General features: G+C 40.6%; 1 protein-coding gene and 1 pseudogene across 9 annotated transcripts; one reads left to right on the forward strand and one right to left on the reverse strand.

Moving 5' to 3' along the window:
* Positions 1-22783: 22783 nt before the first annotated feature.
* On the reverse strand, positions 22784-26880 carry LOC116155813 (ADP-ribose pyrophosphatase, mitochondrial-like; annotated as a pseudogene).
* A 6968-nt stretch (positions 26881-33848) lies between these two features.
* PCGF5 (polycomb group ring finger 5) lies at positions 33849-150774 on the forward strand. 9 transcript variants are annotated; one of them, XM_031461376.2, is made up of 10 exons: positions 33849-33934; positions 82413-82703; positions 99427-99523; positions 108455-108510; positions 108622-108681; positions 111153-111301; positions 126308-126406; positions 129054-129143; positions 135874-135933; positions 142820-148506. In XM_031461376.2, the coding sequence occupies exons 2-10, from the start codon at positions 82592-82594 to the stop codon at positions 142865-142867; spliced, it is 771 nt and encodes a 256-aa protein (XP_031317236.1). In that variant the 5' UTR covers positions 33849-33934; positions 82413-82591; the 3' UTR covers positions 142868-148506. The 9 variants fall into 9 exon arrangements, with proteins under 9 accessions (XP_031317236.1, XP_064344280.1, XP_031317237.1 ...); XM_064488210.1 differs by lacking the exon at positions 33849-33934 and adding an exon at positions 35030-35050; XM_031461377.2 differs by lacking the exon at positions 33849-33934 and adding an exon at positions 50358-50950.
* The last annotated feature ends 86033 nt before the right edge of the window (positions 150775-236807 follow it).

Raw genomic sequence — 236807 nt, forward strand, 5'->3', positions numbered from 1 at the left:
AGCCTGTTGAACATCTTTCTTTAAGATCTCTATTCCACCCAGTTCTCCTGCTAAAACATTTGGGACTCTTCTGTTTAGGAACTTACTGCAGCTTTATGTCTCTTCCTGTCCTTGAAGAGGTTCCAGATCCTTTCTCAAGCATCCCATATTCTCATTTTCTTTTTGGGGAGTAGGGAGTAAGGAGGTAATTAGGTTTATTTACTTATTTTTAGAGGAGGTACTGGGGATTGAACCCAAGACCTCATGCATGCTAAGCATGTGCTCTGCCACTGAGCTATACCCTCTACCTCATTCTTCTTAAGATCAGACCTAGACTAGCAAAGCTATAGGTATCTAACATAGGGCTTGCTCATTTCAGCCTCTAAACTCCAACTCTTTCGACTGAAATTTCCTCTCCACTCCTTTCCGTCAAAACTTATCCTTTCCTTGTAAATGCCTAGTTTGAAGTTGACTTCAGTGAATAGAGACGTAGCTTCTCTTTCAGCTCTATCATTAACTTGTTTGGGATCTTGAATAAGCCTCTTAAATTTTTATCTTTTTAGGTAATTAACCAGAAATACTTACACAGAAATAATCCCCCAAAGATTGGCTATCTTGGGCTTCATGGAGCCCGTGTTGATGAAGGCTTCCCATTGGCTTGGTGCCCAGGAGGCCTTACACCTTGGAGCAAGACACCAAAGGAAGACTTTAAGTGGACAAGGACCATGCCATTTGTAAAGTAGGAAAATGAGCCACTTCTCAGGGAGAGCAAATTTAATAAAAAGATCAAGTTTAATAATAATAATAATAATAATATAGAAGTTAGGGATCTGAAAATATCCCCCCTTCAAATATTCATACTTAAGTACCCCTTGAAAAATCTTCCCATTGCCCTAGAAACACAAATGCTCCAGATTAAAGATCACTGGGACTAGAGGACACTTGAAGTCTTTTCTGGTGGTAAGGTTCCATTTGCATAATCTGCATTTAAGCATCTCTCTGGGCATCCTATAAGGTGCAGATCCTGGAGCCAGTTGACTGACATTCAGATCTCAGTGTATTTTACCACTAACCACCTATGTGATCTTGGCCATGTTACTCATCCATAGCTTGACTAGATGAAAATAATAACAGTACCTCTCATAGAGATGTTGTCAAGAATAACTGAATTAGTGCAAGTAAAGCACTTATAACAGTGTCTGGCACATACATCAAGTGTTTAACAAATATTAAGTTCTCTTACTACTATAATGAGGGAGATGGCCTAGCAAGAATTTGAGAAGTCAGTCATATCTGTTGGGTGGAGGAAGTTTCTGCACACAGGTGATAATGAAAACTGTGTGCAATGATGCTTCTAAGAAAAATATTCCATTCAACAAATGCCCATTGATCGCCCTCTAGTTCTGAGCTAGCTGTTGAAGAACAGAGCAGTCAAAGCCCTTGCCCTTCAGGAGCTAAAAGCTTCGAAGGGAGAGTTAAGGCAATGCATGTATCATGCAATTAAGGGGCAAATGTAGGTAGACCTACAGGAAATAAGAAGAGGGGAGAACACTAAGAGCTGATGTTAAGGAAGTGACTAGGACCTCAAGGAGGATTCGATTTGGATAAATATGGAGAGGGCTGAGCATCTTACCCACAGTCAGAACGTCAAGGAAAGAAGAAGAGATAATACAGAAGACAAGGTTGGTGAAAGAGATGAAAGGAGCTCACCAACCAACACTGAATCTTCATGAGAAAGGGGGAAGGGTCCCAAGCCAGCAAGACGACAGTTAACAGCGATAAAGGTGAAGTCCTGTGTGCATGCTCTGCGTGTCAGTCACACAGATTCAGGAGCAGATGACACTAAACTGGCAATCATTCTTGTGAAAAGTCCAGGATGAGGGTAATTAGGGACCAACTGATTGATTGTAAGTTCAATATGAGTAAGAACTTTTCAGCCTGGGCTGAAATTCCTAACCCAGCCTAGTAGACAGTCACAACGTCAGGGAGATCATCGTTCAATGTGAGGTATTTTGTTGTCCTTGAAGTGGCTTTTGAAAAGACTATTATTGGTTTTAAATTTGGATATCCGATGCTTTAAGATAACTATTTTAAAAATCTGATTCTTAAGCTTTTAAGTTAAACTTACAAAATCTATCATTCAATTCTAGTAAATTTAACCATCATTTTAAAAGGAGCTTTGAATAATTCTTGACCCTAACTAGAAACTTTAAGACTTTAAATATTTAAACTATGTTTATAAATGTAAGGTAGTCTATTATATTTTAAAATACATATATTTAAAAAACAATAAATTGTATTTGTAAATATGATGACCCAAATTCTCTTAAATGTTCTAATACTGTATATACAATCAGTAAGATTTTCACTTAAAATCGTCAAGTAAAATTACACATTTTAAGTTGGAGTAATAAGGTTGCCCCTCAAAAACTTTTTCTAATTACTTCAGGTATACAAAATACTAAAATATGTGTGAATTCCTTGATATAAAAATCTTAATATCCTTGGTTTGATTTTCTTAAATCATGTTACACAATTCTAAATCTTTCCAATTTTGGAATGAGTTTAACCCTTAAGTTGACTATTTTATTATACAGTTTTGGGGATTACCTTCTCATATACTGGGGGGGTGGCCTTCTCTGCATGGAATTACAAAATGATCAGAGATTTCAGATGAGGGGCTGTCTATATTTTCTTCTTTGGAAAGCTTGATGGAGTGCTTAGAACTCAATTCGTTTTTATGGAAATGACTCCATAACTTCAAAGTGTTTATGAGATAGAAAAAGGGGGAGAAGAGAGGAATAGTAACCCATTTCCCCAGACCCAATTGTTACATATTACCTCATTTTCTTTCTTCTCATAGATGTCTGCTGTTCCTACCCAAATTGACCATTTGGCTCAATTTTGCTTTTTTGGATTCTTAAGAGAAGTGTGTTTTCTTGTAACTCTAAAAGCCCTTGTTCTTAATGGTATATTCCTTTTTTTTTTTTTCATGTATTTGTGCTTTCCCTTGGATCACGCACCCTTGCAATTAATTAATAGTAATATATACAGGTAGATTCTGGATATCCCTCTAAATTTTGCCTCACTTTTCATCCAGCCTGTAAGGCCACACTGATAGCCCAAGTCCACTATATTTGGTGCTGGGCAGACCATGTCAGATGTCTTCTGTCCAGTGCTGCTCCAGGTGATTTAAAAGATCATGACGCAGTGCACGCCTTCCAAGGACAGCCATCTGGACTGCAGTGGGGACTAGAACCAACATTCATGCTGAAGGGTGACACAGAGGGTTTAGGAAGACATAATGACTCTCTGCCAAGGTGTGACTGACCACCTCGTGGAATAAGGAACAGACTTCTGACACCACTGGGTAGATGTAACAGGGTAGCAGACTCAGTTCAGCATCAGGAAGAACTTCCTAACAATCTAGTTTCTCACAGGTGAAGAGATTACCTTGGAAGTCACTGAAAGTATCCAAGAGAGCCTGGGTACCCGTCTGTCAAGGATGTACTATAAGCGATGCTAACAATGGTCATGTGGTTGACTTAAATGATTTATAAGCTCTCTTCCACCTTTAAGAATCTTTGATTATAGAAAACAGAGTTCACAAAGCGAGATGGCTCATAAGAGGCATCTAAATGTCAAAAATGTAATGGTGTCATTATATTGCCCCACTCTCTGCAGCATGAGCATGTCAAGCCTCCTGATGCCGAAAGCTGGCCTTTTTCCTGAGACAGAAAGCCTTCTGAGTTTCAAAGAGCGATTAGAAATGAGATGGATCAGGGAAGCGGTGGAGGGAGGAGGGCGGAGAGGGGTTGCAGCAACAGCCGGAAGAAATTAGAGCCACAATAGAAATCAAAAGGAATAGATACCCTGAAAGGAGACGGAAAAACAGTACCACTGTGCAGTTTGGGAGGGGAAAATGGTGGGAAAAGCTTTATCACAAAACCCTTGAAGACATAGGTATATATATATATATATATGTTTGTGTGTTTGAGTGTGTACGTGTGTGTGTGTGAGAAGTAGGCAATGAGCTTGGACCTAAGGATAAGTTAACTAAGCACAGTTTATCAGGTATGGGACAGAATTAGTCATTTGGACACACTATTCTTAGTCATTACATTATATTTTCATAATAATGTGAGCTAAGATTTATTGAGTGCCTGCTTCAGGACAGGGATTATACCAGGCATTTTCCGTGTTCTTTCCTGTTCACACGAGCAGCAGATACAGTGGCAGAGAAGACAGGAGGGCCTAAAGAACATTGTAGAGAGAGGTCCTTTGACCACTCTTCAGAGCCACAGTCAAACTTCCAGGTTCTCTGGACAGACACCTGGCTTTGAAAGCCCGCTCCACCGTTTTACCAGGTATGGAAAATTTAACTTCTTAAAACCTCAGTTTTCCTGGATGTAAAATATGGAAATATGCTATATCTACTATTTCATAGTGTTAAAAACAGGACAAGCGTTAAAAACAGGACAAGCTCAAAATGGAGTCACTTATGCTAAGATTTAACTTAATTACAATTTTGGCTCTTTCAAAAATGGAATCTTAAACCAGTCTTCATCAGGAATTGCCTGATCAGGTAGTTGATCTTTCTGATACACCCCTGCCAGCGCCTAAAGAGAGTAACCTTGCAATAACCAACCCACTTTTTTGCCTCGGAGAACTTCCTCATTCCCTCTCCCTTCTGCCTATAGAAGTTTTTCACTTTGCACAGCTCCTCAGAGCTCCTTTCTAGCTGCTGGAGGGGATGCTGCATGATTTGAATCCATTTTTGCTCAAATCAACTGAAACATTTTAAATACGCCTATTTGTCTTTAACAATAGGAAGTGGTTTGAAACTTAAATGAGGAAATGCATGTGAAATTATTTTGATAGCACTTGTACACAGTAAGTGCTCACGAAATGGAAATGATTCTCCTTTCACAGGAATGGGCAAACTTTCTCTGTAAAGGGCAGAGAGCAAATGTTTTAGGCTTTGTGGGCCATCCGGTCTCTGTCACAGCCACGCCACTGCCCGATTACTTTATTTTTGGATGCTGAAATGTGACTGTCAAAAAACTTTCACATATCATATAAATTCTTCTTTTGTTACATTTTCAACTTTTTAAAAATACAAAAGCCATTCTAGGCTCACAGTCCGTGGGCCACTGTGGGCAGACCCCCTTCCAGCATTTGGAACACCTTTGTCTCTGTTCCATGGTGGTCATGAGTGAGGGTGCTCCAGCCTCAGACCATACTCTTCCCCCTTGAATATCTCATTATTTCTTATCCTCAGTGGCAAAATGAAAAAAAAAAAAAACTTTTCTATGTGTCCCCACTGTGCTAAATGTTGCAAGAGAAACAGACTGCCCCTGAGGGCTTCCAACTCTGATAGAGAGACAGAGTCACCTCCTGGAAAGCCGATGGTTGCTCCCTACTATCCCAACATATCCATCAAAACCCCTCTGCCTCTTCCTCACTGGGGCATCTTCACACTCCATTTCTTTCTTTCTAGTGCCACAGACTCATTCCCCAGCCTAGATCCCAAAGCAACTAACCTGACCTTTCAAGCAACTTGGGCTCCATTAAAGTTTTTTAAAAATATACACAGATCAATGTAGGGAAACACACAGCCTAACAAAGTCCCTTTTATGGGCTTTCACTGCCACCTTTTTATTGGAACCCTGTTAATGGAAGACCCCTGAAATTAATGATCATTTATATCCTAATGCAAATTGAAAGGGGTTGGCAGCAGACATGATACAATGCATGGGGGTGTGCACACAACTTCCCTGGAGAGTGACTTAGCAATATCTACCAAGATGGTTGATGTTGCTAATCCTTTTGACTAGGTAACTGACCTTCTAGGAAGGTACCCTAAGGAAGTAATCTTACACACAGATTTATGAACAAGACATTCATCACAGCCTGTGTTCCTCAGACTAAATTCTTGAGAGACGTTAATTAATTGCTACAGTTGGATGTATGGTTTTATCCCCCATGTGTCAGATGCCTGCCTCTGGTCCAGTCAGCTACAACTAAAAGGGTTGAGAGGTGAGCAGGGTCATGTGGTAATCAGGGCTGTCCCTTCCAGGGACTGTGGATAGGGAAACAGTATATTTCATACACTCAAGACACAGGAGACCCATCATGATATAATGGCAAGAGGGAAGAGCAGGATATAAACTGTATAGGTCTTAATTTTTTCAATAAAAATTATTTGAAAAGAAATGGATACTTACAAAAATGAATTATGCAGTAACTAAGATATAAGTGAACATGTAATCAAAACCTATTTGTGAGGAAACTCAGTTATTTCTCTACTCTTACAAATGTTCACTATGTGCCCCTCGTGCCATGCTGCCCCCATCAGCTCTACAGTCAATTCATCTGAGCAGATCACCGTCCACAGGTAAAGTGACAGTTGAGACTTGGTACTTGATTTACTTAAGGCTACAAATTAAAGTAGTACCAACATAAACTTTTTGACGTGTGCCTACAAGTAGAAGTCGCACGGTATAATGAATGTGGTAATTCGTTCAGTTCTTTTTTAATCAACCTGCAGATATATAGCACACAGATGTATATGCTTTGCACATGTAGGAAAAAAAACCACTAGAAGGATGTACACCAAAATGCAAACAGTTATTTTATAGATTTCCTGCAATAAACTTTTTTTGTGTGTGTGGAGGTACTGGGGATTGAACCTAGGACCTGGTGTATGCTAAGCATGCCCTCTACCACTGAGCTATTACCCTCCCCCGGTATGTATTTTTTAAAAATAATAAACAGTAAACATTTTTTCTGAGATTAAAAAAAAAAGCTGTTGAAGGCGATGAGAATCTGCAACCCCAAAATATGACTGTAGGAGTTCAGGACACACCACTCCGAAATAGGCTTTTTTGGTATATTGATTAATTTTGAGTTGTAGGCACTTGAAAAACAGCAAATGCAGGGAGACGCTTTCTCTGAACTTCTCTTATGAACAGATCCTCCAAAAAGAACTCAATTGTCCTAAATCCTCTCCCCAGGAGTTTCATCAACCAGGGAAAATGGACTCTTATCACAAGAGAGGAGTCTAGAAGTTGCCATCACACCCAAAGTTTGTCGCAGACTGTCACACCCACTGCCCATCTATTCCTCTAAGGACCCAGTCATCTTTCCCAAAACTCATTTACTCCCCTCTAAGAGGCTTACACTCCTCTCCCATTTCCTTATTAAGATGATATTTAAGCCTGAATTCTAAGCCACCTCAGGGAGTTACTCAATTTTCTTTGAGTACCTCCCGTGTATAAACGAGGTATGCATGTTAATACACTTCTGTTTGTCTTTCTCTTGTTAATCTGTCTTATATGGCAGAGGTCTCAGCTAAGAACCTAGAAGAGTAGAAGGAAAATTATTTTTCCTCCCTTAACAGTATTTTTTTGCAAAAAAATAAATAAAGACCACACCAGGCACCATGCCTGAAGCACACCCTCCGCCCTGTCTTTTCTCTGCTCTTGTATGTGGGAGGTGGAGTCTCGCTGTTGGAGGAAGATGTAAGGTCATATTGATCAGCCTAGAAATGTGCTCTATGCCACTGTCTTCCATTCATTTCTCCAGATCTGCTCTCTTTTCTGTGCTGCTCTGTGTCCCTGTGAACTAATCCTTACAGATCCGCGTTCCTCAGGCTCATTTGCCCTCTGGCATCAGTTGGACCTGACCAATCCCCAAGGCAGGTGTATACCAGCAGGGAAATTGAGGACAGTGGGATCTGCCAAAAGACATAGCTCCCCAGCTCCTGTCAGGCAGCCCTGTCTGTTAACATCTCTCCTTTTGTCCTGGAAATAGGTGTCCTCCTTGTCCCTTTAGGCCCAGAAGTGGTGAAGGCTCCCCACGATTACTGCTCCAGAGTCCCGCCCCATTCCTTGTCACATTCGCTAAGAAGTTGACATCAACCTTTTATTAAACTAGTCTTCATGACCCCACGTAAGTTTCCCTAAAATCACCCTGGCATACCTCTAATTATACTCAAAATGAATATAAATTTTACCTCAGTCCCTTTCCTTGAATCAAGTTTGTACACCTCAACTCTCTTGGGAAAAAGCCCTTTCCGTCATAAAAGAGACATTCATGTAGACTCCCAGGAGGGTCAGCCATTCCCAAACATGCCCAGAAATGTAAAGATCCTACTTTCTTGGACAAGGTTCTTAGTTCTCCAAGTTGTGTCACCACAAATGGGCCAAGCATGCCACCAATAGAGTTAGTGAAGCAAGTCTGCTTCCAGAGGGAGAAGCTACCAGCTCCACAGGTGGGGTGATGCGCTTACACAGGCACTGCACAGAGGTGGAGGGATGGAGCGAAAGACTGGATTCAGCTTTATCTCTACACACACTCTGGAAACCACTCTTCAGTGTTTCTCCTCCTCCCCACCACCCCACTTCTGTCCTCATGCCCTTTCTTCTCTTCGTGTTAGGACGATGCTGTTTACAGTCCACAGCAAACCCAGGGCAGCCTGGCCTAAGACATGTGACCACACTGACAAATAAACCAAGTGTTCAACTAAAACTTTGCTGGGAACTTTCGATCAGGTTTTGACATGCTTTCTGTTCCACAGCCTAAAGATCTGCCATGACTTGGACCTTTGCAAAGCATTCCTTTTGGGAAAGTACCTGTGTGCAAACACGTTTTGTTTATTTTCTCCTTCGTGTTCAACACTAGGACCATTAGTCTCCATCTCCTCTGAACCGTCCTGGCTGAACTTCAGGGTCACCTTGGAGACATCTTAGATTCTTTTCCTCTAACGCTAAATGTTCATCAACTCTACGAACCTAAGATACTTTAGAACATAATGTGGTGATTGCCGTCTTGGTGGAGAACATGGTATAAGCACTGTGGAGTATGTTGAGTACTAACATGGAGCTTTCTAGCTTGTCATAATTTTTTAAAAAGAAAGAAATGTGTAGTGAGAAAGTTAAATGACAAAATTTAGAAACAGTTTGAGAAGGTCCTTGGGGCAGGAGCAATGCCTTTGTTCTTAGGGTTCTCGCTACACGATATCTGGCATGCAGTGGTAGTCAGGTAAATTTTAGTCAATTAAAAGCCCAAGGAAACATCCTAAGGTGCCCCACAACCAGCCCCCTGGGTCCTGCCATCTCCCTGGCTCTTTCTCACCAACTTCAGCCCCATCCCCATCTTCAGGAATCACTGCCTCTCACCCGCTTTGGCTTCTCCCTTCCCACCTGTCTAGTCCATCTGTGATGCTGTAACAGATACTTTAGGCTGGGAGGCTTAAAGAAACATTTATTTCTGGTGGTTCTGGAGGCTAAGTCTAAGATCAAGGCACCAGCAGATTTCAGTGTCTGGTGAGAGACTGCCTTCTAGTTCATAGATGACCATCTTTTCTCTGTGTCAAGTGTTTGACTGGAGCTCTGCCATGGGAGCTCTCTGGGGATCTCTTTTCTAAGGGCACTAACCCCATTCACGAAGACTCCACCCTCATGACCTAATCATCTCCCGAAAGCCCCACCTCCAAGTACGAGAGCACTAGGGATTAGGTTTTCACTTGTGGATTTCAGGGAGATACAACAGTCAACTGTAGCACCACCCGCACCGCTTGGCATAATCCTCCCAATTTAAATGTTCAGGCTTTCACAAAAGCAAAGGAAAAGAGTATCATTTCAAGCAGCTGCTGAAGTACACTCCTGCAAACACCCTAGGGGCCAGGAACACCAAGGAAAACGGCAGGAACAGACACTAGTTAAGAGCTCCTTGACTCACCCTGCCACACCAGTCAGGAGAAAGCTCCCTCTACCCTGCTGGACTGAGATCTCACTGGTGGCAGGACTGGGGAGCAGGGCTGGGCATAGGCTTTCAACGCTCTCAACAGTAGGGCAGTGAGATACAGTTCTTGGGTAGGACAGGTGAGACACACCCAAGATGGCAGAGCCTTGACCATTTGAACTGTTCATTTAGCTTTGAATCACACATTGCCTCGTGGGGATTCTGTTATTATTGTCTTGTATCTCTGCTTAGTTCTTGAATTCTCAGTTCCCTTATTACAGTTATATATCTTGCCTTGCCAACTGCATACTAGTTCTTATAAGAGCAGGAACCTAGATTATACCTCTTTACAAGACACATAAAACTCTACAGGTGCTTGATAAATACCAATCAAATTAAATCGTGACTTTTTAAACTTTAGACAAACTGTCTCTCTTTCCAAAGTAAGATCCTAATTATCTTGGTCTTCTCTTATATGTGGTTCCTCCAACCTTGAATAATGATAATAATAGTCACTAATCTCCAAATGATCTTCCGTATATGCAAAGAAAGGTGCTTCAGCTACAGAGTATCGTTTTTAGAGAAACATATTTAATTTTTTCAATGAAATACTTTGTATTTAATTTCCAATATTAGGCTGATGAGAGAGAACACTTTCTTGGTCATCAAAGGTGAGACAATGTATTCAGGGATCGGCCTAAGAATGTGGCTCTCAAAGTGGGGTGCCCAAGTCCTGGTGTCTCTGAGACCCTCTCAGAGGGTCAGCAACACAAAATACTTGCATAATAATACTGAGAAATTACTTGCATTTGTTACTGTGCTGGGTTAGCAGTGATGGTACAAAAGCAATGGCAGGTAAAACTGCTGTCACCTTAGCTCTGGTGGTCGTTCTCATCACCGTGCACACACAGTTAAAAACAAGAAGCCAATTTCACTGAAGAATGTTCTTGATAATGCAGTAAAAATTATTAATTTTATTAAGTGTTAACCCTCGAGAATACGTCTTTTTACTAACTTGGGGACAAAATGAGAACCACGTAAATAACTTCTGCTGCATTGTAAATATGAACGTTGTCTTAAGGAAAAGCACTCATGCGATCAAACTGTGAGCTACACGTGTTGCTTTTTTCTTGGAACACCAGTTTCCCTGGAAGGATGCCTGGCAGATATGGCTATAGTATTTGGCAGATATTTTCTCCAAAATGAGTGAAGTGAACCTGTCACTTCAAAGAAATAAAACTGACAGTATGTGTTGCCAATGATAAAATTTGCATTTTCTTGCCAAAATTAGCATTTTGGAAAACTTGTATCCCTCACTGAGAACTGGACAGCTTCTTGATGCCTAAAGACTTTTCTGCTGAGAGCTGTGGTGATATTAACAAATGTGGTTTCTTTATATTGTAGAGTGAAAAATCAACATTTGGGAGATCTACAGAACTCAGTCAATTAATAATTTCCAAACAAATAATTCACTATGTTACACAAGTTATGCATGGGTTTAAATGAAAAAAAAGTACAAGGTAAACTACTGGATTTTTAATATAACAGAACATGAAAAGATAATATGGTTTCAGATTCCACAATGCAACTAACCTCTAACAAACTACCATTTGGCGAGTTTTAGTGTAATATCAAAAAATATCCAGTTACCTAAAAAAGGCTATGAAAATATACTCCAATTCTAAATATATATCTGTCAGAGACCAGATTCTCTTCACCTACTTCAATCAAAACAGCATCACAACAGCTTGAATACAGAAGCAAATATAATCACCTACTCTTTTCTCCTAAATCATTCATTAAAGAGATTTCCAAAAATATAAAAGCAATTCCATTCTTCTCAGCAATTTTTAATTTTGGGAAATACAGCTAATTTTTTAATTTATATTAACATGTAATGAGTTTATTGTAATTTTAAAATAAACTAATAAGTAGCTCACTGGAGTCCTCAATAAATTTTAATTTTTTGGTCCTGGGACCGAAAGGTTTGAGAACCACTGGTCTAGGATAACTCAATTTGTAGGTCTTCTTTGATCATAGTTTACTAGCAGGGCATAACATCTTTAAGGTAGAGACCCAACATCTTTAAAGTATGAACCAGATTTTTTTTATCCACATGTCTGGTCTGACTGTTGCCCACACACTGAAGTTCCTGGGTGGTGTTCATGGTGGCATTTCTGGTGCCAGTCACAATGGCATGACTGAAGAATATCTTCAGTCCACTTCTCAAGAGGAGCTTAGTGTTATTTGAAAATTTGTAGGTTTTGCCTTTCCAGGTCATTCATAAAGATGTTGAGTAGAATTTCCTTCCATACTTATTAACCTTTATATGTTTTCTGCCTCAAAGACATCTGCCTGTGACTAAATGTTGCCTCAGTTTCATGAAATCTTAACATCAGGGTAGCCTGTGGTGTGGAATTGACTGAAAGGCTGATAACTGTCAATATCACCCACTTCCATAGAGACACCATTCTCTATAGACATACGGGACCCCTTGAGGATTCATTTTTCAGGCATGATCTCTCCTTCCAGAATCATTTCCCCAAATAGTTTATGCTTGATTCAGTACTCCTTGATCTTGCAGCTGGAGTGACTTATTTCCTAGAGTCCTAGTCGCTCAGAGATGGCTCATACTAAAACGGCACTCCCTGTTCTGTGTGCTCCTCAAATTTCTGACTAATTTTTGATATGAATTTGATCTGACAGAAGTTATACGCTTTCCTGTTTCTGTCATTTGTGGAATGTTTCCCTTCTCCCATGAAACCCTTTACCTCTAGTGATTTCGCTTGCTGCTCTAGTGAACAACATAGGATTTTTCCTCCAACATCTAATTTGTAAAATTGGTGACATTCATTTCTTAAGAAGGTACTTTAGAATTCTTTGTATTATTTTTAAAATGAACTACAGGTATTTATTTCCATCTAGCAATTTAGTCTTATTTTCTTTTTAAAAATAAGTATCTTGATGGATTTTTTTCCTTCCTTTTCCTCTCTAGAGTCTGAGCTCAATCATGCTGTCACTGTTATGTAACAGCTCACCCCCAGCTACTCGCTGGAGCTATTCCTGATCACCACTCAGGACAAAAGCCAATATATTTCTTTCCTGTGGACTTAAAGACTAACTTTTCACGGAAATAATTTGTATTCTCCCAACCTCTTTATTTCTAGATCTGATCCAGATTCAAGAAGAATTGTGACAATTTGTATAGATCCTTCTAATGATGGTAAGTCCTTGGCTATTATCATTTGATCTACTTTTGTTAGCTTCCCTTCTTATTATGAAATGTCAGCTCACGTCCATCATTCAGTTCAGTAAATGGGTGTTGAACACACACTGGAATAAGTGCTATGGGGATACAAATATGAAGGGTGATGTAAAAGGCGCACAGTGGTCTCTGACCTTCCAAGAGTCCATTCCAGTGGAGGAGACAAAGGCTGACGTGAGCAGCTCTGACTGGCACTAACGAAGCGCTTTGGGAGCGCAGAGCAGGGAGGCAGGAACTCCTGTTGCTATTGCTGTGTTACTGAAGGTGACTGTGCCTTCAGGGTCTCTGTCAGCTCTCCGCGTAGACCTTGTTTCCCTGAACTACACCAGGCTCGGCATCTGAGAGGCTCGGGGGATAAGTGCAAGGACATTTGTGTCCATCCACCTCAAGAGGTCGTGTCTGACACCCTGCACTTCCCAGCGGACACCCTCCTTGTGGGCTCTCCGGCTGCTGTCGAGCTGCACTGCCTCGAATAACGCATGCCCAGACCCCACTGCACTCCAACACTGTGGCTGCGCCTGACAGCGCCTTGGGTGCTGGGCTCTACTGCCATTACTGGCAGCACTGGAAAAGCTCTAGAGGCTGCGACAATATTTTTATCCAGTCTCTGAGGTCTGAGAAAGTGGTCAGTTCCAGTTAGCTTTCAGCACTTATGATGACCTGTCTCTTTTGCTTAGCCCTCAGGAGCAGGACTTGGTAAAAGCTCTGCGGAGTGGGGATGGAGGTGGGAGAGACGTCTTAAGAGTCATCACCACGTGTATTGAGTGCTCATAAATACATTTTTCCTCCTCACAGTAAATGCTCTGCCTTCCTGGAGGCATGCTGATCCCAGAAACTCTCCCTCTCTCTATTGAGCTCTATGACCCAGGGACCCGAGAATCTATCAGCTTCAAAGTGCCTTCCCCATTTATGCCAGGAATAGAGACCCTCATGCAAATAGAGTCATGATGGACACGGCCTGACTGTTTCCATGTGATGTGAGTGGATTAGTTGTCTGTTTCTAAGCTCCATGAGGGCAGGGGCAGTGTGTGTATTGCTCATTACTGGAACTCTAATGCCTGGGAAGAAACATTTTTGCCTAGCAAACCTGACTGAGTGACAACCATCCTGGTTTGCCTGGGGCTCGGAGGGTTCTGAGGACATGGCACTTTCAGGGCTAAAACCAGGACAGTCCTGAGCAAACTGGGACAATTGGTCACCCTACTCCTTAGGAAACCCAAATGGAAGAGAGAATCTGAGCGTCCACATGTACACAGTTTAGTCTACTTCCTTTGAAGGGGAAAACCCAGTTCTTCCCTACTGTGTGTTTCTTCCCTGTGATTCTCCTTGACTGTTGGCACAAAACACTGCACTTGTGGTCACTAAATATGTGGAGGTTTTTCCCCCACACTAGGCAATTCTCTCCAACACCAGCTGGGTGTCCTACAGTTGAACTCAGTTCTGACACCGTCTATTGGCAGGTAGCTCGGATCCCGCAGGTGTAGGGCTCAGTCCCACAAGACTGTTCCCTATCCTACCCCGTCCTCACATACACACTTCAGAGGCCAATTAAAAGCCCTGACTATCACCTGTGCCTCTGACCACCTGGCTATACATAGGATGTTGCAATGACTCTCTCTTTGGGTGTGATTAATTTGCTAGAGTGGCTCACAGAACTTGGGAAACACTTTCTTATGTATATTAAAGGACATGATGAAGGCTGCAGATGAACAGCCAGATGAAGAGATATATAGGGAGGTCTGGGAGGGTCCTGAGCACAGGAGATTTTATCCTCACAGAGGCTGGGGGCATCATGCTCCCAATGTGGATGTGTTTACCCACCTGGAAGCTTCCCAAACCCCATACTGTCAGGATTTTATGGAGGCTTCCTCACATACACGTAATCCATTATGAATTCTACTTCCAGCCCCTCTCTCCTCTCTGGGGGATGAGGGGTGGAGCTGAACATTCCAATCTTCTAATCATAGCTTAGTCTTTCTGGTGACCAGTCCCCAGCCAGGAGCTCACCCAGGGTCACCTCATTAGAACAAAAGATGCCCCTCGTGCTCTAATCACTAAGGAAATTACAAGGGTTTTAGGAACTCTGTGCCAGGAACTGGGGGGCAGAAACCAATACATGTTTTCTATGATCTCACACCATGGTTAACCAAGAAGTAAGCTGCTGCTTTCAGGATTAAAAAAGAAAGTGAAAGAATTTTCATTGAGTTTGTTTTGATAGATTATTAACCAAGTCAAGCTAACTTAATGAAACGGCACCTTTCCATATTAAAAATTACACAGTGATATTTTAGAACCTATGACAACATTAAAACCACCAAGAGTTTGCAGAACTTATAAATATAAGATTCTCCCTGCACCATGCCAACGCAATCTAACAGCATCCCAAAGTGAGAAGCCATAAAAGAATTTTCTTCATTAGATTGCAAGTAACTGCAATGTCATTTCTCCCAAAACTAATCTGAGAAAAGCCAAAGCCCTGTTGCTCTGGAAATGAAATAATAGTGAAAGAATACTCATCTCATAAAACAACTACTTCTGGTGAGAAATATAAGTAATGAATTTGCATTACGTTCAATACTTGACAGTGAATTTTTCTAAAATACCCTGAACAACCACACAGATTTTTCTGTTTCAAATGAATATTCATTATATTCAAAATGCAGGGAGTGAGGGGAACAGCAGCATAGCTTACTCAATGAGTAAATAATATCACTTAACAAAAAGTGTCCTATCATTTCCCATGATTTACTTATGTACCTGATCACAAACAAACACTAATTCCTTGTAACCCATGTAAATGACCCCTTCCAACTGAAATCTACGTCACAGGTGTGGCTTCTGCCTCATTCTTCCTCTGTCAGACAAGTCTTGATGATTCTGCCTTTATGATACTTTTTCTGATTCTTTTCTTCTGCCCAAGTTGATCCTAGGTCTAACATAATGGGAATAGAAATAGAATGTGGATCATTTTACAGTACTTTTGTGTTGGTTAGCCAAGCAGTGGTGGGGGAAAAAGAAAAGAACACGTACTGAGTACCTACAGTGTGCCAATAAATACGTTTATTATTTACTCCTTGAAATTACCCTGAGAGGTAGGTACTGTTATCCCTGTTTGCTTATGAGGAAACTGAGGTTCAGAACGTTTGAATATACTGAATGTGTCACTCAGCTACCGAGCTGTAAAATTCAGATTCAGTTCCAGGCAGTCTCTCTCTTGGGGCTGTGTTCTTCCACTGTATCTTACCTGGATAAACACACCCAGGTGCTTGACTAGCCTATGATAAGTGAATAATTTGGACACAGTTAATCAGAATGTGAATATTCCTGGTTTTAACTACTAAAAAAAGTAAGAATATTAACTTTTACTTTTAGATTTTATTATGGACATGATTTTATAACTTTAAATTTTGATTAAGCTCAGTTAATAAGCTGCCTACATAATAAATTTTGCTTGCCTCCTCCCAAAATATTAAAACTCACCACTTTATAGATAAACCTGCTTCAGTATATATTAGTAGTATAAACTGGGATTTTATATTATCTTAGAAGTTAATCCAGTTTAGGATATCTCATTTTATTTTTGGTGTTTTTTTGTTTCTTTGTTTTAATTTTTCTCTTTAATTTGCTCTGTAATACCGAATTTTCATTTTGGTTTCAAATTATCATGTTTCAGGATATCTCATTTTGGATCAAATTATCTTATACATGATGCAGTGGATCACCCATAAAGCCATAACTGCTAACTAATCTTTTATTCATTCAAAAAAAAATTTAGCCTCAAATGCTTAGCTTTATTAAAACTTACTTTACCCTGGTCAAGTGATATTATATTCTTTGTTAGCTTATTTACTAATACTAATTTTATTTACCTTAAAGTATTTTTGGATTATGAAATAAAAAATAGATGTCATTATTACAAATTAAACAATGCAGATGTGTATAAAGAGAAATGTAATAGGACAGATGAGGTTAGAAAGACAGGCAGAGATCAGTTTATGTGGATCCTATGGGCCAGATAAAGGAGTTTGGACTTTACTTCCATTCAGTAGAAAGCTAATGGAAGACTTTAAGCAGGAGAAAATGCTGATTTATGCTTTAAGAAAAGCACCCGGCTGCCGTATGAGGAGTGGACCATAAAGGAGGGCAAAAGTGGGCCCCAGAAGGCCATTTGAGAGATGTGGTTGATGTCTGGGAAAAGACAGTGGTAAGTGGGAATGGCAGGAAAACAGTGGAAATGGAGAGCAGGTCGTGTTTGGTATCTTATTGGTGGATTGGACTGTGGGTTGGGCTGGCGAGAGAAAGCAGAGACAAAGGTCTGCTAGGTGGAGAACAACAGAGCAGCAGGATGCTTCCCTGGTTGCAAGATTTATATGTGTGCATGTCTCGGGGATAGAGTGGCTCCTGGAATTTAATCCTGCTCTATTGCTCACATACGTTTTGGGCTTTTCCAACTGTGGCCAGTACACTCTAGGGTGGTCCCCATGATCCCAGCTGCTGGGTGTGCATGCCTTGTGTGCTCCTCTCCCCTTGAGCAGTGAGACCCGTGGTTTGCTTCTAACCAATGGAATATAGCAAATGTGACAGGATGTACATGGATACATGGACTTGACTCCGTTACCTAATACTGAAACCCATTTTTGCAAGGAAACTCTCTCTTGTTGACTTTGGAGAAGCAAGTTGTTTATTGTGAGCTGACCTGTGAAGACGGCCGGGCGTCAGCAACTGAGGGCAGCCTCCAATTAAGAGCCAGCAAGAGACTGAGGCCTTCAGTGCAAAACTGGAAGCAAATTAAATGCCAACAACTACATGGGTTTGGAAGCGACTCCTTCCTCAGTCAAGCCTCAGATAAGACAGGAGCCCCAGTCAGTCCCTTTTGATACCCTAAGGCAGCTACGTTGTGCTCAGATTCCTAATCCACAGAAACTGTGACATAATATATGTGTGTCATTTTAAGCTGTATAGTTGAGGTAACATTGCTAATTAGAAACAGATAGCTAACATACCAATTTTCTTAAACTATTTTCTTAAAAAAGAAATTTTAGTCAACAGGATTCAGATTTCTTCCATATATAAATCCCCATCCCTGTTTTGGAAAGTTTGCTTTTTGTAAATATATAGTAATTATAAATGGGTAAGTCTGTGTACCCTTTCCAGTAGCATAAATATAGAAGTATTGCAAACATCTGTCAATTGAACGCTTATAGAATTATAAGCCACAAGAAAATCTGGATAGGTGAAGCCACTTGCCCAAGTTCCTACAGCTAGTTAGTGACAAGTCCAAGAACAAAACATACCATACTGAAATGTGATTTTAGCATTCCCATAATGCATAACCATGAGGAAAGTCTTGACAAGCTTCCATTTTTAAAGTATATACCATCAAAACCTTTCAAGAACTCCCAAAAGGCGGAATTTTTCTCACCTAGAAAGTATACTGCCATATGTAAACTTCAGCATTAGGAAACTCATCAGAGCTGAAGAAAATGGCTTTTCTTTTTATTTGGCTCCTTGCTTCACTCTACATTTTTTAATAATAAAGGAGAAAATGTTTTTTAGCTTTTATATTTCACTTGGGATTTTATGAAATACGTATGTGGCCATAGTGGTTGCTGAAAAAGGAGAGAAAAGCCTGTGCTCTCGAAAAGCTGCTAGTTTGAAGTGGCACAGATAGATCTGTCTTGGCTTCATGGCCTTGGTAAGAAGCATGGGCAATACTGCATGCACAATGCCTGGCACAGAGTAAATGTACCTGTTACTGCTGTCACCAGACAGAAAGGACAAGGGACGTGCCCAGGGACCATGTGGACCAAACTTAAAGCAAATGATGAAGCAAACCTCACTACCCTATTATTTTGTAATTACCCATAGTTTTCTTTCAACAGTTTGTCATCCCATTCAATAAAGACCTCGATAACAAGAAAAGAGAAAGTTCAGCAGCATGCTGAGAGTACCTGGAAATGATTCATCAAAGGGAACAATTGCTCAGCCATTGCCAGGTATAGAGAGTGGCAGAAACTTGCACCAAAACAAAATACTTTTGGACTTAATCTAGAAGCCTGCGATGTGTTAATAGGTAAACTGCAGTGCTGAGCAGGCAAAACCTGTTATCTCTTCAGTTCTTTCGGGCAGACATTTACTGAGCACCTACTGCGGATCAAAAACACTGTACTAGACACTGGGGATGTGAATATGATTAAGATACATTCTTTGGCTCCAATAAAAAGAAATCGTAATAGAGTTCTGCTACCCCACGGCTTCCGAATGGAGTGATAAAGATGTTCTAAAAGTGATTGCAGTGATGGTTGCACAACCTTGTGAATATAGTTAAAAAAAAAACCATTGAATTGTACATTTTAAATGGGTGAGCTGGATGGTATGCAAATTCCATCACAATAAAACAGTTTGGAAAACAAAGGCACAATAGATGTTGGATCATTGAGTGCTCAAATGGCCTCAGTTCTTCCCACCTCCCTGTATCCAAGCCCTTTGCAAGTGACTTTCTACTTTCCTCCTCTGAAGAGGTAGAGTTATTTCCCCACCCATCAATTCTGGGTTGACCTTATTACTTGCTGTTTCTAATAGAATGCAGGGAAGTGACGTGGTGCCAGTGCTGAGCCTGGGACTCAAGAACCCTTGCATGTTTCCGTTTGACCTTTGCTCCGCTGTCATTGCCATGAGAACACGCTTAGATTAGCTTGATAGATCAGAGACATGGTGCAGGGTAGATTCTCTTGAATCATCCCGAGGCTGTCCTAGATTAGCCAAAAGCCAGCCAGTTCCCAGATATGAGCCCTGTCGTGACCAGAAAAACCACCCAGTCAAACCCAGCCTGAGTTGTTACCCTTCAGAGTTACAAGCTAGATATTTCTGTTTTCAGCCACTATGTTTTGGAATTGTTTGCAGAATTTTTTTTTTCTGGTGGAAATAGTTAACTGATACAGTGGGATAATGTAGCATTCAAGTGTCATCTCATGAACTTGAAGAAAAATGATAGAGAGGATAGTGAATGAAATTCAGAACTTCCTGGTCAGCATCTCTTACAGAGAAGGGGTGGGAGGGTTAGAATACATATAGTCAGTGGGGGTGTGTGTGTGTGTGTGTGTGTGTACACACAAAAAAATACATAAAGATATAAAAATACTGGTCACAAGTAGTACAAGGTGGTTGGAATTCCACAGTCACATTTTAAAACATAGCGTATACTGTTTACTATCTAGTCATGATTACATTGAAAATTTTACCTTAACTTTTTCAATATAAAAGCTTACCCAAACAATATCACATCTATAATAATCATACCAAAAATGTACAACGTCAATCTACTCATGAGAAAATGTCAGAGTAATCCAAATTGTGGAACATTCTGGTGAAAAATACTGGCCAGCACCTAGAAAATTATCAAGTCATAAAAGACAAAAAAAAAAAAATTGAGGAACTTTCCAAGATTGGAGGAAATAAAGGAGACATGGCAATTAAATAAAATGTGGAATCCTTGGATTCTAGTACAGAAAAAGGATATTAGTGGAATAATTCGCAAATTTTGAATAAGCTCTGTAGATCAGCTAATAGTAAAAAGTATCAAATCAATGTTAATTTTTAGGTTTCAATAACTGTACCATGTAAATAAATTTCAACATTTGTAGAAGCTGGGGGAAGGATTATGCAGGAACTCTGTGTACTATTTTTGCAACTTTTTTCTAGGTCTAAAATTATTTCAAGATAAAAATCTTTTTAAATAAGAAAGTTAGGCCAAGGGTACTGTGATCACATTTATAATTTTTTAAGAGAGGGGGCATAGTATATAAAAAACTATTAACAGAGCAAATAATTCATTGACATACCAGACACTATTCTAGACATTAGGGTTATAGCAGTCAGCAAGACAGAAAAATCACTGGACGCTCTTGTAAGTAGACAGAAATATACAGGATAATTTCAGCTGGTGCTCAATACTATGTGGCAAATAAAACAGTGTGAATGAGTAAAAACAGATTGGGTGAGCTACTTTAGATGATGTGGCCAGGAAAACTCTCTTTTTGGAACTGTCATGTGAATGAGATCTGCCTGACCCAGGAGCTGACTTTGTGACAATATGGAAGGGCCATTCTAGGCAAGGAAAAGCAAAGCAAAGGCCCTGGGGCAGAAGCAAATATGAAGAATGCCAGGAAGAGAAAAGCTAGACTAGCCAGTGTGGGATATGGCCAGGTCAGACTAGAGCATAGTCCATAAAGCAGGGCTGGGACAAGACTGACGTTCTTAAAAACATCGTTTCATTTTTAGGGGAAAATCTCCTGAACAAGAATGGAAGGAGGGAGGCCTGCTAGGAGGCAACTGCCATAGTCCAGAGAAGGAGGGTGGTGGCTTAATTAGGGCAGCTACTGAAGATAGAAAACAGTGAATGATTCCAGATGCATTGTGTTGGAGGTCAAGCTAAGTTCTGCTGATGAACTGAACGTGGGAGGAGAGGCAAAGCAAGGAATCTAGGATAATTCCTTGTTCTCTTGTGCAACTTGGATAGATCTGGGTGCCAGTTACCTTGGAAGAGTGATGGAAACAGTTTTCTTGGGGGAAAAAAATCAAGAATTCTGTTCTGCATACATTGAATTTGAGACATTAGAGCTTCATTAGTTCAGGTTTTTGCATTATTTCAGGTTTTTCAGGTTTCAGGATTATGGGGCAGTATGTGTAAATGTATTTATTTCCAGGAGCTTAACATTTTGAAGAAAGAAATAATGAAGCAGGTTTAGGAACACTCAAAATATGTTAGACCAACCAGGTGCCTCAATTATTAAATAAAGACAGAGACATCTCACCTGGAAAACTTACTGAGCTGAGAAGAATATATAGAGCACGTGGCTCCATCCTTAAAACAAGTGGTTATAGAATTAACAAAAAAAAGCAATGAATTAAATTTTTTCATGAGCATGAACAATGGTGGGCATCCATGGATGAGCCTTTTTACAATTGTCATCACCTGTGTAAATACAACAGCTTTCACAAGAAAAACAAATGAAATCCTGCTCGTGTCCTTCAGGTTTAAGAAAGGGAACTCTGACCAAAGGTGCCTGTGGGAAGAGATATAATGGTGACTTCCTTTCTCTTCCTTTTAAAGGAACAGGGCACAGGGAACCTGGAGACGAGAGGCAGTAACTACTGGAGGGACTATGGTGTTGTGGTCAAGGGGCTGGACTGTTGAGCCCAAGAACCTGTGCTCTAATCCCGCCTCCACCACTCTGGTTGTAGAACTTGGTTTAGGTCCCATAACTTCCCTGTGCCTCGGTTATATCATATGTAAAACAAGGAATCATGTGGGGTAGACCCTGTGATGCTTGCCCCTTTCCTTCCCCAGATTCCCCTCCTTAGCTGCTGGGAGTGTTAGCAGAAGATGGCATTCACCTGTTAGCCCTCCTTGGGCATCACCTTGGCTAATGACCTCTCTCCCAAGGTCACACCTCCTTCCGGGGCAGCCCACCTGCAATGACTAATTCACAAGGAAGATAAAGGCCTGAATCCTCCCCCGAATCAGAAGAGCTAGAAGAGCCTTCTGAGCCCCAGAGCCCCAAATGGGGCTGACTGCAGACTTCATCGGGCTTCCACCTCAGTGCCTCACCCTACCCGATCCTGTTTCCTTCTCCTCACTTCCCCAGAGCCGATCTCAAGACCACTCTGGGAGAAACATCTTGCAGTGTTCATCACCAGCTCAGAGCTTGCTCCCTGGGGAACCAACCTGTAAGGTAAGAGTACCCTCCATATAGGGTGATCCTTAGGAATAAATAAGTCACTATACATAAGGCACTTAAAAGAGTGAGTGGGATATAAGTGTTAGCTATTATTATTAAATGTTTTCTTATGAGATTATCAGTGCCTATCTCTGTTTGCAAACTGATTATAAACACTTTATATGTTTGGGTTTTTTAAATGGAGAAAAAATTAGCTGTGAATTATATTTTTATTAGGCTGTGATTACCTACATCGCCTGATAGAGACTTCTTCATGATAGAAACTGGCATTTTTCGGGTCTTCTGAGATGAGGCTCTCATCTTCTGATTTGAGAGGAAACTGGTGTCCTGAGTTTAGTCCATTCTGTTCAGATGGAATAGTTCTGACAACCAGAGGGAGGGCTGGCTATTAAGCTCATTTTGTCACTGCATTTTTTTTTCTGGTTCATAAGTACTTGATCCTTATGGACTAAAATAGAGATGGAACTTTTCCCTTAAAACTGAAGGTTCTAAAAACAAGAATAATCAGAGAGCTTCTGTACTTGAAAGCAGCAAACACAAGATGCCATAAAGCTAAATTTGAAAAACAAATGTTATCCAAAAAATCAGATTATACATTAGATGAAGCCACAGTCAAATACATCAGGAGAAAGAAAGAATTGACAAATGCAAGCTGGATGGAAAGTAGAGGCCATGGTTGGTAAGAAGTTATCTTTGTTTTACCTATAATTCTTCAAAGAGCATTTGTTGTATAATTGGGTTAAAGCTATAGTTACAGCATATACAATGGGTGACTATATTCCTCTTCTTCCAGTTGGAAAGCCAAGAAATCTGTTTCCATTCCCCCAAATTAGTCCAATATTATTCCTAATACAAAGCCTCCATCCTGTGAACAGTTTTGGAAATAATCACCAAAAGAAGTAACCCTCCCTGTCCTGTTCATTGGGAGTTCTGGGCTGTTTGCTTCTTATCTACTTGTATTCATTTGAAGGCCTTTGGCTTACGTGAGACTCCACACCTCTATCCATGGCAGTCAGGAGACACGTCTTCCCTCCAGTGGGCACCTCGTTTCTCAGCCACAAGCTGAATAAATTGGGAGTGGCTGGCATAAAGTTTGATTTTATCATTAATGTCCACCCATCTCACTTTCTTGGCATCATCGCCAGCTTCCAAAGGAAGATGAGCCATTACCTCCCCTGTCTCCTCATGGTAATTCACAACCTCTGTCTCCATCCATGCATCATCCGTGTTTCGGGGGTCATCCACGTAGCCTTTATAGACCACAAAGTGTTCCTGGCTGAATAGTTTGTGCAGCTGTTTCTCCAATTCCTGTTCTGTTCTGGATTTCTGTAGGGAGTTCATGGCTTCCTCACCAAATTCCCTCTTCAGTGTGCTACTAATCTTCTCTCCGGGATCCACCATCCCCCCAGGGATGGCCCATTCTCCACAGTCTTTCCTTTTGATGGCCACAAATTGCAGGATGTTTCTCCCAGAAACCGGGTGGATAACTTTATTTCCCTTGCCATCGTTTTTCCACCTGGTTAAGATGGGATCTGCAGCCTGATTGGGACCCCAACGCCCCAGGAGCCCTCTGCCAACCAGCCCTGTCTGACCTGCAGGATTTCTGGGTCTACCGTTTTCAACCTCATACAAACCGGTCCGGCTCCTTCTTTCAACATGCCCATCCTTTTCGTTAAATTTAAGAGAGAAGTTCCTTTCCCCGGCAGGGGGATCTGCCCACCAGGGTGTTGCCAAGACAGAGCCAGAAGTGTACTCGACAGCTTGTGCTCTGGCCGCTCAACCAGCCAGCTCACTTTCTCGTCGGGGACTGCAGTTCTTTCTACTGTAGAGCCAGGGTACGGAGATGTCCTGGCCTTCTTGTGGGGGGTGTCGGCAGGGCCATCTGAAACTGACATGGTGAAGTCTGGAGGAAACCCACGTGATGAAAATGGGCTCCAGCCCACAGAGATGTCTGGGCAGCTGCTAGGCTTGACTGCCACGGAGGCCAAGGCCACAGAGAGAGAGACACGGTCTTCAAAGCCTTTGCCAGGCAGTGTCCAGCCATCCATCGCCCAGCGGCCAGCGGGGATTTCCGCGGGCGCTTCAGGAGTGGCGCTTCCAACCGCGCTTGCAGGGCGCCTTGCTTTGAATGTGTGGCCAACGGTGCAGCTGGGCCGCGTGGGGTGGGGAGACGCACCACGACTCCAGCGAAGCGCCCCCTTGGGGCCATCGTCGCGTCAGTATTTTACAGTAAAAGATTTCAACGTCTGGTAAGGGATTCCAAAGGTGAAGTGCTGGGGTTGAGAACATCCTCCAAATACCACCAACAAAATGAGCACATGACAACAACAAAAGTGCTTTCTTGCTTAGCAGGGTATTCAGCCTTACGGGTAGATTTAGTTCACCGGGACTAGGACCACTGTCTGTTTGGGAGAAGGCAGAATGAATGTGTTGGAGGCTGTGGGGAACAAAACTGTTTGGGAGGCTCAAAAGCCTGGTGAGGGTGACCTCAAAGGAGAGAGCTCACTTGGGGCACCCAGCATGGTCTTGGTGAGAAATCCATGAGCAGTGATGTGCGCGGTGTGGGAGACGGGTCCAAATCTCAGGCCCATCATTTACTAGCTGAATGGCTTAGATGAGCTGCACAAGCTTTATATTCAATGGAGTAACGGTTACAGCATGCCAGGAGCTGTCAAGCACAGAAGATTGTACTGAAGTCTGGACCTCATGGCCTCTGCTCTTAAAGGATTCTGACTGAGGAGGCAACACATACATTAAAAAACAGAACTGACATGGGAAGGGCAGTGTGCAGTAATCCTTAAGAGTTGAACACAATCAGGTTCAGATCCCAGCTTTCCCTCCTCCTCAGCTTTTGGTTTTTTTAGGAGGTACTGGGGTTTGAACCCAGGACCTCGTGCATGCTAAGCATACACTCTAAGCATATACTCTGCCACTGAGCTATACTCTACCAGCCCCAGCTTGCCTTTCTTAACTGAGATCTTCTCCAGCAAAGTTACTTAAATTGCTTAAGCTCACTTCAGTTCCCTTAGGTGTAAAATGGAAATAGAAATTCCATAGAATTGTGGCGACAATTAAGTATATAAAGCCGTTAGCATAATAACTGGCCCATCATACATATTCAGAAATGCTAGTTGTCATTAACTTTTTGACGGTGCGCCTTGAAAACTGTCGATTAGAACAGGACAGTTGAAATGATCATAGGAATTGAGTGGCTCACATAGGAGGTCAGAGTTAAATAACCTATGATTTCTCTGTCTGGAGAAATTCAGGCTGAGAAATAACAGCATCTAAGTCCTGAAATGATATGAGAAGAAGAGGCACAGGCTAAGTCATTATATCTAAGGACCTACGGAAAGGTATCTGAACATTTGAAACAGATAGTTTTAGAACAAATGCCGTACTGTCCACTCTAATTGAAACCCAAAGGGTATTTAACATTTCCCAAAGTTGGTTCTGTGTTATACCGCTCCCATGAGAAAGATGTTCAAGGAATAAGTGATTTGATTAATCAAATATATTTGGGAAATTCCACCTATTTTACCACCCTCCTTTAGGAATTTAAGATTTACATAGTGTTTTGGGGGAAGGGTATAGCTCAAGTGGTAGAGTGCATGTTCAGCACCCAAGAGGTCCTGAGTTCAATCCCCAGTACCTCCTCCAAGTGGAAATCAATGAAGAAACCTAATTACCTCCCCCTCAAAAAGCAAACAATAACAAGACTTACATAGCGTTTTAAAGACCCTGTGAATTCCAGTAAAAACAAAACAAATCGACCCTAAACAGTTTAATTCTGTTTCATCTAGTATTTTCCAAACTACTGGACCAGAGAATGCTTCTATTATGCAATAGCTGGCATTATTTTAAGAACACACTTCCTCAAGTTTAGAAAAGTTTCAAAATATGTGTATATGCTTGGGGGTAGATCTCTAACCACTTGAAGTCGTCATCAGCAGCAGCAGCAGCATCTCTGTGGAAGGCAACTACTGAATACCTACTCATCACCCTCATAAAGAACTCTAAACTAAAGGAGCTAGGCTTCCTGAAAGCTTGAAACCCAGAAATAGTTGGGACTATAGAGAACAAAATGGTAGAGAAGGACTGAAAGCAGAGAAATATGAGACCTGGTCATCATGAACCACCACCACCACCACCACCACCACCATCATCATCATTGTTGAGAATTTGTGTGTGCACTGTACAAAGTGCCACTAGAAAAGAAAGATGATCATTAAAGGACATGGTCTGAGCTCTGTAAATAGTGTCTTCTTATGGCCGCATTTTTTTTCAATCATGGAATTCCTATTCCCCTGAGTCTCTCGGAAATATATTAGGAAGACCACTGATACGAAAACTTAAACATTTTGGAAGAAGACATTTGTAAATTCCTCATATTATTATTACCAGGTATCATAATCTAACTCACAAGAAATAAATGAAGCAGAAGGCTTGGGTCTGATTCTACCTTCTCCCCATCCTAGGCTGTGTAGCTTTGCATCTGACACTTGGCTTCCCTGAGTCTTGATTCTTCATTCTAAAAGGAATCAGATGGCCTCTGTTATCTACAAAAGTCCTTCTGGCTTTAACATTGTCTTATTCTAGGATCTATGAAAATCTCATTATTGGAAGGCCAAGGTCAAATGCTATGAATCAAAAAGACCAGATGTTCAAATATAAACAACCAGATGCTTGAAGGCAAGAGACACTTGAGGAAGGCAAGGGAGCAGGGGAGGCATGGTGTGTCAAGTAAGTGCAGAAAGAGAGTGGGCCAAAGGAGAATTCTTGGAGCACCTGGAAAGGAACATCGAAACCAGTAATGAGGGGTTTTGTTTTGTTTTTAGCATCATCAAAGGGAAGCAGACTTAAATCAGACCATTTGATGATCATGGTGCAAAAGGTGCCCTAAGGGAAGGGAATGAAATACCATAATAGAGACCAAAAGAATTATTTGCTGGGAAGCCACTGGGGAGATTCTCTTTCCTAAATTGTCTTCTGAGGCAGCAATGTCTGAGGCAGAAAAACAAACAGAGCTCAACACAGAGAAAATTCTGCTCCCAACCATGAGAAAGCCCTAAAGGAACTTTGACCTGTCACTATGAACTATTTTTGGGTCAGAGCTTGTCTGTGTGATTCCCATTTTATCAAGAATATTATGGAGGCCAGAGTGGGGACAGGGAGGATCAGGGTGAGTACAGGGCTCTAGCAGTGCAAGAATCCCGAATCACCCCTCCAGCCTCTGTTGGGAAGCGGAAACAAGTGGCACCCAGCAAACTGGATTATCATAAATTATCCATCTCTTCCTAAAGTGATGCTAAGGCTCAACTTTTGAAAGAAATCTGGAAGGAGAGCAGAGAAAAGGGTTCCTCCTCTCTTTAAAGTGATAATACTGATAATAAATAACAGCAATAAAACAAGTCCCATTTACTAAGTGCCTTCCATGTTCCAGTCTGTGGCATACAGGTTTGCCCAGGTTTGCCTGCCTGGTTTTGAATCCTTGTTCAGCCACTTCTTGGCTTGTTGATCTTTGGAACTCCTTTGGGCTTTAGTTTTCTCAACTAGAAATAATAATGGAATCTATATTAAAGGGTCAATATGATATAATTCATTTAAAGAGCTTAGAATAATGCCTGGTCCATAGTAACCTCAACAAATATTAGCTATTATAGGTACTGTTATTAATAAATAAACCTTACATTTTTATTTTATCTAATTTTCAAATTACCCTATGCATTAGGCACATATACTAATAACATCACCAATTAACAGACTGTGGACATGGCAGTTCATGGAAGTTAAATAACTTGCCCAAGGTCGCACAGCTAGTTTACTGGGCTATGTCTCAGAACTGGAAAGGCTTGGCAATAATAAACTTGTATTTTATTGATAGTCTAAATGCACACTGAATTTTATTTTATATGGCAAAATGTCACCATTTTATTGTAACTAAAAAAAATTAAGTTATATTAAGACAGTTCTGCTAGGTTCACTCTGTATAAGAGGAAGAGGTTGGAGAGAGACAATGAAACCTTTAGCAACCTATTGTAGTAACACAGTTGTAAAGAGAAAATGCCCTGAACCATGTGCCAGTTCAGACTAGAAAGACGGGTCAGAGAGACATCCTGATGTGAAAGAGGAGGCACGAAGGGAAGGAAGAGTCAAAGACCATTCATTTTAATCCTAAAGGGCCCAAAGGATGGTGGTGACAGGTAGAAATAGGGAAGTCAGGAGGGCAGCTGGCAATGGACCCTTTCAGATGGACAAGGCATGGCAGATGATGGCTTTGGGAATTCGAGATTCTGCCACTGACATTTGTGCCTCAGTAGCCTCTCCTATAAAATGAGGAGTTGATCTAGAATTAATCCTTCAATTCCTTCCAGCTTCCTAGAGAAAACCTGTAAATGAAATAGAGGAAGTAGAAGAAAGATATTGGGGATTAAAGAGTCAGTGAGTGCTCAAGGTATTGGGTCATTAGTCTGGCTTTGAAGTAAAAGAGAAAAGCGGGACAATGATTGACTTTTTTTTTTTTTTTTAATGGAGGTACTGGGTATTGAACCCAGGAGCTCGTGCATGCTAAGCATGTGCTCTGCCACTGAGCTACACACCCCCACCAACATTTTTAAGATTAAAGAAAACTATGCCTTGTAAGAAATGACTTCAGCAGGATAATTAATACAGCCATATGAAGAACAGAGGCTGTCTATAAATTAACCTAAGAAATCTAAACTAAAATGTGAAACAATCAAAGTCAAGTAGTCTCTATTTATAGGAAAGATAAGCTTCAGTTTGTGTGGTGTGATGTGAGGGGGTTAGGAAAGTCCAGCTGCCCCCAAAATACCTTCCTGACCCTTAAAATACTGCCTGGATTTCCACCATTAAAAAAAACCCTGTGGGTGTGGTTTGTATTGGGAAATCCACATGTATTTCACATTCAGCTGTTGTCGTGCTTTCTGGTGAATTAGTGTAGCAAGCTGACAACTAGCTAAGGACAATCAACTGAGGAGGCAAAGCTTTGGAAGAGGAGGCAGAAGGGATCTTTTGGTATGTGTGGCATTTATTGCAACAGTCGGTTCAACAACACGTGGGCACCTGTTGTGCCCAGATCCTGAGCTATGTTCTAGAGATGAGAAGGTGAGGAGATTGTGGTTCATTTCCTCAAGGTGCTTAGAGTCCAGAGAGCAGGCTGCATGAAGATCCTGGAGCTGGGGGAGTTTTGAAAAGCAGGACCAGGGACCCGGAAAGGAAAAGTAGGGGGGTCAAAGAAGATTCTTACCATCACATTTTTGTTGAAGGACTGGACACTCAATTCAAGGAAGGCTTTTTCTTGATGCCAGTGAGTTCCCCTAAGGAACTACCAAAATTTAAACTGGTAGGTTTGACACTTTGTAGGCTGCAGAATGACAGGTCATCCATATCCCTTTAATTCAATGATTTTTTTTTGTTGGTCCTTTAAAATTTAAATCAGTAAAATTTGACTGTATCGGAACTTGTAAACTATATTGTTGACTATGAAATACAGGTCCACTGCTAATTTTGATGTCCCTCTTCGCTCGGGGAACCTCACACATGCAGCACTGATTGCACAGTGGGAGTGCTGAGGTTGATACAGAACAGGCAGCAGGAAGTGTGGAGGAACGGGAGCTAGAAAGATAACTGAGAACTTCTTTAAACGGCAGACAAGAGGAGCACCATATTCCCATAGATGGCATTCAACAAGCACCCTGAGATATAACTTCTAGTAATGGAGAGGACACTCAACTATGGCTTAAGAGATTTGGGGGGGCCACTTCTGGCTCTGGTGTCTGCCAGCAGAATGGCTTTGGGAAAACATAACACTACTTACCTATATTTATTGAAGACAGACTATCTTACAGGCAGTGTGCTATGTGTTTTACCTGTAAAAACATTTAATTCTTAACAACAACCCACCAAGATAGGTTCTACTTCCTATTTTATAGATGAGGAAACTTAAACACAGATAAGCTCAAGCTCATATAACCTAACATTTGTCAAAGCAGGGATTTGAATACAGGTAGCCAAACTCTAATGCCCATGTTTAACTACCATGATACTCCAGGTAGAGAAGTCTTTTGGGCCTCAGCGCCCTTAAAAGTGGACATGTAAGGCCAGACAATGTCCAGATTTCTTTCTAGTTTTAAAATGTTATGATTCTAATTACATGAATTATACCTATTCTAAATATGCTTAGAATTAATCTGTGTTTCTGAGTGCCCTGTCTTAGAGAACTGAGATTTAAAGACAAATTTCTGAAATCTGGTCTTTCCTAGTCATCTCTTATGTTTCAGTCAAGTTGGATTTTTCACTCTACTAAGACTGTCCTTCCTCAATCTCCATCTACTGAAATTCTACCCAGCCTTCAAAGCCAACTGAAACGCTACCTCGTTCAAAGAGCCATTCTCAATCTTTGGAGATTTAGAGTGGAGATGTATTAGACTGTTGGGGTTTGGGATCTAGGAAAAATATCTGTGCTAATGAAAGGAAAAGATGTAGGATACGGAGAAGAAAGGGTGGAGAGGGACACTTAAGAGATGAGGAAGGTTAAGAGGACTAGCAGCAGTGTCGCTGGTGACCTGCACCAGCAAAGCCTTCCCTGAAACCAGCAATCATGAAGACACCAGTTATATTCAATAGTGCCCAGCTAGTATATGTGAGGTGAGATAACAAATGTAAAATATTTCGCATAGTGTCTAGAGAGGCAACAATATGATAGTTCCAAATTCCATCACCTCTGTAAGAAACTGCTCATCTCCTTCATGCTGAAGAAGGCTTCCATCCTACCCAGGAAGGAGTAGGATAAGCAGAGGTCAAGGGTAGGAGGAGGTATGTGGGAACACAAAGAGAAAAGTGAGCCAGAGATAGAGTAGTAAGAGAAAAAAGGGAACATAAGGGAGTCATGGTAAAGAAGTGGACAGAGGAGAAATGGAAGCAAAAGAGCAAAGAGAGAGGAGAGAGAGTTCTGGGACTCAGAAAGAAAGAGAAAGTTTGTGCTGCCCACAGAGAAGCCAAGCCCCAGAGGGAGAGTCCCAGAGGTAATCAAGTCCTGGAGGTAATCAAGCATCCAAGTCCAGTGCAACCTCAGATTCCTTCCTCTTTCCTTGTCCTGTACTGGAGGGGTTCTGAACTCTGCCTCCTGTATCTTGTCCACTGGTCTCTCTTGTGTCCTACTACTGGGTGGTCCTAGAGGGTGAGGAAGGAAAAGGCCAGGGGATTCCTTCCCCTCTTTCTGCTTTGGGAGGCATCTCCAGCAGTAGCTGAACATCCCTCATGGCTCCAGCGCCCACTGGATAAGCCCTTCCTGGTCCTGGAAGCCTCTTCCCTTTATCCCTCCAGACCTAGGAGATGCACCCAGCAGTTGCTAATCTCAGGGTTGCCTCACCTTTCCCTGGTTGTAATTATAGTTCTTTCAACAGCTTTGTAACTAATACACTGCATTAAATGATCACTATCGAGGAACCTAGAAAAGAAAACTTTTGTTCTTGGATTCACCCTCAGAGTTCAAACACAGCTTTCGCAGGGGGACTGAAAGCAGTGCATCTAGTGAGTAAGAAACCCAGCCATTCCAAGAGTCAGGGAGGGTCCGGGTCCACTTCTCCATTGCTTGATTGGAGAGCGATGGATCCACAGTGGCTGTCAGAGTGGAGGGGCTCTTAGCCAGGGAATTATCTGTAAAATGACTGGGTTTGTGGCCATTCATGTCTATTTCTTCATGATTTACTATACTCATTTTAATAATCTTGAGCCTCAGCATAAGGAACATCTCAGTTTTTGTTCCTCCAAGAATCATTAAGTGCCCATAATGAGTACAGACGGCACACAGCTAGGTGTGGTGAGGTGGAAACACAGAGACACACTGGGAGGGCAATCTCGGGTTTTCAAAGTGTTTGATTTTTGCAAGATAAGGTTTGTGGATGGTCTGTCAGGAGACCCTCTTGATAGAGATGCTCTTGAAGTTTTGCAGTCCCAGCAGAGCTGCAGACACTCAGTTTTATTCTTCAAGCGTTCATCTCTCCCATCCCCAGAACCGTGTTAAAACTAGGTTCCTGTTCCACAGTCTAGTGGGGGCACAGAGTAGGCATATGACTGACCCTCAAGCCACAGGGGGAGGATTCTGCACAGGGGTCGAGGAGGCTGCACCGAGATAGTAGGAGATGGTGTACAAGCTGAGTCTACGCTGGAGGGATCGATGGGGTTTCTGGCAGAGAACAAAGCAGGATCAGAATCAATTATGAAAGGACAGGGGCATCTGAGGTGTTGTCTGTAGACAAGGGTTTGGGGGGTGAGGCGGCAGTGGAGAAGAGACTGAAAGGTGGAGGCCCAGCTGCAGAGGACTCAGACTAAGGAACTGGGGCTTGAGGCTACAGGAGTCATCAGAGGATCTTGAGCGTCCTGTGGCAAGGTCACTTCTGGGATGGCAACTTTGAATGCTGCGCGGAGGACGGATTTACAAGCAGAGAAGCTGGAAACAGGAGAAGGAACTGCGAGCTCCCAGGGGTAGCTCACATAGGAAGCCTCAGCTTGACCATCGCCGAAGGGGCATATTGACATTTGAGCTGCTTTTCTCTCCATCAAGGGCAAACATCCTCCGTCTGTTGGGGTGGGGTGGGATCGGGTGGTGGGTTAGGGGCAGAAAAAATGTCCCTTCTACGCCCGGATGGTACGATGACTCCAGCCTCTGAAGTTTCGAATTTCTCCTTGCCAAGGTCGGGCCCCTACAGGTGGGCGCTGGCGAGCCCGGGCCCAACGAGTGGCTCGGCGCCCGCCCCCGGCAGCCGCCGCGGCTCGTCCCCTCCAGGCCCGGACGCCACCGCGGGCCATGCCGGGCAGGGCGCTCCGGGAGCTGCGCGGCGGCGGCTCGAGGAGGCCTGGCGGGCGGCGGCGAGAGGCTGTGCCCCAGTTTGTGTCCAATCAGGGAGTGCGGGCTGTGCCCCGAGCCGGGCAGCAATGCGTAAACAAACCCACGGCAACTCCTCCGCCCCCTCGGCGCGCTCGCCCCGCGCCCGCCGCCGCCGCCGCCGGCTCCGCTCGCCTCGAGCCGCCTGCCCGCCCGCCCGCCGGGGCGGCCCCCCCGCCCCGCGCCGCCCGCACCCCCGCCCCGCCCCCGCCGGCGCGGGCGCCCTCACCTACCGCCCCACGCGCGCGCGCTCGCGCACCACGCGCCCCGCCCGGCTCGTGGCCTCCCGAGAGCAAGGTAAGGGCGATGCGCGGGGACCCGGGCGGCTCCCCCGCCCCGCGCGGCCCGGGGAAGTTTCTGGCGTGGCCGTATTCCGCCGGGCCGGGGAGGGGGGCGGGGAGGCCCCCGGCGCCGGGCGTACCGGCGGGCAGGAGGGGGCCGCCTGGCGCTCGGGGGTCACAAGTTGCTCAACCTGCCATCCTGGCGGGCGTCGCGCGGAGAAGGGCTGGAGGCGCGGCGGGGCCGGGCGCGGCGCGGACGCGGGGAGGGCCCGGAGGAACTTTCTCCTCCCTGGAGGGGCTCCCGCCAGCCCGGGCCGCGGCCCCGCCGCGGGAGCAGCCGGCCCCCTGGCTGGAGGGAGCCCAGGAAACGTGTTCGAAGAAGCTGACGCAGTTTGTGACGCTCGCGGCTTCCTGACGGGGACCGGCGGCGGCGGCAGCGCCTTCGCCGAGGAGGGACGAGCCGAGGCGGCGCTCGGGCCCTTCCCCCGCCCGAAGCCGCGCGTCCTGGCGCCTAGTTGGGGGGCCGGGGGCTTGGGGCGCGAGCATCCAGTGGCGGCCGGGAGCCGGGCCCCGGCAGCGCGCGTCGCTTCCGTTTTGATTCGCTCGGGTTATTATATAAGATGTCACGGAGAGGAAAGGGGCGAGCGGGCGGCGCGTCGGCCTTCCGCGAGGGGCGGGGAGGGGCGGGAGGCCGGGCCGGGCGGGGACCCACCTGTGCACCCTCCGCGCCCCCTGCGGGTGCCGCCCGCGCGCCGGCCGTGGCCAGGAGGTGGGGGGTGGCGGCAGCAGGATGGACGGACGTGCTCGCAGCTCCCGTCCTGGCCCTGGGGACTCTCGGGCAGCGGCCGAAACGTGCTGTTTCCTCTCGGCCGCCTCGCCTGGGTCGACACATTTCTGGCTCCGGGCATTTGTACTTTGAAACATTTGTTTAATATTAAGGAAGCTGCGTGTGCGGCCGTCCCAGTCCGCCCGGAACGTGTAGCCGTGGGCTCCGGGGCAGAGAATGAATCATCGCCCCGCGGACCGGGCGCGGATGATTCATGCGGGGTACACCCCGCGCGTACTCACCGGGTGCCTCTGACCCAGGGACGGCGGCCCTTGCGGCGATGACGCCTGGAGGGCTCGGGGAGAGGTAATGCAAAAGGGTGGCAGCTTATTTTCCCTCCTCCTTCTGCAATTTTGGGGAACTCTGAGGGGTCGGGTTTCCAGATTTTCCGAGGCTTGTTGAGGTTCTTGGAAGGGTTACAAAATTCCACCTGGCTGCGTTAATGAGTCGGTGGAGGAGCGCTGATTCGCTGCAGGGTTGGGTCCTCTCTCATTCAGAATCTGGATGGCGTCGAGTGAGGTATTGGGCTCTGAAGGAATCCTTCTAGTAATTGCCTCTACTTAAGTACCGCTAAAGTAATTAGCAAAAACTTTGAAAGTTAGTGGATCTTAAAAGAAAAATAAGTGGCTCCTAAGTAGAGGAGTCCAACTTAAAGGTTTAGGTTTTGGGGTTTGTTGTTTTATGGTTTTTTTTTTTTTTTTCTTGAGCCGAATCCTAAAAGAAATCTAACTTGACATTAATTCAGAACTTTTGACCACTGCGACCACCCTCAAAGACCAACTTGGCTCATTCCCACCACACCCCACGCTTGTAGGATTAAGAGTAAAGTTTTCTCATCGTTTAGGACCCATCTCAGATGGCATCTCCTCAGCAAGGCCTTTCATCCCTCACCCCAGGGACCACCACCCGCAATCCTATTTTATTTTCTTCATAGCTCTAAATTGTCATCTGGAGTGATTTTTGGGGGGGGGGTGTCCTTTAAATCCTGTCTCTCTGCACTAGAAGGTAAGCTCCATTGTGGCAGGAATCTTTGCCTGATTTGTTCCATTGCCATAACTCTAGCACCTAGATCAGTGCCTGGCCTATTAGGCACTCAGGATTTGTTGACTAGTGAATGAATGCATTCCTTTTCCCTGATTTCTTCATGAAACTTTGTCAGTTGAAATTCATTGCCAGGTGTGGACAAAGCACTAAGACGTTACAGTTCTATTTTTTTTCTTCCAGTTTTCTTTTGATTGATTTACTTCCTCCTCTGTGCTGTTAACTTATAGCGCAACATGGGTTTGAGCATCATATCCTAAGATGCTGAGCAGAAAGAAAGATAAGGCAAGTGGAGCCTTGTCAACGGAAGGTGTGTTACTGTATAAGTTAATGGGTGATAAAAATATTATCTGTGCTAATTGAAAAAATGTAGGATATTGAAAGGGAATCGGCAAAATCAGATTCCCGTGGTATTGTTTCCACTCATATTTGAAATACTGATATTTCTATATTCCTCTGTCCCCACTTCCTGCACACCAACCTCAAATTTAGCTGCAGTTTTAGAAGGTCCATAGTAGGTAGCACGTAATATGAAGTGTTCATTTAGCTAAATGAATACAAGATTTACATCTCTGCTTTGTTGTTGTTAATGTTGATAACTCCGCAGAAGAATAGATGGAAGGAGTAGATAGAATCATTAAGTTCAATGTAAAAATTAAGTTAAAACTGTAATATATCAGTGGTATAATGGAAGAAGGATTTGAATGTAGTGCTTCATACTGCCTCCTTCGAGGACAAACTTTAATGAACTTTTTTATTATATATAAATAACAAACTTCAGAGGCATATTAGTCGGCTGTAAACCTGTAGGAATATTTTCAGAACTCAGTACTTCTCAACTCTCTGTTAAAGAAGAGTGAGTTTTCAACAGTTCCCTTTCCATAATAGTAGCCGTGATCACTTTCAGAAGCATGATCTCAAGAGTAAGCTCAGATATAATACAGTTTTAAAGCTAAAAGCGATCTTCAAATTGCTTGGCATAGTTTATTCCTTCTTATCCCTCCCTTTATTGAGGAAACTTAAGGCACAGTGAAATGACTTGCCCAGTATGCAGGGCTGGGATTAGAACCAAGCGTCCCGACTTCTTGTTGGAAATCCTCAAATTAGCCAGAGCTCCCATAGCTGGGGGACGAGTGGTTCCTGTCTTGAGTAATCCGTGGTCTGCCTCTTGCCGGTGAGCTCTCAGACAGTAAAATTATGTTTTATTCAGCTTTGTGCCCTTCCATGTGCCTTGGGCATCTTGGGGTTTGACAAATACATGTTGGGTGTTGTTGGACAAATTTATTTTAAGTTGAAAATATATCTGAGAATTGAAAAAGCAGGAAAACATATCTTTTCCAGGCTGAAGAAGTCTTTTGAGAAGAAAGAATGTTGGCAGTAATTAGCCTTAGAACTTTTATAGTAATGAAGCTGTTGTTTAATTTTCATGCTTCAAAAACTTCAGCTACAATGGCTTACACCTTATAGGTATGCATGCTTGCTTAGTTGGCACAACTATTGCCTGAAGAAACAGTTGCAGGCTGTTGCAGGACGTCTGGTAGGTCTTGCCTTTGGCACAGTATCCAGTTAGACAAGCCTAGATATTACAGCTAGACAGAATTGGGGCTGAAGCTCAGGTCTGCCCCTAACAAACAGGGCTCCCTGTAGCAAGGTACTTTAATTTTTTTGAGCATCCTCTTGTCTCTGAGTGGGGGTGATACCACCTACCTTGAAGGACTGCTGTGAGACTGGGATAATGTATACGCAGTGCCGCATGTACACAAGGCCCTTCATAAATGGCAACTTTTATGTTATGACTTCTGATTTATGTGACCAGGGGAGCAGCTTAATTTCTCAAAGCTTCTTTTTTTCCCAACTGGAGAATTCATGATTACCATGGGAGGAGGGGAATTGAATGATCCCTAAGATCTTGTCTAACTGTGTAGTTTAAGGAACTGATAAAGAATACACAGTTCTACAGTTTTAGTTTAAGTGAAAAGATACATGTGTACATTCTTGATCTACCAAGAGCAACTGCAGAAATCGTTAATTTCTGGGCCTTCCTAAGCATTTGGCATGATTAGCTTTGATGATATTAAGTACATTTTCATTATTTTATATGCTTTGAATGATGGATACAAAGTTAACCTGACTGTTTCAACCTCTCATTCAGCTTCCTGTACATAAGGCAGTAGGAGGAGGGTATGGGTTACTCAGACATACCCAGCCTTTCTTTAAGAGGCTTAGGGGGCATGTAGGGAGCGTAAGACAGATAACCAAAGGCCTTAGCACATGGAGGGACTGTTACAGAGGCAGAAAGTAAGTGCTTTGTGATTACAGAAGAGGAAAACACTATCAGCTGCCAGATATGAGGGGGTCAGCCTGCACTCAGACTTGAAGGAAGGAATATCTGAGCATATCCAGGGATGCAGAGGAATATGGTTAAGCTGGGGGGTGAGGAGTCTTGAGGCAGGAAAGTGGGATGGCAGACTGCATGGCAGAGTTAGGACCATATTGTGAGCATCTTGAACACTGGGCTAAGGAGTCCGGTTAGTAGGCAGTAGATAACTATCAAAGGTAGTTTGAGTCGGGGAATGATGTGATTAAAGCTGTGCTTTACAAGGATTAATCTGTACTGTGGAAGCCATGGATAATCCCAGTTAGAAAGCTATTAAAATGGTTTCCAGACAAGAGGCAGTGAGAACCTAAATTATGACTGGGGGCAGTGGGGTTCGGTGAGACACTATAGAAACAGTAAATGCAACAGGACTTGTTGGCTAATTGGATGAGAGAATTGAGGGGGAAGTCCAAGACTGGAGCTGAGTGATGTTGGATGGTGATAGCAGAAATTGAAATAGTTAGGAAGGGCCACTGGTAAAGCACCATAAGTAGTATGCAGTCAGTAAATATTTGTCTAATTAATCGGCGTGATTATAAGTTTGATTTGGATATAATAATTTCTTTGTGCCTGTGGACCATCCAAATGGATGGGAGCCATTAAAAACAGAGATGCATTTGCAAGCATTCTTAGGGAAGGTGGGTAGTGAAGCACCGAGAAGGGTTCGGAGTGTGAGTGAGGAGAAGAAAAGGCCAGGGAGGAGCATGGAAAAACCATATTCATGGGCTTGGAGGGAGACAGACTGGGGCTGACAGGATGCAAAGAAGAAAGAAGCAGAAAGAGAACAAGGAAAAGATAGGGAGAGAGGGGAGGAAGGAGAATTTGGAGAGGACAAGTAGGGTAGAGGGGCTGAGATTGAACACTGGGAAAAGGTCATGAGATTTGTTCATGAGACCATTGCTAATAGCCTTTGAGGATCAGGGTCACTGGGCAGTGGAGACAGAAGTCAGCCAGGTACCCGTGAGGCACCTGAGTGGGAAGAAAGTGCAGAGAGTGAGTGCAGACTAGGGCTGGACCGTGAAAATCGGAGAGGACAATAACTTGAGGTGATGAGAGTGCAGTGAAACACTCTTTAAACGAAGCCATGAGAAAAGCCCAAGAGTATTGTGGGTAGAGTGGTGGTCATTGGAGCAGGAGAGACTGATGATCAGGAGAGGGAGTGGGGGGCGGTGGATGCACCAGGCCCTCATCAGGAAGAAGGGATAGGAGCTCGATAGGGTGACCATACATCCGATTGCCCAGGATGGTCTCTGGTCACACGTGTTACCCCAATAAGTGGGACAATGTTTGGACAAATATTACAGATATTTGGACAAGTAATGACTGTTTTGATTCTAAAACAAAGTCCTGTTTTGAGTAATAAATCATTTGATCATGACAAAGGTCGTTAGTTATTCATGGAAAAACAAGTGTGACATGGAGGGGAAAAGATTAAATGAACCAAAAAGAAACTGAGATTTAGAGAGTAAAGTTGGAAGCTGGGAGGGAGTGTGACTGCATTTGAAATAGGTTAGTTCCCCCTTTTTAAGAAAGAAAGAAGAACAGAGGAGGCCAGTTTATTTGCTGAGTATGTTGAGAGTGAGAGGTAAAGTTGGGAGATGGAGGAGGGGGAAAGGTTTGGAGTAGCTGTGGGAGCCAAAGGTGATGAGGGCCTGACAGATTGCTCAGGGGCCATAGCCTGGTGAGAGGGCGAACCTTCCCTGTATTTATGACTTTCTCCAGCAATCCTCAGAAAATTGGAAGTGGAGATGGTGTGAGTATCATTGAAACTGCCAGCTCCATATGGGTCCTGGGTTGAGTAGGAAGGCAAGTGAAACTAGAGTGTTGATGGGCCGGGAGGATAAGTGAGAATGAGATTAGAATGTGTGGTGGCTGGTTCAGCTGAACGAAGGAAAGGGAGAAATGCAGATGTGGAGGGGGAGTCCTGGGGCCAGTGCTTAAGGGCTTTGGGGACTTTTAGAGTATCTGTCTTACCATGATGGAGGGATCAGAAATGAGCAACAATGTAAATTCAGAGTGTGGCTGAACTAGAGGAGGGTGAAGTGACTCAAGCATGAGGTGGAAGCTCACTGACCTTCAGGAATTATGGGGACAGGATGTCAGATGATTATAGACCAATGTCAGGATCTGTTTAAAAAATTCTGGAAAACATTTATTAAAGCCTTTCTGAGCCTTTAGTCTGTAGAGTTGGAGAGGACCTTAAAGAGAGGGAAGATGGAGAAGCTAAAGTCTTTTAAAGGCTTTCGAAGAAGATTTGAGACCTGCCCCAGATCACAGACATATGTGGCAGAGCTGGCTCTGGAAAGAAGCAGAATCCCTCAATCTCAGTTCAATATTGCCCCCTAAGGCAGAAGAACCAATTAAAGGATCCAGTGAACAAAGTCTTGGAATGCTTCCTCGCTGTTCAGCTTGCCCTCTGCTCTTAGAGCACCAGTGTTGGCAGGCACGGAACCCCACTGAGGAGAGCTATGGGGTCGGGTCCACGTGCTCTGACTTCTACCTGAAGGGCAGGTGATGGTGTCTTTGAGGAGGACCCATGGAAAGCACCAGTTCTTCCACAATAATGAAAAAAATAAATAAGAATCAGCAGATGGACAAAATATTAACTTTGTTATTGAAGACCAGACTGGGAGACACAGCGTGCTGTGAAGCCCAGAATGGTCTTGTGCACCCTCCACACATGAGGCTAGACTTCGAAACAGCCTACTGGATGGAAAGTTTGAGGCTGCAGAGCAGAAATACCCAGGTTTCTGCCTTTCACTGTTCAGGCAAAGAGAAAGAGTCCAAACCTTTCATGCCTACTACCTTTCATAGAAAAACTCCATCCATTTGTGAACTGAGAAACAGAGCCATGGCTGTCACGCACCAACCACATAACTTGCTCCACCTCTATGGGGAGATAATGGTGTAGGGCAAGAAGACAGCAGTGGGTCGGGAATAGCCCTCCCTTGGAAACCCTGGGCATGGGAGAGAGGCGTTTGGTCCTCTGGCATGTAAGGTTATAGACCACTCATAACTTTCCTGTTTGCACTGGAGTTTAACTTCTGAGGCAGCAGGTGCATTATTATGTTGACTAGAAGTGAGTGAAATGACTCAGAATGGTTTACACATAGGTCCATAGTTAATCTATTTCATAGCCATGCCTCGTGGCTCTCCTTCCTCGCTGGGGATCTCGGGAAACTCACAGATGTCGCAGCAGAGACCACCAGCTTTGATATCCTATTTTTCAATTCAGAACTTTGGAAAAGTAGAAAGTTCTTTCTCCTCCTAAAATACTTCAGGAACCCTTCATTGGCCATACAACACTTGGAATTTGTCCTGATTCTGTCACTACCAGTGACCTTACTAATTCATTGTTACATGCCTCAGTTTCCTCATCTGCAGCATGGGAGAAAATAACGCCTGTTCTGTTCCCAGGTATTTGATGTGAAAGCTCTTTGCAAATAAATAGTGTCATGCGAATGTAAGGTATCAGTATTACCATATGGGATACAAGGTACGTTTTGAGGTTTAAGAACTTTTTTAAATTAAAGTGTTTCAAATAAAATAACTAAGATGACTACTGAAATTTGGTGGGACTCACTCTGGTAGGCACTTCAGGTAAATCGTGATGAGTTTCTCCCTTTCTCCGTCTCCGTGTCTGGCCAAGTGAGATTAAAGCACAGTGTTTCATGACAAATGAAAATTTTGCCTTTTTATCTATTTCTCTTTTAACTGTTAAAAGGTCTTTTTTTAACTATAAAATATAACACGTATATAACTTTTGAAATGTAAATGTATAGTCCAATGAATTATTTAGAAAGTGAACATCCATGTAGCTACCTTCCAGCTCAAGAAATAGGACAGTTTCATTCCTCCCCACCCCCATAGGAATCCTTTTTCTTTGTTAGATGCTTGGTTTTCTTTTCAGGGAAGTTACGAGTAGTAGTAGGAGGCAATTATGAATATTGACAGATCCAAAATATGTGCTCCTTTGAGTGGAATTAGAGCAAAGGAGTAATATTAGTGTTTTACTCTGTAGTTATTTCTTATTTCTATAACTATGAATATAGTGTTTTGGACAAGTCCTGGGTTTTCAGCCTTAAAGATCAAAATCTTCTGGCTGAGTTTCCAGATTTGTGTCCTTTGAATAGGACTGAAAGAGTTGTGATCCTTTGGATGTTAGAAAACTTCTCATGCCTAATTTTTTTTTTTAATGTTCTGATCATCCCTCTTTTGCCTGTTTTTAGAAATGAAACAGCTAAGATTCTAGTATTGATGATGACTTTGCACAGTAATCAAAGGTCGTCTTGGAAATACTTAACCATTATCGAGGCAAATACCTTTCAGCTCAGGCTACCATAGGCTAAATTTGAAGTGGTAAGAAAGAGTCAGTGAAAACAGCTTTATTGCATGAAAGAAAAAAAAAATTGTGTTTTCCTTAATTATGATCTTCTAGTGTTCTAAATTCTACCATCTTTTAAGAATTAATGAGTCAATAAATCAGAAGTCTTTTGTGGTATCCAGAAAAGGAGTCTCTTAAATAATAATAATAAATTTATGATTAAAACAGACAATGATGATAAATACTAAAATAATCAGGAAAGTATCTTAGCTAGTCAAGTGTGTCTATAAAAACAGAAAAACTGTGAGTATTTCAAAAATTGATAAAGGCTCATCTTTAGGGGGCAGTTTCTATGGTTGTAAGATTGAGTAATTGGAACCTCATTTGAGAATTTGGTGGACTGAACGTGTGTTTCCTGTCAGTCCCTCCTGAAGTACCACTGTAGTGATGGTAAACATAAGGTAGGAGACACCCACAAATTTTTGGAGGGTGAAAAGCAGACAGACCTGTGGCGACTGATTTGGGATAGTAGAGAACATTGATCCCTCAGTGCCCTTCAGGGAGGTTGGGAATAGATACTGGGAAGAAGCAGCCAGTTCATCCCCCAGAACCCGAGAAAGGCTCTGGAATTGGAGGCTTTGGAGTGGGGCATGGGACTGAAAATAAGGGACTGAACGTCTGTAAAAGGATCTAGACCCTCAGTTCACTTCCCTCATCCCTTAGAGCAAGATGAAGTCCTTATCAGAGACTGGATATTTTTTCTCTGGAGAAATTGAAGTAAACTAACAGTTAGGGGTACTAGGCAAAAAAGAGGGTAAAAGTGAAATGTTCGACTGAAAACAGAGGAATTTAATGAAATTATGCGTAACCAAACAGAGAGACCTGATGCTTTTTTTAAGCCACCCTCAATCCTAGGATAGCTGGGTAATTACTAACCCAGGCAGGATATTGAAGGACTCTTCTCTGGACAAAATGAACAGCCCTAAAGAAAAGACCTGCAGATACTGATATTTGCAGTCCCACAATGAGAAAACTTACCACCCATTCTTCCTACAGTGAAGCCACTAGTCAGTAACCCCACTCCTTCTCTTTTATGAACAGGGAACTTGCATCCAGCTTTTTAGTGCCTTACTCTTAAATATAAACAGATAGCCAGTGAATATAAGACATTTGAAGAAAGCATTCAAAAATAAGAGGGCAGGAACCAGAACAAATGAGAACAAAAATCATGGGGGAAACAGAAATGCAAAGAGAAGAAGAAAAATGAGAGTAATCAAAACCAATCCAGCTATAATTAATGAAATAAGAACAAGGCTGTAAAAAAGTAATAATCAGAGAATAAGAAATGGGTGTTAGAAATTAAAAGAAAGATGATAAAAAAAAATCATTGGAAGGATCAGAACATAAAGTAGAAATAAAAGCAAAAAAGTAGAAAAAGGAGGGGAAAAATAGAGTTGGAGCATCAGCTGAACAAACATCATGTCACACTGATAAGAGTTCCAGAAAGAGACTGCAGGGGAAAGGAAAGGAAATTAGTAACGACATAATGCAAGCTATTTCCCCAGAACTGGAAGACGTATGTTTGTAGATTAAAAGAGTTCGCAAACTAGCCAGGCAAATGCATGAGAAAAAAAAAAAAAAAGCCACACAATCAATGTGTAAGACATATCACTATAAAATTTCAAAATATTAAGGAAATGGGAATAAGCTAAATCTTGGCAGGGTTAAAAACAGATCACATACAAAAAGATTGGAAATTGGAATGTCATCTAAAGAACAATGGATGAATTCTTCCAGAATTCTGAAGACAATCTAGAATTTCAGATACAAACTATCAACTGGGAGATACAATAAAAAGACATTTTGTGGGTGTGAAAGTTCTCAAAAATTTATTCTCTATGCATGTTTTTACAGGAAGCTACTGGATGGTGTATTTTAGCAAAATGTGGGCATAAACCAAGAAAGAATAATATATGGGATTCTAGAAACAGTCTAACAAAGGAGAAAAGCAAAAGAAAATTATAGGATGACAGTAGTGCCACAGACCTAGAGAGAAGCCAGTCCAGATCAGAAGAGGAGGAGGGTCTGCTCCAGGAGGGAATTCCCAAATGAAAGCAAAACTGATAGATGATCTGATACATCTGACAAGATTAGAATATTCCTCAGCAGGCTTTCCAGTTCCTGTGGAGCATTTTGGATGAATTATTGACTCAAAAAACCTAGTCAGTGGGGAAAAAAGGGCCAATTATAAACTCCAGAAAAATTAAATAGCTGTACAAGAAGAGAGACACAGTGCAGTTCACTCAGCAGATAACAGTATTTACATAGGTCATAATAATATAAATCACTGATACGCTGAGTGTAAGATTAAGCTGCTATAACAGTGACTCCACAGGACTGTGACTTAACAAAGAAATGTGTTTTTACTATGTGTGACAGTTGAAGGATGAGCATTTCAAGTGGGTTGATGTTGCTGCCCCATGCAGCTATTCAGGAACCCAGGCTCCTTCCATCTTGTTGCTCTCCCATCCTCCAAGGCATTTTTCTGATCAGCGTGTGTGGTTGAAACTGGTGGCAGCATGTCTGCATTCCAGCTCATGATAAAGGGAGAGAGCAATGAGGGGCAGAGGTTTAAGGTTCAAGCTTGCAAGTGGCACACGTCACCTTCACCCATATTCCAGTGGCAAAATTTAATCACATGGCCACACCTCAGAACAGTTATTCAACATATTTAACAACTGGTAGCCCTGACACTGACCCATCAGAACATAGGTCTGCTGTTGCGTCGGAGCTGCTATGGAAGCTCCCTCCTGTATCAAACCCTAGCCCTTTGTTTGGGTTATGGGGGATGGAGACAGGAGAGGGTCCCTAGAAGGAGTTTAGAGAAGCTCAGGTAGCAGCGATTTACTAGCCAATGTGGAAGTATTTTAATAGCGATGGGTGCAATGCACTAAAACACACAGACTATTAACCCTGACCACACATGACTGAAAAAGAGGCTGGGAAAAATTGTTGACATAACTATATCTTAGAAGACTGGAAGAGTGGTAAGCTAGTGCATAAGAGGACATCAGTAATTATATTAATTACTGAATTAAAGTCAAAAATGAATCAAGAAATATCAGTATATGCATACTGTTTAGGAATATAAAACTAAATATCTAAAGAGATAGTTAAGTATTTTTAAAGCAGTTTACCTTTGGGAAGTGGGTTTAGAGGTGAGTGGAGATGTGAAACAGATTACTGCTGTGTTTTCATTTTAAGCCTGGTACTGTTTGAGTTTTTAAGTAATTGCATAGGTTATATCGATAAAAATAAAATTAGCAGGAAAAAAAAGTAATGCAGTGCTAATAAGTAGATTAGAGAATGATTTACATAGATCCAGAACTGTAAAAATATACATTATAAGTTAAATGTTTCGGAGTTAGAATCCTCCCTCACAACTGGGATTTATCACTGTCTCAGAATCATTTGTGCACACTTAAAAAACAAATTCAAATGGCTCCATCTCAAGATTCTAACTTACTTGGCTTTGGGTTGGGCCCCAGGGAGTCAGTAATTTGTAAAAGAACCCAGCTGCTTCTGATGTATGGCTAGGACTGTAAGAGGGACCCTCTCCTGTCCCCATTCCCTATAATTTGGCAAACAAGGGGCTAACAGCTGATGAGGGGTGCAGGGGGCTTCCAGAGCAGCTCCCGCTCTGCAGCTGACCTGCGTTCCCATGTGGTTTAAATGCCTTTGCTTCTGCTGCTCGTGTTTCTTGTCTTCTTCCTGTCCTCTCTCACTGCTTCTGCTTCAAGTCCAATCTTCTCTGTCTCTCGGTTCTGAACTAATGTGATCTATCTGGGGTCAGAAGAGTAGGAGGAGAGAAAGGAGAGACATGGGAGAGGTCATTTGGATGGCCATTCATAGTGCGAATGGCTGTACAGAGAGCCAATATTTGTTTCCTTTTGTTTTGTAGAAACTTCTTAAATACATGGCCTTGTCTTGAATTTCCAGTGAAGTAATTTTAGAGCTCAAGTGCAAGTAAATTTGAACTTAATGACATTTTGTTATTTCTTTACCTTCAGTGTTGCCTCCTGAGGCTGAATCAGCTGCACCCTCAGGTTGCCCCCAAGGTTCTTTTATCTCCCCCGGGTTTTGCGCCCGACACGCCCAGCTGTGGTCTACCAGGCATTCACCAACAGCAGCATTTCCATTCCGCACCTAGAATCACCAGCAGTGTTCACTGCTGCCTAGTTTTCTGTGAGGGGATTCTTAGAAAGAAGATTAACAAGCAAGAGATTTAGGAATATGAGAATTGTATAATTTCCCAAGGTTAGAGGTGTTGTTGAATTAGACTTTGACTATGGAGATTTTGTGTACCTTAAAGGAGAAATGTTTGTTGTGTGGATAAGAGAAACATTTTAGACCTCAGGGAAAAACTTCTCTTAAAGAAAAACAAAACTAGCTTTAAATTTTCTTAAATATCAACAATTACAGATACAGTTAGTTTCCTTGGCACTTTTCCCCAGTCCCATTCCCTGCCTCCCTGGATTCAGCAGCTCTGGTGAATCCGGCGCCAGTGATCTGCTTGTAACTGTTTAACGTCAAGCCAGTGCCCTGCGCCACACAGTGCGAGGGCTGGCCTCTAGCACTGTGCTCAGTGTAGGAGGAGCTGTCCTGGCTGGTTTCTGAGGGATTACTTTACAGTTAATACGTTTATATAGCAGGGCCAAATTGTGATCTCTAAGGTGAGGGATTGATCCGTCCATCAGTAAGTCTGATTCAGAGCTTGCCCCCCTTGTGCAAGTCTCTTCTAGGTCAGTGCTTCTCAGACCTCAGTGTACACGCAAATCACTCGGGATGGCATTACACTGCAGATTCTAATTCAGCTGATCTCAGATGGAGCCTGAGGTTCTGCATTTCTAATAAGCTCCCAGGGGCTGCTGCTGGTCCTCAGACCACGCTTAGAGAAGCAGGGTTCTGGCTCCTGGTTCTCAACTGTGGTTGCTCTGTAGAGTCACCTGGGGGCTTCTAGGACCTGTCGTTGGGATTCTGATATAGTTGGTCTAGGGAGGGGCCCAAACATTCTATGTGTGTGTGTGTGTGTGTGTGTGTGTGTGTGTGTGTATTTTTTTTTAACTTCCCAAGTAATAATACTGTGCAGATAGGATTTAGAACCACTGTTATAAGCTCTGCACGCTTTTGCTGTGACTCATAGGTAAAGATCTTCATGTGTGGATTTTGTAGCAATCTGGGAAGCACCTTAAATAACCTTTATGATACAGATATACCTTATTTATGGATACGTTCCATGGAGAAGGGGTTCCTCTTGGACTGCTTGTGTCCTGGAGGTGAGGTGCAGGTGGCTATCAGAGAGGCATACCTAAGAAGAAAAAACAGTGTTTTCTTTGAAACTCAGATGTCACCTAATATAGGAAGGATATTTAAAGTGATGAACAAATACAAAGTTGGTATGTCCTTTTTCAGGGGAACGTTCTGTTTTCTACATCCTTTCAGTAAGAGAGCATGGGGAAACTATGTTATGAACTTCGATGCTTTATGTTTTCTCCAGAGAAGGCTATAAATTTACTTTCTATGTATATGTTTACCTATAAATATATGTGCTTGCAAAGTTTCAGCATAGCCAGAATTCTAGTACTTTTCCTTTGCCAAGTATTTAGAAAAATTTACAGTATCTCCTGTGCATTTACTTTTAGGTTTTAACTTGTCTTAAAAAATTGAGGACTTACCATCCTGGTAAAATGACAGTTATTCTCAGGCTCTCGCAATGCTAGTGGCAACTGATGGTTTGATTTGCTCAAAAATCATAGGCCTTAGCTCAGTTCAAATGTTAATTGCTTTGTTATTATTGTAAGGATGGTCCTAGAAGCAGATGATACAATTATATATATATTAAAATTATGTTAATTACAATTTCTTGGAAACAATAAGCATTAAAACCAGTGGATTAAAATTAATTATAATTGTGCTGCTAAGAAATTAGAATCCTCTGTTCCACCTCCCTACCATTCAATCATAAAAAAGGGCTTTGATTTTATTTCCTTAACATTAGTTTGTCTATTTCATGGCCACTGACTTCAGCCAGATTCTCATTATTTCTCATTCATGTTAATTTCCTTACTGGACCTCGCTCCCTCCAGTCTCCCTTCCAGCCCTTCTGCCAGAGTCCAGAGTCCTCTATGGTGGAGGAAAATCTAGGACTCTCCCCTGTCTCAGGATAAAGGCCAAATCTCCAGAGTGTCATGTAGAGCCTTCTGACCTGGCCTTACGTTTTCTCCACCCTCATCACCTGTCACTTCCTTAGACAACCTTTATTCATTCCTTAGGTGAGACTGAGGATTGAGGAGGAAATATTGGAGACTTAAAAGAAGGTAATGATGTGGAAGAGCAGTTTAGGAGAGAGGGAGAGTAGGTGGCACCTAGGGACACGAACTGTGACTGCTGGGCAGCAGTGACGGTCTCTGGAGGTAGGTGAGGATGGACGTAGGGTGAAACCAGCCCTGGCTGCAGGGGTACAGGTGTGGAGAAGGTGGGCCTTGCATCCTGCCTGTTGCCTGGCTAGGCCAGTCCACTTCTTGTCTCTACTTTCGCACATGCTGGGTCCTCCATCTAAAACACTTACCTTGTCTCTGCCTGGGAAAAACATCTCTTCTCTTAAGAAACCCCATTGGTCGTTTCCTCCTCTTTCCAGACATTCTCCTTTAGCCCCACATTTGGTCATCTCCCTCCATTCTGTCCCTGCTGTTCCATTGGCCAATGGTTGTTACTGCACTCACCACGCCATGGCAAGGATCTGTCAGACTTGTCTCTACGAGACCAGGCACAAGGGCAGGGAGGCGATCTTTTGATGTCCAGCTCATATCACAGTGCCTGGCACGTGTATTAAGTGCTGGCTGAATCAACACAAGATTTCTCTGTAAAGTGATGTACTTGCTGGATTGGAGGTCATTTAAAAAGTGAGTTCCACTTGGTAGTACATGACATGAAAAATTGTATTGCTTTAATTTTTAGTCTGATCTCCCCAGCCAAATATCCAAGTTAACAAAATCTTTCCAAATATACGCGTATATGTACATGTGTATATACATACATACATACTTGTCTACAGGAAAATGGAGGAAAGTTAAAGAGATCAAAGAGCATGAATAAATACTGAATATCTGGGGCGACAGACGTCACTGAGGCCTGCACAGTGCACATGGTTTCTCTGTTCTCTTCCAGATGGGCCTCCTGGACTAGTAGGAAACAGGTTAAAACCTTAAGGAACATGTGAGCCAGTATTGAACACATCTGTATTTTCAAATCGTGTTGAAGTTATGAAGATAAAAACACAGTTTTGAAAAAGTTTTTCCCAATCACGTAGAAATATATGGAGATTTTAACTGCCGAAACAATCTCATAGTGTTTACAAATGAATAAAGCCCAGAGAGAAATTAAGGGATACATTTTTTTCAGAGATGACTATTTCACATTTTTTCTCAGGAGTGAAGGGACTTCAGTTCTGTCATGATGTGTCATTAAAGGGCTGTGGTGTCAGACAGTCTTCCTCACCTCTCTAAGCTTTAGTTTCCCCATGTATAAAATAGGAGGTTTGGTCTGAATTATTACCAAGGTCATTTTGAATCATCTGTGATTCTGGAAAGTTATGAAACAGCCTGTAACCATGGTGAGGAAAGTTGATTGGTGACTCCAAAAATAGACTTATTTTCTCCTTCTGCATAACACTGATGCTGTCCCATTGAGTAAGTCACTCTGTGTATATTGCCTTAATAAACCAATTTCTTGATTTTTTTCTTATTGCTAAGTGCTCAAAAGTGAATGAAAGATTGCCTTAAGAAGTACCAAACAAATAGCTCTTGTCTCTTGTTTCAAATATAGAACTGAATTGTTGTGCTCTTTTGCATTACTGTTGTAGGTATTCAGAAAGCAGAAGGTGGTGATTTGGTAAATATAGAAACTATTTCGCATCAGTTCCTGCTGTCTTTTGTGTTTGTGTGAGACCCCATTCAAAATGTGTCTTGTTCTTCCCTTAAAATATGCTTTCCTTCATTTTTGCCTTTCTGCTGGTGAAAAGTCTATATCTATAAATACTTAGGTTTTGTCAAGATCCTTAGGTATCAGTTATTTTTCTCTATTAACGTACGAGTAATCTAGTCAGAAATCATTATGTTTTATCCCTAAGCCCTTTGATGTGTGCCACCATCAGCCTGTCCTCAATGCAGTGATGTCCTAAGGGTCATCCTTGAATCACTCTGAGGTTACAAGGTCCACGGCCACACGATGCCCCTACGGGACTAGCCATGTCTGGAGCACTGCACCTGAAATGAGACGTCTGGACCTCATTGAGCCAAGCACAGTGCTGAGAGGCAGTCTCCCTGTCTGTGAGCATCCCTGCTGGATCCCACTCTTTGAAGCAGAGAATGAGCTCATTGAATGAACATCTTAAATGCCTAGAGAGGTAACGGAAATTTAATTTTCATTTTCTTTATTCTGTAAGAATATATATTCAAAGTATCACATCCTTAACTAACTGAGATTACACAAGTCACTTACCCTCTCGGAGCCTTAGTTTCCTCCTCTATGAGGTTTGGATTTGATTTCTACAATGACTTTGGCCTCAATTTTTTTTTTTTCTTTATACCTTTGTCATACTCTCTCCAGCCCTGAACTGACTGATGGCAGTCAGTAGTCTTAAACTTCAGCAAGTCTCAGTTCCTTCTCATGCTTCTTCCTCAGACCAGCGTGGTTCATTTTTCCACCCCACAGGCATTTGTAGAGATTGTTTAAAAGCACTTATGACAATTTTAGTAATTTATTTTGCTGTTCATTTTGAGACCAGATGAACTCAACAACTCAAGTTTGTTTTGTTTGTGTGCCTGGATAATAGCATAAAAATAAAGCATTCTTATTTCTGCAGAAATAGCAAGTGCTTTTTTTTTTCCAGCAAGCATAACTGTCTTTATTGATAAGAATTAAGCTAGTTAGCTACTATTGACTTCAGCTATGGGGTAATAGTAAGAGAGCAGTCCTTTGGTATTTACCCATATTCTTCATCACCAATCAAGATCTTTGTTCTATTAAGTGTTTTCAAACTGCTGAAACTAAAAAGTCTGTGGAAATGGGGTTAGAGAATGTTTTAGGACAGGATAAGTTTGTTTATTCATTCAAGAAATACTCGCTGAGTACCTTCCAGCTAGTCTTTGGATTATCAGTGAAGAGAACAAAGATCCTTGACCCAGGGGAGTTTTTTCCTGGCAGGGGAAGACAGACAGTAATCAATAAGCATAATAAATATTTGTCATATGGTTTGTTATAAGGTGGTCGGATCTGTGGAAAAATGAAAAGTTGAGCAAGAAAAGGAGATGAAAGGTGACGGGGAGTGGAGAGCTGGACTGCTGTGTGAATGCCGTGGTCAGGAGAGGAGGTGTGGTGTGCAGACACTCTCCCAGAATGTACACCTCTAATCCCTAGAACCTGTAAATAGGTTAAGGTCTGTGGCAAAGGGTCTTTCCAGCTTTAATTAAAATATAGAGATCATCCTGGATTATCCAGGTGGCCCCATCAGATCAGTAGGACCTTAAAAGCAGAGTAAGTGGTTTGAGTCAGAGAGATGTGACTGAATTTGGAGCAATTCAAATGTAGGAGAGACTTAACCTGCCGTTGCTGGAGAGGGGCCATGTGGAAAGTATGAGAAGGAAGGAGATCAGCCTTGAGGAGCAAAGACCAGCAAGGAAACGCGACCTCAGTCCTACAGCCGCAAGAACTTGAATCTGGCCAAAAATCTGAATGAGCCTGGAAGCAGACTTATCCCCAGAGCCCCCCAAGACAAATGCAGCCCAGCTGACACCTTGGTCTTGGCCTTGTGAGACTGAGCAGTGGACCAGCAGAACCATGCTGTACTCAGACTTCTGACCTACAGAACTAGGAGGTTATAAATAGGTGTTGTCTTCTCATGGCAGTAGTAGAAAACTAGCACAGGGGATGAAGACGATAGCCAGGACTATCAGGGCAAGAGCATTTCAGCGAAGAGGACAAGGAGAGCCAGGTACTAGAGTGAGGTCCGCCTGGGGCATCAGAGGGACAGCAAGTGGCCGGCGTGGCTGGAGTGGAGACAGGCAAGGGATGAGTAGGAGGAGGTCAGAAAGGCAACTGGGGTGGAGGATGGAGACCATAGGGGGCCTTGGCTCTTATTCCCGGTGGCCTAGGGAGTTCTTGCAGCATTTTGATGAGAAAAGCAATATGATTTGACTTAATTTTTAAAGGATCATGCTGGCTGCTCTGAGAATAGACTGTAGGGGAGAAGCTGGAGATGAGTTAGGAAGCGACAGCAGAAATCCCAGTATGAGAGGGTGGTGGCTTCTACCAGTGGTAGTGAGATGATAAGTGGTCAGATTCTGGATATGTTCTGATTATAACGTCTACTTCTTTGTGATTTAGATATGAGATATGTGAGAGAGGAGAGTCAACGGCGATTCTGTAGTTTGGTGCCTGAACAACTGGAAAGATGCTGTTGCCATCAACTGAGACGTAGAAAGCGGTGGGTGGCGATCTGTGGTGGGGGCAGAACTGGAATTTAGTTTGACATAGCGAGTATGACAACTGCTAGATTTTCCCTTTGCAGATGGAAAGTGTGGTAGGCAGAATAATGATCCCCAAAGATGTCCATGTCCTAATCTCCAGATCTTGTGACTATGTCCCCTTAGGTAGCAAGAGGGACTTTGCAAATATGATTAAGTTAAGGACCTTGAGGTGGAGAGATTATCCTGGATTATCTGGGTGAGCCATTAAAGTGGAGAACCATTCAGAGGGAGATGTGACTTGGGAAGAATGGTCAGAGAGATGTGGTATTGTTGGCTTTGAAGACAGAGGAAGGGGGCAACAGGCCGAGGGAAGTAGGTGGCCTCCAGAAGCTGGAAGTGGCAGAGAAACCCATCTTCCTCAAGAGTCTTGAGAAAGGAACACAGCCCTGCCAATATCTAATTTTACTCCAGTGAAATCCATGCCTGAGCTGCAGAATTATGAGATAATAAATTAGAGCTGTCTTAAGTCACTAGATTTGTGGTAACTTGTTACAACAACTGTAGAAAACTAATACACAGAGTAAGCAGCTGGACATGAGTCTGGAGGTGAGGAAAGAGAGGTCTGAAAGCATTGGGATGGAATCTAAAGCTGTGGGGCTGAACGAGACCACTGACAGGACCAGCAGAGACAGAGAAGAGGACGGACATGGGCCCACCGTTGGCACTCAGCGACGGAAGGTCAGGGAGAAGGAGGGACTAGCAAAGCACACCGAGAGTGATGCCCCAGGGAGATGAGGGCAAACAAAGAGAGGGTGGTGGCCTGGAGTGGGCAGGTGAAGCAAGCACGTCAAGGAAGAGGGAGTGATTGCTTGTGAAACCTGCTGCTGACGGGTTAAGTACGATTAAGAAGATTCGCTGTGAAGGGAAAGGGAGCAAAGAAAAGGAGCAGCCACTTTCAGGAAAAGTGGGGTCAAGAGAACTTTGTTTTCATTTTTTTAAAGTGCCATTAAGTACGTGTTCGTATGCTGACAGGCGCCCTTCCCTGAGAGCAAGAGTTGACGGCAACAGATGAGAGAGGAGCTGGGTGTGTCCTCGGGCAGGCAGGAAGGATGGTGTGTGGGGGGGCATGAGTTGGCGCCTCCTTTGGGAGGAGAGTGGTGAGTTCACTGTGGTGCCTATAGGAAAGGCGGAGTGGAGAGTGGGTGAATGTGGGGGGAGTGTGTGGGCAGCCCATTCTGATGCCTCCATTCTCTCAGTGGAATAGGAAGCAGATGAGAACGAGGATGGGGAAGGTGGTTTGAGGGATTTAACAAACAAGGGCCATGTAGTAAGATCGCCTGACAGCATGAAAGCCCATTAGAAATTTGTGATCATGATTTGGAAGGAGTAAAGGCCACCACGCACTTTTGAGAAAAGTGCTTCCTAATACTAAATACCTCCTCCCTCAAAAAAAAAAAAAAAGCGCCAAATATTAAAGGAATATGTGAAGTGAAATTATGCAAGGAAGCCCAGTATTTCCTTATTTTCTTATCATTTCTATTACTGCCTACATTACTAGAAGATAACTTGCCTTATAGGGTTATTAATACTCCTAAATTGTTGACTATAAATCATATTTTGCCAAATCAAATTTAAATGTTGTCTGGATTGATCAGAAAACATAAGTATTGTGAAAAGACACCTAAACTAATTTTTAAAAAAAGACTTTCTTGATCATAAACTATTGGTATGTTGGAAACTTTTACATATGGAAAGGTTGCATTTCCTTGTACTAGTGAATTTCAAAGTTTTTTTGCACTCAAAAGGCACCCCTGAGAATCACCCAGGTCAGTGATTTTAAAGGGGATTCTCCATCCTGACGGAGAGGGAACTGGTATAGTTTGTAAATGCTCCTCCTTTCCACTTCTTCCCTCTGGCCCTGAGAATGGCCAGCCTGTTGCACCCAGGAAGACAGTAGTTCTGAATCCTACTCATTTAAACCTCATTATTGAGCATCTCATAGACCCTGCCATTCAGTGTGTTTAGTGAGTGAATTCCATGCACGTAAAACCTCCCAAGCTGCCGATGCTTCTGTGTGTTTCCCTGCAGTGAAGCATCCAGTTTTTAGAAATTAGAAACAGATTTCTAATCTTAGGTATCTAGGTGCCTAAAAGAGTGAACAAATAATGATTTGTTGTTTTGGCCTCACAGCACTGATTTAAACAGCTTCAGAGGAGGAAGAAACATTATTCACTTTGTCTGGACTCATATTGCCATTTAGCAAAGAGTTCTTCAAATTCTTCTCAAGATGATCCATTCATTCAATAAATGCTGATCCTCTACAAAGGGCCAGACTCTGGGGGAATCTACAGCAGTGAACAGAACAGACAAAAGTTATCCCCCCTTATTGGGGCTTATGTTCTAATAGGTTGAGACAGTCAATAAATATGTAACATGTATAATTTGTGAGATGGTGAGAAATGCTGTGGAGGGAAATCAATCCAGAGAAGGGAAATGAAAGAGCCGGGTTATGTTAACCTGCCCCGTGATGTTCCTGGGGCTTTTTCCATCTTCCCCAGGTAGAAGCCAGAGCCCTTCAGTGGCCCAGAAGGCCCTCGGTGACCCAGCGCCTCCTCTCCCTGACCTCAGCCCCTCCCAGTTCTCAGCCACGCTGGCCTCCTCGCTGTTCTTTGGGTATCTGCATCATTCCGCTCATGACATGTTGATCTCTCTCCATGTAGCCACCTTCCTTCAGATAACCATAAGACCCGGTCCTCATCTCTTTTTGGTCTTTGCCCAGACTTTGCCTTCTCAGTGGTACCTTTCCTGACCACCTTAATTTAAATCACTCTCCTAACCCATCCCTGGCACTCTTTCCTCTCCAGGAGGTCACCTCCCAGCATAGGAGGTGACCAGATGCCACTGGTTGGGCATAGCCACAAATGGAGCAGTATCACTGGCTTCCTCTCCAGGCGGCAGCTCTGCCTGCAGGTTGGAGAGCCATCTCTGTCCTTCAGTGTTGTTGGAAGAGTTTCAGGAAAGGCCCTGCCGAGTGGCAGCACCGTGGGGCTCTCCCCAGCCTCGGGAGCCAGATTGACCCTGAGCTTAGTCAGTGAGAGTCCCCAGGATGGTGTTTGCCTTGCTCACGCCGTGGGGGAGCACCTCTCATAGGCTGGATGGGTCTGAAGTGGAGGGCCCCCTTTCAGATGGTCATTTCTGCCCCAGGGGTTTTGACTGAGTGTGTTTGGCGTGTCGAAGCTGCTACTTCTCCATGGTGGGGCCATTCTCGTTTTCCTTCTCTGGGAGAGACTCTTTTTGCTTGCCCTCTGTGACCGCCTCATCTGAGTTCTCAGCTTTCAGTTTCAGCGACTGTGCTGACCTTTTCTGTATTTCTTGTTTTTGTTCAGAAACCGAAACTGCATCTCATACATAACTGGTCTGTATCTGCCTCATTCTTGTCTTATTAAAAACTCACTTTTTCCCCTTCTGTCTCTACCACTTCCTGGTCTTACGGCGTTCAAAGGAACATCCCTGCTTTCACAGGCCAAGTTCCAGAGTCTGTGACTTTCATGACATCATAAATAAAATTTAAAATGCAACCGTCACAGGGTAGGTCCCCTGGGAAGCAGGCTGTGAGGTGGAGTTGAGTGTTCAGGGTGTTTACCTGCCCTTCAGAGGGTGAGAAGGGAGGAAGGGCAGAAGAAGAACTTGAGCTGTGGTGCAGGCCCAGCGGCCACCTTGGTGGCCCCACAGGAGCTCTGGGGCTGGAGTGGCTCTTGGGCTGAGATGACCTGGCCCTTCCACCCCAGCATCCCTCCATCAGTGCGTGTGGGCGACCCTGGGAAAGTGCGTGACCTTGGGCAAGAGGATCTCTGCAGCAGAGGCCACCCCCACAGCGGCCAGCAGCACCTCCACAAGTACAGCCAGAGAGATCCCACTGACAAGCGTCTGGTCTGTGCTGCCTGGCTGCCTCCACATCCCCAAGCTTTGACCCCAAGATATGATACGGTGTTCCAGCTAAGAAGAAGCCTTCATCATCAGTTTTAATTTGATGTTGAAATGTGCTTTCCTTCATAGAAAGCAAAGGATACTAAAGGCAATAGAGATCCTCCGTCCAGCCCTCTTGTTTAACAGATGGAGAAACAGGGTCAGAAAGAGAGGAAATCTCTGGTTTCTTCAGAAACAGATCCCAAGACTAGGATGTGAGAGTAAGTGGTTTGTCTGAGAGGTTCTCCCTGACATGTCAGCAGTGAAGTGGACCAGTGGGACAGGGCAGAGAAAGAAGCCTTAAATAAAGGTGCATTTTCAAGAGAATTACTACTCTGGGTACTTGGAGCTCAGTCCCTTGAGGGAACTGGGAGAAACAGTCCACACAGTGGAGAGTCATCCTCCCCAAAGGGCAAGGAAGCCGTGATGTTTGCCCAGCAGCTTACCCCCTCCATCCTTGACTGAGGACTGTATTCTGGGGCCACTGGCCGCCCTGCACTGCCAGCTCCCTCTCTGAGTGGCCCAGCCTGCTCCCAGAGCCTCAGTGGCAGCAGACGGTTCACAGAAGGCTGCCTGCAGCATGTGGAGCTGAGGCTTGAGGACGAGGAGGAGGGCTGGGGGACAATGACAGCGTCTTCTACAGGGCATTGCCCCAAATGGGACGAGAACTCAGGTGTCCTGACTGCCAGCCAGGACTCCACACTGACTGTTGATCATCTTCCTCTACTGTGTCCAAACCAAATCTAGGGAATCTGGTGAGGGGAGTGAGGCTGTAGAAAGCACAGGGGATGCAGTCCCTCTTTTTGAAAAACAGTCTAATGGGAGGGCCAAACCCACATACATGTACAAAAAGGACACAAGAGAAGATTTCATGAGTGTTCCCATCAGTGCATGTGGATGCTGTGGTACTGAAAGCTTGCGATGCATGTGTCAGTGCTGAGGTGCTGTCATAAAGGGCTCCTCCAGAAGGAAAGGGGCTTTGTGTTTTGTCTCTGAGAGACTGAGTCTGGAACAGTATCTCAGTGGAGATTTTGAACATGAATTAATGTGGCCTGAGAGGCAGGATGGCGTGCTGGTTAAGAGCCAGATGCCTTTCGAGAGGACCATCCAATCTTCCATCCTGCTTCCATCACTCCGTGGCCATTGGTCAGTGGGCTCCTCTGTGAAATAGAACCATAGTAGACTCTAATTCACAGGGGTACGGAGTGCAGTCAGTGAAGGAGTTGATGTAAAAACATTTAACGAGAGCCTGCCATGTAGAAGGAGTTGGGTCAACATCAGCAGCAGTCATGATGATTGTCGACGGAGGAGAATGGGAAGGTAAGGTCATGTGGGAGAAGGATTAGGGCATGAGATTGGAGAAGCAGGAGAAATGCTATGAAGTACGCCTTCTGGGATGCCGGGGAAGTGATGGGGGAAGCTTTCTGAAGTTGAGAAGGGCTGCCCACTCTGCCCAAGTTCTCATGGGAGCTTAGGTCCCATCAAAGTGAAAGTTTATGGGGAAACCCAATATGTAAAAAATATAAACAAAGTTACTCGTTTGAAGGTAGAGTGGGGAACCAGGGTCCCATCTCCTCCCCTCTCACAGCCCCAAGGGAATTCTGAGAAACCCCAAAGCTGCAAGAACAAAAACAATTTCTACAGAAAGATGTTTGAAAAGCTACTGTAACACCTCATTTGTTCTGTATTGAGTTTGTTTTCCAGAAAAACGTGTTTTTAGAAACTCATCTTGAATGAAATTTTGCTTTAGTGTGTTACTTTTTTGCCTTCTTAACAAGGCTGAATGAAAACCTTTTAATCTGTTCTTGATGATTTTTGATTATAGTAATGAACATTTAGCTATGGGTCTGTGCTTTAATGTGGTGATTTCCAACTTCAGAGGTTCTGAAGAGTTAGGACTGTTTACTTGCACTGTGCTTTTCAAATTGTTACAAGAAGCCTCGTGGCATCAAGGGAAGTTCTGGACTTGGGAGCCAGGCTGTCTGGGTTTGCGTCCCAGCCTTGAACCTTATTAGCACTGTGACCTTGGGCAAGTCCTTAACCTCTCTTTGCCTCAATTTCTTCTTCTGTAAATTGGGAATAATAATCATACTTACCTGATAGGGTTATTGTGAGAGATAAATAGGTGTTTATATGTTCGTTGTTTAGACTAATGCCTGCATATAAAAAGTATCATAGAAGTGTTGTTATTGTTGTTGCTATTAATGCATCTGTTTTTACAATTCTTCTGTCTTCTCCTTTGATGTAACATAGTGATTTAAGCTATGGGCTTTGAAGTTAAATAACCTAGATTTGAGTCCTACCCCCATTGTGATCTTGAGGAAGTTAATTTAATTCTCTGTGATTTGGTTTATTCATCTGAAAAGTGGGGCTAACAATACAAACTATTCGCAGGATTGCCATGAGGATTAAATAGGATAAAATGTGGGAAGCTCTTAGCACAGTGTCTGGCGCACTGCAGCCGTCATTATTATAAATTATTAAGGCTCTAAATGGGGGCACTGTGACTGTAATGTAATTTAGAGCCAGAGGGTTTTGTTTCGTTTTGTTTTGTTGTTTTGTGTTTTCACTATATTGACCCCTTAGAAAGAAGCCTTTTAGAAAGTTCCTTCTTGTTACTTAACTGGTTTTTGTTTAGAAGAGTTGTTAACTTATTGATCTTAAATAATAAACATTTTCAGTGTGCTTCTTAACATTTGGAACGAGGGGTGGATAGGTGGAGGGATTAACCATTTATGCTCCGTAATATGATGCTTATAGTCAAATTCTGACTCAGAACTTTTAGATGTATTTGTGTTGAAAGAGTTTTGTTTTATGTTTTTGTTGTTGTTGTTGTTGTTAAAAGGTTGACATGATTAGTATTCATACAAGGGGATATTTTTAAAGTGAGATAAACAGTAAAGAAATGTGTTGGTGGAAATGACTAGAAGCAACTCAAGGTAGGCAGTAAATATTCTCGTATAGAGGAAGAGAGGCTAAACTTGATAAAAAAAAAGCAGACAAGCAAATAAATGGTGATTTTGCAGCCTTGGTGGAGGGTGGGGTGGGGGAGGATGTTCGTCTACCAGCCACCAGTTCACTTTTACTCCATTACAAAACAAGGACTTTCTTAGACCTTGATAATAGACAGATGATTTCAAACGCTGCAGAATGCTGGCTGTGCTTCATCCAGGGCCTTACCAAGTTACAAGAACAGTTCTCATAAAGACACAGCATAATCCTTTATATTCTCTTATTAGTCCTCTGTATCAAACCGTTTTATTCTCTGCAGCATTTTTGTTTTGTTTTGTTTTTAAATCTCTGTTTGAAAATTACCAAAACGGAGAATAAATTGATATGAAGTGGTAGAGCCATGTCTGTCCAGGCAAACCTTTCATTCTCGGAAGACTTAAATGACAAACATGAGAACCCAGAAAATGCCAAGAGTGGTGGCCCAGAGAATAAAACCAGTTGGCTGTACATAGCAGAAGCTCCCCAACTCCCAATTCATTATTAGTCTGTTCTTTTTCTCTCGCTTCCTCAAACGCCTTCTCCCTTAAACTTTCTCAGTTTCTTTTTCTGAAAATGACTACTTCCCTGTTGATTTGATGCTGTGTAGGTCATCAAGTTCAAGAAATGTAATAAATTGCCTTTGGGCACAATGTTGAGGGTTTCCTCAGTATTCAAGTTTTAGCTCCTTTCTCACAAAATGCCAGAAATGAAGATTTTTCTTAAAATTCAAACTGTGTGGCTATATTTAAGTTGAACATATCTATCTGTCTAAAATATCTAGTAAATTTGTAATTTTATCTACATAAACAAGTCTTAAAATCTTTTCTGGGTGAGTCAAATTTTATGTAACATGTGATACAGGTTTAGGACCCTAGTCCTTCTAGTCCAGTGAGATCACATCTGTAAATATAATTGTGTTTAAACCATTGAATGTATTTCTGTCTCTCATTAGAGTCACTAAGTTGGGGGAAAATCTTCATTTCTTTGATTCTCCACATCATCCTTCCTTGAGCACAGTTGCTCCCAAATATCTTGAAAGGATACTATTGAATTAATTTCCTTTTTTCTGAGTTTCCGAATTATGAGAAATGTTTAATCTCTATGCACTTGGCTCAGCTCAGCTAACAGGGAGCAGATACCCGCCACTCCTCCCCAAATCAGTCTTGGCAGCCTGAAATCCCTCGTAAACTGTCTGTGAGTGACAACAGACCTGCAGTCCCAGATATCAATTTTACAGGTGACATGGTTGTACTCTGAAGTTCATTTATAAACTAATTGTTTTGAACCAAACTCAAGGTATATTTTTGCCTCTAGAAACAGTGTTATTAATATTATAAATGATGGCTTTCCCAGGCCAGCCCACACCGCTCCTATCTGGTATGTGGTCTGTCATCAGTCTAACCATCCCTCCATCCATCAGCTACCTAATAAGTTCCTACTACGTGCCAAGCACCATGCCCTGCATCAAACTGCATCTGAACCAGTTTTGATATATTTACAGTTAATAGAGATGAAAGGCACAGTATGTTAACATTTTGACAACCCCCATCAGCTTAATGAGATATTGGCTTTTTAATTTGTTTCCTGTAAAATACTCCCACAAATATTTGTGGGTGAGCTGCTGGCTCTTCACTAGGAATAATGGAGTGAGCATGATGCCCCCTGCCTCTAAGTTGCTTAACAGCAGAACCTGAAGAAAAGCAGGTTTGATTAAAGAATGGAGAGGTAGGTACCAGTGTTTTCTGAAGCACTTTCTGAGCCTTTTCAAAGACTTTTTTATGCTAATGAAACTAATGCTTTATTGTGCCCCAGTCCCCTTCAAAACTGAACATCCGGAAAGGGATGATGACTTCTGTGAGAGGTGGCGCTGGATGTCGTAAATATGACTCTTAAGCTTATCAGCTGTGATGGGGCTTTTTTCTTTCTTTCTTTCTTTTTTTAATGAGAGAGAACCTTTCTGAGACCTTTGAATGAGAGTAAATGAGAGTGGAAGGAGAAAGGAGTTAGGCAGAGTGTGTTTCCTGGTATGAGATGCAACTAGCAAAAAAGGGGAAGCCTGCTCAGAGCCTCGGACTGAGCTAGCACACTTGGCTGCTTCCTCGCGGCAGTCCCTTCGTCACGGGACTGTGCAGTTGGCTACGAGAAAGTCTTGATAACAGCCTGTGAGGGGCTGCATGACCTCACCTCCTGCCTGCCCCCTCTTCCTCTCTCTGTGCCAACTTGAGCACCGTCCTGCCTCTGTGCCTTTGCATGTGCCATGCGCTCTGCCTGGTCTACTGTTCCCCGTTACCTGCACTGTTTAACCCCTCACCTTGTTCATGTCTCTGCTCTGTGTCATCTGATTAGAGTCCTCCGGCCTCCTGTTTTAAATAGCACTCCCTCACTGTCCCTCTCAGCTTTATTTTTCTTTATAGCATTTGACTACCACCTGGCATTGTTTATTTGTTTATCATCTGTTTCCTTCTAGGAGAATATAAGCACCATGAGGTCTGCTTCACTGCTCTATTTCCTGTGCCAAGAACGCCTCTTGCACATTGTACAAGGAATTAGGAGGCGCACTTTCACAGAAGAGGCTTTTCACCTAGAAAATTCTTTTTCCTAAAGCTCTTTTAAAAAGGAGGGGTTTTTTTTTTTTCTTTTTTTTTTTCTTTTTCAGCCTGTAACTTACTTGCACTCAATTTCAAGACCACTCTAGGTAGGGGAGGGCGCAGTAGGTAGTGGTATTCTAATTATCCTACTAGAAGGTTGTGGGATGGGGACTGTTTAATTGCATTACTTTTTGATTTTTCACTCTTTTTTTTTTTCTATTTCCAACTTTTTATTTTGCGAGTTCAAAGTCTAGAGAAGAGTTGCCAGAATAGTTCAATGAACACCCATATATACCTTTCACTTAGGTGTGCCACTTATTAACATTTTGCCACATTTGCTTTATCTCTCTGTATATACATATTATTACAGTTCTCACTGAACTGTTGAAGAATACGTTGCAGATATGACCCTTTACCTCTCAATACTTTAGTTTGTATCACCTAAGAAGGAGATATAGTTACCATATTCAGGAAGTGTAACATTGATACAATAGCATTAGCTAATGTGCAGATTTCTCTCAATGATGTCCTTTATAACAATAATATCCATGTAACAACAGGAAGGAAGTTTCAATCCAGGAAACAGTCCAGGATCACACATTCCATTTAGTTATCATGTCTCTTTAATCTGTCTGTTTTTCTTTGTCTTTCATTAACATTTTAATGTCTAACATTAACATTTTTGAAAAGTACAGGCCATTTGTTTTGTAAAATGTCCCTCAATGTGGGCTTATTTGTGTTTCTTTATGATTAGGGTCAGGTTATGCATTTGGGGGCAGATGTATTGCATGAGTACTGTTGTAGCCTGCTAAGTGCATCACCTCAGCAGGTGCATGATGTCAGGTGGCCCTCTTCCTAGGGATGTTAAATTTGATCACTTAGTTTAGGTAGTGTCCAGTAGATTTCTCCACTGTAAAGGTATCTTTTTCTTTCTGTAATTCATAAATTATATATGGAGAGATCTGAAAAACTATGTGAATATCCTAGTCCCCCAACAGACTTTAACCTAATGGTTTTAGGATGCCTGGAAACTCTTGCCTGAATCCTTTATAATGACGGTGGTTGCAAAAATGATGATTTTCTAACTCTTTCATTCCTTGTATAGTTATAAATTTGCCTTCTGTTGTAAAGAAGAGCTTCCACTTACCCCGTTCATTTGTTTGTTTATTAAAAACATGGACTCATGGCTTCTTTTCTTTAAATTCAGTGTGTTATTCCTTACTGTCATTCGTTTTCATGCTTATATTGTCCTAGACTTGGCCTAACTGCACTGATCCCTAGCATGTGGGGAGAAATGCCTAGTCCCAGGAGTAAGAAAAGGATTTAGTACACTCAACAGTGCTTTTGAAATTTTAGTTGTGTATGAATTACCTGGTATCCCAGATTCTGCATTCCTAGCAAGCTCCCTGGTGATGTTGATGCTGACGATCTGTGGATGGCAGGTGAAGGCGCAGAGGTGTAGGAGTCTGTAGGCTGACCTGGAAGACGTAAAACTGTCTTGCTCTCCCTGTATGACCATGAAAAATTCACTTTATTAATGTGGAAGGGACTGATCTTTTGAAGAGTGTATGAGTGTATGGTAGGCATGGAGGAGAGAAGAGCCATGCCCCTGCTGCTTGATTCCCAGAAATTGTGGTCATGAGGAACCTTGTATTCCTCTCACTCTTCTTACTTTTGCATTTCCCTAGAAATTCTGACCTACCCAGGAGCTGGCTTCAGCTCCTGATTCCTGGGATCAGGGGAGATAGGGACAGCCTCAGTGGAGGATATCTCTACTGGTGTTCTCCACTAGTTGGATGGAACTTTATTGATACAAAGGGGACATTGGTAGTTTGACCTCTCCTTATAAAAAAATAGATGTTCAATTTTTTTTTCTTTTTCTGCTCTGTGGAACTGGTAGATTTCAGTGGCTTTTAATCAAATAATTTCCTTTTTGCCATTAAAAGCTGTTTCTAGATAGATTATTGTTGGCACTCTGGCCATCCGTGGTTTGAGAGCATTACATGCAGAAAAGTTCCAAATGTATGCAGTATTTTGTATTGCTTAGTAATCTTGTTTAATCTATTTACATTTTTCTCAGTAATCTTTTTTTTTCCTGACGTCATTTCATTAACTCACCTGTCATCTGACTTTTATATTTCCCCTTACGTCATTCTGCTAAGAATTGATGGCATCTTCCTTATAGAGGAAGAGAACTTTACAAGTGTGGGAATCTCCCTATGGCAGTCATAGAGGATGTGTCACAATCCAGAGGATATGCCTCATGTTATAGACTGAATGTTTGTGTCCACATTCACCTGTTGAAATCCTATCCCCCAATATGAGGGTATTAAAAGCAGGCCTCTGGTGGGAATTAAGATCAGATGAACATGGATCCCTGATGAGTGGATTTGTGCCTTTATAAGAAGCACAAGAGAGCTTGCTTTCTCTTGTGAGGATAGAACAGTAAACCATCTGCAAACGAGAAGAGGACTCTCACCAGAACCCAGCCATGGTGCCACCCTAATCTCAGACTTCCAGCCTCAAGAACACTGAGAAATAAGTTTCTGTTGTTTATAAGCCACCCAGTTAATGGTATTTTGTTATAGCAGCCTGAAATAAGATACCTGCTGATAGCAAATTATAGACCTCCTCATTTAGCAGTTACTGATCAGCCTTGGGAAGTGAATGAATGTGGAGCCAGTGTGCACACACCAACTCATTTAACAGAATCTGGAAGATTTTGAAAATGAGTGTGTGTGTGTGTCTGTTTCAATTTCTACCATTTGTACCTTTTGCTGTTTCTCACATTTAAGGAGATAAGTGATGATAGCATTAGATTTCAGTAAAGCCTGGGCTCTTTCTGACTTATGAATGATTTACAACTTTGTACATCCCAGGGCTCTCCCTTAGCTCCCCCTTCTTTCTGGGAGGCTGGACCCCACTTCCCTGCTGAGGTTGCTTCGCCCTCTTCCCTTCATTGCAAGGAATCTGCCTGCTGCTAGAGCCCCTTTCTCTGCGAGAGAGGGCTCTCGCTCGTGTGATCCCCTCCTGGCCATGGCGCATACTTACGTGCTCATGGACTGTGTGGAGTTAGCAGGGGTTTTATTCTGAGTGACGCGTGTATTACAGAAGGGTGTTTAATATAGCCACACTCTGAAAACATTACATCTAAGAGCTAACCTGGCAGTCTCCCAGTGAGATGCATCAACAAGTGGGTACCTTTTAAGTTGTCTTTGTTAGAAGATGCCACCTGAGGATTTCTAATATCAAACTGTGTAATTGGCTTAGCCTGGTAAGACATGATTGTCCCACGGAGGGTCCATGGTTGCCATAGAAGCACGGGGCCAGCAGAACCTGCGGTCTGTGCGGCCACCACTAGGGTATTCAGGGGCTTGGCCATGGCTGGGTGCCCAGGCCCTGTGGAAAGCAGAAGGGCTGTTTCAGTGCCTAGTGCTAGACACCTGCTACCAATTAGACCACACCTGCTTTCTGCTGTTTCGTCCCTCCCCTTCTCTCTCTGTGAGCTTTTCTTAAAAACAAAAACAACCAAAAACCAAAAAACTGAAAATCAGGATTGTTTCAGATTCTGACCCAGATCTTTCTGTATCTTTGTAACCTCTCAAAACTGTGTTTGAATTCTGGTGATGGTCAGAGAGCAAGTTCCACCTCATTCAAATGTAAAAGAATAAACAGCACAGTCTGACATGGAAAAACTCTCAGACAGGAGAGCTGCTTCCCCAAAACCTCTGTAGGGCAATGGCAGCATCCCTCACAGTGCCCCAAACAGTGTTTAATGCGTCTGTACTAGAAGTGTTTGTTAAATAAATGATCCGAGCAAATAAAAAAAAAAAAGGCAACTGTGTGCATTTTAGTTTCATTTCCCATCTTATCAGCCTTTGCAAAACATCATTTTGATTCCAACAAACCAGGATGCCTCATTCTGTTTCCAAGGCTGTGGTTGCACACTGCTCGAATGTCAGCCCCTGGCTGTTTACATACACACATATGCATAGACTGGCAATATCCAGACACAGAATCATGCCTGCTTAGTTGGCATAATTAGCTGGGGAAATTGGTTGTGAGGTTGAGAAATACTCTTGAAGTTATGTGCGCCACTACTTTTACCCGGAAAGTCTTGAGATAATTTCTCAGGTGTCCCTTCATGACAGCGTGCTGCATTCATTCTACTTTATGTATTGCTGTGAGATTGTTGTAAGTTCAGCCAGCATGTATTGAGCATCTGCTAGGTTCACAGACCTGCACTGGTTCCTGCCTGTCCCTGCCTTCAGGGTGTTTGCCAGCTGCCCTGCATAAACACGGAACATCAGTATTCATGCTACATTAGTTAAGTATCAGGTGCGTGGGTCTCCAGCAGTTCTCAGGAAAGAGAGACTCAGATGAGGTGGAAAGGCTGAAAGAAGGAGCAGTTTGAGAAGAGGGAGAACTGCAGTTGGCCTTCCTGGATGGTGAGGAGGAGGAGGAAAGAGGGCATTCCATTTGGTGGGGAGCAGTATAAATAAGCAAAAGTTTTCACTTTGTGTTTGCTGGACGACGAGTAGCCTGCCCAAGCTGCAGAGCAGAGGTGCTGTGTGGGAGAGAGTGGAGAAAGGGTGAGGGAGCTTGTCTGGTGCCAGGCCCCCGAGGCGCTACGCTGGTTGCCACAGAGGAAAGTCATCTGGAAGGTGGCGGGGCAGCACCGGTGGTCCTGGAGCCACCCTGCTGGGTTCCATGCCTGCCTCCATCCATCATGAGCTGTGTGATCCTGGTTGTCATGCAAACTCTCTGTGCCGTGGTTTCACTTGGTGAACAAGGACAGTGATTTTTTTTCATCTCACGGGTTTGCTGTAAGGAATGAGAAATCATAATCACATAAAGTACTTAGCACCGTGCTGGGTACTTGGTAGAGCTCATCACATGATCCATGGTTGGCCACGGGAGAGAAGCAGTGGCTTCAGAAGGCTGACTCTGACCTGATGGGCAGGTTTAATGAAGCTTGAGGAGGACTGGTAGAGCTGCGTTTTGCCTGGATGGCATCTGAGATAGGATTTAAAGGTGTCCCCTGAATTCCAGCCTCTCTGCGTGAGAAGGCACGTGCAGAGGATGACGTGTTGACTGAGGCCACTCTGTTTCCGTCACATCTCCAGTTCACACATTTTTTAGGAATGATCATGCTTGACCGTCACTCAGAAATGATTTCGTCAGAGTAATTGGCAGTGTCCCCTAATAGCCACAGAGAACTCTTAATGCTGGTCAGTTACAGGAGGTGAGTTATTGGGCCAGGAGTAACTAGAAGTTTGTTTGTTTGGTGTTTGTTTTGTTTCATGGCTAGTATTTTATATTGTGCTGACAGGGATGAGATGGAGAATTGAATCTAAATAAATTGAAGTGGAAAATAACTATGAATATCCCTACAAGAGTTGCAGTGTCTGACTTGAGTAACTCACGTGTGCTAATTCTGTTTGTTGTATTTACACTCTGAGTGGATAAGAAAGTGGAAGGCAGCTCTCCAGAGGAAAGTAGGAATTCGGTCTCATACTTTTCTTTGAAGCTCTTCTTTCTTTTAACTCTAAGCTTTTTAGCTGAAAGTAAGTTAAATTCATCTGTGTAGCAGGAGGTTTGAATTTTTACTGAACCTGATGTCTCCTGTCTTTGAAAAGATAGGAATAACCTGCACTTCAGTTCTCTCTTCATGGTAGAAACTGTATGAAACATTTAAGGGCATGAGTGTAACACTCCTTGAAGAAACAGTGTCCTCAAGGGATAACACTACAAAACGCTCACACTTCTGTTTATCACAGTCAGTTTTACTTCCTAAGTGCTACTTGGTCTATATTTTGATTCTATATATTATAGATGTCACCATATGTGATATAGAGTGTTCTTATATACAATTTAAGTGGTTTCAAGGGTCAGGGTTTACAGAGGCTAGCAGTTCTGGCATAGCAGCCCAAATGTAATGCCGTGCACTGGCTGACACCATCAGCTGTTAATTAGGCTTGATGGTATTTGTGTCCTATAAAACATATAAGAGATAATCAGTTAAAACTTAGCGTGACTCTAATGTTTGAAGAAAAACGTCTCTCTAGTTCTTAGTCTGTGCAGCCTTTAAAATATACCATGCATATATGTGAGTACATGTAAGTATATATGTATGTTTATGTGTACATGTATCAAGTAATTTCTGTAACTATTTGGATATATGTAGCACAGATTAGTTCTATGCCAGATATGGTAAGTATCAGTCTATATCAGATTCTTTTGAACTGAATGACAAGAATATCTAGAATTGAGTGCAGTATAAATTGATTTTAAAATAACCATATTCTAGGGGGTGGGTATACCTCAGTGGTAGAGTGCATGCTTAGCAAACATGAAGTCCTGAGTTCAATCCTCAATACCTCCATTAAAAGTAAATAAAATAACCATATTCTGGCTTGTACACTTAGGAAAATTACATTGATATAAATAGGGATTCACTACTCTGCCCTTTCTATTCGGTTCAGTCAACTCCATTCCTTTCTCATCTTCCTCAGGCCCCAGTATAATCACCCTTAACCTCCTCTCAGCTCCATTCCTGCACCACACAGTGTCTGCAGTCCTTTTGCCTTTTGATCAGACCATTCATCATTTGTCCTGCTCCTTCCCCAGCGTGGCTGTGCAAATCAGTATGACTAGAAATGTGGTATCCAGTTCAGCTGGGATCTCAGTGCTAGGTTTTTATTCATTTGTTTGTTTTTAAGTCCTTCTGTATTCTCTGGGCAAATTCTCTCTCATGATCCCAAATTTGACCAGCCTCTTAACTTCCTTAACCCAGTGGTAGTTGAGTGGTGGTGCCTTCTGGTGGAAACATCCCTGGAGAGAATTTCCCCTCCCCTACAATGGGCAGTTCTGCAGCTCCCATCACCACCCCTGTCGGCAGGTGGCCGTCTTCTCTCTGAGCCTCTGCGTCTTCACATAGCGTTCTCCCTATTTATCTGTCCCCTGTTCTTATACCCTAGTCCTATTAAATTAAGGGCCCAGCTAGCTAGTATGACCTTCTTGTAACTTGATTATACCATCAAAGACTTTGTAGCCAAATAAGGTCACATTCACAGATTCCAGGCTTGAGATATATATATCTCAAATACATATATATATATGTATTATCTTTTGGGGGACACAATTCAGCCTACAACAGGCATTTGGAATAAATCTCTATGATATTTAACACTTAATGTGGCATATTAAAATAATGAAGTTAATGAATAAAGTACAAAAGTGGGAAATGTGCACATTGTTGCTGAATATGGGTATAATAAATGTCAACTCTTACAAGCTAAATTCTATTTATTCAGTTTTATCAGTGACTAGTTTATCATTGGATACTTCTGAAGTGAATTACCTTAACTTGTATGATGTAGAGACTTTATACAAGCACTCATGCCTATGCTAATAAGTTCACTTTCTAATTACAGAAATTCTTTCCTTTTCTAGTAGAAATAAGTACTCCACTTAAAACTTCAGACTTCATTGGTAAAGAGGCTTAAGGAACAAATTATTCAGGAAATACTGTAAAGGAGATGGAAATCTACTGATTTATAATCATCAAGTTCCAATTAACTTCCTTGTCAGTATTTGTGATAAGTATCATCCTTTTAAAATTTAGGAAGTGAAACACCATTGTAAGTTGTTCAAGTCAAGAACAATTCTTTTTTAAAAAAAAAATTTTATTGAAGTGTAGTTGATTTACAATGTTAGTTTCAGGTGTACAGCAAAGTGATTCAATTATACGTATATATACATATATATATTTTTTCAGATTCTTTCCCATTACAGCTCATTATAAGAAACTGAATATAATCCCTGTGCTATATATATGGTAGGTCCTTGTTGTTCATCTGTTTTATATGTAGTAATGTGTCTGTTAATCTCCAACCCCTAATTTATCCCTTCCCGCCCTTTCCTTTTTGGTAACCACAGTTTAAAGAACAGTTTTTGACAAAATTTGCCTTTTAAAAGCAAAAGTGGATGTATGTAATTACTGCTTTTCCTTGGACTTTTCTGCTTTTTTTTTTAATTTAGTACATTAAAATGCCAATATTCACATGATCTAATATCAAAGCCTCCTCTTTTATATTTCAACAATATAGGTAGTGAATGGTTCTCAGTCTTGCTGACTTGTGTGGAAAGCACTTGGAAACTCTTTTCCCCTGTTCACAGATTCTTCTTGATTTACAGGTAACAGTCATCCAGAAAGCTCAGAGGAAGGGTATGTCACCAGTACTTGGGCTGTGTAAATTCCTTCGTTTAGCGTCATGGAAATAGAAGCATCCCACCTTCTCCTTACTCTGTGGGGCCAGATCTAGTTCCATAGCCACAGTATCCTTATTTCAAATGTGCCCTGTCTTGTTGCAGCTGTTGTCCTTCAAAGGAGGAAGGAGATGGGATGGTGAACTCTCACCACCCTGTCATTTAGGGCTTCCTCTCAGACCAGGATCCAGGCTGCCAAAGCTGGCCTCAGTGAGGCTGGAGTGGATAGGTACACGCACCCCAGCGTGGTGTCCCAGGGCTGGGCCAGCTTGCAGCACTGTCTGTAAGTATGTAAGCAGGTAGCCTTCCCCTTGAAGACCTGTGTTTTCTCTTAGATCAGGACTCTAGAATTCCAGGTAGAAAGGAGAAATGCTTTAAATGCCACTGGGATGATTTGGTGTTTTGACATCAAAGGTCAGAGACTAAGCCTGCTCTTTGACAAACAGGAGAGAATGTTTTTATTTGATATTCCTTTTCTCTTTGTTGGTAAAATTTCTCCATCGTGACTTGGGAGAAACATCAGATTATTCAAACACTTACAAAGAAGAATAAAAGATATCTTCTAACTCACCTAGCTGTTTGATTATGATGATGACAGTACCACCACCTCTGTATTCTACTCATTGCCTGGAAAATGGAAATATTAGATTAAGACATTGCACTAAAAGTGTTCAGGTTTGAGACTGTCATCAAAAGCTTATTGCAGTTATAGAGATTCTCAACTCTGGGATACAGGGAAGTTAAAATTGTTATCATTTACGCATGTTTACAGAGAGATTCTCTAGGTCAGGAGCCAGCAGACTACCACCCAATGGCCAAATCTGGCTCGCTGCCTCCTTCTTAAATAAAGTTTTATTGGAACACAACAACATCCATTTGTTTACATATTATTCTTGGCAGCTTTTGCCATATATGGGCATAGTCGAATGGTTGCAACAGAAATCCTATGGACCACAAAACCTCAAATGTTGCCACCTAACTCATTACAGATACAATTTGCTCTGGGTAATGCTTCCAAATTGTACAACCATATAATTGAAGATCTTCAAGGCCCATTGGAGATGATGTATCAAGGGTCTTGCTGTTTCCTCGTGATTTCCTTTTCCTTTTTTTTTTTTTAAAGGAAGATTTTCCCCCCAAACTTTACTTATTGTGATAAAATAAATGTAATGCAAATTTTACCATTTAACCATTTTTAAGTGTTCAGCGGTTCACAGTTCAGTGGCATTAAGTACATTCATATTGTAAGATCGTCACCATCCATCTCCAGAAATTCTTCATCTTCCCAAACTGAAACTCTATACTCATTAAACAATAATCCGCTGCTCCCACTGCCCTCTCTTCCCCAGCCCCAGTCCCCGTCAACCACCATTCTACTTTCTGTCTCCATGAATTTGACTACTCTAGGTACCTTATGTAAGTGGAATAATACAATATTTGTCCTTTGTGACTAGCTTATCCATATCTTTTTTAAAATCGAAGTATAGTCAGTTTACAATGTTGTGTTAGTTTCTGGTGTACAATGTAGTAATTAAGTTGTGTGTGTATATATATATATATATATATATATATATATATATATATATATATATATATATATATATTCCTTTTCATGTTCTTTCTCATCGTAGGCTGTTACAAGGTATTAACGATAGTTCCCTGTGCTATACAATAGGACCTTGTTGCTTATCTGTTTTATATATAGTAGTTACCATCTGCAAATCCCAAACTCCCAATCTATCCCTCCACCACCCCTTCTTTCCCCCTAGTAACTGTAAGTTTTTATCCTAACTTTTTTATTGAAGGAAATATGCTTTACAGAAACAGGAAAACCCTAGCCTTGTCCCTGACTGATTCACCACTTGTCTTGGCCCAGGGTAAGCTGATCACCTTTCCTTAATGTCCTCAGCTCTATGACGGTACCTTTTAGTATTTTCCTTTGAAGAATATAATACAGTGTCATGATATTAGTCAATTAAAATTTAAAAAGAGACGATCTTAAAAATATTAATTTTGTGAATCAGGTATTTGGTTCCAGTATTTTGGTACAAGGGAACACAAATTAATACTCAGGAAGTAAGTTTGTGGGCCTTGGAATCAGAGCCAGAGATGAAGGTTGTTAATTCAGGGCCTGTGGACCACTCCTGGGTAGGATCACATGGATTTCATAGTTTGCTGGACTCAGTGTCTCCCTGGCCTGTGTTGCCTCCCCACTGCCCACCTCTTGGCCTTTGCACCTCCCTTTTTGTGCTCCTTGCTAATCATTATTTTTCTCTCTACACAAAGTTATTCCAGATGTGGTTGTTTGATAATTGATTGTTTTAATTTACTAAATATGTCACATTTCAGTCCTACCTCCCTAGACTGTATATACATAGGTCACTCAATTGGAGTTTTAAAGGTTCATAAAACTCCTTACACTGCTGTGTACATCCTATTTCTTGATTTCATCTTGATGAGTAATTTAAGCTATGATTTTCATATTTTGCACATTTACCATCTAGAGAGTAATCTTTTTTTAAAAAATTCTTGTAGGAGGAGGAAGGGTACCTGGCAGGAAAGTTAGGTAACTAACTGTTACTTCCTAAAAGCAAATAAATTGTATGTAGGCATTTGTTCCAAGTACTTGTCACCAGGCCTTAAATTAGGTCCTATGTTTCATTGTTGTTTTGTCCAACAACAGAACTTAAGAAGTTCTTAAAATTAATTCAGCAAGCATTTGTTTGCTTACTATGTACTAAGTGCATTACTTGTATTATCTCATATAATCCTCATAAAAACACCTTTCAGATAGGTACTTTTATTATATCCATTTAGGCAGTGAGAAAACTGAGACAGAAAACAGTTCTTTGCCCTAGAACACAGAGCCAGTAAGAGATTATGCCCACATGTGAACATGGGCAGTCAGCTGCAAAGTCAGAATTCGTTTATTAGTTAGTACATTCCTTCCTTCCTTCCACAAATGTTTAATGAGAGCCTATTATGTTTTAGACTTGATTCAAGGGGTACAGCTCTAATGATAAAATCCTTGCCCTCGTGGGATTTATGCTGTGTTAACTATGTTCTGTGCAGCCATCTTGCATTCTCACTCATCATTTAATCTAAGGTGCTTTGATGCTGGTGCTTTTTTCAGTTTCTTATCAGAAAGGTATCCAAGGAAGGTTTGATAACCAGCAGGAGTTTTTCCAGTCATCTGGGAAAACCCCTTTCAACAGACAGAAATGAAGAAACCATTGAAGGCAAATACTGTTTCTCTCCCCTTGAACTATCAAGAACAAGTTCTCACAGCTTCTGAGACTACTGTAGGGTTTATCAACATGAAGGTCAAGAATTAAGAATGTCTATCTTATGTGATAGTCGCCCCCTACCCTGCCTTTAATTCAGGCCAGCTTTCTCTTAGCTTTTCTGCAAACCTGGACAAATAAGAATCAGTATCTCAGTCATAAAGTCTATTTTAATAGTTTAAGACAGTATGAAGATACTAGTTTGCCTTTTGTTTTCAGAAGGTTTTTTGTTTTTGTTTTTGGTCCAAGAGGGAATTGTGAAATAAGAGAGGGAAGATCCTCTTTGGTGGTTTGGCAGCCTCCTCTTTCAGATACAGTTTCCTTCCTCCCTTCCTTCCTCCCACTGGCTCCCCAGCCCCTCAGCCAGCAAAGTGTTACAGTTAATACCGTGCTGAAGTGTTAACTCCTAACCAGAGCCTCAGGTCCTTCGCTGGCTGTTCTCCCTGCCTGTGGACTAAGAATCCTAGTAATCCTGGTGAGCTGAGAACTGGTATCTCAAGAGATGGCCCATAAGGGCTTACTTTCGACCCCACCTAGGGAATTTGCATTTTAATGGAAAACATTTTTGCTACCCCTTTATTTGAGGTGAATGAATAAAGATTTAACATACTAATTCTACAATGTTGAACTAAGCCAAATTATTAAACATTTTTGTGGAACCAGTTTTCTTTGTACAACTTTGAATTGCTCAGTGAAATAGTTAGGTTTCCTCATCATAGTTTTTAAAAATTGAGTGTGATGAATATGGAGTTCAGAGGAAGGAGTACTTTCTGACCGTTGTGTGCCTTACTATTTGCTGTGTCCCGGTTCTCTCCTGCCAGGAGTGTCTCATTCATTCTACAAACATTCTTTGGGTATATCTTAATAACAGAACTTCTGCTGGTGGGACAGAATTATTTAGGTACTATTCAGCTGCTGGTGGTCCACAAAATTTCTGCCTACATCTCATGTTCTTGAAGTCCTTTATGGTTTACAATTTAAAAAACATTTCTGATGTATCTCATTTGAACTTATATATGCTCATTATAACAATGCACAAGTATATAGAGAAAATCTTCCCTGTAGACCAGTAAGTAAGATAATATTAGTCTCGTTTTTCATTGGAAGAAAATGAAGCCAAGGGAAGTTCAGTGACTTGCTCTGACTAAAAACCAGATTCTCTCGACTCTGGATACGGTGTCCTTTCTTCTAAACCACAGCTGCCTATAAAATTAGGACTTTCTGAATTCACATGTCTACTTTTCTCTGGTATTTGAATTTTGATGTCACTAAATTTCTGTATTGCATTTGCCCCAATTGAATTTCATATCTTTTTTTGGTAGAACACTTTTTTTTCTAACTTTTCAACAATCACTCCTAACTTAGAATCACCTAAATTCAGATTTGATGGCATAGTCTCAGTTTCTGCATTTAAGTCATTTGTCCATTTATGATCCTCAGGGCTTTAACCTGACCTCCCAAAATAACAGTTGTGGTTCTGTACTGATGTTTTAATATGGTAGCCTTGATGATGGGAGCGAATCCAGTTTTTCCTTAAAGGCTGTGCCTATTGTGGTTACTTTCTCTGCTCTTCCAGTGTAACTGGAACTCCAGCCAACTGTTGACATCACAGTAAAGAAAATACAGCTACTTTTTTTTGCCTCTCAACGGAGAAAAGAAAATTTTGTTGGTTTGTCTGTTTAGCATAATGTATCTAAAGCACTTTATTTATTTAGCCAGTTGCACCATCTTTGGCAGACTAATCTGTCTAGTCCAAATGCTGCTCACTTGTACTTTTCGTGTTTTGACTGAATTTCTTTTTTTTTCTGGCTTTCTCGTTTATTTTTCACATCCCACATCCATAGCTTTTGATATTTTGCCTTGCCGTCTTTGTAACTGGCAGAGTCTTAAGCATGTAGGGCTGATTTATTGACCACCCATAGTACTCCTTCTTTCAACTGGAGTATTTGTCATTTGAGTCTCCTCCATTTAACACTTTATTAATAAATGTGGTGTATTGCTCCGTAATTATTTCTCATGGATAAGTCTCTGCTCCCTGGTGTGACTTTAATTAGTAGTCCTGGAGGGCAGGATTATGCCTTAACATAGCCCTTGTAAGGATCCCTCCAGGAAGAAACCCAAGAAAAAATACACAGAATATGTCTTACAGTGTGTGCAGTTATTTGGTCTTTCAGTTTTTATTTGAATGATTACTGTTTGGCATCCACTCTGGTAGGAATGCATAGTCCAGCGGTGGATCCACGGGGCTTACACAGTATGGGGTAAGCCAGGTAATTCAAGACAGTGTGGTGTGGGACTTGGGAATATGGATGAGTTGTTTTTATATATGGTGTGTGTATGTCAGGGAAGCTCCTCAGCCATTTGAGTTGCCTGAGAAGGTGGCCTTGGAGATCACCTGACACCTAAAGGATAAGTAAGTTGTGCGGATTTAGCAAGGGAGGGGGAGGCGATTGCACAAGGATGCTCAGTTGAAAGAACACCCATCTCTCTAGCTAGAGGCTGCAGCATGGAGTTCAATGGAGAGACTGTAGAAGTGACAGGAATCTGGGATGAGCTTGTTAAGCATTTGGCTTTATCTTAAGAACAAGGGTCTTTTAAGCCAGGGAGCAGCATGATCAAATTTTCAGTTAGAAAGAGTCCTGTGGCTGTGCTGTGGAGAATGGTTTGGCAGAGGAGAGCTGTAGGGAGACCGCTTAAGAGTTCATCGAAATAATGGCGGGTGGAGATCTTGGTTATCTGAACCAGGGTGGGCTAAGTGGAAGGACTCAAAAGACAGTTAGCAGAGAGAGTCCTTGAGAATTATTGATTACAAGGGAGGGGTGTGTTAAGAGAAAAAGATACGTGGTCAAGGATGAATGGAAGTCCTTCGGTTCTCTGTTCCCTCCCATTCCTCCATCATTGATTTTAGGCAATCATAGATTTTGAGCTGTAATATCCATGGCCATAAAATAAAGACATTTAGGCCCACACTTTAAATTTTAATGTTTTCTAAAGTCTCCATAGGAAGACTTTTAGATTGCAGAGGGTAGTTTTATGTTAGAGATAATGTATGTTAAAAGACTAAATAGCATACTTAGGTATATAAAATAATTTACAATAATGGTAAAGTCATCTTATTTAATATTTCAGGGAAATGTAAAGATGTAACTCTATTTTGAAAATGTTATTAAATGCTATTAAACATCTATTCACTGATGATACATTTGTTAGGAAGGAATGTGAACTTCTCAGTATAGAATTATCCATCCATTACCTAGCCTTAACTGAAATAAAAATCTAGACATAAAGTATAAAGTAATGAAAAGGTTTGTTAGGTATGCAGATAGCTCCAAGTAGTTCCAGGGGCTGTCTTGAGCCATTTGTGGTTCCCTGGAAGAGTCTGAATCAGTGATCAAAGGACACAAGTTATCACTTTGGGATTATGTCTCTTTGATAGGAAATCAGCAGTGGCCAGTTCCCTCCTAAGTGCTCTAGTTATTTCCCTCCCTCTCTTCATTCATTCTTCCCTCCTCATGTCCCTTTATTTTTTTTTAAGTTAATCTCTTTCTTACCTAACTGCCCTTAAATTCTTGGATTTGAGAAGTTCTCTTGAGACATGTGAATAACATGGAACTGGCACTTTTGTTTTGCTCTTGGCTTTACCAAAATCAGCTCTATGATAATGAATCTGCCACTTCTCAGGATCTTGGTTTCTACACCTGTAAAACGAGAAGGCTCCAGTAGATTCGTGATAGGGGACTTTCAGCTGTGATTCTTTTGTCTGCCTTTTCTCTTTCCTGGTCCTGGATATCCAGGTGCTTCCAGGAGTTTGTTTCCTACAGGTCCCACTGGTGTTTGAGATTTGTTGTCAGAGCCACCCCCTCACATTGAAGCTTCTATGGTTTGTTCCAGTCCCAGTGTCAGAACCAAAGGACTAAAAGGGTGAGTTACTGGAAAGCAGTGCCAAGGGAGGAGATGCAGCACAGCAGCTGAAAAGCCCTGTGCTTAATGCTTAGAGCCTTCATGTGAGTCAGGGAATCTCCACCTATGCAACATTCCATCCCACCATTTCTTTTGTTATTATTTTTTTAACCAGACAGATTTTTAAATTTGTTTTGTTTTTCTTTTGTGTGTGCATTTTTTTTTTCTTGGAGTGGGAAAGTGGGGGGTGTTTATTAAAGAGGGGAAAGGAGAAATTCCTAAACATTTTACTACAAACCATGCTGCTTCTAGGGACACAAAACACAGATTTTTCTTGCAAAGGCTGTCATTCTCTCCCCACTTGCTAGTCGCCACTTGCGCTTCATGGTGGCAGTCCGTCTCCACGTGTGTCTTCAGGTTCTGCTTGATAGCATGCCTGTCACCCTTCCCTCCATTGCTAATATAAATCCTCCCAGTACCCATCCTCCAGCTCATTTCCTCATTTCAGGGAATGCCGATTAAGCCCACTTACTGTTAATCACCAATCACATTTAAGCCCCCTGGACTTCATTAGGTGTTATTCTTTAAAAATATATTTAAAATAGCTTCAGATACAAATTAGGAAAATACGAAGTCATATGTTGTAGTATATACAGTAATATCTTCCACTACATATTTTAAAAACAGTAGAAATAGGGTGACTTTCCACATTCTGATGTGTTTAGTTTCCAGGATGAAGACCTGGAGAGTAATCTTTCAGCTAGAAAGTCATTTTACCCCAACTTGTTTTCTGTGCTCCTTGTGACTACTGGGACTTACTGAAGGTGATCCCAGCTTGGAAATTGGGGTGTATACTTTTGCAAAATGGCTCTTATAAGGACTATGAAAATGTCGTCATTGAAAACTTTCAGAAAATGTATTGCCCCTGCTGTGATGTTAAAGATGGTCATTTAAAAATGTTATGTCCACTCTACGTAAGTTTAATTATAAATTGGATATTTTTAAAGCTGTCTTGTCTACATCTTGGTGCATTTTAAAGTTGAAATGGATCTTTGAACACTTGTATGCTGCTAGATCAGTGGTCATTGGGTTCGTTGGTTCGCCACCAGCGCCATTTCCACTGTGGTAGTAAGGTGACTCGTGTCAATTGGAGATAAAGCAAATACTCTGCATTAATTTTCCCCCACCCCCTCTCCATTACTGTCAACTCCTAGCCTTCAGGGCTCTCACTTCTCCAGAAGTGGAGATGATGTAACTGCAGCACCTTTCCCTCTCTCTAACAGGCCAGGTTGAAAGTTGTCCTTGGCAGATACGCTTTGGGGTGTTCCTTTGAACTTTTGTTTTGCTGGTGGAGACCACACTGACTGGCCTGCTATCCTAGGATTACTGGATTGCAGTCTTCTAAGCAGCAAAAAATAAGGTGTAATTTATGTTTAGCAAAATAGTGGTTGTAGTAGAAATGTGTAAGTTTGTGGAATGCAGTAGAATAGGATTGAATGACTTTGAGGAATCTTTTAATGCATGCTTTTGGGTAAATTTTTTTTTTGCAGTGAACGGTCCCTTGTAGACCTCAAAGTCCAAAAGAAAGATAGCTGGGATTTTTTGTCTGTTTGCTTTGAACCTTGCAAACAGTAAGGATTCTTTACCTTTTTACTAACACCCCCACCGCACTCCCGCTTGCTTACAGTTGTCAGTAACCCTGATCTCCAGACCCACCCCACAGTAACAAGTTCCTTAGTGATTCTTAAAAAAGGTGCAGATCAAGGGACATCTTCGTCCCCACCGCGGCCCAGATGGGACAGATTTGGGGAAGACGCTGCTGAGTAGGCAGTTTCGCAGGGTGACTCATTCTCAACACTGACCATTGCTTGTAAACCCGCCAGGGAGAATATACCAGACATTGTTATGATGAAAACAACCGGGAGGGGTTGGTGGTGAGGAGAAGAAGAACCGAGATCAAATTTGGCTAAAGCTCTGAGTCGCCCAGGAGCCAGGGCCGGCGGGGCGGCCGCGGCACCTGCGGGGCGCACGGGCCGGCGGGCGTGGCCTGCGGGCGTGGTGGCGGGGGGCGTGGCGGGGGCGGGGCCTGCCGGCGGCGCCGGCGGTTGGAAGGGGGTGGAGTTGCCCTTGGAGGCGGCACCGGCCCTGGGCCCCGAGGCCCGCCGCGCCCTATCGGGCCCGAGCCGAGTGGCCCCGCGGAGCCGGCGCGCTCCCGCCTGCAGGGGGAGGGCGGACGGGGCGCGGGGACCGGCCAGGCCGCGGCGGGCGCTGTTTCTCTTTCACTTTCCTTCCTTCTGAGGCCGGCGCCCTGGCGGGCGAGGAGCGGCGGCGGCGGCGGCCGCGGGGTAGGTACTGGGCCTGCTGGAGAGGGGCCGAGGGGCCGGGACCCTGGCCACCCCCGCGCTCCCCGCCCAAGTTTGCGTCGGGAGCTGGAGCGGCACCTCCGGGCACCTGCCGCGGCCGGCCCCGCCTGGAGCCGGGAGAGCCCCTCGGGGGCGGGGGCGGGGGTGGGGAGGCCGAGGTCTGGGGCTTCGGAGTCGCGCAGGGCGCTCGGGGGCGGAGAGGGCGGCCGGCGCCGGGCCCGCGGAGAGGCTGCGCGTCCTCCTCCGCGCAGCCCCGGCCCGGCCCGAGCGGCGCGTCCGCCGGGCCCGGGCCCGCGCACCTGCCAGGCGGGCGGGGCGGCTTGTGCTCGGACCGCCCCGGGCCGTGCTACTGGGTCCTGCCCGAGGACGCGGAAAAGTTCCCTCCCGCCCCCGCGCAGTCACTGCAACTACTTGCTTCCCTCAACCGTCTTGGTGACAGGGCTCAATGGCTTACGATCTTAATGCCACCCCAGGTTGGGACCGTGCAGCTCCTCTTTCAGAGGACTTTCTCTGACTTTGGAGCTTCGTGGCAAACCTGTGGGAAAGGCAGGGCCGTTAATCCCAATATAGAGAGGAGGAAGCGAGGACCCAGGCACGGATATTAAGTGCCTTGCTGAAGGTCATTCAGGGCTGACAACCAGAAGCCAGACCCCCTGTCTGATAACTATGCCCGCTTTCTGTTATATCCTCGACGCGATTTCCTGAGCGGATGGGATGATTAATGGTAGAACCTATTCCGTGCACACTGTCAGTGGCGAATTGTCTACAGAAGATGGAATGTTGATTTTACCTCTCTGGTTGCTTTATACCTACTTATGAGGTAACAGCGGAGATAGGAGAAAAGTTTTTGTTTATAGAAATACTTTAGGAAATCAACACCTTTTTTCATGTTGTATTTTCTAAGAGGACATATTTGTTGTAAAATAAAAAATCCTTTAAAACTTTTTTGAAAGAACTATATGGACAAGTCATGCTAAACTTTTCTGGGGAAAAAAGTTAATGACATTGAGCTTTTACAATGTGCTGGCTTTATGTATACGTCTCATTGAATCGTCACCACTGTAGGGGGCTGACATTATTTTCATTTTACAGTTTGAAAAAACCTGAGACTTAGAGAAAGATAAGTAACATTGCCCAGGTTATACATTTACTAAATGTGACTGGTTTCTATTAAAGACTTTGTAATAGAGGAGGTAAAGAACGAATATAACTATAAATCAAAATAGAAGGAAAATGTAACAGGATTCAAGAAGTAAAGGGTAAAAATCCAGGGAGAGATTACGCAGAGTGGAGCCTCGGAAAAGGGTTTTGAAGGATAGGGCTCTAGACAGGAGAGGAAGGGCATAGAACCTGCAGACTGGATTGAAAGAATGATCCTTTCAGTTTGTCTGAGTGTTGAAGGGTATGTTAAGGTCAGCCTGTGGAGGGTCTTATATGACAAGCTGAGAAATTTAAACGTTTTTCTGTTACAGAGTAAAGCGAACACACTGACATTCTTTGAGAAGAGGACCCAAACATGATAGAAAAAAATAAAGATGGTAGAATATAAGTGGGGCTGCAGGGGGAGAAGTAATACCAAGTAGGATAGCTGTGGATGGAATGGAAAAGGACATGAGTTTGATTTAGTTACCGACTAGAGGTGGAGTACAAAATGGAAATAGGGAGAGTTTTGATAGGGAGGATAATGACTTCAATTTTGAATCTTTTAGCTTGTGTTGGCAAGAACCCCTAATAGAGCAGTCAAGCAGATAGTTAAAATGCATTACTGAAGAGGTAAAGATATCAAAACTGGAGTTAATAGCTTTGGGTGTCATTTGTGTAGAGGTGGTAGTTGAGGCTCTAGGATTGGATGCATTTGTCATTATTCTGAATTAATCATAGCAGGTTTATAAATTAATGTTACAGTGAGGGAAATGTTCTATTCACCTGTTCACCCAATTTGGACCATGTAACACTTGCTGCTAATATAATGATGATATTACTGTATGAGGAGTTTGACACCTTTTTCTCATCTTTTAAAAATTCTTGTGGAAGAAGATATGGGAAAGCAGAACCACCGAAAGGAGTGATGACCGGCGATCTCCTGCCAAGTCTGGATGTTAGTTCTCATGCCCCAGGACATCCAGTTGGGAACTCCACACCAGCTTCTGGAATCAGACTTTCATCCACTTAATAGCCTTCTTTGAACTACTAGAACCAGTCCTAGCTAACCACGAATGGCTACCCAAAGGAAGCACTTGGTGAAAGATTTCAATCCTTACATCACCTGCTACATCTGCAAAGGGTATCTGATCAAGCCAACTACAGTGACGGAATGCCTCCATACCTGTAAGTATTCTTTTTTGTCATCTACCCATCAGAAGTTGTTGGGTCAGACTTTTTCTTAGAAAGCTGCCACACTTTGTAATTTATTTCGATTTTAACTTTTAAAGCAATGAGTATTCTAAGAGTTAACTTTAAATTTCTTTTCAGAATTGAATTTACTTGTCACTGGGATACCAGTGATGTGATTTTTTTCTTTTTTTACTTAAATCATAATAGTTGACTTTTATCTGATTTTTAAAATGTTCTAAGAATCATTTGCAGTTATTGGTTATAGGTTTTTTTAAGTGAACTATTTTAAGTTTCTGATTTTTAAAAATTTTACTGAAGGAACTAATATGCTCAGTTAAATTTTTAGGCTATGCATGCTCTAAGTCATTGTGGTTTTTCTTACCACTTTATTGAGGTATGGTCAACATATAAAAGTTGTACATACTTAATGTATGCAATTTGGTAAGTTTGGAGATAAGTATACATCCTTGAAACCATCACCACATCAATGCCATAAACCTAACCATTACCTTCAAAAGTTTTGTCCTTCCCTCTTATTTATTATTATTATTGTGATAACACTCAACATAGAATCTCGGTCTTAGCAAGTTTTACATATACAACACAGTGTTGTTAACTGTAGGTACTACCCTGTACGATAAATCTTACTTGTCTTGAACTTATTTGTCTTGTATACCTGAAGCTGTGTACCCTTTGACTAATAGCCAACTGCTTGAGCATCACCTGGGAACTTGTTAGAAATGCAAATGATCAGGCCTCACCCCCAGAATCATTGAATCAGACACTCTGGAAGTGAGCCCAGCCACTCGTGATTAACAAGCCCTCCAGGTGATTCTGAAGCACACTCAAGGTCGAGAGTCACTGTTCTAGTATGATCCTGTCTGTGGAACACCTGAGGTTTCTTTCATGCCTACCCTATCAGTAGAGGAAGAGACATTTTTATAGCCACTTAGGCCAGAATTTCACATACTTTTTGTGCTTTTGCCAATAGGAATTTATTTTCCTGTGTCAATGAAAGTAATTCCAGTAAGTTGTAGTTTAATGCCAGTTATGTGCACCAAAGTAGATACTTTATATACTTGATTTCATTTTAGCTTCACAGCGACCTTGAAGCAGCTTGGAGTGGCTGTGGAGAGAGAGAGTAAAGAGGTAGTCTTCATTTGTGGGAGTGGGAGCCTAAGAGCTAAGTGACTTGCCCAGTCTCACAGCCAGTGGACAGTGCACCTGTGTTCAGCGCCACAGTCCGCTCTCTGAGATGACCTGGGGCTTTTTAAAATCCCTCTTTCAGCTCTTCTCCCTCTGCTTAACTAACATAATATTATACCAATAGTTGTAAACAGGGTTGCAAAATAGAACCACCTGTTAATTGTTAAAATAGCAGATTTTATGTTACATATATTTTACCACAGTTAAAAAAAAAAAAGAATCACCTAGGAAGCTGTTTAAACATAACTTTCACAGAACTCTACCTGGGGAGGTTTGGTGGGTGTTGTGGTGAGGTCTGGGCGTATGTATTTGGAAAACCTCTCCAAGTGATGTTGCTGTATACTGTGGGGAGTATTACTGGCCCATGCTACTCAGCAGTTAACTATGAACTGAACTGTCTTGAAATATTGATTTACTGTTGCCCTGCCTGATTATTCAACTTGAACAATTATCAATTAAATATCATTAAACAGATGTTTATTGAATACCTTCTGTGTGCCAGGCATGATTCTAGGCACAGAGGATACAGCCATGAACCAGGTAGTCAAAAATCCCTGCTCTCAAGAAGTTACTTCCTAGTAGGGGGAGACCAGTAATAAATATATGCCCTGTTAGATGGTGATAAATGCTATGAAGAGGAACAGAGAAGGATTGTAGACAGGAGGGTTGGGGTTGTTTTATACAGAGTATCAGGGTCAGCCTCTTTGATACAGTGATGCTTAAACAAAAACCTGAGGGTATTGAGCTCTGTGGTTACATGGGAAGAGCCTTCTAGGCAAAGGAAGAGGCAAGTACATGGCCTTGAGAGGGGCATGCCCTTGGCAGATTCAGGAAGAGCAGCACATCAGTTAGAAGGCTGTGACTGCAGGTGAGCTGAAAGGTTGTACAGCCTTCCACCTGGGCAACGAGGTGTGAGATGGAGGCGGGGAAGGGTGACTGGATCGTGGGTGTGCTTTGGAGGAAGAACCAATAGCATGTGTGTGGCTGCTATAGAGTGGGGACTTTATCTTCTACTTTCCTGTTTCCCATTCCACCACGCATGCTACCTGGACATGGTCCACAGTCTGTTTTGTTTAGCTTCTTGTGACATTAGTGCATGGTTTTCATATTTGGATTTTCCAACAAAAACTGCCAACCCTGGAAGATGAGGAGAAAGCACAAATTCTCCAGTTTCTGCCTATATAATATAGGTTTTCTATCAGTTCTTCTGAAAGAAAATTTTCTTTGGGACATAATGAAACCCCAATTTAATTGTCCCCTTTTTAAAGGGAAAACAAAAGATTCTAGAAGTAGAAACAGTCCGTTTATAAGCCATGGTTATGTTTGTGTTCGCAATAGCAATTTAAGGTCTAGAGGAGTAAGTGGAGTTTAACTGCTGAAGACATTCTGGCCTGGAAAATCCATTGGTAGTCATCAAGCCCCTCTGCTGAGAGAGAGTGAGCATGGCAGAAGTGTGGTCACGGATCACATGGGTGCAGCCTTTCTCATCCACAAAACAGTAGAGTAAATGGAGTCAGGTGCTCAACCTAGTGTCTGAGGAGTCTGCAGTGCTAATTTCTGTGTGCTTTCTGGTCCTTAGATTTCTGTGTATTTTTTATTTGTTTGTATTTATATTGGGGCTCATAGGCAAAAACTACCCTACTTGCAAAATACTCCCCTATTTGAATTGATAAAATAGTACTGCGGGCAGTGTTCCTCAGTCATTGGTTGGGTCATGGACGTTACTGGTTTCTTAGGTATCAGATGGGGCAGGTGTGTGATTTGGGATCCGTGTTCAGTAGAGAAGTGAAGTGGCCGAATGGGACAGGAGGAAGATGAGAAGTGTCGGGTGACATTGAGGTACCCCATAATTTCCATCTTGACTTTGGCATGTAAAAAGAATATCTTATTAAAATAACTTTATACACAGGCTGCAATTTTATGATACTATAAGTAAAGAATGAGTAAACAATAGTTCTTATTATGAAAGCTTGTAATAAAATACCATTCAAGCTTGAAATAAGTAAAGCTTTATTATTGGTGAGCAGAGTCAGGCTTCTGGTCCAGTCCCTTCTGGACTCTCTGGTCAAGTGAAGAAGGAGGAATCAAGTTAAGGAGTGTATAAAATAAGTTTGGATGCTGATAAGTGCAGTGAAGTGATATGGTAGCAGATGTGTGTCAGGATATTGCAGCAGAATGGAATGCCAGAGAAGGAACTAGAAACGGTGTTTTCTGAACTTTCCAAAGCTGTGAGCCCGAGGCCTCCTCAGGCAGGGATGATAGCGGCAGGGCGCGGCTGCAGCAGAGCTGTGTCGGGGTGACAGGTAGGGACCATGAGTGGCTCTCCCTGCTTCCATGTGATGAACCAAGTGACTTCACTCTTCTTTCCGAGTGCGCTGCAGATGCATTTCAGCTGGCTCTTTCTCCTCAAATCAGATAGGTTTGTGCTCCCCCATTCTTCCATTGAGAAATTCTGGCGCTAACACTGCCTGGCTTCACTGTGGATGTAGAAACAAGGGCCAAAATGACAAGCAGGACTTCGGACTGCAGCAGCCCTTGGTGTTCTTAGCACGAATGAGTTTTCCCTTTAAATGATCACTTAATGCTAGATGAACTAAGTCCACATTAACCATGGTTACAGTCTGTGAGGTAATTCTGCCAACCTAACAAACCTAAGGAAATAAACTTGTTTGCACAAATAATTATTGAATTCTTTAAAGTAAATAATTAAATGTCAGGCACTTTGCTAGCCATTGGAATAGAGTGGTAAAGAAGACAAGTTTGGACCTTAAATTCTGTCTGGCAAAACTCATAAGCCAAGAAGAAGTTTCTGCAGGTGTGTTTGGAGCTTGCTTTTTCTTTTCTGTGTGAACTCGTCTACTCTGAGACTTCAGCTGCCTATGCGGATGTCTCCTAAATCTTTACTTCTGGCATAGGCCTTCTGAGCCTCAGAATCCCACTGGGCATCCACTTAGATGTCCTGAAGCCACCTGGGGCTCAACATGTATAAGAGTGAGTGACGGGGATGCCAGCGCTTCGCTGCCTGCCTGCGACCCTCTCTCCCCTCACTAACAGACTGGGACGGGGTTCTGTCTGGTCTTTGTGATATCTTGAATCTGTCCCTTCACTCCTATCCCCATGGCCGTTCTTGCTCAGGCCCTCATTCATTCTTTGAGTCTCGGCAGCTCGCTCCTACCCTGTGTCAGTGGTCATCATTTACAGGGGCTTACTCTCCAGCCAACCCAGAGTTGCCTAAAGGTACCCTACTGCCCTCAGGATAAGTGAAAGCTACTTAGCTGTGACTGGTTTCTGCCTGTCTCCTCCGCCACCACCTCTCTCTCCCCCTATCTCCCCCTCTCTCTCACACAAATAACAAGTACACACTTGGTTCAGCTGCTTGCTCTGCTTGGAATGAACTCCTGTATGCCTGGCCAGCAGTTACCCATCCTTTAAAACTCATCTCCTCCAAGATATGCCACCCACCTGCTCCGACAGGCAGATTTGTGTTAAGTGCATCCTTAGTACCTGGTACTTGAGTGCTCAATAAAAGCTTAGATGAATAAATAAATGGCCAATCAGTTGATTATTTTAGTGTGTTTTTCCTTTCAGCAATTGAAATGCAGTAATCGGTAGCTTGAAAAGCATGTAGACAATGTTGGTTAGGAATTAAGAATTTTGCAAAACTGTCTTCTAGAATATAGGTGGGAGCTTTGTGGATCTTGGGGAGGGAGAGGGAGAGACGCAGGATTGGGGAGGGTGGAGATTGGCGGTTCTAAATTAAGGGATGCTCTCTCTCTGGCACCAGGGTCCTGAGAAATTTTTTGAGGTTGCTTAGAGTGTATTTGCTGGTGGTTGTATAGATTGTTGACTTAAAATGAAAGACTTTTCACTTAAACTAAGAACAAAGGACCTTTGTTCCAGCAGCTAAAATGTGCAGAACACAGTGCATTGGTTCTTAACTCTTTTGTGGTTAGAGGCCCCTTTAAGAATCTGATGATTCTTTCCTTAGAAAAAAGAGAAGGTTATAGACATTGAATTCTGTAGTACAGGAAAGGAAAGCTTTCTTCTTTCTGCCCTTTCAGAGATTATGGCAGTAATCTTTTAACTAAGAATGAATTCTATGGAAGAACATTGTACTTAGTTCTTAACTTATGCAAAGAAGGGTTAATTGATAATTAAATATAGTTGATGTGACAATTAAGGGATTTGCTGCTTTTATGTAGTAATGTGTAGAAATGAAGAAATAATTTAATCATACGATGATAAAATTTAAGTATTAAAATCACTTACTGTTTTCTGAACAAGTATTATACATACACAAGTATTTAATTAAGATTCAAGGAACTCTTGATACGTGGATGCTCAGTGTTTAACAGCCGTGTGCCACGTGTGCGCGCCGTCAGCGCGCCGTCTCCCAGCAGCACCTGAGAGCCCGTAGCAGCGCGCGCCCGCGGGCCTTGTCGTCCACCTGCCGAGCCTCAGTCTCTGGGGAGAGGGCCAGAAGTCTGTGTCTAAACGGCACCTCTTCAGGTGATTCTGTGCTGCACCGAAGTTTGAGAAGCACCCTTTGGACCAGACATTTATAATAACAGTGTCCCCTGAAGTAGGCAGTTTGTACTTTTAGTCAGACAGTAATTGAAATAAGCACTAGTCACATTAAAATAATGGCTGTTATTTGTTGAATGTTTGTCATATTTGGGGTTCGTGGTCTTTGCATGCATTGCCTTCTCTAATCTTCCTAAGCGCCCTTCTAGTCAGGTGGCATTATTAAATCAAATGTTTGTCAGCACCTGCACTGTGCCAGTTATCACCCTGGCCAGTGGGGAGACAGCAATAAACAAGACAGACATAGTCCGCCCGCCTAGAATTTATGTTCCAATAGGAGAGGCAGACAAAAAGCAAGTGAATAGTATAATTTTAGATTTGTGTGTAACATGCTATGAAGAAAAGTAAGACAGAGTAAGGTCTTGCTTGGAAGTTACCACTGAGCAGAGGCCATAACAGGAAGGAGTAAGCTATGAAAAGGTTTGAGGGAAGAGTGTTTCAGATGCTTCTTCCGGTGCTGTTCACAGAGACAAGACTCAGGCAGGTTAAGTAACACAGCTGGTAAGAGCTAGAGCTGGATTCTGAATCCTGAATGTCCGTCTTCATAATACATCATGACGTTTTCTGATTGTATTTTTTTCTTTCTGCTAGTCTGCATTTTTAACAATTTCTGTAAGTAATACGTGAATTTTAAAATATACATATACGATAAGCCTCTTCTATGTTTTCATGACTGTATGCCTGTCATTATATACCCAATCAGGATCTGAGTTCATTAATTCTGAAAGAATAGCCCTTACAATCAGGATATAAATTGAATTTTCTAATAATGTATTCTTTATAAAATTTTATTTTTGGAATCAAGACTTGCTTTTAGAATAATAAAGGCCTAAATAGAAATTATATATAAAGTTTATACATTTAAAGTGGATGCAAATAGAATGTTGTAGGGTTGTAGTGAAAATAAGGTCATCGGTATGACTGATGTTACATGTTTCAAGCATTATTTGGCAGAAACTAGTCATTCATTCATGAAAGTGATTACAGTGTTCGTCATGATGATTCTTTTTAAGCGGAAAAGAATAATGACTGGCCTTAAACAATGTAGGTGTCATCTATTAGTTATAATGCTAAGAAGAATGGTATCAGATGTATGGTTCTTTTAGCTTTTGAAACTATGCATTAGATAGTAAACAATGTTTCAACAGTTGAGCAAAAATTCATAGTGGCCATTAAAAGTCAAAACTAAGGAATAACAAATGAAATTGTCTTCTATATTGGCTTCTGAGAATAAATTATATCTAGTTCAGAATGAGTTGCAACTCGTACCCAATGATGAATTGAAAAAAAATACGTAACTAAAAAACAAAAGTATTCAGAATTAGAAGTTATGGTCAGTGTACAGGTGTGTATAAGAGTGCAGCACAAGGGTTGAATGTACACATTATGAACAAGTGCAGACCAACCAGTGTAGAAGAGACAGACGATCATTTCCATTTGGATATTTTGAAGATGTTTCATAACTACTGGTGTTTTATAACATACAGATTTTTACCAGACTACCATATTATATCAAAAATTCAAAATCCAGTGAACAAAGTTATATTCTGTCAGAATATTCAACCACTGACATTTCTTTACTCCGTTAACAGAAAATGGTCATTTTGTTTTAGAAAATGATTTAGTTTATATTGAATTAACTCATTTTAATTGTCAAGAAAGTTACTTGTAAACTCAGAATCTTTTCCCTTGCTTTAGTTGAAAATGTAGGCTGATTTCTGACTTGACTGCAGTAGTACAGCCGTGGGGCCTAAAATCACGGCTCCCTTTGCTGTTCCTAACCCTTGTGTCGTCATTTATTCCACAAATATTTACCGTGCACTTTCTCCTCCAGGTACTATTCTGGGCACCTGGGATGCATCAGGCAACATGGTAGGCAGTGAGCCATGGTGTGTATTAGCAGGTGATAAAAGGAGAAGGTCAGGCTGCATAAGGGGAATTGGACCATCAGTGAGAAGGTGTTACAACGTAAGTAAGCCTGTGTTCAGGGTAGGCCTCATCAGGAAGGTGGCATTTGAACAGACTTAATGGAGGTGAAGGAGTCAGCCAGTCAGATGCTGAGGGAAGAGTGTTTTGGGTGAAGGGAATGGTGAGCAAAGGCTGGAGGCAGAAGGTGCCTGGCACGTGCAGAGGTGGGCAGGGGCCAGAGTGGCTGCACAGCAGTGAGTGCCAGCGTCCAGGGAGGTGATGGGGATGGGCGGGGGCTACAGGCACGGCACCCAGTCCTTGTCGGGCCCTTTTCAGGATTTTGGCTCTTACAATCTGAGAGAAATGAAAACCGATTTCAGGCAGGCTATTGAGTAGAGCAATGACTTGACCTGCTGTGTGTTTAACAGCATCACTCAGACTAGAGAAAATAGACCTGTGAGAGGAGGCTATTACAGTAAGCCAGGCAGGAGGTGGTGATGACTTGCACCAAGGTGGTAGGTGGTAAACGTGGTCAGATTCTGCTTATATTTTGAAGGTAGAGCCAGATTTGCTAATGAACTGTGTGTGGGTCATAAAAGAAAAAGAGTCAAGGATATCATCAAGACGTTTGGCCAGAGAAACTTGAAGGATAGACATGTCATCAAATTGTTTAGGAAAGGCTGAGGGTGGGTGGCCTGGAGGTAGTTCTTTGGAAGTTGAATGTAAGTTATGAGACGTGCACATGGAGATGTCCAGTAGGGAGCTGGACACAAGAGTCTGGAGATTATCAGCATTGATCATATCTAATCAGTGAGAGCACCGAGGGAGTGAGTGCAGATGGAGAAGAGGACTGAGGCCTGAGGCCTGGGCGCTGAGGGAGGAGCCTGCCAGGTGGGAGGAGAACAAAGTGTGGGATCCCAGGAAGCAAAGCAGACACAGAGAGTCATGGAGGAGGAGGGGTCAGCTGAGCCAGCTGTGTTGAGTAAGATGGGACGGAGAAGGGGACTACCAGCTCAGCGGCGCTGAGGTCATGGATCACCTTGTTGAGCACTTTCAGTGGAGTGGTAGAGGGTAAAAGACTGGGTGGGTGTGAGAGGATGGAAATTTTAAATTTCCAAAAAAAAAAAAAATTTAAATTTCCTCGTTTTGATAATTGTACAATAATTATGTAAGTATTTCACATTAATGAAGGTTAAGAAGGAGTGAAAAAGAATGGGAAGGGTGGAACTAGAGAGAGCATAGGTCCATAGCTCTGCAGTGGAGCAAGAGCTGACCAGGGAGGTCGGGTCAACAAAAGCTTTTTTTTTTTTTAAGATAAGGAAATAACATGCTGGAATGTTGATGGTGATCTTCAGTAGATCGTGAAGACTGACACAGGTGAGAGGGAGAGGCAGTGGAGCCGTGTTCTGAGGTCGTTGGGAGGGGATCCAGTGAACAGAGCAGAGACTGTCACTGAAAGTTCTGGAAACAGGAGCACAAAGTATAGATTCTAGTGAGTGCGTAGGTGCGGTGGTGTGAATTGTTTCCCTTTTTTTTTCTTTTTCCCTTTTGTTTTCAGTAAAACAGGAAGTGAGGTCATCCATGGAGAGTGGGAATGGGAAGGAGAAGTGGGAGTTTGAGGAGAGAGGAGAAGGTGTGAAGTATTGGTGAAGAATGTATGGACCTGGGGCCTTGAGTGTGGCTGCCTGGCAGGGGAAGGACCTACTTTTGAGGGTCATGGTCATGAATTTAAGGTGAGACACCAGTCAGCATGGTGCGTGTTTTTTCCCACAGTGTTCAGCTGTAATCCCGTAGGAATGTAGAGTTGGATTCAGCCAGGGTTAATAGTGTGACTGAACAAGTGTGACGAAAGAAGAAAGAGAAAGAAGAGGTGAGCAGAGAGAAACAGAGTGTCAGGAATATGTGTGAGGAGCGATTATTCTGAGTGATCATGGAATTTATATTGAAAAGAGGGAGGAAGGACATCACTGCACTCACTGAGCTACCAGACTCCCCCCAACCTTGGAGTCCCACTTGACTCCATAAGCCTGTCTGTGGAAGTGAGGTGACCTTTCCAGCCTTCCTGGACCTTGTAGTCCCCTGGCCTACTTGGTCTCGAGTCTGCCTACCAAGCTTCAACCCCAAGACCGTGTCCTGAGCCTGTCTGAGAAGCTCTGCAGGCTGTGCTGCCTGTTCCTCTGTCCTGCAAAACAAGAGTCAAGCATTCTCCTCAGTAGGAAGTAATGCTGTCGTTAGTGTTTTCCATGAAATTGCAACTCATGCAGGCTTCTGAAAGAAATGTGCCATGTAGAACATAAGAGAAATAGAGATGTTCATTAGTTCCTTACATATAAAACCAGGAAATACTGTCTCAGGGAAGCGAATTACAGCTCTTCTGGAAAACGTTAAAAAAAAATAATGTCAGTTTCACATGTAAATGTGTATCAAAATAGCAAACTGATACCTCTTCTCTTTGCAGATGACCACAGTTTACTTATGAACTGTTAGCAGATAACAAATTTTTCAAAGGCAAACTTTCAAATGAGTGTTATCACAAAGGGCACATAAAGAGAGTGTGCTTAAGGAAAGAAGAGAAAATACACTTCTGTGTTGACAGAGAAAAATAACACATTCAGATGATTTTAACAAAGGAAGTCAGCAATTGATCATTTTTTTTTAAACTGAAGTATAGTTGATTTAGAATATTAGTTTCTAGGGTACAGTAATGTGATTCAGTTTTATATACATATATGTGTATAAACACACAGTATATATACATATATAGTTTTTCAGACTCTTTTCCATTGCAAGTTATCACAAGATATTGAATATAGTTCCCTGTGCTATACAGTAGGACTTTGTTGTATATCTGTTTTTATATATAGTGATTTGTATCTGCTAATCCCAAACTCCTAATTTATCCCTTCCCCTCACTTTCCCCTTTGGTAATCATAAGTTTGTCTTCTATGCCTGTGAGTCTCTTTCTGTTTTATTAGTAAGTTCGTTTGTATTATTTTTTAGATTCCACATATAAATGATATCATGTTTGTCTTTGACTTACTTCACTTAGTATGATAATCTCTAGGTCCATCTATGTTGCTGCAAATGGCATTATTTCATTCTTTTTTATGGTTGAGTGATATTCCATAGATACACCTCATCTTCTTTAGCATTTGATCACTTTTAATAAACAGAGCATTTTAATAAACAGAGCAGTAACACCACCAAGGACAAGAGAAGACTGTTACTGTTTTATCAGTGATAGGAAAATTGGTGCTCAAGAAGAGACATGTGTGTAGGTCACTTTATGTCCTCAAAGCTGGGAAGCTAGTTCTCTGATGTATAAGAGAAATGGGTGGACATACATTCACGACAGCAACAACAGTGGGCCTGCACCTGTTGTGAAGAGTCCTCCCGCCCCGCGCCACCCAAAACTTTGGAAATAAAGTAGGATAGACTTTAATGGTTAAACTATGAAGTCAACATGTAGTAGTGCTTCAGAGCGGGTATATGCAAAGTGATCAGGAAGAGACACAGCAAAGTAGCTTCTAGATAGTTGGGACTGTGCTGGAGTTGTATTAAACATACAAAGTTAAGGAAGAAGTGTATGATGGAGAAGCATTGGTCAGTCTTGGACCGTTGACCCCAGAAAAAGAATTATACATGTAAAGGTAGGCAGTTCCCATTGGGGTGAAGCAGTATGTCATAAATAATCATGCTGGAGTTGCAAGACTATCTCTAAGGTGGACATGGCTGCAGAGGATTAATCCACAATAGACATTTCAAGTTCTGTTAACAAGATCATGTTTAAGATCATGGTCTGATGACGTTCAGTATTTACTCTAATTCTTCTTGTTATGACTTTATGCTCCTCCAGCAGTCTGATTTATAATGATAACTCATATTTATTAAATATAAATTATCAGACACTTGCTTACACATTTTACATATATTATCTCAGTTAATCCTCACAAGAACCCTGTACTACCCTTGTTATCTCCCTTGTACAGAGACACACAAAGTGAGTAATATGCCTAATGGCAGAACTAGGGTTCAGATCCAGCTGTCTGCCACAAGATTATCTTTTATCTGTAACAGCTGTGCTGTACTACCTGGGCTTCTCATGTAAATCGGCATCATAGGGGAGAGCGCATTAATTCCATATTCTTTTGAGTATGTTTTGTCCTGTGGCAGTGATTTCCCAATGGTGAGTAATAAAGTGTCTTCTGGTTATGATTTGGCAGAGTGCCAAATCCTGGAAGGGGCAGCCTAACTGAGGTACTAGCCAGTAAGGATTTTGTGGCCAGGATTTCCCAGTTATCTTTTGGCTGCTTCAGTGAGAGAGCTTTGCAAAGAGTCCTGGTGCTAATCTCCCGGAGATTCTGATTTAATTGGTCTGGGATGGGGCCCATGAATCTGTTCTTGTTAAGTCTCATTGGTGATTGTAGTAGCCATGTAAATTTGAGAACCATTGCAGTAGATTACACAATGACTCTTTCTCTGTTAATTTGCATAACAAGTTAGTTCAAATCTAAGACACGGTAAAAAGAAAGATTTCTCTTAGTAAGCGTTAGAAGTTTAATGATGGTTGTTATGAGCTACATATAAAAATCAGTTGAAAGTACAAAATCTGCCTGAGACCAGATGGTTTTGACTTTAAGATGTGTTTCATGGTGGTTTGAATTTTAGGCCTTGAGCTGCACATCCAGCCTGAGGATAGATGCTGGTCTGCTCCACTTGCCCAGGCTCTCCAGCACTGCGTTCTCCCTTGCCAAAGGGCGATGATGACAGTGCATACTTAATCCATGCAAAGCCCTGAGCCCAGAGCCTGACATTTGGTTAGTGCTCAGTAAATGTTAGCACTTGCTGCTGTTTAAGTGTTTTTCCAACTGGGGATATCTTCGGTGAAGCTGACTCTCTTTCTCACCCAGGTGTTTCTTGGGGCTGCAGCATCTCTCTGTAGAGTGGCTCGTGAGAATGAACACTACTTGGTTTCAACACACAGTCTTAACTGCAGACTAGGACCTTTTTAACATTCTCGGACCAGTTGAGTCAACCAGTACAGTAGTTGAGCAATTAGACAGCTTTTCATTAGATCATTAAGATAGTTTAAAAATGTGTTTTACAGCTAGTATAAACCAAATTATAAACTGAGAATCAAAGGTCAGTTTTGTAGTGATGAGTTTCTTAAGCGTTTAAGAGAAAGCAAATCCTCATTTTACGTCTTTCAGTTTCACTGAACTTGCCTGGATTTCCTCAGGTTCTCATTTGTATAAGGTTGTGATTTATTTAACAGCTTTTAAAACATGAGATATATTTTCTCGAGGTTTTTTTTTTTTTTTTTAAGGAATATATAAGCCACTTAAAAGGGCTGTTTTGTATAAAATATTCAGTTTAAACGGAGGTCTAATTCTGCAAGTGGACTTAAGGCTCCCAAATTAAGGGGTAAGGCATTCTTTTTCTGTATATTTTATTTATTTATTTTTTAATGAGTTTATTTACTTTTTTTTTAATGGAGGTACTGGGGATTGAACCTAAAACCTCATGTATGCTAAGCACATTCTCTACCACTGGGCTATTACCTCCCCCCCATATTATTTTAGACCTATAGGTATAAAACTAGAAGAAAATACGTCATTTAGGCACACATTGGTTAAGAAAATGGGCTCTTGATTCAAATCCTGGCTTTCATTGCTTATTGGCTTCATGATTTTTGACAAATTTCTAAAGGTCTCTACTCAGTTTCTTCATCTGTAAGAGGCCTAATAATATTACCTAGTTAATAGAGTTGTAATGAATATTAAGTCATTAAATTGTGCTGAAATATATGTGGAAGCATTTGGGGCAGTGCCTGTTACATACCTTTTAATCATTAGTGATTATGATGGTGACATCCACCACCAAATCATCTGCACAGAAAAGAAAACTAGAGTTACAATATATTTCATCATCTTAAATTTTTCTCTTAAACTATTTGAAAACCTTTTTTTTAACATTTTTATTGGTTTATAATCATTTTACAATGTTGTATCAAATTCCAGTGTAGAGCACAATTTTTCAGTTATACATGAACATATATATATTCATTGTCACATTTTTTTCTCTGTGAGCTACCATAAGATCTTGTGTATATTTCCCTGTGCTATACAGTATAATTTTGTTTATCTATTCTACAATTTTGAAATCCCGTCTATCCCTTCCCACCCTCCGCCCCTTGGCAACCACAAGTTTGTAACCTTTTTAATTGAAGATAGTTTTGAACCTTAGCCTTTAGAAAAAAAATTTAATTCTTTTAATGTAACACTTGATGTAGGAATGTTAATTCCTATGCCCTGTGGGACAGTTTGTCTGTCATGTTTACGTGGTGGTCAGATTTAGCAGAGATGCTGAAGGTGTTTTGGGGGATGGTATTTCTATATTACGTTCTTTTCCTTTGTAAAGTTAAAACATTTTTTAAATTTGATAAAATCTGTGATTTCATATCAGGAAACCTGGATTCAAGTCTGTGCTGCCATTCATCAGGGGAGGCAGGTTGCCTGGCCTGTAAGAACCTCTTCTCCTTCATCCACAAAAGTAGAGTAAGATACTGTATCTCCAGTGTTGGTGTGAAAGATCAGTCACCTCCTGATGGGGCTTTCTGTCTCCTTCTGTTCAGCACTGTTCAGTAGAAATAACATGTGACCCACCTGTGTAAGTTTAAATTTCCTAGTACCCACATTTAAAAAAAACAAATGAAGTTAATGTTAATATATTTCATTTAATCCAGTATGTCTAAAATATTATCACTTCAACATGTAATTAGTATAAAAATCATTAATGAGATTTTTTTTGTGCTAAGTCTTTGACATCTGGTGTGTGTTTTACACTTACATCACATCTCAGCTTGAACGAGCAACATTTCAGGTGCTCAGCAGCCACATGCGGCTAGTAGCTGCCATACTGGACAGTCCAGATCTAGAATATAGATTACTATTCCCCATCGGGCATCCTCGAGCACTGGGGCTGCCTTGGCCTTACGCAGCCTTATTCTTGAAACCAGTGCCCCTCTGGATGAATGAGCCTTGTATTTCTTTCTTCAGCAACTGAGATTAGTGTCTTCACCCCTGGGAGGATAGTCTCTCGCCCTTGGCCTTTTGCCTGACCCAGATGAGGACTTGCCCCAGGCATGTCACGTGCCTCTCTGTTTGACCAGGGCTGGTGGACAGCCAGGAATTCCTGAACCCCCTTGAGCTTGATAAACCTTTTGAACCACAGTGATCAGAGCTCCACGGCAGGATCAGAGCCTCAAGACAGAATCAGGCTTTGTAACACCCCTTCATTCTTGCCTCTTATCTGTCCTGTTTGCCTTCTTTCCCAAATTTCAGAGACTTACCTAGTGTCCCTGGGAAAAGAGCAAATACCAGCAATCTTTTAAAGAATTCAGCTTCTCTTTCCTCTACTTCAGTATGTAGAGAAAAGGCAGACCTCCCTTCCCAAACATTAACTTTCTAAAAAGACATTTAGAATGTTTTGGGGGCCAAGAAATGTGGAGGACAGAAGTACTCATATCTAAGCTTTTTTATTTTAAGTTTTCTAATACTTAGAAAGTATTAGTTTTTACCATTACATAACTGTATGTAATGGTAAAAAGAGGTAGAGAATATGGGATTCAGTTGTACTCATTCAGCAAAAAAAAAATCTACTCAGATGTTACCTTCTTAGAAAGTCTTAACCTGATCACTCATAAAAATAGGTGGCAGTCACCAGCACTCTACCTTCTTTTCTTTTGAAAATATCACTTGTTTCTAACTAAAATTCTTTGTTCACCTTCCCAAGTATAGAATATAAGCTCTATGAGGATTTGGGCTTGATTTTGCTTGCTTCTGTGTCTCCAGCTCCTGATACAAGGCTTGGCTGTTGAGCCAATGAATAGATAAGTGAAAGGAAGTACCAAGATTCTGTTCTCTGTGTGTACTGATGATTTTTAAATTAGATGCCTAGTAGAATTCTTTGCTGACCGTTGCTGTCTGATTCGGATATGTGATATGCTTGAATTTGCAGACCTAATCTCAGTACCAGGAATCCTAGTGTTCACTCTTGATGAGTCGTTTAGATAAACTTTTACTTCTTTTTGATAGTGTGGGGCATGAGGCGGAGGGAAAGTAGTTTGTCATGGAGTTATAAAAGGTGGGGGAGCTGGTCTGTACTAGGTGGAAACTTCAGATTTTACAGGGTAATAAAATGGAGGAGGGGTATTGGGATAGGGAATTGAATTTAAAAATTTTTTTAGTTCAGGTGCTGTAAATATGTCTAAGGTTTTGGGGCAAGACAGTTGGTGGGTAAGAAGCTTAGGGAAAAAGTGGGGGAGATTCATAAATAGAAAGATTAGTGTTATTTGGAGTATTAATTTGGAGGAGATGCAAGCTATATAGGCTTGTAGCAGAAAAGCCACAAATCATATTTCCATTGTCTTTGTATGGAATCCTTATTTTAAATCTGAATTACTCTGTCAGTTTCTTAGTCGTTCTCTTGGTTCATGTCTCGAGCTTTCATACCAGCTTGATGCCCAAGTGCATCCTTCGTGCTCCATGGGACTATGGCACCTGTGGGCACAGGCTCCTCACTCTGCAAAGGCCACAAGTTCCATTGTCACTCCTGGTTTGTCCCAGGAACACCCTGCCAGTAAAAAGTAATCCAAACATGTTGAAAACTCTCACGTATGATTAAGAACTATTTATGTTGCATTCAAGTGCATTTTTAGGAAAAGAAATAAATGCAGACTTAACAGTTGTTTCCTTTCCTTGTCCTACTTCTTTAAATGAGAAAAACCTAGTGTTTTATGTAAGTGCATCAGCTTTTTATAGTAGTATGAATAAATTATTTGATTTGTGAATGTATTGAAGAAAAACAGCAGATACACTTTTTATTTTGTGGCAGTAGGCTTTACTTCAGTTGGGTTTTTTTTATAGTGTTAAATTTTAAGGTCTTGGAAAGTTTGATTAAAGAATAGTATTCTTTGTGTAGAATACAATTTTTAACCTAACATCCTCTTTCTCCTCAGTCTGTAAGACTTGTATTGTCCAGCACTTTGAAGATAGCAATGATTGTCCAAGGTGTGGCAACCAGGTTCATGAGACAAACCCATTAGAAATGTTGAGGTAAGTAAATATATTTGTAGTTCATCTAACTTAGATAAATTATATGAACTCAATCATTTTTGTTATGTATCATAATGTTTGTTGGCACCTTGACTCAGTTAATATAGGTTTTATGAATATTATGATTTTCATTTTAGAGCATTTTATTTCAATCTATTTTATTAAAAGGAAATAAAAAGTAAGGTAGGACATATTAAATATTTAAGAAACATTTCCAAATTAAAAATTATAACTTATCTCAGGCTCTCAGAGTTACTTTACTTTGTAGGTATTTTTCAGTATTTTTTTAATTCTTATTTTTTGTTGAAATATAGTTGATCTGCAGTGTTAGTTTCAGGTGTACAGCAAAGCAATTCAGTTATAAATATACATACATGTATATATTTTTTTCAGATTCTTTTCCATTATAGCTCATTACAAGAATTGAATTATAGTCCCCTGTGCTATACAGTAGTGTTTTAAGATTCTACACAATACTCTATATTAGTTGAGCTATAGTGGAAAGAGGGCAGACCTATTAGTGAGGAAGACTAATCTTGGTACTTTTTAAAAAAATTTATCATATATTCAGAAAAGAATGTACAAACATTTATGTAAAACTTAAAGAATTTTCAAAATGACTACCCTTTACCATTTACTTAATGGTATAATCATTATACCAAATAAATAGTATAAAGAAGTATAATCACATACTTTTAAAGCTGAAAGTGTTGTATAAGGTCCTAATTCAAATTCTTTTTTGAGATTAGAAATTGAAATTTATAGAAGTGACATGACATTGCCTAAGATCTCAGCAAATCAAGTGTCACTTCCTGGCTGCAAGCCAGATGTCCACACCACTAAGCCTGTTTTCTTCTCATTGTTCCTCCTGTAGCTCAATCACAGGTCAACTGCGTGATCGCAGGGAGGTACCCACCGAAAAACAGAACTAGATATTCTCTAGAGAGCCCACGTATAACATTCATCTCTGTGTGATGTTTGTCAGTATTTATAGATCTGGATTTGCAAATCTTACATCTCAGACCTTTTTTTTTTTTTTTTTTTTCCTGTTTTTGTGCCTGTAGTTGGAATAATTTGTCTACAAGTAAATGTCTGGCCCATTGGTTTTCAAAGTGTGGTCCCCATGCCATTAGTATCTTGTTAGGAATGACAGTTCCCAGGCCCCACTTCAGACCCACTGAATCAGCAGCTCTGAGAGGGGATCCCATCTTACTAAGTACAGGCCTGCCCAGCGGCTCTGATGTGTGCTGACAGTTGGAGAACTGTTGGTCTACTGTAGTCTGGAGTCCTGAGCAAGGCTTCTGCTGGTTGGATATATGTCAGTGCTTCTCGACTAGGGGTGATTTTGCTCCCCAGTGTACATTTAGCAGTGTCTGGGGGCATCTTTGATTATCAGGGCTGGGTGGGTGCCGCTGGCATCTAGGGTAGAGCCTAGGGATGCTGATGCTGCTGAACATCCTACAGTTCACAGGACAGCCCCCGACCCCAACGAGCCAGCCCAGAGTGTCAGAAGTGCTGAGATCAAGAAGCCCTGGTAAATAATTCAGAGGAGAACAGAGTTAGCTTCTCCTTTCAAATGAATTCTTTTCCTGATGCTTTTATCAAAAACTGTAACAAACAGGTGATAATTATTCCCTACACCGTTTAAAGTGCTTGGCTATTGTGAGTAATGCTGCAGTGATCATGGGTTCATATATCTTTACAAGTTAGTGTTTTAGTTTTCTTCAGATAAATACTCGGAAGTAGAATTGCTAGATCATGTGGTAGTTCTATTTGTAATTTTTCGAGAAGCTTCCGTATTGTTTTCCATAGTGGCTGCACCAGTTTAATTTCCACCAACAACACACAAGGTTCCCTTTTCTCCACATCCTTGCGAATACTTGTTTCTCGTCTTTTTGGTAATGTCATTCTAATAGATGTGAGGTGCTATGTCATTATGGTTTTGATTTGCATTTCCCTCATGGTTAGTGATGTAGAGTGTCTTTTCATGTGCCTGTTGGCCATCTGTATGTCTTTGGAAAAATGTTTATTCAGATCATCTGCCCATTTTAAAAAATCGGATTGTTTGGTTTTTTGCTATTGAATTGTATGAGTTCTTTATATATTTTGGATATTAGCCCCTTATCAGCTATTTTCAAATATTTTCTCCCATTCAACAGATGGCCTTTTTATTTTGTTGATGGCTTCCTTAACTGTGCAGATTTTTAGTATGATGTAGTCCCACTTACTTATTTTTGACTTTGTTGCTTTGGTTTTTGGTGTCAGGGATAAACTGGGAATTCAGGATTTGCAGATACTAACTACTATGTATAAAATAGATAAACAGCAAGGTCCCACTGTATATAGCACAGGGAACTATATTCAATACCTTGTAATAGCCTATAATGAAAAAGAATATGAAAAGGAAAATATATATATATATATACACATATATATATATAACTGAATTACTATATACACCAGAAACTAATATACCATTGTAAACTGACTATCCTTTAATAAAACTTTCATTAGTCATCAAAAAAATAAAGTGCTATGTTGTATCTTAACTTTTGATTTTGACTGTCTGATACCTCAAGGAATCAAGTCACTATTTGATCAAATCTAATCCCTTGGCTAAAATATTATATCATAAATTTTTTCAACTTTTTATTTGGAAATAATTTAAGACTTAACAAAAAGTTGCAAAAATAAAAGTAGTCCAGGAAACACTTGTATTCTCTTTACCCAGCTTAGTCTGCATTAACTTTTTATCTCATTTGCTTTGTCTCATGTGTGCATGCTTGTTCTCTCTCCCCCTACTTTTTCTGAACTATTTGCGTGTAAGTTACATACATCATGGCCTTAACCTAAATACTTTAGTGCGTATTTCCTAAGTAAAGAGATAGTCTTTTGCATTACCACAGTACTGTTACATTGATACACTTTACCCTCAGTATTCCACTTTGTCAGTTTATTTACTGATATCCTTTATAGAGCTTTGTTTTCCCTCATCTCACTAAAGTTACTACCAATGACATTTATTTAAAGACATAAACTCACAGAGGTAGTAGCAAGAACTTCAGTATTTTCGTACCTAGGACAACTCCTAGAACATAGTAGGTTCTCAGTAAACACTTGTTGAAAGGGTAAGAGTTCACGGCAGCAGAATGGGCGCTGGGGAGCAGATAGGTGGCAGTGATGGCTGATCAGACCCAGAAGACCGGAGTATTCTCGGAGGTGGCGGGGAAGAGTCTTTACCAAAGGTCCCCCCAGCAAGCTTTCTCTAATTTGCCCAAACTCGGTCACATGCCAACCCTTAGGTAAGGGGTGGTGTGGGATTTTAAGGTGCCTTAGCAAATCACAATGTATCCCTAAGGCTGGACACATTGCTGCCAGAACATAATCAGATTTTGTTAGCAAGAAACAAGGGGAAGTAAGCCTTCTTCAGTAGGTACCATTGTGTGTGCTCCCAGCTATCAGTAGATTTATCTCCTCTGTACCCTTTCTCAGGAGGCCACTGAAGGGTATGCTGTGATAAACCAGGAACCTAACATAGGACGGAAGGGAAGGGGTAAGACAGCTGTGCAGCAGGTCCAGCATCAGGACTGTTAAGACGGTGGCCCTTAGCCACAGGTGGCTGTTGAGCACTTGTGATGTTGCTAGTACACCTGAGGAATGGAATTTTTACTTTAAATTCAGTAAAATTAAAACCTGAAGCAGTATGAATACTTTCCCGTTAAATAGAACCTATTATTAAGTAAAAGTTACTAAATAAATGTAGTATTAGACATTTTAATACATAAAATGTTAAAATTAATTTTACATGAACCATGTAAAATACTTTTGTTAATATGCCTACTAGAAAATTTAAAATTACGTATTGACTCACCTCGTACTTCTGCTGGACGTCATTGATATAGATGGTGCAGAGAGTTTGGAGAACTCTATGAGGAATCATTCATTCAGCAGATATTTACTAAACCTGCTCTGTCCAGGCACCATTCTGGGTGCTTGAGGTCTATTCGTGGGCAAAATAAACAAAGATTTTTGCCCTTGTAGAGTTAATATTTTTGTAGGGAGAGACAGACAGACCATTTCATGCGAAACTTATGCGGTACGTTAGAAAGAGAAAAGTGCAAAGGGAGAAGGGAAAAGTGCTACAGGTGAGGGGCATCGGGATGTGAAGGGAGGGACAAGTGGCAGCTTGAAATGAGTTGGTGAAGACAGGCCTCGTTGAGCAGGTGAGACTTGAGCACAGAATTGCTGTCAAGGGGAAAGCGTGCCTGTTCCAGGTTAAGGGAGCAGCTGTTGCAAAGGGCTGGAGTCAGAAGTGTACCTGCAACTTGTCCCGGGAGCTGCAGGGAGGCCGGGGTGTTGGTGGTGGGCCAGGAGCTCAGAGATGGTTGGAGTCCAGGGACCTTGCAGGCCACCGTCAAATTTTGTGTCTTACTCTGAATGAAATGGGGAGCCATCGCAAGAGTTGGTTAGAGGATGGACATGGCCTGTCTTAGGTTTAAAGGGATCATCTTTATGGCTGTGTTGAGAATACCCTGCACATAGTAAGGCAAGGGTAGAAGCAGGGAGGACAGTTAGAAGGTGATCACAGTGGTTCAGGTTAAGGGATGGTAGTACAGGGGCAGGAGATGGTCATATCTTGGACATAGTTTGAAAAAGATCCAGTAAGATTTGCTGATGGATTGGACATTGGGTGTGAGATAAAGCGTAGAGTGTGGCTCCAGGATTTCTGACCTGAGCAGCTGAAAGAGTGGGGCTGTCACTAGCTGAGCCAGGGAGGACTGAGCATGGAGCAGGTTTTAGGGATGGGTAGATTGGGAGTTTGGATTTGGACATGTTGAGTCTGTTGATCGTTTCAGAGCAGAGAGAAGTTGGCAGGTGAATATACAGATCTGTGGTTCAAGGGGGAGAAGTCTGGCTGGAGTTAAGTATCTGGTGGTCCTCTGTGTGTAGACGATGTTTAAAACTGTGAGACAGGATGAGATCACTGAGGCCGTGAGAGCAGAGGGAAGAGTGGAGGACCCAGGATTGATGCTGGAGCCTTCCGACACTGAGCGATCAGGGAGAGGAGGAGGAACCAGGAAGGGGAACTGAAGAGGCACAGTCAGTGCAGGAGAAGGAAGATCCCAGAGTGTGAAGCTTAGATGCCAAGCAGAGAGGAAAGAGTGATCCACTGTGCCTGATGTTGTGATCTGAGAACTGACGGTTGGATTTAGCACCCTGAAGGTCATCAGCCTTGACAAGGGCACTTGTCAGTAGAGCTATGAGGTAGAAACTAGCTGGATTGCTTCAAGAGAGCAAGGGAGGAAGAAAAATTAGAAACAGTGAGTAGAGACCACTCTTTCCAGTTTTGCCACAAATAGGGGCAAAGAAAGGGGGTAGTAGCTGTTAGGGGGAGTACAGTCAAGAGGGTTTCTATTTTGTTTTGACATGGGACAAAGAATGGTATGTTTGAAGGGAATGATCCAGGAGAGAGCAAAGAGTTAATAATAGTCGTGGAAGAGAGGGCACTGCTGAAGCCATGTTCTTGAGTAGGTAAGAGGGACTGGAACCTAAGAGTAGAAGAGAAGAGATGGGCTCCATCTGGAAGCACTGACAGATCATCTGCAGCAGCAGGTGGGAGGGCGGAGTACGCATGGGTGTAGGTGCCACAGGTGGTTATGGTGGCTGAGTCGGCGGAAGTTTGTGTCTCACTGAGGAGGAAATGTTTATTGGCCAAGAGTAAGGATGGAGAAAGGGGGTGTAGGAGTTTGAGGAGAGAAGTGTGTTGTCCAGGAAAGTGAGAGAATAAATGGACTGGGAAACTGTAATACGATTCCTGTCAACCTTAAAGGCACATCTGGGTTGTAGTTACAAATTCGAAGGGGTGTGGTTGTTTTTCCAGCCCATGGGTACACGCACATGTTAATGGAGAGTTGGGTTTAACCAGTGTTGTGGCTGTGCCAAAGAATTTTGAGCAAATGAGGGAGGGACAAGGGAATTGAAGGTACTACAGGGGTGTGGCTTTAATAACTGACTGTGGAGTAAATCCTGAGCTGGATGAGGAGGGCAGGGAGCAGTCGGATTGGCGAGGGATGATGTCTGACAGGGACAGAAATGGGACTGGTTGATTCCTGAACAGTTTGTACGTGGTAAGAAGAAATTCTTTTAGAGAATTGGGGAATAGGTACATGAAAAGTGAAGAAAAGAAAGCAGTGACTAACTTCAGGGAAGGAAAAAAGTTGAATGAGGAGATACCTATTATCAGAGTATACTGTGGATATTTATATAATCATAACTATGTCAACAGTGGATATTCAACAAAAACTGGCAGTAAGACTATCAGGAAGATGGGAGTTGTGAAAGTATGTTGAGAGGAAAGGGGCGTGGCAGGATGACTTCAGAGAACTAGACCTCTGTCTTCTGTTAAAGGGGGTCAGAAGAATCTAGGCAGCAGAAAAAGTATGACTTTGTGTTTTTATCTGTCTTTAATATACAAATGTGAAAGTAAATACTAGAAGGGGAGGACGTGGTTGGATTTGAAAGTGGTTGCCCCTGTGGTTGTAGGTATCAGAAACAAGGAGGGTGTAGCATGGGAATGTTGTATTTTAATACAAGGTTATGGGGAAGTTTGATCTGTAAATTATATATATGTATTACATTGATAAAACAAATACTAAATTAAGAAGAGGAATAGTGCTTCTTTTAAGTACTGCTACTTTTAAATAGTCTGGGAATACTCTGTGAATGAGTATTTACATCCTGAAGCATAAGGTAACATTGGTTTGGCTGGAGAGTAGTAGGCAAGAGTATTTGAGCCAGGAAGAAGAGCGCGAGGAGGAAGACAGATTGGAAAGGGCAAGGCGTTCTTGGGGGTAACTGACGAAGCCCGCTGCCTCGAGAAGAGTGACAAGAGAACAGCACCAGGTGCCACTTGTAGGTCGGACCCGAGTTAGGTAAACACTTGAAGCCAGGTGGTGGGAAGAGATTAGTTCTGGAGCAGGCAAATGATGATCACGTTAGTGCTTAAGGAAGATTGGTTCTGAGCACATCAGGGTAAGGGGAGATGTCTCCACGCTGTCCTCGCAGTGGGGTGGTAATTGAGGGAATGGAAGGATGGGAGGTGTGCGAAGACTGGGTTGGGAACACTGAGGAGGAGCTGTCTAGGGCTTGGTGAGTGAATGTGTAAGCAAGAGAGACAGAAGTAGGTTAAGATATCCCTTGCATTTTGAGCCTATTTGGGAGAGTTATGGTATCATTTCTAAAATTAATTTTTAAAAAGTAAGACAAGCATTCAATATTTTGTTGAAGGAGAACAGATGAGACAGTCTTGACATAGATGAACAGAAGGAGGTGCTTGAGGTAGTCAGCACCTGCTGGAAATGTGGAACTCGAGCTTGGCAAAGAGACGTGTGTCTGCGTGTGCCCAGTGTGTGTGTGTGTGCATGCGCATGTGCACTTGTGTGATCTGCCTGTATGTTGATTTTGAAGTCACAGAAGTGGATGAGATCCTCAAGGAAGGCAGCCCGTAGAAAAGGTGAGAGAGTACAAGGAGCAGAGCAAAGGAGAACACTGAGGTGTCAAGGTAGTCGGAAAAAGAAAAATATTTAGAGACAAAGAGAAAAAAAGAAAAAGGAAAGCATCAAAGGAAATTCTCAAGGAGGCAGCATCAGGCAACACTGACTAACAGCTGCAGAGCATTGTGGGAGAGAAATGACTTTGAAAATTAAAAAATTTTATATTATTTTTATTCTAAAATTTTTTTTAAATCTATTCAGTATGGAAGGTATGGATGATTTGGGGAGTTCAGTTGAGTAAAAGAATCTTAAGTGTGTATCAGAAGTCACATTGATATGCTTTCAAAGCTCTTCCAGTTGGAAGAAAAGATTGAGAAGCCATTAACAGCATGAAAAGACTAGGTTATGCCAAAGTTGGGAGTTTTTTCAGCTGTGAGAAAAGTATGTGTGTTTTTGGTCAGAAGAGTTGTGCAGCTGAGCAGGATGAGGGAGAGGAAGAGAGAGGATGGACGTTGTGGGAGCAAGAGAGTGAGATGAAGAAATGAAAGCCATGGAAAGGAGTTATACTCAGAGACAGAAGGAAGTGGAAAACAAGGACAATGTCAAGATAAATATTTTTTTACCTAGGAAGATTGAATGACTAAATGGTCTAAATTTACCAGAAGAGAGGAATGGAGATTATTTCCTTCATAGGAAAGAGGCAGAGTGGTAGACATTTTGCAAGTGACTGTATCAGCTATTGCTGCATAACAAACCACCCCTAAATTTCATGCTAAAACAATAATAAAAGCACTTATTCCTCACAATTCTGTGTGGCTCACAGATCTAGGTGGTTCTTCTGGTCTTTGCTGAGCTCACTCAGGTAACTGCAGTCAGCTGCTGCTCTGGTTGGCTGCTCTGTTATCTTGGCTGGCATCTGTCCTGTTGGGTGGGGCTGTCTATGAACTAGTCTGAGGTGGCCTCAGCAGGGCAGCCTGATGTCTCATCCTCCAGACTTGTTCTCAGGGTGGCAGGATCCTAAGAAAGAGAGTACATCGAAGCACGTGATATGCCTCCTAAGGCTTGGGCTCAGAGCTAAGCACAATGTCACTTGTGCCCCATTCTGCTGGCCTGAGCATGTCTCAAGGCTGGCTGATATTCTCAGGGTGGAGAAATAGACTCCGTCCCTTAATCAAGGGAGGACTTTCAAAGTCCTGTGCAGAAGGGGTAGATTGTAGAGAGAGCTGGGGGTGGGACCATTTTTGTCATCTGTCTACCAGTGGGACAGGCTAGAAGTAGATGTGCTCCACCTGCAGAGGGATTGAGTGTGGTACACATGCTAAAACTGTGTTTGTTCCATATTTTGTAAAACATATGAGATACAGATCTCAAAACTGTTTACATACTGGATTTTGATGTCTTCATTGTTAGTATATTCTCTGTTTTTCCTCTCTCAAAGGTTGGATAACACATTAGAGGAAATTATATTTAAGCTGGTCCCTGGACTACGAGAACGTAAGTTGCTCTTTGGGTTCTTGCAGATTTTTGTGTTTTATGAAACCACCATTTCTACTAAAGATTTCATGACTGCTTCTATTATCTTTATACTTTTTTCTTTTAAATTAGAAGAACTTGAGCGTGAATCTGAATTTTGGAAGAAAAACAAGCCTCAAGAAAATGGACAAGGTGACTTTTTTGTTTTATGTTCATATCTGATAGACTCTCTCAAGTTATTCAGCTTTTTGTAGCTGTGGTGAAGTAATTTTTCTTGAAGCTCAAATTTCTCCTATACAATATTCATGTACTTTTTTGTTTACATTATGAACCTTTCTCTGATTAAGAATCTTATGTAAAATCATGAGATTTTATGTTAAATGCGTGTAAACCTAGAGTCACTCCAGCTGAGGTAATTGGAAATAGAGAAAATTGGACTTTAGGAAGAGAAAAAGGAGATGAAACAGAAAAGTGACCACTGGTTATAGCAGTGTTTGCTGGAAAGCTAAAGGAGACAAAAGTAAGAGACAGCTGTAGCCTGCAGCTAAAAACAGTGAGGGCTTTGCTGGGTTTTTTAATTTTTTATTTTATATGTTTAATAGGAGACGAAATTGGGGTGTAGCTGAGGGCCAGATCAGAGGAGCTTGCTGTGCTCTGATCGTCTAGAATGAGCTTTTCAGAGGTGGAGCTCAGACACTTAGGGAAATTTTCCCCAAAGCCTGTGCTAAGTGTCCAGACTTCCTTTTCGAGTCCCAGGAGACTTGGCAATCAGTAAATTTTAATACTAATTTAAGCAAAGTGGCAAACATTACTGGGCAGAGGAAAGGTTTTTAGTATGTATATAATTCACACAAAAGAAAAATAATACATCATATCTGATTTTAAAAGGAGGTAGGATACTTTCCCATTGTTACTTAACATGAGATTTATTTCAAGATGGCCTAAATATGATTGCAAATCCTTCAAGGATGTACATGTAGTTTTGTATTTTATAGGCTCACTTGTGAGCTCAGTCTTCCAGCCTGGTTTTCCCATAAGATCATAGGATCGTCAATTATTTATCACTTAAATGGCTTTCTCTTTTCATATATAAAGTGGGGATCAGAGTTTTATTAGTTCAACTTACCTGTACAGGGCTGACCTCCTATAGCAGGGGAGGTTTGAGAATAGTTTTGCATGACTGCAGTAAGATAGCAAGGGATTATTTTTGATCTGTAACATCGAAATTGGCAAAGAAGCCAAGCCTGGCGAAAAAAATGACTTTAACTAAAGGCTTGTTTTAACCAAGTGTAAATTGCAATTTAGACAGTAGTGCTAAGTAAAAATATAGGTAAAACTGAATGAATCTTCCAGTTTCTGACTACCTTCTCAAGAGGCCAGGGGCCAGGGCTTGTCATCAGAAGCCATGTGGTCAGGTTAGTCCGCAACTCTGTGTGTCTTCTGATTGACTAGTGAAGGACTACAGTCTACTTTGTGTTCGACTCCCTTACCCCATATTTCTCCCTTTTTAAAGTATTTTATCATATTTGGTCTTCAGTTTGGGTGGAGAATTTGGACCTTTTCTTGGAGCTTGAGTTTGGTTCATAAAGGCAATTCCTGTCTATGTGGATTCCATATAAAAAGGCAGAAGAAAGAGCCCACCTACCCTGTATGATACACTGTTAGGCTTTTACTGCAGTCATTAAAGAGGAACTAAATGGTCTTTTTTTTTCCTGGGCTTCTATACTTTAATGCTTGGCTGGCTGATTCTTTCAAGTTTCAGCTTTGAGATGTTTTATCTGGAAATCTTCCCTGAATCTCTGCTTCACCCCAGAGTTTGGGTTTATTGCCTCTGTTATAGTGCCCACATGGTCTGTCTTACCTCTCCCATTAGAGTCCTTACCTTTGGACTTTTCCATCTGTCTGTTTTCTCTACTTGCCTGTATCTCCTTCTATACCCTGACACGATGAGGGTGAGGATGGTAACACTCTAGTTTCAGTATTGTTCCCTCAGGCTTAGCACAATGCATGTCTAACAGAGTTAAATGCACTCAGTAAATGAGTCAACAGATACAGTTGCATTATTTGTAGGCTGCTGGTATTTCATAGGTTTAATACATTTGTTTATAATATGAAATATGCTATTCAGATTTATTTGGTGGAGTTTTAATATGTTACATAGCTACATACATGTTTAAAAAGTTAATCCATTCTACTCGTTATTTCATGAGCTAATTTTATGAATATCTAATAATTTGAAATTTTGAGACCTTAGAGACTATTTTATAGTTTGAAAAGAAGAGGACCTGGTTTTAAATTTGAATATATAGAGAATTTGGAAGTATTTTTATATCCTGTAAGTTTCTAAGTGGTCTAATCACTAATAGCAATCATTTTTGTGACCAAGTACATAGCTCATCCTGACTCTTTCATTTGGATCTCCCAGTGAGCCTAGAAATCATAAGCTGTGTTAATAAGTCATTGATGGTCTTTAAAAAGTATTTCCAGTGTTAAGTTGGTTGACATTTTAAAGGTATTAACATGTTCAGTTATTTTTCATCAAAATTGCTAACAAATGTTTTTTAAGTTTATTTTTATTTTGATGATTAGTATATTGTTGCTCAATTATAAATATAAAATCAACTTTGAGTTATATCTAACTTAGTCTTATTTAAATTATGCAGATGATACTTCAAAAGTTGACAAACCTAAAGTAGATGAAGAAGGTGATGAAAATCAAGATGATAAAGACTATCACAGAAGTGACCCACAAATTGCTATATGTCTAGATTGTTTACGAAATAATGGACAATCAGGGGACAATGTAGTAAAGGTGAGTGGACAAGGGACCTTTGTATTTTCATAATCACTTTATAGTAAACCTTTGATAATTTCTTAATGAATTTTTCTGATGTTTCAGAATGTTTGCTTTCAAAGTTTTTATTAACATAAACAAAGAGATTGTCATTCTCGGGCAGTCTCTTACCTGCAGATGGCCAAGTAGTTGCTCACTTCAGGCTCCTGATTTCCAACCCTCACAACTGAACTGTCCTGGGTCAATGCCACCACCTAGTGGCCAATGTGTAGAATCATGGCTATGTTTCTCTTTCTGCCTCCTTTTATACCTTTGTTGGGAGTTCATATACAATGTTTTTCCTTTTTTAAGTGTGGTCACCAGCTCAGACTCAATCATTTCATGTTGGTCAGCATCATCAACTCTTTTATTCATCCTCTTCTCATTTTATCTTTTGTTTCTCTGTTTTTATTTGCAACTCAAAAAGCTATCCATGTCATGGCCAATACATTTTATGAATAATATAATTAATTGGTTTTTAAGTAAAACTGGATGTCATAAAGTACCTGGGAACTTTTAGAGTCCTTGTAGGCTCCCAGATGTTTCCTGCTGTGTCTGTCTCTAATCCTGGTTTCCATTCCTGTTTCCCTCTACCTGCTAATTGAACCTTTTTGTAAAGGAGCTCTATACTCACTTCTGTTGATTTTCTTTGGTCTTTAAATGGTTGTTTTCATTATAAATGTTTACTACTTTAGCTTCTAAATTGGTACATAGGTTTTTGTCATTTTATCCTAGCAAATATCAGCCATGGAGAATGTTGTTTCTCTTTGTATTGCATGTTTGTATTCAAATACCTATATTCAGTGTCTCTTATTTTCCTCTCCTTCCTGTGTGTGATCTGTAGGCCAGTGGGTTGAATTTTTCACTAATACATTTAATGTCATTTTCCTATTAGAGTTAAAAACAAATACATTTTCTACTCTGATTAGGTTGTCCCAGCATCTTGCAAAAAGGAATGTATATGAGCATAGTGATTCAATGAGTATTTATTCACTGTGTAGATATTAGTCAGTAAAGATGTTCGTAAGTTTTTTCACTCAAGGTACTTTGGTTAGGTCTCATGCATACAGAGTTATAATACAATAAGATTATTTAGTTAAGAGAGGTTGGTTGGGCAGGACTTGTGATAGAGTGCAGCAATCTTTAGAGAAGCAGCCGCTGTCCCTGTTTTATCCTCCAGGTGTCTCTATTGTTTTTTTATGCTCTGGTGCAGCAGCCTTTCCTTTTTGTAAGCTTTTTTCCCCTAGAGTTCTTAAATAACTTTACATCTCTCTATTCCCAATAATTTCTGCAATCCCCTTTTGGGGAGGTTCTTCTCAATAGAGATTATGATTATCCTTTAGCTCTCTAATACGGGAGTTATTATCTTGTAGTGAAAATTAAGCCAATAGGAGGGTGGAATATCTTTTCATAAATAAATGTGAAGTCTACTTCTCTGCAGGATTTCTAGTATGAAAGTTTTAAAGCATAGACTTTTAGAAATCCATCTTAAAAATTAACTGCCCTCTGCCTTGATACTCTGTTTGGCATCTTTGACACCTTCATGCCAGTTGACCTTTTATTCATTCACTGTTTGCTTTATAGACTTTTTTTTCATCCTTGTGCCTTCATTCTTACAACAGCTTTTACTGCTTACATGACTCATATTCTGCTACCCTAATTCCCAGCTTTCCTCTCTGGCCATTCCTATACTGTCTCCACTGGCTCCACTTCTTCCTGTTTTCTTCTTGATACATGTGAGTATGGCCTCCATCCAGTTATTTCTCTGTATTTATACTAGGAAGGCACCTCCATTTTTTGTGGCTTCAACTATGCAGAGAACTTTTATTTACTTACTTATTTTTACATATATATATATTTTTTTTTTACCAATTTTTTTCTAGTTTGTTTTTTTTTTTTTTTTTTGGAGGGGTAATTTTATTTATTTATTTATTTATTTTAATGGAGGTACTGGGGCTTGAACCCAGGACCTTGTGCATGCTAAGCATGTGCTCTACCACTGAGCTATACCCTCTTCCCTTTGCAAAGAACTTTTAAATCCCCCTTTCTAACCCTGCCATCTCTTCCAGGTTGAGGTATTTTATCTCTAACTACTTACAGAATCGCAGTTGGGGATTTCACTAATAGCTGAAACTTAAGATGTTTAGAGACAAATTCATTGTACTGTACTTTAACCTAACTTTACTCCAGACATGCAGTTTCAGTTATCACTACCATCTTTCAACCAGTCATACAAGTTCAGAATCATAGAGTCATTTTTGACCTTTTATCCTTTCCCTTCAACCAGTCATAAGTCATGCAAAATTTCCCTCAGTCTAGTGTTGCTGACATACATCTAGAGTTTTTAAAGTAGCCTCGAGTGTTTCCTGTATCCTTAATTTCTTTTATTTTCCGTGGCTGAGGCTGCAGCCTAAGTGTGTGCAAGGCAGAGCATGAAGCCCAGAGTCATGGCCAGTATCAGGGTCAAATAGGAAATATTTTAGGTTCTGTGGGGCATACAGGCTTTGTTGCAACTGCTCAGCTTACTTGTTGCACTGCAGCAGCCAGAGATGGTCATGAATAAACTGGCATGCTTGCATTCCAGTAAAACTTTACTTAGGAAAATAGATAGCCAGGCAGATGTGGCTTGAGGGCCATGGTCATAGTTTGCCACTTTCTGGCCTGTGGAATCAAGTCTTAACTCCTTGTGTTAACATTCAAGGCCTTTGAAGATTACCAACCCCTATTTTGATAAGTTTATGTCCCATTATTTCTGTCAGTGAACCCTCCTCTCTCCTCTCAAGACAAATGATAATTGCTTTATATGTGAATACCAACATATATGTTGGCACCTACATCTGACAAAGGATTGCATCCAGAATAAAGGCTCATATTGAGAATATTTAAAACCCTTTAAAACCTTGAACAGTCCTTCCCTTTTGTCAAGCCCTCCCTCTTCTCATCACTGTCCTAGACTTCTGTCAAGACCCAAGAGACCTCTGTTCTTTGTGATGTTTTTTCCACCCTAGTTAATCCCTTCTCTGAAATTCTGTCAAACTTGGCATTTACCACTCAATGAGGGTTGTCTGCTGTTAATTAAATCAGCACTTACTGTGTTCCTAAAGGTACCAGGCACTGATAATACCTCGTTGTTGTTGTTGTGTCTTGTCCTTTAAACTGGATTATACAGCACCTAAAGAGAAAGAAATTATGCCTATGTTCCTTTATAACTTCAGCCATCTCATTCCTCTGTAGTAGGATGAGAGTCTCAAATGTGGTGCTTAGACCAGTTGCATGTATAGTTTATACAGTATACCTACTGCAATTCAAAAGTCAAAGTCAAGAGCAAGAAGGCAATGAAAATAGAGTAACGACCTCCAAAAATTTGCTCCTTCATAAAAGCAATGAAAAAACTGGCAAAAACTCAGAATCAGCTGTGTCAGAAATCTGATAATTAACCAAAGGCTAAAATCCTTTGCAGAAGCCCATGGAGCATTAAGAAAAAAATGGCTGACTCTTGGGGAGAATAGTGAGCTTTGTGGCATTTTAACTTGTCTTAGTCCCACCGCCTACTCTGAGCTCTGGAATAGCCTTGAAAAAATTATATCCTACTTTTCCACCTCTCAGGCACCAAAGGGACAGAACAAAAATGGATCTTTTTCAAAGCTTAATTGCCAAATAATTATAATTTGGTGGTTCCTGGAATATCCCACTTACAAGGCTGTTTCTGTTAGACCTGACTTAGAGCTTGCCCAGTGGATAAAATCTTCTCTGTGGGCTAGGGAGAAGAAGGGGGAGGAACACTCATCAAAACTAATTACAGACAAATGTTTTAACTTCATGGCTATAAATAACATTAGAGGCAAACAATAGACTTAACCAAAAAGCTTAAAAGGAAAAGCTGAAGAATGAGATGTCTATAGATATCAAAGTCTATAGGGGCTTTGGAAAACTCAAAAATATTCCTGGGAATTTAGAAGGCCAGGCACATGCATAGGACTTTGTATATACTCAGGAAAGACACTAGTAGGCTGTAAACACTCACCTTTGGCCGAACTTGAGGCTCTGCACAAGTGGGAAGTGAAGACTAAGGCAGAGTTGTCAACAGTCTGGGTAAATGATGGACTCATGCCCCAAAACTCATACAGGTCCCTCAGCAAAGACTGGGAGACTTACTGGTTCCAAGTGTATAAGGAAATTGCTGTTCAGTTGTTAGCTGACCACTAGGTAGAAACTTCAGTGGCCACATACCGTAGAGAATAAAGACTTCACAGAATTAATTTAGGAAAGTCATTAAACAATGAGAAATTAGAAAAAGCCACAGCAACAAACCCTGAAGAGCAGGCAGAAATTTGATTTCCACTGTTGCCACATTATTTAAAATGTCCAGTTTTCAACAAAATTGTGAAACAAATAGAAACAAGAAAGTATAGCCCATATACAGGAAGAGAAGCAGACAATAGAAAATGTCCCTGAAGACTCCAAGACATTGGACTTGACTAAATACAGATTTTTAAATCATCCATTTTTAATATATGCAAAGAACTAAAATCATGTTTAAATATCTAAGTGAAAGTACAACAACAATCTCACCAAATAGAAAATACTAATAAAAAGAAATAATTTTTTAAAATATTCTGGAGTTAAAAAGTATAATAACTAACTGAAATGAAAAATGAACTGGAGAGGGTCAACAGCAGATTTGAGTCATAGAAGAATTTAAAAACTTGAAGGTAGATTGAGATTACTCAATTTGAGGAACAGAAAGAAAAGAAATGAAGATAAATGAGCAGATTCTCAGAGACCTGTAGGACAGCATCCAGCTTACCAACATATACATAATCAAAGTCCCCAAAGGTGAAGACGAGAGAAAGGGGCAGAAGGTATATTTGAAGAAATAATGGCCAAAAACTTATCAAATTTGATGAAAAACATTAAACATCCCAGATGCTCAACAAACTCCAGGTGTGATAAACTTAAAGAAATTCACAGCTAGACCCATCATGATCAAACTATCGAAAGACAGAGAATCTTGAAAGCAACAATAAAGAAGTGACTTATCACAAGTGATGTTCAGTGGATGTTCAATAAGATTAGCAGCTGACTTCTCATCAGAAGTTATGGATGCCAGGCGGTAGGATGACATATGCAAAGTGATGAAAGAAAAAAACTGTCAACCAAGAATTCTGTGTGCATCAAAAATCTATATCCTTCAAAAAAGGAAGAAGAAATTAAGGAACTCCCAAATAAACATAAACCAAGAGACTGTGTCACTACCAGACCTTCTCTGCAAATAATGAAGGTCATCCTTCAGACTTCAATGAAAGGACACTAGAGAATAACTCAAATGCACGTTAATAAAGAGCTCTGGTAAAGGTAACGGTACAGGTAAATATAAAAGGCAAAATGAAGGTATATTTTATTTGTAAACTTTTTTGTCTCCTATCTGATTTGAAAGATGACTGCAAAGCAGTAACTCTAAATTTGTGTTAATGGGCACATAAGTATAAAGATGGAATTTGTGACAAAAATAGCATGAAGGGGACGAGAGGGATAAACAGCTACAGAGAAGCAAATTTTTATATGCTACTGAAAGTAAGATCGTATTCTTCCAAGTAGACTATTATAAATTTAGATGTTAATTATAATCCTCAGGGAAATCACAAAAAAAGTAACTTGAAAATATATAGTAAAAGAAAAAATTAAAGAGCTATTTTCTAGTATATCATTTTAACACAAAATAAAATGATACTTGAGAAATAGAGGAACAAAAGGCCTAAGACATAATAGAAAAAAATTTTAAATAGCAAATATAAATCCTACCCTATCAGTAATTACCTTAAATGGAAATGGATTAAATTCCCCAGTTAAAGGCAAAAATTGGGCAGACTGGATAAAAATACATGATACAACTTGTCTTGTCTACAAGCGACGTACCTTAGATTCAAAGACACAAATAGGTTAAAAGTAGGACACTGGGAAAAGAAATACCATGCAAACATTAACCAAAAGAGCAGAAGTGGCTATAGGAAAGTCAGGCAATGGACTTTCAGACAGAAATTATTATCAGAGACAAAGAAGGATGTTTCTATAATGATAAAAATGTTAATCATCAGAGCAGTATAGCAGTTATTAATATAAATGCACCTAACAGCAAAATATATGAAGCCATAACATATATGAAGCAAAAACTGACAGAATTGAAGGGAGAAAGAGACAATACCACTTTCAATAATGGATTTCAATATGACAGTTTTTAAAGATTTTGGGGGGGGGTGACAAGAAATAATTAGGTTATTTAGTTATTTATTTAATGGAGGTACTGGGGGATTGAACCCTGTACCTTGTGCATACTAAGCATGCACTCTACCACTGAGCTGTACCTCTCTACATACACACATTTTCAATAATGGATAGAACAAATAGGAAAAAAAGGTCAATAAGGCAATAGACAATTGGAACAGCACCAAAACAAACTGTACCTAACAGACATCTATATAATGCTCTACCCAACAACAGCAGTGTACACATTCTTCTCAAATACATATGAAACATTCATCAGGGTAAATCTTATGTTAGGCTACAAAAGAAATTTCTGTAAATTTAAAAGGATTGAAATCATACAAGCTATATCCTTCAACCCCAATGGAATTAGAAATCAGTAACAAGATGAAACTTGCCAAAATTCCCAAATGTGTGGATATTAAGCAACATACTCTTAAATAAGCAGTATGTCAAAGAAGAAATCACAAGGAAAATTAGAAAATACTATAAGATGAATGAAGATGAAAGCATAACACACCAAAACTTACAGGATGTGGTAAAAGCAGTGTTTAGAGGGAAATTTATACCGATGAACACCTACATTAAAACAGAAGAGAGATCTCAAATTAATAACCTAGTCTTATACCTTAAGAAACCAGAAAAAAGAACAAACTATAAGGAAGCAAAAGAAAGCAATTAATAAAGATTTGATTAGGAAAAAATGAAATAGAGAATAGAAAAGCAATAGAGAAAGTTAACAAAACCAAAAGGTTGTTCTTTGAGAAGATAAAGAAAATTGGCAAATATTTTGCTGGACAAATTAAGAAGAAAAGAGGACTCGACTTACTAAAATCAGGAATGAAAGAACAAATATTACTAGCAACCTTACAGAAATAAGATAGGATTATAAGAGACTGCTATGAACAATAGAATGCCAACAAATTAGATAACCTAGATGAAATGGAAAATTCCTAGAAAGACACAAACTACCAAAACTGACTCAAGAAATACAGAAATCTGAAGACCTATTATAACAGGCAAAGAGATGAAATTAGTAATTTAAAAAGAAAAAAAAGGTTCCCAGAGAGAAAAGCCCAAATGTTTTAATTTGAATTGACATCTGTTTTTCATAAACTCTTTAAAAGATAGAAGAGGAAGGAATAGTTCCCAGCTCATTCTGTGAGGTCAGTATTAATCTGATACCAAAACCAAAGACATCGCACTAAAAGAACTTCTATGCATCAAAAGGCACAATCAACAGAGTAAAAAGCCAGCCTATGAAATGGGAGAAAATACTTACAAGTCATAATTTTAGGGGCTAATATCCAGAATGTCTAAAGAACTCTAAAACTCAACCACAAAAATAATCCAATTAAGAATTGGGTAAAGGGGTTAAATAGACATTTCTCTGCAGATGATATACATCTGGCCAACAGGCATATGAAAGGATACTTAGCACCACTAATCATCAAAAACGCAAAATGGCTTAAAGGCTTAAACATAAGACAAGGCACAATAAACCTCCTAGAAGAAAACACAGGCAAAACATTCTCTGACATAAATCTTAGCAGTGTTCTCTTAGGGCAGTCTACCCAGGCAATGGAAATAAAAGCAAAAATTAACAAATGGGACCTAAGTAAGCTTATAAGCTTTTGCACAGCAAAGGAAACCATAAGCAAAATGAAATGACAACCTACAGAATGGGAGAAAGCATTTGCAAATGATATGACTGACAAAGGTTTAATTTCCAGAATATATAAACAGCTCATATAACCTAATAACAAAAAAACCAAACAACCCAATTCAAAAATGGGCAGAAGACCTAAACAAGCAATTCTCCAATGAAGATATACAAATGGCCAATAGGCAAATGAAAAAATGCTCAATATTGCTAGTTATCAGAGAAATGCAAATCAAAACTACAATGAGATATCACACCAGTCAAAATTATCATCATTCAAAAGTCCACAAACGATAAATACTGGCGAGGGTGTGGAGAAAAGGGAACCCTCCTACACTGTTGATGGGAATGTAGTTTGGTGCAGCCATTATGGAAAACAGAGATTTCTCAAGAAACTAAAAGTAGACTTACTATATAATCGAGCAATCCCACTCCTGGGCATATATCCAGAGGGAACTCTGATTTGAAAAGACACATGTACCCCAGCATTCATAACAGTGCTTATATGCAATAGCCAAGACATGGAAACAACCTAAATGTCTATCAACAGATGACTGGATAAAGAAGTTGTGGTATATTTATACAATAGAATACTACTCAGCCATAAAAAAGAATAAAATAATGCCATTTGCAGCAACATGGATGGACCTAGAGATCATCATTCTAAGTGAAGTAAGCCAGAAAGAGAAAGAAAAATAACATATGATTATCACTTATATGTGGAATCTTAAAAAAAAAGGAAGGGGGGACACTAATGAACTCATCTATAAAACAGAAACAGACTCGCAGACATAGTAAACAATCTTATGGTTACTGAGGGAAAGGGAGTCGGAAGAGATGAATTTGGGAGTTTGAGATTTGCAAATATTAGCTACTATATATAAAAATAGATTAAAATTTTTCTTCTTTATGGTACAGGGAACGATGTTCAATACCTTGTAATAACTTTTCATAAAAAAGAGTATGAAAATGAATATGTGTATGTACATACATGACTGGAACATTATGCTGTACACCAGAAATTGACACATTGTAACTGACTGTACTTCAGTTAAAAAAAACCACCACTAAATGCAGTTTGGTGCTGCCACTGTGGAAAACAGTATGGAGATTCCTCAAAACACTAGGAATCGACTAACCATATGACCCAGGAATCCCGCTCCTGGGCATACATCCAGAAGGAACCCTACTTCAAAAAGACACCTGCACCCCAATGTTCATAGCAGCACTGTTTACAATAGCCAAGACATGGAAACAGCCTAAATGTCCATCGACAAATGACTGGATAAAGAAGGTGTGGTATATTTATACAGTGGAATACTATTCAGCCATAGAAATGACAACATAACGCCATTTGCTGCAACACGGATGTTCCTGGAGAATGTCATTCTAAGTGAAGTAAGCCAGAAAGAGAAAGAAAAATACCATGTGAGATCGCTCATATGTGGAATCTAAAAATATATATATAAGTAAATAAATACACACACACACACACACACACACACACACACACACACACACACACAAAACAAACAGACTCATAGACATAGAATACAAACTTGTGGTTGCCAGTGGGGAGGAGGGTGGGAAGGGACAGACTAGGAGCTCAAAATTTGTAGATACTGATAGGCATATGTAGAATAGATAAACAAGACTATACTGTATAGCACAGGGAAATATATACAGTATATACAAGATCTGGTGGTAGCTCACAGTGAAAAAGAATGCGACAATGAATATATGTATGTTCATGTATAACTGAAAAATTGTGCTCTACACTGTAAACTGACTATAACTCAATTAAAAGAAAAAGAAAAAAAACCACCACTAATCATCAGAGAAATGAAAAGCAAAACCACAATAATGTATCACCTCACATCCTTTAGGATGGCTACTATCAAAAACAAAACAAAACATAAAAACAGGTTTTAGTGAGGACAGACATGGGAACCTTTGTGCACTACTGGTGAAATTGTAAAATGGTGCACTGTCTATGGGAAACAATGTGGGGTTCCTTCAAAAATTAAAAACAGAATTGCCTTATGATCCAGCAACCTCATTTCTGGGTATATATCCAAAAGAATTGAAAGCAGAATCTGGACATCCACGTTCATAGCCGCATTATTCACAATAGCCAGGAGGTGGAAGCATTCCAGATGTCCATCAGCAGATAAATGGATAAACAAAATGTAGTGTATACAATGGAATATTATTCAGCCTTTAAAAGGAAGGAAATCCTGTCATATCCTGCAACATGGATGAACATGAGGATGTTATGCTAAGTGAGATAAACCAGTCACAAAAAGACAGATACTGTGTGATTCCACTTGAGGTATCTAGTCAAATACATAGAAACAGAAAGTAGGATGGTGAGTACCAGGGCTGGGAGGAGAGGGTAAAAAGGAGTTGTTACTGTAGTTTGTCACAGTGAAAAAAAGCTGAAGATCTATTTCACAACAGTGTCAGTATACGTAACACTGCTGAACTATACACTTAAAAATGGTTAAGATGGTAAGTTTTGTGTTACATGTTTTTTAACACAATAAAAATTGCAAAAAAGTTTAGAAAAAAAGAAAAATTATGACCAGTTTGTGAACACAGATGCAAAAATCCTCAACAAAATACTAACAAACTGAATCCAGCACTATATGAAAAGGACTGTACACCATGACCAAGTTGGTTGGTCCAGTGGTAATACGCCAGATTAATAGGATAAAGGGGTAAAAACTACATACTCATCTCAGTAGATGAAGGGAAAGCATTTGACAAAATCCATTACTCTTTCTTGGTAAAAACACTTAAATTAGGATTAGATGGGAACTACCTTGACCTGAAAAACGGCATCTACAAAAAAATCCACTGCTGTCATCATAGTTAATTTTAAAACCGTGAAAGCTTTTCTCTTGCGATAAGGAATAAGACAAGGATACCTGCTCTCACCATTTCTGTTCAACATTGTGCTGGAGGTTCTAGCTAGAGGAGTTAGACAAGAAAAAGATAAAATCATCCAGACTGGAAAAGAAGTAAAACTATCTCTGTTTGCAGATGGTATGGTCTTATATATAGAAAACCCTTAAGCATCCACAGAAAAACTACTTTAGCTAGTAAACAAGCTTAGCAAGTTTGCAGGATACAACAGTTAAAGATAAACATGGAATGTACAATCTAAAAATGAAATTAAGAAAGTATTTGTCTTACAGTAGCATCCTATAATGAAATAGGAATATACTTAACCAAAAAAGTGTAAGATTTGTGTACTGAAAACTACAAAACATTGAAAGAAATTAAGAAGTCCTCAATAAACGGGAGGGTATTCCATGTTTATGGATTAGAAAACTTACTTAATGTTGTTAAGATCACAGTTCTGCCCAAATTGCTCCTCAGATTCAGTGAAAATTCTAACTACCTTTTATGGCAGTCCTAAAAGTCTTACAGAAATCCAAGGAAGCTAGAATAGTCAAAACACTCCAAAGAACAAAAGAATTCGAGGACTTCAAAGCCCAAATTCCAAAGCTCTAGTAATCAAGACTGTGATACTGGCATAAGTATAGACATATAGATGAGTGAAATAGAATTGAGAGTCAGAAATAAATCTGTATTATCTCCAATGAGTTTATTTTTGACACAAGGCCAAGTTAATTCAAGGAGAAGGAACATCTTTTCAACAAATGATGCTGGAATAACTGAATATCCCACATGTAAGAAATGAAGTTGGGTTCCTACCTCATGCTGTATACAAAAGTTAATTCAAAAATGGATCAATACTTAAATATAACAGCTAAACTATAAAACTCTTAGATGGAAACATAGGGATAAATTTTCATGACCTTGGATTTGGCAGTGGACTCTTAGAAATGACACCATCAGTACAAGCACCAAAAGAAAAAATTGATAAACTAGACTTCATCAAAATTAAAAACTTTTGTACATCAAAGAGCACTATCAGCAAAGTGAAAAGACAGCCTGCAGAATGGGAGAAGATATTTGCAAGCCACATATATGATATAAAGGAGTGTTAAAAGTTAACAAAAAGATAATCCATTTCTTAAGTGGGTTTTCAATAGACATTTCTCCAAAGAAAGTATACAAATAGCCAGTAAGCACATTAAAAGATACTAAACATTATTAGTCATTACAGCTGTGCAAATCAAAATCACCATGAGGTACCACTTCACATCCTCTACGATGCTGTAATTTTTTAAAAAGGAAAACGATAAATATTGGGTAGAATGTGGAGAAGTGGAACCTCTATGCATCACTGGTGGGAAGGTAAAGTGATGCGGCTGCTGTGGAAAACAGTTTGGCAGTTCCTCAGAAAGTTAGAGTTACCATACGACCCAACAGTTCCACTCCTGAACGTATACCCAAGAGAATCGAAAACATAGTCATATAAAATCTTATACATGAATGTTCATAACATTACTCATAATCACGGAACAGTCAAAACAGCCCAGATGTCCATCAGCTGATGAATGGATAAACAAAATGTGGTAAATCTGCCCCGTAGAATATTGTTCGGCTATAAACTAGAATCAAATACTAATACATGCTACAGCACATACAGCATGAATGAAACACAAAAGGCCTTGTATTGCATGGTTCCATTTGTATGAGATGTCCAGAATTGGCAGTCCCACAGACACAGAAGGTTAGATTAGCAGTTGTCAGGGGCTGGGCAGAGGGAGGAATGAGTATGCTGCTGTTGGGTATGGAGCTTCTTTGGGCGTGATGAAAATATCCTGGGCTTAGATAGTGGTAATGGTTGCACAACCTCATGAATATACTGAAAACTACTGCACTGTATGCTTTAAAAGGGTGTCTTCTATGGCATTTGAATTATATTTCAGTTTTTTAAAAAGTCAGAGTCAAGTTTGACAATTGCTTTAGCTGGTGGAGATACTGACCTACCACTCTGAAGAAGGGGAAGGGAGGAAAGCAGGGTGTTTCTTTTCAATAATGAAATAAAAACAGTCAGTAGTCATTACCATAAGAATTAGAATTTATTTCATTGTACCCTAGGACCGGAAGCCCATCTAACTTGTGATATGGACCACCATCTGATTTCGGATCTGGTCTTTAACTCTTCTAAAAACAAAGGGATACAGAGTGAAAAAGCCTCTAGGGTAGAAGCAGAAAGCCTCTTAGAAGCAGAAAGGAGCCTTTTTTGAACTATTCCTCTTCTGGCCTGAGTTAGAAGGGACAGGTCAGAAGTCAAGGGGATTGTGCCATGAAAGGGAAAGTTAACAATCTTGAAACACAAAACAAATCTTTGCCATATATTATTTCTTCACATACACAGGTGTGCTGAAATGTTAATCCCCTCAGGACAGCGGGGCAGGGCCTGGGCCGCACATCCACTGCCCCAGCACCTCCCACCATGTGTAGTAGGGATGTTTCCATTTCCAGTGTGTGTTATGAAATGAAGTGGTTAGGGAAGGATCACTGCTCTAGGGTCATCTTTTTAAGATTGTCTCCACCAGCCTCATTATCATCTACTGAGCACTCTTAATTGTCATTACCCCTCTTAAAATATGTCAGCTGCCTTTCAGAGAGCTGTACAGCAATTCCCAGGTGTACCTAGCTAGGAAACAACAAGGTTAATTTGGTATAATTGTAGCATATTCTAACAGAGAGAGAACGCATAATTGTTTTAGTTTTATTTCCAAAATGCTTAAAAATCAAATATTAAATAATCCAGCCTGGAATTTTGTTAGAGATTGATATCAAATTTTGTTGGATTATAAATTCCAGAAACAAGCTTTTGCATAGTTTTTAAAATCTGAATTCTTCTGACATCTCTATACTTATAATTTCAAAAAGATTATGAGTAGTGACTCCAGGTCATTTTCTCCAGGTTCTTTCAACATTAGATTTCCCTGCAAATGGGATATACTCGAAGGGTCTTCTGGTACCCTCACATTATTCTCTGACTTAACTGTGACCTATGAAATGTGCTAACAGTTCTTTATAAGCTGTTTGGAGCAAGAAAATAGATAAGAACCTCGGTGTGCTTGAGGTGATAGGAGCAGTCAACAGAGAGAACGTCTGTGTGTGTGTCCTCCCTTTGTCTGCGTGCTGTCTAGGGTGTCAGTCTTGCCATGCTATGTTTTGCTTTAATGTAACTATTAACTTCTGTTTTCTTTTAATGGATCCTCTACCATCTGAATTGTGACCAAGTGTCATTTGTAGATCAGTTTCTCTTGGTCTTTGCTGGGAAATATGTTTTGCTAGGAATACATTTTGACTGGATAGTTCTACTTTTGACTTAGTCAACTTAAGAACTTCTCCAAATTGATGACCTAATTTCCTAAACATGTAAGTAGAAGTAATACTTCATATTTTTAAAAGATTAAATTGCTGGGTTTTGTTTTTGTTTTAATATTGGTAATTTTTAAGGTTTGGGGATATAATTTTGTTTCACAAATTAGTTCATGTTTATCGTGTCCACAGCCTCATTTTGACTTGTTTTCAGTTTGGGTGTCCATTCTGGTTCGGTTCTTACGTTTTAGTGAGAAAAATCAAGGCACATAGAACATTGTTTTTCCAGTAAAGTACTGCCAACAGCCCACCAGACACTGACTGGGCGTTTCCCCCCAACCAGGAGTCCGTGCTGCATGACTTTTAGCTGGTGGGGACTTCATGGCCTAATTGGCCTCTCTCTGTTGAACCCTAGGGCTCCTTAGAGCCCCATTTGAAATCATGGCTCTTTTTAAAAATAGTTAAAAGTTACGAGATTTTTTGTTTACTGTGCCTAATACTTTCAGAAGTGACATATAATAAAATATTTTATATGCTTTATCATCTGAGCTCATGATGTGTTCTCTACCAAAATGTCTAGAGAAATGCAGATTGTCTATTTGCAAGGATTTTCTTAGTACATGAATATCATGTAAATATCCAAGAATTAGGAACACTTTTATTTACAAATACTAAAGAGCTGTAAATTGAAACATTTTCAGAATACGTTTTTAGAATACTCAGAATGATAGTGGAAATGACACCTGTAGTTTTATTCAAAGCAAGATGGAGTATTTTCATTTAGTAATCTTTATTTTCTTTAGGGTTTAATGAAGAAATTCATTCGATGTTCTACACGTGTAACTGTGGGAACTATTAAAAAATTTCTAAGTTTAAAACTAAAACTTCCAAGTTCTTACGAGGTAAGCTAATAATCTAATCTTGATCATTTTGGCAATTATAATCTGAAATAAAATTCTAACAAAAAATAAAAACTGAATATATATATTAATTGATTTTTGTGCAATCTGATTATTTTCATGTTAAAATTTTAATTTTTAGAATGTAATATTCTGTTTAGGCAATCTGCATTTTTTTAATTTAATATCCTGATTAAAACATGATACTAATAAATATAGCATTTTATAATTATAGGAGATATTTAAATAACTTTACATTAAGTATTCTTGAAATAAATATTGTAGCTAAATGGATTCCTTTTATGCCAACATTCTTGATGGTGTGTCTTTTTAAATTTGAGACCTTTTAGATCCATTTTAACCAATTCTTTATAGACTTCTTTTTCAGAATGTAAAATATTGTCCTTTTATCAAAAGGAATTTTGTAATTAATGTTCCTTTAGTTCCATGATATGCAAAAGTGATATTGTTTAGCACTAGGTAAAACCAGCACATTGTATCTGCATCAGTGTAGTTTACTAGTTTCTTTACAGGAGAGAGCAGTTGCCCTGATATTGATCACAGCACAACTTGTAATGTGTTCAGTGTTTAGAGAATGTTTATGATCCTAGGAATATGGCTGTAATTTATAACATAATGTGGAAACGTGGCTACCACTTCTCGTCTACCCAAGTGGCACTCTTAACAACTTGTATTAATTTCCTCTTCCACCCCTTTGGGTTCCGCTAGTAGCATCTTAAAAAAACTAAAGCCAAGGCTAAGTTTCTCATATAAACAAAGACATCAGAGTAACATAGTTTTTAGGCTTATGTACAATAATATTCATATGAACAGTTATCATAGCAGAAATAAAATAGGATTTGAACATAGACATTGACAAGTATTAAGTCTCTATTTTGAGGAAGCCCCTCATCCTGAACTTATTTTAAAATATCTTGCAGGTGAATAATTAATCTGTGAATTAAAAATTCTTATGTGTCCAGCCCTACAAATAATAAAAAATTTCCAGAGATAGCAACTTCTACATTAAAAAAAAAAAATTGTGAACGTTAATCAAAGCCCTATGTACTTGGTAAAAGTAAAAGATAATAACAACTTATAGCAACAGTGAAAATAGAATATGAAATTGTTTTTATAATTTGGTTTTGCACTTTATTCTCTTCTTGCAAAATACCCCTTGCAGTTTTATTTCTTTACTTGTAAGTGTGACTCATTGAGTTATTTTCTAGCTTTCAGGAAGTTGTTAGAGCTGAGAGAACTGTTACTCTCATACACACTGTCTGACTGCTGGCACTTACTGCATTTCTCTGTAGAAAAGGATGGAAGGGAAGAGACTGAATCCACTGACAGCTCCTTATCTCTCCCACTGCAAAGGGCTTTCCCTATGATTTTTAGTAATATTTACTATTTCCCCTTTATTTTGCTGCCCAACCTGTAAGGGGATGATTTAGTGAGACACCTAACAGCTGAAGCTTCTGTAGCAGCATTGGTGGTTGGAGCAGGATAATTTGGTTTTAAATGACAATCAAAGAAGCAGTGTACCTGATTAGGAATTGCGTACTAAGTAAGCCCTTTTACTTCTTCACTTATGCATTTGTTTTACAGGCAAGATAAAGAAAATAAAATTATCTACTTTGTGCTTTTAAAAATAAAATGGTGTCTGAAGAACACTTTGAGGTCCACTTAAATCACCATAAATCAAAACATCAATATCATTTAGCTAATAATTTGTCTAGTACAGTTGGAACTGTACTGATTTTAGACTTACAGTTCAAAACTCTAGTTTCTGTCTAGCAACACAAGAATTATTTAAACCCATTCTTCTTCCCCCTTTTCACACTTTAAATTAAATCCTATCAGTTTGCTTTTAATATCTAGAGAACCGAAATGTTTTATTTATAGGGACCTATGATAAATGTTTGTTTAATGATGCCCTGTTGAATTCGTAAATCATAGCCACAGCTCCTAGTAACTCTGGAGCAGAAATGAGCTCTGGCATGAGTATGACCCTTTTTTGAAGTTCCATACAAGTTGGAAAGAGGTCCCTGAGGTATTATGCAAGTTACCAACCAGACAAAGCAGAGAGCTGCAGAGCCCTGGCAGATGCAGGCCTGAAGCACTGTCCTGACTGTTCTGACAGCTTGGATGCCTCGAAGGCCCCAGAAATCATACCCACATCCATCCTTTACCCTCTTCAAATACAAACTAATGAAAAAGAGGACAGCAGCTCCTTCACATTTTGGGAAGGTTGAAAGGATCCAAAAGGCAAAGGTGCCGTGAGGAACTGTGAGGTGTCCACCATTTCTTCTCATTCAGTAAGAGGCTGTCACAGAAATGTCTAAAATCTCAAAGATTGCAGAGACATAGACTAAGAAAGCTCACACTGCATTTCAAAACTGTGTGTGATCTTGAGATAGGACTGTGTAGGACAGGACAGATGCTGGTTCATGTTATATCTGAATTGTTAATACCTGCGAGGTGAACCAGTGCTCTTAGCAGAAAGAGTCAGTGTTCTTTTTAAATAATGGATACTACTTCTATTTTGTTGTAGCTAATTGAATCTTTTTTGAAATTTGGAAAAGAATGTGTAAAACAGTAATGAATTCAAAATTAACTTCTGTTAATGGATATGTAACTGTTCTTTTTAAAGTTGGATGTGCTGTGCAATGGTGAAATTATGGGGAAGGATCACACTATGGAATTCATCTACATGACAAGATGGAGACTAAGAGGCGAAAACGTAAATTGCTTTTATCTTTACCTATGTGTGTATTTAGTTACTTACCATTACATTACTCAAATTTAGCAGTATTACTTAGATTCTTATTAAAAAAAAAAAAAACTAACTAGGGAAAGAGAAGAAACTAGTTCCTTTTATTGTTTCTCTCAGCTACTCCATGATAATTGGTCCCAAGTACAAGACCAAGGGCTGTGTTGAATGTGGTTTTGTTATATTTAAGGTGAGTTTAAAACCCCCTCTGAATGTGTTCAGAACTCTACTAACCTAGAGACGGAGGAGATGGCACTTACATTTTTTTAAACCCCAGTAAAATGCGGGAACTTTTAAGTTCTGCCCTGACTAATATGTTTAATGGTTAAGATATTATTTTTTGGTTGTGGTAGAGGGAACAGATAGGGTAGAATCTAGATAATCTTTTTTTCAGCTACCTCCTTTACATTCAAAGTATAAAAGCGGACCAAAGGGTAAGTGAGTTTGCAGTGGTTTCTGATGCCAGAATTAGGTTATTGTGCAATATGGAAGAAGTGATTAAAAGGAGAAACCTAAGACAATTAAAAAAAAAATCCAGAAGGGAACTTCTGTATTTGGAACTATATCTTTGATGAGGGTTAATTAGAAGTTTCAAGCATGCCTTATCTGAGTTGTATGTAACATTGACAGGGAAATTTGAAGGACTAAGGATTGTAAGGATGATATGTAGCCGCAAGGAATATAGTAGTAACTATGAAAAACACAAAATTAAGACATGTAGCCTCACAAATTACAGTGGTTCAAAAACATACTTACATTGAATGTCAATATCTATGGAACTGTTTTTTGTTTTCCAGAAGAACTATCTTGATATGATATAATAATAAATGGAGCACCTAACTTGTTAAGTCAGAATTTTTTTTTCTATTTGCATCCCACTTGAACGAAGCCTTCCTTGTGAGGCTGAATGCTCGTGACCAGGAGAAGCAAATTATGTTCTAGTCCCAGCCACCAACTAGTTGTGTGCCCTTGAAGAACTCATGAAACCTCTTAGGGCTCATTTTTTAAAAAAATCTAATTGTCTTTGTATTTGGTAAATCACTACTTGCCTTACTATGACATTTTATATATTTTTAAATGGTGTACATACCTCACTCATTTAATCCTTCTAACTAAAATGTTTCTGGCACCACGTGCAGATTACAGAGCAAGCCAATTCTCTGTTGCCCAGCACTGCTGGGGCCTGATTATTGTGATTATTACACATAATATTAATATAATATTGATACAATTTTAGCTTTCTTTGATGGTTCATTGGACATTTCAGTTTGTGTTAGTGCTTGAAATCGTCATTATGAATAGGTTTGCCTTAAGGCTGAAGAGATGTAACTAGTCGTCCAGTGCAGGACCTCTGCTGGCACTCATTTGTCCTTCCCAAGATCACTTCCCAAAGGCCGCCCACACTGCCGGTTATTTTAATGTCAAAGCACAAAAGAGCTAATTAATAGAAATTGTTATTAATAAAGAGTTAAATCAGTCCTTACTACTATTATGCTTCTGATTACACATTTCTGAGTAGTTTAAATTCCCTGGTTGTTAAAGGCATATTTTAATAAAAGTTGGTTCAAAAAATGGTTTAGTACCTTATGATTTTTATACAGGTAATAAATGGAAAAGTTACCACATTTTGTACTGAGTACAACAGTAAAATACTATATTAGCCCATTTCCTTTTTTCCAGCATGACAAACCTGGTTTTTGTTTGTTCTCCTCTAAACCTGGTTTTCCCTCAGCCTTCACAGTCTCAGCAGTTCCAAGATTAGTAGTTTCATTTTTCCCGTTTCTCAGACCAAAATCCCTCAAGTCAATCCTGATTAGTTTCATCCATCCTTAGCAAATTCTCTGACCCCTACCATCAAAATACAATAATCAGAATCCAGTTATGTCTTACACCTCCATTCTGCCGTTCTGGTCCCCCCACTATCACTCTTGCCCAGATTTCTACAGATTCTCCTCCCTGGTCTCCATGCGTCCATCCACTCTTGCTCCCGTCTTCACCCAGCACAGCAGCCAGGGTGACCCTCTCAACACCAGTTAGGACGTGCCACCTCTGTGCTCTAAATCTCCAGTAACACCTAATGTCATTTAGACAAAAGCCTAAGTCCTTCCGGGGACCTATAGATGGCAGGCTCCTCACGGTTTTCCCCAGACACCTCCCTGATCTGACCCTTTGCCCCCTCCCTCTGGCTTCACCGGCCTCTGTGTTTCTTCTAAAATGCCAGGCTTGCCTTCTCCTCCCAAGTATCCACCTAACTTGTTCCCTTTACCCCTTTCACTCAGAATTTTGCTTCTACATCACCTCCTCGGTGAGACCTCTGACTTCGCTTAATAGTACAACTCCCCTGCCCATTCTGGCACTCAGTCCCTTTTCATGCCTTGCTGTTCTCCATCGTATTTCATACCATCTGACACACCGTGTCTCTTATGCGTGTTGATTGTTTGTCCTCAATTATACGTAGTCTGAGGGCAGGGAAGAGGATTTGTTCACTGCTCAGTCTCCAGCACCTCAGGCAGTGCCTGGTACAGATACGTGATAAGTATCTGATCGAAGAGTGAATGAAACTCTAGTCTTTTATAAGGTAATGGCTATGTGGAATATATCCTAAAGGTGATTTCGTTTATTTCCATCTGTTTCCCGTGTGTTTTCTGTTAAACAAATTTTAAGCTTTTGCTCATGTTCCAATTATGTTATTATAATAGTAACTGATGAATTCTGACAGTTGGAGGGAATGGACAGACTAGCAATAAAACAGTTCTTTCTTAAGCCCCTCGTGGCATATTTGCCGCAGTCACATCCCTTCCCATCTCTACCCTCCATTGCCAGCCAGATGCCAAGATGTCTGAAAAGCTCACATTACTCTACCTACTGGCACTGCTAACTGGCTCTGCCTTGGGCAGGGGTCAGTGTATTTCCTAAACTAATGACCACCTTATGGTTCTTTTACTTCTAGTAGTTTTTTGTATTAAACATTTTAATCCACCTGGGATTTGTTCATTCACACACACATACCTGCCGTGAGGCTAAGACTCCAACTTACCCTAGGAACGTTTTTGCCAGAAATACAATTTATATAGTAACCCATAATTTGCCTCAGTATTTACACCGTTACCTATGCATGTGTATCTAGACATATGTTTATACGCACAGATGTGTACGTCTACATTCCTGGACGTTCTTCTTGTTCTTCTGAGCAGGACTTACCCTACACCAGCATTGCACATTATAGCTTTTGTAAGAATGTGATCTAACACCCCTATCTAAAACCCCTTAATTTTCCATTTTCTTCAGGATATGTTTAAATAAAGCCCGAACTAACTTAGAAGGAAAGGAGTCCGGCCTTTTAGGTTGCTTTATGATATGTATCAGTATCTGTTAGGGCAAAGCTCATTATTATTATTATTATTTTTAAAACTGTGCTGGCTATTTATCCCCACATATTTTCTTTCAGGTGAGCTTGAAAATGGGATTGTGATTGGCATTGGATTAAATTTCTAGGTGGATTTGGCTGCCATTTGCAGTCTTCTAGTCTCTTTGGTGCTGTGGGGTGTCCTCTTAAGCTCTGCACTCTTCTGTGTCCGAGTGAAGTCTGTGGTTTTCACCCCCCTTCACGTCTGATGCCTCCTCTGCCCTTCTGGGTCTTTGGCCTCAGGCCAGGCTGCCCCATATTCAGATCACCTCTTTACCTTGACCTATTTCTAGACTCCTAGGAAGAGTCTTAGGAAGTTGACTTTGCCTTGGTTTCTCGAGCAGGACGTTTCTGTCTGTAAGGCTCCTCCCCTTTGTCCTGGGGCAGTTCCACTTAGGCTCAGCCTCTTTTCTGTCGTCTCTGCTCTTTCTGGATCCTTGTCCTCATTGTGATGCATTGATTTTCGAATGATTTTTATCTTTAGGAATCAAGTATCTGGTCAAACTTAGCTAGCTCCTAGAAATTTTTCAGTTCATAACAATATTTATGCCTCAAGATTGGTGTTCATCTTTTGCTTACTAGTAGGAGAAAACGTACCTTTTTTTCAAACCGTTGCTTCTCAAACTTAAATGCAAATTATAAATCACCTCGGAATCTTGGTAAAATACAGATTCTGACTCGGTAGTCCTAGGGTGGGGCAAAAGTTCAGCATTTCTAACAAGCTCCCAGGGGATGCCAGTGCATCTGATCTTTGGACCATCTTTTAGTAAGAAGATTTTAGGAGACATGGTTTATGACCACTGGCTTTGACCCTGTGGTTTCCACATCTGTAAGTTGAGAGTGTAGAGTTCAAGAATTAGATTTCAGTTTGGGAGGGACTTAGTCACCAATCTGATATGTGGATTCTGTTTATAATATCCATGTGGTGTTCATCAGTTTTTGAAACAAAATGAAATCATATATATTGTTTTGCAACTTCTTTTTCTCATTTGTTAATATTTCTTGTGAAAAATTAGTAAACTTGAAAGTTGTTCTTTGTAAAAGTTCATAGTATTCCATTTGTGTGGCTATAGCATGATGTGATTAAGGTTTTTCTTTTTTTCAAATATTTGACACTGCAAGCAATACCTTGTTCCAGGACATATATGCTTTTGCACATGTGTAAGCATGTCAACTGGCTAAATTCCGGATGTGGTTTTACAGCAGAGTGTGTATGTTTTAAATTTTGATAGACTGATAAATTGTTCCCTAAAAAAGTTTTAGCAGTTTATAATCATACCAGTAATGTATGGGTGCCCATTTTCTGATCTCCTCACCAACACGATGTATTTTCAGCTTTGTATTTCTTGTGTGACATCTCCTCCCATGTCCGTTGCCCTCTTTTTCCCGCCGTGGAGTCTGTCTTTTTCTTACTGACTTCTGGGTGCTCTCTGTGTATCCCGGATATTCCTGTTTTGCTATGGATGTCACAGCGATTTCTTCCCAGTTGTGTCCTGCCCAGTTTTGCCTCAGTTTTTTGATCCTTAAAATTGGGATAACACCTATCAAAAGTTTTTAGTCAAAACTAATGAAATACAGTACTTAGCAGGGTGCCCGACATAATGAATGTAATTTTCTGATAGCTTACGTGTGTTGGCTCTCACCACTGCTGTAACTCTCTCCTCCTGCCCCTGGCCCCTGCCCGGGAGCACGCCATCGGCGTCTGCCTCTTCAGCCTCACCCTCTCGGGAGCTTGTGCTCTTCCCGCTCCCCGCACCTCCCCTCACCTCGGGTAGCTTGAGGACCTACTCTCAGAACTCCCTCCTTTCCCACATAACCCTGGTTGGCCCTTTCCCTTCCAGCAACCGCTGCCAGTCCCGACCTAGAGTTACCGCACCATGTTTGTCTTGCTGTGCTTCGTTTGCATGTTACCAAGCAATTTGAGGAAAAGCAAACCTCTGTCTTGACTAATACAAAAGGGATTAATAAGAAAAAACTAATCATTTAGTGAAATTTGCCTCTTTCCACCCCAAATCTTGTTAAATGCTATTTGGGACTTGCATAGTTAGCAAAGTCTGATAGGCCAGAGTGTGGGGACTCTTCAGAGAGAAAAGGGGGGAGGTTGTCAGGGATAACAGTGCTGGACGTGTCTCAAAGCATGTGGCTGAGCCCTGTGCAGAAATTCAAGGACTGCCTTCTAGGGAAAGGTCTTTTAGGAAATGGAGAATTTCTGAAATTTTATTTAAAAGGCTGCCAATATATTTGTTTTAATCACTGCTTAAATATTCTTGTTTTTTTCTGGTGGCGGGGGTAGGTAGCTAGGTTTAGTTAATTTATTTGTTTGTTTGTTTGTTTATGAGGAGGGACTGGGGATTGAACCCAGGACCTCATGCATGCTAAGCATGCACTCTACCACTGAGCTATATTCTCCCCCGCCTTAAATATTCTTTCGAAGTATACTTTAAAAAGCTGCTCTGGGATGTTAGATTTATCTATATTTTATAATTCCATTACAGTTAAAATGTTTGTCTTTAGTAAGTGCTTAGCATAATATTGAAAAATCACAATTTGGAAATGATTTTTTTAATACGAATGGTTAAACTGTTAAAAAAAAAAAAGTTAGTGGATTTACAAATGAATCTACTCACTAGTTAAAAGTATCTTCATTCATGGATTTACTCCCAAAACATTTTTTGACCGGCTGCTGTGTGCCAGGTCTGTGACTTAGCTATTAAGACCTAAGACTGTGGCAAATATGAGTAAGACATAGTCTCAAGGAGCTCATACCCTAACACTATCAAAATAGTTATGGAGACTGAGAGTCTAGTCTGAACAATGTAAAGAACCTAATCTAAAACAGAAAATGGATCCTTACAGGCTGAGGCAAGTTCCCTGCCCCTCTCAGAGCTCTGAGCCCCGTCCGCAGTGTTACTTTCAGGGTGTTGAAGAGGAGATCTAGGTGAGATTAGTTACAGGAAGGGACAGAAGGAAGAGGGTGCCCCTCCTGGATTGAGGAGGCAAGGGTTCTCTAAGGAATTAGCTTTTGAAGAGGAGATGGAAAGGTCACCAATGTGGTAATATTTGCAAAATATTAACAAGACTCATATGTAGATACTAAAATTATTTCAAGCTAAATTTACCAGCCACTGAGTTATTAAAATCTTTTTCCAAAAACAACTATCATATTTTGGACAGTGTTTACTTAAAGTTAATCATGCTGACTCATGTTTGACGTTCAGATATTTTAAATAATCAGTTTTAAATATGTACCCAGTTGTGGATGCCTCTTATCTGATGAGTTCATCTCCTCCGCAGTTTCGGTGTCTGAACTGCTCATCTTCGCAAGTCTGCCCTCAGGATGGCCCTTTGTATCAGGTAAGAGGCACTCACGACTGTACATATGACCCTCATGATGCCTGTTGCCAAGGTGATGCCTGTCACCAAGGTGATGCCTTCATCCCAAACTCAGGTTCCTGAGACATGGAATTTTGTGAAACTAATACTCATTTGAGCTGTGAAACTTCATCTTTTCAACTTATGTCCCCAAAGTTTCCCATTATTTTAGTTCTCTTGAACTATCTAATTTTACTGAACTAAAAATGAAATTTTAAATGATAATTAAGGCCATTATTTATGAATCAGGGATTTTTAATAATTACCAGTTTCGGCCCTTGAGAAATCTCTGCTCCATGTTGATCTCTACTCCATTCTTAACAGTTGCGTGTGTGTGTGTGTATGTGTTTAATTAATCATTCATCCCCAAGTGAAAGATAAAACGCCAGACTAGGTGAAGCCGGATAACAGCAGCAGCTAAATGTGGCTGTGGGCTTGCTTACTGGGCCTGCCCTGGGCTCTTTACTTGAGTTAGCGCTTCGAATAGATAAATGACCATGACCTAAATTTAGTAATGCACCAAGAAAATTTGAACATGCCTCTGAGGAAAGTTTATCTAATAAGAAAAGACTAAGTGTTAGTATAGTAAGGATTAGTGTTGAGTACAAAGATGATCTGTGGTCAGCCTTAATCCATGGGTTAATCAGAGCATTTCTTTAAAATCGTTGTTCTTCTCTCTCAGAAATTAGTCTTCATCCTTATTTCCTAAGGATGAAGGAACTAAGAAAGGAGAACTATAATTACATAACAAACTTAACCAGCAGATTTACCTCTGATGTTGCAGTTTTAGGGTTGGGACAAATGAATGTAGGTTAAGTATTAAAAGAACCATTTCAAATAAAAAAATGTTAAATTAGCAAACTAGCATTTCCCTCAGTCTCATTGTCAGTGCTGTGATAATGGAAATGCCTACACTGTCATTAAAATGTGTGGTTCTGGGTTTTTTTTTGTACTCCAGTGCACTTCTATTTAATTCTATTTTTTCTTTAAATAGAAACAAACAGTATTGCAAATGGCAGGTTGGTAAAATTAGCATGTTATACGTTACAAATGTGTTGAGATTATCATGTTATTTCATTAGTAAGAGGTACATATCCACTTTCATCACATAAACCAAATATTAACCCCCCAAAAAGACTTTCTTGGTCATATTCCACTGAGTTAAGATCATTATATAATAGATACCACCGCCCCACCCCACCCAACACACACACAAATCCAGCCTTTTACTGATGGGATCATTTCAATGTTTCCTATAGCCAGTTAGGTATCCATTTTTCCCCCAAACACAGACATCACCTCATTGCTGTGGCTAATTGCATTTTCCTTCCTAGCCTTTGACAACCAGACCTTTGTTAATGCTGTTCATCAGTATATCAGACTTAGGTCATCCTTCCAAAACATTACAGAAGACCCAGATGCTGATGTAAATTGCGCTCCCCAAAAGTACTGTCCTCCTCCATGCAGATACATCCCTGACCCCCTCCCATTTTTGTTCACTCTTCCTATTTTCACTTAATCTGTCATGCTTGGAAAAAAGTATTTATTCATAGGCTTTAAGAAACATTATGCTTTGTTTACTTAATAAATCAAATAATCAGTTAATTATGAAGTTACATAAAATTTTTATACAAAATTTAGCAATTGCTTATTCCAGTTGAACTTCAAAATTAGATTCATTTTCCAGAGTAAAGGCTTCCTTCTATTCAAAATGTGTTGCTTCTTAATACACACTGGTTAAGTCCTGGGCTTTTAGTAATGGAATAAGCAAAATTAGCAACCATAAAGGCCAAGAGAAAATGATTTAGGAAAAAAGATCCTTCTCCTTACGTTTTGCAGTTGAGGGCAGAGGGTGAGTAAATAATTTAACTGAGCTGGTGAGATGTGTCTAGGTGGTTCAGCTGCTTTTAGCTTCACAGCTGATTGGGGCATGAATTGTAGTGATGCCCCTGCCTTTAATTGTAACACATACATACATGGCTTTTTGCTTTCACGTGGCACTGATGCCTACTACTTCCTGAGAAATAAAGCTGTTCTTAAACTCTAACCTAAAGTATTAGAGAACAACTGGAATAAGATCAAATTTTCAAAAATTCACACACATTTCCTTTTCTTTCTTCAACACTTCATTATGGATTATAGTTCTGTCAGAAAGTTGAACTTGTGATTGATAGGATGCACCTATAGCCAAAAATCAGCTAGAAAATTTCAAGGAAAAACTTACCACTATTTTACTAAAAGAAAATATTATGTGTGTAGCTTTATACTATTAAGTTTTTTAAATTTGTGAAAATTTCCTGAAATAGACAGTTTTCTAGGAAAATACCAGTGAAAATTTCCTGAAATAGACAGTTTTCTAGGAAAATACCAGTGGACCAAAACTTACCCAGAAAAAAGGAAAACATAAATTACTAAGTCATGAAAGACGTAAAAAAATTATTAAAGAATTGCTTCCTCAAAGGATACCTAGATACAAAACTACTTTTAACAGTCCATAGTCTCAAATTTTCAAGGAATGAATCATTGCCGTTCTAAATTGTTTTAAATCATTGAAAAAGATGGAATTTTCCAAATTATTTTACAAAAGTAACAATCATGATAGCAAAAAACTGACAGAAGGCCCCCAACTAGAAAATGAGTATTATATCTCATTTTGAATATAAACACAAAGGTGATTACAAGATACACTAAAATAATATGCTAAAAGAATAATAAACCAAGATGAAATAGTATTTCTATCAGAAATGCAAGAATGGCTTAATATTGGGGGAAAGGAATTTTATATATGTATATTAGAAACGTATTTTTTACACACACATTAAGTCAAATAAATATCAGTAGATGCCAAAAAGGCATTTGATAAAATTCAGTGTTAAGTCCTATTTTTTCTACCAGCTTCTCCTTTCGAAATGTTTCAAAACAACAAAAAAGTTGAAATAATACAAAAGAACCTTCTTTTTCTTTTACTTAGCTTTACCAGTTAACATCTTGCTTCATTTTTTGCCCCCTTTCCCTTTCTTCCTCTTCCCCTATCCTCATCTTGTTAGTTTCCTTATAAATCTATCTGTTGTTTCTTTATGGATCACTTGAAAGTAAATTGTAAGTATCATGACATTGACCCTTAAATACTTTAACATGTAATTCCTAAGATCAAAGCCCTTCTCATATATAACCAAGATACCACTTCACACACAAGAAATTTAAATAGTATATCAGATATCCCAGAGATGTCAGTCCTCCTATAATTAAATTATGAAGTTTAAAATAGTTTCAAACACACTTTCACCAGCTTCTTGTTTAACCTGACAAAGTCAATCATTCTGAAGTCCATCAAGAACTACAGATTGGTGCTTCTGGTCAGTCGCATTTTAAATGACTGGTCAGGGGCACATGCACCGCTACATAGTGAAGTGTATTTTAAACCGAAGTAATTAAAATAGTGCATTAACTTAAACACAGACACACGAATGAAAAAAAGAGCTCAGTAGTACCTATGAATCTATAGAGTATTTCCAATGAGTGGAGGGTAAAAAGAGTCATTACCACATATCTGTTGAGCCCTTCAGTATGCCCTGGGCACTCTTTTAGGCCCTGAGAACACAAGTAAAACTGAAAAAAAGAAAAAAAAAAAAAGTGTTCCTCCCATGGAGTTTGTACTCTAATGATGGTAACCAATGAAAAATAAATGAGTAAGGTATATAGTGGTGGAAGAAAAAGTAGATAAATAGAGTATTTTAGAAAAGATAGCCAAGGGAAGACTTCTCTTTCAGGTGGTGATTTCTGATCAACAAGAAGTGAGAGTCATAGGCATGTGTCTCCCTGGGGAAGGGTGCTCCAGGCCGAGGGAACACAGCGCAGAGCTCTGGAGGGGAGGTCACGTCTGGATGTTTGAGGGCTGCAAGGCGGCCGAGGGGCCTGGCGCGGAGGCAGTAGTGGCAGGGGAATCGGTGAACTTGGAGCGGAGATGTTGGGGGTGGGGTGTGACCTAGTAGGGTTTGTTTTCAGTTAATGGTACTGAGACTGTTGGTGGTGGTGACAGAGGAGGAAGGGTCCAGTCCATATCTCCCATTACATGAGTTTGTCATTAAAATGCTACATATAAAAATGATACCATCAAATATCGGGAGGAAGACATAGCTGAATAATCTCAGAATGGGGATGGACTTTCTCACTGTACATGTAAAAGGAAAAAGACAAACTATTAATATTGAAAAGAACATGGCAAAAATACCATAAATAAGGAATATTTGTAACATATGATAGAAAGACTTGATGTCCTTAATATATGAAGAATCTATATAAATCTGTAGGACAAAAGTTCACATTTTCATAGGAAAATGAACAAGACATGATTAGACAAGTCACGAAAGAAAGACACTGGCTAATAAGTGTACAGAGATGGTTAACTTCTTTAGAAGTCGAGAAATGAAAGAAATAAAATACTGTTTTATGCTTATTAAATTTCCAAGTTGAGAGAGAGAAAAGGAATAGTACTCATGATTGATGAGGCTGTTGAAGAATGAACACCCATATTTCTTCGAGAAATGTGAAAATAGAACAACTTTGCAAAGTCCAGTGTGACAGCGTCTATAAAAAGCCCTTTAAAATGTTGGTGCTGTCTGAATCAGCAGTCCCACTCCTGGGAACTAACGCTGGAGGTGCAGGGGAGGTGGGAAGCTTATGGAACTTCTAAATGGACAGAATTCTTACATGGACAGAATTACTTGCCAAACAATATGTGTAGCATGATTCGGTTTTTGAAAAGAAAAATAACACAGACAAAAAGAGTAGATGGATATACGGATATACACTAAAATGTCTATGGTGGTTATCTTTGGATGGTGGGGTTTACATGATTTTCCTTTTTTCCTTGGTGCTTTTCTGTATTTTCCAAATCTACAGTAAAACCAAGTTACTTTTATGAATTTTTTTAAGGAAAACAGTATGTAGTCAAGTTTATCATTTTCTAAAATTAATCACATTTGAAATACATACTTTGGAAGTCTGTATTCTTTATTTTAGTAAATGATGAAACTGAGGACTGGCAGCTTTCAGAAATGTAGGTCCATTCAGTGCGGTCAGTTAACACAGTGCACGCTTCCCTATAGTGAGTGCAGTGCCATTTTACTTCAGAAAGCAGACAGAAACACAAACAGAACTTAGAATATACCTTAACAATTTCCGGTATTGTAACACCAATAAAATGCTTAAACTTCATGTTGTCATAGAACACACACACAAAAATGCTTACTCGGTGGGGAAGACAAAACCATTTTCAGCCCAAAACTGAAATTCCAGTCACTGACAACCAAGCCATTTTACTTCCCTCTCTGCCTTCATCCTAGTAGAACCGGTGATGGATTCTTCTGTACATGATGAATGGATTCTTGAATGAGTGATGTAATTATTTGCAGAAAGTGTACAGATTCAAGAGTCAGGAATGGAAAGCAAAGCTAGAAAGATTGTCATGAGAGGCGAGCAGTGGGTCGGGCCAGCAGGATGGGCAGTAGTCACGTTAGGGTGGCAGGCTGTCTAGGTAGCAGGCTCCAAGCCTGGCTGAACCTCACAAAGCCCAGGGAGCTTCGTAGAACACAGATTTCCGTGCCCCGCTCACAGATACTCAGGGAAGAGAGTAAAGTTTAAAATAAAAACAAGTAAGCAGAATGTAACCAAAATAGATTTAGACCATGGAAGCCCTGAAAGACTGCCTGTAACTTTTACCCCAGCCCTCAGTGACCTGTGGTGGTGCCACCTCGCTGCTTCAGCTGGGCATAGCGAAATCTAGGAATTTTCATTCCTACCCTCCAGTCCCATCCTGTGCTGAATGGTCAGAGAGACTTCCCGGCACAGAACACAGCTGGGATGCCTATGGAAAGGGGCATTTTCAGGGTTATGGAATCTCAGTCCACCCCTTTTGTCTGTAGGACAGAAGACCGTTCTCTGCACTGGGCGTTTGCATTCACCCACATGGGGATGAGGGGAGAAGAGCCAGGGGCCATCTCACCCCTTTCTTGATTTCCTAAAAGTAGCTTCTGGAAGTTTCATTTTAAAAAGGGGAATCTACAGCTTTAAGAAAAGGAAAACCATTGGTTCTGCAGACCCTTTCTAACTGATTTTGAAGTTGTATATGATGTGGCCAAACCGGGAAAACCAGATGGAGAAGTAGCAGTGCGACTCTCATCCACAGGAAGCTGTTTCCTCCCCAGTGCTGCATGTTCGTGTGTGATTCCTTCCCTGCGCAGAGCAGCCTGAAGGGCACGTGAACTCAGCTATGTAATAGTCAAATCTGAATGTTTAATAGTATCAGCTGACTATTAAAAGGAGGCAGTCACCTAAACATTTCACGTAACTATTAGCTACTTATTTTCAACATTTTTTATAATGGACCATTAAAATACATTTTAACTGCTAAAAGTGACAAACTTACTTAAAATGTGTGATTTGTGAACACTACCCCAGTTTCAGAGATTCATGGCAGGTGGTCTCTTTGTTAACCTGCGACTCCGGGGGGGCTGTCACCAACCAGAGCGCTGATGGAGTCTGGGTGAATGAGTGAACACCTCTAAGCAGGTGGGCAGCTCTCTGTCCTCCACAGGCCTGCCTCACTCTCCATGTTAACATCAGTACCGTACCCATGTGCCACCAGCATGACACATCTGTGAGCCTTTTGAACTTGACCTTTGTTGTATATTATGGAAAATTTGACTGATTCTAGAAAATAATAGCAATTAAAAATTGTAATTACCATTATCACTAGTACCAGGGAATATTGTAGATCATAACCCCACATTCTAAAAATCTTTCATGTATAATTTATACTGGTTTTACATAAACAGAGCCTTATTCATCGTCTGTTTTTATTTTATAGTCATACCCCATGGTATTGCAGTATCGACCAAGAATTGATTTCGGTTAGACCAAGGGGCCCAGATCCCACCGAATGAATCCTGCACTATGTTTTACTCATCGACAGATTGACAGTGAACTATGTGGACTAGAGGGACACAACCAGATTCTCAGCATGCAAATAAGGCCGTTGTCTGTCTCTAAATTATCAGTTGCATTTATGTTGTTTCTATTAGGAGCAAACCAAGTGCCATTCTGCTACTGACCCATCTGCATACGGCATTTGTGCTGTCTCCCAGTGTACAATACAAGTCAAGGTCGAAATCAGCTAGGTGCGCAGCTGTGATTCGGCCTTCTGAATATTTTGCTTGCCTGTTCCAGGATTGTTCTAATGTTTGATTATTACACTAGTAAAATGGCTCAATCTTCGTGGTGTTGCAGTTTTCACATACTTACTATTTGATTAATTTTTTAAGTAGAGTACTGTACAAGAAACTAATAATTATTATATCTTGAAATTATTTTGTATGGGAAATATATTTAGAAAAGTGGTTTTGGAGCCACTGTCCTGTTCTCAGTAAGCTTTTTGTGTGCAAAATAGTTCACCCTTCAGTGTACACAAGTCCTTTGGGAAGAATTCCAATTATTCTTTAACATTAGAGCACAGTATATAGTATAATTGTAAGCATTTCAAGTCATCTGTCTCTGTAGTCGACCAATTGCACAAGGAGGGACCTGTTCACCCTCCAGATTGAAAATGTGCGTGACTTCTTGGAGAACTGAAGTGAGATTCACAACCATTCGAAATGTTGGCAGCTGATCACATTTACTTCTAACAAAATCAATGTGTAAGTGAGGTCAGTTTTTCATGATGCCTTACAACAAGCAGGTGCCGCTTCATGAAATGTCACCGTCATGTGTGTAGCCCCTCTGTGTGCACCATTGTACTGTGGCTCTTATCTAACAAGTACATGGCTTCTCTTTTCAGTTGGCCTTAGGTGTGTGTCACTGTGGCATGCAGAAGGTTATGATGATTTTAAATATTAGGATTTTTAGAGCAGATAACTTTAGCTATTTTATGGATTTCAAAAATCTCAAAGCAATTATAGATGAAACCTGTTAGTTACCTGTCACATTTCCAAACCACATGCATAAACTAGAACCAATGCAGTGTAGTAGACCAGTTATACTAACCACAATGAATGGTTTGAGGATATTTCATTTCAGATCCTGTAGTAATCGGGGAAATGGGTTTACTGTTTTATACGTAAGTTCTTTAAGGTCAGAACTATGATAATGTCCTTGATCTAGCAGTTTTGTTAAGTCTTCCATTCATTTTGAGATAAGTCTGCAAGTGAAAAAGTCTTGTTACCCTAAATTATATGAAGAACTTCACTTTAAACCTTTTAAAATTTGCAGTTGTTTTCATAAATTAAGTTTTATTAATTGCTTTAAAACAAAGTTAATGGATTCTGATATTCTTGGAAGTTGGGAAAAAATGTTTTAGAAATCTGACATGAGCACAATCTGTGTGTTATACACATAGCTTTTATACTGTATACATAGTAAATGTGCTACATTTTCTAGTAAAATGTATCACAAATTAATGCCTTCTGATCTCAAAATGCTTCTTAATAAAACATTGTACAACTCTAAGAAACATACAAAATACAGCTAAATCTTGATGCATTTCACAATATAAAAGGCTGAAACTTCGTAATTATCTTTTCCATATATCTTGGTTTCAAGTCAAAAAGTCTAAAGTTTTCTGTTTTGGGTCTGACTTTTGTGAAAAAGGTTTTGACAGTACTTTTAAAATTTCATTTTGTTAGATTGTGTTTGCGCTTGGAAGGGCTCACAAATGGAATTTGAAAGGCAGATTTTCATTAACTCTTTCAAAATGGTTGGAACAAACCATTACACTAAACCAAAAGCTGAATTTACTCGCTAGCTACCGAAATTATTTTGCTGTGCTATGAAATCCAGTTCCCTGACTTCCTTAAGCAATTTTTAAATTTCTTATAAATTTGTCACATCTAGGTTGGTGATTACATATGAAAGTTAATTAACTAAAAATGAATGGAGAGTGCATTTAAAAAAAATGCAAATGAGACCTAGATGTTTTGGGGTCCCCAGCCAAAACTTACAGCCTTATGTGAGTTTTATATACAATCTCTTTAAATTTGGCCTGTTGCCTCATCCTATGTAATGTCACTATTTTCCAAGGAAATATATAGGAAGCAATTATGGAATTGAGAATAGTTTTATATAAAACTCCTTAATTTAATGTTAATGTATTAACATTTTTACTGAAATGCAATGGAATATGTGCCAAAACATGTGAAAGCCTTGCATAACGAGGGGCATCAGTTGCCACATGGGGAAAGGTACACATTTTATGATGGTCCTGAGTAATGTGGTAATAGTAGAACCACAGACTTCTCCCAACTTCTTTTGGTATATTCAACTATAATTTTCTAAGTATGGGACTACTTTCATGTCTAGTAATTCTCTAATCCCTAGTTAATTATCCCCTAAGTCAGGTTGTGGAATTTGCAAGAAACCAGGTATAGAAAAAATAGACAGGCAAAAATATACAGGTGGTTAGTTTCACAAACTTAGGGTGCTAATAAAATAAACTCTTTATACAAATAACCTATAGGAATAATCATCTTGGAGAATAAAACTAAATTAAGTTTTTCTTTAATCTCATTTCTTAAGCAACAAACTGATAAGAAATTTGTTTCCATAAAAGATTTGTAAGTAATCTGTTTTCTCTGCTTTGGATATCAAAGATGTACAAGGATCAAGGAACCTCAAATCTACAGAAGGTCTGTGGTTTATAGACATCACTTTAACTGAAGTAATCACATTAGTTAATAGAAAAATCCAAATATGGCCCTTTCTCTAGATTAATGAAATACTTTCAAGAAGTATGAAAAAATAAACTAAAAGATTGATTGATGAGGTACTATTAGGTTATTCAGTCTGGGGTCCAGGTACCTTGGGTAAATGTCTTTTAACTACTTTTAGAAGAATATATTTTTTCTTTATTCATTGAAAACTTGTCCCATACTAATATGCCACATTTTATAAATGTAATAAGTTTGCTCAACTATATTATTCACTTAAGTGTAACCTAAATTAAAATGATTCTTTAAGGGGGAAAAAAAGTGTTATATAATATTGTGAACTGTTTAGCTTTATTGAACTATTTAAGAGAAAGTGCCTCATTGCTAAAGTGCATTTCTGTTTTAGATTTACTGCATAAATTTTGAGTTCTGTCCCTGTCTCTTATCAATGGTTTTGTATCTAAATAGGCTGTTGTAAGTTAGAGTAATCTCTTTTTGAAAGATTTTCATAGGAAAATAGATATCACCAAAGACATTTTACTGTTAATATCCATGTTAGACAGTTTTAAATGTTTGGAGGTTGGAAATTTTTAGATTGCGATTTACTTTTATATAATTAGGCAATAACCTTGAGTAATTGCTAAAATATCACCAAAGAAAGGCTTTAAACTGAATTTTCGTGGTAAGATCAATCAAATGCAGATTTTTCTTGCAGCAATCAGAGCACACTTCCTTTCAGTTACGTTCCTTGTTTTTCCAGCACCATCTGACAGATCTTAGGAAATCCTCAAAGGTGAGAAAGAGATTAACACAACAGATAGTCTCCCTCTGGATGAAAAGTGGGAGAAATCCCTACTTTGAAAGTGAAATTGAGATTTAGTTCCCAAGTTCTTAGTGACATGAGAAATTTTACACAAGACAGGCTTTAGTGAGAGTGCTGACATGCTTACTTGTGTAGAAAATAGTACATGCTGTTGGGCTTGCATAAGTAAACAGCTCTTTCTGTATTCAAAGGCAAAATTTTCCTAAAGGCCTGTGTTTTTGGTTTTGGTTTTTTTTTCAAGTAACTCTTTGTCTTGTTTCTCAGCAATTACTTTATTGTTGTTAGAATCTAGCCATACAGCCGAATTTGGCAAGACGGGTCCCAGATGAAAAGCATAAATGTCAAGCTAGGCGCTCTCCTCACACGGTTCTTTTGGGGGAGCTCAGGCTGTGGGCCCCCTCCAGTGAAGCTCACACGATAATGTCTTTTCTGAGAGGCCACTAGGTAAACCTCCTTGGATAGGAAAAAAATGGATGCACTCCATGACATACTCTGGTTTATCATGAGGAATTTCCCAGCAGGCTGTGCTTTATACCAGTGAGATATTGGTTGTAGGAATTGCAAAAATGAGTGTTTGCCATATCTAAGTTTCTGGGTTAGAAACACAAAAGCATGAAATGCTATTATTTTAAGATATATATATCCTTACAATAAGGAACATAACATGTCTGTCAGGTCTGGTTTATGAAAAATGGAAAAATATTAAATGTACTAGAGACTCAAACCCTTTGAAAGCACAAAATAACCAATCAATTCTGAATTTACTTGATACAGGTCAGTAGTATTTTGCTGAAAAAACTTCAGACTGAAAGTTCATTAAAATGTACTTAAATATACATTACAGGGTTTTCCTGGTTTTTCCTTAAAGCAATGTCATTTTCCCAATAATTTGAAAATGATTCTCTTCCTAGTGTGAGGTGGTTTTCACGAGCAGTGTGTTTATTTGCTGTCCTTATTATATTTTTGAATAGAATTAAAATGCTTGAGCACTTCCTTTTCAGAAAGTTATAAAATTAAACAAAAATAAATTATTTTAAGTGTTCATTAAAATGTATCTATACTTGTTATGCCCCTTTTTCTAGGATTCAGAACTTGAGACACTGTTCAGAAATGATTTTTAAGTATTTTAAAAATCTAGAACCTAGAAATCTAAATCTAGAGTCAAGTGAACCATTAAAAATACTGGGTCCAGTGTTCTTCCATCTTTCAGAGCTTCATGGAGTACGAAACTGATCCAGTATGAATTGAAGATTAAATATTTCTGGGTGATGTAGAGATAGTAAACAGGATATTTATGCATGGACTTCCCATCAGTCCATGCAGCAGGAGTTCTACACATTAGAAATTGAATGGGCTCAGCCAAACATTGTGTGGGGTCAGCTTCTTTTGCTGTATTTTTTTGAATGGGGAGGGGGTCCCAAGTGTCCTTATGAAGCTGTGGTCAGCGCTGAGAGCTTGTGGGGGGGCACCAGTGTCCTGCTGCGTTCCTGCATCTGGCAGCACAACGAGCACCGTCTTCAGCAGAGTAGCCCTCACTTTAAATAAAACCATCATAGGCTATATTGTACAGTTATGTTGCAGATTTTCCTTTGAAATATAAAATATTTTAAGCTTTTTGTTGTTGTTGTCGTCGTTGTTAAAAGTGGTAACATCTTAATACAAATAAAAACCTTTTTGTGGTTGTAAGATTTAGCTTATAAATCATTCAAATTGAAGTGAAAGATTACCAGGTCATTGTTAATGACTTAGTCTATTAAGAATATATGTATTTTTGTAAAGGAAAAGCACTTGTAGATATTTAATCAGTACTATATGTCTGTTTTGCAGAAATAAAATGCTGCTTAGAGATCCTCTTTAAATATTTTTTATTTTTGTGCTCAAATGTATTTTCTGTTGATCTAGGGAATGTTCTGTACAAAGCTGTGTGGTTGTGCTGTTGGGCTAGATACTTTTGTTTTTTAAAATCTGGACTTAGCCAAGTATATTTGACCATGTTAAAATAGTATCTTTGTTATTAAAAAGTCGATTGCATAATTTATTGTCTGTCATCCTTTGTATCAGTGGTTGCAGATCACAGCCTCCATTGTACAGCCTCCACTAAGTACTATTGTAACAATTTTATGAATGTTTGCTGAATATTTGAGGTGCTAAGCATTTCCTAAAGACTTTCTGAGCTGTTTAGTTTTAAGATGTCACACTGACCCTTGAATAACACTTGAGGTGTACGGACACTTCAGCACAATTTCTCATTTTGTTAAGTTAATCAAATCCAAATCATCTTTTCAAAATAATTATCAAAGAAAGGCCCAAGTGATTTGAAAGACAGACTGCTTAGCAGGTTAGATAGCAGCTTGGTTTTATTAATGCCTTGCCTCAGGAAATTCTATCTGGGTAAAGTGAGACTCAGATGTCTGCTTAAAGCTTTGTCTAGATGAGTGATACCAGGGAGGTGGCTGGAGACCCCAGGCAGTCACCGAGATGTGGGAGCAGCATCCTGCAAGCAGCACCCCACTCCCTCCGCCTTCTGGCTTTCCCCTGCTCAAGGCTGTTGCAGGGAGGGCAGACCCAAGAGGGCCACGCGTGGGAAGCGCTCAAAACAGAGCCCAAGTTACTTGTATCCCGTTTCATGGGCCAGAACCGGTGAGGGCCTTGGAAGGCTGGAGGTCGCCCCAAGGAAAAGAGAAAACAGTTTTGTGACCTGCTTGTCAGTCCCTGCCTCACCTCCACTTGAGGAAAGGCTCAGTTCACCCAGCTGTGCTTTATCAGCACAGACTCAGCTCTGCCCTTTTCACCGGTTTAGTAAGGTGTGGAGAAGTCTGCACCCCAGTGAGGCCTGAGAAGCCGGGGGCCCACCTCTGATTGTTACGGCGCAGAGGGGTCTGCAACAGTACTTTGCTGAAAGCCACGTAGAACCCCGCTTGACACCCAGTCCCCTGCTGTGGGACTTGGGGTGCTGGGGTTGCAATCAAATGGAGCATCACACCCCGAGAGGAGAAATAGCAAATGCTCACCCTCAGCCCCTCTCCCAACCAACGCCCTGTTCCTACAGCCAGCTGAGCTGGACTTTCTCCTTCTGTAACACTTTTATCACAACCACAGTAATTGGTGTTTGTCTTCCTATTCGATTCCGAGCTTTGAGAGGGATGTTGACAGTCATTGTGTGTCCTCCCCCTCACAACACATTTGCTACTGGCACCCATAAAACCGATGTAGTGGAAGAATCCAGATTTCAGAAAGCAGAGGCAGTGCTAACAAAAGAGTCCAGCCATGTCCCCAACAGTCTCCTGGCATCCTTCCTCTTCCTGTAAGGACATCAATCATACTGGATTAGAGCCCCACCCTTATGGCCTCATTAAGCTTGATTACCTCTTCTAAGCACCCCCCCCCCGCACCCCCGTCTCAAAGACAGTCACACTGTAAGATCCTGGGGCTAGGGCTTCACTGTTCAGGTCACAACAGTCACGTGATAGGCCTGGGTTCAAGTATATGGTCATTTGTGGCTTAGCGTGGGGCGATTTGCTTCACTTGGCTGAGTCTCGGTTTCCTCTGTAAAGCAGGAACTATATCCCTGCCCCATAGATTTGTGGAGGAATGAGAGGCCACAGGAAGTGCTCAGAGCAATGCAAGCAGAAACAAGAAAGAACAGCACAACTATTTTCCATCTTCACCTGATCATCTATAGACTGCAACCTGCTGGTGCCACACCAGTGTTCTCTCTGACTTGCTGTGAGCTAAAATGCCATGTAGTAACTCAAATCTTGCTTACTGAGAGCCATTCCAGTCACGTGGTCATTCTTAAAACTTACTCCCACTGAGTGCACTGATTAGGAAAGGACGCACATAGTAGGTGCTTTACAAATGTCTTCCCTTTTACTCTCATCCACTTAATCAGCAGAACAGACCTGTGAGGTAGGCATCCTCAGCCCGGTTTTAATGATGTGAAAGTGACCTAGTCACTCGCCATCACCAGAGATGTATTTGGGTCTCCAGCGTGGACCTTTCTTTTTCCAGGGCTGATTCTGTTCTCTGAGAGCCTGGCTCTGCCTCTGGGAGCTCTAGAGAAGATTACTTTCAGGCCTTCCTGCCACTCCAGGATGGATCACAGTAAAGAATAAACGCCCGGCAGCCAGTATGTGCCTAAGATGACACAGTATCTGTGTCGTTCCTGTGGTCAGCACTGGTTTGCACACCCACTGTATACCAGGTGCCGTGCTGGGCTCTGGGCAGACAGGTGGTGAACCTGACAGATTCCACTCTCATGTCAGTTGAGCCTCCCAGTATGGGGAGGAAACATGCATTAAACAAAGACAGTAAGTACGTAATAAAACGAGTGGTAAGTGTTCTGAAGAAAATAAATTCTATGGGAAGGCGTGGGAGGGCCAGATCTTTCTGAGAAAATGACATTAAGCAGAGATGAGAGAGGAGCTGGCCTGGCAGAGCCATGGAGAGAGTACTCCTGAGAGTGAGTAAGAACAGTAAGCACCCGGCAGCGGGAAGCCAGGGGAGTGACCGGGATGGGGGCGATGGGAGAGGATTCTGGAGAAGGTGGCAGGGGCCGGATCACTAAGACACTTTAGGCTCTGCTTAAAAGCTTCTGTTTTATCCTGAGCACGATGGAAGGGTTTTAAACAGGGATTGACATCATCTTGTTTACCCATTTAAATGATCATTCTGGGAGTTTGTGGAGAGCAGATGGTAAAGGGGTAGGGGCTTGAATAGACACGGGGACAGGTTAAAAGCCTAAAGCAGTACAGCTAAGAAAAAGCAGAGGTGTCCCAGGCCTGTGGTGATGAAACTCAAGATGAACATGAAAGGCAATGGCGAGAAATGGGTTTCTTTGCACACATCACCTGGAGCTGGGCCACGATGTGCCTAAATTTAATGAAACCTAAATTCTTAGGTCACAGGTGAAGCTCTAGTTGGGGGTGGGGAATCCAGACCAAGAGGGTGGGATGAAGCCAAGGAACAGAGGGGAGCAGCCACACCCAAACTGCCAGCACTTCCTTAGAAAGCTGAGTGGGAGGGTGGCAGGAGCAAGGGGAGGGAGGTGGGTTCTGTTTGGATGGGAGAGAAGACCCCGAGAAGCCTTATAACGGGGCTCCCCCAGAGTCCGCCGCACAGGTCCCCCTCCCCCGCAGAGGCCCAGCCAGCACCCGCTCGGGATGCCGGGGTGCCATCCTCAGGAGCCACTGCCTTCCTCCTGCCCAGTGGGAGTCCTTGCCTGCTCCTTCCTCATAACCCTTTTCACAGCCCCATCCTGTGGAATCCCAGGTTCCAAATACATCCTGTAGCCTCTGGCCTTTAGATTCCTCTGGGTGTGTGGACTCCAGGCAAGCGTCCCCACACCACAGCCAGGTACCTCCTATCAAGCCCTCCCGGGATGCAGCCCCACTCCCACTAGACGGGGGACGGGGCCAGCACCCACCCCCTCTCTGCCTTGAAGAAAGGTGCTCATAGCCCAGCTCGCTCCACAGAAAGCCTCTGTGTAAACCTCCCTCCTTGACTCCTGCAGTATTTCTTTGAAAACGTGAAGGAAAGCCTACCTGGTGACCAGAAGCACGGGCAGCTCGTAATCACCAAGACTGAGTGGGCTCCTCCCTCTGCCTTCCCTCAGCTGTGGCTCTCTCCGTGGTCACCTTGTCCAGAGGCAAGATGGCACACGGCCTGTTGGCCGCAGCACAGCTCCCGATGGTGCCGGCAGATGAAGAGACCCACCTGCACCCCACCAGCATCCAACCCAGACTGAGGGACTGAGGCCCTGCTACCAGCCCAGGTCAGACTCCTTCAAAGCAGCTGCCCCCAGAGAAGAAAGGGTGGGCTGAGGTGGGGAAAGTGAAGTCCTGTCTGAACTTCCAGAATCCAGTTTGGCTGCCGACTCTCTGGCACTCTGAGCCAGGACGCAGTGATCCAGCCAAGGCCTGGGAAGGGGTAAGCAAAACCAGCGTCCAGAGGGGTGGAGCCCTACGATGTGGGAGGCTCTACTGTCTGCTTACAGACTTGGTACCAGCTGTTCTGGGCTGGTCAGTACAACCTACCAGCATCAAACTGTCTGTTTCTCAAGCTCCCCCACGGGGAAGCAGTTGGGTGAGCAGCTGCTGGAGGGATCGGGGGAGCGTTCTGGGAAGTTTTCCCTTTCAGGCTGACCAAGAAGTGAGATGGAAACAGCCCAAGGACAGTGGCTCTCTCTGGTTAGAAATGTGTTCATTGAAGAGCATCTCAAAGCTGCCACTGGGGGTTTCCACCCGAGGTAGCCCCAGAGCCCAGGTTAGGTGGGGTGGTGATGGGAAAGTGAGCAGGGATCCAGGAGTCCAACCAAGGAGGGCTTCACTCCCAGTTCAGCTGCTCACCAGCTGTGTGACCTCGGACAAGTCACTTCCCCTCTCTGGTCCTGCCTTGGCTACTTTACTCTGTACCTCCCTTCTTGTGACACCCACCTCAACTGCGATTCCCCGTGTAGTATCTGTCTTCCCAGATGGGCTCCCTGAGCACACAGGCCAGTCTATGTGATTCAGCTCTGCATGTGCCTGGCCCATGGCAGTGCTCAAGGGAAGAGAAATCTCAGTGAGTTAAGATGGGAAGCGACTCTTCTATGTTGTGAACTCACAGATCCTGTGCTTACTGAAGAAATGGTTGCAGTACCACCACCGCCGCTAGAGGGAACCCTGCCCCGGGCCTGCCTTTTAAAAGACCCTGCATACGAAGCTCCAAAACACAAAGACTTTTTTCCCCCTTTTTGGTCTTTAGAGAAAATTTTTGGAAAATTCAATAACCGATTGAATGAACAGGAATTAGGGAAGAGGCACATGCCATCTAATTGGGGCTCTCTGGCCACAGGATGTTGGAGGGAGGGGCAGAGGCGGGTCATGGGAAACTAGAGAAGGGGGTGCGGCTTGGTGAAAGTCACATATCCTGGATCTCCCCCAGTGAGTGTCCAAGCAGACAGACGGCTGCACCCCTTCCTTTGCCTCTGCTCAGGTGGGGCATTTGGGGGAGGCCCTGGTTCCCTGGGGTTTTTGACAATTCAGTCTACATCCTAGAATCAGATGGGTTCCAGTGGGTCCAGATAACCTGGGATCCTGGGCCTCATTCATCTCATTAATCCTCATAATGTATTATCTTACTTAATCCTCATAACCTTATGAGGTTTGGTTATGGTCCTCATTTTGCAGATGAGGAAACGGTGGCTCAGAGAGGTTAAGTAATTTGCCTAAAGTCACATAGCTAGTGACTGTTTTGAACCCAGGTCTGCCAGATTCCAGAACCTATGCCTTTAAACAGCATGGCTTCTAATAAGCAACAGCTGTGCACCGGCACTGTTCTGGGTCATGCATGAAGAAGAATCCTCCTGGCATTCGTTATTTGGAAAAGGAGAGCCCTGTACGTGCTACAGACTTCTCAGCTACTAAGAAGTAGCAAGCAAATTCAACAGCAGCAGTGGGGGTGTGTTTTTGACAAATTAAATGAAGAGACCCTCTCAGGAAAAGAAACAGAAAACATGAAGGCACCAGGCTGGCTGGAGGCTGCTCTAGGAGGAGAGATGTAGGCCGTCAGGACTGATGGCAAAGAAAGGCAAGGGCGCTGCGTCGGGGGGAGGTTTCCATCTCTCCATCTCCTACAGGACACAGCGCCTAGGCACTGCAAATCCCAACGTATTGTCCCCAGGCCCAGCTTATCTGTCCCCTTAGCAGAATGCAACAATGGTACCGTTGCTTCTTTCTTGAAAAAATTCTCTCCTTTTGGCTTTCATGATACACCTCTCTCCTGATGCACCTTCTTCCTCTCTGATCAGCAGGGAAGGGACTAGTGAAATGTCTAGGGTACAAAACTTAAGGAGGGGTTTACTCTCAAGGTCATGCCAATGCCTCCCTCTTCTGCTGGGTGTTTAATTGTGAATTGCCTTCCAGACTTGGTCCTGGGTTCTCTCCTGTCCTCACCTGTGCTCCCTTTCCTGGGACAGCTCACCCAGCTGCACAGCTTCGGTGACCGCATGCAGTCAGAAGACGTGCAGATTAATCTCTCCAAACCCCATCACTCCTGAACCAAACAGCTAACCGAACAGCCCTCTTGGAAGCCCCTCTTAGCTGTTTCAAAGACATCTCAAACTAAGCATTTACAAAGTAGAAATTTAAGATATCCACTCACCGCATAGTCTTTCCTAGACTCAGTGAATGGTTCACTATCAGAAAAATCAGTCTAACATTATGCGCGCCCTTTGCCTCAGACATCCCAGCTAAAGGATTCTAGCTTACAGACATATTATCATTGGAATGATATAATTCAAAAGAATGTTCACTGCAGTATTGTTTGGTAATGGTTAGAAACAGAAACAGTATAAATGTCCACAGATAGAGAAATGGATTAATAAACCCATACTACGGCATTGTAAAGAACACAGTAGATCTATATGTTCTGATGAGGAGAGTTGCATAGCTTAATTTAAAAGGGAAAAAGTAAGCTGAAACACAGTATGTATGTTATGATCCCTCCTCCACAACAAATATATGAATTCATGGTTGTAAAAGGACAGTAAAAAGTCTGGAAGGATACACACTGAACTGTGCTGGTAGTAACCTATGAGGAAGCAGCTGAATGGAGCTTGGAAAGGTAACCTCTTTTCTTGCTTTATATTCAACTCTGTATTATCTGAACTTGTGACATAAGCATGGTATATTTCTAACTTTAAAACTCTAACACAGTATGGATATTCCTCAAAAAAAAAAAAAAAACCAAAAAAACTAAAAATAGAGTTGCCATATGGCCCACCAATCCCACTCCTGGGCATACATCCAGAGGCAACTCTAATTTGAAAAGATACATGCACCCCAGTGTTCATAGCAGCACTATATACAATAGCCAAGACATGGAAACAACCTAAATATCCATCAATAGATGATGGATAAAGAAGCAGTGTTATATTTATACAATGGAATACTACTCAGCCATAAAAAGAATGAAATCATGCTATTTGCAGCAATACAGATGGACCTGGAGATCATCATTCTAAGTGAAGTAAGCCAGAAAGAGAAAGAAAAATACTATATGATATCACTTGTATGTGGAATCTTAAAAAAAATGACACAAATGAATGTATTTACAAAACAGAAACAGACTCACAGGCATAGAAAACAAACTTATGGTTACCAGGGGTAAAAGGGGATGGGAAGGGATAAATTGGGAGTTTGAGATTTGCAGACACTAACTACTGTATATAAAATAGATAAAACAATTTATACTGTATAGCACAGGGAACTATATTCAATATCTTGTAGTGATCTATAATGAAAATGAAAAAGAATATGAAAAGAAATATATGTATGTGTATGTATGACTGAAACATTATGTTGTACACCAGAAATTGACACAACATTGAAAACTGACTATACTTCAACTAAAAAAAAAAACTCTGAAATTTAAAAAAACTCCAACAATATAGGTAATAATATTTACTCTTTTGTTTACTATCTGTCCCCTTCGCTAGAATGTAAATTACATGTGGTCAGGGACTTGGTCCATCTTTTCTCGTTGCCGTACCCCGACAGTGCCTGACACACAGGAAATACTCAATGCATATTTTTAATAAATGATGAATCTAGTTTTAAATGTCATTTTAACAAAACTAACAGAAGATGTCTTCCACATCTCCTCCTGTTGTGTGTCCTTATCTGTGAAACTGGCTGGGTAGTGAGGAATCTGAAATTTTCTGTGCCCACACAGTAGGCCCTGAATCAAGGTTAGTCTCTTCTCCACATCATTAGTTCTCATGGCAAATGAGCTGAAAACCCACAAGGTTCCCCACAAATGAGTGCAGGCGCTATGGTCTCAAGTGATAAAGCTGCGAGTGACAAAGAACTGGTGGTTTTAAGAGGAACCTTGACGAAATAAAGTTCGTCCATTCAATAAATAGGAGCTGAAAAAGAACACAACGAATAACAAACAAGAAAGAATGTGCTATCACATCATGTGACCCGTAATGGAAAGGTTACAACTATTTAACCACCAAATTCTTTAAGCTGGTTAGGAGACTAAACAAAACCACAAAAGGATAATAGATTATAGCTTAGGGAAAGATCTACAGGAAAAAGCACTGAAATGTATTTTGTGGTTACTGTTTCTTTTTAAATTCCATTTGCTTTACTGCTGAACCAACCCAGCAGTACAAAAGAGCACATGATCTCAAGGACATGTGGGGTGTCTCCCCTTTTCTCCATGGCAGTGCTCCTCAAGTCGGGGTGAGGCACAGTGCTGGGGTTCCCATCTGGGCAAATGGGGATGGGAAGGAGGGAACATGTTTGTCTGTATCACTTAAACCTAATGATTCTGGGTTTGGGAATCCTCATTTCTTGCATGTCACAGTTATATAGTCTGTAACTTCTATACTTTTGGTTTTTCTCTTTCCTACATCAACAGGCTCCAGGGAAGACCAGGGTGTATGTACTCTGGCCACGGCCAACCAGAAAGATTCTCAATGAAATCTTAATGGAAGAATGCAGACACACTTGATCCCTATTTAGAGGTGGGGAAAAATGGTATCGGCTAATTTAACAACTAGAAACTAATGGAAACAAAATGCTTTCAGTCTAAAAAGTTTCCAACTCAATATCTGATTATTTTATACTTGTGATCTTTATAAAAGAGAAATCTGTTGTCTTTTCCTGTGACAGTAGCTTAATGTGATCTCATCCAATGTAGGTGAAAGTTAAATATTCTTTTAAAAGGTAAGTTCATAAGATTACATCTTTGAAGTACAAAAGGATGTGATGAAATTTTATTTTAAGGGGGACATTTAGAGAATAATAAAATAAGGTGTGTGATTTGAGGTGGGGAAGAAGTAAAGAGAAATTTTCACTTTTAGCTTCATTCTGTTCTGTATTGTTTGAATTTCTTTAAAGGATCTGGAAATACATAAACATAAAGGGATAAAAAGTGAATTCAGAAAGAATACAATGTATAGTTTTCTCCGAGTGCCGCAGCTAACACTGTCCTGTAGGTCCCTTGGGATCTTTCTCAGGAAGTCATTTCCTTGCGCCATGAGGCCCAGCCAGCACTATGACTTCTCTCCAATGGTTCTCCCATAAAATCAGATCAAAGTATGATGGCAGATCAAATCCAGTCTCTCCTGGCAGACTGAGAAATTTACAGGGGACATTTGAACTTTATCAGAGAACAAAATTTGAAGTCACAGGAAAGAAGCTGGAGGGAGACGGATTGTAAGATTGTGAAAAAGTTATTGGGATGGAAATGGGGGGAAGTGCTTATAAATGTTTTTTAATCTTCTTTTTATTGAACAAAAAATTCTTTAAATTCTATAGTGCTTTACAATTTTCAAAAGTTTCACATCATGGTTTCATATAATCCCATAATAACCCTCATTTAAAATCCCCTACCCCTATATTGCCCCTCCCTTCACAAAAAAATTCTTACTGTGATGTTGATTGGAGTTAAAATTTTAAGCAAGGTGTTTTGATAAGGTAAGAGATCATATGCAAAACAAATACAATATTCACGCTTAAAAGCACAGGTTTTATGGTCACAGAGACCTGGGTACATATGTTTCTCTGCCACTTGCCACTTGGGCACGTTATTTGCCTCTCTACGGCTCTCTTATCTGTCAATCAGGGAAAATGAAAAGACAGTGTTGTTTGCAGGAGTACATAAAAGTGCTCAGTAAAAGGTAGTCATTAACCCAAAGCAATCTACAGATTCAATTCAATTCCTATCAAAATTCCAATAGCATTTTTTTTTAACAGAAATAGAACAAACAATTCTAGAATTTGTGTGGAACCACATAAGATCTCAAATAGCCAAAACAATCTTGTGAAACAAGAACAAAGTTGAAAGCATCCAGCTCTCCCACCAAAGCATCTGGGCACATACAGATTGCACAGGGAGTCTCCCACAAAAAGATGCCGCTTCAAGACTGCAATAGGTAACTGTCTCACCCAATTTTACAGAGACAGAGAAAGATAAGCAAAATGAGACAACAAAGGAATTTGAAAAAGTAAAAGAAAACCGCTAAAAAAAAAACCCTAATGAATCAGAAATAAACAATTTACCAAATAAAGAATTCAAAGCATTAGTAATAAGAATGCTAACTAAATTAGAGGGAGTAATAGATGAACACAGTGAGAATTTTAACAAGGAACTGGAAAGTATAAAAAAGATCCAATCAGAAATGAATTTAATAGCTGAAATAAAAAAAACACACCAGCAGAAATGAATAGCATACTAAGTGATACAGAAGAACATATAAGTGATCTGGATGATAGAATGGAAATCATCCAAACAGAATAGTAAAAAGCAAAACAAACAGAAAAAGAGAACCATTTAAGAGATCTCTGGGCTAAAATCAGGCATACTGACATTCACTTTATGGGGGTCCTAGAAGGGGAAGAGGAAGTGAAAGGGGATGAAAATGTATTTCATAGAATTATGACTGAAAACTTCCTGACCTGAAGACAGAAACAGATATTCAGGTACAGGAAGCGCAGAGGGTCCCAAACAAGATGAACCCAACAGACTCACAACAAGATACATCATAACTAAAATGGCAAAAATTAAAGACAGAATTCTAAAGGCTTTAAGAGAAAAACAGAAAGTCATATTCCAAAGAACCCCCGTAAGGCTATCAGCTGACTTTTCTGCAGAAACTTTGTGGGTCAGAGGGGAGTGGCATGATATATTTAAAGTGCTGAAAGGAAAAAAATCTGCAATTTAGGATACTCTACCCAGCAAGATTACCATTTAGAATTGAAGGAGAAATAAAGAACTTCTCAGACAAGCAAAATCAAAGGTTCATCAATGCCAAACTGGCCCTAAAAGAAATGTTAAAGGGTCTTTGCTAGTGGAAAATAAAAGACTATAACAAGAAGTAAGTATCTACAGGAAAGAAAGAAATCCCACGAGTAAAGGCAAATACACAGTAAGGGCTACATCAGGGAAATGCAAACCACAACCACAATGAGATATCGCCTCACACTTGTTAGAAGGGCTATTACCAAAAAGACAAGAAATAACAAATGTTGGCTAGGATGTGGGAAAGGGAGGACTATATGAGCTAATACAAAGAATAAAGGGCCCCAAAAACGTAAAATCAAGTATAACTACAATAATCAGTAAAGGGATAAACATGAAGATGTAAAATATGAAATTAAAAACAGAAAATATACGGGTAAGGAGTAAAAAATATAGATCCTTTTGACTATGTTTAAACTTAAAAGACTACCTGTTTAAAACAAATAGATATAGTCAACATATATGAACCCCATGGTAACCACATATCAGACTCTACAATAAATACATAAAAACTAGCCAGAAAAAAACACAAGCATACCACTAAAGAAAATCATTAAATCACAAGTGAAGAATCTAAAAGAAAGGATCAGAGAAATACAAAACAACTGGAAAACAAGTAATAAAATGGCAATAAATACATAACTATTAATACTTTACTTTAAATGTCAATGGACAAAATGCTCCAACCAAAAGACACAGGGTGACTGCCTGGATTAAAAAATAAAATCTGTCTATATGCTGATTACAAGAGACTCACTTCAGAACTAAGACACAAGGCTGAAAGTGAGGGGATGGAAGGTATTTCATGCAATTCCATGAAAAAGAAATTTCATGGAAATGACAGGAAAGTGGGGGTAACAGTACTTATATCAGACAAAATAAACTTTAAAACAAAGTCCAGAACAAAATACAAAGAAGGGCAGCATTACATAATGATAAAGTAATCAATACAAGTAAAGGATATTGCACTTGTTAACATATACGCACACAATAAAGGAGCACCTAAATATACAAAGCAAATATTAACAGACATAAAGGGAGAAATCGACAACAGTACAGTAATAGTAGGGGACTTTAACACCCCACTTACATCAGTGGACAGATCCTTCAGGCAGAAAAACAATAAGGCAACAGTGGTCTTAAATGATACAATAGAGTAATGGGACTTTATATCTACAGGACATTCTACCCCAAAACAGCGGAGTACATATTCTTTTCAAATGCACACGAAATGTTCTCCAGGATTACATGCTCGGCTACAAAACAGGTCTCAACAAATTCAAGAGGATAGGGATTATATCAAGCTTTTTTCCCAGCTACAACAGTATGAAACTAGACATCAACTACAGAAAGAAAAATGAGAAAAGAATAAATACGTGGAGACTAAACAACATACTATTTAAAAAATAATGGGTCAGTGAAGAAATCAAAGAAGAAATCAGAAAATACCTCGAGACAAATGAAAGTGGAAACACAACTTTCCAAAATCTGTGGGATGCAGCAAAAGCAGTTCTAAGAGGGAAGTTTTATAGTGATACAGGCCTACCTCAAGAAATAAGAAAATGCTCAAATAAACAATCTAACCTACCATCTAAAGCTATTAGAAAGAGAAAAACAAAGCCCAAGTTAGCAGAAGGGAAAGATAATAAAGATCAGGAAGGAAATAAAATAGAGACTAAAAAATAGAAAAGATCAATGAAACCAAGAGTTGATTTTTTTAAAAGATAAACAAAATTGATAAACCTTTAGTGAGGCTTATCAAGAAGAAAAGAGAGAAAACCCAAATAAACAAAACAAGAAATGAAAGAGGAGAAATCACAAGCAATACCACAGAGACACAAAAAAATCATAAGAGAAAACAAATATGCCAACAAATTAAACAGAAGAAAAGAACAAATGTCTAGGCACATACAACCTTCCAGAACTGAATCAGGAACAATCTAAACAAACTGATCACTTGTAGTGAAATTGAATCTGTAGTTAAAACAAAACAAAAAACTCCCAGAAAACAAAAGTCCAAGACTGTACAGCCCACAGAGCAATTCTACCAAACATATGAAGAAGAGTTAATACCTATCCTCAAACTATTCCAAAAAAATTGAAGAGGTTGGAACACTCAAATTCATTCTACAAGGCCACCTTTACTCTGATACCAAAACCAAAGACATTACCAAAAAAAAAAAGAAAATTATAAGTCAATATATCTAATGAATATAGATACAAAAATTCTTAACAAAATATTAGCAAATCAAATTCAACAATATATTAAAAAGATCATACACCATGATCAAGTGGGATTTATTCCAGGAACACAAAGATGGTTCAATGTTTGCAAATCAATGTGATACACTTTAACAAAAGGAAGGATAAAAATTACATGATCATCTCAACAGATCCTAAGAAGCATTTGACAAAATTCAACATTTCATTCATGATAGAAAGTCTCATCAAAGTGGGTATAGAGGGAACATATCTCAACATAATAAAGGCTTTTTATGGCAAACCCACAGCTAACATCATACACATCAATGAAAAGCTGAAAGCTTTTCCTGTAAGATCAGGAACAAGACAAGGATGCCCACTCTTGCCACTTCTTTTTCAACATAGTATTGTCCACAGAAATTAGATAAGAAAAAGAAATAAAAGGCATCCAAATTGGAAGGGAAGAAGTAAAAATGTCACTATTTACAGATGACATGATGCTATATTTAGAAAATCTTAAAGTCATCACCTAAAAAGCCATTAGAGCTGATACATTAGTTCAGTAAATTTGGAGGGTACAAGATTAATATACAGAAATCTATTGCTTTTCTATACATGGACAATGAGCAATCAGAAAGAGAAATAAAGGAAATAATCTCATTTACAATTGCATCAAAAAGAATAAAATACCTTGGAATAAACTTAACCAAGGGGGTGAAAGATCTGTACTCTGAAATCTGTAAAACGTTGATGGAAGGAATTTGAGAAGTGGGAATATATCCCGTGTTCTTGCACTGAAAATACTAATATTGTTAAAATATCCATACTGCCCAAAGCAATCTACAAATTTAATGCAACCCCTATAAAAATACCCAAACATTTTTCACAGAGCTAGAAAAAATAATCCTAAAATTTATATGGAACCACAAAAGATCCCAAATTGCCAAAACAATCTTTGGAACAAAGCTGGAAGTTTCACCCTCCCTGACTTCAGACTATACTACAGATGGCCTACAGGCACATGAAGAATTCTCAACATCACCCATCAGAGAAATGTAAATCAAAACCACAATGAAGTATCACCTCACACAGATCAAATGGCTATCATCAAAAGATCTATAATATCAAATGTTGGCGAGGCTATGAAAAAAAAGGGTCCCTAGTACACTGCTGGTGGGATTGTAAACTGGTGCAGTCACTATGTAAAATAGTATGGAGCTTCCTCAAAAAATTAAAAACTGAACTACCATATGATCCAGCAATCCCACTGCTGGGTATTTATCTGAAGAAAATGAAAACACTAATTCAAAAAGATACATGCATTTTAATATTCATAGCAACATTATTTACAATAGCCAAGATATAGAAGCAACCTAAGTGCCCATCAACACATGAATGTATAAAGATGTGTTATATATATATATATATATATATATATATATATAAAATGAATACTATGCAGCCATAAAAAGCATGACATTCTGCCATTTACAACACTGTGGATAGACCTAGAGAGTATTATGCTTAGTGAAATAAGTCAGACAAATAAAGATAAATACTCTGTTATCACTTGTATGTGGAATCTAAAAAATAAAACAAACGTATATTTAAAAAACAGAAACAGACTCACAGATACAGAGAACAAACTAGTGGTTACCAGTGGGGAGAGGGAAGTGGGGAGGGAAAGATAGGGGTGTGGGATTAAGAGACATCAACTATTATGTATAAAATAAATACACAACAAGGATATAATATACAGCACAGGAGAATACAGCTATTATTTTATAATAATTTTAAAGGATGTATAATCTATAAAAATATTAAATCACTATGTAGTACACCTGAAACTAATATTGAGAATTAACTATACTTCAATTTTAAAATGAGGTACATATACACAAGGAAATATTATTCAGCCATAAAAAGAAGGAAAGCTTGCCATTTCCAACAATATGCATTGACCTTGAGGACATTATGCTAGTGTAATATGCCAGACAGAGAAGACAAATACCATATGATCTCACTTATACTTGGGAAGTAAAACAAAAAAACCCTGGAACTCTGTAGATACAGAGAACAGATTGGTGACTGACAGGCAGGGAGTTGGGGTGGGGGTGGGGGTGGGCTGAAATGGATGAAAGTGATCAAAAAGTACAAACTTCCAGCTGTAAAAAGTCCTGAGGAAGTGATGTAGAGCATGGTGACTATAGCTAATAATATATTTGAAAACTGCTGAGAGTAGATCTTAAAAAGGTCTCATCACAAGAAAAAGATTCATAGCTATGTGTGGTGGTGGGTGTTAGTCAGATTTACTGCAGTGATCATTTCACGATGCATACAGATTTGGAATCATTATGTTGTACACCTGAAACTAGTATCATATTCTATGTCAATTATATCTTAATATTTTTAAAAAAGGCAGCCATGACTTTACATTATTTTTTAGCTTTTATGAGATGCATAAGCTGTTTCGAGTAGTAAGGAATTACACAATACACATGTAAATGAAAATGAATGTTTCTTTGGCAAAAATTCTGGATTGTTTTCATGTTATTTAAGGAATTTTACTTGAGTAAAAATTGAAATCAATACTAGGCCAGCATCAAACCTACCCCCGTGAGGAGCACACACCTTCTTAAACGTCTGTGGAGCAGGAATATCCCCTAGACGTCAGTAACTTGTAAGAGCGGCTCAGTTTTCCTTTTCCCTCCTCTCTCAGAGCTCTTCCAGTCCTCCTGCTTGCATGGCAGACAAAGTCCCCAGCCAACAGCCCTGGACCACCACCGGGTGCTGGGAGTAGACGGAGCAATTGCCCTTGTTTTCCTGGAAACTTCTACCCGTGAAGTCCAATGGCTGAGAGAGATCCCTCAGTCCTCTGCACTGAGATGCTTACTCACTCTGCCTGGGAACCTGGCACCCGGATCAGGCCTGCAGGATTCTCTCACCTGCACTCAGTTTCACTTCAAAGCCAGTGAGCGGCATTTCTTTCCCTTGGTAGAGTTAATTCACTAACAGCCCTGTGAGTCTTTGTCACATGTGATTAGAGTTAAATTTGGGCAACACCAATGGAACAAAAGAGAGAAACAGAATGATCCTGAGATAACTGGTTAAGAGTTGAGAAGATTTAAGGCGTTAAAGATGAGAATGCGTGATTCTGAGTGCTTTGATTTTTGATGTCTGTACATATATAAAAGTATGTGTCTGTGAGTGAGTGAGTGTGAGTGTGAGTGTGAGTGTGTGTGTGTGTGTGTAATACACTCGGGAAGAGAAAGATCAGGTAAGGGATCTGACCTGGGCAATAGCCCCTGGGAGATGAGAGGCAGGAGTGGTTGTCGAGACCACAGTTTCCCATACTGGCCTCCATGGGGTGTGTGCAATGGTTCTGTTGCCTTTGAGGGGCGTCAGGAGGAAGTAGATGGACCTTGAGAATAAAGACCGGGAGGATGCAACCAGCACCTTGAGTGATGGGGCATGCAAGAATGAGATGCTTACAACTCAGAGGATCGGCCCCAGATTCTTCTGACTGACCCCAGCTGGGATAAGCACCTCCACCTCCCAAGACTGAGACTCTCCTTCCTGCTTTAACTTTGCCAGCTCCTTTACTCTAGAAAGAATGAGAAACCTCAACCCAGCAATCTCTCAGGGATCCATACCCACTGAGAGAAAGATCTCTGATAGGCTGTTTACAGGACCTAATGGTGAGGCCAGGCCTCCCACACAGTGTCCCTGTCACCCGGCTGCCATCACAGGGCACCGGGGGCCTCTGGGTCACCAGCTTGAATGAATAGGGAGCTGATTGCTGATTGCCACTCCACGCTGATTGATGTATATTTATTCCATTTGAAATGTTCTGAGGAAAGAACGGTTACTTTGAAGGAGAGCTTTGTGTGAGCACAGTGAACAGCGTTAGGGCAAGATTCCAAAACCACTGGGGCTGGGGTCAGCTTCTACACGAGAATGTGTCTCAGAGAGAAGGGGGTGCCCAGCATCCTCTGGGAATCTGGGAACACCTGTGAAAAAGTGTTGGCATCGACTCCCTGTCTCAAACCTATCAGTGGGAATTGTTAAAAAAAAAACAAGACCACAGATCCCAAAATGGGGTCGCCTGTGCTAAGCCCCACATCACCAAACAGACTTAACTAGTCTTGGCTCTCCCTGAAATGGAAATCTGAAACCAGTCAGGATCACCTGCTCAGCACTAATTAGGTAACCTGTCTGACAGACCCTGCCACCTCCCAAAAGAAAGTAACCTTGTGATACTAACCTGCTTTTTTTGTCTGCTGTAATTCCCCTGATCCTGCTCCCTTCTGCGTATAAAATTCTTTCACTTTGTGCAGCTCCTTGGAGCTCCTTTCTAGCTACTAGGTTGGATGCTGCCTGATTTGAATTGACATTTGCTCATATAAACTCAATTTTTAATATGCCTCAGTTTATCTTTTAACAGAATCAAAAATAGAGGAGCTGGCCCAGTGCTAGTTCTGGTGTTGGCCCTTGTGTGACCTCTTGGCAAGCCATGTGACATCTGAAATTGTTTCCTCATCCGTAACACGATGGAGCTGGGCTGGGTGGTACCCAGGGTCCCTCCAGGCTGGCCCTACATGAGTGTGATATCCACCACAGAGGGAGTGCCAGCTCTCTAACTTCTTGCCCTCAGGACCTCACAACAACTCTTAAAAGCACTGAGGACTTGAAGGAGCTTCTGTTTATGTGGGTTATACCCATCGATATTTACCATACTGGAAATTGAAACTGAGAAAAAAATGAAAACACAAGTACCCGTACAGAGGGGTGATCTCATCACCCATCATATGTTCTCTGGAAAATTCCTCTGTGAGAATGAAAGTGAAATGAACGAAGATCTTAGTCTTAAAATAGTTTTGATCTCATCGACGCCTGGTGAGTCTCTAAGATCCCAGGGGACCCCAGACCACATCACACCACTATGAGCACTGCTGGTATGGTAAAAGCCTCTACAGCCAGGATCTGTATTTAAATCTTAATTTGCTACTTGCTAAATATGTGAGCTTTGGCACTAACCAGTTTGTGCTTTGATTTCCTGTAAAACTGAAATAATGAGAGTACCTAATTCACAGGCTTTTAGAAGAGGTAATTAAAATAATGCATGAAAAGTACCTTGACAGATGTAAGTACTCCCCTAAATGTAGGCTATTATTAATCAACTAGAAATTTTCATCACAACAGAAAAAGAGAAAAAAAACTTACCAACAAAATTGCTACATTTTCAGACAGCGTCCAGAGAATGAAGCTGGTGCAGGGAATTTCACAGGACGTCAGGACAGTACCTGGGGTCTCTCTGCTCGACTCCCCTGCTTTAGCAGAGTCGGGGATGAGCGCACTGAGCCCGGCCAGAGCCCTGTCTCCTCTGACGGTCAGTGGTAGCTGTAGCCAACCCAGGAGCTTCCCAATTACGCCAAAGCATCTTCACCGGTAGCTTCCTCCAGAGCTGCACGTGCCCAGCACATTTCAAAAACTGCTTAATTGGATGGTTTCTTGCTTTCAACACCTGAGCCCCTATGGCGCTGCGGGCACTTCTTTTACTATTTGGAGTCAGTACCAAACATAATTGATTAATTGACATATAGGAATTTCGGTTTCTACACCCATAGATCTAAGATTCTCTCCAAACCCCTATCCCTGCCCCTTAATTTTTTCATTTGCCTTGGTTGATTTCATGCTGTGGTTATGAACTCTGGACGAATACTGGAATCATCCGGAGGGCTGAAATACAGCCTGGAACCCACTTCCTGGGGATTCTGATTGAATTGTCCCTGCTGGGGCTCCCAGGGAATTCCACTGTGGAACCAGGATTGAGAAGCCTTGCTCTCATAGCCCTGGGGTTCTCGAAGTGTGGCCCCCACGCCAGCAACAACAGCATCATCTGGAAACTTGTTAGAAATGCAAATTCTCAGGCCCAACCCAGACTGACTGACGTGTGGCCCAGGAGTCTGTGTTTTACCAAACCTTCTAGGTGATTCTAATGCACACTCGAGTTCCCTAATGAGACCAAATTCTCTTGATTGCCACGCCTCCATGGCTTCCACGCCCACCATCACCATCACCTGCGTCAATCAGGGAAGCCCGTGAAAAGGAGTCACGTTCCTATCGTCCAAGGTGCGGACACCTGTGTGGCCAGAGCTCAAAGAGCCTGAGTAACTCTGACCTCATTTGCATGCCAAGTCCTTCTGAGAGCTGCCAGCTTCTTGAGTGAACAAATGAACCAAAGGTCACTAAATATCTCACACACACACACATTCAATTCAACAAATATTTATTGCACAAATGTTTATTGAGGCATCAGGCTACTGCTGAGAGCGTTAGAAAGATAGGCAAGTCTCAGCCCTGCCCTAAGGAGCGCAGGACCTAACAGGCACAAGCACGCGTACAACAAGAAGGCAGGCTACCAGGGCCTTCAGAGAGATGGAGAATTATATCAACACTGAGACCGAATGACAGCTAATACTGATTGTGCCTGGACCAGTGCCGGGAGTGTATGTGTAAATCCTCTTAGCAAACTTAGTCCTCACACTTAATCCTCAGAACAACCTACCATGTTGCTCTAGTATTAGCCCTCTTTTGAAGATGAGGAAATAGGTTTACAAAGAGTGAACACGCTGCCTGTGACACAGCAAGTGGGGAGCCAGGATTTAAAGCCACGTCCATCTGACGCCCAGTCTTCGTAATCACATGCCTACATGTACTATTTTTAACCTGCCAAGGGTGTACTAGAGACGTTTGGAAACATTTCCTAGCTAGTTCTGAGAAAAGAAACTGTCCTTAAATGTTAGGGTTTGTGTAAATAGGTTGAGCTGATGGCAGAATTCAAACAGCTTCTGGCTAGACGAAGAGGAAACTGGAGGAAGAAACTGGGTCTCGAATATTCATCACCCGCAGAGCCCTCAGTGCACAGAGGATGCTTCCGTAACGCTGGCTAAAGGAATTGCCAGGACCTTGTTTGCAGCCCTTCTTCAGGCATCCTGCCCGCTCTGTCCCCACTTTTGACACACAGGAGAGGCTCAAATGCTTACGGATCCTGAAGATTAAGGGTCCTCCGGGAAGAAACACCAACAAGAAAATCACAACCACATCTAACCTGTGCCAGCCTCCCCAGCAGAGTTGCTGGAAAGAATGGAAAATGTTTGCAAATGTATAATGTCATTTAAATATTTAATAACTAATTCTATATTCTTAGTTTTTCTTTATAGAAATTCTATTTTACTACGGAAACAAGAGACTAGTGGCTATAGTGAAGATTTATAGGATTGTCTGCCTGACACTCACTATGCTTGTTTTTCTAGAAACTGCCACCCATCCCATCCATGTTCCTCCTGGGAGTTGATAAATACAAATATGGATGGTTTTTTTTCTCACATGACTCATGAGCCTTAACCACAGTTAATTTGTCCCAAAGTGGGCTTATGGAGTTCTTTCTTGGAATTTTTAAAATTTCACACTGAGAGTCTCCCTCTGGTGATTAAAGCTGGAAAGTACACAGCACAAAGTTTGGACATGTTTCTGGCCACATGGAGAGATCCCGTCTGTAAGGAAAGAGAAGATAGCCGACAACACGTAGACGGAGCAGCAGAGAAAGACGGAGCAGGTCCTCGTGCTCTTTGAGAATGTGGCTTTAGTTATTCCTGAGACCCCTCTGCCTCCCTGCTCTTTCCGAGGGTTGAAAATATTTCCCCAGGTTTTGTGATTCAACCAATTCCCCTTTGAGATGGAGCCATTTGGAATTCTGGTCTGTCACTTGTAACCACAGTCCTGACCAAAATAGGTGTTTGAACAGCTTTAGGGTGATTAAAATGAAAACAAAAGAGAAATGAAGCAGTTGCTCTAACTTCTCATTTTTTTCTCCACCTCATGTCTTTCTTAAACATGTGAATTTCAGTAGATATCCTCTAAGGGTCCATTTTGTAAATTTTTAGCAAAATTTTTATTGAATTACAACATACACATACACAAATCCAAACACTGAAAAATCATGACTTTTCAGAAAAAACACACACTGGTGTCACCAACACCAAGGTCAGGAATCAGAACATTTTCCACAGCCCGGGGTCCCTTCCTGCCCCCCTGCCAGCCACATACCCCCCCACTTCAAGGTAGCTACTCTCCTGACTTCTGACATCAGAGATTACTTTTTCTTGGTTTTGTACTTGGAGGAATCATACAGCACACTCTCTTTTGTGCCTACTTTCTCATTGGTGAGATGCGCCTGTGCTGCTGTGAGTGGTTGTCCTTCATTCTCATTGCTGAGAAGTATCCCCAGCTTTGTATTTTCAATCTTATTTTCATCTAAGTCAAGTAGGCTGGAACTCAGTACTGGGAACCGGGCTAGTAGGAGTAGCTGTTGTTCTTCTGATGATCTATTGATCCTGATGGCGAAAGATCTAATTCAGGCAAGTTGCCCGGAACTTTGCAGAAAAGAGAAATTGCTCTCATGATGCTAGAAGTTTTATTGGGATTATTACTACTGTTCGGCTCAAGTGAGGACACAGGCTGCCTCCTCCTTATGAAAGAAGAAAAACAAAAAATGACCTGCCTCCTATTCTTGTTCAGAACAGAGCTTTTGAGAGAAAAGCATGGCACAGCTCTCCTCAAAAGTGACCCTTCCAAAAACCTAATCAGACTGCATATTGTTTATTTCAGCAAATAGCATCCAGTGACTCAAAAGACAAATAACCCTGCACTGTAATTTGTGTCATAATCTCTGGAAGACCACACCATTCTTCTAATTTTTACCAAGCAAGCAAACAGTAATTTACCCACAGGGCCCTTCTGTCAGACCTTTCCTCACCAGCCCTGAGATACAGATGTTGAATATAATTTCCATCAATACCTGTAGTTTTCCTTCTTTATGCTCCATGGGAATTAGAATGCAAATAATTACAAACTCCATTTCAGCTAGTTTAACGAGTAAGAAGTTACTATTTTCCATCACAAGAAGAATGGAGCTCAATTAAATTGATTCAATGACACCAACAAGGACCCAGGTTCTTTCTGTGACCAGACTGTCCACGAGTGAGCCCCCACACAGATCCAAGGAAACTGGGGCCATTCCAGGAGTTGCATCAGGAAATAACAACTTCCAGCTGCAAAAGAAGCTGTTTCTCTCTCTCCCTCCCCTTCTCTCTTTCTCTCCCTTTCCCTTCCTCCAAACCCCACCACTCCTCATCAGCCAGAATTAAATTCAGACACATTGGCAAAACCAACCAACAGTGGAAGGAATGGGATTACCATACTGAACACATGACAACAGTATTTATCCCTAAAACAAGGAATAGAGTTCCCTTGTCTGGGTCACCTTCAAACAAAGCAATAGTGCAGCTGGCAAGGAGAAAAGGAGAAAGATCATCAGGCTCACTGTTCCCCAACTTCTGTCTTCCACAGCCCACCTCTTTGGCTTTCCCACATCCATACACACCCCGTGTTCCACACATTGTTCAAAACACACTCATACTTCCACAAAATACACATAGCCCCTCGTGAGTGAAAATAATTTAAAGTGTCATCAAGAAGCAGCAAGATAAATTCAGAAAACTGACTGTCATCACTCATCCATAGCACATATTATTCCCTGCAGGAGGAGTCTCAAATACCATTCCCATGACCCAGCCAATCCAGACCTCCTTGGTCCTGCTCTCCTGGAGGACCTCCCTGGCCTCCTGGCCTCCTGGCCTCCGTGGCCGTCTCTGAGGTGAGCACTGAGGAAGAGGCCCTCCTGGAGGCTGCCGGCTTTAGCAGCTCACATCCTGCAGCTGCTAATTTGGTGGCCACAGGACCATATTAGGGCTTGAATGTTCGAGATATTCATGAGTCAAGTTTGGAATTTTCTTCTGTCAATTCCAGAAACCGATAGTGGCCGAAGAGCTTGTCCGAAAGAGTCTGAGTCCCACGATCCCTGTCTCTTCACCCAGCTTTTCCATGTTCTGCGTGCCCTCCAGCCCAAAGGTTCATAGCCTCCACCTTGAGGCAGTGGATACAGCAGCCACGGCGTGGAGGCGGGGGTGGAGCAGAGGAGGGGGCGGCTAGGCTAGGCTGTGCCTCTTGTGAAGACTGTTTGAGGAAAGATATTAAGGGGACATGTGGGGAATAAGATGTACTTTTAGTTCAACCTAACAGCCTTACCTCCTGCTAACTTTCTTTCTTCCCTATTTTTTTTTTTTTTGGAATTAATTTTGAACAAAATGAGAATTTCTAACTTAAAGTCCCAGAAGTTGGAGATTTTTTAAAGTCCACTTAGATTGTAGGTTAGAGGCAGAAAGCATCTGTATTAGCAAAAATCTCCTTTCTTGCCTTTCTACAGCCCGGCATGCCACTTCTCACCCACACTTGCCTTTCAGACCGTCCCTGTCCGGAAGGCTGTAAGAGAGAACCAGCATGTGCCAATATCCCCAAGTTTCTTACCATCTTCCCTATAATTTTCCTACCAGGATCTCTAATCCTACAGCCTCTGTGGTCACACGGTCAGGGGCCTGAGGTCCAGCAAGTGACAATTTGACCAAAGGCCACAGACTCAGACATTTTGAAGTAAGGCTTTTACATGATGAAACACATAAAAGCCACGTGTAGGAAGAAGCAAAGGTGCTGACCAGCAGCAGCAGACGGCAGCTGCCACGTCGCGGTTCTTAAAACATCAGTTTTACGTTTTCTCCTCATACACGAGTAAACTCCAGTTTTCCCTACCGACTCCACTTTTCCAAAGATTGTTTTAGAATCAACTACAAAGGGAGGCTTTTCTGTTCCCTTTACAGATAAAGACTTTTGAAAAAAGGGCTGGAGCCACATTTTGGGAATGAGGTGAGTTGAAGCAAACAATGTAAAATATCCATCTGAAAATCCATTAAGATACACTGCTTCCAAAAGGAGGAGGGGATCGTGTTATTTTGATCAGGAGAACAGAGGGGAGTGTAACACTGAGAATTTCTTTGTTCCCTGAGATGTTTCATGTTTAGGAAACATGACATGGAGTTCTGGCCATCATGGAGAGCCCCAGTTAACTTTTGTTTTAAGAAGGATGCTGTCTTCATCAGTGTTCTCCTTGTGTCGACTGAGTTTCCTCCAAGACCCCTGAGAGAAAGATTAGTGCTGGTGCACCACTGAGCCCTCTGATCTTTGCTCTCTTACACAAAGTCAACATGCTAAGCTAACAATATGTTGCCCAAACAGGGATTTACAGTGAGCTCCATGGGACTGGGAAGGCTTGGTGGTCCAGCACTAACACCAAGCTTCCCAGGACTCACTATATGGTTCTGGTGGCGTAACTCTCACCACGCCTGGGTGTGGTGTGTTCTGATGTTATTTAAACCAAATCAGATTCCCTTCCAGAGGTAAATATTCCCATTTGGTTTCCACTTGAATGTTAATCAAGTCCCCTTACACAAATTCAGCACATTTGACCAAAACAGAACCATGTTCCAAAAATTAGATTGATACAGGTTATTGTGTTTACCAATTCATCCCTATTCTTAGCATGTTTCTGGCACAGAGTAGGTGCTTAGGAAATACTGCAGGAATGAATAAATTAAAAGAGGCGTGCTCCCTCAGTAGCTTGGACAGCATTGACTTTGAACATTTCACTGGTCACATTGAGCTGTTTGCAGTTTACTAACAATGCAGAGAGGAACCAGACATGGAGAAGCCAGATTTTTGTATATTTGAAACAGTTTATTATTTCATTAGACTTTGGGCCTTATCAAATAGTGTCTACTCCCTCCCAGGTAAAGCTCCAGTCAGAGAGCTAAAATTCCAGAACGAATCTCTATCTACGTTTTCCTTCCTCCACCCCAAATACCTGATTCTTAGCCAGGTGCCTGTAAGGTCCAGCCCTGAAATTACGGCAATGACTGGCCCCAGTGAGGTTCTTTAGACTCTGCCTCCCTTTCCTTCTTCTCCCAGTTTCAGAAATCATGGCTTCCTTCTAATTCCCACACCATTGTTCTGACCGCTGGTAGAGTCATTACTATTGCAAGCTGCATGCACGTGGCTGCAGAGTCACTAAAATCTCTTTCTCACTTTGCCGCATCATGAGTTCCTGGAGGGCGAGGCACCCATCTGCAGTCCTAGCTTCCAGTATAGAGCCAAGCGCATAAGACACATCTATCAAGTGAAAGAATCATTCAATAAACAGCAGAGATTTTTTTCCAGCAGATACTTTTTTTTTCTGGGAACTGCGAATTTAAAGATAAAAAAGGAAAACTGGATAAAATTTCTTCCCTTAGCACAAGACAGAGAAAATTCAGTAAGTATTTAGCTGGACAATCAAAGAAGGGGAGTGGCTGTCTAATTCTCTTTGGGCTCTGCCGTTCTGGAGAATGTGTATAGAGAATGAAAATTCCTGGACATCCTTCTCATTAAGACATGGGGTCTATGTCCCTTCGCCTTGAATCTGGGTTGTCCCAGTGACTCAGTTGTAACCAGTAGAATGCAGTGGAAGTGATGTGGCGTAACTGCAAAGGCTAAGTCAGAAAAAGCCCTGCCACTTCCCCCAGTTCTCTTAGGATGCGCACTCTGGAGAAGCCAGTTCCTGTCACCACGTAAGAAGTCTGACTACCTGGGACCACCATTCTGGAGAAGCCACAGCTGAGTTCCCATTCAACAGCCAGACTCAGCTGCCAGTCATGTGCGTGCGCCCCGCTGGACATGCAGTTCAGTTGAGCTTTGGACAATTTCAGCCCCTGCCAACATCTAACAACCACCACATGGGAAACCACAGTGAGAATCACCAAACTGTTTCTAAATCTGACCCACAAAATCATGAGCCAAATCAAATGGCTGTTTTAAACTGCTCAATTTGGGGGCAATTTGTTAGGCATTAATAATAACTGGACTGATTGCCTCTGGGGATTTATTCTCTAGAAAATCCTTGAATTTTTCTCCATTTTCCTGAAGGGGGCAGTTGAGCCTTCTGCCAGTTTTCAGACCAAGCATACACAAGGACACATAAGCAAATCATTTATCAGTGAGTGTCTCAGTCCATAAACAAAAAATAACGTCCAGAGCTTGCACACATAGAATCCATCAAAATGGAAATTAAAAACCACAAACAACTTCTGGAATGGAAGTGATCTCTGCTTAATTAAGGCAAGAAAAGCAAAACCTATCTAAGAAGAGTCATAAGAATAATTATTAGAGGCTTCTAGAAAGTGATGTTTCTTAGTTACTGAACAAAGACTTGGCTACTAGAAGGGCTCAGAAATTATTCTCCTCTGAAAGGAAGTGAAGGGAAAAAACATTCACAGAAACGGCTTGTGACTGAAGCCAGCTCTGCCCCCATGTAGGGACACGATGCTGACTTCATCCCCTGCAACATCCCCATGACTAATCTCTGACAATTAGTCCAAACTTACAAATATCCTCTCCAGCCAAGGCAACAGTAGGAAACCTTTCCTTACGGCCAAATCTTTCCCCAGTCAGTAGGGTTTGCAGGATTAGTAAATTAGACCTTTCAGTTGCACAAAAGGAAAGAATTGCACATGTGACCCTTTGTTTTTCCTTCCTTTGTTCCCCTTCCCATCAGAAATGTGCCCCATCCGTGTGCAGCTGAGCAGGAGGCTTCCTGAAGCTGTGTCTTTCCTCCTCTGCCCCTTCCTGTTCGACTCTTCAGCACTCCAGGTGTTTGCGAAGGACTGGCGCAGCCTGGTCTGAGGGGCAGTTCAAATAGAGCTGAGCTGTCCTGACAGATCGGTCTCCCAGCCCGGCAGGCCAGAACCAGGGCAGCCCAAGGCGAAGAGCACAAGGCAGGGATTTGGTTCCTGAGAATGACTCCTGCTGGGCGGGCAGCTCCCCGTGGCTGTCCCCAGGAATGATGAGACCCGTAGCCCACTTCTTGGCAGTTCCTCGGCTTGAGCAACCTTTTCACAAAGATCCCTGAGCAATCCAGAGAGGCAGTGGCTTGCAAATTGCTCTGAAAAAGCCACATTGGGCACACTTAGAGGTTACCACAGAGAATGGAGGCTGGGGAATGAGGTGAGTGGAGCTCTGAGCTCCCCCACCGACACACCCACATGACAACCAGAAGGTCTCATCTTTTATCTGCTTCACATATTTGGCTTGAAACATTTCATTTTTAGGGGGAAAAAAAAAAGGGCTGTTCCTAAAATTTGTTTGGAAACCACAGCAGAGTAGAAAGAGAATGAGCTTTGGAATCAGAAGGCTGGGAGCTTAAATCCTAGCTCCACTACCCCTTCCTGACACTCCTTAAATGCCTCTGACCTTAATTCTTCTGTAAAATGGGGATAACAATGCAAAACTCACAGGCATAGAGAGCATCAAGTGAGACGATGTGATCAGAGTGAGGCAGGAGGGAAGGGGGCAGGGCACAGCCATTAAAGGAATGACACAGGAATTAGCACCAAGGTGGCAGAAGATTCAAATCCCAGTAAAATTTGAGGCCCAAGATGGCAGGAGATTTGACCTCCAGTGGACCTTGAGCTTCATTATACACATTGAAATGTATTAGTATGGTGAATGACATACCCAGCCGTGACACACCTCCAGGCGCCATGACAGTTTTGAGACTAACCATGAAAAGTCAAGGAGAAGGCGGTGGCTCAGTTCCTGGGAATCCCTGCCCCTTCCCCAGGGTAGTTGGAATAATTCTCTCACTTGTTAGCATATAAAAACTAGCAGCAACTTGCCTCTGCCTCGCAGTCACTCTCTCTTACTTTCCAAGGTGGCCCACGCTCCATCTAAGGAGTGTGTATCTACCTTTACTTCACCCCACCAGTAACCACTGCTCCTACCCCCTGTACATTGCTCTAAGTAAATCTACTTTTTCTCAACTATAGATCACTCTTGAATTCTTTCCTGTACAAAGCCAAGGACCCTCATTTGGCAGGGCATGTCTCAGGGACTCAAATGAGACCTGGGACAAGGCCATCCTCTTGCACCCAAGACTTTTTCCTGTATCAAGAGAACCTGGCATATAGTAGTTGCTCAAAAAACGATGAAGGTTGGAGCTTTAAAGTGTCAGTAAATATTACTCTTTTTTTCTCTGCCTAAAAAGTTCAGAATCAGTTGAGAAAAAGACTCAAGACAGATAGAGGCCAAAAAGAGTAAGCTGTTTGGAGAATAATGTTTAACACTGTGGCAACAAAGGTTTTCTAATACTGTAGCCCAGAATTAAATTTACCCACTTAATCACAAATAGAGCTAAAAGTCCACGGGCCTTCAGAGAAGGGAAGGCTCCCTGTATAATTTACAACATAAAGGATCTCTCTGCAGAGAGGAAGATTCCTAAGTAGATAAGTAGGAGGAAAGGGCTGAGTTATATATGCTCGCTTAGTTATCTCAAACTCATTAACAGATAAATCACCCAGGGCCATCAGATACAGCTGTATATGTTGTCCACTGCACACTTGTGGATACCACTTATTATATATTTTGATTTGCCTTCTCACAATAAGTTTCTATAGGTCACAGCCAACAAATTCACTGAATTCTCAAAATTGTGCATGATAGCAAGTGAAGAGCAAAGTAGCCGTTGGAAAAGGATCCAAAGAGAAAATTTACCAGATTCAAACTTGGCCATCCCCTGACTATCAGTTTTTTGTGGAATGAAGGATGGGTTAATCCCATTAAAGTCAAAATGGACAACATTGCTCATTGCCTGAGAAATATGACTAAATAAAGAGCTGTTGTTTACCATTGGTTTCTTCATCTAGGGTGTTTACCCTAGGACTTGACAGACTTCACACACCTGCTGGGTCACATGACATAAGTCTTGCCACGTATTTATTTGGGGTAATCTTCCAGAGGTGCACGTTAGTTATTGTTACTGATATTAGTTGGTGCATTTAACTTCTGTGGTCATACAAAGACTTGCTCTCTGCTCCCTGACTCAGAGTATTTCTATCCACCCCCAGGGTATATCTTCCCTGGGATCTATGCAGATAAAAAGCCTTTTACAATAACTCCTCAGCCTCTTTTAAAATGAAGGCTAATCTTGAGAGAACACCAACAGCTCACCCTAATTTCATTGTGCTTAATGTGTGTATATTCCCTACTGAGATGAAAATTTCAACTCATTGTGAAAATAAGCATTTCCCTGTATCTCTCTGAATACCCTCAGTTCAACTGGTATTAACACTAGTCTTGAATTGCCAGAAATACTTAGAAAAGGGACAAAGGTTGTTTAGTTTATTTTGGTATTTTTCCCTTCTACCCCCTCTTCCCAGGTTTCTGCTGGAGGCGTTTTGCCTATTTGGTTACAAGCAATGGAAAAAGGAACGGTCTTATTCCTGGGATACCAGTGAGAAGAAACAACTGCAAATTATTTGGTGAAACAGTAAGGACTTAGCAGAAATATGAGTATTTTTGAGGGCAGAGGCTTAAAAGATTTGATGACGGCTCTCTGTAACTATGGAATTTCTCTGAACTTTTTAAAACTCCATGAATTTGAACAAGAAGCCAAATACAATGAAAGAAACAGCTTCCATTTGTTGAGATTTTACGAGTTAAGTGCCATGCAATGTGCTAAGTACTTTACTTTCATTATTTCTCTTAATCGTCATCACACCTCTATGAAGTTGGTTCTTTTATAAGTCCCTTTTTATAGAGGAGGAAACAAAAGAAATTAAGTAACTCACAACAAAGACATAGAGCTGGTAAATTCCAGAGATGTACTTGGATCCAGGCAGCCTGACTTCTGAGGTTGTAAGAATATGTAGAAGGTGTTGTTGCTCCTGAAAAGATTTAAAGAAATAAAACTTGTCTGTTTTTCTATAGAAAAGCCATTCTGTTTCCAACTGGAGTTGAAGGATTTAACCAGCAGTAGAACTCTATAGAAAATGTTCCTTCTTATTAGTGGAAGTAAAGGCCCCCTGGATTTAGAAAATAAAGCTGATTAGAGAATCATGTCCAGGCAAAGAGCTCTGTGAAAGAAAATTGCTCTTTTCCAGGAGTCAAATAATGGAGTCAAATTGTCTCTGCACTGCTGTGCTGAAAATGACTCATCCCTGAGAAGATATTTTATATAATCAGGGTGGGGATAAACCCCTGGTCTCAATTAAAAATGCAAAATAACTAAGGGGTTTAGAGATAACTCAATTCCTAATAGTTTTTCTACCAATGTGAATGTAGAATCTGAAAATAAAAGAATAGAACTTTGGGTAAATTTCTATGAAAACAAAACTGAAGAATCTCTCAGAAAACTCAAGACAAAAATTTCTTAATGCATTTTTAATAGGGTGTTTATCTTCCAAAGGAACTGGGATGCTGTGGTGAGAAAGCCTACTGGAATCACTTCAAATTGCATTGTATTGATTTTCTGGTTAAGTTTTAAAGGCAACAATACATTTTTGAAAATCAAACGATTTGTAACCACCATTATCCAAGGGTGCAACTTGTCGACAGCTTTTAGTTCTCTGGATTCGGGGCTTTTTAAATAAACCTCAAGCGTTTGGAAATTGCCTGTTACTTCATCAGAAACAATTTTCCCATGTGAATTTGGGGGAATATGGGAGATTGGCATCGGAAACAATGCAGGAAGTATTCTATGGGTAGCTCTCATCCATGGATCTGCCTCGTGTCCCATTAGAATAGAAAACAATTCTATGGCTAAAAGAAACTAAGGAAAAATTCTCTCTGTTTGATTCAACTAGAATCAGGCTTGGACGATCCAAGGGCTACCTAAGGGGCTATTCTATATATTATCCGTCAATGCCAGTCATCACCATCATCATTTAAAACTCGTTGAACTATTGAGCACAATGCTAGGGAGTGGGATTGTAAAGATTAACACAAATGGTTCCCACAACAAGGAGCTCACAGTAAAACTGAGGAGACAGGTCACATCCATATCCAGATAGATTGTGATTTTTTTTTTTTTGGCTTAAAACAATAACCATTTATTATTGCTCTGGATTCTACCAGTCAGCGAGGCAAGATTGGTCAACAGACAGATAGATTGTGATTGACACTGATATATAATGGTCCAGAAAAAAAATACTTCAGTGATTTAGAAGAATAAAATCCTGGGGACTGCAGAAGCAACTACATCTCTAAGGGGAGGTAAGGACTCTTGGAAAGGTGGGAGTTAAAAAAGACTTTCAAAGTCTAGGTGCTCCATCATGAATCTGGTTAAAACATTAACATAGTTTTAATTCACATAAACTCAAAAATTCATTTGTGAAAATTTATTGAGCTTTATACTAGTGATTTGTGCACTTCTCTGCATATATATTATACTTTAATACAACTTTAATTTTTTTAATATAACTTAAATTTTTTTAAAAATTTGAAGTAATACATACTTGTTATAAGATAGTTGAATAGCACAAAAATTTTAAAAATAGAAGTGAAAGCTTCCCAGATAATTCTCTCTCTGGCTCACATTGTTCCACCCCTTCTCCATGGCTGGAAACTCACCTGCCCTCAGGCCAATTTGCCATCAGTGACTCTCTTACCTCCACTGTGGCTTCAGCTAGTAACTGAGACATGCTCTGAGAACCTTCCCAGAGGCCCAGAACATCAGTGGGGAAGGCTTTCCTGTTTCTGGAAGTCCCAGACCTTGTATTGTTTGTTGGGTAGGTTTACAAGCTTTAGCAAAAGGAAGAAAACAAAATACCTACCCCCTCAAGCCCGACCCTGCCCCGAATTCTCAGTTATACCTGAATTACAGATAAATAAATAAAATTTTGTATAATTATAATCCATTCAATATTTGAGATATACTTTGCTAAAATATTATTACTTTTACCTGAAATTCAGTTCTAACTGGGCATCCTATATTTTTACTTGGAAACCCTAGATTTGTGACACATGGATGTACAGCTGCCTTTCCAGGGAACAGAGTTTGCTCCCTACCCACAAGTTGCATAGGAAGAGAAACAGTGTTTATAAGATTCTAGAACTTGGCCAAACATTTATTTCGTTTTTATTCACTTTACTTTATGTATTGTTTTTAAAGTTTATACATGCTTATGGATTTTTTTTTTACAGCACCTCCAAGTTCTTGCCCTCTTCTCTCCCAGGTGATTCAGCTGGTAATTATCATATGACCCAGCAATTCCATTTCTAGATACATACCCGAGAGAATTGAAAATATGTCCACACAAAAATTTGTGCAAAAATGTTCACAGCAGTATTATTTATAATAGACAAAGAATGGAAACAACCCAAACATCCACCAACTGATGACTGCATAAATAAAATGTGGTACATAGACAAACAATGGAATACTATTCAGCTATAAAAAGAAATGAAATTCTGATAATATCACAACATACATGAACCTTGGAAACATTATACTGAGAGAAGCCAGATCTGAAAGGCCACATATTGTATGCTTCCATTTATATAAAATGTCTAGAGTATGAAAATCTTTAGAGACAAAAAGTAGATGATTGCTTGCCAAGATTGGGAATCTGGGGAAATGGGGAGTGAGTGCTAATGGGTATGAGGTTTCTTTTTAGGGAGATGAAAAATATTCTGGAATTAACATTAAATAAGTGGTAGTGGTTTCACAACACTGTGAATATACTGAAGCCAATTTAATTATACACTGTAAATGCATGAATTTTATGGTATGTAAAATATATCTCAAAAAAAGAAAAACACCATAGAAGTGTTTAAAGTGGGAAGTCAATGCATCCTAGCCACCACTTCTCCCACCACTTTGTGTTAACCAGTATTAGATTGCTTTTATATTTCTACAGAAGTATTCTATGTGTGTGTGTGTGCATATATATATATATATATATACACTTTTTAAGTTTACCCAAAAAGGAACATACTACACACACTGTTCTATTAAATGCTTTTTTTTACTTTAAATATATCACAGATTTTTTTTCCTTTTTAATACAGAGATGATCATCCTTGTTTTTAAAAATTGCTGCAAGTCATTCTACTTTATGGATGTGCCCTAATGTATTTAATTACTTCCCTGTTAAAGAACTTTTGGGTTGCTTCTAATTTTTTCCACTAAAAACATCCTTCTAGATAAAACTTTGTACACCTATAGGAGTATATTGTTAAATTCCTAGTAGTGGAATTGCCCACAAACATTTTAAAGTGCAACAGAGGCAGAGTGTAATGGAAAGAGATGGACTTGCTGGTTAAATGGACCTTGATTCTTGGTTCTACAACTTATTAAATGTGTGATCTTGGCCAGTTTATTCAGCATTTCTGAGCCTTATTTTCCTCATTTGTAAAACTGAGCTATGTTTGGGAAACACTTCCCCACCCCACTCTTGAAGTTTCCCTCCTAGTTGGAGGAACTCAAATAGGGATGTGTTCCTGGCCTTTCTCTACCCTTTTAATCACTCCATCTCAAGGGAGGGAAAGTGATTCATCTGATGAGTAAATTTGGTAAGAACAAACTGAGTGTTCTTGGTACAGATTCTTCATTTTCCTTCCTGGGAGTGAACGCCTCTTCTGTGTTCTAAGTCTTCCTTGGACAGCCCCCATGTTGCAAGGTCTGCATTGGTCCAGCATTCAGGTGACTGGATGGGTTCAGCTTGTGACTCTTCTGCTAACCTAAATCATCTGACTTGTTTTCAGTAAGAAAAATGATATTTGCCTCTTTCTTCTTTTCTGTCTTATTTCTCAGGTTATTTAGAACTTAGATAAAGAAGAGTGGTACTATTTGATACTCTCAAGATCCTAACCGACTATGACTACCTTCCTTGAAGTGTGGTTTTGATGACTGAAAGAGATACAATGTTTGAAAAGTATTTGGCATGCCTAGGTGCTTAAAAATAATTATTATTAATATCATCTATGAGAACAAAATTTTAAAATAATGGTTTCATTACTCTCTCACTATTATGTATATCCATCCCCACAAGCCAAGATTTTTTTTAGCTCTACTTTCTGTGTTTTGTATTACCAAAAAAAAGTATATATATTAAAGACACCATTTGAAGTTATATGTGCCCTTTTTTCACACTCTTGCCAAGGTACTTTTCACCCTCTATAGTGGTCAGATTCTTTCACATGCAAGGGACAGAAACAAAATTTAAACTATTTTTGGCAAAAAGGAAAAGTTAACATACCTTATATAACTGGGAAAGGCAGAATAGATGTGATTTAAGGTAAGCCTGGATCTAAGATCCCAGTCAGTGTCACCTGGGCTTTCTCTCCTTGTTCATCATCAAGTATACTTCTCTCTGCTTGTTCACCATTGTATTCCCAACACCTAGACCAGTGACTGACACATAATAAGGATGCAATAAAATATATACAAGATAAGTGAATGTATCAGTTCTTCTATAATGTCCTCAGGCATCCTTCATACAGCTACTCATAGTCAAATCTTGAATTATGCAATCAAGCTATTGATTGCAGAGGCACAAGCCTTCTTTCATCTGTCTTCAGTATATCACTATATCTCTATCTATATCCCTATCTATATCTAAATCTCCTAGGAAAGGGTTTCTATCACCTGAGTCTCATACCAACCTCTTTGACCAGTGATCACGGAAGGTGATAGGGTACCACCCCTAGCTAGTTTTGGTTCACATGACCTCTGTAGCTAAGGCAATGTGATTGGCAGTATTACCATTAACACATGGATGGGTAACTACAAGGAGAAAGATTCCCCCACGGAGAAGGGGATGCTGTTAACAGAAAAAGGGAAGAAGGAACCTTGGGCAGATAAAGATAACTAAGATCCTCTACATCATTCCATGCCAAGGGTTTATGCCCTATTACTCCAGCCTAAGTTGAATCCTGTAAATAAGGGTTCATCAATTCAATAAGAAGAATCTATCCCAATGACTCATCTGTGATACCCACAAAGGTCTAGCATTTCTCCAAAAACTATGGCATTTTAACAGCTTTAGTGAGGTATAATTGACATACAACAAATTACACATGTTTAAAATGTATAATTTAATAAAATTTAAAATAGGTATGCTCACACAATCAAGATAACAAATATATCCATCACCTTCCAAATGTTTTCTCATGCTCTCTTGTCATCCCTTTCCACTCTCCCACCATCCACTGGCAGCCCCCATCCATCAGCAACTTGTCAATTTGTACCCCTCAAATAACTGCTGATACTTTTATTTCAACTGCATTGAATCTATGGATTGATTTGGAGATAACTGAAATCTTATTAATATTGAGTCTTTTAACCCATGACCATGATATAGCTCTCAATTTATTGAGATCTTCTTAATTTCCCTCAACAATTTTTTCGGTTTTTATTGTATAGCTTTTGCACATCTTTGGTCAGACTTATTTTTATACTTGGATGCCATTGAAAATGGCAGTTTTCTCATTTCAGTTTCTAGTTGTTTGTAGCTAACACATAGAAATACTAGTAATTCTAGTAGCATTTTTGTATATGCCATTGTGTTTTATACAGAGATAACACTGGAAATAAAGATTGAAAATTAAAGTTTATCTGCATGATACATTCCCATATTATGGTAACAGGAGAAGTGTGGAAATTGTATAGAGATGCCCAGGAGACTACTGGCAAATTAAGACTTACAGTAACAGATCTGAGTTTTGTCTTTTTGTTTGTTTTTATTGAGAGATCATTTAGAAAGGCTATGTGTGTGGGAAGATCACACGAAGAGGGAACTGGAACCAGGCCTCTAGGAAAAAAATAGCTGAGAATTTTGAAAAGCTATCCCCTCCGTGAAAATGGAGCTAGAAAAACCCCCATCCACTAGCCTGGGAAAGTGCCAATAGATCCTGAAGGTAACCAGGGCTCTGGTTGGAAAAAATTTGCATAACTCATGAGAAATCAAAGCCCAAACCACATAAGGATATTAGGTCCAAAATTTAGCTTCCCTTGTATTACAAGAAACCAAAGTGATTAACACTAAAATTGGTGGAACTCCCAGAACTGAAGCAGAACAAACTCAAAATAGTTCTGTAGGAATACTTCTACAATTCAGAGCACACAGGAATCACCATCTTGGGTAAAAAACACTAAGATAACTTCACAATAAGAACATTACAAACTATACAAGGAAGCTATCCACCATGAGGGAGAACTAGCAGATGCAACAAACGGAGAAGCAGCAAGTTCAAGGTCTGAAAACTAGAGCCATCTGTAAGACTGAAGTAGAAGGATATTTAAAATAATTAAAGACATCATAATGAAAGAACATGATAGGATATGAGAAGAATAAGGGGAGAGGGAGAAAATAAATAGAACTATCAGAAATGAAAACCTGTTTAAATATAAGATAAGGCACTGAATAGAGACTCAGTGAACTAGTGGATAGATGTTAGCAAATTACTTGCAGTGCGGCACAGACAGACAGAGAAGTGAAATATGAAATAGAAGTAGAAATATGGAGAAACGGGGAAGAAGGTTAATCCTACATGTCTTTAATGTATCAAAACCAGAGTGAACCAGAACATCACGGAAATGATTTTAAATAGACTATTGCAGCAGATAAATGTTCACTGGTGAGGAATGCCTCAGTGAAAAGGAAGGGGACATGGGGTTTTATAGAAGAAGGTAGACAAGAGAGACACAGAGAGTCTTTTGGGAATCCATAAGGAAGGAAGGAAATGGGTCTCGTATCAGAGGATACAAAGGCAGAGTGGTCCTTTGAGGTTAGCTGTTTTCAGAACACAAAAGAATTGGGAGGATTTCTTAACCATCCCTGCTTTCCAGAAACCGAGATCTCAGTTAAAATCCAGCATTGCCAAATAGGAGTTCCAGAAGGACAAAGTGGAAGGAATGGAGAGGCTAGAGGGAATTTGAAAAAAAGATCAAGTGTGAGAATTTTTCAGAATGAAAGAAAGACCTTAGTCCTCAGAGTTATGAAGTACGCTGAGTCCCAAATAAGGATCGACAAAACAAAAGTCATACCTAGACGCACGGTAGCAAGTAGGAAGGAACATGGGTAACTAGTAACCTGTTTCTTGCTCTTCATTTTTTTCATCTTCCCACAGTTCAGGAGTTACTGGTTTTAGAGGGTTAAAATTATACTTTTTTTTTTTATCGTTCTCTGAACTTGAGAACGTAAGATCAAAATCAGTCCTTAACATCAGAAGAACTGGAATCCCCCAGACTGGACCGCCCGTCTCTGTCAGAGGGAATTCCTCCTCAGAACCGAGAAACCACAGTTTTGGTTCTCTCCCCTTCTCGCCTTATGTCTCCTTTCTTTCACTGATCTGAGACATTTGCTTTCCTTCTCCTAGTTTGCCCCGAGAATCCTCACAATTTACTTAATTTATTTTGCAGAGAAATTCGGCCTCTCTCTCGGGGTAGCTCTACTTCTCTTTCTTTTTCTCCCACCTTTCAGACCAAGCCCACTCCCAAAGAGAGCTTCAGTATACTTCCAAACAAAATATCTACCCTGACACAAATCATGTCACTACTTGGATATGCAGAGGTTGTTGCTGTTATTTTTTGGTAATAAATAGTAATTCTTTCTTTTTTTTCCCCCAGCAACAGTGATTTTTTTTCCCACTTCATTATCAAGTTGTATATGTAGTAGCTATCACGGGCTATTAATTCATCTTTGACACCTAACTTTTCATGCTGGGCCAGGCTTGGAGTGGGACACAGGAATGAGATAAGAATTTCTCATAAACATGCTGCTTTAAAACTTCCAAAAAAAAAAAAAGGTCAAAAGTATAAAGGGTTTGTTATTTTTTTAGGCTACATGAAGATGGCTAAGCCCAAGCAGCTTGTACATTAAAATGTCACGTATAAGTACACACATCTTACTAATATTCCTACTTTACAGACGAGTCCGCTGAAGCCCCAAGCACTCCTTCAACTGACTCCTCCAAGCTTACATAGCTGATAAGTGGTTAAGCCGGGTCTTCAACCCACATCTTCTGATTCAAAATACCACTCTCTCTTAGTGACACATTGCAGCCCCTGTATGGTTTCCTTCTCAATTTAATAAGTTTCCTTTCAGCCTAAGGAAAAAATTGAAGGCTACTGCAACTACATATACTTTGTATTTCTTCCTAAGTGTCATGATTGAGTGCAACTGAGAGTTCAATTCCTTTTTACAGTGGAAGTCCCCAGAGGGTAAACAGGGAAAGAATGTTTGCAATTCTTCATCACACAGCGCTTTGTTTTTTTCATTCTAAATCATGCAAAATCCCATAGCACTGTTATAACTTTAATATTTATGGAAATCAGACTGGCCTCCTCCACTGCAAATGAAGTGGGTAACTTGATGGCCTATATTATTTCCTGCATATAGTGTATTATTTCCAACTCTGTTGTCAGCCAACAGTACCACTTCACTAGGGCCAAAGAGTATCTTTCTAAAAGGATTGCCCTAAAGGATGCTACTGCTGCTAGAGTCACCATCTTCCAAATCATCAGCCTTCTACTGTGCCTTTCGGACACTGGGCAAGGGGACAAAGAAATACTGTCTTTTAGACCTCAGTTCGTCTGGAGATCAGAAGTTGGATGGAGTCATCAAGTGGAATCATTCATTTGTGTATTCATCCAACACATTTCTGAACACCTATTATGTGCCGACACTGTGCTAGTTATTGGGGATGTGCTAACAGGAGGCACAACTCCTATCCTCATGCAGCTAGTAAATTAGGTTGGGGGAACAGGCATTAAACAAATACTGTAATTACACAAGTAACTCGAATGTTTCAGACCCCATGACCTTGATGTAGGACACAGCATATCTCTTCTTTCCAATAAATAAATAGATAATCTGTTCTGAACCAAAAGCACCAATGAACAACGTAGGCATTGACCAAGATTCTGTATAGAATCTAGAAGAAGGAGTTTGGTTTCCGTTGTTACCCATCTCAGTGAAATACGCCGAATTCCCCTATGAGGTGTCTGATCTCCGACCTGGATTCTTTATTACCCTTGGCTGAAGCAGTTCTGGACCTGGCTGTCTTGTGTCTCCTTCTTCCTGGATTTCCCCCAGGAACTTTAGTTTCCCTGCCCCCCACCTCCATTGCCATCATGGGAGCAATTCAACTCTGCTTCTGAGTCTGCCTCCAGCCTGGCTCACTGGCAGCATTTCAGGGTCCAGTAAAGAAAATGCCTTCCAGGGCTGGAACGCCCCCTCCTCAGAAGATAGCGTGTGTGTTGGAGTGGCGTGGCTATAACATTACAAACTGGTCGTGCTACACTTAAATAGTTAGTAATTATAATTATGATCATTTGATCAAGGGAGAAATACGGGCACTCAGAGACCGAGTAAGCAGCCAGCCTGGTGCGACGGCCAAGAGCAGCTGCGGGGTGGCAATCCTGCCACGTCAGGCCCCGGCCCCCAGAGTCAGCCCGCGGCTAATGAGGAGCGGCCGCGGTTGCTGTCTGAATAATTCTCTGGGATAGAGTTTCTTCCTGAATGACTCGATTCACACGGGATTAGAAACTGTCTCTCTCCACTAGGAAGTGGAACAAACCAGCTGACTCACATTTCACACTTGCATTTTTGCCAAGTGTAGATGACGATGTCTGTTACTCAGATGTGGGCTAGAGCTGAATCTGCTTTATATAACAGATGGATTTGGCTAGGAAGTTAAAATCCAGGTAGCAGGAAGCTGAGGGAGGCATATTGAGATAAGTTCACTGGCCCTGGATACCAAGAAAGTCCTGGAATGCGGCCATTCCTGGGTCTGCGGATCTGGACCCATCCTGGGAGGCCCGAGGTGATCCTGTTGATTCAGAAGTTTCCTTCCACCAAACCTTATCTTCCCTGGATTTCTCCCACAGGAAGTACAAATCCCTGGTATCTTCTGAACGTGTCTGACATCCTAGACTCAGGGGACGGAGAATGAGGCTTCAGGGACCAACAGAGGACACAACTTGTAGACACTGAGGAAGTCAGTTTTGAGAACATACGGCAGAGACCAAGCTCAGGGACTAAGCTGGGAGTAAACCTGACCACTATGGCCAAAAGCAAGAACAGTGCCCAGATCTAGAGTCCGGGACAGACACCAGGTCTACAGGCCCATGGCCACAGGCTGCAGTATATTGGGAGGGAGGCAGGGTTCTGACCTGAATTTGTGTGCCTCCTAATTACTGATAGTGATTAAGGGAGTCAGCCAGCAGGACCCTGCTTTTTTTTTCTCTTAACATTATCCCCTGAACATTTCCCCAGGTCATTACATATTGGAGACATGGTAGTTCTTCTAACTACTGCAAAACAAGACCTGTGGTTTATATGCAGACAGTTACTGTGTTCTAGGATACATCCACTCAGTATACAGCGTCGCAGTAAGTACATGGTAGTATACAGCGTGACAAGTGTTCTCCTGCTGTACCGTCATCACCGCTAGGGAGTTCACACCTTCTCCCCACCCACTTCAAGACATGATCCTGTTGTTTTAAAGACCAGCTGGCCAATTAAAAAGTAATCACTTTTGACCCTTCCCCTTGGTACTCACAAAACTAAGAATTGACAAATTAAACTCTTTATTGGGGAGACTGTAAACTTACTACCAGCTGACATTTACTGAGCTTGGCACACATTAATACATCTTCACAACAACCATGTAATACAAGCTCCGTTATTATCCTTATTTAATAGAGAAGGACACTAAACCTTTAAAAGTTTGAGTACCTTAGAGTCATTCAGTAAACAGAGTCATTCCATAAATCAAGACTCAAACCAAAGTCTGTCTGGTGCCAAGCCCATGTGCATAACCGCTCCGCTCTTTCCTGGGAAAGCATGTCAGATACCTTTATGAATCTTTTCTGAGGTCCTCTGGGTTCATGGTGCATTGATACTGCACCTTGGCTCTCCTCTCCTCCACAGTATGCTCTAAGCCTCACAATTCTTCCTGTGGTCGAGAGACTTTTCATCAGTCTGATTGTGTCATGACCTTGACCCTTCTGTCCTTGAGCAAGTCAAGCTAGCTTACCGAAAATCTGATTTTAAATTGATCATCTCTAGGATAAAGAAAACTACCAATCAGTTTAGATGGTACTTTGGAAAACCCAGTTCTGCCCAAGCCTGACCCAATCTAAACTTGTGTTAGAAGGATGGTGGGTCAGTTACCTTCCTGAGGCGGCAGTCACTAAATCACTAATGCCTAGAACCGAGCAGAAGTCTATATCAGTAACTCAGGTTTCTCACTAAATTCACAAGTGTCCTTGTGTGGAGAAAAGAGGATTTGCCACCCAGGAGGCCCATCTGTGCCGACTGTCTTCGTGATATTCTCTGGAGCTTGAATAACCATAGCCATGCCACCAACCCTGAGACCTTCCGTGACAATGCCTATAGGGCAGCTGCGATTCTTAAGAATAGTCTGTTTTATTGTCCAAATTGTAAACTCTTTACACTCGCTCCAGTGAGTTGCCTCTTCCCCCACCAAAATAACCACAAAATAAAAACGAAAATAACATTATAAAAAAGTGGGAAATGTTTTGGCAATATGAAAGACCAAAAAAGAACTTTTAAACAGAATTTGAACAAGATCTGGTTAATTATATGCCTATAAATTATCTCTATTCATAGGTACAATGACTGACTTTGAATTGTAAGTAATGGAAAGTAGTGACACAAAAGACCATTTCAAAGAAGTTTAAATATTATGTTAGATCATGGAAGCCAGGTTTCTCAATGTTTGAAAAAGGGAGTTAAAAAGCGAAAAGAGGGAAGGCTGGAGTCAACACTATAGTTTATGCGGTTGAGAAGGTAATCTCAAAGTAGTTCTCCACAAATAACTTATTAATTACACAGGGAGACATAGTAACTGCACAGAGGATTAGCATCACCAGTAACGGAACCAGCTGGCTTTGTGTGCCTCCTGATGGGATGCACAGAGGAAGACGCAGTATCACATCTCTGGTGTTAATGCATAGCCCAAAATGCATAGCCTGAATCAAAACACAGGGACACTTCAGGAAAGGTAAAAATTTTAACTGTCCTATACAATACCTAGCCTGTACCAAGACATGAAAGACAAGGGAAGACGAAGAGACTGTTCCAGCTTACAAGAGACTAAACAGACGTGACAACGAAATGCAACGCATGCTCCTGGGTTAAATCCTGGACCAGGGTAACTGATGACTATGAATAGCATTACTGGCACCACTGGAGCCATTTAAATATGAATTTTAGATTAAAATATTATATCAAAGTTATGGTTTATGATTTTGATCATTGGAGTGTGGTTATGTGAAGGAAGTCCCTGCTTTTGGGAAATACACACTAAAGAATTTATGGGTAGTGGATCATAATATGTTCAAGGTACTTTCAAAGGGTTAAAAAAAAGTACAAAGAGAGAGTGAGAACAAATAATGAAGCAAATAGAGCGAAATACTAACAATTGGTGAATCTGGATAAAGGAAATACAGATGTTTCTTAGACTATTCTTTTGACTTTTGTGAAAGTCTGAAATTACATTAAATAAAAACATTTAAATATTATATTATATTTAGAGCATTCAATAAACCTTTTTAAAAACATAAATAGTGTATTACTTTCCTATTTGCTGCTGTAACAGATTACCATGAACTTAGTGATTTAAAACAACATTAACTTATCTTCCATGCCTTTTCCAGCTTCCAGAGGGCCCTGCATTTCTTGCTCATAGCCCCTTCCTTGTATCACTCCAACCTCTGTTTTCATCATCACAGCTCCTTTCCTGGCATTGACCCTCTTGACTTCTTACAAGGACCTTTTGTGATTACACTGAACCCTTCTCCTCAGATAGTCCAGTATAATCTCCCCATCCCTGGTCCTTAATTTAATCACCAGCAAAATCCCCTTTGTCGCAAGTCCCCGGGGTTAGGTTGTGAACGTCTTTGGGGAGCCATTATCCTGCTTACCACAGAGCAATTCAGTTTTCAATATAAAGAGAAATAATTCTATCTCCCTCCCAGATAAATATTAAACAATATTCAAAGAATTTTGGTTTGAAGGGTCACCCTCAGGCCTAGGAAAGAAAGATTCCCTCAGGGATGAAAACACAAGGCATCAAATGTATCATAATATTCTGGATTTTAAGTTGGGAAACATATATAAAGGTACCTATTTTATTATTTTTATTTAAATGGTACTTATACATTATGCTGTTATGTGATTTAGTTCATAATTGTTTTTAAAAACACATGGGATTACATATGATGATAGATTATTCTTTGCTGATAAGCCTTAAGGCCTGAGGTATTTTGGGAAACTATTTTACTTAAGTGTTTTTGAAAAAAAATGTTTAAGTAGTTTATCTTCTCATTAGGGTTAATTACATGGAGACATGATTTTAGTTAACAGGCCTAGCAACTAATGTCTTAAACCTATTTATGACAGGAATCATTACTTTGTCAATCAATCAAGCTGAACAAATAGAAGATTATTACCATTAAAAATTATTCTGGAAAAGATGAGTTGTTATCAGGGGTTGTGGGTGGGAGGAAGAAGGCAAAATAAAGAGAAAGTGTTTTGGGGTGATGGACTGTTCTGTATCCTGATCATGGTTGTGACTACAGGAACCTATATATATACATAAAAGTTAAAATTCATAGAACTCTACACCCAAATTAAAAAGTACTTACATTATGATAATGTAAAAAGTAAAAGTTTACCTTATGATAATGTACAGAAAAGCTTCTTAAAATTATTCTCATCTACTCTGACTCAACAGTTTTAAATTGAGATATTCAGATGAAATATCTAGACACAAACACACACACACAGTCACATGTTCCCTAAAATAGTAAGAGTATGCTCATTGAAGTAATAGCAAAGAATCTGGGCCTTACCCAAAGGTTTTTCAGCAGAGGACTAGTTAAACAAATTGCAATGTTTTCATACTATGCAAGACATTAAAATAGACTTGAAGTAAACTGCCTTGTAGTAGGAAGCTGTCCCAGAACTGGCTGGAGATTGCAGTGATAACCCACATTCTAAAGGGCGCCTGCAGCTCTTCAGGGCAGGTAAGAAACAGCTAGATTGGCTTGGCTACCCGGCTGTCAGTGCACAATTCCCTCCAGTCTACATATGTATATGCAGCCCACTTTAGGGAACACAGTTCAAGGAGAATTTTCAGTCTTGAGATGTCAGCCTGGTGGGGAGTGCTAGGGTTTCCCTTTCTTTTCTCGTAAGGGGGACTATCCCTCAAAAGAATTAAGTAAGAGGAAACACGCCGAGATGAGAAGTGCAGGCAGGAAAGGGGGTCCTCACATTTTATTCACTGCTCGGACAGCTGCTTATTCAGTGGAACTGCTTATCTGTCCTGTGTGTCTGCTTTAGTAGGGAATAAAAGGAGACAGACAGCTGGACAAAGAGGACAGACATGGAGCAGCCCGCCATCCACTCTTGGGTGTGACAAGGCTATGAGGGCTTCCTGAGATTGAGATGATCCTTGGAAGGTAGCCGGGCTCCAGACACCCTGCTGGGTGCCCTATCCATGAGGCTTGGTCAAAGAGAGAGACCCCCAGGAATAAGAGACTGCAGAGTGAACTGTCCTGGATAGGACTGAGAGGAGATTGGAAAAAGCTGAGCTCCAGCATATTTACCATGCCAAAGAACTTGGCCTGAGGAGAATTTTTTTCTTTTTTTTTCAATTGAAGTATAGTCTATTTATAATGTTGTGTTAATTTCTGGTGTACAGCATAGTGATTCAGTTTTATATATATATATATATATATATATATACACACACACACACACACACACATATATATATATATTCCTTTTCATATTCTTTTTCATTATAGGCCATTCAAGGTATTGAATGTAGTTCCCTGTACTATACAGTAGGACCTTGTTGTTTTATCTATTTTATATATGGTAGTTAGTATCTGCAAATGCCAAACTCCCAATTTATTCCCTCCCTACACCCCTTCCTCACTGGTAACCATAAGTTTGTTTTCTGTGTCAGTCTCTTTCTGTTAATCCCAATTTTTTGAGGAAACTCCATACTGCTTTCCATGGTGGTTGTACCAAGTCCTTACCAACAGTGCACAAGGGTTCCCTTTTCTCCACATCCTTGCCAACACTTGTTACTTCTTGTCTTTTTGATAACTGCCATTCTAACAGGTGTGAGGTGCTATCTCATTATGGTTTTGATACAATTCTTATTTTCTATTTTTTAATTTTTTAAATTGCAGTATGGTCAGTTTACAATGTTGTGTCAATTTCTGGTGTACAACATAATGTTTCAGTCATACATATATTCCTTTTCCTATTCTTTTTCATTACAGGTTACTACAAGATATTGAATATTGTTCCCTGTGCTATACAGTAAAAACTTGTTGTTTATCTACTTTATATATAGTAGTTAGTTTCTGCAAATTTCTAAAAGGTAAACCCCAGTCCTACAAAGAAGTAAAGGAATAATTCTAAGATATTTAAATAAGTCATAGAGAGAAAACTAAACGCTGCAGGACAACCATGTGATACCTGTGGACAGACCTAATGCAATGGATGCAAATGTGGACACGAAAAGAAAGGAAAGGAAAAGCTAAAAGAGAAGCGAAGAAAAGAAATGAAAATCCTAGAAACCCTGGGATCTGCCCTGTGGGCCACCTGTAGATTACAAGCCACTTGTGAGCAGACAATCCATCTCACTCATCTGTTTCCCGATGGAGCACCCAATATATCATTTAATACATTGTTGGGCCTTGTCTTAGTACCTACTGCTGCATGATAAACTGTCAAAAAACTTGGCAGCTTCAAAGAACAGCACCTAGTATCTCAGAGCTTCTGTGGGGGAGGAATCTGGGCAGGGCTTAGCTAGGTGCCTCTGACTCAGCCTGACTCACAAGGCTGCAATCAGAGTATTGCCTAGGGCTGCAGTCAGCTCCAGGATAAACTGGGGGGAAAGGCTCTTTCAAGTTCACTCACTTGGCTGCAGGTTGGCCTCAGTTTCTTGCTGGCTATTTGCTGGAGACATTAATTCCTTGCTACCCGGGCTAATCATAACATGGCAGTTTTGCTTGAGAGAGAGAGAGAGGCAAGATGGAAGTCATAGTCAGCCAGAGAGGTGGGGTTCTACTGGCATCTAGTTCGTAGGGACGATCAGGGATACTGCTGAACATCCTAAAATGCACAGGACAGCCACCACCACCAAGAATCATTTGGCCAAAATGTCAGACGAGCTGAGGTTGAGAAACCCTGACTTTAAGTGCTGAATGTTTGCAAAGTATTTTAAATTATCTCAATCTTCACACAACGCTATAAGGTAAGAGTTCTCTCTCCATCTTATTGCTGAGGAAACAGAGGCTTAAAGACGTTCGATGATTTGCTCTGAGATACACAGCAAGAAAATAGGGAGGCGGGATTTGAACACAAGCCAGTCTCACTCCATGGCCAGGCTTCTTCTAACTGTGGAACGGGAGCAGAGGGAGAGAGAAGATGGAGAACGAGGTCTGGGAGTGGGGAGGGAGAAATGACTTCTTGCCAGGAAATGTTCCAGATGCCACTCTTGTTAACCTCATTCAAAATTTGCAACAAGACAAGAACACGGACCGAGCAGACTCTGTTCTCTGGGAAATGACAGATTGGCAAGGCCCTATTCTGCGTCAGAGCTGGGTTAGAGCTGTGCATCCCTGTGGTCCCAGAAGCCCACGGTGCTCACGCTGACCGCACTTGCTCCCTTCTGCCTGGGGCCCCAGATGTGCCTCCTGATGTATCACTGGTGACCGCTCAGAGAGCCATGCCAAGGTCCCTACCAGTCTGCTTTCAATATGGCAGGCCTGGATTCTTTGGGGCCCAGGCACACACCACCAAGTAGATCACATTGTGAAACCATCTGATACAGACATTTGACACTCCCTATCATTTCTGTACATCTGCGTTCCCCATCCTACACCTCTTTTAAGACTCGAGGACTTATTTCCTCCTGAAACCCTCAGTCAGAATTTGAACATTTCCATTCTCCAAAGGATCATGTTGTCCTTGAGACAGATTCTCTGATTGAATTACACCTTCCCAATGTGCCTTTCTGTCTGGGGAGTCACCCCCTTATTAGTTGTGGGTCCTTGTTTTAATGGGACTTACTCCTTCTGGGATGGAAACACGCAGATCTATTCCACGATGATGCTCCATCAGCAGTGAGAGGCTGTTCGTGCCACAGGCTTTCAGAGGATTTGAGTTTAAAATTCCCAGATTTGTAGGCACTGTGAAGTTTTTATTTAACGTTTTATACAAAAAGAAAATTTGGCAAGAGGGATACTGTTTTCTCCATTCTAGGGCTGTAAGAATAGACGAACCTTTCACCAGCTGGGAATTGGTAGGTGTGTGCCTGCTGGGAATTCAAAGGGCACACATTCTTTGGCCAAATATGGTGTTGGCATATGGCCAACCTTGTAGGAACATTGGTTGTTGCAGACTGAGTCTGTGGTTTGGTGACTAATGTCACCTCACCTTGTTTTTACCATGACCTAAATGACGGGGGAAGTGGGGGAGATGGGGGTGGGCTGGGGGGAAGTTTTCACTTGGGCCGTGGCCGTGGCCAACCAAGCAAAGTTACACAGTTACTCCTCCTGCTGTCAGCTGACACCAGACCAGCTGCATCTGGACACAGACAAATTCAAGTCCAGAAATGGCAGTTCCCAACTAACAAAAATGTGCGGAGCCTTTAAAAATCACAGAAAAAAACAGCAAGCAAAGCCACCCAAAAAAGAACAATGATCAGGTGGTGCCTAGTTGCCTGTTTCTTCTGCTATGTTATTTCTGATTTCTGACTGGTTGGCATGATTAAGCTTTAGTTCTTTGATTCAGGTGACCGGTTACTGGGATTTTGGTTGGAAAGGAATTTTCATTGAGTTATCTTGTTTTCTCCCCTTGAGTTTCTTTGTTATTTATGTATTGTATGTACAGATTCATTACAGAGGAGTTTTCAAGCCTTGGGGCAATGAGTAAGAAATTGATGTTTACACTGTGACACACACACACACACACACACACACATAAAACTGAAAGTACTACAAAAAATATACTCTCTCTTACTATGTTTGATTCGCTTTAATATTTTCATTCTATTCCACTTCCTTCTAAATAGTCTTAACTATCCAAAATGCTTTTTGCTGCCCATTAAATTGATTTCACAGCCTGTTAAAGGAAAATGACCCACAGTTTGGAAAATGTCACATTACTTAAACTGTGGTTTAAAGAATGACAATTTAGAGCATTCTGATGAAATATAAAGTGTAACTAGTAAGTGGATTTAATTAGCATATTCCAGGATGTTTTCCCCCTGTAGGATCAGTAATGTTGTTCATCCAGTTCTTTGGTGGAATTGTGATGTACCCACAATTTCACACTTTTCTCTTCCAATTCTGATGAATGGTTGTGAAAACTATAATTAGATCAGACTCCTTTCCACATCCTCAGACAGACAGACTTCGGGAGCTCTTCCGAAGCATCTCACCCATGAAGCCTGGCAAGGTTGGGGGACATGGTGCCTGTTGGCCGTGGCCATGGTCTGTGTAGACATAGAAGAGTCCACACAGGAAACGGCCCACCAAGGAGGTACCCAGGCTTAACCAGATGCCCCGTTAGGAGTCAGCACCAGGGAAAGGGAGGGAACCAGGAGAAAGCCAAGTGAGAGGGAAGCTGTGAAAGTCATGGACAGAGGGAAAGGGGGCAGGCATAGGGTAATTCCCAAACCAAAAGTAAAAAGCTATGGGGGCTCCTGACCCTGCTCCTGCGGCCCTGTGTAGGAGCGGGCTTCAAACACTTGGATAGGATGCTCCAAAGCTGCTACCCAGAGGATCACATTAAAGTAAACCTTCAGATTCACTCATAATAATAATTCCATGAGCTATTTTCTTTTAAGAATCTGATATTAAGTCAAAGTTGTATATCTCTCTTCACCTATATCATATAGTGACAAATGCCAGAAATTTTATCCTTTCATCCATAAATATATCAGCGTGTATATAAAAACTATTTTTAAAACAAGACCAAAATTATATCATCACGCTTAAAATTTTTTAATAATGTTTTCTTAATACCATTCAATATCCGACTAGAATCCACATGTCCCTAACCATCCCATAATTTTTTATTTTTGTTTTTGGTTTTTTTTTAGTTAATTTTTTTTTGTTGAAGGATAGTTGGTTTACCATGTTGTGTTAATTTCTGGTGTACAGCACAGTGTTTCAGTTATACATATATACATATTCCTTTTCATAGTCTTTTTCATTATAGGCTGTTATAAGATATTGAATATAGTTCCCTGTACAGTAGAACCTTGTTGTTTATCTGGTTTTGTGAAGATTTTCCTTGTAGTTCCTTGTACAAGATCTTCTGCCAAAGTTCAATAGGTTTTCTGCGAGAACTGTTCCATATGTAGATGTGTTTTTGATGTATTCGTGGGAGAGGGTGAGCTCCACATCCTTCTTCTCCACCATCTTGGATGTCTGTCCATCCCATAAATTTTTGTTTGCTTCTACATTTTTCTTTTTGTAATCAGGGTCCACATAATTAGGGCCCATACGTTTTAAGTGGTTGATTTGTCTCCTAAGACCCTTTTCATTTATAAGTTGCCCCAATTTCTTTACGTGGTAACAAATAAGATCTGAGGCCTCTTTAAATCACTGCGACTTTCCAAGAAAATATAAATTGTTTATTTCAGCTTGTTTGTCAGCTAAGAAAAATAGCTGCAGGCCTCCTCTGCAGGTATTAGAGGGGAAAAGTACTAGCTTTGGGTGACATGGTACCAATGGTGATGAAAACCCTCCTCTGTCATTCCTGACTTTCCTCCCTTAGGCTCACTCCTTTATACTTCTAAAAAGCCTCTTTTAAAACACTACATGAAATTCTCATGTATTTCACATTCTATAAACAGGAAATGTTAATCCTTGGTATTAATCTCTCAGCTCTTTGCCATCACAATGTTTATAAATGTTGGCCCAGGGGATGACAGGCCTGGTGAGTCATCAAAGAATCAACTCTCTTCAGCAGAGTTTTAGTGTTGAGTGCATTTAGCTGTCTTCTAATTCTTAGAGAATCCATATGTTTATTATTTTTTGTGTGATGGCACATGCCAGAAGAGAAAGCTGGTTCTTCTATTTCCAGAGTGAAGTTTTCTCACATTCACCTGAATAAATTTTCCCATCACAATGCAGTAGTTATTCCCTAGCTTTCAAAACTTCTAAAACAGCCTTGTAGTTTTAAGCTAATCAGCACTTAGAAACCATAAACTTCAATTTTTCTTTTTTTTCTCTTTTTCTTTGTCATGTTGCTGGCGCTTTACCTTTGCCTGGATTTCTGAGTGACATGAATACTAGAGGGTGTGTCCAACAGTAGAAATGCCATGTGGCAGCAATCCACAATACAGTGACATGCCAGTTTTCAAATCAACTTTATTGAGGTGCAGTTTACATAAACTGCACCCATATTATGGTACAGATCAACGCAATTTGATGAATGTGTACATCTGTGTAGCCTCCACCCTAGTCAAGACAAATACAGAACATTTTCATAATCCCAGAAAGTTCACTCATGTCTCTTTGCAGTCATCTACCCCTTCCCTTGCCCCAGACAACTGTGATCTGTTTACTATGAATAGAGCTAATTATGCCTGTTTTTTATATAAATGGAATATACAGGATAGACTCTTGTGCCTGGCTCCTTTAGCTCAGCTTAAGTTTTTGAGATTCATCCATGTTTTTGTGTGTATCAATACCTGTTCTTTTTTTTACTGCTGAAAAGAATTCTATGATATGAATATATCAAAATTTGTTTATCCATTCACCTTTTGATAAACATTTGGATTATTTCCAGGTTTTGGCTATTTTGAATAACGCTGCTAAAACAAATGTATACAAGACTGTGTGGACATATGCATTCAGTTATCTTGGGTAAATACCTAGGAGAAAAATTGCTGGTGAGTGCATGAATAACTTTTAAAAAACTGCCAAAGTGTTTCCCAAAAAGGTTGTGTCATTTTATACTCCCATCAGTATGAGAATTCCAGTTGCTCTAGACCCTCACCAACATTTGCTGTTGTCGGTCTCCTTAATTATAGTTATTCTAGTGTATCTGTGAGAGAATCTTACTGTAGTTATAATTTGCATTTCCCTCAGGGTGGAAGATGTTGAGCAGGTTTTCAAGTGCTTATTGGCTTATTTGCATATCTTCTTTTGTGAAGTGTCCAAATCTTTTAATTTTTATTTTTATTGGGCTGTTTACTTGTTATTGACCTCTAAGAGTTTTTTATATATTCGGGACATAGTCCTTTGTCAGATAAATGTATTATGATTTTTCTCCCAGCCTGTGGCTCATCTTTTCATTTTCTTAATGGAATCTTCCAAAGGGCAAATTTTAAAAATTTGGATAAAATCCAATGTATTTTTTCAAAAGATATTTTACAGTTTGTTCTTTTCTTGTCCTAAGAAATCTTTTTCCACACCAAGGAAGCTAGTCTCCTACGTTTTCTGTCAGAAGTTTTATACTTTTAGCTTTTATGTTTAGATTTATACTCCATTTAAAATAATTTTTGTGTGTGGTATGAGGTAATAGTGGAGGTTCATTTTGTTCATATGAATATTCTGTTTCAGTACCATCTGTTGAAAAGACTAGTCTTTCTTCACCTTTGTTGAAAATCAATTTATGTGTGGGTCTATTTATAGAGTCTTGATTTTATTCCACTGATTAAAATGTTTATCTTTATGCCAACACCATGCTCTCTTGATGACTGTAGCTTTGTAAAAAAGTACAAAGTAAATAAGGACAAACTACTTGAAATCAAGTAGTGTAAGTCCTCCAACTTTGCTCTTTGTTTAAAAAAATTGACTCTTCTAGCTCATTTGCATTTCCATATAAATTTTAGAATTAGTTTTTCACAATGGATTACTTCCCAGTAATAAGAAGGAATGAAATATTGATACACATAAGAATATGAGTAATCTAAATAATTACACTGAGTAAAAGAAACCAAGCAAAAATAATACATACTGTTTTAATCCATCTATATAAAATTCTAGAAAATGCAAAATATTCTATAGGAAGCAGAGAAGTGGTTTCCTGGGGATGGGTCATAGGAGAGGGGTTGCAAAGAGAGACGGGAATGAGAAATTATTCAAGGGCACAGGGAAACTGTGAATGTTCTAAACTGATGGGTAGATTCTTGATTGTGGATAGTATTAGGAGTGTACATGATACTTATCAAATTCTACACTTTTTATTTTTGCAGCTCACTGTACATCAGTCATACTTCAATAAAGCTGGTTTTTAAAAATAGACATTGCCCAAATATGAAGCTAAAGAAAGCATTCAAAGAATATAGAAATAGAATGGTTTGGGGTTTTTCAACATCAACACTGGAGACTAGAATACAATAGAGAAATACTTTCAAAGGTCTAAATGAAAATAATTTCCAACCTAAAATTCTATATCCTGCTAAGCAATAAAGCAAGATGAAATAAAATTGTAAGATATATGCAATCTAAACAAAATTTACTTACGATTCATTCTTAGGAAGCTGCTATAATTACTACACCAGCAAAACAACAAAGTGAAGGAAGACAGAGGATTATATGAGATGAAATTTTTTAGGGTCCAACACAACAAGAGTGGTGAGAGGAATTCTCTGATTGATGGTAAAGGAAACCCCCAGAACGGCAGCATTGAGTGCAACATTCTCAAGAGTGAGAGTGGCAAATAAACATGCTCCAGGAGAAAGATTCCTTTTTTAAAAACAAAACCAACAAGAGATGATCTCCTGTGTTTCATGATGTGGGACATTGCATTGAGAGGCTGTTGGAGCAAGTGGGGAGAATGAGCAATAGATTCAGAGAAAACTAAGCAGGTAAGAATCAGACAATTATTAATGTCAGAGCTAACCAAAAGTTGTAAAAGAAAGGAAATATATCCACAATATATTATGATTACGGTTCAGAGTATATGATACCTATTTAGTTACAACACTAAAAAAAAGTGAATACTGATTTTTTTTTAATGTGATATATTTCTACTGCAAGGAGGTGAAGAAGCATGGGCAGAGTGAATTGTGTGTGCTAAATCATTCTGCACCATAGTAGAAAATACACAGAGAAAACGTAAAATTGATCTATTAAAAATAGAGTTAGATACTTAATTTTAAGTTATGCAGATAAACACTAGAAAAAAATAAGTGCAGTGCTTGCCTCCAGGAAGCGGGACTAGCGATGTGGAGGAGTGGAACATGATACCTGGAACTCTTTCTTTATAAATTGTTTACTACCCTTTGACTTTTAAAACCTTTAGTATGTATCTTTGTTAAAAAATAAAAATTAGTTAAATAATTTCCAAAAATGATTTCTGGAGGCTGTATGCAAATAAATTAACTTCTCCAGACTCATCTGGTTACATATATTTTATTGAATGTTTTTTTCTATTTATTACTTATCAGCCTGAGTGGAGATCATAATTATTCTCTTATTTTGCTGAGGTCAAATGCGATATATGAGTGTAAGAACTGATAGATTAATTTGTGCCTTGGTCCAGATGTGAGCTTTTCAAAAAATCAACTTTTAGCTCTGACAATTTTCTCTTTTGTTTGTATTCTATTGCATCAACTTCTATTTTTACCTTCATTATTTCCTTCTTCCTACTTAATTTGCTCTTCTTTTATCAACTTCTTAATTTGGAAACTGAGATCTTTGATTTTAACTTTTTTCTTTTCTAAAATGGGTATTTAAATCTCTGAATTTCTTTTCAAGTACTACACTGGCTGAGTGTCAAAGTTTTGATAAATTGTTTTCCTTATCAAGTTCAAAATGTTTTCTAATTTCCCTTGTAATTTTTCACTGAGCTATGGATTATTGATAGATGCATTATTTCAATATCCAAATATTTGTGGAATTTTCTAAATAGCATATTGTAACTGATTGCTAATTTAATTTCACTGTTGTCAGAGAATATACTTTACATGATTGCAGTCCTTTTACAGTTATTGAGATTTATTTTATGGCTCAGCAGATGGCTGTTTTAGTAAATGTTCCACATGCACTTGAGAAGAATGAATACTCTATGGTTTGGGGTAATGGTATGTACCTATTGCTTCATAGGTACATTTGATTGATAGTATAACAAAGATTTTTATACCCTTACTGACTTTTTTTGTATTTTTTTTTTTTTTTTGGTGGGAGGGAGGTAAGTAGGTTTATTTATATATTTATTTTAATAGAGGTACTGGGGATTGAACCCAGGACCTCATGCATGCTAGGCACATGTTCCACCACTGAGCTATATCCTCTCCCCATACCCTTACTAAATTTTTATCCACTTACTCTATTAATTACTAAAAGAGGGATGATATAATCACCAACTGTGATTGTGGATTTTTCTTTCTGGCTTTTCAGTTTTTGTCTCATGATTTTGAAATTCTTTTATTAGGCAAATACACATTTAGGATTATTGTGTATTTTTCATGAATTACCCTCTTTATCACACCTAATACTTTTTGTCTTGAGGTCTAATTTATTTGGTAATAATATACTAATACCAGTTTTGTCATGCTTACTGTTGCATGGTATATTTCCTTCTGTTCTACTTGTATTTTTATTTTCAGAGTGTGTTTCTTGTAGATGTCATATACTGGGCCTTGCTTTTTTTACCCAGCTATAAAATTTCTGCCTTTTAATTGGAGTTTACTCCATTTACATTTATTGAAATAATCCATAAGATTGGATTTAAATCTATCTGCTTGTTGTTGTTTTCCATTTGCCTCTTCTGTTTTTTTGTCTATGTTGCTTGTTTCCTGCCTTCTTTTGGGTTAATTAAATATTTTTAAGTATTCCATTTTATTTTCTTCATTGGCTTCTTAATTACATCCCTTTTGTCTTAAATGTTTAGTAGTTGCTCTCAGGCTTACGATATGCATCCTTAACAAGGTCTATTTTGAGTCATATTGTTCTTCTTCAAACTTCACACTTCATATCTGACCTTTGCACTTCCTACTTCATCCTTCCTACTTTACACCTGATACTTTTCACTTCCCACTTTTCACTTCCCACTTTGTCCTTTACAAATGTAATAAACTTACCATAATATAATTCCATTTACTTTTTCACCCTTGTCCTTTGTGCTACTGTTGTCATACCTTTTGCTTCTACAAATGTAAAATCCCCTTACAACATTATTAATTTTACTTTAAACAGTTCATTCACTTTTAAGAAAGTTATGAAAAGAGAAAATAACATTGTCATTTAAATGCACCCTCTTATTTACCATTTTCCATTTCATCGCACATATGCAGCACAGTCCTCAGCCAAGGATTTAGGGAGAACTCCCGCCTACTCTGTGCAGCTCCTCCTCTCCACTGCCCTGTTTTACAGATTCCAGTCACTTCAGAAACCCCAAACTCTGATCTGTGTTTCCTCAGCTCATCAAGACTACTGTTCTCCACTCAGATCCTAGTCTCCATACCATGGTTGGGGAAAAAATCCCCAAGCAGAAAGCTGCAACAACATGGGGCTTATCTCCTGAGTTTCTCCCAGGGACCATCCTTTGCACTGCTTATTTTCCAGTGTCTAACAATAGTTGCTTCACATTTTTTTCCAGTTTTGTGATTGCTTACCACAAGAGGGATAATCCAATAGCAGCTATTCCATCACACTCCCCTAGCAGAAGCTAGTCAAGACCTGAACCAAAAACCAAAAATGAAAACATTCTCTGAATCTCTTGCATAATAATCTACAACCAATTTTCCAATTCTGCAATATTCATATTTATGAAATATTAATAAGAATGTAAATGCTTTATTTCGCTAAGGAGTTTAAGATCTCAAACTTGCAAAACTAAGCCAATTAGACCAACTTAGCCATTGGCAAACACTGAGCTGCTCTGAGATGAGCCATTAAGGCTGACTGATCAGCCAGCAAGGCCACCCTGGCCCACACAGTCGACCAGAAGGGAGGCCTTAGCAGATTGTATGGCCTGTAGGGGCTGTTTTCCAACTTTGCATAGTGGAGGAGTCTGAATAGAAAAATAAAACAAACTTGTGTCTGTAAGAGGCTACACTTATTGCTGCACAGCATCAAACAGCCTACTATTTTTGTAAGTCAGGATAGCTAAAGGTCTATCAAAACGTCAAGGAGAGTAAACAAAAGAACAATACTACCTTGTATTTGAATAGTGAATTTCTTAATTGGGCCTCTCATTAACCCTCTGAAAACGGCAATAAGCTGTTATCATTCCCATTTTGCAAATAAGGAAACTCAGAATTGAGCAAGTTAATTGACGTATCGAACAACACACGCTTAGATGATGACAGAACTTGGAAAGGCAAAGTCACTGTGAGTAAATTTACCCACTGTGTCCAATACATGGACAGCTCAGACCAGCCCTGGGAGTGGGTAGAATACATGGCCAGCTATGAGGTGCAAGTTGAGAGGTGCCAAATCATTCACCTCCTAACTTATCACAGGGCCTAAAATTTCAGCATCCGTCATTCATTTCAGCATGAGCCACTGGTGACCGCTTATATGGAAATCTAATTACCTTACATTTGAACAGCAATTCACATTTTCCAAACTATTTTACATCTAAAAATAGCAATACCGAGCATTTATTTTGAGTACTTTCTATGTGGTATGCACTATTTTCAGTGTTCTGCAAGTGTAGACTATTTTGATCTATACAATAATTCTAAGAGAGGAGAACTATAAATACCTCCATTTAACACAGGAAGAAACTAAAGCAAAAAAAGATTAAATATCTTGCCTAAGGTCATACAATTGGCAAGTAAGAAGTCGGGATTTGAGTCTAGATCCAGAATTCTTGCTTTTAACCATTAAACTACTTGTTATGTTATTAGAGCCAATCCAATGTCCTGCAAGATAAAAGAATTACTAAATCATCTTCTACAGATGAACTAATGGAGACCCAGAAAATGTAAGTGGCTTGCCCAAAGTTCCCCAACTAATTATTGGCTGATTCATGATTAGTCCTGGGAATCATGACTCTTAGTCAACTCTTCCTAACATACTAAGCCAAAAGTATTACTAGTTAGGTCATCATCAGCAAAAAGAGAGTGGGGCAAAGACAGTTATATTTTGGTGGGAGCTAGGGTAAGATATTCCGAAAAGCCAAAAAGCAGCTTGAGAATTTTGAGCCCCTAAGTGGTGTTGGGCAATATTAATTTCATTCTACAAGCATTTGTTGATTCTCTAACTATGCTTTCAGTACAGGAATATATCTATAAACAAAACAAGCAAAAATCTCTGCTTTCCTAGTATTTATATTCTAGTCTAACATAAGAAAATATTACCATTGACATTGAAGAATTATATTGAAAATAAAGAGGTGGCATGTGAAGCAGAATCAAAAATGAATTCAGCTGGAAATTTGTTTTCAAATATACTCCTTTAATAACTCACTAATTTCCCACATGCTTCTTCCAGGAAGTAACCCATCGATGTTTAAAATGTAGGTAACTTGCGATTTTTCAAAGTACAATGTCAAACTTGTTGTTGATGGTGTAAGAGACTAAGTTCCCCCAAGCAATAAATGGGATCAGATGGAGCTGAAAAGATACCATTTTGCAGTCTATCAGAGCATAGAAAATCTTTGAGAAAGTTGCTCTGCCTTAAAAAACAGAAGGTTATGATGTGTCAATAAAATCTTCTAAAATTCTTCCCTTTTAAAGTCTTCTTTTAGGCTATCAAAGGTTCTTGCTACTAAAAAATGGAACGCTGGCAGCCAGAACAGGTGGGGAGCACTGAGGGGGTGGAAGTCTGATAAACTAACCCTAGTCCTGTGCAAACTACCTTGGCTGTCATCACTTTAACAGAGGTCTAGCTTCTCTAGTCTCCACTTGGACTCACTCCAACAAACTCATCAGAATTGACAAGGGATGAATTCTTGGTTCAGGGTGGAAAAACCTCTGCTTTGATTCCTTAGCCCAAGTTGCTAGGCAGCAGCAGTTCCCACGCGGAGGGAGCCAGCTCTTGCTTTTATCAGTAGTTCTCAATCATGTCCAGCAGCAGGAGCCTCCAAGAAAAGACTATTTTTCTTATTCTCTCTTGCTGGCCCCATCCACACCTATCTTGAGGCCATGCTTAACCTTCCGGAATTGACAGCTCCCAATACCACTTCATTCCTACAACTCAGGAAGGTGTCCCCTTCTCCCCAAACAATGTCTCTGCTCATCCAAGACAGCCAAATTCCAGAGGGCTTCACTCTTTGGGCCCAAAAATTCTATTTTACATTGAAACGCAAAGCCAGTCCCTGTCATTGACAGGTTTGGGTGAATGATTTTACCAAATCTCTTCCAATGGAGAAGTGGGTGTGGGAGAGATGTAGGGAGGTGAGCAGAAGACCACCCGGCAAGGATGGGGGGAGCAGGGAGAGGACGAGGCATTGGCTAAGGGAGCAAGGAGTCCAGGAAGGGAAGCCAGGACCACTGAGGACAAACCTGTCAGCTCCTTGGTTTCCCCAAGGGCTGGTCTTGTACTTGGCAGCTGAGCCGTGGTCTCTCACTGAACAGAGCCTGAGTAGCATCCTGTTGTCTAACCATGTCAGTCAGAAATGGGAACTGGAGGTCAAGATGGAGGCGGCTGTGGGGATGCTGGGATGTGCTGCCAAGATCCCCCTTCAAGAATGAAGAACCAATTACTCCCAGCTGCTGGGACTGTTCTGGCACTCCACACTCAGCCGTAGGATCAGCTCAGCTAAAGGAATTGCATGAGCAAGATCACCTCCCCTTCCCAGGGGGTCCCATGTCTAACTCTAGCACAGCCCATGACTGCTCTGAGTTTCATTCCACCTTCATAACCCCCCACGTGGTTGGCTGAGTCATCTGTTAAGACTGCATCACAGCTCGGCTTTTCCCTCTGCCCAGTCTTGCTTCCTTTCCTTCCTTTCCATGGGGGTTGATTTCAAAGGCATTCCCTAAAAAATCTGCATGCCAGTCTCCATCTCAGGGTCTGCTTCTTGGAGACACCAAACTGTGATAATCAGGCAAACCACATCCTACCCCATCAAATAGATGAAAAGACTGGGATGTCTTGGGCTGCCACGCAGGGCTGCCTACCGCACTGTTTAGGCTGGGACTGGGAAACAGCTCAATAACATAAGAAATCCAAACAGGACCAGAGAAAACTTCCTTTGTCCCTGAGGGAGGTCCTGGAAGCTTAGCTTCTCAAACATTAGGCAGTAACAACACAAAAGGTGATCCATTTCATCTAACAAGCATTCCTGGAGCATAAACTCTTTATCAAGCACAAAATTATTTGCTGCCATCATCTTCACCATCATCATCATCTTTGCAATCATCATGCTTACTGGTTAGCACTTCACCAGATAAGGTATTCTAGGAATTAGGAAACAAATCACTGTCCATTAATGTTCCCATTATGGTTTCACAGACAAAGATGACCTTCCCTCTTAGTCCTTATATTTCCCTATTCAAGTATACTTGGTTTTCAAACTGTCCAGCTGTAGATATTTCCCTGTCAGCCTGATCATTCCAATCGTCTTTCTCTGGAATTGCTTCACTTCTGCTGGGGTTTTCTGAGTGATGATATGATCCTATCTGATTCCTTTTCTCTAGATATGGCTGAATCAGAGTTTGAACCCAGGTAAGATAATATTCTTTTAGTTTGCCTCCAGCGGCTTCACTGAGATGCCCAGCCAGCCTTTGCAGCAAAGCCATTCCCTGAGATGGAGTGACTTTAGGGCTTCCTTGAGCATATGTGATAGTTCTGAGTCCATCCCCATAAACAAAATTTGAACCATTACATTTTCTCACATACTGCTTTTCATTAGCCCTCACTGACACTCAGCAGCTAATTTTCTGGTGAGTTCCCTAATACTGTCTTTACTGATTAACATTTTACTCCCTCAGACAATTTAGTGTCTCCTGTAAATGTAGAAACTTGACTACAAATGTCTTTTGCCAGTATGTTCCTGATTAAGAGAAATAACTAGTTCTGTTCTGATCCCTCAAGGTTCCATTATTTAGATCTCCATTCCTATAGTCCTATCTTTGTTTGTTGCCTTTAATTTATATTATTTTTCCTTTGCAAAACAATCCCATACATCCCAGGATGATGCATGCTGGGGACTAAGACAATGTGGGGAACCCATGGGGCTACCTTAAGATATATGCTGATTCAGACATTCCATGGAAATACACACAGGTCGTTGGTGATTGATTCATGGCCTGGGAGCAGAGAATCTGGGAAGGCTTGTCCATATTTCCCCTTAGAACTTCAGTGGACTCTGAACTCCTTCACTGGCCCTGAATCTGCTCCACTTTCTGGTGGTTACCTGACCAATTTCAGTGTCCTGGCTATGGTCTCTTTAGCCTTCCTCGGTTTGAATTTACTCCCTAGGGATTCCAAGTAGACTCAGAATTTAAAACAGGCCACAAAGGTTCTTGTGAAATGATCTCCTTTGGGGTAATTATCATCCCAAGTTACCTTACGAACAATAAGATCAGTAACTTCCAACACAGACAGGAATGGCGCGTAAAACATCACCATTGCAGTCACGATGTGATGAGTTGGCAAATTCACTGTTAATTTTCAAATATATATTAGACAAAATCCTGGGATTCTGCTACTTATTAGAGACTGTGTGGAATAATGTGCGCATAATTTACAATATCACAGAGAACAAAAGGACACCTTTTCTCTTATATTGATCCATGAGGAACTGCGAAAGGGGAAATTTTATAAGGTATGAATATAAAATCTCTATTCTTTCTGGCTGTGAATCATATCTCTAAATATAGATTTGCGTGTGTGTGCATGCACACAATTGTGGCATCTTCCCTGTTGACTCAAAAGGTTTTATTTCAACTTTTCATTTCTAAGAAGTCACTGTTCTCTCCTATTCCTGTATGCCTGAGTCACCCTACCCCCGCCCCCCATTTGCTCCCTGTACGATAAGAGGTAGATTTACACGACTAAAGTACAGAGTATTTTTAGGAAGAAGCTGCCAATGTTAGTCCTTTTGATGGGAATCAGAACCACCACCATATCATATCTCTGGACAAATCTTCTCATCTAACGACTACCAATAAGGCAGCATGCAGTTCATGCATCTTGAATCATAGGTGTTGAGAACTTTACTGGCATTCAGTGCTTTGTTCCTGTACATTTCTAGATACACTATAAATCTATTCAGGTCATTGGTAACAATATGTGGACAGAGATGGATGGATGGATGGATAGATAGACAGATAGATAGACAGATAGATGGAGAGATAGATAGAGACAGGTTTAGTTTACATGTTTGGATGTTTTTCTCTTTAGTCGTTCTAAATATTTGACTTGGTAATCTACTTGTGCTTAAAATAGACTGAGTATCATCTATTTTTACTTCACGGTTAATATTATTCCATAAGGCATTCAATGCTTCATCACTCAGCCATGTAGCTGAGTGGTAAAAAGTTGGAGTTCAACTTCTTGGCATACAGCAATCTATATGGTAGTACTGTAACAGGAAAAGTAGACCACTTATAAAGAAGTGTTCTGTTAAAGTGTTGAATTTAAACAGGTCTACAGACAAGGGATTTTCAGGCCTATGAGTGACAAGGGTGCTCTGCTGGCCTATGAGATTATTAACTTCACTAATAAGCCTAAATCATGAATACTTACAAGAACCAGGCATTGACATAATGTTATACATTGTAGTACTGAGACCGTCACACTCAAGCAAACCCAGTCCTCACTCTGCCCCTATCCTGGTGAAATGATGACAAATCTGGACTCATAGGTTACAAAGGTAAATGGTAGGATAAAGAACCTTAGGTCTGGGAATTCTTACTTTCAGTTAAACCACAAGTGTCATAATTTCTTTCTTATTCTTTCCCAGGAATTAAAAAGAAATGCCAATAAACTAAGATTTATTCTAGGATTATGCATTATCAATAAAATGACAATGGGATTGTATGATGCATATTTCATTTCACTTCATGCCATTTAGAAGTTTTCATTCACCATTTCTGATATTTTCCAATGTCTTATATATTAAATGAGATTCCATTTTTTCCTCCTTTGCTTTCTTTTCCCTTCTTCCTCCCTCCTTCTCTTTCTCCCTCCCTTCTTTCTTTCTTTCACTGAATCTTATGATTTTTATAGGATCTCCAATCGCTGATTCTCTATAGGTAAAGAAAGCTACAAAAAGAAAACTTTGTTCAGACATGAACATTTTTTGCTCCCCTGGGAGCTGTTTGTTCTTCTGGCAGCTCCCGGGGGACATGTTTTAATTTGTAGGTGTGTGTACATATGTGTACACATGTGTGTATGTCAGGGAAGGAGGTCAGCTTGTTGAGACGCAAAGAACCCAGACCAGTGGTTCTAGACTTGACTCTGCTATTCTCTTACTGCCTGACTTTGGGCAAGTAAATTCACCTCGCCAATTTTTAGTTGTCTTATCGTATTTTAAAGGCTTTACATACACTGTGATTTTCTAAATTTCTCCTTGTATTCCTTCAAGTTTTTATTGTAAATCTTTATTAAATGTCATTTGGCTCATAAGGACCCATGACTCTGTCTTCATTGAGGAAACTATACTTGATCAAAATAAAAATATTTGGTTTTTTTAAACCATTCATTATATGTTTTCTTTGTTTTTTCAAATTGAAGTATAGTTGATTTACAGTGTTGTTAGTTTCTGGTGTATAGCATAGTGATTCTGTCATATATATATATTCTTTTTCATTACAGGTTATTATAAGCTATTGGCTATAGTTCCCTGCGTTATACAGTAGGTCCTTGTTGTTTATCTACTTTATATACAGTAGGGTGTATCTGTTAATCCCAAACTCCTAAGTTATCCCTCCACCTACTTCCTCTTTGGTAACCGTAAGTTTGTTTTTTATGTCTGTGAGTCTGTTTCTGTTTTGTAAATAAGCTCATTTGTTTCATTTTTTAAGATTCCACATGTAAGTGAAGTATCATGTGATATTCATCAAATTTTCTCTTGAATATACTTTAATATTATAATGGCTCTTTTCTTTTTAAAACCATTTTGACTGAGGCATATTGACTCATTGGGGATAAAAACATGGAACAGCTTTATTATACAAATAATTCTAATCAGCTGCACTGAATAGACTGCAATACTTCAGCCTGATTGCATAACTTTCAGTCTCTATTGGGTTATTGAAGTTCCCCAGGCAAAACATTGATCTCTCCTCCTCCTCCAAGCACAGACTAGAGTTGCACTTGCAGTAGCTTGGCAGCAAAAAGTCCCTGATAGTGCAGGAAGGAGGGGAGGTCAGCAAAACACGTGTTACGCCCTCTTGCCCTCTTCCTCATTTCTGCCACTACCCCTCAGCTGGTAAAGGGAAAAGGACTTTCTCTTATGTGACTGCAGGGGAAGTTAGAGGACCTCAGATTTGCTGGCTGCAAATGTTAGTCTCTTTTGTGAGCAACCACCAGTCACCGGTGACAAGGCAGCTTACCCTGTGTTGCTCTTCATCCTGGCTGAACCAGCTCACTATCTACAGACTTGGTGGGTGTGCGTGGGTACCCACTAGTAAGACTTTGAATCCCAAGAACCTCCCCTCAGCACAGGTGAGCCCTTGTAGATTCAAATGCATCTTCCCCCCAACCCCTAGACGGTACCCAGCAGTGTGTGACATCCTTCTGATGTATATTCTTTGACCCAAGCTGTGTAGTCTCTAGAATGCTGCACCTCCCAGCCTCATCTTCAGTCTTCAGCTCCATCTCTGGAGGACTCTGAAGGGGCTAAATGGATAAGTACTGTGAATTCTCAGGAACTCTGGGGGAGTCCTCCCTGGAGAAGTCTTTTGTCCCCTCTCGCTTTGGCTTTTTCTTCATCTGGGACAGCTCAGCAATCACTATAGCTTCCTGGACTTTCACTTGGAGAGCAAGATATTAGTCTCCTTTTCATCCAGAAGAAAAAAGATCCTCGAAATTTATGAATAATCCAACCTTGAGGTTTTCTTCTTTGCCTGTGGGAGAACCTTGTCAAGCACTCCCTGCCTTTACAAACACTGGGCACTCCTAAAAGTAAGCCTTCTAATCCCGCCCCTCCACCTTTAAGTTCTCTTTGTTGGGGCAAGGAGATGGGGAGGCAGGAGTGCCAGGTCTACTGCAAGGACATTTCTCAGCAAGCCCGTGGGGAGACGGCTGGCGCATCAGCTGGTTGTGCTCTTTCATTAGAATGGGGACAGGTCAGTGTAGACCCAATCGCAAGGAAAGCAGAAGTTGTTTTTTAAAAATCCTCATGTTTCTTTAGGCTCTCTTTTAAATTTTTGTTTTAGAACAGCTTCTAATAAATGCTCTGCACAGAGATTTTAATAAATTTGATAGTCTTTATCATTTAACAAGAGAATTTAACTCTATTACACTTATTGTCATAATTGGCATGCATGGTCTCACTTCCACTGTCCTTTTTAAAACCCTTCCTTACTATTTCCTTTTTTTCCTATATTTTTAATCTGTGGTTTAATTTTGCCTCCCCCAGCCCCTTAGTTCTCTTGTGACCTGAAAACAGATGCCCTGTGTTTTATTTTTTAAATTCTACTAGTGACTATTACTGTGATTCATAACACAAATATTGAACGAAATGGGTGAGGGGGTTTAAAAAGTATAAACTTTCAGCTATAAAATAAATAAGTCATGGTGAGGTAGTGTACAGAATGGAAACTATGGTTAATAATACTATTATAATTACTGTTCTAGTTAATAAATACATATAATATTAAATATTATTAACTATAACAGTAATTATAATTATTATATATATTATGTATATATTTGAAAGTTGCTAGGAGAGTAGATCTTAAAAATTTTCATCACGAGAAAAAAATTGTAACTATGTATGGTGATGCATGGTAACTAGATCATTTTGTGATGTATAGGAATACTAAATCATTATGCTATATACCTGAAACTAATGTTTTACATCAATTATATCTAAATTTTGAAAAACACAAATCTTTAAGCCTATATAAAAGTTATGACTAGCAGTTTGATATATCACGACAAAAACACCAATTAATGGAAATATTTGGAAGAATCTAAGATAATTCCAATGTTTTCCTTTTGTGTTGATAAATATTTTTATTATTGTTGTTTTGCCTAGTAAAGTACTGAATTCTTTCTTTATGCTTAAATTTTTAAAATACCCCCAATCTTCAACATGTGAACATTTAAACAAACTATAGTACATACATACTGTAGAATATTACTCAGTAACCAAAAGGAATGTACTATTGATACGTGCAAAAACTTGGACACATCTCCAAGGAATTATGCTGAGTGAGTAAAGCCACTCCCAAATGGTCACATACTGTATATGATTCCACTTATACAACATTCTTGATGAAACATTTTAGAATTGGAGAATGGATTGATGGTTGCCGGGCGTTAGGGATAGAAGGGCGAGTATCGTGATGGGAGGGAGGTTGGTGTGGTTGTCCTGTGCTGACACGAGGGATCATATGGTGATGGAAATGTTCAGAATCTTGACTGTGGTGGTAGATACACAAACCTACATGTGTCGTAAAATTGTACAAAATATGCACACATACACATCAAACACATCCACATTGCAAACGGGTACAAGTAAAACTGGAGGAATCGGAATCAGATTGGCGGATGGTTTCAATGCTGATACGCTGGTTATGACATTGTACTATAATTTGTGAATGGCTACCATTAGAGGAAACTGCGTAAAGGGCGTATGGGATCTCTCCATCTTATTTACTACAGCTGCAGATGAATTTGCAATGATTTCAGTACAAATTTCAGTTTAAAAATATTTACCGGGATTTGTACAGGTCTTGGTCCCTTTACATGAACACGTCCCTTATACCACTGTGAGTCACTTTCTTTTTCAAACTCGAACCTTTCCTAAGTTCATGTATGTTTGAATTGTTGCTTCAGTTCCACTGGTTCCAGCCTTTTTTCTTGTCTGTATTTTCAGGTCTCTCTTCTTTATCCTCCTCATCCAACATTCTCTCTCTCTCTTTCTCCCTCTTTTTTTTTTTTTAATCATATTCTTTCTTAATCCTTTTCCTGTGTATCCTTGGAGAGTTTTGAGGTTGATTCCCCAGAATCTACAGCATAGATTTGACTTTCCATAGTGTTAATTCTTCACTGTTGATTCTGATTATTTTTTATTCTATGCTTACATTTTTACTTCCTTTAGACATTTTTTTCAAGTCCTTTTCTGCCCATCATTCGATCAGCTCCTTTTCCATTTCAATATTTTATCTGCTTATCTTTGATCCTTTGCTTCATACAGTCCACATTTTCCACATTTTTAAGAGCACAATACATATGATTTCTAAAATTAACTAGATCCTTGAAGTAGGTCTTTATCAAGTGTTAGCTCTCTTTTTTTACCCTCTAGAGTGTAACATTATCATCTTTCATGCTAGAGAGACATTTTTGTTTTGTTTCGTTTTGTGTTATTTTAAGCTTACAGCCCTAAGAAAAGAACGTTGTATTGAGTCCCAGCACTTGTCCATAAACAGTGTGACCTCTCTTTGTTTCCTTTTATTATTTGCCTAGCTACCATCGAAATTCTTCTCTTCACTCACAATCCAGAAGGCTACCTCCTAGTCAATATTCTGGATTGTGTGCCTTTTACCTGGTATAAATTTGCAGTCCTTAGGAAACGTCTTTTGACCTTTTTGCCGGATTATCTTTCCATGCGGAGTGGAGTTTATTCCAAAATTCTTTGAAACCCTCTGTATTTCTTTCCCTTTCAGAAATAGTTCTTCCAGATTCAGTCCCTTGCCACAAGCAAATTCACATCCCAAACATGCGTGTCCCCGCTGTCTCATATGATCACTAACTAGCTCTGCAGTGAGGGGAAGGGGGAGTGTCCATGAGTCCTGCGACCCGGGGAAACAGCCCTTGTGTAATAAGGAGTCGCCCTCTTTCTCTCTCTCTCTGACGAGGCAGAGGGAGTAGCCCCATGGTTGTGACTCAGAGTCAGACTTCATTCTGAATAATATCAGTTGATAAGTTAATGGTGCTATTAACTTATCTTAATCACTTTCTATGTTTTTTAAGAGTGATGAATAATCCACAAACTCCCATTAAGCATTTTAAGCATGGAAACGTCATGACTAGATTCAGTTTCAAAAGTGGGAACAGTGTGGGAAATGGATTTGAGATGGGTTGAGAATGAAAGCAGGAAATCAAATTAGGGGGATGTTGTAAGGGTCCAAGAGAGCCATGGCAAGACTTGGACCAGGGAAGCAGCAGTGAAGGTGGTGAGGAAGTGAGAGATTCAGGTTTATGAGGCAGAATTGACCTGAGCGACCTCCCCTATGGTAAGCAGGTTAGTCCAAGGTAAACAACTATAACTGTGTAAAATGGAGAAACTGGAAGCTTCTATTGGACTTCTGGTGAGTACGCTGGAATGCTGAGCTGTTTAATTTAAAGGGGAAGGATGCTAATGTAGTAGACAAATCAGCAATCCTTCCTAAATGTGTTTACACTTTTCTTTCTTCTGTTTGTTATCAATTCCTGAATATTCTGTTTCTTTAACTCTCAGTCACAGCCAGGTTACTTTTTAAGGAAGTTTCTTTATTCTATGATAACAAAGAGTGACCACCATTGACTTGCTTTACGTGGGTAATCAAAGCTGGAGAAATCACAGGATCAGGCGGTGCTGCTATCTAGGTTGCCACCTAGTGACCAGAATTCTGCACAGCAGACAAGGAGGCCTAAGGATGTCACAACTGGGAGTGATCTTGCTGCTTGAAATTCATGAATATTGGTATCCTCACACTCCAGTACATAAGGTGGATGATTGCCAAATGAAATCAATTAACTAGTCGTGTGGTTTTAAGCAAGTAACTTCATCTCAGTAGGCCTCAGTTTCCAAATCCGTAAAATATAAGGCTTGTGCTGGCTTATTTTTTAAGGCACTAAAAATGCTTAATAGTTCAAAGACTTGTCTTCTTGGGTAGTTTTTGTGTGTGTGTGTGTGTGTGTTTTTTTTTTTTTTTCAAATAGGTCAGAACAATTACCCAGGATGAGACATGCATCTTTTTTAAAAATTCAGTCATCAAAATCACATATCGTAAAGCTAGCTTAAGGTCCTTTGAATGACCTCAAATTTTGAGACCTCACATTTCAGCAGTTTAATCTCATTCCATGTTCCCTATTTTTTCAAGTAATTGTCCAGATTGTTAACTCTAGTCATTTTTTCTAAAAGACAAGTCAAATAGTAATATTATATCACTATTCAAAACACTCCAGTTGATTTTTATAAACCACAGCAGTCATCTCCAAGATTTTAATTATTTATTCTTGTCTGGAAAAAAAATGAGCATACAACTCCTATATACAGTATTAGTTGTATAGAATTGTATTATTTGATTGATAAGTACTGTGCATGAACACTTCACTAACGTAGTGGTACAGGATAAAACTAATACAAAAACAGAGGTGTTTAAAGGGTGAGATAAAATCATGCTATTTTATTTAGTGATTTCAGAAAAAAAAGGAACAACTCGCTCCCAGCAAAATAATATCCTGGTCCTTTAAAAAGAAGTTTTAGGGAAAAAAAAAAGTCTTTTGTATTAGCCCGCATATTTATCATTTCAGTTGCTCTCATTTCTTTGCATAGATCCGAATTTCTATCTGGTTTCATTTTCCTTCTATCTTAAAGACTTCCTTTGAGGTTTCTTGTTGTTCTGGCCTGCTGGCAGTGAATTTTCGCCTGCTTCTATATGTCTGAAAAAAATCTTTATGCTGCTTTCGTTTCTGAAAGATATGTTTTCTGGGTATAGAATCCTAAGAAATGGATTTTTTTTTTCTTTTGGTATTTTAAAGTGTAGCTCTGCTACCTCTTTTTTACTTGTACTGTTTCCAACGAGAAGTTTGATGTCATTCTTACCCGTTTCTATGTAATGTAATTTGTGTTTTTACTTTGTCTCTTTTTAAAGATTTTCCTTTTCATTACTTATTTTAATCAGTTTGTTTAGGACTGACTTTGTGTACACAGGAACCCATCTGCCGATTTCCAGAGCTCTGCCTCGTGATGTTCCTACTCTCCAGAACTTTGCCCTGTGGATTCTAGCCATTTTGGCCACTCTGAGTTCTCAGCGCCATCTCCTGAACACAGAAGTACCTGCCACACTCTGTTTGGGGTTTCCTTCCCTAGGCTCTGGCTGGAAACTTCCTCTGAACAGTAAGCTGGGGCAATTGGAGGGCTTACTTCATTTGTTTCCCTTTTCTCAGGGATTACTGTTTTGCCCTGCTTGTCATCCAGTGTCTGAAAACCATTCTTTCATATATTTTGCCTGTTTTTCTTCAGTCAACTGATTTTAAAAACAGGCAAAATATAGGAAACAGAGGCTTTGATCTTTGAACAGTGGCTAATGTCTTAAGGTACTTTATGCAGTTAAATGAGGGTGCATCCTTAAACATATTTCAAATCAGAAGATTTTTCCCAACTTTGTGTCAGCTCTAATTAGACTATCATTGTTTTTATCTCACTGGATGGCTGACAAAAGGCTCATACAAGGAGGAGTGTGTCAGCTCTACTATTTTCTTGTGGTTAGTATTTGCTTTATTAGTATTATCTTTAATTTATTTGTAAAAGTCTATTTTATTTTTATTATAGAAAATTCAATCATATACAAAGGTAGAGAGGATAGCATAATGAACTTTGACCTACCCTTCACTCAGCTCAACAATGATCAATTTACAGCCAATCTCACCTCATCTATATTCCCACCCACTTCTCATGGCACCCTCCCTGACCCTGGATTATTCTGAAATGAATCCCAAATGTCATATCATTTCACCTGTAAATATTTCAGCTGTGTATATCAAAAAACAAACCACATTTCCATTACCCCGCCTAAAAACATAACAATAACTTCTTAATATCATGAATATACAATCCAGCTTCAAAGTTTCCTGATTATTTCAAACTTCTTGTTCATTGTGTTTATTTGAATCAGCATCCAAATAATGCTCCTATATTATGATTGGTTATATGTCTTTTAAGTCTCCTTTAATTTACAGGTTCCCTGCTCAGTGTTTGTTTTTTCTTCTCTCTCTGTCTCTGTCTCTCCACAATTTATGTTAAAAAATCATATAAGTTTATCCTGTAGCACTTCCTATCACATGGATTTTGCTTAGGGGTCAGGTATCATTGAACATATCCCTCAGTTCCCTATATTTCTCATGAATTGGTAGTTATATGTTGAGATTTTATCAAATTCAGGTTCAATTTTTTTTGGTGAAACTACTTCGTGAGACAGATATTATTTTATCAAGAGGCACACTTTGAGATAATCATTGCTTAAATGATTGCATTAATTCATTAGAAATATGGTATTGACTAATTCTATTGTTCTTTATTTATTAGCTGGAATACATGTATAAAGGCAATCTTTTCTTCATGGTTATATTTTAATTCTCTCATGCCTTTTCTGTTTAGTAAATTAAATATTTCTGTAAAGTTAATACTTCTTAACTTCAACTGTCTTTTCCTGAGGGGTAGAAATTATATAGGAAAAAGAGAATAAATGCTTAGTGCTTTCCCACTATTTACCAGTTTTCAAAATAATGATTGTTTTCTATCATCCTCCAAAGGTAACCAAAAACTTTTTTATCATTATAAACTCATGCATTTAAACATATTTGATGTGTTTCAATCCATTGCACTTATTCTTGTTAATGCTCAATTTGTCCCATCTTTGGCCAGTGGGAGCCTATTAAAGTTGACTCTTGCAGCCTTTTGATATGTCCCCAGTAGTCCTATTAGCTTCCTTACTATCTGCTTTGACAAGATATTTCAGGCTTATCTGATTTTGCTGAATTGTACCAAATCCTCTTCATCAGAGTGGTACCATTTTGCATTCCCCACTGCGATATATGAGTGCTGGTTTCCCCACAGTCTCACCAATAGAGTATTGAGTCAAACTTGGATTTTTGCCAATCTGATAGGTGAGAAGTGGCATCTCGGAAAAAAATGGTAATTTTAATTTGCATTTATCACTGTGAGTTAGACTGATCTTTTCATATGGTTAAAAGTCATTTGCTATGAGCTTTCTGTATACCAGCCTGTTTTGCAAAGAAGCTTCTTAGTAATCTACAGTTTCTTTGCAAGACTATCTTAAGCCATGTGTCCATTTTGTAAAGTCAGATGGAATCTAAGTTAGAGCCCAGGGAAGCAGAATTTCAATGTGATTCCAGAGGGAAACTCTTCTGTCAGTACCCGTCCTCTGGGGGACTATCTATCAGGCAGAGTTACCACCTTCCAGCATGCCTCAGCCTCTTATCTCTTGAATCCCCTGGGCCTGCCTGATTGTATCTGACCCCACGCCCATTCTCCATGCAGAAAGCTTTCCTTGTCAGGGCCTCCCTGCCATTCTCCTATCTCAGGCCTGCAAAAGTCCCCAAATCTAAGTTCTAATAGAGAGCAGCGAGGCCCTAATCCACATGTCAACCACGCCTGACCAGAGAGTGCTAAATAAAACCAACACTGAGATCCCCACGTGACTTCTTATATCGCTACTTCAATGGATCAGAACCCAGAGGGGAGGAAGGATGAGCTATTTATTGGCTTCCTAGATGTCATACAGTAAGTTCGGTTGGGCAAATCTAATCAACCAAATGTCCTTCCCTTTGGAAAGACTGAAAAGAAAGTGAAAGGTCAGCCTAAAACATCATGTAGGCTTCATAAATCTTGTGAAGAACTAATTTAAAATGCAGATTCCAGGGTCTCTCCCTTGAGATTTTTGATGCTGGAAAATCTGAGATGACACCTGGGAATCTGAATTTTTTCACAGGTTTCCCAGTGAGTTTTGACGCAGGTATTTTCAGACCAGATTTTTGAGCAACAGTGGCCTAGTTGATAAAAGTGGAAATGTAAAGCGCCTGAGGTTGCTGGGGTCCTCTAAGCCCCGTCCCCGGGAGGGACAGTCTTTCCTCCTTGGCTGCATACCTGCTGCGAATGATGGGGCAAACCACCCTTTTCTGGTTGTGGGCTCAGCTATAACCTTCAGGCCAGAATTTGACTCCCCTCGTCCCTCGCCTGCAGGGAGGGAAACTACAGATCTGCTAAGACGAATACTCTGCTCTGTCCACAGCTGTCTTTCTCATCATAAATCAGTACCTCGGCATTCACTTGTATTTTCCTTCCCGTGGCTTTGCAGAGTTTCTCCTCTTCCGGTGTAGGCGTCAGCTGTTCCCGGCCTTGCAGAAACTGAGCCTTACTGTCCGCTTGATCAATCTCCCCGCACACTGACGCTGGGCCTGGAGAACCTTCAGAACAGTGACTTCCTGCTCAAACCATCTGCTGGAATCCCCACGGAGCCTACCCTCTCAGAGCTCCCAACTGTCAACTCCCAGGGCCACCCACGCCGCCACCCTCTCCCAGGGCCCGGGGGAGTCCTTCCCTGCCGAGTGCTTCTTACTTGCTACCACCTCTTGTCTTTCAAATCCCTCCGCTCCTCTCTCTCTGTTCTCATCTCTTCCCCTCCTTGGCTTTGGGTCTGTGTTGTCAATCATTCTAATCTGTCTGCTATTCTGTTATTTTTTCTCCCCCGCTAGGATGGAGCTACAGTTTCCAGTCCCTGCTGGAGGTGGAATCCGGTTGACAAAAGACCTCTTTCTGTTATCGTTGCTTAGTGCCCGCCTGACCCAGAGGAGCTGGCTGCGTGCCAAGCCCCAGGGACAGGGGAAGGGGGAGGGAAAAATTCGTCCGCCCACAGGGTTAAAGCCAGATGCTCCGCTGTGTTCAGTTCACTCCAGAGTGTCACCCTGTGCTGGGTCTTGGCAGCCAGCTGGCTTTCCTGGGCGGTGTCGCTGCGAAGCCCCTGAACCACATGCATTAGCATTCAGGCTGCATCACCATTCAAGGAAAAGAGCAGAAGAAAGGCTAAACTAGATTAGACCAGTCTTCCTTCCCAGGCAGTCCTGGGCTCTTAATAGCAGCCGTGACTGACAGGCTGCCCTGCAAGCTATTTACCTCAATAGATGCAGGCCAGCCCCCAAACAGCTTCTTTTCTTTAGTAACCTGTTATTAAATCCGCTCCTTTATTCCCTGTATCAAATTGGTCATCATGTCCTGCCAATTTCTCTTGCCACCATTATCGTTCTAATTGTTCTGTTCCTCATCATTTCACATCCTGGTGACTGCAGGGTCTGATTTCTGTGTTGTCTTCCCTCAGCCCCAGGAGAGTGCTTCCTTGTGCTTTTCTTCATCTCACTTGCTGGCTCAGAATCCTCCAGCAACTGTCAGATCAAGGCGCCCCTTCCCAGATCTCAACAACCTAGCTCCACCGACCTGACCTCCCTTTCCAGCCTACTCTTCTCTCTGCATTCAGGCCCAGCTTGGTCCAGTGTCCCAAGTCTTCACACTCATACCTGCCTGCAGTGCCCTCACCTGTGCTCTTTGCAAAATTCTACCTCTTTTTAAAATGTCAACCTCATGATGTTGCTGGTGACTAGGTTCTTGTCCCGTCGTACAAAGAATTCAGAGATGGAACGTGGAGGTTAAGAAAGTAAAGGGAGGGTTTATTAAGGGATAGCTAGTACAGTCTCAAGGGGAGAGCCGGCAGGCTCAGGTGAGCAGCTGCCCTGAGTGGTTTTTTTGGTCAGTTGCTTACACAGAGTGTAAAAATGAATGGGTGGAATATTCATTGGGGAGGGAAGGGTTTGGGGTCATACTCCCTGATTTTCATCCCAACTCCACTTTCCTGAGGGGAGGAGGGATTTTTGTCCTTATTTAGCCTGAATCGGAAGTGTCATGGCATCGGTGCATAATGGGTACTTCTAGCCTACAAGGCTAATTTTATTGAAATGAGAGATTAATGAGCAGAAGGTTACATTCAGACCCCAAAGATTCCTGCCTTTTTCTACCTTTCTTTGTCAGCCTCCAGGCCACTCATCACCCTAAAATGTGTGACCCCTTACCAGCATGGAGGTTCCTGCTTTTCTTTCTCTGCCCAGGGACCCCTGTTGTTCACATGATGTGTGGTTTCCTGCTTTTGGCCTGTGCCCCTCCTTTTTGCTCAATTCCTGCCATTTGGCCTGCGAACCCCTTTCTCTGCTCATATCTAGCTACCTGCCTCTAACAATACCTCGCTCTTGTTTCAGGCAGGCAGCTGGGATACTGTGAGAAAGCACGGGGCATGGTGTCACAGGTCCCAGCCTTCCAGCTTTGAGACCGCTTCTCAGCCACGTGACCTCGGGCAAGTAGCTTAACTTCTCTGAGCTGCAGCTTTATTAGAAGATCATCCTCCTTCTCAGGGCTTTTGTACTTTCAGCCAGTTTGTTAATGATCTGAACTTGATGAAGGATAAACAGGAGATGGTTTTATTTTCTTCCAGTTCCTGCCTTCTGCCATTTTATAGCAACTCTCCCTTCTTGGCCCTTGAACAACAGGTTTCTGGAAACTTTGGGTCATAAGAACAAGTCTCACTTCCAAATATTAAACATCCTGTCCAATCCAAATACAAACCAAAAGCTTCTCCCCTGCTCCCTGACTCTTTCCCCTTCCTACCAACTCAGCCTGACCTGTGGGCTACCTTTTCATTCCTTCTTGCTCTTCCCCTCTTCTTTTGCCTGCTTCTGGGTGTCGACTGAAAAAAAAAAAAACCAAAAAACAAAAGCACAACCTAAAAGCTGAGAATTATGTTTTGTTTGGTGAACTTTCTGAGGACTTTGAGCCTGGGAGGCAGCCTTTCAGATTGCTCTAAGAGACTGCTCTGAAGAGGGAGAGGAGGAGCCAGAATAGACAGGGGTTTTTGCAACAAAGACCAGGTAATGGGAACATCAAAAGATTCCTGTGAATTAAAGAAAACTAGATATCTCAAGTTAAGGAATTTAGCACTTTTCTATGTATGGGAAGATGCAAGCATCTGGACTCACTGAAATCATTCCTTTGACATGCACCTTAGTTCTCTGGGGCCAGTACCCTGTCTTCCCCATCCTGAGTCTCATCAGGGGGCACCGTTGGGGTGGCTGCAGAGGCTAAGGACTCAGAGCAGGCAGCCTGCATGTTTCCTTCCTCAGCTCCCTCCCGCTTACCGTCAGATGGCTGCAGTGGCTGATGGCTTGATGGCCACAGCATCCTTTGTTTACTGACATGGCAGGCAATATTTTTCATTCACATGGGCCTTCTAGAGTCAGGGCAAGAGGAGCGAGAAATAGCAGGAGAGTGGCCAAGTCTTTTTTTAGCTAGAGCTCTCTTGGACATCCAAGGACAGAAGACTAAAGCCTGGCTCTTACGTGGGGAGTGGATATGTGGATTCTTTGGAGGTTCCTCAAGGACCTCTGTACTGCCCAGGCCCCTCTGGTGGGTGATGCATTCCCCAGCTGGCCCCTGATCCTGTGCCCAGCAGCACACACCCCCTTGCCTTCTTATGTGGGTGTCTCTCCTTGGCAAGGCCTTTTCATTTCAGTGGGGTCCCATTAATATGGAAGTTGCCCATTTTTCTTCCCCAATATCTAATTGGTCCAGAAAATCCTTTTGGCTCTTTGCCTTACCCATACCAGGCAGGCAGGCTGTCGCCTCTGAACTCTTCTCCCCCCGCCCTTGTGGGCAGCTGCAGCCTAGCCCCTGCCTCCAGAACCTCCAAGCAGAAAGCAGCTCAGGCAGCAGCCAGCTGAGGCAAGAGATGCTCTGCCTCAACGATATTTTCAATCCATTCTCTTCTTGTCTTCTCTTCACAAAGGCTGTGGGTGGGTCAGGGAAGCAAGGGACGAAAGACCAGTTTGGCAACCTCTCAGCTAGTCCTGCAGGGTTGTGTCTAACAACTCCAGTTAATAATGTGGGGCTGATTTAAAAAAGAAAATGAAATAGTGCCATTTGCAGCAATGTGGATGCATCCAGAGAATATTATGCTCAGTGAAAGAAGTCAGAGAAAGACAAATGCTATATGATATCACTTATACGTGGAATAAGAAAAAAATAATACAAATGAATGTATATGCAAAACAGAAATAAACTCACAGATAGAGAAAGAGACTTACGGTTATCAAAGGGGACAGGGTGAGGAGGGACAAATTAGGGCATGGAATTAACTGATATAAAGTCCTAAGTATAAAATAGATAAGCAATAAGGATTTATTGTACAGCACAGGGAAATATACCCATTATCTTATAATAACCTATAATGGAGTATAATCTGCAAAAATACTGACTCACTGTGCTGTACACTCGAAACCAACACAATACAGTAAATCAAGTATACTTCAATTTTGTAAAAAATGTGGGGCTAATTATCATCCATTGTTCTCATTTGGAAGCCTTATCTGAAAGATCAAGGCCTCAGGAAGAGTCCTTTTCCATATTCATCTTATGTAGAACAAAGCAAATAATGTCAAATTCTCTACACAGAGCCTGGCATAATATATACTCAATAAATGCTGTGTGGCTGTCCTCTAAGAATGGTAAAAACAGTATATACATATGAAATCATCTGCTGCAGGTCCTCTGTCAACCTTGTGTAATATCTGTCATCTGTATGCTGCAAAATGAATCTATTATTACTATTTTATTCAATCATTGTTTTCTATGACTATGTATTGGATTTTTAATTAGAATGTAAACATCTTGAAAGCAAGTATGTTTTTTCTCTATTCCCCATAACAGCAGAAATGGGGAGGAGCATGTCATAATTGCATAATACTGTTGATAAAGTTATTCTCTCATTTTTCCCCCTTTGTTTGATCTTCAATGCTCTTCACCTGAGAACTGTATTATCTTTTTCTTCAGTGATTTTCCTATCGTTTTGTGGGTACCTTTGCTATACCAAGAAGGCTACAAAGTGACTGAATGTAGGTGCCAAAGTATTTGTTTCTTTACCATCCCCTGTTCAGGCTAATCTAGGAGCAAAGGTGAACAGGCAGGAATGGTAGATCATAGGTTGCTGGAGAGAGGTAAGGCCCCATGAGGATATTGGATTTAATATAGAATGAGGTCGTTCATTATATATACAATATGTACAGCATGATATAATTTTCATAAAGATTAACAACATGAAAAATAAAATAGTATTTTTTTTGTTAAAATAAAAAAAGAATGAGGTCATTAGTGACTTTCTAAGGAATGGTTTACATCTCAGAGATTCCTTCAGAAGAAATTAGACTAGTTGAAGCTGAGGATTACGAGCCAAGGGCAGCAAGTCTGGTTTAAACTGAAAGGCAAGAAAGAGAAGAGTACCTGCCAAGAAAAATTGGGCTGAGGAAGGTTAGGGGACTGGAGCAAGTTCACAGGTCAAGGGAAAGGCACTGATGTGGCTTGTCTTAGGGGTGATAAGGGGACCAGCATTGAGAGCCCAAGCAGAGACTGGCCTAGAACAGGCATCCTCAGCTGGGGGTGATTTTGCCCCTCAGGGGACATTGGACACTTTCTGGAGATGTTTTTGTCATGGCATCTGGTGAGCAGGGTCCAGAGAAGCTGCTAAGCACCCTACGATGCCCAGGACAGCCTGGCCACTAACAGCAAAGAATTATCTTTCTGCAAATGTCTATAGTGCCAAGGATGAGAAATGTGGGCCTGGAAAGAAGTCAAATGTTAGCATGGAACAGACACCCATTAAAACCAGCACAGGTAAAAATTAGGGGTTATTGATGGGATTCGAGGGAGTTTCCAGAACTGAACTTTGGAGGTACAGCCTCATAGGATCTGGAAAGTGATCTGGAAGACAGTCCTTCCCTCTCGCTGAGGGTGGGGTCACAGACTTCCCTTTTCTGCCCTCTGCTCACCTGCCTTGTCTCCTCCTTCCACTCTTGGCTTCCCCAGCTCATGGCCCAGACTGTCAGGCCCAACCTGACCCCACAGCAGTTTGTGGTTCAAATCTGTATAGACATGATTTGCCACCTTTATGCTTTTTAATTGTTCAAGGGGAGACCCACACTGGCCAGTCCTGGCCATTGAATGGTCTGGCCATGAGTCAGACTGTAATCAACTATGGCCAGAGGACAAGATCCTGTCCACTGTCCACTCAGCAGTCACTGCAAGGAGAAGTATGTCTTTCTGTAAGACGGAAAGGAAAAAACACTTGAGGCAGAGGGAAGAGAAGTCTAAGGAGTTCAAATCACGTGGCCTGAAATCTTGATAAAATAGATGGCCAGATCCCCTGCCACAGGTGGGCCCTCTAGGAAGAGCTTGGGAAATGCTTCCCTTTGCTTGGTGATGGGTCAGTTATCAATTTTCTGCTTCTTAGTTCCAAATACACTCTTCATTACCTGCTCTGTGATAATGCACATGGATCCTTTAAGCATCTTTCCTTTGTTGCAAGCACAGTGTTTAAGCTTTGTCAGCACAGGATATTGGAAGGACATTGGAGGAGGAAGAAACTTCTCTTTCTAGTTCTAGTGTGCTTCCAGGTGCCTTTATTTATTTTATTTTATTTTATTTTATTTTATTATTTTATTTTATTTTATTTTATTTTATTTTATTTTATTTTATTTTATTTTATTTTATTTTATTTTTCATATTACAAAGCTGTAGGACCCCTGGGTGTAGAACATTACTGGCATTCCACCTCAGGCAAATGCCCAGATGGGCAGCACTTTGGCAAACTCTCAGCCCTGGCCTGGTGACCACCTCATCGTGGCCCGGCCCTCCTGATGTGGGTAGCTTGGCATGTAATTTACACACACACATTATGTTATGTTATACAAAAATAAAGGACATAGATATGGTGCATGTGTGTCAGCAATAATTATCTCTATGCCATGGGATTATGGGTAATTTTTATTTTATTATTACATGTCAGGAATTGAGGCCAAAGAGAGATGAATTCTCAAATTTTCAAAGATAATCTCCTTTCTCCTGTCTTTTAGAAATGAATCCTCCACCAAGTTAAACTGGTACAAGGCGGTAGATTAACTTCCCTCATGTAAGTGCACAGAACTATTAAGCTGGGCGCTAACATTGTTTTGGGTTCCATGAAATACACAGAAACAGAGCAGTCACTTCAAGTCTGCTATTTACCTGCTACCAAGGACAAGGGCTACCCACCTGGGAGGATATTGTGCATAGAAAAATGCAACTCTTATTTCTTCCTCGAAACTTGGGAGGTGGGAGGAGAAATTAAAAGGAATGAGGAATGCAAGCAAACAGGAGTAATTATATGTGCAAATGTGTTCTTTGGGGGTGTTTCATTTTGCCCTTGCAAATGCATATTCTGAAACCACACAGGGTGATCGGTATGTACTCTGAAGCTCTGCTTTAATTGCCTTATTGATTTTGGTTGTTCCATGAAGGAAAGTCCCAGGAGGGAGGGGAGAGTGGTGTACTGGGAATGGGGGTTGCATTTGCAACAGAAATTCCCCTAAAATACTTGTTAAGCCCAAACTCTCTGCCCTCTTTTCTGTAGGTTAGAAATGTTTGTCTTTAATGCCAAAATAAATTTATTCTTTGGCATTGAAAAGAAACACCCAAGGAACTTAATCTCAATGTGTTAAATCAATTTCAGTTTCTGGAAAGTGAAGGAATGTGTGTACGTGTGTGTGTGTGTGTGTGTGTGTGTGTGTGTGTGTGTGTGTGTGTGTGTGTGTGTGTGTAAAGTCTTATCCAAGTCTCTTGGATTGTACTGACACCATTGTTATTTCTTGAGAATAGATCCTTCCTAAGTCACCCACTCATAGTTTGAAACTTGCCAGGATTTGAAATAATTTGATGCATTTTTAGTGCTAAAATTATCCTTAGAGGAAAAGTTCTATACACCAAATGATCACCCAAAAAAAGGACTCTAAAAATGCAAATGTTTGGTCGTTAGTGCCAGGAATCAAGGCTGGAGAAGAAGTGAATTCATCCCTGCCCAAGTTAGGGAGGGAAAAAAAAATCTGCTGTGTATCTCATAGCACAACTCCGTCACCATCATGGCTCGGAAGCCTGTTCATCCTGCTGCGGTGTGTGCTCAATTACCTCACTACTGGCATCCTGACTTTCTGAGAGCTCCCTATTCCACTAAGCAAAAGGAGGAGTGAATCTAAGACGTCCACCTCTGCTGAAGAGCTGGGTTGCATGGATGGAATGAACAAAGACTGAATAAATAAGTCATATTGTTAGCCAAGCAACTTTTCCCACTTTTTAAGGTTTTTGTTTTTGTTTTTGTTTTTGTGGTCTAGAAAATGTCTGAGTTTCTTTCAGGAAAAATACATGCCAGGTGTATCTGTGTATATAAAATGGGATTGGCATCATGGCTCCCTGAACAATTATCGCTGCTTAGATGAAGGTGCTTAGAGATGCTGGTGACTTAATAATTTTGATTCATCTTTAACTGGAACATAGCTAAGTTCAGCGAGAGGTAATGGTTTTTCTAAGAAACTTCAGTGACCTGGGCTACAAAGCCCATTCATTTCACAGCATTATGTCCACCACGGACAAATAAATGACCCAAATATGACCACCTAGAAGATTTATTTGATCACAGATGTGGACTTTGTCTTCTAGACTCAATAATTTGTGTTTCCTCTGTCTGGAAAAGTCCCCTCCCACATCTCCCTCCTCCACCCTCCCCCTCACCTTCCCCAACCCCTAAACCCCAATTTCCTCTCACTTTCATGAGAGAAGTTCTTCTGTATTCTTCCCAATTCCCTTTACCTGCCCACTGCACCAAGGACCAGCTTACATTAAGTGCCCTTCTTCTGTGCTCCTTTAGCTCCTTCCACCTATGTCACAGCACTTACTAACACTGAGCTGTTAGCTGGTTTCTCACCTGCCTCCTCCCACCTGACTGACCGGGCCTGGAGGGCAGGGATGGAGTGCTTTGATCCCGGCATTTTATTTGGCACAGAGTAGACCCTTAGTGAATGGTGGGTGAGAGACATTAAGATGCCCTCCCTCACGGGGTTGGGTGAGGATTCAATGAGACGAGGCATATGAGATTGAGTTTCAAATGGTAAGGCCCTTTCTAGATGTTAGGTAGTTTGGGCAGAATGGAATACACATAAAAGTGGTTCTACTGTGCTCGTATTTAAGTAGAACTATGGAACAGCTTATGCTTCTTACAATGAATGAAGGGAGTTGGGAGGGAAATGAATCTTGACTCATCACTTTCTCTGTGCCAAACACTTTTCGTGTATTCTTATCAATCCCTCCGACAATCCTGCAGGTAGATATTAACATCTCCATTTTACAGATGAGGAAACTGGAGCTCAGCAAGGCCAAGACACTTGCTAATATCACCCAGCTAGTAAGTGGCAGAGCCAGGATTTGGCTCCTGTTTGTCTGCCTTCAGAACTTATATTTTCTCCCCTATGGGATGCTGCTTTTGCAGAGGGAAGCATCTTGAGTCATAGGTAATAGACACTCACACCTTGCCTTCCTTACTCTGCAGACCTGAAGAAAAAGTGGGCACCAGGAGAAATTGCCTAAGGCATGCAGCTGAATGGTGGCAAAGCTAAGGAGGGCCCAGGACTCTGCACAAGTGTTGACTGGATGTCCAGAAACCAGGAAGGTGCTACATTTTCAGCCCAGCAATAGGAAACAATATACCCACACAGTAAGGCAGAAAATCCACAAAACACTGAAGTCTTGATAGCTAAGCAGGTATTTTTCAAGCTCTGTTTTTTCTCCCCACAAATTAAGGAACAGGAATTTTTAAAGAGATCGTAAAAAATAGTCAGTATTATATATACATTCAGGAAGGGGAGGATGGCAATGCTAGTGTGTGTTATAACAGTCATCTGTATCATTATTAAGAATACAATCATTATAAGTTATAAAAATTGTATCATATTATATATTATATCTAACGTTACATATCATTATTAAAATCATGATAGATATAATTATGGTAGAGCAAAATCTTGATTGTAATGTAATGCCCGTTTGATTAGTTTGTCCCACTCTTCCTTTTTAAAAAAAAAATTTTTTGTGGGGGGAGGTAATTAGGCCTATTTATTTATTTTTAGCAGAGGTACCAGAGATTGAACTCAGGACCTCAGGCATGCTAAGCAGGTGCCCCACCACTTGAGCTATACCCTTCCCTCTTAAATCTCTACAATATAGAACGTGCAATAAATTTGTGAAGTGTTTTGTGGGCATACGTAGGGGAGCAGGATTATAACAACAGGCTGAAGCACGCTCAACTCTCACATGAGAGGCATCTGTTACCTGAACACACTGTGCGTTTTAATAGTTGGAAATGGACTAGCTTCCTTTACTCAGGCTGTTCCTTCAATCGTACACACACACACACACACACATCTGGAGAATTCCTGTGCATTTTTCGAGGTGCCACTTAAGTGTAATGTTTTGAAAAGCCCTTCCAGACACACTTAAAGAGAATTAACGACTGTCTCCTCTGCATACTCATAGATCTGTGTACATCACTGTAGTTCCTTTTCACACTACACTGTGGTCCAGTGCCTTTACTGCTAGACCAAGAAATCAACAAGACTAGGAACTATGTCTTAACATCTCAGTATTCTCAGAGCCTACCTCAGTGCCAAGTATACAACAGATGCTCAATAAATGTTAAAGATGACGACCCAAAAGGAAATGTTGATTGCATTTATGCCCTCATGACACCACTAGAGGGCAATGTAATCAAGATTACTAAACAGCATTGATGCAGTTCCAGATGAGTAAGTAGCTTTTTAAAAAAATGTATATTATTTCTCAGATGTTCTTTGTATTTTTTTTTTTGCCATGCCTTTTAGTTAACTCTATATTTAAGTTTGAGGAACTATTCCACAAATGTAAAAAGAAAGCTTGGAACACAGGCTAAGTGCCAGAGTACCGAGTCCAGAGATTAACTCCCTGATCTGGGAAGAAGAAACCACCAGCTACAAGTGTGACTGGAGATGCTCTTTATTCTGCTCAGATATGAAGCAGCTACCTAAATATTAGTGTTGTATCTTTTCACATTTTAAAGTGCTTGATGCTCCACTTTAACCCCTGGGTAAAGTCAGGCATCAGTACATTTAAGAGAAAACTGAAGGACAAGGGAATAAGCAGGTATTGGGTGAGTGCTGAGAGAGTAGAAACCAGGCACAACTTTCAGTCTAAAAAGTCCCCACGTAAAAGGGGGGTGGGTATAGCTCAGTGGTAAAGCTCATGCTTAGCATACAAGAGGTCCTGGGTTCAAATCCCCAGTACCTCCATTAAAATGAATAAAAATAAGAAGTTCCCAAGTTATTTCTGAGGCATTGCAGCCCTAGGGCTGGTTTTCCTTCTGTTTGCAAGTTTGTAATGAGACATCTCTTCTGAAAAAGGTAAATAAACTGTGGAGGAAACTCCACTCAGTTATCATTGCCATGGTGCCTGATGACGCTTCCTCCGTGAAACACTCCTGCGCCTTTCAGTTTCAAGTAAGCGCTGCACCCACTTCGCTCCCATCACTCTGTGCCTCCTGGATAGTCCCCTTACGTTCTACCGCCTGTTGTTGTTACTTGGGTACATGCCTTGGGTCCCCTCCTACACTGGAATTCCTACCAGATCATGGCGTTTGTTCATTTTCATAATCCAAAGAGTGTCTATTAGTATCTTACGTACAGTTGGTGTTCAGTGAATTTTGTTTAATTAAGCAGAACGGAATTGAATTCGTGTTCCAATAACTGTGAATCTGAACCTACTTTTTTAAGTTTGTTTCCACTTTCTCTCCACACGGTTGATTTAGCAGTAGCACTTATCAGTTTTAAATTTGGAAAGATTTTTGTTTGGTTAAAAAACTTCTTAGCATAAACATTTAGAGCCAGTACTACAGTTTAGCTAACGGTTACAGACTTATTTAATTTAACTAATTCCTTCCTCTGCATTTTTAGGGGTGGGATATGGACAAAAATCATGTTTTCTTGAAAACAGGTTAATAACTAATGTCCTTTTTATAACATTCCCCTGCCCATGAAGCCTATGTTTTGAAGGATTTGGCCAATCTAACTGCATTTAGACATACAAATAAGTTTATTGTTGTCTCTCCAATGAGTTCAAAACAAATAATTGGCAACAGCTGGATAACTGATGTCCTAATATGACTTGATATAATTCTAACCCAAATCATTTATTTTTTTTTCAGTTAATTTTTTAAAGTGCCTGTTGGATATCAGGTTCTGTTCTTGGTATTGGGGATAATGGTGAACAAGAGACAGCGTCCCTGCCGCAGTGGCATTTAGGTTTCAGTGGAGCCGAAAACTGAGACACTCGATGGTTATCAGGACAGAATAAATCTGTGCAGCAGTATTTAATGATAAATGTAGGACTTAGTGTAGACTTTTAAAAGTTTCAAATAGCTTGTGGTTTCACGCTGTTTCCTGTGTCTTGATACCTCCTTTGCCTCAGAAACTAAGCATTAGATGCATTCTGAGGTCCCTTTTACCTTGAATATTCTGGTCACATTTTCCCCAACTATATCCGTTTTCTATTGCAATGTAAAAAATTACTAGAAATTCAGGGTCTTAAGACAACACCCATTTATGAACTCACAGTTCTGTAGGTCAGACATCCACACGGGCTTGGCTGGGTTCTCGGCTTCGGGTCTCACAAGGTCAAGGTGTGAGCCGGCTGGCTTTTAGGTGGAGACTCTGGGAAAATTCCACTTTTAAACTCGTTCAAGCTGTTGGCAGAATTGAGTTCTTTGCAGTTGTAGGGCTGGGGTCACTATTTCCTGGCTGCCAGTCACTGGGACCTCTCTCTCAGCAACTTAAGGACCCTTAACCTTCCTTTTCATGGTCTCCTTTTTGTCAAAGCCATCAATGGCATGAGGAGTCCCTCCCACACTTTCAATCTTTCTGACTTCTGCTGCGAGCCAGAGAAAGCACTCCGCTCTTCAGGGCCCATACAATTAGATGAGGTCCACCTGGAGCATCGCCCTATCTTGAGGTCAGCTGTGTTGCATACCACAGTCACGGGAGTGAGGCATCAGCACAGTCATAAAGGCTGGGTATTAGGGTGGGACATCTTTGAGGACCATTTCAGAAATTCTCCCTCCCATACTGACCAATGGAATTTCTGCCCCCAGCAATGAGTCATTTAGAGAACTCAGTTGCCACACATGAAGATTTCAGACCTATGCCACAGATAAGATTTTAATTTTTTAATTTTTATTTATTTTTTGTGTTTTTTTAAATTGAAGTATAGTTGATTTACAATGTTGTGTTAGTTTCTGGTGCACAGTATAGTAATTCCATTATTCATATATATATTCTTTTTCATATTCTTTTTCATTATAGGTTGTTACAAACTATTGAATATAGTTCCCTGTGCTATACAGTAGGACCTTGTTGTTTAAACAGATAAGGGTTTTAGAATCATACAAGATTATTTTATTTAATCGAATGGAGGTCTTTTAAAAGTGCATGCTCAAATTTTATATAAATGTTTATAAGATTGTTTTGGTCCCTTTTCTTTCATGTCCTTTCCTTAAAAAAATCTTTTTAGGAAAGTAAGAGGTTAATCACAGGTACAATAAGCACCTTCAAGTAAAAGGAATATTAATATTAATGAGTTGTAATTTACTGAAATCTTTTTATGCCTAATCCTCTAAGGTAGGAGTTAATAAACAATACAGTTTTCTTCTGGCCATTTTTATCTACCATTCATTAAGTTTTAGTATTTCACTATTTTATCAACAGACTATAGATGCGGTGAGCTGAGAGCTGTAAGAGCAAAATGACAGTGATGGTGCATATCAATGTTTTGCAGCATTTTTTACTTTTATGGAGTTGAAGAGTAAAAGAGCTGCTAGTTTCATTTAAATTTTCTGATCTGTTGACTGTCTGAGGTGACAGTTCAATTTTCACTAAGAAATGATTATTTAAAACTCATTTTCTCCACTTCACCACATAAGAGGCATAGCAACTGTTGTCACTGTAGCTGCAATGAAATCATTTCTTATGATAGCAGAGCAGAAAATGCATGAATTGAAGTTTCAAGAGCATTTATCCTTGACAGATGCATTATAGACAAATGAGTCAAACCTTCAAAGTACAACTCATTAAATATGATTTAAACTTTTTTTTTTATTAACCTACATATTTTCCTTAGGAGCTTTCAATACTAAGCTTATGAGACAAACACCTCTACTCTCAGAAAATATCTATCCAAACATTTTAGACTAGGTTCATCTCCACCTACTTTAAAATCACCTGGAGCAGCTTGTTTAAAATGAGGATTCTTGGGGGGCCGCCTTAAGGTAACAGGTGGAACTTATTTCACTACAAGTAACAACATAGCAAAAACTACCACACATGCCCGTGCGTGTGCACACGCGCACATACACACACACACACACACTTTATTTCAGAAGAAACAGGACGTTAATAAGCCAAAGGAATTGAGTGACTCTTCAGTGTCATTAAACATTTGGTTCCTTTTTGTCCTTCCTCTGCCTTCCATGGTGTCAGTTTCATTCTGAAGAGCAGTATCCCTAACTCTCAGGGAACTTGCTTCCTCTGCCACATCTTAGAAGAGAGAGGAAGATGTTCCTACAAGTTGTCTATGTAAGTATGCACCCTCCCCTAAAAGTTTCCAGAAAATACTTCTTCACCTCTTACTGGGTCACGTGCTCATTCCTGAGCCAAAAACTGTGATGGAGAGATGGGATTGTGCTGGTGAACACTGAGCGATGTGCCCACATGTCCAACTAGACGTGGAAACAGGGTCTCCTGAAGCACGTTGGATGGGGATGGGGAGTGTGGAAGACACAACAACACCCACTCTATTTCTAAGACCCTACAGTCCCATGGGTGGTACACTCACGTTGCAGGCCTTACCATTCCACTGGCTACAACATGAAGGCCGACCCTCCCCCCGTTCCCACCTGAGGATTTTCAATTTGACAGTCCTAATCTCTGGATGAAGTCTGATAGTCTGCGTTTTAATAAGTTACCAAGAGAGTCTGCTACACTCCATACTTTGAGGACCATTGCACTACACTGTAAACTTTTGAGGATAGTCTCATAATTCTTATATTCAAAACACCCAGTCCAAGATGTTGCCTGCTATATAGCTAAGTGATCCTTAATGTTAGCTACTTGGTGATTGAACTATCGATTTTATCAACCAGATAAAGGTGGTCAGGAAGGCCTTCTAAAATGAAAATGTTCAGTGACACAATATCTACAGTGGGAGATAGCTGAGGGCACTGACACTCATCCCGGCTTTTCTGGGCTTGTAGGGTCCCATCTGCAGGAATGGACAAAAGAATCCAACACTATGGTAGGGCCATCACTAAGAATCCAAATTTGTCCTTAGAAATGGGTTTCCAGAAGAGGTTTGTAATCAGTATAATTATAAAAGCATATGAGTATCAAGGTGGTCATGACTTTTGCCATGAGTTTGTTTACCAATGTATTAATACTTCTGTGTTGACAGCATTTTTTTCAAGTAGATGTTTCAGTGCCATTTAGCATTCTGTCACTAAGCAAAGCTCCTGCATGGTGAAAAGAAGGGTCAGAGATAAGAAACAATGGTCCGTGATCACCAGAACTCATCAGCACAGACCTGAAACCAGGAACTCCTTGACATTCTGGAAGGTGTCCTCACGTTGGCAGTCCCCATATCACAGGGTACCTTTATCCTGTTGCTGATGAAGTGACTCAGCATGTCAGCTTCCTATGAAGAAAAGTATGATAGGAAATAGAGTTGCCCCAGGCAGGTTTAATGCATGTCCTTTGTTTTTGGAGGAAATTTACCACGTGAGTGCACCCCTTGAGTACTAATGCCTCCCCCTAAAAAGTGTTACTGGGAATCCCAATTTCACACTCGCCTGCCCTTCAGAAATAAACTCTAATGCCGATGCATTTAAATAACATAAGATTTACTCAGATACATCCAGAATATCCTCTGTGGCTCCCTGATCAAAACATGACCATAACACAGTGACATTTGCAGAGCCCCCAAAAGCAGGGTCTTTGTGAAACACTTAACAGTCATCCATTCACTTGTGTTTGTTGAGCCTGTGGGCCAGGAGGTGGCAAAAGGCTGGGGACCCTCAGTATCTGTCCTCAGAAATGTCTAGAGGCAGCAGAAATTGTTAGCCAAAGATGCTTAACTTGGATGGCCACCTTAATAAAGGGTACTTCTTTCAGTCTCTGTGGTAGAATACGTTCCATCAGGATGCTGGGCCACAGGGAGGTGTTGAGTAGGCCTTCAGCAGTCATCCTTTATTGTGGCCAAATTGATGACTTTAGCACATCCTAAATGGTAAACAATTACAGGATCTCAGAAGGAATAAAATGCACATCTATGTCTTCTATACTTTTTGAACACCTACTCTGTGCTTTGTGGGGAGTGAAGAGATGAATCTGCACAAGATGATTCCTTAATTTTCCCATCCATAAAATGGGGGTGAGTTCCTATTCTACAGCAATATTAAAATTAGTTTCCTAAGAATAATACATGAATAAAAAGATATTTTCGAGACAATCAGGGAAACAATATGAACCAGGTATTAGATGATTTTAATTATTATCAATTTTATTAGTTATGATTATGGTATATTATTATGTAAGAAAATATCCTAATATTTTAGAGATCGATGCCAAAGAATTTAGTGAAAAAAATGCCACGATTTTGGGATTTGCTTTAAAATGTTTCATAAATCAAAAAATAGATAAATCAAGTGTTGTAAAATGTTAGACGTGTTGAATCAGTGTG

Source organism: Camelus dromedarius, chromosome 8, assembly GCF_036321535.1.
Source record: "Camelus dromedarius isolate mCamDro1 chromosome 8, mCamDro1.pat, whole genome shotgun sequence".
NCBI classification, from domain to species: Eukaryota; Metazoa; Chordata; class Mammalia; order Artiodactyla; family Camelidae; genus Camelus; species Camelus dromedarius.

Excerpts from the sequence above, each read along its gene's own strand:
- PCGF5 (XM_031461376.2), top strand. The coding sequence starts at position 82,592 with ATGGCTACCCAAAGGAAGCACTTGGTGAAAGATTTCAATCCTTACATC. Across the intron at positions 82,704-99,426 it reads GACGGAATGCCTCCATACCT|TCTGTAAGACTTGTATTGTC; the intron begins GTAAGTATTCTT and ends CTTTCTCCTCAG. Across the intron at positions 111,302-126,307 it reads CAGGGGACAATGTAGTAAAG|GGTTTAATGAAGAAATTCAT; the intron begins GTGAGTGGACAA and ends TATTTTCTTTAG.